Source organism: Scyliorhinus canicula, chromosome 2 (genome assembly GCF_902713615.1).
Source record: "Scyliorhinus canicula chromosome 2, sScyCan1.1, whole genome shotgun sequence".
Taxonomy (NCBI): domain Eukaryota; kingdom Metazoa; phylum Chordata; class Chondrichthyes; order Carcharhiniformes; family Scyliorhinidae; genus Scyliorhinus; species Scyliorhinus canicula.
This window is the reverse complement of record NC_052147.1, coordinates 263,619,435-263,869,096: the sequence shown is the minus strand read 5'-3', so window position 1 is coordinate 263,869,096 and position 249,662 is coordinate 263,619,435. Positions and strand designations below refer to the sequence as shown.

The following is a 249,662-nucleotide window of genomic DNA, read 5'->3' as shown; positions in this document are numbered from 1 at the left end:
TGGACGAGTCGTCAGTGGAGGAGCTGAAGGCTAAATGGGAGGAGGAACTCGGGGAGCAGATAGAGGACGGGACTTGGGCGGATGCCTTGGAGAGAGTCAACTCTTCCTCTTCATGTGCGAGGCTTAGTCTCATCCAATTCAAGGTGCTGCACCGGGCCCACATGTCTGGGACTAGGATGAGTAGGTTCTTTGGGGGTGAGGACAGGTGCACCAGATGTTCGGGGAGTCCAGCGAATCATGCCCATATGTTCTGGGCATGCCCGGCACTGGAAGAATTCTGGAAGGGGGTGGCGGGGACGGTGTCGAGGGTGGTTGGATCCAGGGTCAAACCAGGGTGGGGACTCGCAATTTGTGGAGTTGCGGTGGAGCCGGGAGTGCAGGAGGCGAAAGAGGCCGATGTCCTGGCCTTTGCGTCCCTAGTAGCCCGGCGGAGGATCTTGCTGCAGTGGAAGGATGCGAGGCCCCCAAGTGTGGAGACCTGGATCAGTGACATGGCGGGATTTATAAAATTGGAGAGGGTCAAATTTGCCCTGAGAGGATCAATACAAGGGTTCTATAAACGGTGGCAGCCTTTTCTGGACTTCCTGGCTCAAAGTTAGGTATCTTGGTCAATAGCAACAGCAACGGGGGGGATGTTCCTTATTATAGTTTACGTAATGTAAACTATAATAAGGAACACGGTTATGTAACTTAACATTGTGTTAATTTAAGTTGTTGTTAATATGTTGTGTTGTTCATTGAGGAGGGGCGAATGTTTATGATTGCTATCATTATTGTTATTGTTGGTATTTTATTATGGTTCGATGTTGTTGTACAAATTCAACATTTTTCAATAAAAATTATTTTAAAAAAAAGAATACTATGATAGAGGACAGCGGAGGAGAAAGTAGCAGATAAGATCAAGGAGCTGGGGGAGGTTATTTGACGCTTTGATCCTCCACCACTCAAACAGATCATGTGAAGCAGCGTGCAGAATATCCATTGGAACTGATATTCTCCCAGTTAAAATACATTTTCACCCTTATATATTTGCAGCAGTGGTAACAGCCACAAACACATATATATGTATGTGTTTGTGTGTATATATGTATATATTTACACACATACATTGAGGTAGAGTATCTGCAGTAAAATTACAGAAAAACAATAAAAATACATAGTTAAAGAAATACATCCGCTCTGGTAATAATATTAGTGTAAAAATGTCATCTTCCCCAGTCCCCACCTTAAATCTTTCTGCTCCAATTGTAGTTCATTTCCATTTATCTTTACATTCCCTTTCCTCACTGTCAAATATGTCTGTTCTTGCATTGTGGACACAGATTAAATTCCGATTTGGCCTCACACAGCTCATTCTGTGGTGAAAATATTTGCATTGGAAACATTCAGTGGATACACGCATGGCGTGCGAGTGCAGCAGTCTGCTTGCAGTGAACCAGCATTACATTTAATGTTATCACCGTAAGACCAACAACTTTGCCTCGATATGCAGCAACTCAAACTGAATGAAAACCGGAACTTTTGTTTATAAGCAATCAAATTTATCAGGCTGATAGAAAACTCGTTCAGCCAGTATTGTGAACGGAGAATGTTTGTCTAAAACGTAACTCTATTTGTCACCTCATAATGCGATCACTGTGCTGCCAAACCTTTGCAAGTTCTATCTCCCAGTCACCCCATTTAATTACCATATCTTCTTACAGTAGCACGCATACCAAAAGGCTGAATTCCCCCACTAGTTTGTTTCCCCAGTTCATTTTGAAATTTGCAACTTTATAACTCACAGTGTGCCCATGAATGCAAAGATAGTTGGGGGGGGGGGGGGGGGGGAGGGGGGAGAATTAGACTATAAAAAAACTGTCAATGTAGTGCAACAGTTAAAAAAATTATCTTTCAAAAGAAGTACCAGCAAACTGAGTTGCTAATTATGATGTTCTTAGTATTGTCCTACCAATACTGAATATTTATTAAGTGTGCTGGTTTATGTAAAGTGTGTGCTGTTTGGAACACATCCTCTGGGGTGGGTACCTTTGTACAAAAAAGAACAAATCATGTGATGTGACATCATTTCTTGCGATAATATATACAGCATCTTATTAGTATATTAAAGTTAAAATGAAGCTACATAATAATAATCTTTATTGTTTAAAAAAAATCTTTTTTTTATAAATTTAGAGTACCCAATTAATTTTTTCCAATTAGGGGGCAATTTAGCGTGACCAATCCACCTAACCTGCACATCTTTGGGTTGTGGGGGCGAAACCCACGCAAACACGGGGAGAATGTGCAAACTCCACACGGACAGTGACCCAGAGCCGGGATCGAACCTGGGACCTCAGCGCCGTGAGGCAGCAGGGCTAACCCTCTGCGCCATCGTGCTGCCCTAATAATAATCTTTATTGTCACAAGGCTTACATTAGCACTGAAATGAAGTTACTGTGAAAAGCCCCTAGTTGCCACATTCCGGCACCTGTTCAGGTATGCAAAGGGAGAATTCAGAATGTCCAAATTACCTAACAGCATCTCTTTCAGGACTTGTGGGAGGAAACCGAAGCACCCAGATGAAACCCACACAGACACAGGGAGAATGTGCAGACTCCGCACAGACAGTGACCCAAGCCGGGAATCGAACCTGGGACCCTGGCGCTGTGAAGCAACAGTGCTAACCACTGTGCTCACCCATCTTGCTCCAAGTCTCTGATCCCCATTTTGATATTGCTAGCCAGTGGGTTTTACTTTTACCACTTGCAGCGCGCCCCCACCCGTGGGTTTCCCAGCAGTGTGGAGTGGCTTCAATGAGAAATGCCGTTGACAAGCGGCGGGAAGAGAGGCTCCCGCCACCATCGAATGCGCGCCGCCGAGAAAAGTTCAGCTGGGGGACCAGAGATTCCTCCCGCACAATTTTAAGCTCTAGTGTGTTGCATTCCTTAACCTTGATTCATTCTCTTAGGTCCTCCTTTTTTCTCCCTTCTTCTGATCAGGACAACCACTGGTGTTAGTGTCATGAACCATGCTGATGGTAGACTGGTTATCAATTATCAAATTATCAATTATCAAAGACTATTCATTAAATGAAACAAAAGACAATTACACACAAATATGACTAAAATACTCTAAAGCAATTAAGTATATGAAACACCAAACATATAAACAGTTTATGAAGAACGTACCACTTGTTCTAAAATATATCTAAAATCCTGAAACTCCTTAAAACTTCTCCCTTCCCCAAATAACACCCAACTTAAAGAAAAGCAAATTACTGCGGATGCTGGAAACTGAAACAAAAACAGAAACTACTGGACAATCTTAGCAGGTCGGACAGCATCTGTGCAGAGAAAACGGAGCTAACATTTCGAGTCTGGATGACTCTGTCAAATAAATCTATAAGTCATCTGTAAGTAATCTATTAGTAAACCTATAAATCTATAAGAAATAAATCTCTACGTCAAATCCAGTTTACAGTTACCACACAACACAGGGCTGATAATCAAATCTGGGAAACATCTTTTCCTGTTCCAGAGCAGATATTTAAACTGCTTTTATGAAGGTTTCTGCACAGCCCTGACTCTAGGACGTAGATGCGGGCCTAGGCTCCTGGCTGTGACTGGTCTCTCGGGCTGTTAGATGTAAAATTTACCTGCTTGCTTCTGAGGGTGTTGTAAATTATATCATTTACCCCTTTTAAGCTTCACTCTGAGTATTTCGCTGTCTAATTTTCTCGAATTCCTTGTCTTCAGAAATTAGCATGTGTACACCTCCACTGATCTCAGTCATCTAGGTAAACTGTTTCTATGAATAAGGCAATTTACACCTGATTCTGTCTAGCTGCCTGCTAATCTCATTACTGCATCTCATCATGACTTTTTAATGCTGACTACTGCTGTCACTAGGCAGATTTCCACCTGTTGCTGGGCAGATCACATCCTACCATGTCTTGTTAAATTCATTTTACTGCTGTTGCCAGCAGACCCATGGCACTAGGCCAGTTCGAAATGGAGTAGAAAGATCACTCAGAAGTGCAAATTGGATGTCACCATTCTCCTTTAGCAATGCTTTCACAGTACATAGTTCTCTTCTGCTTAACCATTGGCTTAATGATATCTTGGTGAGATGGTAGTATGGACCAATCCATACAATGCCTTGAGCTCTTTAAAGTATTAATTGGCAAACTGTGGCCCATGGTTTTGGTGATGAGTGGCACAAGTGACACAGTTTGATATCATCACTTCCAGTGACTTTGAGAACTGACCACAAACAGAATATCGTTTTCTGGTTCGCCATTTTGTGATGCCCTTGGTGCAATTGCTGTGGTATGTTGAGTTTCAGAACACTTGGAATGACCAGTCTCTCATTATAAATGAGTAAATGATCAAATAGACTGAAGTGTCCTCTAGGTTTATAGTACTGTCTGTGAATGGGATTGTGTGACATGTATGCTGACCATCCTTTGACGCGGTACATCCTGGCCCTTGCACATTCTTCAGTAGATTTCTGCGCAGCTCTGATTTCATTCAGTAATTGAGTTGTTGGTGGTGGACTTGTGGTTATTAATGCAAAAATTTCTCACTCTTCAACGAGGATTACATCACCTTCTTTTGGTCTTGTCACTGATACGGGATGATGCACCCATTATATTCTTCTGCTTGCCTGGAACATACTCTGTCTTTGCATCGAGCCTTATCATCCTCAGCCTCAATCATTTTACTTGTAGAGACATTTTTGAATTTGGGTACATCACTATTGGCTTGTGGTCTGTCTCTCTTGGAGTGGAAACCAAGAAAATCATCTGTAAACTCCTCACAAGCGCATGTGGCAGCTGATGTTTATTTCTCTATCACTGCATATCTTTGTTCAGTCTCTGTCAATGAATAGGAAACTGGTCTATGTTTTTGATCTGTCTGTAGAGTACAGTTCCCAGACCTGTAGAAGATGCATCTGCATTTCTCCCCGTGTCTGCGTGGGTTTCACCCCCACAACCCAAAGATGGGCAGGTTAGCTGGATTGACCACGCTAAATTCCCATTAATTGGAAAAAAAAATAATTGGATACTCTAAAATTAAAAAAAAAACAAGATGCATCTGCACTAATGTTTGTAACCATTTTTCCAATTAAGGTCCAATTTAGCATGGCCAATCCACCTACCCTGCACATCTTTGGATTGTGGGGGTGAGACCCACTCAGACACGGGGAGAATGTGCAAACTTCACACAGACAGTGATCTGGGGCTGGGATCGAACCCGGGTTCTCGGCACTGTGGGGCAGCAGTGCCAGCATTTATATTAATGGCTAATTCCAGGTCATGGTGAACAAAAATTTCAGGTCAAATCAGCATTTTTTGATTTTCTCAAAAGATTTTGTTGTGCTTCTTCCCAGCATCATGTATTGTCTTGTTTTAACAGCGGATATCGTGGTTCAGGGACAGCTCGGTTGGGCAGGAACTTCCTGCCTTGGTCTTTTAAAATGCATTCTATCTTGGGACGTGTGCATTGCTGGCAAAGCCAGCATGTGTTGCTCACCTTGAACTGAATGGCTTGCTCAGCCATTTCAGACGGCAATTAAGTCAAACCCATTGCAATGTTTCTGGAGTCACATGCAGGCCAGACCAGGTAGGGATGACAAATTTCCTTCCCTGAAGGACATTAATGAAGCAGCTTGGCTTTTCTTTGGCGGTCGATGATCCTTGTCATCATTACTAAGACTAGCTCGAAATCCCAAGTTCATTTATTTAATTCAAACTCCACCAGCTGTCATGGTGGGATTTAAATAATAATAAATAAATAATCTTTATTAGTGTCTCAAGGAGGCTTACATGAACACTGCAATGAAGTTTAGTGTGAAAATCCCCAAGTTCTCACACTCCGATACCTGTTCAGGTACACTGCGGGAGAATTCAGAATGTCCAATTCACCTAACAAGCATGTCTTTGGACTGAGGGAGAAAACCGGAGGAAACCCACGCAGACACGGGGAGAACATGCAGACTCCCCCAAGCCGGGAATCGAACAAGGGTCTCTAGCGCTGTGAAGCAATGGTGCAAACCACTGTGCTACCGTGCCTTGATTTGAACATGTTTCAAGGCCTTTAGATTATTAGTCCAGTGACAATTCACTAAACCACCATCACCTCACTTGTCCATCATGACATTACTATAGCCATGAATTTCTGGAGTTCAGCCATGTTCTGAGGAGCTGGAAACTTTTTCCAATTGAGGGGCAATTTAGCATGGCTAATCCACTACCCTGCACATCTTTGGGTTGTGGGGGTGAAACCCCGCAGACACGGGCTGAATGTGCAAACTCCACACGAACAGTGACCTGGGGCCAGGGTCGAACCCTGGTCCTCAGCGCCGTGAGGCAACAATGCAACCACTGCGCCACCGTGCCGCCCTCATATGGTTGTCTTTAAGCACACTTTCCTGCAAGGCTTTCAATTCGAGATTTCTGTTTCCAGTCTGCAATGGTTTTCAATGTATATTCATTCATTCAGGTTCTCTGTAGGTTGAGAAATACAGCAGTTGACAGCATTTCTGGGGAGAGAGAGCTAGAGAGAGAGAGAAAAGAGAGAGAGCAGGCAGTCATAGTCCCCTTCTTCCTTGAGCATCAGGAACAGCCGTGGGAATTCAGCTCTAAAGTTTGTCGTCTAATTTTCTTGGCTCTGCAATTATTCTGTTCTGCAAATCAGACACAAGTTGGTACAATACAGGCCTTCTTGCTCAAACGTGAGCAACTTGGGTTCTGAATCACATACGTTGTTCTGAACCAAAAGAAAAAGGCAATTGGCCTGAAATGTGGGGTGTGATTCTCTGACCCCCCCGGCCGGGTCAGAGAATCGCCGGCGGGTCACACGAATCGCGGCACGCCACCCTGATGCCAGGACGTGATTCTCCAGAGAGAGGAAAATCGGCGTCATTGGGGCCGGCGTGGTCAGCGCGGCGCCGGTCGGGGTATGTGACGACTCTCCGGCCCGGGCCAGAGAATCGACGCGCCGGCCCGGATGAGCCGAGCGGCCGTCATCAAAAAGCCGAGTCCCTCTGGCGCCCTTCTAGCATCCTCTGAGCCGGCGGGACCTCGGCATTGAAGGGTCCGGGTGCGGCCTGTGCGGGGGGGAGGGGGCTCCGACCCCAAGGGGGGCCCCGTAGTGGCCTGGCCCGTGATCGGGGCCCACCAATTGGCAGGCCGGCCTCTCTGTTTGCCGGCCTCCTTTCCTCCGCGCCGGCTCCTGTAGCCCTGCGCGATTTGGCGTCGGGGCCGGTGCGGGGAAGAAGGCCACTGTGCAAGTGCTAGTTGGCGCCGGCCCAACTGCGCATGCTCGGACCCCGCGGCGCCGCGTTCAGGCCGGAATCAAGGCGTGGGCCATTCCAGCGCTGTGCGAGCCGCAGAATGGGGTTCCGGAACGGGTGCTGACGCCAGAGTAAAACACTCCCGTTTTTACGCCGGCGTCGGCACTTAGCCCCCCGATAGGAGAATCCCGCCCCCGAACTCTGTTTCTCTCTACAGATGCTGCCTGACCCCCTGAGATCTTCTAGCTTTTTGTCCATATAAGATTATTCCATCACAGACAGACATCTTCCCACCACCTGTTGACCTTGTGCTGTAAGGAATACTAAGTTCCTTTCGCTAAAACATCAAACAGAGCTATTCATACCTCTATCTAGCAGTCAGTGCAGGGACCTCCTGCGGTCGTTCCCCTGAGTAACAAGTATACCGTTTTGGATACTTGTGGGGGGGACGACTTACCAGGGGTAAGCCATGGGGTACGGACCTCTGGCACGGAGTCTGTCCCTGTTGCTCAGAAGGGAAGGGGGGAAAGGAGTAGAACATTAGTAATTGGGGACTCAATAGTCAGGGGCACAGATAGGAGATTTTGTGGGAGCGAGAGAGACTCACGTTTGGTATGTTGCCTCCCAGGTGCAAGGGTACGTGATGTCTCGGATCGTGTTTTCCGGGTCCTTAAGGGGGAGGGGGAGCAGCCCCAAGTCGTAGTCCACATTGGCACTAACGACATAGGTAGGAAAGGGGACAAGGATGTCAGGCAGGCCTTTAGGGAGCTAGGATGGAAGCTCAGAGCGAGAACAAACAGAGTTGTTATCTCTGGGTTGTTGCCCGTGCCACGTGATAGTGAGATGAGGAATAGGGAGAGAGAGCAATTAAACACGTGGCTACAGGGATGGTGCAGGCGGGAGGGATTCAGATTTCTGGATAACTGGGGCTCTTTCTGGGGAAGGTGGGACCTCTATAGACAGGATGGTCTACATCTGAACCTGAGGGGCACCAATATCCTGGGGGGGAGATTTGTTAGTGCTCTTTGGGGGGGTTTAAACTAATTCAGCAGGGGCATGGGAACCTGGATTGTAGTTTTGGGGTACGGGAGATTGAGAGTATAGAGGTCAGGAGCACAGATTTGACTTCGCAGGAGGGTGCCAGTGTTCAGGTAGGTGGTTTGAAGTGTGTCTACTTCAATGCCAGGAGTATACGAAATAAGGTAGGGGAACTGGCAGCATGGGTTGGTACCTGGGACTTCGATGTTGTGGCCATTTCAGAGACATGGATAGAGCAGGGACAGGAATGGTTGTTGCAGGTTCCGGGGTTTAGGTGTTTTAGTAAGCTCAGAGAAGGGGGCAAAAGAGGGGGAGGTGTGGCGCTGCTAGTCAAGGACAGTATTACGGTGGCGGAAAGGATGCTAGATGGGGACTCTTCTTCCGAGGTAGTATGGGCTGAGGTTAGAAATAGGAAAGGAGAGGTCACCCTGTTGGGAGTTTTCTATAGGCCACCTAATAGTTCTAGGGATGTAGAGGAAAGGATGGCGAAGATGATTCTGGAAAAGAGCGAAAGTAACAGGGTAGTTGTTATGGGAGACTTTAACTTTCCAAATATTGACTGGAAAAGATATAGTTCGAGTACATTAGATGGGTCATTCTTTGTACAATGTGTGCAGGAGGGTTTCCTGACACAATATGTTGACAGGCCAACAAGAGGCGAGGCCACATTGGATTTGGTTTTGGGTAATGAACCAGGCCAGGTGTTAGATCTGGAGGTAGGTGAGCACTTTGGAAACAGTGACCACAATTCGGTGACCTTTACGTTAGTGATGGAAAGGGATAAGTATACCCCGCAGGGCAAGAGTTATAGCTGGGGGAAGGGCAATTATGATGCCATTAGACATGACTTAGGATGTGTTGGTTGGAGAAGTAGGCTGCAAGGGTTGGGCACACTGGATATGTGGAGCTTGTTCAAGGAACAGCTATTGCATGTTCTTGATAAGTACGTACCAGTCAGGCAGGGAGGAAGGGGTCGAGCGAGGGAACCGTGGTTTACCAAAGAAGTGGAATCTCTTGTTAAGAGGAAGAAGGAGGCCTATGTGAAGATGAGGCGTGAAGTTTCAGTTGGGGCGCTTGATAGTTACAAGGAAGCGAGGAAGGATCTAAAGAGAGAGCTGAGACGAGCAAGGAGGGGACATGAGAAGTCTTTGGCAGGTAGGATCAAGGAAAACCCAAAAGCTTTCTATAGGTATGTCAGGAATAAAAGAATGACTAGGGTAAGAGTAGGGCCAGTCAAGGACAGTGGTGGGAAGTTGTGTGTGGAGGCTGAGGAGATAAGCGAGATACTAAATGAATACTTTTCGTCAGTATTCACTCAGGAAAAAGATAATATTGTGGAGGAGAATGCTGAGACCCAGGCTATTAGAATAGATGGCATTGAGGTGCGTAGGGAAGAAGTGTTGGCAATTCTGGACAAGGTGAAAATAGATAAGTCCCCGGGGCCGGATGGGATTTATCCTAGGATTCTCTGGGAAGCCAGGGAAGAGATTGCTGAGCCTTTGGCTTTGATTTTTAGGTCATCGTTGGCTACAGGAATAGTGCCAGAGGACTGGAGGATAGCAAATGTGGCCCTTTGTTCAAGAAGGGGAGTAGAGATAACCCCGGTAACTATAGGCCGGTGAGCCTAACGTCTGTGGTGGGTAAAGTCTTGGAGAGGATTATAAAAGATACGATTTATAATCACCTAGATAGGAATAATATGATTAGGGACAGTCAGCATGGTTTTGTGAAGGGTAGGTCATGCCTCACAAACCTTATCGCGTTCTTTGAGAAGGTGACTGAACAGGTTGACGAGGGTAGAGCAGTTGATGTGGTGTATATGGATTTCAGTAAAGCGTTTGATAAGGTTCCCCACGGTCGGCTATTGCAGAAAATACGGAGGCTGGGGATTGAGGGTGATTTAGAGATGTGGATCAGAAATTGGCTAGTTGAAAGAAGACAGAGAGTGGTAGTTGATGGGAAATGTTCAGAATGGAGTTCAGTTACGAGTGGCGTACCACAAGGATCTGTTCTGGGGCCGTTGCTGTTTGTCATTTTTATAAATGACCTAGAGGAGGGCGCGGAAGGATGGGTGAGTAAATTTGCTGATGACACTAAAGTCGGTGGAGTTGTAGACAGTGCGGAAGGATGTTGCAGGTTACAGAGGGACATAGATAAGCTGCAGAGCTGGGCTGAGAGGTGGCAAATGGAGTTTAATGTGGAGAAGTGTGAGGTGATTCACTTTGGAAAGAATAACAGAAATGCGGAATATTTGGCTAATGGTAAAATTCTTGGTAGTGTGGATGAGCAGAGGGATCTCGGTGTCCATGTACATAGATCCCTGAAAGTTGCCACCCAGGTTGATAGGGTTGTGAAGAAGGCCTATGGTGTGTTGGCCTTTATTGGTAGAGGGATTGAGTTCCGGAGCCATGAGGTCATGTTGCAGTTGTACAAAACTCTAGTACGGCCGCATTTGGAGTATTGCGTACAGTTCTGGTCGCCTCATTATAGGAAGGACGTGGAAGCTTTGGAACGGGTGCAGAGGAGATTTACCAGGATGTTGCCTGGTATGGAGGGAAAATCTTATGAGGAAAGGCTGATGGACTTGAGGTTGTTTTCGTTAGAGAGAAGAAGGTTAAGAGGTGACTTAATAGAGGCATACAAAATGATCAGAGGGTTAGATAGGGTGGACAGCGAGAGACTTCTCCCGCGGATGGAGGTGGCTAGCACGAGGGGACATAGCCTTAAATTGAGGGGTAATAGATATAGGACAGAGGTCAGAGGTGGGTTTTTTACGCAAAGAGTGGTGAGGCCGTGGAATGCCCTACCTGCAACAGTAGTGAACTCGCCAACATTGGGGGCATTTAAAAGTTTATTGGATAAGCATATGGATGATAAGGGCATAGTGTAGGTTAGATGGCCTTTAGATTTTTTCCATGTCGGTGCAACATCGAGGGCCGAAGGGCCTGTACTGCGCTGTATCGTTCTATGTTCTATGTTCTATGTTCTATTATCCTCACTTCAATAGTGGGAACAACTGCTGATGTGGTACCAGCAATGTGATTTATCTGTCTCGCTGAGCAAACCCATTGCAAATAATGTTAGGGCCCAGAAATAATGGAGGTAGAGCGAGGCAGCAAAGAAAAACATTGCCAAAGGCAGGTAATAATAATCTTTATTATTGTCACAAGTAGGCTTACATTAACGTTGGAATGAACACCTCGCTGCTTTTCTACACCAGTCCTTTTGCAATAAATGCTAAAATTCCATTTGCCTTTTGCATTACATGCACACTGACTTCCCGCGACTTGTTTGAAGACTGGCAGCTGTGATGCTGAGAATCTCTGGAGGAAGCTGAGATGGGTCATCCACTCTGCAATTCTGGCTGTAGATTGTTGCAAATGCCTCAGCCTTATCTTTTACACTGATGTGCTGGGTTCCTCCAGCATTGAGGCTGGGGATATTATGGACCTCCTCTTCCAGTGAGTTGTTTTTTAAAAATAAATTTAGAGTACCCAATTCATTTTTTCCAATTAAGGGGCAATTTAGCGTGGCCAATCCACCTAACCAGCACATCTTTGGGTTATGGGGGCGAAACCCACGCAAACACGGGGAGAATGTGCAAACTCCACACGGATAGTGACCCAGAGCCGGGATCGAACCTGGGGCCTTGGCGCCGTGAGACTACAGGGCTAACCCACTGCGCCACCGTGCCGCCCCCCAGTGAGTTGTTTAACTGTCTACCACCATTCACAATTGGATGTGGCAAGACTGCAGATCTTAGATCAGATCCACTGATTGTGGGATTGCATAGTTCTGGCTATGTTATTATTATCATTTATGTGGTTTTGCCTGAAAGTAATCCTGTGTTGTAGCTTCACCAGGTTGACACCTCATTTTTAGGTATATCTGGTGCTACTCCTGGCATGCCCTCCTGCACTCTTCATTGAATCAGTGTTGATCCCCAAGCTTGGTGGTAACAGTAGAGTTCTGAATTCTGCTGCTGTTGATGGTCCACAATACCTCATGGTTGCCCAGTCTTGAGTTGCTAGATCTGTTCGAAGTCTATCCTATTGGCAGCTATGTCCTTTACTACTCAGCCAGCTCAATCTGTGGTGATGCTACTGAGCCACTCTTAGTGATGGATATTGCCGTCCCCTAGCCAGAGAACATTTTGTGCCCTTTCCATTTTCAGTGCTTCCTCTAAGTGGTGTTCAACATGGAGGAATACCGATTCATCAGCCGAGGGGTGTCAGGGGTGGTATCTGGCAAGCAGCAGAATTCCTTGCCCATACCTATGCTTGACCTGAGCTGCTGTTGAGGATTTCCAGAGCAACTACCTCCCGACTGTACACCAATGTGCCACCAACTCTGCTCAGTCTGTCCTGTCAGTGGGTAATGTGACATTATGGAAAACGTGGCTGGAGAAGTAATAATAGGAAACAAAGAAATGGCAGACAAACTGAATAGTTATTTTGCATCAGTCTTCATGGTGGAAGACACCAGTGGGATGCCAGAGCTCCAGGAGAATCAGGGAGCAGAGGTGAGTGCAGTGACCATCACTAAGGACAAGGTTCTGGAGAAACTGAAAGGTCTGAAGGTGGATAAGTCACCTGGACCAGATGGACTACACCCAGGGTTCTAAAAGAAATAGCTGAAGAGATTGTGGAGGCATCGGTGGTAATTTCTCAGCAATCACTGGAGGCAGGAAGGATCCCAGAGGACTGGAAAGTGACTAATATAACACCACTGTTTAAGAAGGGGGGGAGGTAAAAGACGCAAAATAATAGTCCGGTTAGCCTGGTAAGATTGGTAAGATTTTAGAGTGCGTTATTTTATTTTATTTTTATTTAAAAAAAAATTTAGAATACCCAATTCATTTTTTTCCAATTAAGAACAAAGGACAAAGAACAAAGAAAATTACAGCACAGGAAAGGCCCTTCGGCCTTCCCAGCCTGCGCCGATCCAGATCCTTTATCTAAACCTGTCCCCTATTTTCCAAGGATCTACTTCCCTCTGTTCCCCGCCCGTTCATATATCTGTCTAGATGCATCTTAAATGATGCTATCATGCCTGCCTCCACCACCTCCGCTGGCAAAGCATTCCAGGCACCCACCACCCTCTGCATAAAAAACCTTTCCACGCACATCTCCCTTAAACCTTCTCCCTCTCACCTTGAAATTGTGACCCCTTGTAATTGACACCCCCACTCTTGGAAAAAGCTTGTAGCTATCCACCCTGTCTATACCTCTCATAATTTTGTAGACCTCAATCAGGTCCCCCCCCTCAACCTCCGTCTTTCCAATGAAAACAATCCTAATCTACTCAACCTTTCTCCATATCAGACAACATCCTGGTGAACCTTCTCTGAACCCTCTCTAAAGCATCCACATCCTTCTGGTAATGTGGCAACCAGAACTGCACGCAGTATTCCAAATGTGGCCTAACCAAAGTCCTATACAACTGTAACATGACCTGCCGACTCTTGTATTCAATACCCCGTCCGATGAAGGCAAGCATGCTGTATGCCTTCTTGACCACTCTATCAACCTGCATTGCCACCTTCAGGGTACAATGGACCTGAACAACCAGATCTCTCTGTACATCAATTTTCCCCAGGACTCTTCCATTGTGTAGCCACCTAAGATGGACACTGGGCTACAAAATGGAGAACTGCTAAGGCTGCAGGAAGAAAACAGTCTGAGCAAGGACAAGCAGTTTGCAGAAGGCTAATTAGCATTCTACACGTACAGAAACCAATTTATGGCCAGGTGCAGAATCTCAGCTAAAGGTGTAAATGGCAACAACGATTTGCATAGTAATGAGGTGATCCAGATCTAGGCCCACACAATAGAAACATTTAGGTTTGAATGGATACTTTGATTGGACGCCCAGACAAAACGGCACCATAAATATCCATCACAAAGCACCATAGAGACCGCCCCACCCATCGAGAAGCGACCCTCAGATTGGGGGGTTTGGAAAATATCGATTGGGAGAAGACCCAATCGATATACAGCAGGTAGAGACCGCCCCGAAGAGGCACGGACTTTGGGGGGGACCTATAAAAGTAGACCCCGCACATGGTCCGTTCTGTTGTTGCTCCGGCTTGCTGTTGTTTGGCTCCGGCTCTCTGCTGTCTTCATCGCTTGCTGATACATCGCATCCTGACTCCAGTTCCATCACCAGCCGTTGAGCCACCAGCCATCGAACTGTAAGTTTCACCACGACGCTCGCTACGTGAACCAGACTTGCTAGACCCTGACGACCTCTAACTTTCTGAGAGTTGCAGACCAAGAACGGGACGAAGGCCTCGCTCCCTGACCTTGCCTGTTCCTGTTTAGATAAGTATTTTAGTCGTTTAGTTTAGAAGTAACTTAGACTTTAGTGTATGCATGTGTATTTATTATATTTGTTATAATAAATATCAATTGTTTGAACTTACTAATCGGTGTACAGAATTATTACTTTGAACCTGACCTTGATATACTTGTGAGGTGTCTAAATACGGCACCTGGCGACTCCGAGCAGAATTACATACACAGAGCTGTAGTAGTGTTAAGCACACGGCCTTTAAACGGAGGCGTGTTAATAGACTCCAATAAAACGGGTAATACACTCAAGTAAAACGTGCAACAATTGACCGTATAGCCCGCTCTTGAATTGGATCTTCCAAAATGCATCACCTTGCATTTGCCTGGATTGAACTCCATCTGCCATTTCTCTGCTCAACTCTCCAATCTATCTATATTTTGCTGTATTCTCTGACAGTCCCCCTCGCTATCTGCAACTCCACCAATCTTAGTATCATCTGCAAATGTGCTAATCAGACCACCGATACCTTCGTCCAGATCATTTATGTATATCACAAACAACAGTGGTCCGAGCACGGATCCCTGTAGAACACCACTAGTCACCTTTCTCCATTTTGAGACACTCCCTTCCACCACTGCTCTCTGTCCCCTGTTGCCCAGCCAGTTCTTTATCCAGCTACCTAGTACACCCTGAACCCCATGCGACTTCACTTTTTCCATCAACCTGCCATGGGAAACTTTATCAAACGCCTTACTGAAGTCCATGTATATGACATCTACAGCCCTTCCCTCATCAATTAACTTTGTTACTTCCTCAAAGAATTCTATTAGGTTTGTAAGACATTACCTTCCCTGCACAAAACCATGCTGCCTATCACTGATAAGTCTATTTCTTCCAAATGTGAATGGATCCTATCCCTCAGTATCTTCTCCAACAGTTTGCCTACCACTGGCGTCAAGCTCACAGGTCTATAATTCCCTGGATTATCCCTGCTACCCTTCTTAAACAAAGGGACAACATTAGCAATTCTTCAGTCCTCCGGGACCTCACCCGTGCTCAAGGATGCTGCAAAGATATCTGTTAAGGCCCCAGCTATTTCGTCCCTCGCTTCCCTCAGTAACCTGGGATAGATCCCATCCGGTCCTGGGGACTGTCCACCTTAATGCCTTTTAGAATACCCAAAACTTCCCCCTTCCTTATGCCGACTTGACCTAGAGTATTTAAACATCCATCCCTAGCCTCAACATCCGTCATGTCCATCTCCTTGGTGAATACCGATGCAAAGTACTCATTAAGAATCTCACCCATTTCCTCTGACTCCATGCATAAATTCCCTCTTTTGTCTTTGAGTGGGCCAATCCTTTCTCTAGTTACCCTCTTGCTCCTTATATATGAATAAAATGCTTTGGGATTTTCCTTAACCCTGTTAGCCAAAGATATTTCATGACCCCTTTTAGCCCTCTTTATTGCTCGTTTGAAATTTGTCCTACTTTCCCGATATTCCTCCAAAGTTTCATCAGTTTAAAGTCGCCTAGATTTTATGTATGCTTCTTTTTTCATCTTAGCTAGTCTCACAATTCCACCCGTCATTCATGGTTCCCAAATCTTGCCATTTCTATCCCTCATTTTCACAGGGATATGTCTGTCCTGCACTCTAATCAACCTTTCCTTAAAAGACTCCCAAATTTCAAATGTGGATTTACCCTTAAACAGCTGCTCCCAATCCACATTCCCTAGCTCCTGCCGAATTTTGTTATACTTGGCCTTTCCCCAATTTAGCACTCTCCCTTTAGGACCACTCTCGTCTTTGTCCATGAGTATTTTAAAACTTACGGAATTGTGATCGCTATTCCCAAAGTAATCACTGACTGAAACTTCAACCACCTGGCCGGGATCATTCCCCAATACCAGGTCCAGTATGGCCCCCTCCCGAGTTGGACTATTTACAGAAAAAACTCTCCTGGATGCTCTTTACAAATTCTGCTCCATCTACGCCTCCAACATTGCATGAGTCCCATTCAATGATGGGAAAGTTAAAATCCCCCATCACAACCACCCTATTGCTCCTACATTTTTCTACAATCTGTCTACATATTTGTACCTCTACTTCACGCTCGCTTTTGGGAGGCCTGTAATAAAGTCCCAACAATGTTACTGCACCCTTCCTATTTCTTAGCTCTACCCATATTCCCTCAGTGCTCGAATCCTCCATAGTTCCCTCCTTAATCACAGCTGTGATATTATCTCGGACCAGTAATGCAAATCCTCCACCCCTTTTACCTCCCTCTCTATCCCTCCTGAAGCATCTGTACCCTGGGATATTTAGTTGCCAATCTTGCCCTTCCCTCAACCAAGTCTCAGTAATACCAATAACATCATATCCCCAGGTACTAATCCAAGCCCTAAATTCATCTGCCTTACCTGCTACACCTCTCGCATTAAAACAAATGCACCTCAGACCACCTGTCCCTTTGCGTTCATCATCTCTACCCAGTCTACTCTTCCCCTTAGTCACAATGAGTTTATTATCTAATACCTTACTGGCTTTAGTTGCTGCCTCTTTCCTGACCTCTAACTTCCTAATCTGGTTCCCACCCCCGTTCTGCATTAGTTTAAAACCTCCCCAATAATTAAGGGGCAATTTAGCATGGCCAATCCACCTATCCTGCATATCTTTGGGTTGTGGGGGCGAAACCCATGCAAACACGGGGAAAATATGCAAACTCCACACGGACAGTGACCCAGAGCCAGGATTGAACCTGGGACCTCGGCGCCATCGTGCTGCCCTCGAGTCCGTTATTAACGATGAGATCGCAGAGTATTTGTTAGTGCATGATAAAATAGGACTGAGTCCGCACTGCTTTGTCAAAGGGAGGTCATATCTGACAAATCTGTTAAAAGTTCTTTGAGGAGGTCACAAGGAAGTTAGACAAATGAGAACCAGTGGACGTGATTTATTTAGATTTCCAGAAGGCCTTTGGCAAGATGCCACAGAGAAGACTGTTAAATAAGTTAAGTAGCACGGGCAGCACGGCAGCATAGTGGTTAGCACCGTTGCTTCACAGCTCCAGAGTCCCAGGTTCAATTCCTGGCTTGGGTCACTGTCTGTGCGGAGTCTGCACGTTCTCCCCGTGTCTGCGTGGGTTTCCTCCGGGTGCTCCAGTTTCCTCCCACAGTCCAAAGATGTGCAGGTTAGGTGGATTGGCTATGCTAAATTGCCCTCAGTGCCCAATAAAAAGGTTAGGGGGGGTTACGGGGATAGGGTAGATGCGTAGGTATAGGGTAGAGGTATGGGCTTAGGTAGGGTGCTCGTTCTAAGGGCCGGTGCAGACACGATGGGCCAAATGGCTTCCTTCTGCACTGTAGATTCTGTTGGTGGAAACTGGAGCACCCGGAGGAATCCCACGCAAACACTGGGAGAACATGCAGACTCCGCACCGATAGTGACCCAAGCCGGGAATCCGAACCTGTGACCCTGGAGCTGTGAAGCAACTGTGCTAACCACTATGCTACCGTGCTGCCCGTGCTACTTAACCTACTTAACAACCTCCTATGTGGCATCTTGCCAAAGGCCTTCTGGAAATCTAAATAAATCATGTCCACTGGTTCTCCTTTGTCTAACATCCTTGTGACCTCCTCAAAGAACTCTTCACAGATTTGTCAGATATGACCTCCCTTTGCCAAAGGAGTGCTGAATCAGCCCTATTTTATCATGCACTTTGTGGATGAACAGTGACAGTAGTGACTCGATGAGGCTTCGGAGAGTTTCAGAGAACTGGGATCCTACATCATCGGGCTCAATTGCCTGCTTGAAAGTTGTGCTGGCCTTGGAAAGGTCCAGAGGAGGTTCACAAGAATGATCTCTGGAATGAAGAGCTTGTCGCATGAGGACCGGTTGAGGACTCCGGTCTGTACTCGTTGGAGGTTCGAAGGATGAGAGGGGATCTTATTGAAACTTACAGGATACTGTGAGGCCTGGATAAAGTGGACGTGGAGAGGATGTTTTCACTTGGAGGAAAAACTAGAAGCAGAGGACACCATCTCAGATTAAAGGGATGATCCTTTCAAACAGAAATGAGCAGGAATGCTTTCAGCCAGAGGGTAGTGAATCTGTGGAACTCTTTGCCGCAGAAGGCTGTGGAGGCCAAATCATAGAGTGTCTTTAAAACAGAGATTGATAGGTTCTTGACTGATAAGAAGATCAGGGGGTTGTGGAGAAGGCCGGGGAATGGGGATGAGAAAAATATCAGCCATGATTGAATGGCAAAGCAGACTCAATGGGCCGAGTGGCCTAATTCTGCTTCTGTCTTATGGATAGTTCAGGCAGTGTCCCATTGGTTCCCCTCCACCAACAGCCCAACTCCCACCCTCCAGCGCAAAGTTTGCTCCTTGTACCGTTTGTTTTTTGTACAACTGTGTTGTGAACTGTTTTAATAATCAGAGTATCCTATGCCCACCCCTCCCCATACGTTGGTATTGAGTAGAAGGTACCCTGTTCTTCCAACACAAAATTAGTGTTTGTACTGTTTGGCCTTGTATATATTTTTTACTGTTTTAATATAAAGATATAGTCTTACACGGCTAAATCGCTGGCTTTGAAAGCAGACCACGGCAGGCCAGCAGCACGGTTCAATTCCCGTACCAGCCTCCCCGAACAGGCGCTGAATATGGTGACTAGGGGCTTTTCACAGTAACTTCTTTGAAGCCTACTTGTGACAAGAAGCGATTTTCATTTCATTTCATTATGGACATGAATCCAAGGTCCAGGTTGAGGCCGGGCTCATGCTTGCAGAACTTGGCTATCAGTTTCTGCTCGGCGACTCTGCGTTGTCGCTCGTCCTGAAGGCCGCCTTGGAGAACGCTTACCCGAAGATCAGAGGCTGAATGCCCTTGACTACCGAAGTGTTCCCTGACTGGAAGGGAACATTCCTGCCTGGCGATTGTCGCGCGATGTCCATTCATCCATTGTCGCAGTGACTGCATGGACTCGCCAATGTACCACGCTTCGGGACATCCTTTCCTGCAGCATATGAGGTAGACGAGGTTGGCCGAGTTGCACCGTGTACCTGGCGGGTGGTGGTCTCACGTTTAATGGTGGTACCGATGTCAATGATCTGGCACGTCTTGCAGAGTTTGCCATGGCAGGGTTGTGTGGTGTCAGGGTTGCTGTTTTCCTGAAGGCTGGGTAGTTTACTGCAAACAATGGTCTGTTTGAGGTTACGGGGTTGTTTGAAGGCAAGTAGTGAGGGTGTGGGGATGGTCTTGGCATTTTTATTGATGACGCGTTGAAGGCTGCAAGGAAGATGTCACAGTTTCTCCACTCCGGAGAAATACTGGATGTTGAAGGGTACTCTGTTGGTTGTCCCTGTGCTTGTCTTCTTTAAAGAAAGTTTTTTTTTAAGAGTACCCAATTAATTTTTTCCAATTAAGGGTCAAATAAGCATGACCAATCTGCCTACTCTGCATATCCTTGGGTTGTGGGAGTGAAACCCACGCAAACATGGAGAGAATGTGCAAACACCACACGGACAGTGATCCAGAGCCGGGATCGAACCTGGGACCTCGGCGCCGTGAGGCAGCTGTGCTAAACACTGCACCACCGTGCTGCCTGTGTTTGTCTTCTGAGGAGGTCAGTGCGTTTTTTTTGCTGTGGCTCGTTGGAACTGTCGATCGATGAGCCGAGCGCCATATCCCGTTCCGACGAGGGATTCTTTCAGCGTCTGTCGGTGGCTGTTACGTTCCCCCTCGCCTGAGCAGGTCCTGTGTATAAGGAGGGTTTGTCCATAGGGGATGGCTTCTTTAATGGGTTTAGGGTGGAAGCTGGAGAAGTGGAGCATCGTGAGGTTATCCATGGGCTTGCGGTAAAGCAAAATGCTGAGGTGACCGTCCTTGATGGACAGGCGTGTGTCTAAGAATGCAACTGATTCTGGAAAGTAGTCCATGGTGAGTCTGATGGTGGGATGGAACTTATTGATGTCATCGTGTAGTCGTTTCAGAGATTCTTCGCCATGGGTCCAAAGGAAAACATTGATGTATTTGGTGTATAGAGTCAGTTGAAGGTCCTGTGCAGTGAAGAGGTCTTGTTCAAACCTGTGCATGAAGATGTTGGTGTATTGGCGGATTTGGTCGCCATGGCTGTTCCGTGTGTCTGGATGAAGAACCTGTTGTCGAAAGTGAAGAGGTGTGATCCAGGATGAAGCAGGTAAGTTGTAGAAGTGCGTCTGGAGATTGAACAGTTGTCGGTGCCGAGTACTGACGCTGCTGCAGCAATGCCCTCATCATGGGGGATGCTGGTGTAGAGTGCCGAGATGTCCATTGTGATGAGGAATGTTCCTGGTTCAACTGGTCTCTGGGTGCCGAGTTTCTGTAAGACGTCCACCGTGTCGTGATAGCAGCTGGGGGTCCTTGTACGATGGGTTTCAAGATGTCCTCGATATAGCCAGAGAGGTTCTCATACAGGGTCTCATTGCCTGATACAATAGGACGGCTTGGTGTGTTGGCCTTTTGTATTTTCGGAGGCAGTTGAGATCTCCAACGCGGGAATGAGAGCATGTAGGGTGCTCTGAAGGTCTGAGTCCAAGGTCTTGATCAGTCTGTTGAGTTGGCAGGTCCCCAGGGGGTCTCTGTGGAAGTCAGCCCAACCAGTAAAAGAACTGCAGCTGAAGAGAGATCTGAGGCAGCACAGTAGCTTCACAACTCCAGGGTCCCAGGTACAATTCCCGGCTTGTGTCACTGTCTGTGCGGAATCTTCACGCTCTCCCCGGGTCTGCATGGGTTTCCTCCGGGTGCCCCGGTTTCCCCCTACAGTCATAAGATGTGTAGGTTAGGTGGATTGGCTATGCTAAAATTTACCCCTTAGTGTCCAAAAAGGTTACGTGGGGTTACTGGGTTACAGGGATAGGGTGGAGGTGTGGGCTTCGATAGGGTGATCTTCCCATGGGCCTGTGCCTCCTGCACTGTAAATTCTATGATCTATGAATGCAATCTCTTCTCTACTAAACTGCAGTACACTGGAATTGAATAACCAACTACTTGCCTGCTGAAGTCAACTTTACTGGAAGCTCAGAATTTACTATTTGCTGACTGAGTCAACTCTACTGGTATCTCGAATCATAATGACCACAACACTTCAGTGGATTGGCCATGCTAAATTGCCCGTAGTGTCCTAAAAAGTAAGGTTAAGGGGGAGTTGTTGGGTTACGGGTATAGGGTGGATACGTGGGCTTGAGTGGGGTGATCATTGCTTGGCACAACATCGAGGGCCGAAGGGCCTGTTCTGTGCTGTACTGTTCTATGTTCTATCTACTGCTCACCAGTTAAGGACTGTTCCGTATACTTTTTTTTAAGGAAAACTATTTTGGACGCATTTCTCACTTCTAATCTGTATGCATGTTTTACCATTTGGTCCTTGCCTTTTAGTAGCTAATAAACTCACTCTTTTAATTCATGCCTGTTAAATTGGTTCCTTTTAAAACATAACTATTGGGTCTGGAAAAAGGGACCAGTGAAAAGGAACTTTTTTTTAGATTAAATCATTGATCATAGATATCATAGAATTTACAGTGCAGAAGGAGGCATTTGGCCCATTGACTCTGCACCGGCTCTTGGAAAGAGCACCCTACTTTAGCCCACCCTAACCCCAGAATCCAGTAACTCCACTTAACCTTTTTGGACACTAAAGGCAATTTAGCATGGCCAATTCACCCAATCTGCACATCTTTGGACTGTGGGAGGAAACTGGAGCACCCGGAGGAAACCCACACAGACACGGGGAGAATGTGCAGACTCCGCAGTGATTGTCATAGAATGTACAGTGCAGAAGGAGGCCATTCGGCCCATCGAGTCTGCACCGGCTCTTGGAAAGAGCACCCCACCCAAGGTCAACACCTCCACAAAATCCCCATAACCCAGTAACCCCACCCAACACTAAGGGCAATTTTGGACACTAAGGAAACGTAGACAATTTTGGACACTGGCCAATCCACCTAACCTGCACATCTTTGGACTGTAGGAGGAAACTGGAGCACCCGGAGGAAACCCACGCAGACACTGGGAGGATGTGCAGACTCCGCACAGACAGTGACCCCAGCCGGAATCAAACCTGTGACCCTGGAACTGTGACACAACTGTGCTAACCACTGTGCTACTGTGCTGCCCACCTTGTTACTAACAACAGCGGGGATTGAATAAAGGCAGTTCATCCCTCTGGACCTGGGATTATAACAATTTGGGGGCATCCTAGCTGAATGGCAACAAACAGTGGAGTCCCGTCCAGATCAGCAACTCTGGGGAACCTCACCTGGGGATGGTCATAAACAATAGAAACTATTAACTTTAGGAAGCAACACTTTTAAACGGGTCCAAAGAAATAGCAAATTAATGGGCAAGTAAACTTAAAATCCTTTTATACTGGTATGGCATTAGCAGAAACTTGTTAACAGATCACTTCTCTCACCTATTGAGTAATATATGAAAATCTCAAAAGGTAACAAAATACTCAACTAAAGGATACTAAAAGAACATGCCAATCTGATTCTTAAAAGTTGCTGTGTATACCAGTTTAGGAAAAACATCACACATCATAAACAAACCACCACCTTCTGAAGGGCAACTTAGGGATGGACAATAAATGCTGGCCTAACCTGCGACGCCCACATCCCAGAAATGAATTAAAAAAAAACAATTGTTGTACACACTATGCATAAAAACTGGAATTATTTGCATGTACTTGCGCTGGCCTTGAATTTTTGCCATCTTATATTCAATTTATATTCCTCCATCTCAAATCCTTCTTTGGTGAGAAAGGTGGGTAAAGAACCTGGTTTTTGTGTTTTCGCTTTGCGATTCTGTAAATAATTTTAGGAAACTTTGAATGATCCAGGTCGCTTCATTTATCAATCAATCTGTAGTAGTCTAATGAAATGTAACTCATAACCATTAATATGGTCGCAGTCCTATTTGAAACAATCACAGAGTATAACTTTGCTTTGCTTTGTTTGGCCCCTTGTTCCACACTGTAACCAATCATTGTTTGTCAAAGTACCATTTGTCAATGTTTTTTATTGATTATTCTTTTCTCTACCATGTACGTACTGCGTACGTTACCTCGGCCGCAGAAAAATACTTTTCACAGTATTTCGGTACGTGACAATAAATCAAATCAAATGTACAATATTGTACACGTGACAGCATTCCCTTCAAACAAAATGAAAAATGCAGTTTTAGAATGTGAAAAAGTAGCAGCATTCACATTTTGGGCACACACAGGAAGCATAATGTACATGTTTTAAGGTCTGTTCTGTGCAAGCCTCAACCACTCCAGGATTGCATCATTTTTACAGAGTTTAAAAAATATATGTAAGTACTTATAGGCATTTTGAACACAAATAAAACTGCCACCCCTTGTTGCTCGTTCTGGGTGAGTGTGCTTAACACTCATTTTGGCTCTGTTTCATTACTTAGCTTTGGAGTCGCCAGGTATCGTTAAGATACCGCCACAAGTTTCAAGGTCAAGTTCAAAGCAATAAAACCATACACCAATTAGTAAGTTCAAACCAGACACGTTTATTATATTACAGTAATCTACTAATCATGCATATAAAACTATAAGACTAGGCTAATCTTACCATTAATAGGCCAAATACTTATCTGGACAAGGGGACTGCCGGATCAGGGAACAACGGCTTCTAGCTTTGTCCTGGGTCCGCAGGCTTCCAGTAGTTATGGACTAAAGGGGGTCAGGAATGTCTACTGTCGTAGCGTGCGTTGTGACTTACTTGTTGGCGGCTGCTGTCCAGACCTCTCCTCCTCAAGGTTCTTCTGCTGCAACGGTGTTCTACTGGGAGGGCTGGCTGGTCAAGGAGAGGCTGGCAGAGAGAGAGAGCTGGGGTCGCTGTCTCTGTCTTATACTCCTCTCAGGGTCTTGTGCCCACCTGGGCGGACCCTCTGTGCTCTCGCAATCGATTGGGTCTCTTCCCAATCGATTGATTTGAATTCCCCAATAACGGGGCAGTACCTCGATCACTGAGGCGGTTCTTGGGACTTATTGTTTTGGGCTTCTTTGGCGCCGAAAAGTCTGGCCTTCCATTTAATGTATCGATTTGTGTTTAACTTGTTTCCATTGTATCTGGGGATCGCCCGGTATCGCCTCATTAGTATGCTGTTTTCTTTTCATAGTGCTGTCTGGTTTCTGCAGCAGTCTGAACTGGTTTCTGCAGTAGTCTGAATATACAAGCGCTTTGCAAGCTGCTTGCTTTTACAACATGTCCAATTTCCCTGCATTCCTTGCAGTCTTCCATTTTGTGTTGGGCAGTGGTCACCCCAGGTGGCTACACCCTACATTCATTCTTTTAAAACTGGGAATTGGCTTGCTGGGAAAGGTGCATAATTGGCAATGTCAGTGACTAAACACACACTGCTGAAAGTCCCTCGGTATGTTCAGTGCCTAACAACTGAATGAACCAATCTGCCTTTTAGAAAATGCCGAATTCTGGCTGCAGGATTCTGAAACAGGACCACACCCAATATTGTCGTCTTTTAACACCGACCATGATAATGGATTCCAATTTTGCGCAAGTGCTAATTTAAAATAATTCCGCGTTTTGGATTTTCTCATGATTTTATTCAAAGAACTGTACTCCCGACTAATAGTTTTGTAAATCAGTGTTTTTCCTACGTTTTTTTCCCAGGACCCACTTTTGCCAACCCGCAGAACTTCAGGACCCACGCTGACCAGTACACAGCCCAGCCTTGTACCACCTCCGCCCCCGCCTTGTCAAACGGCGCAACCAATCGGGCACTGGTTCCGGCTGGCAATGTTAGCACCCACTCACGGCCGTTGCGGACTTTTTCCTGTGATCAGGAACGCCACAACTGATCGTTTTTGTTTGCACTAGAGTGCTGAACTTGGTGCATTTGAGTGCTACAGTGAGAGTTTGGTGACTGAGGGAGTATAAGGGTTCATTTTTATCTAAAGTCTAGTATTTATTTTATTTAGTTAATTAACTTAAAAGTTGCTGTTTGGTTTAGAAGAAGGTGAATTTTGAATCAGCTTTAAACCAGGTTCTACTTGGAGGTACTTGCAGCTGGAGCTTGTTAATTAGTTAATTGGATTAGGCCAGTTTTCAGAGGCTAGATTCACAGTATAAAAAGGATCCAGCTACAGTGCAGACTTTGTTTGCACTGGAGTGCTGAACTTGGTGCATTTGAGTGCTACAGTGAGAGTTTGGTGACTGAGGGAGTGCTGAACTTTGTGCATTTGAGTGCTATAGTGAGAGTTTGGTGACCGAGGGAGTGCTGAACTTGGTGTATTTGAGTGTTACAGTGAAAGTTTGGTGACTGAGGGAGTTAGGTGAGGAGGGAGAAAGGTGCTCCTTTCATTTCATTTCTGCAAAGAACGAGAAGGGAGCCAGGAGTTTACAGAGTGCAGCTGACTGGAAGCAGAGTCGGAGGGCGGAGGTCCAGTTAGTCTATGGGGCAGCTATATTCTGTAAAGTAAGAGGGGATGGAGGCTAGGGCAGTTGCATGCTCCTCCTGTAGGATGTGGGTGGTGAGGGATACCACCGGTGTCCCCGCTGACTATACCTGCGGGAAGTGCACCCAAGTCCAGCTCCTTAGAGACCGTGTCAGGGAACTGGAGCTGGAGCTGGATGAACTTTGGATCATCCGGGAGGCAGAGGGGGTTATCGAGAAGAGTTAAAGGGAGGTAGCCACACCCAAGGTACTGGACAAGAGTAGCTGGGTTACAGTCAGGGGAAAGAAAACTAACAGGCAGACAGTGCAGGGATCCCTCGTGGCCGTTCCCCTTCAAAACAAGTATACCGTTTTGGATGCTGTTGGGGGGGGGGGGGGTGACCTGCCGGGGGAAGGCCCTAGCGGCCAGGTCTCTGGCACTGAGTCTGGCTCTGGGGCTCAGAAGGGAAGGGGGGAGAATAGAAAAGCAATAGTAATAGGAGATTCAATGGTTAGGGGAATAGATAGGAAATTCTGTGGTCGCGAACGAGACTCCCGGAAGGTATGTTGCCTCCCGGGTGCTAGGGATGTCTCGGATCGTGTCGTAGGGATCCTGAAGGGGGAGGGAGAGCAGCCAGAAGTCGTGGTGCACATTGGTACCAACGACGTAGGTAGGAAAAGGAGTGTGGAGGTAATAAACAAGTTTAGGGAGTTAGGCTGGAAGTTAAAGGCCAGGACAGACAGAGTTGTCATCTCTGGTTTGTTGCCGGTGCCACGTGATAGCGAGGCTAGGAATAGGGAGAGAGTGCAGTTGAACACATGGCTGCAGGAATGGTGTAGGAGGGAGGGCTTCAGGTATTTGGATAATTGGAGCGCATTCTGGGGAAGGTGGGACCTGTACAAGCAGGACAGGTTGCATCGGAACCAGAGGGGCACCAATATCCTGGGAGGGAGGTTTTCTAGTAGTCTTCGGGAGGGTTTAAACTAATTTGGCAGGGGAATGGGAACCGGATTTGTAGTCCAGCAACTAAGCAAGCCGATATTCAGGACGCCAAAGCGTGTACAAAGGAGAGTACTTGCAGGCAAGGAGATGGATTGAAGTGTGTATACTTCAACGCAAGAAGCATCAGGAATAAGGTGGGTGAACTTAAGGCATGGATCGGTACTTGGGACTACGATGTGGTGGCCATCACGGAAACTTGGATAGAAGAGGGGCAGAAATGGTGTTGGAGGTCCCTGGTTATAGATGCTTCAACAAGATTAGGGAGGATGGTAAAAGAGGTGGTGGCGGGGGGGGGGGGGGGGGGGGGGGGGGGGGGGGGTTGGCATTGTTAATTAGAGGTAGTCTAACAGCTGCAGAAAGGCAGTTCGAGGAGGATCTGCCTACTGAGGTAGTATGGGTTGAAGTCAGAAATAGGAAAGGAGCAGTCATCTTGTTGGGAGTTTTCTATAGGCCCCCCAATAGCAGCAAAGATGTGAAGGAACAGATTGGGAAACAGATTTTGGAAAGGTGCAGAAGTCACAGGGTAGTAGTCGTGGGTGACTTCAACTTCCCAAACATTGAGTGGAAACTCTTTAGATCAAATAGTTTAGATGGGATGGTGTTTGTGCAGTGTGTCCAAGAAGCTTTTCTTTTAAAAAAAATTTAGGGTACCCAATTATCATTTTTCCAATTAAGGGGCAATTTAGCGTGGCCAATTCACCTAATCTGCACATCTTTGGGTTGTGGGGGTGAAACCCATGCAGACACGGAGAGAATGTGCAAACTCCACACAGACAGCGACCCAGGGCCGGGATTCGAACCCGGGTCCTCAGCGCCGTAGGCAGCAATGCTAACCACTGTGCCACGTGCCGCCCTCAGGAAGCTTTTCTAACACAGTATGTAGATTGTCCGACCAGAGGGGAGGCCATATTGGATTTGGTACTTGGTAATGAACCAGGGCAGGTGATAGATTTGTTAGTGGGGGAGCATTTTGGAGGTAGTGACCACAATTCTGTGACTTTTACTTTAGTAATGGAGAGGGATAGGTGCGTGCAACAGGGCAAGGTTTACAATTGGGGGAAGGGTAAATACAATGCTGTCAGACAAGAATTGAAGTGCAGAAGTTGGGAACATAGGCTGTCAGGGAAGGACACAAGTGAAATGTGGAACTTGTTCAAGGAACAGGTACTGCGTGTCTTTGATATGTATGTCCCTGTCAGGCAGGGAAGAGATGGTCGAGTGAGGGAACCATGGTTGACAAGAGAGGTTGAATGTCTTGTTAAGAGGAAGAAGGAGACTTATGTAAGGCTGAGGAAACAAGGTTCAGACAGGGTGCTGGAGGGATACAAGATAGCCATGAGGGAACTGAAGAAAGGGATTAGGAGAGCTAAGAGAGGGCATGAAAAATCTTTGGCGGGTAGGATCAAGGAAAACTCCCAAGGCCTTTTACACATATGTGAGAAATATGAGAATGACTAGAGCGAGGGTAGGTCCGATCAAGGACAGTAGCGAGAGATTGTGTATTGAGTCTGAAGAGATAGGAGAGGTCTTGAACATGTACTTTTCTTCAGTATTTACAAATGAGAGGGGCCATTATGTTGGAGAGGACAGTGTGAAACAGACTGGTAAGCTCGAGGAGATACTTGTTAGGAAGGAAGATGTGTTGGGCCTTTTGAAAAACTTGAGGATAGACAAGTCCCCTGGGCCTGATGGGATATATCCAAGGATTCTATGGGAAGCAAGAAATGAAATTGCAGAGCTGTTGGCAATGATCTTTTTGTCCTCACTGTCAACAGGGGTGGTACCAGGGGCTTGGAGTGGCGAATGTCGTGCCCCTGTTCAAAAAAGGGAATAGGGATAACCCTGGGAATTACAGGCCAGTTAGTCTTACTTCGGTGGTAGGCAAAGTAATGGAAAGGGTACTGAGGGATAGGATTTCTGAGCATCTGGAAAGACACTGCTTGATTAGGAATAGTCAGCACGGATTTGTGAGGGGTAGGTCTTGCCTTACAAGTCTTATTGACTTCTTTGAGGAGGTGACCAAGCATGTGGATGAAGGTAAAGCAGTGGATGTAGTGTACATGGATTTTAGCAAGGCATTTGATAAGGTTCCCCATGGTAGGCTTATGCAGAAAGTAAGTAAGGGATAGTGGGAAATTTGGCCAGTTGGATAATGAACTGGCTAACCGATAGAAGTCAGAGAGTGGTGGTGGATGGCAAATATTCAGCCTGGAGCCCAGTTACCAGTGGCGTACCACAGGGATCAGTTCTGGGTCCTCTGCTGTTTGTGATTTTCATTAATGACTTGGATGAGGGAGTTGAAGGGTGGGTCAGTAAATTTACAGATGATACGAAGATTGGTGGAGTTGTGGATACTGAGGAGGACTGTTGTCGGCTGCAAAGAGACATAAATAGGATGCAGAGCTGGGCTGAGAAGTGGCAGATGGCGTTTAACCCTGACAGGTGTGAGGTTGTCCATTTTGGAAGGACAAATATGAATGCGGAATACAGGGTTAACAGTAGGGTTCTTGGCAATGTCGAGGAGCAGAGAGATCTTGGGGTCTATGTTCATAAATCTTTGAAAGTTGCCACTCAAGTGGATAGAGCTGTGAAGGCGGCCTATGGTGTGCTAGCGTTCATTAGCAGAGGGATTGAATTTAAGAGCCGTGAGGTGATGATGCAGCTGTACAAAACCTTGGTCAGGCCACATTTGGAGTACTGTGTGCAGTTCTGGTCACCTCATTTTAGGAAGGATGTGGAAGCTTTGGAAAAAGTGCAAAGGAGATTTCCCAGGATGTTGCCTGGAATGGAGAGTAGGTCTTACGAGGAAAGGTTGAGGGTGCTAGGCCTTTTCTCATTAGAACGGAAAAGGATGAGAGGCGACTTGATAGAGGTTAATCAGATGATCTGGGGAATAGTCAGAGACTTTTTCCCCGGGTGGAACAAACCATTACAAGGGGACATAAATTTAAGGTAAATGGTGGAAGATGTAGGGGTAATGTCAGAGGAAGGCTCTTTACCCAGAGAGTAGTGGGGGCATGGAATGCACTGCCTGTGGAAGTAGTTGAGTCGGAAACGTTGGGGACCTTCAAGCAGCTATTGGATAGGTACATTGATTATGGTAGAATAATGGAGTGTCGATTAATTTGTTATTAAGGGAGCACGGTAGCATTGTGGATAGCACAATTGCTTCACAGCTCCAGGGTCCCAGGTTCGCTTTCGGCTTGGGTCACTGTCTGTGAGGAGTCTGCACATCCTCCCCGTGTGTGCGTGGGTTTCCTCCGGGTGCTCCGGTTTCCTCCCACAGTCCAAAGATGTGCAGGCTGGGTGGATTGGCCATGATAAATTGCCCTTAGTGTCCAAAATTCTATGATTAACCGAGGACAAAAGTTTGGCACAACATCGTGGGCCGAAGGGCCTGTTCTGTATTTCTCTACGTTTTATGTTCCACGACACTCCCATAGGTCACAATCCCGAATTCGAAAAACCCGGTCATAAACCCATGTCTTCCATATTTGCTTTGATTTACTTCAGTAGGATAAACTGTACACATTTTACACCATCATGCTGAAGAGAACCAGTTTCCTCAGCTAATATAAATTGGCTAAGATGAGCGTACGGTCAGGTGTACTGCCTGGATCTGATATGTTTCTCTTATGGGGACTATGAATTGGATTCAATTTGAGTTGGTTTTTGGAGCAGGCAAGGAGTTGGATTAGCATTTGCCCCTGTCCACACTGAGCTCTGTCTTTGTAACTCTGAGAAAGTAATTAATAAAAATAAAAGCAGAAAACTGCAGATGCTGGAAATTTGAAATAAAAACAAAGTGCTGGAGAAAAAACATATCAGCAGATCTGGCAGCAACTGTGGATAAAGAAAGTTAATGTTATCGAATGACTCAGGTTCCAGAAATTTTCTTGGTCTTGAATTTGACAAAGACCACTCTGACTGAGCTATTCTCTCAAACAGTGCTGTTTTTTATTTAACTGCCATTTTGTTGAGCTTCAGAAAGCCAAGGGTAGTAATTCTGTTCAGTGTCATAATTACCTACACAATTGCCATGGAATGAAATCTTACAACTTGTGTGGTTTGCTTTCATAAAGACAATGGACTTGGAGTACATCATCTTTCAATGTATGTGCTAAAGGTCCAGCAACTTGCTCTGTTCGTGGCTAACAGTCCCAGCTTATGCATCAAGCAGGAAATATAGCGATAAAAGCAAACTATCCTGGAATCTGAAACAAAACCAAAAATACTGGTCAATCTCAGCAGCTCTGACAGCATCTGTGGAGAGAAGGGAGCTAACGTTTCGAGTCTGGATGACTTTGTGAAAGTTAGACAGAACTGGAAATAGGATCAGATTTATACTGCTTTGGGGAGGGTCAGCGGTAGGTGGAGATTGACAAAGATATCGTGGACAGAAAGACAAAGGGAATGTAAATGTGGAGATAGTAACCAAGAAGGATGCAGATAGTGGCATATTAAGAGATCCGAATGTGTTAACGGCAGAACAAAGGTAAGCAGTTTGTCAAAGGCCAACCTGGAACGGATGGCCTAAGTGGGATGGGGGAGCCAATGGTGAGGGTAAAGGTCGATGGAAGAAATTAAAATAAGTAAAATTCGGTGCAGGAGAGTCAGAAGTTGTTGACCTCAATGTTAAGTCTGGAAGGCTGTAATGTGCCTAATTGGAAGATGAGGTGAAGAAATAAAGTGAGTCTTCATAACAGTGCTTTCTTTGCATGTTGGTAGATTCTATGGATAGTTGCTATCATCACTATACTAAAATGCTGCCATCTATTATGAATATTTGCATTCCTTTAAAAAAAATAAATTTAGAGTACCCAATTCACTTTTCCAATTAAGGGGCAATTTAGCGTGGCCAATCCACCTACCCTGCACATCTTTGGGTTATGGGGGCGAAACCCACGCAAACACGGGGAGACTGTGCAAACTCCACATGGACAGTGACCCAGAGCCGGGATCGAACCTGCCATGAGGCAGCAGGGCTAATCCACTGCGCCACCGTGAATATTTGCATTCCTTGTATTTTTCATTGCGACTTAAGTTAGTTCAAATCCCTTTAGCATATCTCACTTTGAGGGTATTCTCTCTAAGCAAGGCAAGTGAAACTACATTACTCAATTGAAAAGTTGCAGAATGTGAAATGCTAAAAAAAGGTACATCTAGTAAAAGCAGATCCTCATTAAACATCAAACAAAAGGAAAAGAGAACATTGCAATTTGAGAATTAAAAACTAGCCAACTATTCCAATATTCTAGTCAGCTTCCCATCTTGCACCCTCCCTAAACTTGAGCTCATCCAAAACCCAGCCATCCGTATCCTAACTTGCACCAGGACTCACTCATGCATCAGCCTGGCACTCAATGATTTACATTAGTGTCTGGTCTGGCACGCCTCCATTTTAAAATTCTCATCCTTTCTTCCACCCCCTCCCCCCACATCTGTCTTGGCCTTCTGCTGCCTGGACTGTAAACCTCTGCTTCTCAATCTTTTTCTCAATACACAGCTTTGAATTTTTTGGGGTAATTTGTCCTGATGAACCTCTTATGTGGCTTGGTGTCACGTTTGTCCCCGTGAAACCCTGGAATGTTTCAGTACACTACAGATGCTATATAAATGCATGTTGTGGTTGCTGTCCAATGTTTTGTGGCAACACTTGCTGAAAAATATACCAGTTAAACAAGGGTGGGCAAAACGTTACCTCTCCTGTGTCCATGAACATTTTTCCATCTCTGTTCAACATGCTCTTTATCGTCTGGTGAACTGGCATGAAACTGGAGCATAAGACAACATCTTAGGTTCTGCATATTTTTGTTACTGTGCCCAGGACATTTCTAAAATCAGACATGATCTTAACAGTTGCTTTTTGTGAGTCGATAAAATACAATTATAACTAGTTCAACAAAGGCAGTATATAGGCCGCCTGGTACAACCAGTTTGGAATGTCTGACCTCATGTCTGCCCAGAATCAGGAATTCCTGGGCAATCTCACAACATTAAGTTATCATGAAAGCCCCAAATTAAGGCAAGTTGTCAGATAAATTTAATGTAACCACTCCAAATTAAAAGGCTTAAAAATCCAGTTGCTTATTCTGAATACGTTGAAAAATGCAGAGATTGAAGCCAGCTGGCAGACAACACTGTGGAAACAAAAAGAAATTAATCAGAAAATTGACATTGGCTCATTAAATACTAATTGGTCAAGTAGGCCACATATTTTATCCAGAAAAATACAAGAAAATGTGTCCAAATATACAGAAGTAAAACTACATAAGCGTATTCCTTATATCTATCCATATCATTGACGTCTTCTGCATCCAGCACACACTTCCTTAGAGTTGCTTATTCCTTGCCACTTTATTGGTTGCCTCAAAGCAGTGAGAAAATATACAGCAAAGTGCCAGTGAGAAACTATTAAAAAAATATCAAACTATCCCAATTGTTCAGTCAGAAGCTACCAAAAAAAATGATTTAAATCAATGGAATCACTCAAAATCATTACTGTCCTTGTGTCAAATCAAACAGAGCCTCATCTAAGACTTAGAATGTATCAGCATCAATTATCAATCAAAATTTCCAGTCTATTGCTGTGTAGAAGACAATTTGATACAGCTGGAGATTGAGGGAAACTGTTATTTGTACTCTTGTCCCATCCACCCAACTTCCTCATACTGCTCGTGTCCATCCTTCAAGCTCTGTTCACCCATAATTTTCCTTCATCGTGTTGTCTCAACTTCCATTTGATTGGAATCCTTGAGAAAACGATCACCACTGCTCTTTGGTCAGCAGCATCCAGCAAATAATTTCGAAATCCAGCCACCACCATCACTATGCTGCTACAATCCAGGATCCTCGCCCCACTCCACCCTTGACCATTACTACCAGATTCTGGAACCCTCTTCTGGTGCTGCCAAACAGAAGGACGATCCATCTTAAATCTCCCACATCATGAATCACTTTTTCTGGTTCTCCTATAACTTTATTCTAGCCCTGCATCCAAAATGCTCCCCGTATACACCCTCAGGTTTGAGAACCACCACCTTCCCAACACTACCGAACTACAAAGCTCCCCACTCCCCAGTAACATTATGCATGGTTCCAGCAACCTATTTCCCATCAACATGTAACTGAGAGCATCGTTGCTCTTATTTTCCACATATTCGGAAGGTTTACGAAAGCAAGACATAAAATGAACTACATTTCAAAAATTACTGATCAAAGTATTTTACAAAGTGAGAGAGAGGGGTGGGGACGTAGTGCAGAAGGGGCAAGAGGTGAATAGGGTCTTCAGGGACTTCTACAGGGAATTGTATAGGTCTGAACCGCCGAAGAGGAGAGGGGGAATGGAGAACTTTCTCGACAAATTGAGGTTCCCAAAGGTACAGGAGGAGCTGGTAGAAGGGTTGGGGGCGCCGATAGAGCTGCAGGAGCTAATTAAAGGGATAGGCCAGATGCAGGCGGGGAAGGCGCCGGGGCCGGATGGGTTCCCGGTGGAGTTTTACAGGAAATTTGTGGACTTGGTGGGCCCAGTGCTGGTGAGAGCCTTTAATGAGGTGCGCGAGGGGGGGGTTTTGCCCCCAACAATGTCGCAGGCCCTGATCTCCTTGATTTTGAAGCGGGACAAGGACCCGGTCCAGTGCGGGTCCTACAGGCCTATCTCCCTCTTAAATGTAGATGCCAAGCTGTTAGCAAAGGTCCTGGCAACCAGGACAGAGGATTGTGTGCCAGGGGTAATCCATGAAGACCAGACGGGGTTCGTGAAGGGACGCCAACTTAACACAAATATCCGGAGATTGTTAAACGTGATCATGATGCCGGCAGTGGAGGGGGAGGCGGAGATAGTGGTAGCGCTAGACGCGGAGAAGGCATTCGATAGGGTGGAGTGGGAATACTTGTGGGAGACGTTGGAAAGGTTTGGGTTTGGGGAGGGATTTATCAAGTGGGTAAAGCTGCTCTATTCGGCCCCGATGGCGAGTGTGGTAACAAACGGGAGGAGGTCAGAATATTTTGGGCTCCATCGAGGTACTAGGCAGGGATGTCCCCTATCCCCCTTACTCTTTGCATTAGCGATTGAACCGTTAGCGATGGCACTGAGGGGTTCAGGGGGGTGGAGGGGACTGACAAGGAGAGGGGAGGAACATCGGGTCTCGCTCTATGCGGATGACCTGTTGCTGTATGTGGCAGACCCGGAGGGGGGAATGCCGGAGGTTATGGAAATACTAGCGGAGTTCGGGGACTTTTCGGGATATAAATTAAATCTGGGGAAAAGTGAGGTCTTTGTAATACACTCGGGAGACCAGGGGGAGGGAATTGGGAGGCTCCCCTTCAAAAGAGCAGTAAAAAGTTTCAGGTACTTGTGGGTGCAGGTGGCAAAGAACTGGGGGACCCGCCACAAGCTGAACTTTTCTAGGCTGGAGGAACAGATGGAGGAGGAGTTTAAGAGGTGGGACATGGTGCCGCTGTCGCTGGCAGGGAGGGTGCAGTCAGTTAAAATGACGGTCCTCCCGAGGTTCTTGTTTTTGTTCCAGTGTCTGCCCATCTTCCTCCCTAGGGCCTTTTTCAAGAAGGTAACGAGTAGTATCATGGGGTACGTGTGGGCACATGGCACCCCTAGAGTTAGAAGGGCCTTTTTGGAGCGGAGTAGGGATAGTGGAGGGCTGGCGTTACCCAATCTTTCAGGATATTACTGGGCGGCAAATGCATCGATGGTACGAAAGTGGATGATGGAAGGGGAGGGGGCAGCTTGGAAGCGTATGGAGAGGGTGTCCTGTGGCAACATAAGCTTAGGGGCACTGGTAACGGCACCATGGCCGCTCCCTCCCACGAGGTATACCACGAGCCCGGTGGTGGCGGCCACCCTCAAGATCTGGGGGCAGTGGAGGCGACACAGGGGGGAAGTGGGGGGTTTGATAAGGGCACCACTAAGAGGGAACCACAGATTTGCACCGGGAAATACAGGAGGGGGATTTCTGAGCTGGCAGAGGGTGGGCATTAGGCAACTGAAGGACTTGTTTATAGAGGGGAGGTTTGCGAGCTTGGGAGAGCTGGAGGAGAAATTCGGGCTCCCCTCGGGGAACACGTTCAGGTACCTCCAAGTGAAGGCATTTGCCAGACGACAGGTAGAGGGGTTTCCCGTGCTTCCCGACAGGGGGGCGAGTGATAGGGTGCTATCAGGGGTCTGGGTCGGGGAGGGGAAGATCTCGGACATTTATAAGATTATGCAGGAGGTGGAGGAGGTACCAGTAGTGGAGTTGAAAGACAAGTGGGAGGTAGAGCTGGGGGAACAGATAGAGGATGGGACATGGGCAGACGCCCTAGAGAGGGTCAACTCGTCGTCGTCATGTGCGAGACTGAGTCTCATTCAATTTAAGGTACTGCATAGAGCCCACATGACGGGGACTAGGATGAGTCGGTTTTTCGGGGGTGAAGACAGGTGTGTCAGATGTTCGGGAAGCCCTGCGAATCATGCACACATGTTTTGGACATGTCCGGCACTGGAGGAGTTCTGGAAGGGGGTGGCAGGGACGGTGTCGAGAGTGGTGGGGTCCAGGGTCAAGCCAGGATGGGGACTTGCGATCTTCGGGGTTGGGGTGGAGCCGGGGGTACAGGAGGCGAGGGAGGTTGGAATATTAGCCTTTGCGTCCTTGGTGGCTCGGAGGAGGATCTTGATTCAGTGGAGGGACGCAAGGCCTCCAAGTGTTAACACCTGGTTAAACGACATGGCAAACTTCATCCAATTGGAAAGAATCAAATTCGCCCTGAGAGGGTCGGTGCAGGGGTTTTTCAGGCGATGGCAACCCTTTCTGGACCTCTTAGATCAGAGATAGAAACTGAGGTCGTGACAGCAGCAACCCGGGAGGGGAGGGGAGGGCGGGAGGGGGGAAGGGTGGGGGGGGAGGGGGGATAACAACGAAGGAAACACGGTATCGGTGGGGTCACGGGCAAGGCCTGCCCGAGGACACTGCCAGAAACGACAAGATGGTCTGGCGGCCGGTTCGTCGGCGGGCGGGGGGGGGGGGAGGCGGGGGGGGGGGGGGCGCGCGGGTAGGGGGGATTCTTGTTAAGTAGGGGGGTTTGACTTTGTTTTGATATAATTCAAATGTAGGGGGGTTAAAATGTTTGTACTCTGAAAAATTTCTTCAATAAAAAGTATTTAAAAAAAAAAAGTATTTTACAAAACAGTATTTTTGACCCGTGGAGCAACATGACAGGAAATTGATGTATTATCTTGCATACATACACAAATATACCAGATAAAACTCGATACATCTTTATGTTGCATTTATTACTGGATGAGTAGATTAATGTATCACAGGGTACTTTATGATCCATTTTATCTTTGGATGGAACAGGAAAACTCAGTTTGTAGTACTGTGATCTTCAATTTACAAATATCTAACAAATGAGATACCCACATTTTGATTTAAAAAAAGACTACACACCATATCTCCTGCATATAATGCTGAACGATGCATGCAAATTCAATTTGGTAGTTAAATACCAACGGAGAATTGTTATAAAAAAGTATTTTTTCCATTTCAGAAATAATGAAAAAGGTGGCGGCTCATTGAAAGTGAATGTCACAAATATTGAAAGCACAAACAGGACAGAAGCAATCTTAAAGGCACGTTTCATTCTGTCTGAATGTAACCTCTTTGTATAGTGACTATGTGATGACCGAGTGAAACGCAGCATAAAAGGTATAATTTGCTTCAGCCTGTTGAATTTTCTTCCTCCAGTCGTCATCATTTACACAACACTACACTACCTGCAATTCATTTATTGAAGTATATTAAATACAAGTAATAATGCCATTTCCATATCAAAACATGACGGGTACAGCTGTTCAAGTGGCCAATTACTAAAAATTACACGAGAAATTAAATATGGGTGGCACATTTAGAGTGCTACAAAGGATGAATCACAGAGGTGTAACCAGAGGCGTTGATTACAAGCAGGTAGTCAAGAGTTTCAGGAGATCTAAAATATAAAAGCTCGTCACAAAGGACTAAATCTGCCGTACATGACAATTTTATATTGAGATCTTTGCAACGCCAAAATTTCAATATATATCAAATTCCCCCCTTATATTCACTCAGAAAGGATAGTACAGGTACATTTCTTTCTCTCTTTTCACATCTTGTCTATTTTGACCACAGAATTGACTCAATGACTCATCCAGTATTCTGATAAAGGGCTAACACCTCAAGCATTATGTGATCTTTTCCATTCACATGATGAATGACTTGCTGCATAGTTGCAACCCCTTTATATTCCATGTCTTTTACTGACATTCAGTATTTATCACATTAGTTTATAATTAAAAAGAACCACAAGTTATAATTTTAAAATGCCTCTTTTGGGTAATACATTTGTATTCAAATCTGTTGAAATTACCTTGATTAAAAATTATTTAGCTAGAATACCGTACATTTAAATCAGCATTTTTTGAATTACTGCACCAAAGTATTCTGTTGATTTTATTTTGGGGAGGAGGGTTACGAGATTAAATATTGACAAAAATATCGGTGCAATTGCAGAACTTTTCACTTTTAATACACGAACGGAGATGATTAGGACACCTTAAGGATATTCCTTTGTCGGAATATTTCAGAAGCACTCTCCACAATAGAGCACATCAATGATTGACAGTTCCTAATACTCTGCAAAGGCACCTATTTGTGTTTTGGGATTTGTCATTTACAAATTCTTCATACTTCATTTGCCAGGATTTTTTCTTTTAGTTTTCCTTAATTTGTTTGTTTTTTGAACTTTTCCACGTAGAGAAGTAGTCGATTTGGTTTTCTTTTTGACAATCCTGTCAGCGGGCTTTACTTTGAATGTGATTTCATCGTCTGTATCATCGAGGATCTTTAAAGACTGGCGTCGCTTTAGAACAGTAGGTGTACATTCAGGAGTTACATCCTAAGGGAAATGGTTATAGTTACAACTCAAATATGTACTTTAGCATCAGATTTAAAAACACTTTTTGCACCCAGCACACAGACATTCAAAGACTAATATAATTCGGTTGTAAAATTAGCAAAATCATTCTTGGAGAGATTAGAAAATCTGGATTGTTCTTCTTACAGCAGATAAGGTTTAAACAATGATTTAATGGAGGTTTCCAAATTTCTGAAAGGCACTGATAGAATAGATAAGGAAAAATAGTTTCCACTTGTGTGATGCTTGGTAATTAGTGAACACCAATTTAGAACAATTATCAAAAGAACCAGAAAAGAGACAAAGAGGATTTTTATCCTCCCATAGTAAATTGTGTTCTGCAATTGATTGCAGGAAAGATTGGTGGGAAAGGATTCAATAGTAACTTTAGGGGATATTTAGTAAGGGTTAAAAATGCAGGGGTATGGCTAAAAAGAGTAAGGAACAGGATTAATTGGACAGCGGTCTCAGATGGACTGGCAAGGCATATTAAGCTTCTCTGCTGCAATATTTTAAATTCTGTTCTCCTGATAACCAATGAGTATCTGAGACACAGGCCAGAAGGAACATAATATCCAAGATAATGGCAGAGATCTTACAACTAATGGGTTCAAATTAGGAAGGGAAGAAAGAAAATAAACTTTGTCCCTATTCCTGTGTCTACGTAGTAACATATGCATTTATTTGGAGGTTGGGCAAGTTCATGATCGGGCCTGGCGCTCTTTGGTTTCACTGCAGCAATCCCAGTTGAAGCTTAAAAGGGTTCCACAGTGGGTGGCACAGTGGTTACCCCTGCTGCCTCACGGGTGGCACAGTGGTTACCCCTGCTGCCTCACAGCTCCAAAGACCCGGGTTCAATTCCAGCCTCGGGTGACTGTGTGGAGTTTGCACTTTCTCCCCGTGTCTGCGTGGGTTTGCTCCAGTTTCCTCCCACAGTCCAAAGAGGTATGGGTTAGGTGGATTGGCCACACTAAATTGCACACTAAATAAGGTTAGGTGGGGTTACTGGGATAGGGTGGAGGCATGGGTCGAATGGCTTCCTTCTGCACTGTAAATTGTATGATTAAATGAGGATACTATTTCAGAATCCAAGCTCACCACTTGGATCCTGGTACAAGGAGAGGAGATGGAAGTCAAGAGCTGCATTCCTATTTAAAAAAAAAAAATTTAGATTAGCCAATTATTTTTTCTAATTAACGGGCAATTTAGCGTGGCCAATCCACCTACTCTGCACATTTTTGGGTTGTGGGGGCGAAACCCACGCAGACACGGGGAGAACGTGCAAACTCCACACGGACAGTGACCCAGAGCCAGGATCGAACCTGGGACCTCAGCGCAGTGAGGCGGTTGTGCTAACCACTAGGCCACCGTGCTGCCCTTGCATTCCTATTTTAGGTGTTGGCTTTGCATGCTGCCTGTTTCTTCATGCTGCCTGTGGCAGATAAACGAAATGTTCCAGTTGGCTCTGGTGAACAGGGCATTTCCTATTTGAAACACTTAGCCGTAATTCTATGTCAAAAGCACACGAAGATGGGACCCCAAATTTGTCAACTGGATTGACATTGGAGGTTTAGAAATTAACCACATTATTTTGCAGGTTTTTAGGGGATCCTGGAGAAGGAGTATATGTGTCACTTAGTAGACATCGTGGTCTGGGATCCTGCTGTGATTTTTGTTTGAACTGAAGAAATATATCACTGCTCCTGTGACTTGCACGATAATAGAAATCTTTAACCTAATATCTTAGAATCATAGAACACCAACAGTGCAGGAGGCGGACATTTGGCCCATTTAATCTGCACCAACCCTCTGAAAGAGCACCCGACCTCGGCCCACTCCCCCACCTTACCATTTAACATGAAGGGGCAATTTAGCATGGCCAATACATCTAACCTGCACGTCTTTGGCATGTGGGAGGAGACCCATGCAGACATGGGGCGAATTTGCAAACCCGGGTCCCTGGCACTGTGCGGCAGCAGCGCTAACCACTGGGCTGCTCATTCAACTGTAAAGAAAAACTACTGCACTAAATTCAAAGTAACATATAGAATACAGACACCAAGTAAATTCCAGTAACCAGCTATTTCCTGGATAAGCATTTCAACTGACCTGACTGTTTACTGTATCATTCATTTTTGTAGACACTTGCATCTTCTTTTGAGGCAGCAGTGCAGCCTAAGGGATAGAAATAATAAATCCTTTCACAATCAATCTTCAATCTCCTGAACCGAATATTGCTCCGTAGATAAACAATATTGCACTTTGAAGCTGCAAGGTTGCTGTTTGGTTTGGAAAAATCAGGTTTTTCTATTTAGAGATCCTGACATTGGAAACTCTTAATTAATTTATATACATTGAGATCACAGCTGAAAATAATTTATGTTCAGATAATACATTCAAAGCTTGTATTAAAAAAATATTCATTTGAAAATCAAGCATTGACTGTCACTTTCCTCCCCCTCGCCCCCACGAATATCCAATCCAAGGAAACATCATTGAAGCCACACTGATAAATGAAAAGAAACCACCAAAATCAACCCACTATTTAAAATAGATTTATAACTGATGCACAGCATCATGCTGAGAAGCTGCCACATAAGGGAAATGTCCACTCCCAAAACCAATTGAATTTAAATGGACAAGTGAATAACAAATGACAAAAAGGGCACCATAACGAGAGAATCACCAGTTGGAACTTACTAAAGTTAAAGGAACTAAAAGTTTTTTAAAAACACAATGGAAAAATCTTGCAGCCAACAATCTGCCTATTGTATGAATCAAAGAATACAAGACTTGATAATCACATTTAGGATTAAATGCATGAAGAAAACTTACAAAACCAGGAAAGTCATAGTCAATTCCTTTCTCGGCAAGCCTTTTTCGTAATTGCCCTTCTTTCGCAAGGAGTCTCTTCGACATCACACTTTGTTGTTTCAGGGTTCGTTTCTTGTTGTAACGAGCAACGGCCGGGAGGGTAGGCTTCTTAAAAGTTGTATTACCACCTTTAAAAAGCTGTGCATGTACTTTTTCTGGTGGAAGAACCTGACCTGAAGGAAATGAGAACTGTATGTATTCACCACATCCTTGGGTAGGTAAATGTTGACAACTTGTATTTCTACTGCATTTTAACATAGAAAAACCTGGCAAAGCAACATAGAACCAGAAATGAAATAACGTACTATAATAACCCTTTTTTCAAGTTTCTGCCCAGCTGCAAAGAAGGGCCATGTGATCTGTTTCAGAGGCTCATACCAATGTGGACTAAGGTACACAAATGGAACATGTATGATGCACCACCACCCAACCCACCACCAATTTTGCTTTCTTCGCCTGGGATGGAGATGGTTGAAAAACAATTTTTTTCACCAGCTCCCTCTACAAAGCCGCAAATTGATTGTGTGAGGAACTGGTAGATAAAGGCATGTATCTTTCCTTTCAACTTTCTTTGAGAGGTGGTAGTGATGACGATGCCAGTATGTGAGAAGGAACTGTTAGCAATATCAGTTAAAATGGGGACCAGTTGGTTGGGCAATGATTTGGTGGCAATTGGCTGAGGGAGCAGGAGGTGGGCCTCATGGACAAGATGAGGGAGAGGAATGGAGGGAGCCCAAGGAGAGTGAGGAGAAGAGAGAGAAAGGTGCAAGTTCAAGATAATGAGGGACCTTAATAAGAAGTTTGGCTTGGTGAGCTAGGGGGATGGTTCGTAGACACCTGAATGGGTGGTCTCAACCTTAGGGCAGCACGGTAGCATTGTGGATAGCACAACTGCTTCACAGCTCCAGGGTCCCAGGTTCGATTCCCGGCTTGGGTCACTGTCTGTGTGGAGTCTGCACATTCTCCCTGTGTGTGCGTGGGTTTCCTCCGGGTGCTCCGGTTTCCTCCCACAGTCCAAAGATGTGCAGGTTAGGTGGATCGGCCATGCTAAATTGCCCAGTGTCCAAAATTGCCCTTAGTGTTGGGTGGGGTTACTGGGTTATGATGGAGGTGTGGACCTTGGGTAGGGTGCTCTTTCCAAGAGCCGGTGCAGACTCGATGAGCCGAATCGCCTCCTTCTCACTGTAAATTCTATGATTTAGTGACAAACAGTAGTTTCAAAGAAGAGATTTGTTCCAAGTAGGGCTATAACTGGCCTTGATGACCTAGGCTAATGGGGTAGGCGGGTTATAGTTTGTGTTCCTGATTTAATGACCCATGAAAAGCATTTGAGTTAAATATATAGAATCGGTGGAAAGGGCAGAATAAATCCAACTATCATTCTCACTCCAGTTATCTGCCACAAGGCCACCTAAGCGAGGTACTGGAATGGAGCTATTGCACTTAGGATTATATCCAAGAATCTGCCAAAGAGAAAGGTGCCAGATAAAGGCAATTTCTCATTTAGTCAGTAGATGTCAGTCAAATGGAATTAATTCTGACAGTGAATACTTTCCCAATAAGCCACTGATAGGAGGCCAGTTTGCAGAATGTGTGCATTAAACCCTAATTTTGAATTGGGTCAAATACTTACATTTTAGGAGCCTTTCACCAAATAAGTAGTTGTTCATAGTATCTGCAACAATTTTGGCAACTTCGTCACACTCAAACTCCACAAAAGCATACCCTTTGCTATGTCCAGTCTAAAATTTAAAATAAAATGCATCACACTCAAATAGTACACAAGCATGTCATCTGTGGTAAGAATTAGAAATTGTATCAGATGTTAGTTGCTTATTTACCATAAAATGATCTGATAGCATGTTAATGGCAAGGTTGTAAATTAACAGTTTATTCAAAAAATAATTTTTAAATTCTCTGCATTCAGAAAATTTCAAATCGGGGGAAAAAAAATATCTTTTTAAAAAAGGTAATCGCTTGTAAGTCCCAAATTCAACCGTTCCCAGGCTCTTGATACCCAACTGAACTGATAATTGCCTGTTACCAGATTGCTCCCACTGTCATTCCATAAATGGAAGATGCAACTCAAGTCAACTTTTTTTTGTGTCAGGCGTGGTTCTTAAGAAAGTGATCCAAATAAGACTTTTTAAATCACTAATGAAAAAACACTTCAGGAAATTTGCTTCTTAAAGACTTTAAAGTTATAGCATAGTTATAGAAAAGATTGAATTGAATTTTAAAAAATATTGTTTTCTCCGAAACTCCCAGTATCGACAATTATGAAATATTTTGATTTAGGCTCTCCAAACTAATCACTGACATAAGTAAAGTAATATTCTAATTTCCAAAAAGAGTTAAAATTTTACAAGATAGAATATTGAAGTGCATTTACGAGGATAAAAATGCTGCCATCTGCTGTTTTGTTCAAACGTCTGCATGTACATGAAATAACTTTACCCGTCACTAGCCAAAATAAAAAAATTAAAATAAACTTTCCAACTGGAACGATTTAGTTTGTGACCTGATAGCAAAGGAACTGGAATTGACAGCAAATCAATTTGATTAACATATTGAGAATGTAAAAAAGTTACCAACAGGTAACTGGCCAATAAACCATTTTTATAGATTCAAAACCTGACGAGGCTGATGGGAAGTTTTAATGGCAAAGATATAGAACGAAACAGTAAATAGAACGGACTTAAACTAGTATGGTAGCGGGAAGGGGCAACTGAATCAACTTAGCAAGGACAAATATTGGATTTTGGAATGAGGGGGAGTCTGGGAGGGCATAGTGGAAGGAAGTGCATATTTACTCAAGGTAACAACTAACAAACAGGTAAAATGCAGAAAGTCTGTAAAAAGGAGTGACAGCACTAAAGAACGCATATAGAATTAATGACAATGGCTACTTTCATCACTTTGCTGATGATTGAATTGGCTGCATTGAATTTGTTCTGTCTTTTGTGGACAGGATATATGTGGGCAACTTTGTACAGTTGGATATGCACTGGTGTTGTAGCTGTAATGGAAAAGATTAGCTAGAAGTAGAACTAGTTCTGCAACCCAGGTCTTCACTAGGTGAGATGTTGTCAGAGGCCATAGCAACTGCTGTTCAAGTGCACATCCAGTTCTTGATGCCACACAGAGCGAGTTGAATTGGTTGAAAACTAGTGCCGGTGTTGGTGGGAAGTGCAAGAGGAGGCTTTAGAAAGATCATCCACCTGGCACTCAAATCAGCTGCAAATGCTTCAAGCTAGTCTTATTTTACCTACATACTGGGCTTTGCGATCATTGAGGAAAGGGATGCTCCAGCAGCTTGCTTCTCCCATTATAGTCTCGAGATTGACTGCTATGTTTTTTGGTCTGGCCATAACAAGTTTCGACAGAAACGACTGCCTAAATTATATTTCAACAACTGCTGATGGAATGGACAGGAATTTTGAACTTGCTGGACTCAATTATAAACTAAACTCACCACCTGTGGGTCAGAGAACAGAAGGGGAAGGACAGCAAGGCTGGATTCCCAATCCTATCAATATTCAATGACTCTGAACTGAGAGCCCATAGAATTTACAGTGCAGAAGGAGGCCATTCGGCCTATCAAGTCTGCACCGGCCCTGGGAAAGAGCACCCCCATTTAAGCCCACACTTCCAACCTATCCCCGTAACCCAGTAAGCCCACCTAACCTTTTTAGACACTAAGGGCAATTTAGCAAACCCAATCCACCTAACCGGCACATCTTTGGACTGTGGGAGGAAACCGGAGCACCCGGAGGAAACCCACGCAGACACGAGGAGAACGTGCAGACTCCGCAGACAGTGACCCAAGCCGGGAATCGAACCTGGGACCTTGGAGCTGTGAAGCAACTGTGCTAATCACTGTGCTACTGTGCTGTCCACATGTGGATGTTGTGGGAGGGAGGCCAGAATTGGGTTTTCTGTAAAGGTCTGCATGCTGAAGCAGCTTGCTGATGCCCCAGCCCAGCTTTGTACTAGCTGCTCCACAGGGAATGATGTACAATAACAAGACCGGAAGAAGGAAAGTAACTGGTTTAAAAAAATGTTTGGAAATTCACGTTTCAAAGTAAAATTTGAATGCATACGGAATGCTTAATTTGCCTAGCATTGTTCTGAAATTGCACAAAGTCTCTGTTCCTACCAAGAATTATGCAGTTTTCATAGAAATAGCCTAATTTGCACACAAGGGTTCACCAGAGACACATTTGCATTTACTTTCCAGTTTTGCACTTCAACATTAGCAGGTGACCTTCACTCAAATCAATTCAGAAGTACAACACATTTCCATATTCTGTTTGCTCCAATATCTCATTCGGCAGGCAACATTTTACACAATATTGCCGGGATTTAAATTAATTTACTACAGCTTCTCTGCTCAGTTAAATATTTAATAAAGTAATAAATTTAGAGTACCCAATTAAAGGGCAATTTAGCGTGACCAATCCACCTACGCTGCACATCTTTGGGTTGCGGGAGCGGAACCCACACAAACACAGGGAAATGTGTAAACTCCACACCGTGCTCATTTAAATATTACTGAACAGTAGGACGTAACAACTATTACATAGAACATAGAACAGTACAGCACAGAACAGGCCCTTCGGCCCTCGATGTTGTGCCGAGCCATGATCACCCTACTCAAACCCACGTATCCACCCTATACCCGTAACCCAACAACCCCCCCCCACCCTTTACCTTACTTTTTAGGACACTACGGGCAATTTAGCATGGCCAATCCACCTAACCCGCACATCTTTGGACTGTGTGAGGAAACCGGAGCACCCGGAGGAAACCCACGCACACAAGGGGAGGACGTGCAGACTCCACACAGACAGTGACCCAGCCGGGAATCGAACCTGGGACCCTGGAGCTGTGATGCATTTATGCTAACCACCATGCTACCGTGCTCCCATTGTTCCCCTTTAATAATAATCTTTAATATTAATGTTACAAGTAGGGTTACAATAACACCGCAATGAAATTACTGTGAAAAGCCCCTAGTCGCCTCACTCAGTCGCCTGTTCGCGTAGAGGGAGAATTCATTATGTCCAATTCACCTAACAAGCATGTCTTGCGGGAGGAAACCAGAGCACCCGGAGGAACCACATGCAGACAGGGGGACAACGTGCAAACCCCACAGAGTGACCCAAGCCGGAATTGAACCTGGGTTCCTGGTGCTGTGAAGCAATAGCGCTAACCACTGTGCTACCGTGCCGCCCTTCTTTTGCATAATCCATTGCATAAAGTATATTCCCAGATTGACGTCTTCACAATGGGGAGGTTTCTGCTACCAGGGGTGAAGAAAGTGGAATATTCCGTGATAATTATATCAGATCATGCCCCGCATCTGGTAGATGTGGTATTGGAGACGGGGCCAGTTCTTCGACCAGCATGGATGGAGTTTGGATGTGGGGCTGTTGGCAGATTTGGGGTTTTGCGTAAGGATATCAGGGGCGATCGAGGATTATGTAGGGTTTAATAAGAATGGGGAGATTTCACCCTCAATTCTGTGGGAAGCCCTGATGGCAATGATGAGAGGGGAGATAATCTCGCATAAGGAGCAGATAGATTGGAAGGCAAGGAATGAATGACAAAGGCCAGTAGATGAGATCTTTGAGGTAGATGGCATGTAATTCAGTGATCCTACCCCAGAACTTCTGACTAAAGAAACTACGGATGCAGGTTGATTTATTGTCCACAGATAAGGCGATGTGCCCGTTACGGCACTTGAGGGGGATAATTTAAGAATATGAGGATATGAGGGAAAGGCCAGTTGTCTCTTGGATTGCCAGTTGAGGCAGACGGCCTCCCGGGAGATTAATCAGGTTTGAAACTTGGGTGGCATCTTGGTACCCCGCCAGATAATGTCAATGGGGCGTTTGAGACATTCTATAAGAATCTTTATAGGTTGGAGCCACCTAGGGAAGGGTCGGATATGGTTTTTTTTGAGGGGGTTGGTGGAGGAGCAAGATTGGGATGGTTTGGAAGAGCCTTTGGGTGTGGAGGAAGTCCTGACAGCTGCTGGGCAAATGCAGACTGGCAAAGCTCTGGGGCCTGATGGGTTCTCGGCGGAATTTTATAAAACGTTTGCAGGACAGTTGTTACCATTGCTGGTGAAGATGTTTGAGGACTTGATAGCACAGGGTTGTATTTCTGAGACAGTGATGCAAGCGTCCATTTTGCTTCTCTTAAAAAAAGGACAAGGACCTGGTAGAGTGTGGGTCGTACCACCCGATTTCCCTACTAAATGTGGATGCTAAGATATTCGTCAAGGTACTAGCACTAAGGCTGGAGCAGTGTCTCCCCCGAATTATTGGGGGGGGGGGGGGGGGGGGGGGGGGGAGAACCAGACAGGTTTTGTTAAGGGTCATCTAATTGTGCGGCGGTTGTTAAATGTGTTGTCCACATCAGAGGGGACAGAGCAGAAGGTCATTGTTGCATTAGATGCGGAGAAGGCTCTTATTAGAGTAGAATGGGGGTATTTGCAGTCCTGGAACAATTTGGAATAGGGCCTAAGTTTGGTTGTGGGTATGACTGTTGTATAAAGCACCGAAGGACAGTGTCCGCACATAAACAATGTGAACTCAGAGTATTTTTCAGTTGAACAGAGAAGTGAGACAGGGTTGCTCTCTGTCAACCCCCCTCTAGCACAGGGCTAAAGAGCTGGCTTTTAAAGCAGACCAAGGCAGGCCAGCAGCATGGTTCAATTCCCGTACTAGCCTCCCCGAACAGGCGCCGGAATGTGGCAACTAGGGCCTTTTCACAGAAACTTCATTTGAAGCCTACTTGTGACAATAAGCGATTTTCATTTTATTTTATTTGTTTGCGTTGGTGATAGAACCTTTGGCCATTGCGCCGAGGGCTTCAGATAGGTGGAAGGGGATAATGGGGAATTGGGGGGGAAACATAGGGTACCCCAGTAGGCTGATGATCTTCTACTGTGTGTGACAGACCTGATCCCCACCATGGGCGAAACAATAGCGCTGTTGAGGACAGTCCTTCAGAGGACTGTTGCCGAGTTTGATATCTTATTACTGGGCAGCGAATGTGGAGGTGTTGGGCGTTGTGTGGGGATCTGGAGGCGACCTGGGTACAGATGGAGTCGAAATCGTGTAAAGGGTCTGGGTTGAGGGCACTAGCGATGGCCTCGCTACCGTTCTCACTGGTGAAATGTTCTCCACCCTGAAGATATGGAGACAATTTCAGCAGCATTTTAAATTGGGGGCCGTATCAAAGCTGGCTCCGATCTGCACAAATCATATGTTTGAGCCCGCGAGGTTGGACGCCACGTTCTGGGGGCAGGAAGAAAAGGGTTTGGATTGAATGGGGGATCTGTACTTGGGAGGAACGATCTGCGTGTTTGGAGGAGTTGTTGGAGAAATTTGGGCTTTCATGGTCTGACTTGCTCAGATACCTCGCAATTTTGTGAAACAAATCTTTCTGACATTCCCTGTGGCACCGCCAATGCCATTGATGGAGAGGGTTCTTTCACTCGCAGGGTCGGAAGAGGAGAGTACCTCAGGTATCCAATGGAAAGATTATGGCTGAAGACGCAGTATCGGTGGAGGGGGTTAAGGCCAAGTGGGAGGAGGAGTTGGGGATGGTGTTGGAGGATGGGGTGTGGAGTGAGGCCCTGTGGAGTGTGAACACCACATCCTTGAATGCGAGGCTTGGCTTAATACAGCTTAAGGTAGTGTATAGGGCTCTGTTGACTAGGTCTTGGACGAGTAGGTTTTTTCTTATCGCTTCTCAGCCTTTTGGTCAAGATGAGCGCGAGGTCAGGTGTAATGCCTGGATCTGGTATGTCTTGTGGGGGCCATGAATTGGATTCAATTTGAATTGGTTTTTGGAGCAGGCAAGGAGCTGGATGAGGGGTTTGTCCCTGTCCACACTCTGGCTTTGTAACTCTGATAAAGGAATAATGGATGAGTAGCTTTTTTGCAGGAGTAGAGGACAAGTGTGAGCACTGTGGGGGAGGTCTGGCTAATCATCTACACATGTTCGGAGCTTGTGGGGTTCTGGATCTCCTTCTTTAGCATCATGTTGGCGATTCCGAAAATTAAACTGGATCCCTCTCCCTAAGTAGCCACATTTGGGATGTCAGACTTGCCGGAGCTCCGGATGGGCACTGGTGATGATGTCCTGGCCTTCACTTGGCCGATTGCTCGCAGGAGAGTGTTGATGGGATGGAGGTAAGCTTCTCCAGCCATTGCCTCAGTGTCATTGGGAGATCTGATGGAGTTTCTATGCCTTGAGAATGTCAAATATACCGCGAGGGGAGAAATTGAGGGGTTTTACTGAAGATGGCAGCCGTTTAGTCTATTTCAAAGAGCTGGTCACAGTTAGTTGCTTGGGGGGGAATTTAGTAGGGATGGTTCTTTTGGGTTTTTTTCAGTGGGGGGGGGGGGAAAGAGGTTGTGACTGGGGGTATTGTTCTTGTTTTGGTGTTATATATAAAATGGAATGCGTTTGAATAAAAATATTTTTAAAATTTAATTTACGTCAATCTGAAGAATGTAGGAGGGCATGCCAGGAGCAGCATCAGGCGTATTTACAAGTTAGGTGTCAACTTGTGAAGCTACAACACAGGACTACTTACTTGCCAATAATGAGATACAAAGACAAAGCTAGGTGATTCCACAACCAACAGATCAGATCTGAGGTCTGCAGTCATGCCACATCCAGCTGTGCATCACAGACACCAGTTCCACAGCCAATTTGATTCACCCCACATGATATCAAGAAATGGCTGAAGGCACTGGATTCTGCAACGGCTATGGGCCATGACAATATTCCAGCAATAATACTGAAAATTTATGCCCCAGAACTTGCCGGGCCCCTGCTCAAGCTGTTCCAGGACAGTTACAACACTGGCATCTAATTGGCAATGCGGAGAATTGTACAGGTGCATCCTGTACATAAAAAGTAGGACAAATCCATCCTGGCTAATTACCATCCCAAAAGTCTACTCTCGATAATCTGTAAATTGATTGCTTTGCAATAACCTGCCCACTGACAGTCAGCCTGAGTTCTGCCAGGGTCACTCTGCTCCTAAGGAGGCCATGTGGTGCAGCAGTAGGGCACCTACTGCTGGACTAGAAACGCTGGGTTCGAGTCTAACTTGTTCACCATGGAAGGAGTGTTCAACGTTTTGATAATCAGTTCAGAAGTATTCGAACCCCCCCCCCCCCCCCAACTATTCCTCAAAAGGGTAAAACAAAACAACATGGATATGAAGATACTCTAACAACCTTAGCTTCTGACCTTATTACAGCCTGGGTTCAAACATGGACGAAACAGTTGAATTCCAGAGATGAGGGGGGTGTGATTGTTCTTGATATCAGGGCAACATTTGATCGAGTATGCCATCAAAGAGCCTTTTAAAACTGGATTTAATGGGAATCACAGGAAACTTTCAGCTAGTTGGAGTCGTACCCAGCACAAAGGAAGATGGTGGTTGGAGTTCCTCAGGGTAGTGTCCCAGGCCCAACCACCTTCAGCTGCTTCAACAATGATCTTCCTTCCATTACAAGGTCAGAATTGGAGGACGTTCGCTGATGATTGCACAATGTTCATTACTATTCATGACTTCAGACATGAAAGCAGTCCATGTCCAGCATGACCTGGACAATATCCAGGCTTGAGCTAAACAAGTGGCATTGACCAGAAACTGAACTGGACTGGCTATGTAAACACTGTGGCTACAAGAACATGTCAGAGATTAGGAATTCAGCAGTGAGTAATTCACCCCCTGGTCCCCCAAAGCGTGTCCACTATCTACAATACACAAGTCAGGAGTGTGATGAAATACTCTCCCCCTCCCTTCCCTGGATGAGTGCAGCTCCAATAACACTCGAGAAACTCAACTCCATCCAGGACAAAGCAACAGGCTTGATTAGCAACCCTTCCTCAAACATTCAATCTCTCCATCACTGAAGCACAGTGGCAGCAGAACTATCTACAAGGTTCACTGCAGGAACTCACCAAGTCTCCTACAAAACCCATGACCGTTACCATCTAGTACGACAAGGGATGCAGACAAGAACAAAGAACAATACTGCAGAGGAACAGGCCCTTCGGCCCTCCAAGCCTGCATTGATCACATGTCCTATCTAGACCAACCGCCTGTATCCTTCTATACCCCATTTGTTCATGTGCCTATCCAGATAAGTCTTAACGGTCGCTAACGTATCTGCCTCAACCACCTCACTTGGCAGCGCATTCCAGGCCACCACCACCCTCTGTGTAAAAAAACTTCCCCCGCACATCACCACTGAACCTTTCCCCCTCATCTTAAACTTGTGCCCCCTTGTAATTGTCATTTCCGGCCTGGGAAAAAGCCTCCAACTGTTCACCCTATCTATACCCCTAGTAGTTTTATAAACTTTCATCGGGTCGCCCCTCAGCCTCCGTCTCTCTAGGAAGAACAATCCCAGTTTATTAAATCTCTCCTCATAGCTAATTCCCCTCCATACCAGGCAACATCCTGGTAAACCTTTTCTGTAATCTCTCCAAAGCTCCCACATCCTTCTGGTAGTGCGGTGACCAGAATTGGACACAGTATTCCAAATGTGGCCTAACCAACGTTCTATATAACTAACATAATTTTTGAGCTTTTATACTCTGTCCTATGAAGGCAAGCATGCCATATGCTTTCTTTACCACCATTTCCACCTGTGCTGCCACTTTTAAGGATCTGTAGCCCTGCACGACCAGATCTCTCGTGTGTCTATGCTCCGATGGTTCTGCCATTTATTTTATAGCCCCCACCTGAATTGGATCTACCAAAATGCATCACCTCGCATTTGTCCGGGTTAAATTCCACCTGCCATTTCTCTGCCCAATTTTACAGTTTATGTATACAATGTTGTATTCTCTGACAATCTTCATCACTGTCCGCAACTCCTACAATCTTAGTATCACCCACAAACTTGGTAATCAGACCTCTACGTTTTCTTCCAAGTCATTTATATATATTACAAAGAGCAGAGGTCCCAGTGCTGATCCCTGCGGAACACCACTAGTTACAAACCTCCATTCGGAAAAACACCCTTCCACTGCTACCCTGTCTTCTATGGCCAAGCCAGTTCTGGATTCATCCTGCAAGTTCACCCCTGGCTCCGTGATCTATCCTTTGCACCAGCCTGCCATGAGGGACCTTATCAAATGCTTTACTAAAGTCCATGAGACAACATCCACTGCACTTCCCTCGTCAATCATTTTTTTCACTTCCTCAAAACAATGTCAAAGACACATGGGAATACAAGCACCAAGAAGTTTGCTGAAGTTTGCCTACAAGCCACTCACTATCCTGACTTGGAAATATATCGCTGTTCCTTCACTGTCGCTGGGTCAACATCCCTCCATAACAGCACTGTGGGTGTACCTACACCACATAGACTGCAATGGTTCAAGAAGGCAGCTCACCAACATCTTCTCACATGCAATCAGGGTTGGGCAGCAAATATTTTCCTTGCTCGAGAAATTACATTCAATCAATGAATAAATGAAACTGAACAAAACTAGCAATGTGGGGTGGCATGTGGCGCAGTGGTTAGCACTGGTACTGCAACGCTGAGGACCCGGGTTCGAATCCCGGCCCTGGGTCACTGTCTGTGTGGAGTTTGCACATTCCCATGTCTGCGTGGGTTTCATCCCCACAATCCAAAGATGTGCAGGCTAGGTGGATTGGCCACGCTAAATTGCCCCTTAATTCGAAAAAAAAAAAAATTGGGTACTCTAAATTTATAGAAAAAAAAAAGTAGCAATGTGATTGGACAAACATCCCATCTCTTGGTGATACTTGGTGATACCAAGACTATCACCAAAGACTTAAAGACTAAACATTTCGAAAAAAACGTACACTTCATTCAGGATCCCCACAAATAGGATTTGATCAAATGTGGTGCTAATTATTGAAGTGTTTCATGCTTTGATGAGTTATGTTTTCTACTGTACATACCCATTACCTTTTTGCTGCGTGAAAGTCGAACTCTTAAAACGGTTCCAAATTGGGAGAAGTATTTCTTAATCTGAGGTTCAAAGAATCCACTGGGAATATGGCCCAAGTAAATTACACCTGATGATAGCTTTTCAACCTGAGAGATAAAAAATTGAGTAAGTCCACTCAGCATTCGCATTTATTTGCAGGACAGTCTGATACATTCTTCATTCTAATTTATAGAATAAATTAATACATGGTACAAAAAGTAAAGTTTCCATGAAATTCATTGTTAATTGCATTGAAGAAATGTGTGCAATCACAGGTGAAATGAAGTCAACAACCATAGGAAATTGGGAACAATCCAGGCTGAACCACTAATAATCCATTGGCAAGACGGTGTGCACACAGGTTGATGGACATGGTGTTCATTAAAATTACAACAGCCTCTTCAGTTTTTCCTTACCATTAGGGAAAGTTAAACTATTTGAAATAGTCAAATAAATTTAAGACAAATGTATTTTTCTCTTTTAAAGGGAATAGGAATTACTCCCCCTACACCTTCCATGTTGAAGCACTATATTTAGAGCAGTAGTTAGTACTTCATTAATCCTAGTCACCAGGGATTGCAAACGCCAAAGGAAATCTAACTGAAAATTAGGTTCCAAAAGCACTCCTTTCAGATCTGACAATCTCAGTCTTACCCTTCATTAACCTGGTTACCTCACACGTTTATAACATCGTATGTACGTTATGACACCCTGCACCCAGTATTGTCACAAAACATCCGACAACTTGGTAACTCTGTTTGCAATTCTGAAGTGTTGAGCATAATGAATGAAGGGAGGAATTACATTGATTACCAGCATAGTATACTTTGTAGCAGCATTCTCATAGTCAGAGTTTGACAGCACAGAAAGAGGGCCTCCGGGAGGCCATTGTTTCTGCACCTATCTATTTTAATCCCATTTTTCAGCAATTAGTCCGTAGCCTTGTGTGCTATGGCATTTCAAGGACTCGTCTAAATGTTTAAATGTCCAACAGGTTTGTTTCGAATCACTAGCTTTCAATGCACTGCTCCTTCCTTGAAGAACTGAACAGTTTTTTGAATCGGTCTTCACAGTGGAAGACACAAATAACATGCCAGTGACTGATGGAAATGAGGCTACGACAGGTGAGAACCTTGAGATGATTGTTATCACTAAGGAGGTAGTGATGGGCAAGCTAATGGGGCTAAAGGTAGACAAGTCTCCTGGCCCTGATGAAATGCATCCCAAAGTGCTAAAAGAGATGGCTAGGGAAATTGCAAATGCACTAGTTATAATTTACCAAAATTCACTAGACTCTGGGGTGGACACCACTGTTTAAAAAAGGAGGGAGGCCGAAAGTGGGTAATTATAGGCCAGTTAGCTTAACTTCTGTACGGAAGATGCTGGAATCTATCATCAAGGAAGAAATAGAAAGGCATCTGGATGGAAATTGTCCCATTGGGCAGACGCAGCTTGGGTTCATAAAGGGCAGGTCGTGCCCAACTAATTTAGTGGAATTTTTTGAGAACATTATCAGTGCTGTAGATAACAGGGAGCCAATGGATGTGGTATATCTGGATTTCCAGAAAGCTTTTGACAAGGTGCCACACAAAAGGTTGTTGCATAAGATAAAGATGCATGGCATTACGGGTAAAGAAGTAGCATGGATAGAGGATTGGTTAATTAATAGAAAGCAAAGAGTGGGGATTAATGGGTGTTTCTCTGGTTGGCAAACAGTAGCTAGTGGTGCCCCTCAGGGATCAGTGTTGGGCCCACAATTGCACATAGGTGATTTGGAGTTGGGGACCAAGTGCAATGTGTCCAAGTTTAAAGACGAAAAGATGAGTGGTAAAGCATAAAGTGCAGAGGATACTGGAAGTCTGCAGAGGGATTTGGATAGGTCAAGTGAATGGGCTAGGGTCTGCCAGATGGAATACAATGGTGACAAATGTGAGGTTATCCATTTTGGTAGGAATAACAGCAAAAGGGATTATTATTTTAAATGATAAAATATTAAAACATGCTGCTGAGCAGAGACCTGGGTGTGCCAGTGCATAAGTCACAAAAAGTTGGTTTACAGGTGATTAAGGCAGCAAATGGAGTTTTGTCCTTCATTGCTAGAGGGATGGAGTTTAAGACTAGGGAGCTTTAAGACTAGGGAGGTATAAGGTGTTAGTGAGGCCACACCTGGAGTATTATGTTCAGTTTCCGTCTCCTTACCTGAGAAAGGACATACTGGCGCTGGAGGGTGTGCAGAGGCGATTCACTAGGTTAATCCCAACGTCGAGGGGGTTGGATTACGAGGAGAGGTTGAGTAGACTGGGACAGTACTCGTTGGAATTTAGAAGGATGCGGGGGGGGGGATCTTATAGAAACATATAAAATTATGAAGGCAATAGATAGGATAGATGCAGGCAGGTGGTTTCCACTGGTGGATGAAAGCAGAACTAGGGAGCGTAGTCTCAAAATAAAGGGAAGTAGATTTAGGACTGAGTTTAGGAGGAACTTCTTAACCCAAAGGGTTGTGAATCTATGGAATTCCTTGCCCAGTGAAGCAGTTGAGGCTCCTTCATTAAATGTTTTTAAGATAAAGATCCCTAGTTCTTATGTTCCTCAGGTGGGTCACCTGAGGAAGGAGCAGTGCTCCGAAAGCTAGTGATTCGAAACAAACATGTTGGACTTTAACCTGGTGTTGTAAGACTTCTTACTGTGCTCACCCCAGTCCAACGCTGGCATCTCCACATCATGTTTAAATGTTGTGACGGTTCTCGTCTCTGCCACCCTCTCGACAGTGAATTCCAAATTCCCACCACTCTCTGGGTAAAAAAGCTTTTCCTTAAATCCCCTCTAAAATCTCCTGCTCCTTAACTTAAATCTATTTTTTTCTTCTTTAAAAAAAAATAAATTTAGAGTACCCAATTCATTTTTTCAAATTAAGGAGCAATTTAGTGTGGCCGATCCACCTACCCTTCAAATCTTTTGGGTTGTGGGGGCAAAACTCACGCAAAAACGGGGAGAATGTGCAAACTCCACACGGACAGTGACCCAGGGCCGGGATTGAACCTGGGACCTCGGCGCCGTGAGGCCACAGTGCTAACCCGCTGCGCCACCGTGCTGCCCTGCCCGCTGGTTATTGACCCTCTACTAAGGGGCATAGTTTCTTCTTATCCATGTCTCTCAGTTTTGTACACCACAATCAAGTCCCCTTCCCTTCTCTGCTCGAAGGAAAACAACCCCAGTTTAACCAGCCTCTCTTCATAGCTGAAACTCTCCAGCCCAGGCAACATCCTGGTGAATCTCCTCTGCACCCTATCTAGTGTAATCTTCCTATAGGGCGACGACCAGAACTGCATACGATAATCTATCTCTATACCAGGGTGACACGATGGCACAGTGGTTCGCACTGCTGCCTCACAGCAACAGGGGCCTGGGTTCAATTCCAGCCTTCGATGACTTTGTGGGGTTTGTACGGTCTCCCCTTGCCTGTGTGGATTTCCTCTGGGTGCCCCGGTTTCCTCCCACAGTCCAAAGATGTGGTTAGGTGGCCTGCCCATGTCAAATTGTCCCTTAAGTGCCCAAAGATGTATAAATTAGGTTAAGGGATTATTGGGATAAGACAGGGTGTGGGCTTTGGTGGAGTGCTCTTGCAGAGGGTTGGTATAGACCTGATGGCCGAATGGCCTCCTTCTGCACTGTAGGGATTCTATAAAAAAAATGCATCACCTGTCTCTCATCTCCTTTAGACCCGAGTATATGGGCATGTGTGGTAACCGATTGCTAGCAAAATGGAATCCACGGGATTAGTACAAAATTAGACAAGGCAGTGAGGGGTTGCGTTTTAGTTGGCAGCACGGTGGCCAGCACTGGTGCTTCACAGCACCAGCAACCCAGGTTCAATTCCGGCGTTGGGTGACCGTGTGGAGTTTGTACGTTCTCTCTATGTCTCCGTGGGTTTTCGCCTTCAGTCCAAAGATAGAACATAGAACATAGAACAGTACAGCACAGAACAGGCCCTTCGGCCCTCAATGTTGTGCCGAGCCATGATCACCCCACTCAAACCCACGTATCCACCCTATACCCGTAACCCAACAACCCCCCCCCCATTAACCTTACTTTTTTTTTTAGGACACTACGGGCAATTTAGCATGGCCAATCCACCTAACCCGCACATCTTTGGACTGTGGGAGGAAACCGGAGCACCCGGAGGAAACCCACGCACACAGGGGGAGGACGTGCAGACTCCACACAGACAGTGACCCAGCCGGGAATCGAACCTGGGACCCTGGAGCTGTGAAGCATTTATGCTAACCACCATGCTACCCTGCCGCCCCCAGGGTAGATGTGGGGTTAGGTGGACTGGTCATGATAATTTGCCCGTCAAGTGTCCAGGGATGTGCAGGCAGGTTATAGGGTCACGGGGATAGGGCGGGTTGGACAGGGGAGTGGACAAGGATAGAGTCATCATTCCAAGGGTCGGTGCAGACTCAATGGGCTGAATGGAGTCCTTCTGCACTGTAAGGATGCTACGATTCTAGCTATGGCCTAACGAACGTTCTACACAGCTCCATAATAAACTCCCTGCTCTTATATTCTATGCCTCGGCTAATGAAAGCAAGCATCCCAAATGCCTTCTTATCCACCTTATTTACCTGTCCTGTTACCATCCCATACCACTGTTCAGCGTTTCACCTGAAAGACAATGCAGCACGAATCCCTACAATGCAGGAAGAGGCCACTCGGCCCAACGAGTCTGCATCAACCCATCGAAAGAGCACTCTATCTAAGCCCGCTCCCCCAAACTAACACTGCAACCCCACACATTGATCATGTCAATCTACAGACCCATCTTCATGGGGGCAATTTAGCATGGCCAATCTACCTAACCTGCACATCTTTGGACTAAGGCAGTGTTCTTCAAAGTCGGGGGGCACGACCCACGGGCGGGCATCGGGAGGGTCGCGGAGCCATTGTCCGTGGCGCTCCCAATCGCCGCGCAGCAGCCGGCTTTTAATAATGCCGGCTGCAAGCGGTCTTTAAAATGGCCACGAAATGTTTTTAAAAAGTCGGCCACGTGTGATGATCGGCGCGCATGCGCATTCTGCAAACATGTAAAAAAAAAATCGCCCGCATTGTGCATGCGTGCCGATAATACAGCACGCATCCGCAGTGCAGCCACTTTAAAAAAAAACGGTTGCAACTTTTTGGTTTACAAGTTCTGTAGTGGTTTTATTTATTTTATTCATTTTTTTTTTACAAGTTTGGGGGGGGTTTATTCGTTTTTTCCATTTATTTTATTCACTTTATTTGTTTTTACAAGTTCGGGGGGTGTTTTATTCATTTTTTCCACTTTTTTTTTTACAAGTTTGGGGGGGGGGGGTTATTTGATAAAAATTTACAGGAAAAATATGCAGAACTTTGGACAGATGGAGACTCCATGCTTTCAGACACCGGAAGGCTTCACCTTCATCCAACAGGTTCCATTGGAGGAGCGTGTAGGAGGGCCAAAGGGACATAAACCATTTCCTCCATTTTTGTCAGCAGCAAACAAGGGAAGAGAAAATGGTGGGTCGCGCAGGTCGGCCGGCGTGGGTCGCGCAGGTTGGCTAAAAATGGGTTCCCGGAAAAAAAGTTTGAAGAAACTGGACTAGGGAAACCGGGACACCCGGAGGAAACCCAGGTAGACACGGGCAGAATGCACACAGTCAAGGAAGGCCGGGGAATTGAACTCGGGTCTCTGGCCGCTGTGAGGCAGCAGTGCTAACCACCATGTCACCTAGATTTCTGTGCTCAAACTGTGTGGGGGCAGGTAGGAGGACTTCAAGCTGCTTCAGAAGAGGAGAGAACCAAGAACCTGAGACCAAAGGTTCAGGTTGTCACAAAGGCGGGGTGGGTAGGTGAAAGCCAATGCAAGGGCGGAGACTGCTACCAAGAGTTTGATTACAGTAAGAAGTCTTACAACACCAGGTTAAAGTCCAACAGGTTTGTTTCAAACACGAGCTTTCGGAGCACGGCTCCTTCTTCAGGTGAATGAAGTAAAAATGAATAAAATAAATAAAACCATTCACCTGAAGAAGGAGCCGTGCTCCGAAAGCTCGTGTTTGAAACAAACCTGTTGGACTTTAACCTGGTGTTGTAAGACTTCTTACTGTGCTCACCCCAGTCCAACGCCGGCATCTCCACATCAAGAGTTTGATTGACAGCTGAGCTCGGAGCGCGTGCTCCCGGACCCAATGACCGCTCAGGGGGCGCGCGCGTCTCCAGCCTGACAGCCACCGGCTGGCAGCGCCATTGCTGACACCGAGCAGCGGCCGATTCACACGGTCATCTCCGGGGCGGCAGCGGCCGGCGGGGGGGCAGTCAACTTTAACTGCCCCTTCCCCCTGGGCGCCCAGATCCCCATCCCCTCACCTTCTGCGGCTTCTTCTTCATCCCCTGCATCTTCCGCTGAAACTCCTTCTGCAACTTGGGGTCGAGCGACATGGACTGCTGGGGGCGGGTGCCCGCCTCCCTGACCTTCGCCTCCGTCATGGTCGCCACTCCCGAGCTGCCCGGAGGAGAGAGAGAGTGAGAGACGAAAAGCTCCCCCGCTACAGGCGGCTCCAACCCACTCCTCTGGGCGACCACGCTGAGGACGACGAGGAGGTTCTCAGCCGCCGGGCAGGAGTGTCCCATCCGGCAACCGCCGTCACCGTCCTCCCCTCAGCTCGCCCCCTGCTGGACTGGAGGAACCCCACCATCAATTCCCACCCCACAACGAAGACATTACTTCTCAAACTTCTATTTTATAACTTGAAACAAAAACACAGCACAATGCCGTAACGTTCAATATAGAGTTGTTGAAATTTGCATCTTAGGGATCATAAATTGTAAGAACGTTATTATTTTATAAGTATTCACCAGTCCATAACTTTATCTGAGCGGGTCCAGTTCACGGAACATTGCCCAGGAAACAGGAGAGCCATAAATGGTTCTTATTTCTAGTTGGCAGAATTTAAATAGTGGTGTGCCACAGGGTTCAGTGTTGGGGTCTCAATCTTTTACAATTTATCCACGTGGCTTGGACAAAGGAACATAAGATATGGGTGCTAAATTTGCGGCTGATATAAAGATAGGTAGGAAACTAAGTTGTGACTAGGACATAAGGAGGCTATGAGGGCGGCACAGTTGTTAGCACTGCTGCCTCACAGCGCCAGAGACTCAGGTTCGATTCTGACCTTGGGTCTGTGTGGAGTTTGCATGTTCTCCCTGTGTGGGTTTCCTCTGGGTGCTCCGGTTTCCTCTCACTGTACAAAGATGTGCAGGTTAGGTGGATTGGCCATAATAAATTGCCCCTTCGTGTCCAGGGACATGCAGGTTAGGTTATGGGGATAGGGTGGAGTTGGCATGGGTAAAATGCCCTTTCAATGGGTTGGTGCAGACTTGAAGGACTAATTAGCCTCCTTCTGCACTGTAGGGATTCTATGAAGGACATAGGTTAAGTGAGTGGGCAAAGATCTGGCAACTGGAGTATAGTGTTGGAATATGTGAAATAGCTGATTTTGGCAGGAAGAATAAAGAAGAAGCCTAATATCTAAATGGTGAGAGATTGCAGCACTCTGGGATTCTGAGGGATCTGTGTGTCCCAGTGCAGGAATTACAAAAGGCTGCTATGCAGGTACAGCAAGGAAAGCTAATAGAATGTTACCATTTATTGTGAGGGAAATTTAATATAGAAGTAGGGAGGTTATACTTCAATAAGAAAAACTGAAAATGCTGGGTAAACTCAGCAGATCTGGCAGCATCCGTGGAGAGAGAAACATAGTTAACATTTCAAGTCTGTTTGATCCTTCTGCGATACTGCAGAAATGTCAGATGGCCTCCAGCTCCAATTTGAATGTTTGTATGTTGAAATTTGAATTCAGTTTTACTGATCTACAGCAAGATCACACCAAAGTTCTCTAAAGGCCATCTTGACTTTAATATGAGGCTAGTCAAATAAGTTTCTAATCTAGTACTGTGGATTTCTAATAACACAAAAGAATATTTATAGTCCCAGGCATTGATTGTACATTTTACTATGCACAATCCAGCTTCAAAATAAAGTGAATTCCATTCACAAAGTGAGTAGCTTAATTGAATGTGGAGCTATGGTCCAGACAGTCCAGGTAAATGGTTTCTGAACAGTCACAGAACATGACATATGGCCACTGTTGTCTCGGCTAAGCCCTCTATATTTCCTGGTGACATCCCTGTTCCCGTGCCCCCCCCCCCCCCCCCCCCCCAACAAACACACAGGTCAGCCAGCAGGGAGGTGCAGCAGCTCTGGCACCTGGATCCTCAGACTGGATCTGAGCTAGTGTGTGACTACTGGCAGATTTTTTTTGAATGGCCTGAAGAAGACTAAAAAAGCCTGTGATTGAGACATGAGCAGGCTGAGGGCAACGCTGAATGCTGCCTGGACCATGGTGTGGGGTGTAGTCTTGGAGGAAGGGATGTTTGTGACCCAAATGCTGTTTGGGTGAGCCCAATTGGGGGTTGTGACTCACAGTTTGGGAATTGGAGCTGGAGTAGGCCATTTGACTCCTGGGGCCTGCACTACCATTCAATAAGATCATTGCTGATCTTGAAGCTCAACTCCAGCTTTCCAAGCCATCCCCCTATCTCTTAATTACCTTAATAATTAGTTCACCCCTGTCTTGAATATAAATATAATTTATTGAACATAAAAAAGTGGAATATAAAAGTGGGCGGCACAGTGGTTAACACTGCTGCCTCACAGCTCCAGGGGCCCAGATTCAATTACAGCCTCAGGTGTCTGTGTGGAGTTTGCACTTTCTCCCTGTGTCTGCGTGGGGTTTCTCCGGGTGCTCCAGTTTCCTCCCATCATCCAGGATGTGCAGTTAGGTGGATTGGCCATGCTAAATTGCCCCTCAGTGTCCAAAAGGTTAGGTGGAGTTACGGGGATAGGATGGGGCCTGACCCCAGGTAGGGTGCTCTTTCAGCGGGTTGGTGCAGACTAGATAGGCTGAATGGCCTCTTACACTGTATTGGGCAGCACAATAGCACAGTAATTAGCACTGTTGCTTCACAGCACCAGGGTCACGTGTTAGATTCCCGGCTTGGGTCACTGTCTGTGCGGAGTCTGCACGGTCCTCCTGTGTCTGTGTGGGTTTCCTCCTGGTACTCTGGTTTCCTCCCAAAAGTCCTGAAAGACGTGCTGTTAGGTAATTTGAACATTCTGAATTCTCCCTCTGTGTACCCGAACAGGCGCCGGAATGTGGCAACTAGGGGCTTTTCACAGTAACTTCATTGCAGTGTTAATGTCAACCTGCTTGTGACAATAAAGATTATTATTAGTATTATTAGTGATTCCAAGATTACAAATGGAAGTGTTCAATATAAATCACTGACAACGATGACACTGTTTTAACGTTCTAATAATTTTAGTAGAAATAACCTCACATAAGCAGATGTGAAACAGGTAAATGTATTTAATATAATTGCAACAAACAAAGAACAAAGAAAAGTACAGCACAGGAACAAGCCCTTCGGCCCTCCAAGTTTGTGCCGACCAAGCTGCCCGTCTAAACTAAAATCTTCTGCACTTCCGGAGTCTGTATTCCTCTATTCCCATCCTATTCATGTATTTGTCAAGATGCCCCTTAAACGTCACTATCGTCCCTGCTTCCATCACCTCCTCCGGCATCTGATGCTGCTCAGTAACTAGGAAAATGAAGTACACATGACCATCCCAAAATATTTGTACATTTTGCTTATTTCACTTTACCAACAAATACACTAAAAAGTTATGTCCACTCCCAAAGTGAGTAATGAGCTCATTTTCACATCAACAGGTATATTACACATTTAAAAAATTAATCGGAAATTTAATTTTCCACAGCGAGATTTCCAAATTAATAGAATCATTGAATCCCCACAGTGCAGGAGGCCATTTGCCCCATCGAGTCTGCACCGTCACTTTGAACGGCCACACTATCTAGGCACAATCCCCGTCCTATTCCTGCTACCCCACCATAAGGGGCAATTTGGCATGACCAATCCTCTTGACCTGCACATGTTTGGATTGTGGGAGGAAACCGGAGCACCCGGAGGAAACTCACGCAGACACAGGGAGAATGTGCAAACTCCACATAGTTTCCTGTGGTCGGAATTGAACCCAAGTCCCTGGTGCTATGAGGCAGCAGTGCTAACCACTGTGCCACTATGTCGCCCCCCATTGCAACAGTGGCCAATGTATTGGATAATGATACTGTGTATGATGTGCCATCCTATGGTGTTTTTCATATTGTCTGCTGAAAGTTTTTATGCTTGTGCTAGTCAATCCCATGAATCACCAAGCGCTCATCAATCAATGAGATGTGGACATGTCGTACAATAGGCCTTTGTGTGTGCACAAGACAATACTATTTTCAATTGGTTGTGTACAGGAACAGCCCTCCCCATTCCTCGACCAGTTCAGATTTGTGTTGGCATTGATTCATATTCCAAATTGGGAATAACAAGTTAAAAAAATTAAAGTACTAAGGGATTGCTATATTAATAATAATATTGGAAATAACTATTGGAAATTATGTCTTTTGAATGAAAGCTAGGTAAATTAGCTCCTTCCCTTCTCAGGTCGGCAGAAGCGATATCATGGTATCTTTTGAAGGGAAGCTCTCCCAATGTCGAAGAATCAATATCACTGAATCACACTAATTTCACACGACATTGCTTCCTTGGACAGTGTGATGCACGATCAATTGCACAGTGAGGAGAGTTGAATACAACTGTGGCTTTATTGCTCTAAGATGCGTGGCCTCCTACAGCAGCTGGCGAAATGGCTGCTGTACAGGGAGCACATATATTTATACTCCGCCTACTGGGCGGAGCCAGCAGGCAGGGACTACCCCGGTACCTGTAGTACAGGGTCTTACCACACGTCTCCTAATATACACAACAGTGGTGATTACCACACAGTGAAAAAAGGGGGTGCAGAATCAATGTGTGAAAATATTTTAGCAGGATAGTTCGAAACTATTCATCATTTTTGGCTCCATGAAGCAGTGTTAGATCTGCGGGGACAGTGGCACAATGGTAATGTCGCTGGCTGCAGGTCAATGCTCTGGGAATGTAGTTTCAAATCCCACCATTGAACTTAAATTCAATTTATAAAACCTAGAATTAAAATCTAGTTTCGGTAATGGGAAAACCATGGGAATGACAATCATCGATTGTCGAAATATAAAAGTACACAACCTTATCCACTTCAACATGCTGGCAATTTGTTTCAAAGTTTCTTACAAATAGTGGCGCAAATCTTTGCTTTTTTATGGAAAACGCCAACGAATGCACTAGGTGACGCTGTGCAAACAGGTTTGCAGCGGTCGTGACGGGAAATTAAGGAACAACAAATAAACAGCATTAATATCAGGATTCAACGATTCCCCTATTGAACAACAACTGAGAAAGTAGGCATATTTTCCCCTCAGCCTCCATTAAAAGAACGAGTGGTTCAATGGACAAAAAGAATCGACCTCCTTTCGCTATCGTCTGAATTACTTATTTTCCATCTCAACTTCCCCCTGAACTTGCCGTTTCAGATAAAGTTACGCGCCTGAGAAATGTACCGAAACCGACACGGTTGCTGTTCTATTGCTCCAGAAGCTTTCCCCTCGCACATTACACAATCTGCACCGCTGGAAAGTCGAAATCAAGTCCTCGTGAAGTCTCCCTCTGCCTCTTTTCGGACTTTGCGCTCGCTAACCAAGGGGTCCCAGAGTTTATCCGAAGAGATACTGGACCAAGGTCCTGTCCAGACACCTCTGGTGGACATGGATGGGGGAAATCCCAGGGAGGAGAGGAAACAGGGTATAAACTCAGCAAGGATGCAGCTTTGCGAGGAAAGTTTGTGAATAAAATTGTGCTGCCAGCAGGGGAGAGAAAATCAAAAGACACTTCACGGCCTGTTTTTACAATCAAGTATTTTTTAAAAATGTTATTACAAAGAACCGCGTCAGCCTATCAGAGGTGAAAGATATGCAGGATGGTTCCATGGCTTGGCCATGCTAAGTAGTCTAAAAATGAGGGCCAGGTCATTCAGGAAAGATGTTCGGAAACACAAAGGGTGGTGAAGGTTTAGAAACTGTCTTCCACAAATGGCAATTGATGTTAGATGAGTTGTTAATTTTAAATCTGAGAGATTTTTGTTAACCAAAGTATTCAGGTTAAAGTCCAACATGTTTGTTTCAAACACTAGCTTTCGGAGCACTGCTCCTTCCTCAGGTGAAGGAGCAGTGCTCCGAAAGCTAGTGTTTGAAACAAACATGTTGGACTTTAACCTGGTGTTGTAAGACTTCTTACTGTGCTCGCCCCAGTCCAACGCCGGCATCTCCACATCAAAGTATTCAGGGGCATGGGCCAAAGGTGGCATATGGCATTAGGCCACAGATCGATCTTATTGAATGGTGGAGCAACCTCAAGGGGCTGAATGGCCTACATCGCTATAAGCCTCAGAACAGGGGCATCCAGTCGGAATGGATGACCCCTCGACTGCCGGCTGCACGGACCTATTATTAGTATCCCTGCAAAATATTAGTATCCCTGTGATGATGTCTATTGAATGGTAATGGCTTTGGTGCAACAGATGGTGAATGTTAGAAAGATGTGCAAGTACTATGCAAGTCGCGCTATGGTCCTTGGGAAGCTGTTAATTGGATCCTACTGCCTTTGGGACAGTGCCAGGTACCAGCTGAATGTTGCTGTCAATCAAAATAATTTATTATGTGTTATTTATGACCAACATTGTTACATGTGCGTTGGATACTGCTATTGTTAACAGGATATATAGTGTATGCCGGTGGGCACCATGACCAAGACAATGCTTTATAGGTGTCAAATATAACCATATTTGTGAGGCTATTTTATTATGCAAGAGGGAAATTAAGACATAGAAGCAGAATTAGGCCACTCGGCCCATCGAGTCTACTCCTCCATTTAATCATGGCTGATATTTTCTCATCCCCATTCTCCTGCCTTCTCCCTATAACCCCTGATCCCCTTATTAATCAAGAACCTATCTATCTCTGACTTAAAGGCACTCAGATATTTGGCCTCCACAGCCTTCTGCGGCAAAGAGTTCCACAGCTTCAATACTCTCTGACTGAAGTAATTCCTCTTCATCTCTGTTTTAAAGGATCGTCCCTTCACTCTGAGGCTGTGCCTTGGGTTCTAGTTTCTCCTACAAACGTCCTCTCCACGTCCACTCTATCCACGCCCCGCAGTATTCTGTAAGTTTCAATAAGTTTCCCCTGTCCTTCTAAACTCAAATGAGTACAGCACCAGAGTCCTTAAATGTTCCTCATATGACAAGCTCTTCCTTCTGGGAATCATTCTTGTGAACCTCCTTTGGACCCTCTCCAAGGCCATCAACCTTCTGTAGATACGGGGCCCAAAACTTAAAAAAATAAATCTTTTATTCCAAATGATGCAAAAGTGTCCAAAATCATATTACAGACAGTTTGTCATTTTTATATCTTTGTCAACTAACTAGTTTTACTTCCAAAATAAACCTCCAACCCCCGCCTCACCAACCCACCCCCTTTAATTTATGGCCACAGATCTTTGAAAACAGAGAAGAACAGCCTCCACCTCGAATGGAACACTTCCTCCGACCTCCAAGGGAAAACCTCATTTTTTTCCATTGGCAGATAGTCTGCCACATTCCCCAACCACGCTGAAGCCCTAGGCCAGGCATTGTCAAACTCAGGGGCATGACCCACGGGTGGGTCACGGGTGGGTGTCGGGAGGGTCGCGGAGCCATCCATCGCGGCGCTCCCGATCGCGCAAATCCACGTGCAACAGCTGCAGCAGCCGGCTTTTAATAATGCCGGCTGCGAGTGGCCTTCAAAAATGGCCGGGAACAGATAACATGCGTGCCCGATCATCGGTGCGCATGCGCAAAACTATGCACATGCGCACTGATGATCGGGCACGCATGCGCAGTGCGGCCACATTTTTTTAATATGGTCGCAGCCTTTTCTTTTCCAGTTCGGGGGACCAAAGAGACCAAAGGGACCCAAAACCATTTCCACTATTTTTGGCAGCAACAAACAAGAGAAGAGGAAATGGTGGGTCGGACAAGTCGGCCGGTGTGGGCCGCAAAGGTTGGCCGGCGTGGGTTGCGAAGGTCGGCCGGCATGGGTCGTGAAGGTCGGCCGGGTTGGGCCCCGGAGGCTGGCCGGTTGGTAAAAATTGGTCCCCGGAAAAAAAGTTTGAAAAACACTGCCCTATGCAACATTGCTGACCTCCGACCAAGGCAAATTTGTCGCTGGGCAATTAGAGAAGTGAAGTCCATGGCAGGCCCCTTTCCTCTCCAGCATGGTTGGGGGATGGCTTTAATCTCACCCCCACGGTCACCAACAAAGTCTCAAACACATGTCCAGAACTCAACCAGGTTTGGGTATGAGCAAAATATAGGCACATAATTCGCTGCCCCCTCGAGCACCTCACACCTATTCTCCACATCTGGAAAGATCATCATATGAGCCCTGTGGAACACCTTAAATTGTATCAGGCTCATCCTGGCTCAAGAGGAGGTTCAGTTGACCCGATATGGTATTTCACTCCAGGCCCCTCTCCCCAGTACCCTTTCTCAATTTCTCCTCCCACTTCCCCTTTATCTCCTCCAGCGAAGCCTTCCCCGTCTACAGGAAACACCCATGTATATTCGAGATCTTCCCTTCCCCGAGCTCATTGCACAATGACAATCTATCCACCAAGATATGATACGGCAGCTGAGGGAATGAAGGTAATTCTTTGCGCACCTGCATTTCCCAAAATGCACAACCCCTCGGGAGCTGGTATTTATCCTTCTACTCCTTCAGTCCCACAAACCTACCCTCCACAAACAAGTCCCTGGTCCTCTCAACTCTCTCTCTCCTCCAGCTTCAATAAGTTGCATCTATCCCCGAGGGTGCAAATCTATGATTTTCAAAGATTGGTGACAATACCAACATGCCCTCCCAATCTGAAGTGCCGCCTAACCTGATTCCAATTTTAAGGGGTGCTACCACCACCGGACTCGCTGTAAACCTGGCAGTAGGGCTGTGACCAGAGCCTTTAAACATGACCCAACACAGGATGCCTCCCCCGTATGTGTCAGATGCACTGTGTGAGTGACTGTGTGTGTGTGTGTGTATGAGGTGCACTGTGTGAGTGACTGTGTGTCAGGTGTTTGATGTGACATGGGAATGTCACTTTAAGAAATGTTTGTCTTCTCAAGTGGCTGCAGCGATGTCATTGCGTGGGTGGAGCTATGCTCTAGCTCTGCTTTTTACTTTCGTTTTGAGCTGGAAGCTGTTTTTGGCTCTGAGTTTTAGTTTCATTTTCAGTTGGAGAGCTGCATTCAAACCAAGGAGGTGTATTTTGGTCACTCTCTCTGCATGCTAAAGAATGTTTCCAGATCACTTGATGATTTCAAAGTAATACCCATTTCTGTAAGGAATGCACACCTTTGTTAAAAAGGTTTTTTGACTTATGGATGTTGTTAGGAAAGTTACTACGGTATAGAGTATTGTATCTTTGGGAGGGGGTATCAGTGTTGGTAGTTGATAAGATGTTTACTGTGTGATTCTAAAATGTTAACTGGATTCATAGAATAAACATTGTTTTGTTTAAAAATACTTTAGATCTCTGTTGCATCACACCTGTAAAGTAGGTCCTTGTGCTCCCCACACCCAAAATCTATTAAAAGTTGTGGGTCAGGTGAACTCCATGATATACGTTGGTGTTCTCTAAGCCCTGGCCCATAATAGATGTCAGATGCACTGTGTGAGTGACTGTGTTTATGTATCAGATGCACGGCGTGAGTAACTGTGTTTGTGTGTCAAATGCACTGCATAAGTGATTGTGTTTGTGTGTTAGGTGCATTGTGTGAGTGACTGTGTTTGTGCGTCAGGTGCACTGTGCTAGTGACTGTGTTTGTGTGTCAGGTGCACTGTGCTAGTGACTGTGTTTGTGTGTCAGGTGCAATGTGTGAGTGACTGTTTGTTAGATGTACTGTGTGTGACTGTGTGTCAGACGCACTGTTTGAGTGGCTGTGTCAAATGCACGGTATAAGTGGCTGTGTCTGTGTGTCAGGTGCACTGTGTGAGTGACTGTGTTTGTGTGTCAGATACACTGTGTGAGTGACACTGTTTATGCGTCAGACACACTGTATGAGTGACCCTGTCTGTGTGTCAGATGCACTGTGTGTGTGACTGTTGTTATGGGACAGGGTTAGAGAACACCAAAATATATCATGGTGTTCACCTGACCTACAACATTTAATAGAGTTTGGTTATGAAGAGCACCAGGGCCCACTTTCCAGGTGCTATGCAACAGAGATTTTATGTATTTTAAAACAAAACAATGTTTATTCTATGAATCCAGTTAACATTTTATAAACACACAGTAAACATCTTCTCAACTACCAACACAAATACCCCCCCAAAGATTCAGTACTCTATAGGTAACACTTAATAACTTCCCTAACAACATTCACAAGCCAAACGCCCTTTTACTACCAAAACAGTAGGTTTGAATTCTTTACAAAAAACAGGTATTAGTTTGAAGTTATCAAGTGGTCTGGAGACATTCTTTAGCATGAAGAGAGAGAGACCAAAAATACAGGTTCTTTGTTTGAATGCAGCTCCCAACTGAAAACAAAACCAAAAAACTCAGAGCCACAAAGTAGCTTCCAGCTCAAAACGAAAGTAAAAGACAGAATCACAGCCCAGCTCCACCAACACAGTGACATCACTGCAGTCTTTTGGTAAAACGCACTTTTCTTAAAGGGACCCTCACATGACACATCTCCACAAGAAAAAAAAACCCATCAACTTCAAGGTGGTTTCATTTTTCAACTTTTCACTTTCTTTTCAGAAATATTGACAGTAAATACACCTTTTGTTTAACAAAACAAAACATGCAAACATTTGTAATAACATAGTCCATTTTAGTTCTTCTTCCTCCACCGAACCTGCTTCTCTTCATCACATTCGTGAGAAAGCACCGGCTATCACGTTTTCTCGTCCTGCCACATGTATTATTTTGAAATGAAATGGCTGTAACAATAAACTCCATCGAAACAGTCTGGCATTGTTATTCTGGAATCACGCCAACAACGTCAATGGATTATGATCAGTATATATAATTGTTTCAGACGAATTGCTGGTAATATACATTTGAAACTGTTGCAACGCCATCACCAAGCTCAAAGTCTCCTTCTCAATTGTTGAATACTTCTTCTGGTGCTTATTTAATTTCTTTGAAAAATAACCAATAGGCCGCTCTAGTCCTTCATCGTCTTCTTGTAAGAGCACCACACCTCCGCCCACATCACTCGCATCAGCAGCCACTTTGAATGGTTTTGTGTAATTTGGGATGGCCAACACAGGAGCAGTGGTTAACACAGCCGTCAGGCCGTCAAATGCCTTTTGACACTCCACTGTTCACTGAAATTTGCGACGCTTCTTTTGCAAGTCCGTCAGTGGAGCGACCACACTGCTAAAACTTGCCACAAATTTCCAGTAAAATCCACTCATGCCAAGAAGTCGCATTTTTCCCGTCGTGTCGAGGGTATCGGAAACTCCCCAATAACTTTTGTTTTAACATCCCGTGGGACCTTCTGATCCTGTCCGATTGTATGGCCAAGGAAAGTGACATGAGCTTTTCCAAATTCACGTTTGGCTAGGTTTATCACCAAACCCACCTGCTGAAGTCGATTGAATAACTCCATCAGATGCTTCAAATGTTCTTTCCATGTCTGACTAAAAATGACCAGATCGTCCATGAATACCGCACATTTGGGTAATCCTGAAATTACTTTGTTAGTGAACCATTGAAATGTGGCTGGGACGTTTTTCATGCCAAATGGCATAACTTTGAATTTGTATATACCATCTGGAGTCACAAAAGCTGAAATATCCTTTGCCCTTTCGGATAAAGGTCCACCCCACTTCAATTATGCCATTTTTAAGCATACTCTCAATTTCTTTATTAACCTGTGCCAATTTTAAAGGGTTAAGTCGATATGGATGTTGTTGAATTGGAACAGTATTTACCACATCTACATCATGTATAGCTATTTTAGTATTTCCCAACTTATCTCCACAAAATTGCCCATGTGATATCAAAAACGCTTTCAGGTCAGTTTGTTATCCTCTGGAAGGTAACTCAACAATTTATTCCAATTTTTAACAACATCCTCATTTTCAAATATAATTTGAGGGATGTCAAATACAAAGTCCAGTAAGAAGTCTTACAACACCAGGTTAAAGTCCAACAGGTTTGTTTCAAATCACTAGCTTTCGGAGCATTGCTCCTTCCTCTGGTGTTCTCACCACATAATTCACCTCACTTAATTTCCTTTCAATATGATAAGGTCAACAAAACCTTGCTTTTAAAGATTCACCTACCACTGGTAACAATACCAGAACTTTATCTCCACTGGCAAAACTACGAACTTTTGCTTTCTTGTCCACTACCCGTTTCATCACATCTTGTGGAACTTTAAAAAAAAATATTTTTATTCTCCTTTTTCACATTTTCTCCCGAATTTACACCTACCAACAATAAACAATAATCAGCAACAAATATGTCGATGCCCATAACAATAACAACGATCCCATCCTCCCACCAACCCCCAAACATTAGCCTGCATGCTTACATAAACAAATGACAAAAAGGAATCAGGGATTACCCATAGTCACCCTTATTATACACAGCCCTCCTCCCCCCCCAACCCTCCCACCCATCCCCCCCAACTAATGTTCAATGTTATCCAGTTCTTGTAAGTGCATAATGAATAATGCCCAGGACTTGTAGAACCCCTCCGAGCTTCCCCTCAGTTCAAACTTAACCTTCTCAAGGGTCAAATATTCCAACAGGTCCCCCTGCCACGCCAGGGTATAGGGTGGAGAGGCTGCTCTCCATCCCAGCAGGATCCGCCTTCGGGCGATCAACGAGGCGAAGGCTACGATATCTGCCTCGGTACCTGTTTCCAACCCTGGCTGGTCCGACACCCCGAATATGGCCTCCCGGGGACCCGGGTCCAGTTTCACGTGCCCCACCTTGGAAATTACCCTAAAAACCTCCTCCCAGTACTCCTCTAGCTTTGGACAGGACCAAAACATATGAACGTGATTGGCTGCCACCCCCCCCCCTCCCAACGAAGCTCACACACATCTTGTACTCCTTCAAAGAATTGGCTCATCCTCGCCCTCGTGAGGTGTGCCCTGTACACCACCTTCAGCTGTATCAGCCCCAACCTCGCACATGAGGTGGAGGCATTCACTCTCCGGAGCACCTCACACCAGACCCTCTCCTCTATAGCCTCTCCCAACTCTTCCTCCCACTTTGCTTTGATCCCTTCTAGTGGTGCCTTCTCCTCTTCCAAAATAGCTCCGTAAACCGCCAACACTACCCCCTTCGACAGCCCCCCTGTCGTCAGCACTTCCTCCAGCAATGTGGAGGCCGGTTCCTCCGGGAAGCTCTGTATCTCCTTTCTGGCAAAATCTTGAACCTGCATGTATCTAAACATTTCCCCCTGCTCCAACTCCTTCAATCCTGCAAACCGACCCCTAAGAAACAAATCTTTTAGTGTCTTAATCCCCTTCTCCTCCCATTTCTGAAAATTTCCATCCCACTTCCCTGACTCAAATTTGCGGTTCCCCAGAATCGGCATTTCCCTTGACCCTGCCCCCAACCCGAAGTGTTGGCGAAACTGCCTCCAGATTTTCAATGAAGCTATTATTACCGGACTCCCTGAGTATTTCCCCGGAGCTATCGGGAGCGGCGTTGTTGCTAGTGCTTTCAGTCCCGACCCCCTGCGCAAACGGGGGCAGCACGGTAGCATGGTGGTTAGCATAAATGCTTCACAGCTCCAGGGTCCCAGGTTCGATTCCCGGCTGGATCACTGTCTGTGCGGAGTCTGCACGTCCTCCCCGTGTGTGCGTGGGTTTCCTCCGGGTGCTCCGGTTTCCTCACACAGTCCAAAGATGTGCGGGTTAGGTGGATTGGCCATGCTAAATTGCCCGTAGTGTCCTAAAAAGTAAGGTTAAGGGGGGGGGGTGTTGTTGGGTTACGGGTATAGGGTGGATACGTGGGTTTGAGTAGGGTGATCATGGCTCGGCACAACATCGAGGGCCGAAGGGCCTGTTCTGTGCTGTACTGTTCTATGTTCTATGTTCTAAACTCTCCTCCGTTCTAACCCACTGGGAATCAACCCCTCTGACCCAGCTCCGCACCTTCTCCACATTCGCCGCCCAGTAGTAGTACATCAGGTTCGGGAGACCCAAATCCCCTGCCTGTCTTCCCTTCTGTAGCAGAACCTTTCTCACTCTGGCCACCTTCCCTCCCCATATGAACGAGGTAATCCTTACCTCAATCTCCCTGAAAAAAGCCTTTGGCAGGAAAATCGGTAGGCATTGAAAAATAAACAGAAATCGCGGCGACACATTCATGTTAACTGCTTGAACCCGACCCGCCAGTGACAGAGGGAGACTATCCCACCCTGCCAGATCGGCTTTCACTCTCCCTACCAACTTAGTGATGTTGTACCTGCGAAGCCTCCTCCACTCCCGGGTAACCTGCACCCCCAGATACCTAAAGCGAGTCCCTGCCCTACGGAATGGCAGCCCCCCCCCACCCCCGGCCGAGACACCATAAAATACTCACTCTTGTCCAGGTGCAGCTTGTACCCAGAGAAAGGCACAAATACTCGTAGTAGCTCCAATATTCCCCCTATCGACGCACTCGGTTCCGACACATACAGCAACAAGTCGTCAGCATATAAGGACAACTGATGCTCTATCCCTCCCGCACTATTCCTTCACGTTGTGCAACTTTTAAATGTTGTCTTGCCAATTCCCCAGCTCTATTTAATCGTTCCCTAAAATTTGACACATAATTCAGTCATGAAAGTTCCAAATGCTCACTGACCAATTTTTCCTTAATCAATTTAAGTGGTCCACTTTCCTCATGACCAAAATTTAGTTCAAAAGGACTGAACTTGATCTACTCATTAGGTGCACCCCTAATTGCAAACAATACGAATGGAATTCCTTTATCCCAATCCTCTGGGTAATCTTGACAATAAGCCCTTAACATTGTATTTAATGTCTGATGCCGCCTTTCGAAAGCTCCCTGTAATCCTGGATGGAACGCAGTTGATTTGAATTGTTTTATTCCTAACTATCCATAACTTCTTTGAATAACCTTGAGGTAAAATTTGATCCTTGATCCGACTGTATTTCTGTGGGTAATCCATATCTAGTAAATCCATTTAAGTAACTCCTCCACAATCTTTTTAGCTGTAATATTGCGCACTGCAAAGGCCTCTGGAAACCTAGTAGACACATCCATTATAGTCAAAAGATATTGATTCCGACTTTTTGTTTTAGGAAGCCGTCCTACACAATCAATTAAGACCCTTGTAAAAGGCTCCTCAAATGCTGGAATGGGTATTAAGGGCGCTGGTTTTATTACTGCTTGAGATTTCCCTATCACTTGACATGTGTGACATGATCAACAAAATGTAAGTACATCTTCAGGTAGTCCAGGCCAATAAAAATGTTTTGGGATTTTAGCTTGAGTTTTCCTTACTCCCAAATGACCTCCCACTGGTACGTCATGTGCTACTCGCAACACCTCCTACCGGCATCACCACTTGATGAACTTCTGCCCACTTTTCATCCGCTTGCATATGTAAAGGTCTCCATTTTCTTATCAGGACATCACTTTTACGATAATAACATTCTGGTATACACTCAGATTTCTCTTCCGTGTATGCTTTCTGATACATCCGTTTTATTTCTATATCTTTCTGTTGTAACTCCGCCAATTTTCCTGAACTAAAAATATCCACCTCATCCTCAACCTGTTCTTGTTCTTTTTCAACCATCTGATCAAATATCGTTTCTGAGAATTGAATTTCAACTTTATCTTCACTCTTTGATTTCTCCTCTTGTCTTAACCTGTGACTTTGCGACCTTGTTACTACACAATCCGGAAAATTCCCAGGATATTCGTCCTCCAACACTTCAGTTGTCTAATTTTCCACTGGCTTATCAACAGCATCACTCCCACCTGCGATCCAGCTATATCATTAGCCAAGATAAACTGTTATCCTGGACAAGATAGTTTCTCTATTACTCCTACTACCACTTCACCACTCTTCACTGGACTTTCCAACCTTAACTTACATAATGGAACATCTCACCCTGAATTCCACATATTACCACCTTTTCTGGCAATATTCCTCCCGAAGTACATAACTCCTCATCTCTTACCATCGAAGATTGACAAACCCCCGAATCTCTTAAAATTGTGACTTCTTTACCTATTCCTCCTGATACACATGAGTAAACTTAACCACACAAGTAAACTGTGCAGGTAAATTGGCACAGAGTGGCAATCTATCATTTATTGGGGCTGTTTAGCACAGGGCTGTTAGGGGCTGTTTAGCACAGGGCTAACTCGCTGGCTTTGAAAGCAGACCAAGCAGGCCAGCAGCACGGTTCGATTCCCGTAACAGCCTCCCTGAACAGGCACCGGAATGTGGCGACTAGGGGCTTTTCACAGTAACTTCATTGAAGCCTACGCGTGACAATAAGCGATTTTCATTTTCATTTCATTTCAAATTCTTTAAAGAGATCTGGCACTTTCTTATCAATCACCTCTTGATCAGGCTGTACAATCTTTTGCACCTCCTTCACTTCACTTGGGCTTTCCTTTATCACTTTAACAAATCCCATTGGCTTATCCTGTTTTACCACATCAGCCTTCCCAGTGCTTTTCTTCAACCACCAACACTGTGACTTTACATGGCGAGTTTATTACAGTGAAAACATTTGAAACTTTTCATTTCTCTTTCACCCTCCTGGATTTCTTTTTTAATCTGAGGTACACTCTCCTTATTATCTTCTATCAGATCCCTTTTACCTTTACCACTTGTGTATTTCTCTTTTCCCCAATTTCTATCCCTCACAGGCTGAAACTGATGTTGGAAACCAAACTTTGATTTATGAACTAATTCATAATGATCTGCCATTTTTGCTGCTAATCTTGCAGTTTTAACCCTCTGCTCTACCACATGAGTTCTTACGACATCAGGAATTGAATTTTCAAACTCCTCCAAAAGTATAATTTCTCTGAGAGCTTTATACATTTGGTCTATTTTCAAAGCCCTTATTCACCTATCAAAATTACTCTGTATGATCCTTTCAAACTCCATGTATGTTTGACCAGATTCTTTTCTAAAATTTCTAAATCTTTGTCTGTAGGCTTCAGGCACTCGATCATATGCACCTAAGATGTTTTTTTTCACCTCCTCATACGTCCCAGATACTTCCTCTGATAGTGATGCAAAGACTTCACTAGCCCTACCTACCAGCTTTGTTTGAATCAGTAATACCCACATTTTGATTTGATTTGATTTATTACAGTCACATCTATAAGTATACAGGGAAAAAGTATTGCTTCATGCATACCGTACATAAGGAAGGAAGGAGAGACTGCAGAATATAATGTTACAATTATAGCAAGGTGTAGAGAAAAGATCAACTTAATACGAGGTAGGTCCATTCAAAAGTCTGATGGCAGTAGGGAAGAAGCTGTTCTTGAGTCGGTTGGTACGTGACCTCAAACTTTGGTATCTTTTTCCTGACAGAAGGAGGTGGAAGAGAGTATGTCCGGGGTGTGTGGGGTCCTTAATTACGCTGGCTGCCTTTCTGAGGCAGCGGGAATTATTGATAGAGTCAATGGATGGGAGGTTGGTTTGCGTGATGGACTGGGATACATTCACGACCTTTTGTAGTTTCCTGCGGTCTTCGGTAGAGCAGGCTCCATACCAAGCTGTGATACAACCAGAAAGAACGCTTTCTATGGTACGTCTGTAGAAGTTGGTGAGGGTCTTTGCTAACATGCCAAATTTCCTCAGTCTTCTGAGAAAGTAGAGTCGTTGGTGGACTTTCTTAATTATAGTGTTGGCATGTGGGGACCAAGGCAGGATGTTGGTGATCTGTACACCTAAAAACTTGAAGCTCTTGACCCTTTCTACTTCGTTCCCATTGATGTAGACAGGGGCTTGTTCTCGACTACACTTCCTGAAGTCGATGATAATCTCCTTTGTTTTGTTGACATTGAGGGAGAGATTATTGTTGTCGCACCAGTTCACCAGATTCTCTATCTCATTCCTATACTCTGTCTCGTTCATTGTTTGAAATCCGACCCACTACGGTGGTGTCATCAGCAAATTTGAAAATCGAGTTGGAGGGGAATCTGGCCACGCAGTCATAGGGGTATAAGGAGTATAGTAGGGGGCTGATGCCTTGTGGGGCACCAGTGTTGGAGATGATCGTGGAGGAGGTGTTGTTGCCTATTTTACTGATTGTGGTCTGTGAGTTAGAAAGTTCAGAATCTAGTCACAGAGGGAGGAGCCGAGACCAAGGCCACAGAGTTTGGAGATGAGTTTCGTAGGAATGATGGTGTTGAAGGCTGAGCTGTAATCGATAAATAGGAGTCTGACATAGGTGCCTTTGTTATCTAGGTGTTCCAGGGTAGAGTGCAGGACCATGGAGATGGCATCTGCTGTGGACCTGTTAGGTAGGCAATCTGTAGTGGATCAAGGCAATCTGGGAGGCTGGAGTTGATTCGTACCATGACTAACCTTTCGAAGCACTTCATGATGATGGATGTCAGAGCCACTAGACGATAGGCATTAAGGCACGCTGCTTGACTTTTTTTTTGGTACAGGGCTGATGGTCGTCTTCTTGAAGCAGATAGGGACCTCAGATTTTCGCAAAGAGAGGAACCTCAGTTTGTTGTAAAGAGAGGTTGAAGATGTGTGCGAATACCCCTGCCAGCTGATCCGCGCAAGACCTGAGTGCTCGTCCGGGTACCCCACCGGGCGGGTGGCTTTCCGTGGGTTGACCTTCGAGAAAGCTGCTCTGACATCTGCAGTGGTGACCTCGTATACAAGTTCATCCGCGACTTCTGGGGTGGAGGGCTCGCTCTCGCTGACCTCTTGTTCAAAGCGTGCATAGAATGCATTGAGCTCATCAGGGAGGGGTGCGTTGGAGCCGACGATTTTACACGCCTTCATCTTGTAGCCTGTTATGTCTTGCAGACCTTGCCATAGACGGCGGGGATCCGTGTGGCTAGCCTGGGACTCGAGCTTGGTCCGGTACTGTCTTTTGGCATCTTTGATGGATTTCTTCAGATCATATCTGGCTTTCTTGTAGAGGTCAGGGTCGCCTGACTTGACCGTCTCAGACCTAGACTTTAGCAAGCAGTGGATATCCCTGTTCATCCAGGGTTTCCGGTTGGGAAACATGCGGATTTGCTTCTTTGGCACAGTCTTCTACACACTTACTAATGAAATCAGTTACTGTAGTGGCGTACTCGTTCAGGCTGGTCGCAGAGTTTTTAAATACTGACCAGTCCACTGACTCTAAGCAGTCCCGTAGGAGATCACCCGATTCCTCAGACCAACAACGCACAACTTTCTTTGACGGATTCTCCCGCTTCAGTTTTTGCTCATAAGCCGGAAGCAGGAGCACAGTCTGGAGGTCAGATTTGCCAAAGTGTGGGTGGGCGATAGAGCGGTAGGCAGGTTTGATATTTGTGTAACAGTGGTCCAGGATGTTTGGGGTCTGGTGGAGCAGGTGACGTGTTGGTGGTAAGTTGGTAGTACGCTCTTGAGCTTGGCCTGATTGAAGTCCCCAGCTACAATGAACAAGGCCTCGGGATGTTTCGTTTCAAGGCTATTTGTGGTGGTGAATATTTCGTCCAGTGCGATTTTCACATTCGCATTAGGTGGGATGTAAACTGCCGTCAGGATAACGGAGCTGAACTCCCGCGGAAGTAGTAGGGGCGACATTTTAGCATCAGGTGTTCCAGGTCCGGGAAGCAGAAACTTGCCAGTGTTGCTACATCTAGGCACCAGAAGGTGTTGATTAGGATGCAGACCCCACCTCCCCTAGCCTTGCCTGAGGCCGCCGTACGGTCCATTCGGTGGATTGAGAAGCCCTCTGGTTGTAGGGTACAGTCCGGTGAAGCAGGAGTGAGCCATGTTTCTGTGAAGCAGAGCACACAGCAGTCCCTTAGTTTTCTTTGAAAAGTGAGTCTGGCTTTAAGTTTGCTGGCTTGTTTTCTAGAGATTTCTCGAGATTGGAGTAAGCTAGGCAGAGGGGCTTTGGGGCTGCATTGTTTCACTCTCACCTGCAGGCCTGCACGTTTTCCATGCTTCCCGGAGTGACTGCTTGTTTTCGAATGTGGCAGACGGTGACAGTATGCAGTGTTTTTGGGCAGCACGGTAGCATAGTGGTTAGCACAATTGCTTCACAGTTCCAGGGTCCCAGGTTCGATTCCCAGCTTGGGTCACTGTCGGTGCGGAGTCTGCACATTCTCCCCGTGTGTGCATGGGTTTCCTCTGGGTGCTCCGGTTTCCTCCCACGGTCCAAAGATGTGAAGGTTAGGTGGATTGGCCAAGCTAAATTGCCCTTAGTGTCCAAAATTGCCTTTAGAACATAGAACATAGAACAGTACAGCACAGAACAGGCCCTTCGGCCCTCGATGTTGTGCCGAGCAATGATCACCCTACTCAAACCCACGTATCCACCCTATACCCGTAACCGAACAACACCCCCCCCCCCTAACCTTACTTTTTAGGACACTACGGGCAATTTAGCATGGCCAATTCACCTAACCCGCACATCTTTGGACTGTGGGAGGAAACCGGAGCACCCGGAGGAAACCCACGCACACACGGGGAGGACGTGCAGACTCCGCACAGACAGTGACCCAGCCGGGAATTGAACCTGGGACCCTGGAGCTGTGAAGCATTTATGCTAACCACCATGCTACCGTGCTGCCCACCGTCTGCAGACTGCCTTCCAAATATACATTCAGGCTCTGTGCCTTCTTGTTTGCTTTGCATTGTCCATTTTCCCTGTATGCTCTGCGAGTGTCCATTTTATATACTGAAAGTGGCCATCCCAGATGGCTACATTATGGGCCAGTATTTAGAGAACACCAAAGTATAACATGGAGTTCACCTGCGCTACAATCTTTAATAGATTTTGGTTATGAGGAGCACAGGGGTCCACATTCCAGGTGTTATGCAACAGAGATCTTTGTTTTCAAATTTAGAGCATCCAATTCATTTTTCCAATTAAGGGGCAATTTAGTGTGGCCAATCCACCTACCCTGCACATCTTTGGGTTGTGGGGGCGAAACGGACTCAAACACGGGGAGAATGTGCAAACTCCACACGGACAGTGACCCAGAGCCGGGATCGAACCTCGGACCTCAGCGTCATGAGGCAGCAATGCTAACCACTGCTGCACCGTGCTGCCCGTTTGCAACAGAGATCTTAAGTATTTTTAAACAAAACAATGTTTATTCTATGAATCCAGTTAACATTTTATAAACACACAGTAAACATCTTATCAACTACCAACACAAATATCCCCCAAAGATTCAGTACTCTATAGTTGACACTTAATAACTTTCCTAACAACATTCATAAGCCAAACACCCCTTTTCTACCAAAACAGTTGGTTTGAATTCCTTTCAGAAAACAGGTATACTTTGAAGTTAACAAGTGGTCTGGAGACATTCTTTAGCATGCAGAGAGAGAGAGACCAAAAATACACCTTCTTTGTTTGAATGCAGCTCCCAACTGAAAACAAAACAAAAAAACTCAGAGCCACAAAGAATCTTCCAGCTCAAAACAAAAGTAAAAGACAGAATCATAGCCCAGCTCCACCAATACAGTGACATCACTGCAGCCGTTTGATAAAATACACTTTTCTTAAAGGGACCCTCACATGACACTGTGTTTGTCTGTCAGGTGCACTGTGTGAGTGACTGTTTGTGTGTCAGGTGCATATGTGAGTGACTGTGTTTGTCTGTCAAATGCAGTGTGAGTGGCTGTGTTTGTGTGTCAAATGCACTGTGTGAGTGGCTGTGTTTGTGTGTCAGGTGCACTCTGTGTGACTGCGTTTATGTGTCAGGTGCAATATGTGTGGCTGTGTTTGAGTCAGGTGCACTGACTCTTTGTATGTCAAATGCACTGTGTGAATGACTGTCTGTCAGATGCACTGTTTGAGAGACTGTGTTTGTATGTCAGCTGCACTGTGTGAATGACTGTTTGTCTGTCAGATGCACTGTTTGAGAGACTGTGTTTGTATGTCAGCTGCACTGTGTGTGGCTGTGTGTCACAAGCATTGTGTGAATGACTGTGTCTGGTGCACTGTGCGACCATGTTTGTGTTTCATATGCACTGTGTGACTGACTGTGTCTGTGTTTTAGATGCACTGTGTGTGACCGTGTTTGTGTTTCAGATGCACTGTGAGTGACTGTGTCAGATGCACTGTGTGAGTTACCCTGTCTGTGTATCAGATGCATTGTGTCTGTGTGTCAGATGCACTGTGTGTGACCCTGTCTGTGTGTCAGATGCTGTGTGTCTGTGTGTCAGATGCACTGTGTGAGTGACTGTATCTATGTGTCAGATGTAGTGTGTGAGTGACTGTTTCTGTGTCAGATGCAGTGTGTGAGTGACTGTTTCTGTGTGTCAGATGCATTGTGCCTGTGTGCCAGATGCAATGTGTGTGACCCTGTCTGTGTGTGTGCGTGTGTTAGTTTCTGGATGTGAATGTGGCTGTTGAGATTGTTTGCTGCTCTCTCTGTATCACGTGTTGCACATTCACTGTTGAAACTCAGTTCCGTGCTGCTTGTTTGGGTGATACACGCCGCCCTCTCTGTCTGCCCCACTCCGCATCTGCAGATAGGTTGACATTGGTAGGCAGCAGAGGGATCGCACTCTGCTGCCTGGGCGCCGTTACACGTTTGACGCGGGATTCTTTCCCTTCCTCAGACTGACCATGGCGACCACGAAGATCATTTATTTCGTTGTGGAAGGCAGACCCGAACAGGCGGAGTTCCCCAGCGATTGTCCAGCTCAGGATGTGAAAGGTAGGGAAAGTTTAACTCGGGTGAAACGCGACCTGGTGAATTGGGTCAATGTGGGGTGTGGGCAAGTTGATGTTCTCGGGCTGTAGTCCCCGCGATTGGCTCGGCTGATCAGTTGTCAAGTGTTAAGCACACTGTAGCCGGTCCTATCGTTAACCCGCTCGCATCAGTGCAGCCGTCTGCTTGCAAGAAGAGGCAGAGATTTATAAAGTAAATCTCTCTTTTGGCTCCCCGTCGTTTTCTTCACTGCTAAAAGTTGCAGAGGTTTTTAAAATTTAATTGTAATTTTGAGTCTTCGTATTAAAGTTCTGGTTATCTCAGCAGAGCTGTCTGCCAGCCGGGAAAGCACTGTGCAAAATATTAATATTTTAATAAATAATTTATTTAGTAAATAAATAATATTGAAATTATTTTTAATAATTTATATAATAATTTAATAATTATATTAAATAATAATAATCTTTATTGTCACAAGTAGGCTTACATTAACACTGCAGTGAAGTTACTGTGAAAAGCCCCTAGTATTTACATGTTCGGGTGGACAGAGGGAGAATTCAGAATGTCCAAATTACCTAACAGCATGTGTATGGCTGTATGGTTCCTCCGGCGCCTGTTCGGGTACACGGAGGGAGAATTCAGAATGTCCAATTCATCCAGCAGCACATCTTGAACGCAGGTGTGGATGATTGTTTAGAGTGTACTCCTGATCTAAGATAGTCTGTATTTGGGGTGAGAGTTATAATGTACTTTCTATAAACCGATCAGGTTCACTAATGCCCTTTAGGGAAGGAAATCTGCCACCCTTACACGGTCTGGCCAACAGGTGACTCCAGACACACAGCGATGTGGTTGACTCTTAACTTCTCTCAAGGGCCATTGGGGATGGGCAACATCCTTGCCAAGGATGCCCAAATCACATGAATAAATAAAAAATAAATCATGTCAGAAAAGAGGATGTCCATTGATGATTCATCATCATTTGTGACTCCTCAGACATTGAAGCAGTTTGTGCCAATATGCGACAAGACCTGGACAACATACAAGCTTGGAATGATAAGCGGGAAGTCACATTCACACCACATAAGTGCCAAGCAATGTACGTCTCCAACAAAAGCGAACCTAACCATCTTCCCTCGACATTCAATGGCATTAACATTGCTTAATTCATAAAGAAGTTGAATAACCAACAGAACACGCTCTCCAAAGGTAAAGGGTTAGAGTAATGATGATGAGATCAACAAAACTGAAACCAATTGAAGAATCATGAAAAATACTTCAGGGACACAGCAAGTCGTGTTTGTTGCAGTTACCAGCTATGATGTGGGCATGTGTAGAAGTGTGACGGAGAAGGTCATTGATGCACAATCAATGGACACGAAACGTAGGTGAAGTCCGAAACGAAAGGCTTTAATCAGCAAGAAGTGAGCCTGGCAGCAGACGTACAGAAATGGCCTGGCTGCTGGGGGACACGGGATCTTATACCCCGCCTCATAGGCGGAGCTACCTTCCTCTTAGCCAATAGAAATATGGAGAACACAATACTTGCGCCAATGGGCAGCGAGCCCTCTGCACCAATGGCAGCTCATACTCCCAGGTACCGTATGATAACATTCAGAAGCCTACGTATATTGGTGTTCAGCTGCCTTCCCTTCACAAACCCCGTCTGGTCCTCATGAATGACACCCGGCACACAGTCCTCTATCCTTGTGGCCAAGATCTTCGCCAACAGCTTGGCATCCACATTTAACAACAAGATCGGCCTATATGATCCACACTGCAGGGGGTCCTTGTCCCGTTTAAGGATCAAGGAAATCAGCGCCCGTGACCTAGTCAGGGGCAAAGCCCCCCTCTCCCTTGCCTGGTTAAAGGTCCTAACCAACAGGGGGCCCAGCAGGTCTGCATACATTTTGTAAAATTCGACCGGAAACCCATCCGGCCCCGGTGCCTTCCCCGACTGCATGCTACCTATCCCTTTGACCAGCTCCTCCAGCTCAATCGGCGCCCCCAGCCGCTCCACCTGTCCCTCCTCCACCTTCGGAAATCTCAGCCTATCCAAAAAGCACCCCATTCCCCCCACCTCCACCGGGGGCTCGGACCGGTACAATTCCCCATAAAAGTCCCTGAAGACCCCATTAATGTCCACCCCCCTTCGCACCACATTGCCTCCCCTATCCGTCACTCCACCAATCTCCCTGGCCGCGTCACGCTTATAAATCTGATGCGCCAGCATCCTACTCGCCTTCTCCCCATATTCGTACACCGCTCCCTGTGCCTTTCTCCACTGAGCTTCCGCCTTTCCGGTGGTCAGCAAGTCGAACCTGGCCTGAAGGTTACGTCGCTCCCCAACAGTCCCTCCTCCAGAGCTTCTGCATATCTACTGTCCACCCTCACCATCTCCCCCACCAACCTCTCCCTCTCTCTTTGCTCTCCCCTCTCTCTTTGGGCTCGGATGGAAATCAACTCCCCTCTAACCACCACCTTCAATGCTCCCCAAACCGTCCCCACCCGGACCTCCCCATTATCATTAGCCTCTAAGTTCCTCTTGATACACCCCCGAACCTGCCCGCCCACCTTCTCATCCGCCAGCAGCCCCACCTCCAGGCGCCAGAGCGGGCGCTGGTCCCTCTCCTCCCCCAGCCCAAGGTCTACCCAGTGCGGGGCGTGGTCCGAAATGACTATGGCCGAATACTCGGCATCCTCCACCCTCGAAATCAGCCCCCTGCTCAGGACAAAAAAATCGATCCGGGAATAGGCTTTATGCACGTGGGAAAAAAACGAGTACTCCCTGGCCCTCGGCCTCGCGAACCTCCACAGATCCACCCCTCCCATCTGGTCCATAAACTCCCTCAACACCTTAGCCGCCACGGGCCTCCTGCCCGTCCTGGACATGGATCGATCCAATGGGGGATCCAGCACCGTGTTAAAGTCTCCCCCCAGTATCAAGCCCCACATCTCTAGATCCGGAATGCGGCCCAACATGCGCCGCATAAACCCGCATCGTCCCAGTTCGGGGCAGAGACATTCACCAGCACCACCCGCTCCCCTTGCAACTTGCTGCTCACCATCACACACCTCCCTCCACTGTCAGCCACCACCTTTGACGCCTCAAACGACACCCTTTTTCCCACCAGAATCGCCACCCCCGATTTTTTGCATCCAGCCCCGAATGAAACACCTGGCCGACCGAGCCCTTCCTCAGTCTAACCTGGTCTGCCACCTTCAGGTGCGTCTCCTGGAGCATAGCCACGTCCGCCTTCAGCCCCTTCAGGTGCCCTTCAGGTGCGTAAACACCCGGGCCCATTTGACCGGCCCATTCAGCCCCCTCACATTCCAAGTTATCAGCCGGATCAGAGGGCTCCCTGCCCCCCCTCCTCTGCCGACTAGCCATAACCCATCCCCTGCCCGCCCCAGGCCAGCGCCCCTCGCTCGGCCCGTTTCCCAGGACGGCAAACCCCCACCCGGCCCACCCGGCAGACTCCAGCTCCTTCCTGGCCATTTCAGCAGCAACCCGGTACACCCCCCACCCTGCCACCCCCCCAGGCTAGGACCCCTCCCAGCCGCGTTACTCCCACCATAGCACTCCCGTGAGCCAGCTAACTTCTGCTGACCCCGGCAGCTCCCGCCACACCTCCGACCCCTCCCAACGTGGGGCTACTCCTCCTCCCCCAGATCCATCAGCAGACCCTCCTCCTCCCTCTCCCGCTCTTGCGCGGGAAAAAAGCCCGCGCTTCTCAGCTCCAACCCCGCCCCCATTCACCCTCAGCGCGGGAAACAGAAGAAAAGCCCGTGCTTTCCCTCTGCCCGACCCCGCCCCCGGAAAAAAAGACAGCACCCCACCCACCCGAGAAACAACACATAACCAGCTTAAAACAGCATGAAACAGCATAAAACAGAGACCCTTCCCACCAAAAGTTAACACAGTTCTTTACAAACCTCCGACCCTCAGTCAGAGTCCAACTTCTCGGCCCGCATAAAGGCCCATGCCTCCTCCGGGGACTCAAAATAAAAGTGCCGGTCCTTGTAGGTGACCCACAGACGAGCCGGCTGTAACATGCCAAACTTCACACTCTTTCTGTGGAGCACCGCCTTCGTCCGGTTGTACCCGGCCCTCCGCTTGGCCACCTCCGCACTCCAGCTCTGGTAGATCCGCACTACCATGTTCTCCCACTTGCTGCTCCGCTCCTTCTTGGCCCACCTAAGCACGCACTCTCGGTCAACGAACCGGTGGAACCGCACCAGCACCGCCCGTGGCGGCTCATTCGGTTTGGGCCTCCTGGCCAGTATTCTGTGGGCCCCCTCCAGCTCCAGGGGCCCCTGGAAGGATCCAGCTCCCATCAGCGAGTTCAACTAGACGACCACATAGGCCCCCAGGTCTGACCCTTCCAGCCCCTCTGTGAGGCCCAGGATCCGCAAATGTTTCCGCTCGACTGGTTCTCCATCTCCTCGAACCGCTCCTGCCACTTCTTGTGGAGCGCCTCGTGCATCTCCACCTTTACCGCGAGGGCCGCGGCCTCATCCTCTCTTTCGGAGGCTTGTTGTCGGAGCTCCCGGATCTCCACCCCCTGGGCTGTCTGCGTCGCCAGCAGCTTGTCCGTATTCACCTTCAGCGAGTCCAGCAGCTCCACCTTTAGCTCCTGAAAACATCGCTGGAAAGTCTCCTGCTGCTCCTGCGCCCACTGCCTCCATTCCTCGAGGCCTCCGCCGGCCGCCATCTTGATTCTCTTCCCCCGCTTTTTCTTAGGCGCTGCCACCGCTATTCTGCTGGCCCCGCTCCTGGTCAAGACCATAGACCAGTGGGGATCTGCTGCAGACACCTTCCCACGTCGGGAACCGTCGAACAAGTACTGCTGGGGGCCCTTAAAGAGCCCAAAAGTCCGTTCCTGGCGGGAGCTGCCGAACCGGAATAGCCGCAACCGGAAGTCTCCCCAGGTACCTTAACACCCCTAGTCATACTACCTCAGTCATGGCCAGCAATTAGCTCAGAATGGAGGGATTTGGACCAGACTTGATTCAACCTTAAACTGGGGAGCATGAGGAACTGTGACAGGCAGTGCAATTGGAGCAGCTAAGATACAATGATTAACACACCAACGAGAAGATTCAGTAATTGAAACAGGATTGAAAGACAAAACTTGGAAGCAGACATGACTGAGGTTTGTGGTGGAAAATTAAGAGGGAAAAATCTGACTTGTGCCCGAAATCAGTAACATTAGTTTTACGGAGCTGTACATCACAAGGAAATCCCACATATAAACGCTAGACTATGATAAATTAACTTACCATGTCCTGTATGATATAAAAGGGTGCTAGAATACTATTATAATTCAGCCCCCTTAGCTTGAAGTGCCTGGGGATGTTCATTACATTAAAGACGTTATATAAATATAAGTTGTAAGAAGGAGACATTTGATCCCAGTTTCCTGTCTTGTTTCCCATTTGGCAACCTCTGAAGCTTGAAGGTAGCATGAGGTTCAGTTATGATTTCCCATCTGACATAAACGTCGGAAACTCCCTGTGATTGCTTGAGCATGAAAAATAATGTGAGGGTGTATGGTTCCCATGGATCCGTAGATCAGCTATAGGTCAAAATATTCAGTAGAGATAGAGAGGGAAGAAAATTGTTCAAGCAGGCAATCTTTGAAAAAGAATTCAGTGACAGAAACTTTGTTCATTCTGACATGCTTAACTACTCAATAATTATTTTGTCAAGTTGAATGATATCTGTTGAATTAAATCTTATTAACAAAGGACTCAAGTCAAGCGTTAGAAGGAATCATAAATATTAGCTGTCCAATTCTAAAGTGAAAAGACTGCGATCTTGATTTTTAAAAAGTGCTCACCAGTCCCTCATGCCATTGCACATGATAAGGTGGTGAACACGGTCAACTACTTAGGTGCCTCTGATTCTTACGCCCTGCTTATTTCTCTTTGTCTTGCCTGTTTTTCTTTCTCCTCTGCGTCACTCTTCTGTAACGTTTTTTTTTTAAATTTCTGCTTCTGCTCTTCTACTTCCCACTCTGCTTTTCATTTAGGGTGGGATAACTAGTTGGTGATAATTAAGACAGGGAAATGAACCACCGAAAGTTGCAGGTTAGATTTTCATAGAATTATAGAATTTTCAGTGTAGAAGGAAGCCATTCGGCCCATCGAGTCTGCACCGGCCCTTGGAAAGAGCACCCTACCCAAGCCCACATCTCCACCCTATCCCTATAACCCAGTGACCCCACCCAAACCTTTTGGACACTAAGGCCAATTTAGCGTGGCCAATCCACCTAACCTGCACATCTTTCGACTGTGGGAGGAAACCGGAGCACCCGGAGGAAGCCCACGCACATGCAGACTCCGCACAGACAGTGACCCAAGCTGGGAATCGAACCCAGGACCCTGACGCTGTTAAATGACAGTGCTAACCACTGTGCTATCATGCCACCCTTTAGGGGGTCGGTGATGCAGGGTAGCCATGCCTCTCAGCAGAACCTTTTTAAAAATCTCCTTCCTCAATAACTCAGGCTTCACCTTCACTCCTCTTCCATTATGACTATTACCCTTTTATCTTCCCACAAGCCATTTCCCCTTCCTACATCATGCCTCAAAATGTCCCGACTTGCATAAATTGCTCTACACCTGTATCCACCTCTCTCCTTGCTCTACTGCCACTATTCCCATCCATAATCTTTAATCCAGCCCCATTCACCCCCTACAGCTGGCCAACCCTGGATCTCCTCACCCTCAACTAGATTCCCTTCTCCCCTTGTATAACGCAGATGCTGGGCAGCATGTTAGCATAGTGGTTAGCACAATTGCTTCACAGCTCCAAGGTCCCAGGTTCGATTCCTGGCTTGGGTCACTGTCTGTGCGGAGTCTGCACGTTCTCCCCGTGTGTGCGTGGGTTTCCTCCGGGTGCTCCGGTTTCCTCCCACAGTCCAAAGATGTGCAGGTTAGGTGGATTGGCCATGATAAATTGCCCTTAGTCCAAAATTGCCTTTAGTGTTCGGTGGGGTTATGGGGATAGGGTGGGGGTGTGGGCTTGGGTAGGGTGCTCTTTCCAAGAGCCGGTGTAGACTCGATGGGCCGAATGGCCTCCTTCTGCACTGTAAATTCTATAAATTTGAAATAAAAACAAAAAATGCTGGAAAAGTACTCAATCCGATAGCGTCTCTAGAGAGAAACAAAATTAATGTTTGAGGTCGAGATGACCTTTAATCAGAACTGAAGAAAGGTGGAAATGTAACAATTTACAACTGGAAAAGGACACGAAGGATTGGTTGATAGGGTGAGATGAAGTAATGTCTGTGGAAGCGACATGGAGCATAAACACCAGTATTGGATCAAACAGCCTGTTTTTGTGCTGCAATTTCTATTTAAATGTGTATTTTTATTTAAAAAAATAAACTGCAAGTCTCAGTACACTCACGATTTTAAAGAGTTCCATACATAATAGGACGAGGTGTGGGATGCATGATTACTTCATGAATTCATTAAGCTTTGGCACATATCTTCACTGTCCCCGTGCTCCTTCAAATTACACCCTGTCAGGACAAACTGCCTGCACCTAATACAAAGGAGTTGGTGAAAGACTCAGAAATTGGAAACCTCTGACTTGCCCTAATGAGAGAAAATTGGACAATTTTAAGGAGTAGGAGAATGTGAAACCACAGACCTTCAACAAAATACAGAACCCTTTAGTCCTTTCACTCTGCTTCTGACCCACACCCACGCTGACTTTTACACAGTTACGCAAGCACTATTCACAGTAAATGTCTCCCAGTTCTGTTTGAAGCCATCTCTTGGGAACATCCTTGTGACATTATTTGCTTTTCTGTCAGTGAGGGTTTGAGACAGCAGCCTGCCAAGGGGCCAAGGTAACACATTGCCTTGTCGTACTCTGCACCTCTCTCTCTCTCATCAACCTTTGCAAATAATAGCACAGCTACGCACATTCTGGAGGATGCAGTTAATGGGCCGAAGGAGTAGGGGTGGGTGCATGATTATGGAGTTCAGATGTGGAGAAGTAAGTGGTAGTGACAGAGGAGTAGTAGAGACATACTGCTTATCCCTTTACTCCAGGAAACACAGCAGCACAGTGACATTGCGCTTCTATATCATGCTTCTGATGCTATTTAGGAAGAAAGGTGATGAAATATTCCGAGTGGTGCAACAGGTGCGTGTCTCCTACGTTCAGGCTTAACCCTTGGCTCAATGATGGCCTGGTAGGCAGAAAGTCATGGATTCAAGTTCCACCCCGAGAAACATTTAGGTTCACCTAGGTTTGACTCTTCAGTACTGAGCAAGTGCTGCACTGCTGGACTGTGGTAACAACAGGAGTCATGTTTAACTTCACCGAAAGTAATCCAGAAAACAAATCTTCTATCTGTTCTACAATCTGCCCTAAGTTTCATCCCATTGAAAACTTACTCGAATGAATTCTGCTGCTTTTCTCACTACACAAACATTCTCCCTGCAAATTTCATCAGGAAAATGCAAGGAAAGTCCATTAAATGTTAGCTAAAAAAATACATTACTACTGTATTCCGAACATTGACTGAAACATAGCTAAATTGTGAAATGAATGCATGATACAATTGCTGTGACATTAAAAATTAATTAATCCATTGGCTGAAAATTATTTTTCTTTAAATTCAGGCTGTTTTCCTTTGACCCTTTAAATTGGGATATTAACCAGCTTTTTCTTAATAGCTGTATACATAATAAGCAGAAGAACCTTCACCCACACATCAGAGAAGTGAGCAGACCTGTTAAATGCTTTTATTAGTACGCTGGGAGCACGCGTAATTAGGCTCCTCTAAAATGAATAGAAGTACAGGCTGAAGGAAAACAGTACAGCGAGTGTTATCATAGAACAGTACAGCACAGAACAGGCCCTTCGGCCCTCAATGTTGTGCCGAGCCATGATCACCCTACTCAAACCCACATATCCACCCTATACCCGTAACCCAACAACCCCCCCACTTAACCTTACTTTTATTAGGACACTACGGGCAATTTAGCATGGCCAATCCACCTAACCCACACATCTTTTGGACTGTGGGAGGAAACCGGAGCACCCGGAGGAAACCCACGCACACAGGGGGAGGACATGCAGACTCCACACAGACAGTGACCCAGCCGGGAATCGAACCTGGGACCCTGGAGCTGTGAAGCATTTATGCTAACCACCATGCTACCCTGCTGCCCTCAACAGGGATCGACAGGGATTGGGTGGAAGTATGTGTTACCCAAGGTCCAGAATTGTCTGGCTCCTGTTGACTTTACCGTACCTATACAACTGAGAGAAAAATTGCAACAAATGTGATTTTTCAGGCCAGTTTGGTACTGGTTTTATGTGTTCTGAAACCAAGATTTCATGCTTCACTTCACATGAGAGCATCTTTTTTTAGTTTCAGACAATTTAATATGAAATTGCAAAAAAGATGATGCCTCATCTCTCTCATTTGAGGGGGAGATTTAACCATCATGTTGCGCCTGACCCGATCTTGGCACACTAGGTAAATAGCAGGTGATGAGACCATCAATTCACGCGACATGTGGTTAGAAGCGAACAGTGGTTTTAATCGTCTTACAACAGAGCCTGCCTGTAACGAGATGAACTCTATATGAACTGGCAGGCAGGCTCACAACAGCAACCTTTATACTTCCGGTTAGGGGGAGGAGCCATGGGCGGAGCCATGGGTGGAGCCAAGGGTGGAGCCCAGTACAAGCTCCTCATCTCCCCCTGTGGGTAGAGCCGCGCAACTACACATGGTCTAGTACAAGGTACAGGTTCAACACATGTTGTACAATACAGTGTGGATTATTACTGTTTATAATTCACCACATTCACCCCCTGTGAAAAAAATCAAGTCCGGCGGGGGTGATGGCTTACAAATTAAGTCTGTCCAGTGGTCAAGTTGTCTGTTGTGATCGGCGGAGCACCGGGGTTGCAGCCTCCTCTGGTGGCTGGACGATCACGGATGGTTGGGGTACGATGGCGGACTCCGGGGGTGATTCTGTCCGAGCTTCGTACCCGTCTGGTTCGACTGGGGACTGGGGGCGCTGGAAGCTTGTGGGCGCGGGTGTGCGGAACATGTGTAGCGACCCGGTAGGTGCGGGGGTGTGGGGCGCGATGAGTTGGGTGGGGTGTAGTGCGAGGGGTACCTCGGCGGTGGTAGTGGTGGGATTCGATCCTGCCGGCGCTAGGTCCCGGAGGGATACAGTGCCCTGACGGCCGTCAGGGTACTCTATGAAGGCGTATTGGGGGTTTGCACTTTAGTAGAAGCACTTTATCTACGAGTGGGTCAGTTTTGTGTGCCCTGATGTGCGTCCGGAGGTGTACCGGGCTGTGAGGCGGCCATCGGCCTCGAATGCCGTGTAGTGGCGGTCCTCCGGGCGGATTGGGAGCTGGTGGTATGCACACTTCAGATCCACAGTGGAGAAAATACGATACTGGCCGATCTGATTCACCATGTCTGCAATCCTGGGTAGGGGGTACGCATCGAGGAGCGTAAACCGATTAATGGTCTGACTATAGTCCACGACCATGCGGAATTTTTCCCCGGTCTTGACAACCACCACCTGAGCTCTCCAGGGGGTGTTACTGGCCTCTATGATCCCCTCACGTAGAGCCTCCGGACCTCGGTTCTGATAAACACCCTGTCCGGCAGGCTGTACCGCCTGCTGCGAGTGGCTACGGGTTTACAGTCCGGAGTGAGTTTGGCAAAGAGTGGAGGGGGGGGAGATTCGCAGCGTGGCTAGGCTGCAGATGGTGAGTGGGGGTAGGGGTCCGCCGAAGCTGAGGGTGAGACTTTTGAGGTTACACTGGAAGTCGAGTCCCAGTAAGAGTGGGGCGCAGAGTTCGGGCAGGACGTATAGTTGAAAATTAGAGTAGCTAGTGCCCTGGATTGTTAGGGTCGCAGCGGTGCGCCCTTGGAGGTGAACAGAGTGGGAGCCCGAAGCGAGGGAGATAGTTTGCCGTGCAGGAAAAACAGGCAGCGAACAGCGTCTTATCAGATCTGGGTGTACGAAGCTCTCGGTGCTCCCGGAGTCGAAGAGGCACGGTGTACTGTACCCGTTGATTTTAACGGTCATCATGGGGTTGCGGTGCTGTTTCGGACGCGACTGGTCCAACGTGACCGCGCTGAGCTGTGGGTAGTCGGCGGCTCGATCAGCTGTGCTGGAGTGGCCCTGTGATGAATGCCCGCTGAGGTCGCAGTCTTCGATCTGGATGGCTGAGTTTGGAGAGGATGGAGCTCAAGATGGCCGCCCCAGTGGATCACACGTGGTGGGCGGCGAGGAAGATGGCGTCCAAGATGGCGCCCCCATGAGTCGCATGTGGCCGCCGCGTGGTGGGGGTTTGCCAAGATGGCGGCCCCCATGGGTCGTACGTGGTGGGTGGGGGTGGAATCGGAGTACAGGCCGTGGCGTTACGGGGTCAGCGGGCCTGCGAATTCAGGGAGCAAGTGCTCTGGGCTGCGGGAGGGTTTGAGGCTGGTGCTTTCTTCGCCAGACATACTCTGGCAAGGTGTCCTTTGCGACCGCAGCTGCTGCAGGTCACGGTGCGGGCTGGGCAGTGCTGCCGCGGGTGCTGGGGCTGGCCACAAAAGTGGCAGGCTGGAGTAGCATAGTGGCTGGTTGGCCGCGCGGCGCAGTCCTGGGGTAGTTGCTGGTCGGGGGCCCATGACGGGGTCGCGGAGTCCGCGGGGAACGAGGTGAGGCTGCGGAACAAGACCTCCATAGTAGTGGCGGGTTTTACGGTGTCTTCTAAGTTTTGGGCCCCCTTCTCAAGCAACCGCTGGCGCACGTAATTGGATCTGAGGCCTGCAACAAATACATCGCGGACAGCGAGTTCCTTATGTTCTGCAGCATTTACAGCTTGGTAATTACAGTCCCGGGATAAGGTTTTTAAGTCTCTGAGGAATCCATCTAGCGATTCTGTGGGGCGCTGGCGGCGAGTAGTAAAAATGTGGCGCGCGTAGACATCATTGACGGGCCTCACGTACATTCTGTCGAGTAGGGCCAGGGCCTCTGTATATGAGCCGGTACAATTAAGTTGAGTAGATATACAATGGCTCACCCTTGCGTGCAGTAGGCTGAGTTTCTGCTCCTCCGTAGTTTCTGTAGTGCTTGCTTGAGCCAGGTAGGCCTTAAAACATCGGAGCCAATGTGAAAAGATTTCTTTCGGCTCTGCATCCTGTGGGTCAAGTTCCAGTCGATCAGGTTTGAGGGCTGATTCCATGGTCGTTCCTTACTGTTTCTTAAGACGATTAAATTGATGAGACCGTCAATTCACGCGACACGTGGTTAGAAGCGAACAGTGGTTTAATCGTCTTACAACAGAGCCTGCCTGTAACGAGATGAACTCTAGATGAACTGGCAGGCAGGCTCACAACAGCAACGTTTATACTTCCGGTTAGGGGAGGAGCCATGGGCGGAGCATGGGCGGAGCCAAGGGTGGAGCCCAGTACAAGCTCCTCATCTCCCCCTGTGGGTAGAGCCGCGCAACTACACATGGTCTAGTACAAGGTACAGGCTCAACACATGTTGTACAATACAGTGTGGATTATTACTGTTTATAATTCACCACAGCAGGAAAGGCAAAATCGAGATTCTCGCCGGCCGCAATTCAGTTTGTAATTTACCCGGCCCGTTTCTGATGGTGTTTCTGATTTTGCCCAAAAGAGACCACACAGGAAGCTAAGCTTAGTCTGAGGGCTAAAGCACTCTTGATCAGCAGTCGCCCATGGGCCGGGGAGGTGAGGGGCAGAGGCTGCAATCGCGGTGCTGGTGGAAGCCCAGGCTTTGCATCTGTGAGGCCTTCAAGCCCCATTAAATATTATGGAGACCCCTAACAGGAGCAACCACAGAGGCAGCCTGTCTGTCCTACCAAACACTTCCAGGACAGAGTCCTGCTGTTGGTTCTATGCTGAAAGTCACTTTAACTCCCTTTGACTATGAGCAGTCTCAAGCTTCACAGCTGAAGGCTATTGAAAATGAGGAATTGGCTTTGTTAATTGTGAGAGCACTTCATAGCTGCAGGTTGTGTTTGCTGCTAGCTCCTGCTTGTAGCTGCAGATGCCTGGAGGCTGCTATTGCTGTTTCCTTCCTTTCGATGAGATGACGGACAGCATGTGACGCAGGATACTCTGTCTTAACAAAGAGACAGTGCGGCACTGTGCCACGTCCTCGTTGACTTGGCACCTCATGAAGGAGGACATCCTCTCCGGTGGCCATGAAGGTCACCACTGCCCTCAACCTTTATGAAACCAGCTCATTCCATGGCTTGAGCGGGGACATGTGTAGCTATAGCCTATAGGTGTGTCCGGGAGGTCATGAGTTCCCAGTATGATCAGGCATCCACTACATCACCTTCAACCTGGACCAGGCCCACAAAGGTGCTCGGGCTGCAGGATTCTCTTTCATCGTTGGGAGGCCCCAGATCCAGGGGACAATAGATGGAACGCATGTCACCTTGCGTGCAGAGGCATCAGGGAGTTCCATTTATTAACAGGAAGGGGTTCTACTCCCTGAATGTTCAAATTGCGTGTGACCACAACTTCCATATCATGGATGTGTGTGCACGCTACCTGGGGAGCGTGCATGACAGTTACATCCTGGGGCTCTTGGAGATCCCTGGCATCTTTGAAGACTACCCCAGGATGACGCATTTGCCCTTGGAGGACAAGGGGTACCAGCTGAGGTCCTGGATGGTGCAGAGGCCCATGCTGACACCCATGCTGTCATTGAGCGGTGCATCGCACGGCTTAAAATGTGATTTCTGCAGCACACCTCCCATAGGGTCCCCCACTTTCTGCTGGTCTTCTGTGCCCTCCACAACCTGGCACAGCAGTGGGGCAACATGCTGGAGGAGGAGGAGGGAAATGCGGCCTCGCCTGAAGAAGAGGTGGATCAGGAGGACGAGTCTGGGAAGGAGCCACAGGAGGAGCCAGAGGATAGAGGACAGTCAGCGGCAAGGGCTCAACAGACCTGGAGGACCAGGGAGGCCCTCATTCTTACCAGATCCTCATCGGACGATGCTGTATTCGTCAGCTCACCATCCCCCCACCAAAGGGCAGCATGGTAGCACTGTTCCTTCACAGCGCCAGGGTCCAAGGTTCGATTCCCGCTTGTTTGTGTGGAGTCTGCATGCTCTCCTCGTGTCTGCATGGGTTTCCTCCGGGTGCTCCGGTTTCCTCCCACAAGTCCCGAAAGACGTGCTTGTTAGGTGAATTGGACATTCTGAATTCTCCTTCTGTGTACCCGAACAGGTGCCGGAGTGTGGAGACTAGGGGCTTTTCACAGTAACTTCATTGCAGTGTTAATGTAAGCCTACTTATGACAATAATAAAGATTATTGTTATTATTTTATTTGAAAGGGGACGGATTCATCCACCACCCGCATGGCGGCTTTGGCGATATCCTCCTTGATGCAGTTGAAGGCCTGGCGGGCCTCAGCTGACAGTGGGAAGAGTGTGGTCTTAAATAGTGGGCGGGCTTTGTCCGCATACTGGGGGACCCACTGGGCGTAATAAGAGAAGAATCCCAGGCACCGTTTGAGGGCCCTGGGACAGTGAGGGAGAGGGAGTTCTAAGAGGGGGCGCATACGGTCCGGGTCGGGGACCAGGACTCCGTTTTCCACGACATAGCCGAGGATGGCTAGTCTGGTAGTGCGGAAAACGCATTTCTCCTTACTGTAGGTGAGATTGAGTTTCTGGGCGGTTTGGAGAAATCGGTGGAGGTTGGCGTTGTGGTCTGCTGGTCATGGTCATTGTCCAAGTACGGAAACGTGGCCCGCAGCCTGTACTGGTCTACCATTCCGTCCATTGCTCGTTGGAACACCGAGACCCCATTAGTGAAGCCAAAGGGGACCCGGAGGAAGTGGAAGAGGTGGCCATCTGCCTCGAATGCCGTGTAGTGCCGGTCCCCCGGGCGGATTGGGGGCTGGTGGTATGCAGACTTCAGATCCACCGTGGAGAATATGCGGTACTGGGCGATCTGATTGACCATGTCTGCAATTCTGGGTAGGGGGTACGCATCGAGGTGCGTGAACCGGTTAATGGTTTGGCTATAATCAACCACCATCCGGAACTTTCCCCCGGTCTTGACAACCACCACCTGAGCTCTCCAGGGGCTGTTACTGACCTCTATGACTCCCTCACGTAGGAGCTCTGATGATTACCCTATCCTGCAGGCTGTACCGCCTGCTGCGAGTGGCTACTGGTTTACAGTTAGCCGTTAGGTTAGCGAAGAGTGGAGGGGGGGTCGATTTTTAGAATCGCTAAGCTGCATATAGTGAGTGGAGGTAGGGGTCCGCCGAAGCTGAGTGTGAGGCTCTTGAGGTTGCATTGGAAATCGAGCCCGAGTAAGAGTGGGGCGCAGAGGTCAGGGAGTATGTACCAGGCATACTCTGGCAGAATGCCCTTTTCGACCGAAGCTGCTGCAGGTCGCGTTGCGGGCCGGGCAGTGCTGCCGTGGGTGTTGGGGCTGGCCACAAAAATGGCACGCTGGCGCTCCATAGGGAGTGGGTGGCCGCGCGGCGCAGGCCTCGGGCAATCGCTGGTCGGGGGTCCACGATGGGGTCGCTTGGTCCGCGGGGAATGAGTTTAGACTTCGGAACGTGACCTCCATAGTAGTTGCTAGCTCTACTGTGTCCTCCAAGTTCTGGGCCCCTTTCTCGAGTAGTCGCTGGTGCACATAGTTAGACCGGAGCCCCGCAACGTACACATCATGGACAGCGAGTTTCATATGCTGGGAGGCCGTTACAGCCTGAAAGTTGCAGTTCTAGTCGATCAGGTTCGATTTTAAGTTGCGCAGGAAGTCCTCTAGCGACTCTGCGGGGTGCTGGCGGCGGGTAGTGAAACTGTGCCGCGCATAGACCTCGTTTACCGGCCGCACGTACAATCGGTCGAGCATAGCAAAGGCCTCAGTATAGGAGTCGGTACAATTGAGTTGCGTAGAGATGCGATGGCTCACCCGTGCGTGCAGTAGGCTGAGTTTCTGCTCCTCTGTAGTCTCGGAGGTGATCGATTCAGCCAGGTAGGCCTTGAAACACCAAAGCCAGTGTAGGAAGATTTCCTTCACCTCTGCAGCCTGCGGTTCGAGTTCTAGTCGATCAGGTTTGAGGGCTGATTCCATAGTAGTTTTCTTCAAGTTTTCTAAGACTATTAAATTGATTTGACCATCAATTCACTTGGAACACGATTGGAAGTAAACTGTGGTTTTAATAGACTTACAACTGAGCCTGCCTGCGACCAGAAGAACTGAGGTCTGGCTCACACGACTGCAGCACTTTATACTTCTGGTAGTGTGAGGGGCCATGGGCGGAGCCGAGGGTGGAGCCCTGTACAAGCTCCTCATCTCCCCCTATGGGCAGAGCCGCGCAACGGCTCACAGACAGAGCCCACAAGGACACAATACCATACAATACAATACAGTGTGAAATACATTCACCACAGTCAGTGAGAGGGAAGGATCATTTTTACTGACATGAACAACTCACTTGAGACAAGTCATCTGGGTGAAGGGGCAATGGATCCTCACCTCTCTGGCACAGGCCAACCTCGCTATTGGTGACTACTCTGTCCTCGGTCAACCCGTGATCTCCAGGGCCCATTCCTCATAGGGGGTGAGGACTCGGATCTCTGGGACTCCGTCCCCCGTCTTAGCCCTTTCCCCCTTATTATGGGCTATCTTCTCCTGCGGGGACAAAGAGAGGACATTGTGAGCCACATGCTTAATCGGTCAGGGGTGTCTATAGCACGTGGCATATGTCGGCACCGCACCCAGACAAGAAGGGGTTGTGCTGATGTGTGCCAGGGGATTTAGAGGAACAAGCATGAGGATCGAATGTGGGAGGGTGCAATGTGTCAGCCAGTGATTTGTGGGGTGGGGGGGGGGGGGGGGGGGGATATCTGGGAATTCGAGGGGTGGCAGGCAGAACTGATACCAAGAGAGAGGTGGTAACTTACCCTTACAGCTCAGTGGAGACCGCTGGTCTTCTTCCGACACTGGACAGCAGTCCTCCTGATAATATGCCCGAACTGACAGCCGCTGTTACTGCCTCCCAGGCGGCATTGCTGACCCTGCTGCTGGTCCTCTGATTCCCTCGGGGGAACAGGATGCTCCGTCTCGCATTCACAGCATCGAGAAGCCTGGTCAGGTCGGCATTGCCAAGGTGAAGAGCATGCCTGCACAATGCCATGCTTATATGTTGACTGGAAGTGCGTGGCGAGGGACCACTTCAGAGCAACTCCCTCTTGTTCACGGCGAGAAGCTGCGGCTTGAATCCAGCGAATCAGATGGCAAGTCTTGGCGAGAAGCTCATGGCGGCTCATTTCGGCAGTAAATGCAGTTAAATACAGGCCGCGATCCTGCCAACATGGTGTGGAGAAAGACCTCACCAGTGGCGCCCAAAATGACACTTGAAATGAAAATGAAATGAAAATCGCTTATTGCTGCTACTATTGACCAAGTTACCTATCTCTGAGCCAGGAAGTCCAGAAAAGGCTGCCATCATTTATAGAACCCTTGTATTGATCCTCTCAGGGCAAATTTTACCCTTTCCAATTTTATAAATCCCGCCATGTCACTGATCCAGGTCTCCACGCTTGGGGGCCTTGCATCCTTCCACTGTAACAGAATCCTTCGGCGGGCTACTAGGGACGCAAAGGCCAGGACACCGGCCTCTTTCGCCTCCTGCACTCCCGGCTCTACCGCAGCTCCAAAGATCGCGAGTCCCCACCCTGGTTTGACCCTGGATCCAACCACCCTCAACACTGTCCCCGCCACCCCCTTCCAGAATTCTTCCAGTGCTGGGCATGCCCAGAACATATGGGCGTGGTTCGCTGGACTCCCCGGACATCTGGTGCACCTGTCCTCACCCCCAAAGAACCTACTCATCCTAGTCCCGGACATGTGGGCCCGGTGCAGCACCTTAAATTGGATGAGACTAAGCCTCGCACATGAGGAGGAAGAGTTAACTCTTTCCAAGGCATCCGCCCAAGTCCTGTCCTCTATCTGCTCCCCGAGTTCCTCCTCCCATTTAGCCTTCAGCTCCTCCACTGACGACTCCTCCACCTCCTGCATTATCTTATAGATGTCAGACACCTTCCCCTCTCTGACCCACACCCCCGAAAGCACTCTGTCCATCGTGCCCTGCGAGGGCAGCAAAGGGAATCCCTCTACCTGTCGCCTAGCAAACGCCTTTACCTGCAGGTATCTGAACATGTTCCCTTGGGGAAGGCCAAATTTATCTTCCAGTTCCCCCAGGCCCGCAAACCTCCCGCCAATAAACAGGTCCCTCAATTTGCTGATGCCCGCCCTTTGCCACCCCTTAAATCCCCCATCCGTGTTCCCCGGGATGAACCGGTGGTTGCCACCCAGTGGAGCCTCCATCGAGCCCCCTGTTTCCCCCCCGATGCCGTCTCCACTGTCCCCAGATTCTTAGGGTCGCCGCCACCACCGGGCTCGTGGTAAACCTCTTAGGGGAGAGCGGCAACGGTGCCGTTGCCATGGCACCCAGGCTCGTACCTCTACATGACGCCATCTCCATTCTTTTCCACGCCGCCCCTCCCCCCTCCATCACCCATTTACGCACCATTGACACATTGGCTGCCCAATAGTACCCCAGAAGGTTGGGCAGCGCCAGCCCGTCTCTATCCCTTCCTCGCTCCAGGAACACCCTCTTCACTCTTGTAGTCCCATGTGCCCACACAAAGCTCAAAATACTGCTAGTCACTCTCCTAAAGAAGGCCCTGGGGATAAATATGGGCAGGCACAAGAGGAACAAGAACCTCGGAAGCACCGTCATTTTGACGGACTGTACCCTCCCCGCCAATGGCAGCATGTCTCACCTCTTGAACTCCTCCTCCATCTGATCTACAAGTCTGGTGAAGTTATGCTTGTGAAGAGTCCCCCAGTCCCTGGCCACCTGCACCCCCAGGTACCTAAAGCTCTCCCCTGCCCGCCTAAGCGGGAGCCTACCAATTCCTTCCTCCTGGTCTCCAGGGTGCACCACAAACACCTCGCTCTTGCCTAAATTTAATTCATAACCTGAAAAGGTCCCAAACTCAGCTAGCAGCTCCATCACACCCGGCATCTCTCCCACCGGGTCCGCCACATACAGTAACAGGTCGTCAGCATACAACGACACCCTATGTTCCTCTCCACCTCGCACCAAGCCTCTCCACCTCTCTGAATCTCTCAACGCCATCGCCAGCGGCTCGATTGCCAGTGCAAACAACAAGGGGGACAGGGGGCAACCCTGCCTGGTCCTTCAGTAAAGCCGGAAGTACTCCGACTTCCTCCTATTCGTGGCCACGCACGCCATCGGGGCCTCATATAGCAGCCTTACCCATCTAATGAACCCTTCACCAAATCCAAACCTCCCCAACACCTCCCAGAGGTACCCCCACTCCATCGAAGGCCTTCTCCGCATCCAGCGCCACCACTATCTCTGCCTCCCCCTCAATCGCCGGCATCATGATGACATTCAGCAATCTCCGCACATTCGTGTTCAGCTGCCTTCCCTTCACAAAACCTGTCTGGTCCTCGTGTACAACCCCTGGCACACAGTCCTCTATCCTGGTGGCCAGGAATTTTGCCAGCACCTTAGCATCCACGTTGAGGAGAGATATGGGCCTGTATGAACCACACTGCTGGGGGTCCTTGTCCTTCTTTAAAATTAACGAGATCAGCGCCCGCGACATCGTCGGGGGCAAAGTCCCCCCTTCCCACGCTTCATTGAGTGTCCGCACCAGCAAGGGCCCACTAGGTCCACAAACTTTTTATAAAATTCCACCTAGGTCCACAAACGTTTTATAAAATTCCACCGGGAACCCATCCGGCCCCGGTGCCTTCCCTGACTGCATCTGCCCGATCCCCTTAACTAGCTCCTCCAGCTCAATCGGCGCACCCAGCCCCTCCACCTTCTCCTCCTGCACCTTCCGGAAAGAAAGCCTGTCAAGGAACCTCTCCATTCCCCCCCTCTCCCCCGTTAGCTCCGACCGGTACAGTTCCCCGTAAAAGTCCTTGAAGACCTCATTCACCTCTACCCCCTTCCGCACCACATTCCCACTCTTGTCTCTCACTCCAGCAATCTCCTTAGCCGCATCCCGCTTGCGGAGCTGATGAGCCAGCATCCTACTCGCCTTTTCACCATGTTCGTACACTGCCCCTTGTGCCTTCTTCCACTGTGCCTCCGCCTTTCTAGTGGTCAGCAAATCAAATTTAGCCTGCAAGCTGCGCCTCTCCCCCAACAGTCCCTCCTCTGGTGCCTCTGCATACCTCCTGTCTACCTACAGCATCTTTCCCACCAGTCTATCCCTCTCTCTCCTCTCGCTCCTCTCCCTGTGTGCCCGGATGGATATCAGCTCCCCACGAATTACTGCCTTCAGGGCTTCCCAGACCACCCCCACCTGAACCTCCCCCGTATCATTCACCTCGAGGTGCCCCTCAATACTTGCCCGGACCCTCCTACACACCTCGTCCTCCGCCAACAACTCCACATCCAACCGCCACAACGGACGTTGGTCCCGCACCTCTCCCATCTCCAACTCTATCCAATGCGGAGCGTGGTCGGAGATTGCGATGGCCGAATACTCGGCCTCCTCTACTCTCGGAATCAGTCCCCTACTCATCACGAAGAAATCTATCCGAGAGTAGACCCTATGTACGTGGGAGAAGAAAGAGTACTCGCGTGCCCTCGGCCTCACAAACCTCCATGGATCCACTCCACCCATCTGATCCATAAACCATCTCTGTACCTTGGCCGCCGCCGGCCTCCTACCCGTCCTAGAGCTGGACCGATCCAGTGAAGGATCCAACACCGTATTAAAGTCCCCCCCCCTATGATCAGACCTCCCGCCTCCAGATCCGGGATCCGTCCCAACATAGGCCTCATAAAGCCCGCATCGTCCCAATTTGGGGCATACACACTAGCCAGTACCACCTTCTCTCCTTGTAGCCTGCCCCTAACCATAACATACCTACCCCCCTTATCCGCCACCACCTCCGATGCCTCAAACAACACATTTTTCCCCACCAGAATCGCCACTCCCCGGTTCTTCACATGCAACCCAGAGTGGAAAACCTGCCCCACCCATCCCTTCCTCAGGCGGACCTGGTCCGCCACCTTCAGTTGGGTCTCCTGAAGCATTGCCACATCTGCCTTTAGCCCCTTCAGGTGAGCCAGTACCCTTGACCGCTTCACCGGCCCATTCAACCCTCTCGCATTCCAAGTGACCAACCGGATCAGAGGGCGTCCCGCCCCCCTCCCCCGTCGGCTAGCCATAGCCCATCGACTGCCCGCCCCAGGCCAGCAACCCCTGCCCGACCCAGTCCCCATAGCGACAACACCCCACCTCTGTCCCCCCAGCCCCCCCCCAGCTCCTTCTTGACCCTACCAGCAGCAACCCTGTATTCCCCCCCCCCCCAAGGCTAGGAACCCTCCCAGCCGCGAACCATCCTCCATTGTACTTCCGTGGGTCAGCTAACTTCTGCTGACCCCGGAAACTCCCGCCAATAGCCCGACCCCTCCCGAAGTGGGATCATCCCCCAATCTATCCCTCCTCCAGGCACCGCTCCAGCGCGGGGAAGAACCAGTTAAGGCCCCGTCTCCCCCGTCACCGTCTCCACCCCCCAGCCCCGCAGCGCGGGAAACCAGAGGAAAGCCCGCGCTTTTGCACTGCCCCACCACACCCTTCTGATGCAGCTCCCAAATACCAGCCCCACTCCATACCCCCAACCCGACATAGAATACAACAAACCCCCCCGACCCTCCCCGCAAGATACACAGCCCAAACAATGCCCCGCAGCACAAAAACAAAAACATAGCAGAACAACCCCTCCGTAAATAACCATATCAAAATTGCAAAAGTACTAAGACAAGAAGAGAAAAACAGAAGAAAAAGAGAACACAGCAACAGCAGAATCCAGCACTAATATATTACAGCCGACCTCGCAACCCCCAACCCCTAGTTCAAGTCCAGTTTCTCCGTCCGCACGAAGGCCCACGCCTCCTCCGGGGAATCGAAATAATGGTGCCGGTCCGAATAAGTTACCCACAGGCGCGCGGGCTGCAACATTCCGAACTTTATCTTTTTTCTATAAAGCACCTCTTTCATCCGATTAAATCCGGACCGCCGCTTAGCCACCTCCGCACTCCAATCCTGGTAGATCCGTACTACCCCATTCTCCCACTTGCTGCTCTTCACCTTCTTGGCCCAGCGCAGCACGCACTCCCGATCACTGAACCGGTGCAACCTCACCAGCACCGCACGCGGGGGTTCATCTTCCTTAGGCCTCCTGGCCAGCACCCTGTGCGCTCCCTTCAGCTCCAAGGGCAAATGGAAAGACCCGGCCCCCACTAGCGAGTTCAGCATCACAACCACGTAGGCTGTCAGGTCCGACCCCTCTAGCCCTTCCGCAAGGCCCAGGATCCGCAGGTTTTTCCGCCTCATGCGGTGATCAAGCTCCTCGAAGCGTTCCTGCCACTTCTTGTGGAGTGCCTCGTGCCCCTCCACCTTACTCACGAGGACCACGGCCTCCTCCTCTCGTTCAGTGGCCTGCGTCTGCAACTCCTTGATGGCAGCACCCTGGGTGGACTGAATCTCTGACAGCCTTCTGTTCGTTTCCTGCAGAGAGCTCAGTACCTCAGCCTTGAAGTCTGTGAAGCAGCGCAGGAGAGCAGCTTGTTGCTCCTGGGCCCACAGCCTCCACTCCTCTGGGGCTCCTCCGGCAGCCATCTTGGATTCCTTCCCCCGTTTTTTCTGAGGAGCTGCTGCCGTTTGTTCCCCCTTTCCACTCCGAGTTCGAGGCATGGACTGCGGGGAAAGTTGTTCAGCACACCTTCCCCCACCGAGAGACGTCGAAAAATTTCCGTTTTGGGCTCTCAAAAGAGCCGAAAAGTCTCTTTAAAACGGGAGCTCCCAAATGTATGGCTTCCTACTCCATCACAGCCACCGGAAGTCTCATGAAAATCGCTTATTGTCACGAGTAGGCTTCAAATGAAGTTACTGTGAAAAGCACTTAGAAATGTTTCCATTAAATCTAGACTCTTTAAATGTCAGAAGGCATACAATAACAGCTTGCAGTTAGCTTGTGCCTTTAACATAGTAAAACATCCCAAGATGCTTCACAGGCCTGTTATCGAACACTTGACAGCAAGCCACTTAAGGAGATACTAAAGTAGAAGACAAAAATCATAGCCAAAGAGATAGGATTTAAGGAGTGACTTGAAGGAAGGAGGAAGAGAGGCAAAGGAGTGATGATGTGTGGAGCGGTTATCCCAATGAACAAGACCTTGGCAGTTGAGGGCAGAGCCGACAATAATAAAGAGTAGTTAAAATCAGGCATTCTCAAGAGGCCAGAATTGGAGGAGCATAGATATCCCAGAGGGGTGGAGGCCTGGAGGTGATTCCAGTACAGAGATAGCAAGGCTATGGAGGGATTTGAAAACAAGGATGCAAATTTTAAAAACGAGGCGTTAACCGGGAGCTGATCCCGGTCAATGAGCACAGAGGTGATGGGTTTCCCGAAAGTGTGTAGGGATGTCCTCAAAGCAGCCCCGAAGAGCCAAGCATCCCTGTCGATTCATGGGAGTCTGCAGCCTGTGACCGACCAACACAGAGAAGGGTTATTTGGGATGGCACCGAAACATCGAGTCACTTCATTGAGAATATACAGAGTCGAAGTTGAGGTATTGGAGAGAGCCTTCAAACCATTCCTGACCCTTCAAGCACCATCCTCCCTGCATGCGGCAGGGTCAGCAGATTACACAATTAACTTTTCAGCCATCTCAAAACGTATTGAACTGGAATGAAAGCAAGTCATCCTAGATCCCCAGGGACTGTCAATGAAGTAAGAAGAAGGTGGGTTTCCCCTCTCTCTCATGTAACAGAATGGCTTTAATTATGCTCTGAAGAACCACATGAGACTGTGTCCCCCGCTCGTTCAAATAGAGCCAAACTCCTACTGGAACACAATGATAGCCAGGAAAATATCCCCAGGTTCCTCAACCCTCAAAATTGGGCACGGCAATTTCTACACTTGCTACCCCACCAAAAGTCACGTGGTTCTCTGGGATGGACAAAAAGCCAATTTTAAAAACTCAAGCCAATTTTGAGAGGGAAAATATCTGGGGAAAAATTTTTATATCCTGAAAATTATACCAATCTGGTTCAGTGAAGTCATTTTGAGTTAGGAAAATGGAGTTTCTAATTTCTGACCAATCTTCAGCACATTTTTAGCATATCGCTGTAAACTCACAGTTACGGAGAAAGTGCAGGAGAATGGCATAAAGCCATAATGCTAATCTGCTGGAGGCATGACGGGCCGAATGGCCTCCTTCCACTCCGTAACAATTCTGTGAAACATCCAGTTGATACATGTCTGAGTAAGAACAATTGTCCTTTCAGCCTGTTGTGTTAATTTTAGGGAATTGGTTAGCTCAGTTGGCCAAATGGGCTCAATCCCTGTACGGCTGGAGTAGTTTATGTCCTTGTTTTGTCCCTTAGTAATATCGTGGAATAAGCCAGCCTCGGACAATGAGGATGCCGCATAGAGAGAGAGATGTTGGTTTGGGGAAAGTGGCCTCAGTTACTTTAGAGCAGCTTGGATAGGATGGACGTAGGGAAGTTGTTTCCATTAGCAGGGGAGACTAGGACGCGGGGGCACAGCCTTAGAATAAAAGGGAGTCACTTTAGAACAGAGATGAGGAGAAATTTCTTCAGCCAGAGAGTGGTAGGTCTGTGGAATTCATTGCCACAGAGGGCGGTGGAGGCCGGGACATTGAGTGTCTTTAAGACAGAAATTGATAAATTCTTGATTTCTCGAGGAATTAAGGGCTATGGGGAGAGAGCGGGTAAATGGAGTTGAAATCAACCATGATTGAATGGTGGAGTGGACTCGATGGGCCGAATGGCCTTACTTCCACTCCTATGTCTTATGGTCTTATGGTCTTATTTAGGGGGCAGCACGGTAGCATGGTGGTTAGCATAAATGCTTCACAGCTCCAGGGTCCCAGGTTCGATTCCCGGCTGGGTCACTGTCTGCGGAGTCTGCACGTCCTCCCCGTGTGTGTGTGGGTTTCCTCCGGGTGCTCCGGTTTCCTCCCACAATCCAAAGATGTGCGGGTTAGGTGGATTGGCCATGCTAAATTGCCCGTAGTGTCCTAAAAAGTAAGGTTAAGGGGGGAGGGTTGTTGGGTTACGGGTATAGGGTGGATACGTGGGTTTGAGTAGGGTGATCATTGCTCGGCACAACATCGAGGGCCGAAGGGCCTGGTCTGTGCTATACTGTTCTATGTTCTATGTTCATTCATTACTGTAAATGCAGTGGCCCATGTGCAAGTAGATTCACTATGAACGAGCTCCAGCAAAACACTGTAGATTGTGGCATATAAGATGACCCCATTTGTCCAGTACCAGGAATCATATTTGGGCCTATTTTCAATTTATATGTTGGCCCCCACTTTTCTGATCAGAAATGTTCGCATCAGGAATTGGCCTCAGTTTTTTGCACATTAGAAATGCAAGTTTTAGTCGACTTATAAGCTGCTGCATGAGATCAACCAGGTGACCTGGGACCATGCTGCCAAGAAGATACTTGGGAACTGAAGACACGGCCACACCGAGCAGACCGTGCATGGCGAAAAGAAAGAAGTATGAAGCTGGTTTCAAGCTAAAAGTCACAACATTTGCTGACTCATCAAATAAATGTGCTGTTGCGAGGGAATTCGATGTCGGGATGAACTGGTGCGAGAATGGAAAAAGAAGGAATCTGTCCTGAGGAAGATGTACAAGACCAAATGTGCCTTTAGCCTGACCTTGGGAAGCAAGTATTGGAATGGGTCCTCGGGACCTGTCAGAATGGTTACATTGTCCCCAGAGATGCCTTGTGTACAAATGCGCTTAAGTCAGACCCTGAGTCCAGCACAAAATTGAAGAGCAGCAGCTGGCTGGTGTAACCACTTTATGGAACAAAAATGGAACTAAGAGCGCTCAGAGACCACCAAAAGACCTTAATGGCAAAATTACAAATTTCCAGCCATTCATTATCAGGCAATAGCAAGAACACGAGTACCCATTATCAGACATCAGCAGCATGAATGAAATTTCGATATGCGCAGCAGCTGAAATGTGGAGTGGAAAGGTTCGAAAACAGAAAGTAAGGCGGCACGGAGGCGCAGTGGTTAGCACTGCTGCCTACGGCGCTGAGGACCCGGGTTTGAATCCGGCCCCTGGGTCACTGTCTGTGTGGAGTTTGCGTACCCGTTGCTCCCGGTGTCTGCGTGGGTTTCACCCCCACAACCCAAAGATGGGCAGGTTAGTGGATTGGCCATGCTAAATTGCCCCTTAATTGGAAAAAATTGTGTACTCTAAATTTATTAAAAAAGAAAGTGGGCGCGATTGGCAGTGGTACTAGCCTACATGGCCAACTGAAGGAAATTAAAGTCTACTGTAATTTTCAAATGTAAAATATTATTGAACATTAAGTTTGCTGCAGGAGCTTTTGTGCATGTCCATGACAGCAATTTAGTATGGAGTGAAGCTGTGGGTAATGTGTGGAATAGGTGTATTGATGACCTCTGGAAAGAATGCAGCTTATTTGTGTAGGACATATTCAGATTCAATATAACCAGTGTGAAAAAGAAGCACCTATGATTGAATAATACTCACATTACAGTTGTACCAGGGGATTTTTACATCTGTCATTCAACCTTTGGATTTGGATTTGGATTTTGAAAAATGTTTTTTTTTAATTTAGAGTACCCAATAATTTCTTCTCCAATTAAGGGACAATTTAGCTTGGCCAATCCACCTAACCTGCACATCTTTGGATTGTGGGGGTGAAACCCACGCAGACATGGGGAGAATGTGCAAACTCTATACGACAGTGACCCAGGGCCGGGATTCGAACCCGGGTCCTCAGCACCGCTGTCCCAGTGCTAACCACTGAAAAATGTTTTGATTGTGGTTAAAGGTATGCTTTTTAGAATTGTAGAATTAATTAATCTAATACAGAATGTCACCTTGATTTAATTTGAATTAACGGTGTGTTTTTGTCGCATTTCAACATGGCAACCGTCTATGCCAACATTCAGTTTATAAGTTGACTCCTGTTTCTGGAAGAATGTTTTGATGGTTCAAAGATCCATGCATACACTCCAATCTATGGTTCTCACTGGGGCAAAAACAATAATAAGAATCTTTACTAGTGTCACAGTAGGCCTACATTAACACTGTGATGCACTATCAATTACGACGAGACGAGAGTAGAGTGTAATTGAGGCTTTATTATGCAGGGGTGTGTAGCCTCCCGCAGCTGCTGCCAAAATGGCTGCAGCTCGGAGAGCCCACACATTTATACTCTGCCTACTGGGTGGAGCCAGCAGGCAGGGATCTACCCTCGTACCTGTAGTACAGGAGCCTTACCGTATTACATCTCGTATGTGATATATACAACAGTGGTGACTACCACATTCACCCCCTGTTAAAAAAAGAGTCCAGCGGGGCTGGTGGAGAAACTATTTACATGCATTTTAAGGTTAACATTTTGGGAAATGTTCACAAATTCAGACGATCGGGCGCCTTGATCCTCCGTTGTGAGCGCCGCAGTCCCGGTGGCGATGCAGGCGCCGGCTCGGTCGCCGGTGACTCCGGGAGCGTGTAGACCTCATCTTCATCCCCGGGTGGGACCAAGGGGAGGACGGATCGTCCTGGAGTGGGGGCTGTGGTGAGGTGTGCTGGGGGGAGGAAGGGTGGCGCCAGGGCGGGGGGGGGGGGGGGGGGGGGGGGGGTGGTGGGGAACCAGCTGGTGCCAGGTCCCTGAGGGAGACTGTGTCTTGGCAGCCGTCGGGGTACGCCGGCGTACTGCTGGTTTGCATGGAGTAGCTGTACCCTCTCGACCAACGGGTCCGCCTTGTGGAGCTGCACGTGCTTTCGGAGAACGGGTCCTGGAGCTGCCAGCCACGTTGGGAGCGAAACCCCGGAGGTGGACTTCCTAGGGAAGGCAAGGAGACATTCAAGGGGGGTTGCATTAGTCGCAGTGCAAAGTAGCGATCGGATGGAGTGAAGGGCGTCAGGGAGGAACTCCTGCCAACGGGAGACTGGGAGAGTTTTGGACCGTAGGGCCAGTTGGACGGCCTTCCAGATCGTCCCATTCTCCCGCTCCACCTGCCCGTTTCCCCGGGGGTTGTAGCTGGTCGTCCTGCTCGAGGTGATGCCCTTGCTGAGCAGGTACTGACGCAGCTCATCACTCATAAAGGAGGATCCCCGGTCGCTGTGGATGTAGGCGGGGAAACCGAACAGGGCGAAGATGGTGTTGAGTGTTTTGATGACTGTGGCAGACGCCATATCGGGGCATGGGACGGCGAAGGGGAATCTGGCGTATTCGTCGACCACGTTAAGGAAGTACGTGTTTTGATCGGTGGAGGGGAGGGGCCCTTTGAAATCCATGCTGAGGCATTCAAAGGGGCGGGAGGCCTTCACTAGATGCACGTGGTCTGGCCGGTAGAAGTGCGGTTTGCACTCCGTGCAGAACTGGCAGTCTCTGGTGAGAGCCCTGACCTCAATGGAGTAGGGCAGGTTGCGGGCCTTTATGAAGTGAAAGAAACGGGTGACCCCTGGATGACAGTGATCGTCGTGTAGGGTCTGGAGTCGGTCCAGTTGTGCGCTGGGACATGTACCTTGGATAGTGCATCCAGGGTGCACCCACCGGGGTGTTACAAAATCTCGTAATTGTAGGCGGAGAGCTCGATCTTCCACCTCAAGATTTTATTATTTTTGATCTTGCCCCACTGTGTGTTATTGAACATGAAGGCAACTGACCGTTGGTCAGTGAGGAGAGTGAATCTCCTGCCGGCCAGGTAATGCCTCCAATGCCGCACAGATTCTACGATGGCTTGGGCCTCCTTCTCGATGGAGGAGTGCCGAATTCTGGAGGCATGGAGGGTGCGTGAAAAGAATGCCATGGGCCTGCCTGCCTGGTTGAGGGTGGCGGGCAGAGCGACATCTGATGCATCGCTCTTGACTTGGAAGGGGAGCGTGCGTCGTGGCGTTGGCGATGTCAGCCTTGATGCGGTTGAAGGCCTTGTGAGCCTCGGCCGTCAGGGGGAAAGTGGTGGAGTGAATGAGTGGGTAGGCCTTGTCCGCATAGTTAGGGACCCACTGGGTGTAGTATGAGAAGAACCCCAGGCATCGTTTGAGGGCCTTGGGGCAGTGGGGGAGGGGGAGTTCCATGAGGAGGGGCATGCGATCGGGATCGGGCTCTAGAACTCCATTTTGCACCACATAGCCGAGGATGGCTAAGCGGTTGGCGCTGAACACGCTGGTGATAGGCAGATTTCAGGTCCACTGTCGAGAAGACCCGGTACTGTGCAATCTGGTTGACCATATCAGATATGCGTGGGAGGGGGTACGCGTCGAGCTGCGTGTCCTGATTGATGGTCTGACTGTAGTCAACGACCATCCTGTTTTTCTCCCCAGTTTTCACAACTACCACTTGGGCTCCCCAAGGGCTGTTGCTGGCCTCGATAATACCTTCCCGCAGCAGCTGCTGGACCTCAGACCTGATGAAGGTCCTGGCCTGGGCACTGTACCGTCTGCTCCTGGTGGTGGTTTGCGATCCGGGGTGAGTTTTGCAAACAGAGAAGGCGGGTCGACCTTAAGGGGTGTGAGACCGCATACAGTAAGGGGTAGTAGGGGCCCGCCGAATTTCAGAGATAGATTTTGGAGGTTGCACTGGAAGTACAGGCCGAGTAGCAGGGCAGCGCAGAGGTTGGGGAGGACGGAGAGCAGGAAGCCGCTGAACTCTACGCCCTGGATGGTGAGGGTGGCGGTGCAGTACCTCCGGATCGCCACGGAGTGGGATCCGAAGGCCAGGGAGATTTGTTGTGTGATGGGGTGCACCGCGAGGGAGCAGCGCCTTACCCTATCGGGTTGGATGTCAAGATGGCATGATGTATTGTGCCCATCGACCTTTACTGTCGTCGACGCGGTTGCGAGGTTATGCGGCCGGGACTGGTCAATCGTGATGGAGGCGAGCTGTAGCTGGTGTTGGAAGGCCCCTGGCTGGTCGGCGGCAGTTGCAGTCGATGAGCGGCCCGATTAGGTGCCTGACGAGCAGGGGTCCTGAGGCAGGGAAGATGGCGGCGCCCACGGTGCGCATGTGGCGGGCGGCATTAAAGATGGCGGTGCCCACGGGCCGCACGTGGGTTGCGGGGGCGAAAATGGCGGCGCCCACGGGTCGCGTGTGGGGGTGCAGGAACAATGTGCCTGGTTACAGTGGCGATCGAGCGGGCCTGGCACACAGCAGCGAAATGTCCTTTCTTCCCGCAGGCCTTGCAGAGTGCGCTCCGCGCCGGGCAGCGCTGCCGGGGGTGCTTTCTCTGTCCGCAGAAGTAGCACTTGGGTCCCCCGGGGTCGGCTGGCTTCCGCGCGGTGCAGGCTTGGGTTTGGCTGGGGGCGGTTGCTGGTGGGGTGAACGATGGGGTGTTCGCTGGTGGGGTCCACGAGGGGGCCGCCGTGCGAGCGGGGACGTATGCTTATACATTACGGGAGGCAACCGTTAGTGAGATCATGAGTTTCTTGGTCGCGGCGAGGTCGAGGGTAGCCCCTTCTAAGAGGCGCTGGAAGATGTACGCCGACCCTATGCCCGTAACACAAGCGTCTCTAATTAGGAGTTCGGAATGTTCAACGGCCGGAATGGCCTGGCAATCACAGTCCCTCGCCAGGGCGTGCAGGGCATGCCAGAAACCTTCCACAGCCTCACCGGGGAGTTGATGCCGCGTGGACAGGAGGTGCCTGGCATAGATTTTGTTGGTCTGCTGAGTGTAGTTCTCCCTCAGTAGCGCCATGGCCTCAGCATAGGTAGGCGCGTCCCGGATGAGGGGAAAGATATCGGAGCTCAGCCGTGTATACAGGAACTGGAGTTTCTGTGCCTCTGTGGGTGGTTCTGTCGCAGATTCAATGTAGGCTTCAAAGCAAGCTCGCCAGTGGGCGAAGGCCGACTTGGCGTTGTCTGCTTGAGGGTGCAGCTGCAGGCGATCTGCCTTGATGCGGAGATCCATCGTTCTAAAATCTCTGCTTAATAAATTGATGCACTATCAATTACGACGGGATGAGAGTAGAGTGTAAGCGAGGCTTTATTAAGCTGAGATGTGTAGCTTTCTGCAGCTGCTGCCGAAATGGCTGCAGCTCGGAGAGCCCACACATTTATACTCCGCCTACTGGGCGAAGCCAGCAGGCAGGGATCTACCCTCGTACCTGTAGTACAGGAGCCTTACAGTAATACACCTCATCTGTAATATATATACAACAGTGGTGACTACCACACACTGCAATGAAATTACTGCAAAAATCCCCTCGTCACCACTCTACGGCGCCTGTTCGGGTACACTGAGGGAGAATTCAGAATGTCCAGTTCACCTAACAAGCACGTCTTTCAGTGCTTGTGAGAGGAAACCGGAGCACCTGGAGGAAATCCACGCGGACTCAGGGAGGACGTGCAGATTCCATGGAGACAGTGACCTAAGCCTGGAATCGAACCCGAGTCCGTGGCGCTGTGAAGCAATAGTGCTAACCACTGTGCTCCTGTGCTGCTCTAAATGATGCAGCCAGAAATTCAGCAACTCAATCAACATCCATTGAGAGAGCAGACTGTTGATATTTCAGGCTCTGATTCTCTTTGGGAATGGGGAGAGCTTTGGTGCACTTCTCCCTCGCCTGGGACATTTGCTGCACTTTCAGATTAGAAATTGGCAAAATGACTTTGACTGCAGATAACAGTGAACAGCTGGAAAGTGACTAGACCGTGAAGGCGAAAACTGTGAAAAGCCGATTCACATAACAGACAGATTCATGATCCAAGAGGGCGCACTGACACCTGGCCTTGAAGCCAACCCTTGTCTGTTGGGTTCAGCTCAGGACATCCATGTATTTTACCCAAGAAACCGGCTGTATCCATTTTGCAGGTTAATTGCAATAACAAGCTTTTTGGTTTGCAGCTAGTCTCTGAGGCAAAAGAACCTCTGACTTTATTACTTCTATTACCACTTACATTTCCAGAAACACAATTATAACTATATCTGGCAGCCATGCATAATTTTATGACTTATGTCTGCAACGGAGAGGAAAAGTCAATCTAATTGTTATGGCATTGTGCTTGATGATGAATTTGTTATTAAAAGAGCCAAATAACATCAGTTCAACTCTATTTACCATGTCAAGAATGAAGAGTTATGTAAATGGATTAGAGAAACAATTAGAAACATTGCTGCAGAGAGGAGAGATTCAGATATATAATCCAATGATGGATGGATAGTGTGGCACCAGTGGAATGCTTCAAGGATCGGTGCTTGGGCCAAAGTGACTTACATCTATCTTACTGATGAGACAGAGAGTAATTTGGTGGGTGACTTATGGGGGCCGGGAGCTGTATTTTGGATCTTTGGAGGAGGCAGTGGAGTTTATGATAGACATGGGGCTGGGATTCTTTGTTTTTGGGACTATCTCCCCATGTCGTTGTAAAATCTGGGCCTTTTACGCCAGAAAAATTAGCGCCTAATGGCCCAAAATTCATAGCCCTGTAGGGGGCTAGCAGGGACCCGTCGTGAATCTAGCAGCTTTAGCTGCAGTTACGGGCCCCCGCACCTCTCGGTCAGAGGCTGCGCATGGCTTCATAAATAGTGCCCGACCCGGACTGCTCGCCCAAAAATAGCCCGGTCCTGTGTGAGGCCCCCCTGCCCTCCGATCGGCTCGCCCCTGACCATGGTGGCCGGCCGCGGACTGAGTCCACAGCCGCCACAGCCGAGTATCCCGAACGGCAGGACAATGTTAGATGCATGCCGTCAGGACTTCAGCTGGTCGGGGCGGGCCTCTGGCAAAGGCTGCAGGTAGGGGATACGTGGCGCAGTGTCCGCCGCTGGTCCTGATTCCATGCGTGGAAATGGATTCCGTGAGCTGAAAGTTAGCAAGGGGAGTGGAGGTGGGGGGAGCTGGGTGATCTGAGGGGAGGGGGGTTAGTACTGCTGACAGGGGTGGGGCCTTTAAAATGGAGGATGAGGAAGGTTGATGACGGTGGGTGCGTGTGTTTGCACACGAGGTGACCGAAGGCGGGTGTGAGGGACCATATCAGATTGAGGAAGGGATGGGTTGGGCAAGTACTCCACTCAGGGTTGGACTTAAAATGAAGATGGTGCCGATTTTGGACAATAAGCAGGTGGCGTTCGGGGTGGGGAATATAGTGGCAGATCCAGGGGGGAGATATGTCATGGTTAGTGGGAAACTATAGGGAATACCGGTAGAATTGGTGAATATTTATGCCCCGAACTGGGACGATGTGGAATTTATGAGGTGGTTGCTGGGGAGGATTCTGGACCTGCATTCTCATCGGCTGTTTGTGGGGGAAGACTTCAACACTGTCCTGAATCCAAGACTGTGATGACAGGGGGGAAGGTGGTCTTGGATCCGGTGGGGGTGAATGGAGTGTTTCAAGATTTCTCCAGCAAGCTGTGTAAATTGGAACCCCCAGCCAGAGAAGAGGGGATGAGGCGAATTTTGGAAGGGCTGGAATTCCCAAAGTTGGACAGGGAGCTGGTAGAGGGCCTGGGGGCCCCAATAGACTTGGGGAGGTAATAGAGGGGCTGGAGGCGATGCAATCGGGTAAGGCCCCAGGACAGGACGGATATCCGGTGGAATTTTATAAGAGGTTTTCGGGGGGGCTGACACCGCTGTTGGTAAGGGCCTTCAACAAAGCAAAGGAGTTGGAAGGGCTCCCCCCAACGTTGTTGCAGGCATCGATCTCTCTCATTTTGAAATGGGACAAAGACCCGGAAAACTGCGGGTCATATAGACCAATCTCCATGTTGAATGTGGATGCCAAACTGCTGGCAAAGATCCTGGCCATGCGGATCGAGAATTGTGTCCCAGGGGTAATGGGGAAGATCAGACAGGGTCTGTTAAGGAGTGGCACTTGGTGACCAATATTAGGAGGCTCTTGAACGTTATCATGATGCCTACAGAGGGGCGCAAGGTTGAGGTGGTGGTGGCTATGGAAGCGGAGAAGGCCTTTGATTGGGTTAAGTGGGGGTACTTATGGGAAGTCCTGGGACGGTTCGGGTTTGGGCAGGGATTTGTGGACTGGGTCCGGTTGCTTTATCAGGTACCGGTGGCAAATGTGCGCACGAATCAGGTGAGGTCAGAGTATTTTAGGCTGTACTGGGGGACAAGTCCACTCTCCCCACTGCTGTTTGCCCTGGCCATAGACCCTTTGGCAATGGGCTGCGAGCTTCAAAGGTCTGGCAGGGGATAGTACGTGGGTGGGGAGCATAGGGTCTCACTCTATGCGGACGATTTGCTCTTATATATATCAGACCCGTTGGGGGGGGGATGAGAGGGATTATGGGAATACTACAGGAATTCGGCCAGTTCTCGGGGTGTAAATTGAACATGGGCAAAAGTGAATTTTGCGATCCAGGCAAGTGGGCAGGAGTGGAGATTGGGGGAGATGCCATTCAAGGTGGTGGGAGGGAAGTCCCTATTCTTAGAAGACCCCTATACCAAAAAGGGCCCATATTCTAAATGGTGAACAGGGATTCTCACTCCCTGACTCCGATGCAGGCTTCGGTGGGTGCTGTTCAGGTCAAACTATATTTTCAAGTTACACCCCGGTATAACCCATACCTTCACCGAAGATTTCACCTACTTACCACATAGCAGCATCGATCCTGGGTCCCGCATTGCTAAGTAAGTAAAGCAGACTTAGGAATAACCACTGTTTCAGGTTAAAACTTTTAAGTTATTTTATTATTATATATTTTTTTCTTTTAAAAGATGCAATCACTGTCTTTACAGAAAAGTAAAAAGATCTTGCTTCTGGATCCTTCTGGTTGGTTGAAAGGACCTTCAGGCTCAACTTGACAATCAATCTTCTTTTTAAAATCTGGTCTTCTTTAGATGTATTCGCTGGTGAGCTCGGTTGCTGTGTCCTATCTTTCCCATGTACCGGGCTGTGAGAGCTGGCTGTGCTGGCTATCTCTGAGCTGACTCTGAGCTGACTCTGCATCCTCTTTAAATTATAGTCTTCCAGAGATGTATTAGCTGTTTTAGCTCGGCCGCTATGCCTTATCTTTCCGATGACCGAGCTGGCTGTAAGATGACTCTGCTTGCTTCTCTTGTTCCTTCTCTGCTTCTATCCTCTCTCTGAGTTCTGGTAGTTCCTACCCTGGTCTCTGGGTTTATATTCTCTTTCTAACAGTTATTAAGTTTTTATGACTTTATTGTAAAGTAAGCTTTATTTCACTTTGATTGTAAAAGGTACTTTTAATCTAATTTTTCTAACACGACTAAGTATTCATTTTGACACGACCTCACCTCTCAGGTCTCTAATTATATTGTTTCCTTTGTGATGTTCAAAGTTCCTTTGTGATATTCAAAAATGCTTTGGTTTCAAGAGGTGTTACTTTTAATTCCTGTCATTTCTATAGTTTTATTTTCCAATTGTGTCCCCCAGCTCATAATTTTGACTTTGATTTTAGCTTTCAATTATGTTTCTCGTAGACTGATAGTCTCCAGTTTTCTTTAATTTACCTGATATCGGCAGAACTTCACACCTAGAATTGTCACCAAATTGAACTGAACCTCATCCTTTCCTTTCCAGCTGCTGACTAAGATAGTTAATTTCAATGAAGGTGTGAACCATTGTTTTTAGCTTCATTCAAAAATCCTGTGTTTCCTCAGCCTGTTTGGGAGAAAGAATCTGCATTTTATAATCTTGCCCTGTATTCTCTCATGTTTCTCTCAGACCAGATATTGCCAGACTTCCATGTTTCAAATGACACATCTTTCCATATTATCAATTACAGTGCTTAGGTATCCAGGTGGCACGGGAATGGGGACAGCTCCACATTTTGAATCTAGGCAGGCTAGTGGAGCAGATGAAGGGGGACCTCCGGAGGTGGGACGCGCTCCCGCTGTCTCTGACGGGGCGGGTACAGAATGTGATAATGGCAGTCCTATCGAGGTGGCTGTTTGTTTTTCAGTGTCTCCCAATTTTTATCCCCAAGGCGTTTTTTAGGAGGATGAATGCGGTAATTTCGGGAATTTGGGTGGGTAAAACCTCGCGGGTGAGGAAGCTGCTGCTGGAGCAGGGGCGGGGGGAGGGGGGGCTGGCTCTTCCAAACTTTACTAACTTTTACTGGGCGACGAATATATCGATGGTCAGGAAGTGGATAGTGGGGGAGGGGTTGGTTTGGGAGCGAATAGGAGGCGGGATCCTGTAAGGGGCTGGTTTAGCACACTGGGCTAAATTGCTGGCTTTGAAAGCAGACCAAGGCAGGCCAGAAGCACGATTCAATTCCCCTACCAGCCTCCCTGAACAGGCACCGGAATGTGGCGACTAGGGGCTTTTCACAGTAACTTCATTGAAGCCTACTCGTGACAATAAGCGATTTTCATTTCATTTTTCATTTTAATAAGGGCACGAGTTTGAGGGCATTGTTAACGGCACCTCTGTTGTTCTCGCCGGCTCGGTACTCCACAAGCTCGGTAGTAGTGGCAGCACTGAGGGTGTGGGGACAATGGCGGCAGCACAGGGTTTGGAGGGGGCATTGGTGTGGGCACTGATATGCGATAACCATTGGTTCGCTCTGGGGGTGGGGGGGTGGGGGGGGGGCTGGACGGGGGTTTTCGGAGGTGGTAGCGGGCAGGGATCGAGAGATTTGGGGATCTATTTATTGATGAGGGTTTTCTGAGTTTGGAGGAGCTGGAGGAGGAGTTTGAGTTGCCAGGTGGGAACGGGTTCCGGTACCTGCAAGTGAGAGATTTTATATGGAGGCAGGTCGCGAGCTTTCCATGCCTCCCGCAAAGGGGGCTACAGGATAAGATGATGCCGAGAACAGTAGTTGAGGAGGGGAAGGTTTTGGAGATCTGTAAGGAGCTGATGGAATGGGAGGGAACCACAATAGGGGAGATGAAGAGAAAGTGGGAAGAAGAGTTAGGAGGGGAGTTGGAGGGTGGGTTATGCAGAGAGTTAATGCGTCGTCGTTGTGTGCCAGACTCAGCCTGATCCAATTCAAGGTGGTTCACAGCGCTCATATGACTGTGACCTGGATAAGCAGGTTCTTTGAGGAGGTGGAGGTCAGGTGTGGGCGATATGCGGGAAGTCTTGCAAATCATGTACACATGTTCTGGGTGTGGCCGATGCTGAGGGGCTTTTGGCCGGGATTTGCAGACGTAATGTCAGGGGTCCTGCAAGAGAGGGTGGTTCCGAGTCCAGAGGTGGCGATCTTTGGAGTGTCGGAAGACCCGGGAGCCCAGGGGGTGAGAGAGGCCGACGTTTTGGCCTTTGCTTCCCTGGCGGCCCGTAGATGGATTTTACTGGGATGGAGGGCTCGGAAACCCCCAAAGTCGGGGTTTTGGGCTAGCGACATGGTGGGATTTCTCAGGCTGGAGAAAATTAACTTCGCCTTGAGGGGTTCGTTACAGGGATTGGCTCGGAGGTGGCAGCCGTTCATTGACTTCTTCGGGAAAAATTAGACTGTCAGCAGGGGGAGTGGGGGGGGTGTAGTGATCTGTTCATCTGTACATACATCTGCACATACATCAGGGACTACAAACAGATGTAATAGCCACAGCATCACTAGAGGGCAGCATCAGAGACGGGTATAAAGGGTCCAGCCCAAGGGAGGATCCGCCTCTTTCAGAAGCACAGGGCCAGTGAGCAGCAGCAGACAGAGACAGCTCAGTATAGGCAGCTTACCTTAGCTTCACTGCTCATACCCCCTGACTGTATTATATCTAGTTAAGCTCTGGAAACAGAACAAACCCATTGAATAAAGTATTTGTGTCAACTGGAAGTCTACAATCTTTATTCAGATTTAGAGAATAACATGGGGGGGGGGAATGGGATGGGGGGGGGGGGGTGGGGAAAGGGGCGACATGGAAGCGACCAATGGCAGGAGTGCCGAGAAGGGCTGGCGGTATGTTTTTATAAGTCATGTTGGTTGGGGTTTGTGTTTGGGGGGAATGATGGTTATTTCGTTGCGGGTTCTGTTGGATGTTATTGTTGAAAAGTGTTCAAATTATAAATGCCTCAATAAAATATTTTCTAAAAAAAAGTCTGAGACAGTTTCACAAAAGCATCGGCATGTGACATTTACATCAGATATTCTAATTGCTGGTTGTAGGTAGACATCGTGCAGACAATTCCACACTTTGCAAGAAGATTACACCAGGCTTCTGTTGGGAGTGTCAGCAATTTGCATTCACTGCTGACATAGAATTCAACAAATTTGGATAGATTCCAAGAATGTTTAATTTTTTTTGCCAGAAATCTTGTTGCAAAAATGTAGGGATAGTTTAAAATTGTGTTTTTATCAAATACTGACATTGTTCAATCTGGGATTCAATTCATCGTGAGCTTTTTCTATTCAAAAACTGGGTTGAAATTGCTTTATATATGGTGTTGAATATTCCAAAAGCTCCCAAATGCTGTACATTATTTTAGCAAATTTATTAGCAACTTCGGTTTGGTCCACAGATGCTGCCAGACCAGCTGAGTTCCTCTAGCATTCTGCATTGCTATTTCACATTTGCAGCATCTGTCGTATTTTGCTTTTAACTTTGTGAAAATACTGTATCCAAATTTAATGTGAATACATTGACTAATGGACCTTAGTAAGGCGTTTGATAAGGTTTCCCATGGCAGGTTGATGGCAAAAGTGAAGTCGTATGGGGTTCAGGGTGTACTAGCTAGATGGATAAAGAACTGGCTGGGCAACAGGAGACAGAGAGTAGTGGTGGAAGGGAGTGTCTCAAAATGGAGAAGGGTGACTAGTGGTATTCCACAGGGATCCGTGCTTGGACCACTGTTGTTTGTGATCTACATAAATGACCTGGAGGAAGGTATAGGTGGTCTGATTAGCAAGTTTGCAGATGATACTAAGATTGGTGGAGTTGCAGATAGCGAGGAGGACTGTCAGAGAATACAACAAAATATAGATAGATTGGAGAGTTGAGCAGAGAAATGGCAGATGGAGTTCAATCCAGGCAAATGCGAGGTGATGCATTTTGGAAGATCAAATTCAAGAGCGGACTATATGGTCAATGGAAGGGTCCTGGGGAAAATTGATGTACAGAGAGATCTGGGAGTTCAGGTCCATTGTACCCTGAAGGTGGCAATGCAGGTTGATAGAGTGGTCAAGAAGGCATACAGCATGCTTGCCTTCATCGGACGGGGTATTGAGTACAAGAGTAGGCTGGTTATGTTACAGTTGTATAGGACTTTGGTTAGGCCACATTTGGAATACTGCGTGCAGTTCTGGTCGCCACATTACCAGAAGGATGTGGATGCTTTGGAGAGGGTGCAGAGGAGGTTCACCAGGATGTTGCCTGGTATGGAGGGTGCTAGCTATGAAGAAAGGTTGAGTAGATTAGGATTGTTTTTGTTGGAAAGACGGAGGTTGAGGGGGGTCCTGATTGAGGTATACAAAATTATGAGAGGTATGGACAGGGTGGATAGCAACAAGCTTTTTCCAAGAGTGGGGGTGTCAGTTACAAGGGGGTCACGATTTCAAGGTGAGAGGGGGAAAGTTTAAGGGAGATGTGCATGGAAAGTTTTTTACGCAGAGGGTGGTGGGTGCCTGGAACGCTTTACCAGCGGAGGTGGTAGAGGCGGGCACGATAGCATCATTTAAGAGGCATCTAGACAGGTATATGAACGGGCGGCAACAGAGGGAAGTAGACCTTGGAAAATAGGAGACAGGTTTAGATAAAGGATCTGGATCGGCGCAGGCTGGGAGGGCTGAAGGGACTGTTCCTGTGCTGTAATTTTCTTTGTTCTTTGTTTAATATGTTAATAATAATGCACACAAAACAACTGTCACGTCTTTTCCACAGCTACAATAAAAATCTCAAATATAGCTTGCCACGGCTTTAGTTATTGCTGTAAAATGTACTTCCGTTCCATATATTTCCCGTGCTTGATAGCAAAGAAGTGAAAATAACATAAAATTTGACAGTATTTGTAAGTCTCCATGCCCTGGTTGAGTTAATTCCTTGAGTTACTGGAGTATTTGATGGGGTATGTCTGATCTGATCATTTCAATAGTGCAAGCAGATTCAGAAACTAGAATATCTGAAACCTTAATTAGTTTTCAGTTAATTAGGGGCTTGTGTTTGACAGTGTGGGCTTCAACCTTTTGGATACAAAATTGGCTTGGCGACCGAAGCCAAAGGGTGGTTGTTGGAGGGTTGTTTTTCAAACTGGAGGCCTGTGACCAGCAGTGTGCCTCAGGGATCGATGCTGGGTCCACTGTTATTTCTGATATATATTAATGATTTGGATGAGAATGTAGGAGGCATAGTTAGTAAGTTTGCAGATGACACCAAGATTGGTGGCATAGTGGACAGTGAAGAAGGTTATGTAATTTTGCTGCAGGATCTTGACCAATTGGGCCAGTGGGCCGATGAATGGCAGATAGAGTTTAATTTGGATAAATGTGAGGTGATGCATTTTGGTAGATCAAATCAGGGCAGGACCTACTCAGTTCATGGTAGTGAGTTGGGGAGAGTTACAGAGCAAAGAGATCTAGGAGTACAGATTCATAGCTCCTTGAAGGAGGAGTTGCAGGTGGACAGGGTGGTGAAGAAGGCATTCAGCATGCTAGGTTTTATTGGTCAGAATATTGAATACAGGAGTTGGGACGTCTTGTTGAAGTTGTACAAGACATTGATAAGACCACACATGGAATACTGTGTTCAGTTCTGGTCACCCTATTATAGGAAGGATATCGTTAAACTAGAAAGAGAGCAGAAGAGATTTACGAGGATGCTGCCAGGACTTAATGGTCTGAGTTATACCATTCCACCACCAACTTCCCCCAAAGCAGCTGAATGTTTTATCAAGCACAAATTGCCCCAGGACTATCTGATGCTATTGAATTTATAGCCATTCCCGGGATTAAATATTAAATCTCCAGTATACAATGAAATCAGTGGACAGTTAATCTATTATGATTGCACACAGATTGATAGTTTATGAAAACACACTTAACAACATTGATGGCATTTGACAATATTTTTTCTAAAGTTGTGTTTAATATTTTGACAAAAAAGGAAATTTTTTGCCGCATTGCAGTAAATCATTTCAAAACGATGGGAAAAACCATGTAAATAACCACCCTCTGGCAGATATATGCAATATTCTTATTTTTTTATTGGACTATAGTACTCAAAAGCCTCTGCAATCTTGAGGTTGCCAATGATTATTCTGAGCCTCTGTTAATTCGCTCTTAAAAATATTCTTATTCTTTACCTCGGGCTGAATTTAATTTGCCGTGTTGGTGACCGTGATGACACACATTTTTTGTTATTGCTTGATTAGAATGTCAATTGGAATAATCTTGGAGGAAATGTAATTTATTTGGGTAACCCTTGCCATTCTGCAGCCACTTGGACAGTTATGCCACTGGCCGAGGGCATCTGCCAGGGCGGGGGGATTAGTGGGTGGGTGGCCAGGGTGGCTGTGGGGTTGGAGTGGACGGACACGGAACATCATTGCTGCAGCCGGGAAGACAGCCATGCAGCTGCGCAAACCGCTAACAGCCCACTGTGAATTTACTGCCCCAGGCCGTATAGGTCCCCCAGGCCATCCCCTGGGTGCCCTCTGGCCCCAGCCAACCCATCAGCTGTATGGGCATGCTCCGACCCAACCAGTGCCACCTTGTTGGCTGGGATGAGTGTGTGTGGGGATTGTAATGTGTTTATGTGGCTGCAGCTTGTCAGCCTCCCGAGTGTCAATCACGGACCCGGCCAATCCCGCACCGATTTTCATTGGAATCAATTGTGTTTCGCCTGGCGCTGGTGCTGCCGCTCTATAGTCGCCGAATCGAAAGTTCCCGAATTCTGCCCCGGTGTCAACCCTTAGGGCTGGATTCTCCGATTGCTGACACCAAAATCGTGTTCGGCAATCGGCCGGAGAATCAATTTTTACGCCGAAATCGGGGGCGGTGCCGTTTTTCTGATGCTCCGCCGCCTCAAAACGTACGCGAGGAGTGCGCTGCACTCATGTCACCTGAGGCCCTCCCCCGATGCTCCACCCCTGATGGGCCGGGTCCCCGACGGCTTGGGGGCACGTGTCCTCTCACTTTTCGGGGACTTTGCATGGCGACTGCGGACTTTGTCCAGCACCGCCACTGTCGGGGGTGGGGGTTGGGAGGGTGGGGGGGGAGAGCCGTTTCGCTGGCAGGTGGGGCTTCAGTGGGAGCTGGGGGGACTGGGGGCGTGATCCTGGGGTAGTGAGGGAGGTTAAATGGAGGCAGTTTTGGCAGACTGGGCCCGTGTGCGGCCTCGCCATGTATGGTGTGGCTGCCGCAGGTCGCCGGCGTGTGCATGCGCGTCTTGACCTGGCCATACCGCAGGTAAAGCTGGGGGCTTTACGTGGCACGGCTGCTAGCCCTCCACCGGTGGCGGAGCATCGGTGCGGGTGTGGCGCCGCCAGTTTGGTCATAAGACCAGACGGCTCCTGCGGACATAGCCGCAGAATCAGAGAATCCCGCCCTTAGTCTGAGAAACAGAGGGCGCAATTCTCCGCAAATGCGGAGATTCGTAAAGGCTGCCGTGAATCCGGCCGTGTTTCACGGCAGCCTCCGCGCCCCCTCCCGGGACCCGATTCACCCCCCCGGTCGGGGCTAGCATCGCGGCCCCGGGAAGAACGGCAGCGTGGGCTTAACGAACGTTCGCTAAGCCCGGCCGCCAAGACTCACGGCGGCTGACACGCACGATGACGTCAGCCGCGCATGCGCGGGTTGGACGGCTCCAACCCGCGCATGCGCGGATGACGTCATAGCGCATATGCGTCAAACCTGCGCATGCACGGTCCGTCATGCCCCTCAGCCGCCCCGCGGACTGATCCTGCGGGGCGGCGGAGGGACAAAGAGTGCGCGGGAATCGGACCTGCTGCCCGCGATCGGTGGGCACCGATCGCGGGCCCATGCCACCCTTGGCGCGGCCGTGCCAATCGGTGGCATGGTTGTGCAGAACGGCACTTTGCGGCCGTTTTCACGAACTGTGATAGCAGGTGTGTTTAAATTCGTGAAAACGGCCGTAAAGGCCTGGGAAATCGGCCCATCGGATAGGGAAGAATCACTGCTCGCTGTAAAAATTGGCGAGCAGCGATTCGTGTCGTGGGGCGGCTGTGGGGGGGGGGGGAGAATAGCGGGAGGTCAGGAAAAATGTCAGGAAGGCCCTCCCGCTATTCTCCGACCTGTCGTGGGGGGGGCGGAGAATCGCGCCCAGAGAATCCTGTCAATTCTTCTATCTATTCTACCAACCATTTTCAATTATTTCCTCTGCCAATCATGCTTCCAATAGTTCAGTAAATTACAACAATATGTAATCAGGAAATGTCAGTAAATGAATTTCCCAAATTGCAGTGAATTCAGAGGAGAGATGATTGTAATATAAAGTTTCAGGACACGTTTTGCAAGTATTAAGTAAAACAAAAATTGAAAATGTTTAAGAAAATTCATTACTGAACATGGAATTTAAACCCATGACCCTTAGATTTAGAGTACCACCATCAACAAATTGAGCCAACAAGGTATATTATGAGCTCCCGCAAAAAAACAGACTATAAATAGAAACAGTTCACTTTCATGCTTTGTATGCAATAATAGAAAGACCATAGGCGGGATTCTCCCAAATCGGCGCGATGGCCTGGCGCCGGCGTCACAAACGGCGTGAACCACTCCGGCATCGGGTCGACCGGATGTAGCCACCGTGGGGGCCGCCCCCGGGATCCCCCCCCCCCCCCCCCCCCCCCCCCCCCCCCCGAGGACTGCACCAGCCAACTTACCTGCCAGGTCCCGCCGTGTGGGACCATGTCCAATCCACGCCGGCGGGACCGACTACTTCTCCGCACTTCCGGGGGCTAGGCTGGCGCCGGAGGAGTTGGCGCCGCACACCTCCTCCTCCACTATCCTGGCTAAGACCGCGAACACTCCCGCCCAGAATCTTCCCAATTTTTCACAACCCCAAAACATGTGTGCATGCTTCGCTGGCCCCATCCACACTCTCGTCCCGCTCTAAGCTGAATCTCCAGCCAGTGGGGCGCATGGTCCGAGATAATTATCTCCGCATACTCTGCCCCCTCCATCCCAACCACCAAAATCTCCCGACTCATTACAAAGTAATCAATCCTTGAATAAACCTTATAGACCCAGAATCCCCCGGGTTCTGAAAGCGCCATGGATCCACCATATCCATCCTCTCCATAACCCTCCCCCCCACCTCTCAGCTCCCTTGCCATTTATACCCTACCTATCAACCTGGGGATCGACCTATCCACCCTCGGCTCTAGGACACAGTTTTTTTTTTTTATAAATGTTTTTATTCAGTTTTCATATTTTATATTGAACAAATTACAAATTGTTAGGAGAAAAAAAACAACAAACAAACACGCAAAAATTAACATACATATTTACAGGTAAGCATCTTCGTAGTAGTAACTGCGCCCGCCCCCCCCCCCCCCCCCCCCCAACATGTTTATTTAGTTTGGTTTTGGGCCTTAGCTAGCCATCGAACCCCCGTACCGAACCTGTAGCCCCTCCCGCTACCTTCCCCCGACTATTCTTCCTCTTGTACATTGGCCACAAATAGGTCCCGGAACAGTTGCATGAATGGCTCCCACGTTCTGTGGAAGCCGTCGTCCGACCCTCGGATGGCAAATTTGATTTTCTCCATTTGGAGAGATTCCGAGAGGTCGGACAGCCAATCCGCAGCTCTGGGCGGTGCTGCTGACCGCCAGCCAAACAGGATTCTACGGCGGGCGATCAGGGAGGCAAAGGCAAGGGCGTCCGCCCTCCTCCCCAGGAATAGATCTGGCTGTTCTGAAACCCCGAAGACCGCCACTATCGGGCATGGCTCCACCCTCACTCCCACCACTTTGGACATAACCTCGAAGAAGGCTGTCCAGTACTCCACGAGTCTGGGGCAAGACCAGAACATGTGGGCGTGGTTGGCCGGGCCTCTTTGGCACCGTTCACATCTATCTTCCACCTCCGGGAAGAACCTACTCATACGGGTTCTTGTTAAGTGGGCTCTATGTACCACTTTTAGTTGCGTCAGGCTGAGCCTTGCGCACGTGGAGGTGGAGTTGACCCTATGCAGTGCTTCGCTCCAGAGTCCCCACCCTATCTCCATCCCCAGGTCGTCCTCCCATTTCCTTCTTGTTGCGTCCAGTACGGTGTCGTCCCTATCTACCAGTCGGTCATACATGTCACTACAGTTCCCTTTCTCTAGGATACTTGCGTCCAGTAGGTCTTCCAGTAGTGTCTGTCGTGGCGGTTGTGGGTACGTCCTTGTCTCCTTTCGTAGGAAGTTTTTGAGCTGCAGGTACCGTAGCTCGTTCCCCCCAGCTAGCTGAAACTTCTCTGTCAGTTCGTCCAGTGTTGCGATCCTGTCGTCCGTGTATAGGTCCCTGACTGTCAGTGTCCCCCCGTCCTGCCTCCACCTTTTGAAGGTGGCGTCAGTCAGTGCTGGTGTGAACCTATGGTTGTTGCAGATGGGAGCCCTGTTCGACATTTTGGTCAGGCCAAGTTGCTGCCGCAGTTGGTTCCAGGATTGGAGGGTGGCTGTCACCACTGGGCTGCTGGAGTGTTTTTTGGGTGGGGATGGGAGTGCTGCCGTGGCGAGGGCCCGGAGGGAGGTTCCCATGCAGGAGGCCTCCTCCGCACGCACCCACTCAGCCTCTGGCTCCTGGATCCATCCCCTTACTCGCTCGGCTGTTGCTGCCCAGTGGTAGAATTGTAGATTCGGGAGGGCTAGCCCTCCCCTGGTTTTTGTTTTTTGTAAGACCTTCTTTGGGATCCTAGCATTTTTACCCCCCCATACGAACGCCATGATGAGTTTGTCCAGCGCTTTGAAAAAGGCCTTGGGGATGTAGATCGGAATGGATCTAAACAGGAAGAGGAACCTGGGCAGTACGTTCATTTTGATCGTCTGAACTCTCCCCGCGAGGGAGAGCGGGAGTGTGTTCTAGGACACAGTTAAAATCTCCTCCCAGGATCCACTGGTGTATGGCCAAATCCGGGATCGCTGCCAGCAACCACCTCATAAAACCCATATCATCCCAATTTGGGGCACACACATTTACCAACACCACGCTGCCCCTTCCAATACCCCACTCACAATCACATATCTTCCACCTGGATCCCTCACCTCTTTCACACTCACAGATACCAGTTTTTTGCTCATTAAAATCACCACTCCCCTTGATTTTGAATCAAACCCTGAGTGAAAAACCCACCCTAACCTGGTCCTTCACATGGAGGTGTGTCTCCTCCTGAGGTGCGCAAACACCCGCAACCTTTTAACTGGCCCATTCAGCCCCTGGACGTTCCACATTACCAGCTTTACCGGAGGCTTGCGCCTCCAATCCCATCTACCGTTTGTCATTTTCCCTACTTAACTCCTGCCCCTTTAATTCCACCCTGCATCTAGCCCATCCCAGATGGCCCCTTTCTCCGACCATGACCATGTCATCTCTCGCCCCGCCACGTCGCAACAACCTCACCACCTTTCCCCCCTCCCCCCCAGCCCCACCTTCCCTCCCTTGCCCCTCCCCCTCCCCGGGCCACCCCTCACGGCCTTCTCCCCCACCACCTCACCTCCGTTCACCAGCATCACCTGCTAGCGGAGCAGCCCCAGCCCAAAGGCACTTACCAATGACTTCCCCTTCCACCCCCCACTTCTCAGCTCAAAGGGGAAGGCTCCCTGTTGACCTTACCCTCCCCCACCCAAACAGAGACTTCTCCTGAACTCCAGGCAGCCTTCTCCACAAGCAAACATGAACAGTCCCAGAAAACAGGAGGGGTGGGGGTGTGCGGTGAATGTATTCACCTAAGTATGAACTGTCTGTATAGTGCTGTAACCTATGACCTGGAAATGATAATACGGTCTACTTCCAAGTACTGTACTGGAAGCCCGGTGGGCTCCGCCTCTAGCTCCGCCCTCCCCGGGGCGATATATAGGCCGACCACCTGTGGGTGACACTCATTTGTACAGCCGACTCTGGCAGGCGAGTTCCTGGATAATAAAGCCTTATGTTCACTCATTCTCACAGTCTCCCAGTGAATTGACGGTATAACAATTGATTATCTGGCTGGGCAACAGGAGACAGAGAGTAGTGATGGAAGGGAGTGTCTCAAAATGGAGAAGGGTGACTAGTGGTGTTCCACAGGGATCCGTGCTCGGACCACTGCTGTTTGTGATCTACATAAATGACCTGGAGGAAGGTATAGGTGGTCTGATTAGCAAGTTTGCAGATGATACTAAGATTGGTGGAGTTGCAGATAGCAAGGAGGACTGTCAGAGAATACAACAAAATATAGATAGATTGGAGAGTTGGACAGAGAAATGGCAGATGGAGTTCAATCCAGGCAAATGCGAGGTGATGCATTTTGGAAGATCAAATTCAAGAGCGGACTATATGGTCAATAGAAGGGTCTTGGGGAAAATTGGTGTACAGAGAGATCTGGGAGTTCAGGTCCATTGTACCCTGAAGGTGGCAACGCAGGTTGATAGAGTGGTCAAGAAGGCATACAGCATGCTTGCCTTCATCGGCCGGGGTATTGAGTACAAGAGTTGGCAGGTCATGTTACAGTTGTATCAGACTTTGGTTCGGCCACATTTGGAATACTGCGTGCAGTTCTGGTCGCCACATTACCAGAAGGATGTGGATGCTTTAGAGAGGGTGCAGAGGAGGTTCACCAGGATGTTGCCTGGTATGGAGGGTGCTAGCTATGAAGAAAGGTTGAGTAGATTAGGATTGTTTTTGTTGGAAAGACGGAGGTTGAGGGGGGACCTGATTGAGGTCTACAAAATGATGAGAGGTAAGGACAGGGTGGATAGCAACAAGCTTTTTCCAAGAGCGGGGGTGTCTGTTACAGGGGGTCACGATTTCAAGGTGAGAGGGGGAAAGTTTAAGGGAGATGTGCTTGGAAAGTTGTTTACGCAGAGGGTGGTGGGTGCCTGGAACGCTTTACCAGCGGAGGTGGTAGAGGCGGGTACGATAGCATCATTTAAGAGGCATCTAGACGGGCATATGAACGGGCGGGGAACAGAGGGAAGTAGACCTTGGAAAATAGGAGACAGGTTTAGATAAAGGATCTGGATCGGCGCAGGCTGGGAGGGCCGAAGGGCCTGTTCCTGTGCTGTAATTTTCTTTGTTCTTTGTTCTTTATCAAGCGCCAGCACCAGGGAAGCCGCTCTAAAGCCAGATCATCTCAAACTCAACGCACGAACAACAGAGGCTAAGGAGATCTTCTCCCACTGGCTTCGCTGTTTTCAGGCCTACCTCAACTCCTCCGCAACCCCTCCCTCCGGGGCTGGTTTAGCACACTGGGCTAAATCTCTGGCTTTGAAAGCAGACCAAGGCAGGCCAGCAGCACGGTTCAATTCCCGTACCAGCCTCCCCGAATAGGCGCCGGAATGTGGCGACTAGGGGCGTTTCACAGTAACTTCATTGAAGCCTACTCGTGACAATAAGCGATTTTCATTTCATTTCAACCCTCAAGCTGCGACTCCTCCATGCACGAAAGCTGCCACGTACGAGGCGGCGGTCGCGACCCTCATGGCGCATTTCGTAAAGCCCGTAAATAGGGTGTTCGCCCGACATCTTCTCACTACTCGCCGTCAACGCGCCGGGGAAGCGCTGGACGAGTACCTGGAAAACCGGACCCTACTCGTGAGGAACTGCAGCTATCGGGATGTGACGGCCAAGGAGCACATGAAGCTGCAGATCCGGGACACCTAGGTGGCTGGGATCCGATCTAACTACATCAGACAGCGCCTGCTGGAAAACAGGACCACTGACCTGCAGGACACAGTAAAACTAGCCACCTCGTTAGAGGTGGCCGACCAGAGCCTCAGCGCGTTTCCCACGGGCCCGGCGAACCCCTCGTGGGCACCACCGCAGCGGCCCCCACTGGACCCGACTACGTCACAGGCCTGTGCCGCGCTGCTGCCCATCCAGACCGGGGAACCGCAGTGCTACGTCTGCGGCCAGGGTCAACAACCCCGGCAGCGTTGCACAGCCCGCACAGTGACGTGCAGCAACTGTGCAAAAAGGGACACTTCGCCAGAGTCTGTCTGGGCCGACCTAAAGCCCAGAAGTGGAAAACTTACCAGGCCCGACCAATGGACTCACAGGCCTGCAGACCGCACAATGTGGCTGCGTGCCTGCCCGGAGCGCCCCTTCAGACGCTTCATCAGCCTCGTGTGACTCGTGGGGGCCGCCATCTTGGCTGCCGGCTCCAACACCGACCGACACGTGTGACTCATGGGGGCCGCCATCTTGGCCGCCATCTTGGACCCAGCCCGACACGTGCGACTCGTGGGGGCCGCCATTTTGTGACCTCAATACCGTCGACCACGCAGGCTATCCGCTGCTTGGCGCAGTCACCCTCGACCAGTCGCAGCCAAAGCACCTGAAAAGTTCTATGATGGTCATCCGGGTCAACGTGTGTTTTCGACTCTGGGAGCACAGAGAGCTTCGTTCACCCTGACACGGTAAGGCGCTGCTCCCTTCACATTTACCCCGCATCCCAAACAATCTCCCTTGCCTCCAGATCCCATTTGGTTCAGATCCGGGGGTACTGTATTGTGAACCTCGCGATGCAGGGCGCCGAGTACGCCTGTTTTAAGCTGTACGCCCTCCCTCACCTCTGCGCCTCCCTATTGCTTGGATTAGATTTCCAATGCAGTCACCAAAGCCTGACCCTACAGTTTGGCGGACCCTTACCCCCCTCACGATATGTAGCCTCGCGGCCCTTAAGGGCCTCCCCCCTTCGCTCTTTGTGAACCTCACTCCCGACTGTAAGCCCGTCGCCACCAGGAGCAGGCGGTACAGTTCCCAAGACATGATTTTTATCAAGTCAGAGGTCCAGCGACTGTTGAGGGAGGGGATCGTTGAGGCCAGCAACAGCCCCTGGAGAGCGCAAATGTTGGTCGTCCAGACCGGGGAAAAGAATTGGATGGTTGTGGATTACAGCCAGACCATTAACTGGTTCACGAACTGGATGCGTACCCCCTCCCCCACATAGCGGAGATGGTCAACCAGATCACGCAGTACCGGGTGTTCTCAACGGTCGATCTGAAGTCGGCCTACCACCAGCTCCCAATCCGCCCGGAAGAGCACCACTACACTGCCTTTGAAGCAGCCGGCCGACTCTTCCACTTCCTCAGAGTCCCCTTCGGCATCACTAACGGAGTCTCGGTCTTTCAGAGAACGATGGACCGAATGGTGGACCAGTACGGGTTGCGGGCTACATACCCGTAATTGGACAATGTGACCATCTGCGGCCATGATCAGCAGGACCATGACGCTAACCTCCAGAGGTTCCTCCAGGCCTCCCAATCCCTCAACCTCACATATAACAAAGAGAAGTGTGTTTTCCGCATAACCCGGCTAGCCATCCTCAGTTACGTCGTGGAGAACGGAGTCCTGGGGCCCGACCCCAACCATATGCGCCCCCTCATGGAACTTCCCCCTCCCCACAGCCTCAAGGCCCTCAAACGATGCCTGGGGCTGTTCTCCTACTCTGCCCAGCGGGTCCCCAACTATGCGGACAAAGCCCGCCCACTTATTAAAACAACTACATTTCCCCTGACGGCTGAGGCCCGCTCGGCCTTCATCCGCATCAAGGCCGATATCACTAAGGCCGCAATGCACGCGGTGGACAAGTCCGTCCCCTTCCAGGTAGAGAGCGATGCGTCAGACGTCGCACTGGCCGCCACACTCAACCAGGCGGGCAGGCCAGTAGCATTCTTCTCTAGAACCCTCCACGCTTCCGAAATCCGAAACTCCTCGGTCGAGAAGGAAGCACAAGCCATAGTGGAAGCCGTGCGGCACTGGAGGCACTACCTGGCCGGTAGGAGGTTCACCCTCGTCACCGACCAGCGGTCGGTTGCCTTTATGTTTGACAACGCACAACGGGGGCAAAATTAAAAATGACAAAGTCTTGAGGTGGAGGAGCGAACTCTCCACCTACAATTACGATGTCAAGTATCGTCCTGGGGAGCTCAACGAGCCGCCAGATGCCATGTCCCGCAGCACATGCACCAGCGCACAAGATGACCGACTTCGGGCTATCCACGATGACCTCTGTCACCCGGGGGTCACCCGGCTTACCCACTTTATTAAGGCCCGCAATCTGCCCTACTCCACCGAGGAGGTCAAGGCCATGACCAGGGACTGCCAAGTCTACGCGGAGTGCAAACCGCATTTCTATCGGCCAGACAAAGCCCGCCTGGTAAAGGCCCCACGGCCCTTTGAGTGCCTTAGTATTGACTTCAAAGGGCCCCTCCCCTCCACCAACCGTAATATATACTTCCTGACCGTCATTGACGAGTACTCCCACGTCCCCTTCGCAGTCCCCTGCCCTGACATGACCTCGGCCACTGTGATAAAGGCACTGCACAGCATCTTCACACTGTTCAGTTTCCCTGCCTACGTCCACAGCGACCAGGACACATCGTCTATGAGCGATGAGTTGCGTCAGTACCTGCTCAGTAAGGGCATCGCCTCGAGCAGGACTACGAGCTGTAATCTGCAATCCGGTCTCCCGATCCCCCGCTGGCAGGAGGTCCTCCCCGACGCCCTCCACTCCATGAGGTCACTCCTCTGCACAGCCACGAACGAGACCCCTCACGACCATGTGTTTGTCTTCCCTAGGAAGTCCATCTCCGGGGTCTCGCTTCCATCCTGACTGACTACTCCGGGACCTGTCCTTCTCTGGAAGCATATGAGGAGCCATAAGACTGACCCCCTGGTCGAGAAGGTCCAGCTGCTGCATGCCAACCCCTAGTACGCCTACGTCGCGCACCAGGACGGGCGGCAAGATATGGCACCAGCTGGTTCCCCGGCCAAAGCGCCCACGCCCCCACAGCCTACCACCACCTCCGGTGCCCCTTCCGCCCCGCTGGGTCTCCTGTATTGTCCTGCGCCTGCACTGCCGCCACCCACCACCCCCCTGCCTACCCCCACCCCTCAACCGTTTACGACACGCCGGACTGAATCTCCAGACAACACGCTCCCAGAGTCACCAACCGCTGCATCGCCAGAGCTGAGGAGGTCTAAAAGAACGATCCGGCCTCCAGACAGACTGAATATTTGATGACCCCACGTCACCCCCGCTGGACTTTTTTAACAGGGGGTGAATGTGGTGAATGTATTCACCTAAGTATGAACTGTCTGTATAGTGCTGTGACCTATGACCTGGAAATGATAATACGGTCTACTTCCGGGCACTGTACTGGAACCCCGGTGGGCTCTGCCTCTGGCTCCGCCCTCCCCGGGGCGATATATAGACCGGCCACCTGTGGGTGGCACTCATTTGTACAGCAGACACTGGCAGGCGAGTTCCTGGATAATAAAGCCTTATGTTCCCTCGTTCTCACAGTCTCGCAGTGAATTGACGGTATACCAGGGGGTAACATCCATCCCCACATAAAGTTTCCACTCCTTACAATCCTAACAGTGATGTGGGGATGGCGGCATTGGACTGGAGTGATCATAGTAAGAAGTCTTACAACACCAGGTTAAAGTCCAACAGATTTGTTTTGAATCACTAGCTTTCGGAGCACAGCTCCTTCCTCAGGTGAATGACAGTAAACAGCAATCTCCCAAAAACAGATGAACATTCCCCAATCCCGACCTCCACTTCAAACATGCAAACAACCATTACAAAGCAACCCAGTTCCCAAATATTGTCTGTTCAGTTCTCCCCAAGTTTATGCTCCTTAATGAAGTCTTTGGTGAAAAAATAAATGAAATGAAAATCGCTTATTGTCACGAGTAGGCTTCGAATGAAGTTACTGTGAAAAGCCCCTAGTCGCCACATTCCGGCGCCTGTTCGGGGAGGCTGTTACGGAGCTGGTCGCTTCTGGGGTCTCGATGTAATGCTCCCGGCCTCTGAATGTCACCCATAATTTCGCCAGGTAGAGCACCCCAAACCTGATCTGCCACCGGTACAGCACTCCCTTGGTCTTGTTGAAGCTTGCCCATCGCTTTCCCAATCCGGCTCTAATGTCCTGATAAATTTGGACTCTATTCCCCTACCACTCACAGGTACGCTTCTCCCTGGCACACCGCACAATCTTCTTCCTCTTCAAATTTGCGGAGCCTCATGATCACCGCCCGCGACAGCGTCCCAGCCTTCTGAGGCTTCTGCCTCAGGGATCTATGCGTCGGTCAACTTTAGGTGCCTTATCTTGCATCCCTTCTGCCACCAGCCCTGCCAGCATTTTTGAGACATACCTCGTGGCACTCACACCTTCCACTCCTTCAGGTAGGCCCACTATTCGTAGGTTCTGCCTTCTCGAGGCATTCTCCTGCTCCTCCACCTTTGCCTTCAACATTTTACAAAGGTCTCCTAGTGTTACGGGAGCAGCGTTTTCAGAACCCCAAAATGTATCATGGAGTTCAACCAGCCTCCCCCTTTAATGTATTGTTGCTTTTGAAGCACACGGCTTGGTCTCCAGGTGTGGTATTACAATTATGGACACATGGAGTTTTAAACACAAAACAATATATATTCCATGAATTCAACTTAACCTTTTCAAATAAACATTAGATCACTTACCACCCCTTACTTCAAAGATAACTCCGAAAATAATACAACACTAAATAATCCCTCAAAATGTTCCTTCAAACCTCCAAAAGACTTAACACTTTTAAACAGAAACATTAGGTTAAAGACATTACTATTATGAGTTTAAATCACCCAAATGATTCAGAGATAGTCTTTCATGGCAGAGATCACAGCAGATCCAGCTCACTGCAAACACAGACGCACCCAAGCTCTTTTTCTTCATGCAGCTCTCAGCAAAGCAGCCAGGCACTTTTCAGCTGCTCTCTCAAACTGAAACTAAAAACAGAAGTGAGCTCAGCTCCCCCCACCCTCTGACATCACTTCAGTAATATGAGCTGCCCTGTTTCTTAAAGGTACATTGCTTAAACATCAATTTCTTAAAGGTACTCTCACATGACACTAGGAGCCCCACCTCTGCGTCCAGAGCCAATATACAATCGCTGTAGTCCGAGATCACTCCGTCAATCTCCCGAATCTGCACCTCCAAACACTTCTCCACCCGTTCCAAAGAACTCTTCAGGAGTGCCACCACTTCTTCAATGGCCTTTGCGCGATCTTCCCGCATTTGTTCCCTCTGCTGCTGGAATTCAGCTGAAGGCCATCAAGTCAAGTTGAAGCCTTCCAGCTTGTACCAGTCCTTCCCCCGCCTGCATGCGTAAAGCGGCTTTCGCTGCTGGTACAAGTCTGTTCCAACTTTCCAGCCAGGGTCTGGTAACCAGCAGGCATACCACTCCCGGGAGAAATTATTCCTCCAACATTCACCTACATCTTTTCAGCAAAATTCCACTCAGTATTGGTTAAAAAGAGCTCTTTTCTGTGACCTTGAGCCTTGTATGTGACCACTCACTCCATGGCCCACACCGGAAGTCTAATTCCTATTTCATAAAACCATGAGTAACCTTCTGGTGAGCTGGAGTGAAAAGACACGGGATATTTGGGCCAAGGGCACATAGATGTAAACAGTCCCCATTTTAATGACATGCATGCTTTCCTAATTTTTATTGTGATTACAGAGCCTCTACTGACAGGTGGAAGTAAATAACAGCATGACAAGGTTACATAAATAAATCAATTGTAAACCTGGGTTTAGGAAGTTATCGTGGAAGAGTTGCCACAAAGTCTTGACAAACATATGGTTACAAGTGGTAAAGGCAGGATGCACGTAGAATCGTATCCTCTAATATGTTATTGAGAAGCAGATTTGCTGGCTGCTGTCTTTCCTTTGTCTCTCATGTACAATCAGACACGCTGACACAAAAATAATTGTGCCTGTGTTGGAGTGCCGGCCCCAATAATCAGTCCTACTGAGATTATCAAATTGCCTTATAATAGAGGCTTTCTGATTAGGTCAGCGATAGCTAATTAAAATCTACACTAATTAGAGCTGAGAGACCATTGAAAAGGCTCACAGCACATTGAATGACAAGGCGAACAGCAGATTCAATATCAGAAGTGGATATCTACTTCATAATAGTCTCTGGTTAACAGAGAAATGGGTACAAATGAAGCTGGTTGCTGTGTGCTCCAAGAGCTTCACAACAGGAGACGCAGTGATTCAACCTTGCAATATTACAGGAAAACAGATGCACCTGACAACGAGACACAGAAAACCATTCGGCCACTTGCTGATTTATTTTTAAACTTCTTATCCACTTCAAGGTTCCTAAACCATGTGGTATTGTCAGGCTGGATGATAACAGTGGCAGTAATGAGAAAAGTGTATATATATTTTTAATGTCTTTCCATGATGGAGGCTCCGAAGAGTTTTGTTCTGAATTTTACATGAGCCTTTTAGTGGGTATATTTGAATAAAAAGGATAATTTAAAATGCCCAAAGGGTCTCCTGTGTGGATTTGTGATGGAAATGTTGCTTCTGGAAATCCACATTCGGCCAATTAAAGTCTGCATTAATCCTGGTGATGTCACGAGTCGACCATTAATTTTAGAAGTAGTTGGTTAATCTAGATATTCTGGTAGTCTTTTGTTGTGGCTGGCTGTCCAATTCTCAAAGTTCTCGATCTTCTCTGGATTCACGGTTTGGAGTAATGTTGACTAGTTCCAACTTGTTTTTAATATCAGGCCAATTTTTCTTTGTCTTTTCATGGGCTATTTATCTCAAATTCTCTCCTTATGGTGAATGTATTCAATCTCTAGAGATTTTAGGATCACTATTGTTTTGACACCCTGGGCTCGTGCGTGGTCAATTCCAGCCCCACAGGTCCCTGAGTCCCAACATAAGTGAATTAATCAATAATTTGTATTTATTTTCTGAGATAGAACATAGAACAGTACAGCACAGAACAGGCCCTTCGGCCCTCGATATTGTGCCGAGCCATGATCACCCTACTCAAACCCACGTATCCACCCTATACCCGTAACCCAACAACCCCCCCCCCCCCCCCAACCTTACTTTTTAGGACACTACGGGCAATTTAGCATGGCCAATCCACCTAACCCGCACATCTTTGGACTGTGGGAGGAAACCGGAGCACCCGGAGGAAACCCACGCACACACGGGGAGGACGTGCAGACTCCGCACAGACAGTGACCCAGCCGGGAATCGAACCTGGGACCCTGGAGCTGTGAAGCATTTATGCTAATCACCATGCTACCGTGCTGCCCCCTTTGATCTTTGATCCTTGACTGCTCCAATGACTTACATGCACCAGATTTTGTAAGTAAAATTTAATAACTTCATTTATAATAAGAACAGCAATAAACATGTAATTGTGAAAATAAAACAATAGTCTGCTAATCTAATTCACCGTGCCACCCTTCATCCACATACACACAAGACAGACACACAGGATCAAAATAGATGGGGATTAAAAGGGACATGAGGTGAGTATCTTCACTGTTGTGGTGTAGTCTTTGTAGTCGGCTATCTTCCTGGGACACGAAGTGTTGAAACCCACCTGTTGGATTGGACCTTCTGCTTTGTGCCTTCAATTAGAACCCGCAGGCTGTAGAATTTCCTCTGGTGAGTCACTTTCACTTGACTGACCTCCACCAGATTGACTCAGTCTCTCTGAGATAAAATTAGAATTCTCTGCCTGAGAATTTAAAAGAGGTTTTTCGTCCACTCTGGCTCTTGACTGCTGACCTGCTCTTTCTTCAGGACAGAACTAACCGCAGTGGAAAGAGAGAGAGAAAAAGTGTCTTCAAGACCTCTAGAGACCAGGAGAGATATCAGACTGGGCTTTTGTCAGCCTTTCAAACAGAGGTTAGGCTTTCACAGGTGGCCTACAGAGAGAGACTGCTTGTCGCCTTTTAATCAGAAATTAAACTTTCACAGTCTAGCTGGTAAGAGCTTTAATCAGCAGGCATTAGCTGGTGGAGAGAGTCTAAACTAGTGCCCCCCACTCTCCTGAGTCAAAACAGAACTCACTCAAAATGGAGTCCACCACCTTTCAGAGTCTTTTGGTGCTCTCCAACAATCAAAATCAAGAACCACTCAAGTCCCGGGATTCCAAAAGAGTTTATTGGCTGCTAACCAAGTCCATCAAAAGGTGACATCACTAGGCTATGCCAAAGAGCACACTGTACTGAGGGGAGTTCTTGGACCAATCAAAGCAAAACATTACACTGGTTAGTCCTGATTAAAAGCACAGTCTGCAGAATTGTACCTGCCAGCATGATAGAACATAAATGTATTACACAGGAAAGCAAGATTTAAATGAGGAAATAAGGGTTTAAACATGAGGATCCTTACAGTTTTGATACATTTATCTGTGCAGTGAGTTATAACCTCAAATGCATTGCCTTGAAATGGTGACAAAATTAGATTCAATAGTGACTCTCAAAAACAAGTTGGATATATATTTGAAAATGAAACAGTTGTAGAGCAGATATTGAGTTAATTGGATTGCTGTTTCAAAGAGTCAGCATTGACATGATGGGACTACTGGACTCCTGTGTTGTAAGATTCAATGATTCTCGTCTGATCAGAGGTTGGTCTTCATGTTTCTGGTCAGGTTCCAGACTGCAGAAGGGAAATTGTGGTAATGTATTTAAAAACGAATCTGCTGAGATGCCATTGTTACAATTTGACACTCACTGGCAATCTCAATCTCACTGAGAAAGTGGAAAATCTCACATTGGTTTAAATAGAAGCATATCACGCGGAAAGCCTAAGGTACACTGGCTGACTACAACTAATGAAAGTGAAGTTATTTCCTGTGGGAGGGGCTGGGTAGGTTTGGGTTTGGGGAGGGCTTTATCCGATGGAGTATTTTAAATTTCACCGGGTAACGAGGCAAGGGTGTCTCCCCTTTCCCCGTTATTATTTGCTCTAGCCATTGAGCCGCTGGCCATCACACTGAGAGCTTCAAGGAACTGGCAGGGGCTGGTCCGAGGGGGGGGAGCATCGGGTCTCGCTCTATACGGATGATCTCCTCCTGTATCTTTCGGACCCATTGGAGGGGATGGGGGAGGTCATGCGGATCTTAAGGGAATTTGGCAGTTTCTTGGGGTATAAATTGAACGTGGGGAAGAGCGAGCTGTTTGTGATCCAGGCTAAAGGACAGGAAAAGAGACTGAGGGAGCTGCTTCTGAGGAGGGTAGAGAAGAGCTTTCGTTACCTGGGTATACAGGTGGCCCGAACATGCTCCGCTGTCACTGGCAGCGAGGGGACAGACCGTGAAAATGACGGTCTTCCCTAGGTTCTTATTTGTAATCCATTGCCTTCCCATCTTCATTCCTAAAGCTTTTTCCAAGCGGGTTAATAAGATCATTGTGGTGATCACCAGTTAACTAGATGCAATACAACTGAGCAAACACTAGAGGGAGCACGGGAGAGCCATATAAATAGACCGGGACAGGAAGTGAGGACACACTTCACAGAGGGTAGAACTGGTAGCAGCACAGACACAGCAGCTAGTAGCACTTGAGGTAGCCGTAGGTAACAGCTCTGAAGAGAGAACGAATTCACAATAAAGCATCTTCTCCACATTTGAGACTACGAGCTTTATTAAGACACGAGGAACAACACATGGTACCAAGGAGTGGCTTCAGACGCTTACTACAGGACAACTCAGTGGCAGACATAGAAAGAACAAAATGGCATGGAAATCTCCTACTGGACATTCGACTTGGGAAGACATCGCTGATGGGAGGAAGTGCCTTGGATTCCCACTTCTGCTGGACACGACTGGAAATGTAAAAAGTGTCTGGGAAAGGTTTAAACAATGGTTCGATTACGGTATCATAGCATTTGATGCAGAAGCAGCCTCAGACGAAATTAAAATAGCAATTCTCATCGAAGGACATGAAGCTACGAAAGTTTATAATGGATTTAAATACTCAAAAGGTGAAGACAGAAACAGCTTACAAACGATACTAAACAAATTTGAAGAGTACTGTAAGGAATTTGCACAGCAAGGCATGCTCAGAGGCCAAACTGCACAGAGACTGAGTGATGCAAAACTTAAAAAATCACGAAAAGAACAAGAAATCGCGAATGAAAAGTACAGATCAAAAAGAAGAAATAACATGAATTTTTCACAAAGCCAAAACGATGAAATCCAGTCCAGATCGGAAAGAAAAGGTAACTCACAACTTTTAGAAAGAAAAATCGCTGAAATCTTCGAAAAAGTGGCGTCGGAGCACATTTTGCAGTCTCGGGCAAGCAAAGAACTACAAATTGCGTCTGCGCATGCGCCGGAACCGGAAGCCGCGCATGCGCAGTTAAAAAAAGGTCGCGTTGCCGATCGTTATGCGCATGCGCACGCCGCGCATGCGCAGTCTAAAAAAGTTTTGGTCGCGGATCGTTATGCGCATGCGCACGCCGCGCATGCGCAATGGACACAAAACCGCACAGTGAAGGAGGAAGGCCGATTTGCGCATGCGCAATTCATTCCTACGCGTGACGTCATGACGTATGAGCATCCCGACCACGTCCACTTAAAAGGGAAATGCCCGAAAATTGAAAACAAGACACTTAAAGTGGTAAAAGCAAATTTTCTTGCCTCAGAACACAGAAAAACGCCTGAACTTAAACCAGCAGTTAAAAATAACTCGCACAACACCCTGGAAAAAGCAGTCTGCACCACCCAAAGTGAAGAGAACAAAAAGAATTCCGAAACAACAAAAGATGATTTGTTTTTCGAAGATTACCTCTCAGACATGGCTGAGTCAGTCGGATATGCTTATCACAGCATCAGCGACACGGTCGCAAAGTACAACACGAACCAACTCGTGGTAGATGAATCCAACCAAGATGATTTGGTTTTCAAAGAATACTACTCAGACATGGCTGAGTCAGTCGGATATGCTTATCACAGCATCAGCGACACGGTCGCAAAGTTCAACACGAATCAACTCGTGGTAGGAGAATCCAACCAAGATGATTTGGTTTTCGAAGAATACTACTCAGACATAGCTGAGTCAGTCGGATATGCTAATCACAGCATCAGCGACACGGTTGCAAAGTTCAACACGAATCAACTCGTGGTAGAAGAAGCCAACCAAGATGATTTGGGTTTCAAAGAATACTACTCAGAGATGGCTGAGTTATTTGGATATGCTGATCACAGCATCAGCGACACCGTTGCAAAGCTCAACACGAATCTACTCGTGGTAGATGAATCCAACACCATGATGCCATGGCAGCTCGTCGATACATTGGATGACAGCAATACCCAAGACGAAGACGACGCCACACAGAGAGCACAGAAAGACTCCACAGAGCGAGCGATGACAGGCTCCACAGAGCGAGCGATGACAGGCTCCATAGTGCGAGTGATGAAAGACTCCAACAGGGATGCAAGCAAACACTCCCTGGCGAACACCATGCATGAACAAGACCATGAAGGTAAACCCGCTGTATCTGAGCAACCGCAAGCAGACTATGAAAGTCTACCAAGCTCACATGAACAAGAAGAAGACAACGTACATCTAACCACTGACACCATGCATGAACAAGACCATGAAGGTCAACCCGCCGTATCTGAGCAACCACAAGCAGACTATGAAAGTCTAACAAGCTCACATGAACAAGAAGAAGACAATGTACCTCTACCTACTGCATGCGAAAACAGTGACAAGGTGATCGCACTCGACGTACAGGATCACAGCGAGACTGACAGTTCTCAGCTTGTCTGTACAGAAGCACAGAGTCGGGCCACCCAACAGTCCAGAGAGACAACGCCGAAAGAAAACATGCAGATTTTGACTCCAGAAGAGGAGCACCTGGAGTCCAGAGAGACCACGCCAAAAGAAGCCATGCAGATTTTGACTCCAGAAGAGGAGCACCTGGAGTCCAGTGAGACAACATCAACAGAAATCATGAAGATTTTAACTCCAGAAGCGGAGCACCAAGAGTCCAGAGACACCACGTCAACTGAAATCATGCAGATTTTGACTCCAGAAGAGGAGCGCCAAGAGTTCACAGACACCACGTCAATTGTCATCATGAAGTTTTTGACTCCAGAAGAGGAGCGCCAAGAATCCAGAGACACCGCGTCAAATGAAATCGAGAAGAATTTGACTCCAGAAGAGGAGCACCAAGACAGCAAAGATGAGGAATCAAATCCTCCACAAATGATTGATGTCACCAGCACCGATGCAACATCAGATCATTCGCACCACTCTCGAGACGAAATGCTCAATGACTCAAATTATCCACACGGGACACTCATAGAGTATAACAAGAAAAACAAAAGTCAAAAGAAGCACAGCAGAAACGAGAACAACAACAGCAAGAACAGAAACAACAAGAACGGCAACGAAAACAACAAAGTCAGGAACAAAGACAGCGACAACACCAAAGACAGAAACGACAAGAACAGCAACAAGAACGGCAACGAAAACAACAAAGTCAGGAACAACGACGGCGACAACACCAAAGACAGAAACGACACAAACAGCAACAAGTACGGCAACGAAAACAACAAAGACAGGAACGACAGAAACAACAGCAATGAAACAACGACTTGTACACAATGGTACTACTCGGCACATGAAGGACAATGCCACAGCACACTGCAAAATGATGACAAGACTACAAACATGTCATGGGATGACAACGAATCGCACAAACTCACATCTGCTCCAGAACAAGCAAGCACGCCAGCATTCAAGGCAGATGAGATAATACATCGATACCACAAGCACAAAAAAAAGTCCATGTCAGTCAATGTCAGTGATGTGACAATGCAAACACCTCGGGATGACGCATTGGGTACTTAAAAATAACAAGGAACACCAACAACATTCACAACGGAGCTGCAATATCAATATCACCACGTCATCAACAACAGAAAGAAAAAAAAAACTGAACAAATTCATCAAGTTTGGACTCATAAATGTTTTATTAAGATTGGACTCATAAATACATTAGCTTTGTAAAAAAATATGCAATAGCACCATCACTTGTATAGATACGCATATCATACGTCACTGTTTTGTATAATTTTCTTTAACGATGTACAGACAATATGTAAAGAGAAAAAGGGGGATGTGGTGATCGTAGATTGACTAGATACAATACAATTGAGCAAACACTAGAGGGAGAGCTATAAATACACTGGGACAGGATGTACAATTTTCTTTAACGATGTACAGAAAATATGTAAAGAGAAAAAGGGGGATGTGGTGATCACAAGTTAACTAGATGCAATACAACTGAGCAAACACTAGAGGGAGCACGGGAGAGCCATATAAATAGACTGGGACAGGAAGTGAGGACACACTTCACAGAGGGCAGAACTGGTAGCAGCACAGACACAGCAGCTAGTAGCACTTGAGGTAGCCGTAGGTAACAGCTCTGAAGAGAGAACAAATTCACAATAAAGCTTCTTCTCCACATTTGAGACTACGAGCTTTATTAAGACACGAGGAACAACACAATCATATCGGGATTTGTGTGGGCGAACAAGACCCCACGAGTGAAGAGAGTGCTGCTGGAACGCAGTTGGGGGGAGGGTGGGCTGGAGCTGCCAACTTTTGCAACTACTACTGAGCGGCCAACATCGCCATGATCAGGAAGTGGATATTGGAGGAGGGGTCGGCATGGGAGGGGTTGGCGGCAGCGTCATGCAAAGGCACCAGTTTGGGAGCGCTGGTAACGGCACCTCTGCCGTTCTTGCCGGCCCGCTACTCTACAAGTCCAGTGGTGGTGGTGACTCTGAAGATCTGGGGGCAGTGGAGAAGACACAAGAGGGTGGAGGGAGCGTCGGTTTCGATGGGTAGGATGGACGGCGGGTTCCAGAGCTGGCAGTGGGCGGGGATTAGGAGGATGGGTGACCTGTTTATAGATCGGAGCTTCCCCAGCCTGCAGGCGCTAGAGGACAAGTTTAAATTGCTGCCAGGAAATGGTTTTAGATATTTGCAAGTGCGGGCCTTCCTGAGAAAACAGGTGGTGGCCTTCCTGCTGCTGCCGCCATGGGGGATACAAGACAGAGCAGTGTCCGGTACCTGGGTGGGAGAGGGGAAGATGTCGGATATCTACCAGGAGCTATTGGAGGCGGAGGAAACCCCGGTTGAGGAGCTTAAAGGCAAGTGGTAGGAGGAGTTAGGAGAGGAGTTAGAGCCGGGACTGTGGGTGGTAGCACTAAGTAGAGTCAATTCCTCCTCATCATGTGCCAGGCTCAGTCTCATACAGTTTAAGGTGGTTCACCGGGCACACATGACGGCGACGAGGATGAGCAAGTTTTTTGGGATAGAAGACTGATGTGCGAGGTGTGCGGTGAGCCCAGCAAACCATGTCCATATGTTTTGGGCATGCCCGAAGCTTGAGGAGTTCTGGCAGGGCAATGTCCAAGGTGCTAGGTACGCGGGTGGTGCCGAGTCCAGAGGTGGCGATCTTTGGAGTGTCGGAAGACCCGAGAGTTCAGGGAGTGAAAGGGGCCTCACGGTAGCATGGTGGTTAGCATCAATGCTTCACAGCTCCAGGGTCCCAGGTTCGATTCCCGGCTGGGTCACTGTCTGTGTGGAGTCTGCACGTCCTCCCCGTGTGTGCGTCGGTTTCCTCCGGGTGCTCCGGTTTCCTCCCACAGTCCAAAGATGTGCGGGTTAGGTGGATTGGCCATGCTAAATTGCCCATAGTGTAAGGTTAATGGGGGGATTGTTGGGTTACGGGTATACGGGTTACGTGGGTTTAAGTAGGGTGATCATTGCTCGGCACAACATCGAGGGCCGAAGGGCCTGTTCTGTGCTGTACTGTTCTATGTTCTATGTTCTATGTTCTGGCCTTTGCCTCCCTGGTAGCCCGGAGACGGATCCTGTTATTGTGGAGGGACTCGAAGCCCCCGAGTGTAGAGACCTGGGTTAGTGACATGGCTGGGTTTCTCAGTCTCGAGGAAATAAAGTTTGCCTTAAGAGGATCGGTGTTAGGGTTCTCCCGGAGGTGGCAGTTGTTCGTCGACTTTCTTGGGGAAATTTAGGTTAAAATGTCGGCAGTAGCAGCTTTCCGGGGGTGGGGGGAGGGGGGGTTAGTGTTGTGTTTGTGGGTTTTTTGTTATTTTTGGTGGTCTGTGAAGACAGAGCCGTTCGGGGAAATATCTATTTTTGCACTATATTAATGTTTAACGCCTATTGTTCCTTTTCTGTTTTTGTTATAAAAATTTGCAAATATTTCAATAAAAATATTTTATATAAAAAAAGGAAAGTTAAGTTATTTACGTCAGTCTGTACTGGTACGTCTTAACATTGCTGAGCACAAATAATTGCCCAAAGTCATCGGCCGGGATTTTACGTCCAATCCCGCTGTTACGACCTCCCGGTCCCATCAACAGCGAACCCCCGCTGCGTGTTTTCCAGCGTCCGGGGCTGGACGCAGCGGGAAACTCCATTGACAACTGCGGGACCAGAAGATCCTGCTTCCATGTGGAGGGGGAAGGGGGTGGAGGTGAGGGGGGGGGGGGGGGGGGGGGAGGAGGGGGTGGGGAGAGGTGCGTGGGCAAAATCCCACCCATAAAACATTGTCCAATCTTTTCATCTCACAGCTCCTCTTTTCTTTGGCAATACTCAAATTCAGAACTACCACGAAACAATGCAAAACATGAATGAAAATTATATTTTACAAAGTAGTCATGCAAATTCTCACCTTCGGCAAAGTAGTTGCTACCTTGGTGTTATATAAAAATTTATGTTTGCATAAAGAGATTGCAGATGACATTTTATCTCACTGGCTTTGGGTCATAGCAGGATTCATAATGACCTCATTCAAAGCGTTAAAGGAAACTTATGGCCCGCCGTTAATATTTTTACTTACGCCCCAGTATTCTTTCCAGATACACAATCCCAAGGTGATTTCTAAAACCACATGCTAACTAAGGCATGCGGAGAAATGCAGCTGGTACATGATTCTTTCGACATTGCTGCTTTAGCCTGAAGTAGATTTGTTGTGTCATCGTCATTGGTTTGTGATCTGCAGGCCTTTGTGTGACCCTACAAGCATTGTTTGAGCCTTAGTTGCCCCTGAAGTTCATAAGCAGAGCAGTGGAAAACAAGGCTATTATTGTGCCTCTGGGAACACACATTGTAAGTGGAAAATAATGCTACTCCCCACCGCGCCTGCCCCATGGTTAAAATGTCTGCACCAATCTGAAAGATAATTACAGGTGAGGAGGGCTCATCTCAATTAATCCATCCAGATAACTCGAACAACCTCCCACTCTAACATTCAGTTATTTCTTATGTCATTCTAAGGTTCTTTTCTCTCCACTGTGTTATTATAGTGCAGCATCTGAATACAGAGGAACTCAAATTGGGTCCCTGTGCAGATTTCACTCATTGCCAAACAATTTAACCTTTTTTTTAAATGAAGCCAAAGAAAGTAAATTTTACTAATTCCGAAATGTCTTAAATTAATTGTCCCTTCCTAGTTATGAAAACGTAAGTATAGTAACCAAATCCTGATGGTGGCAGAGATATGGGTCCCAGGGCTGCTATTTAATGTCAGAGCAATCAATTATAGGAATGAACATAGGAATGTAGGTCATTCAACCCCTCCAGCTTTGAACTAGATTGTGGTTGATCGCCTAACTCAATGCCATCTTCCTGCACTACCCCTGTATCCCTTGATGTCACTGGTATCCAGAAATCTATCAAAATCTATTGTCATGATATGCACTCAGGCACATAATGAGATACAGACAGGCAGTGACAGACACCCAGTACAGCCAATCAACACACAGGAAAGAACACAACCAATCACCAGACAAAACACTAGAGGGGGGGCTGGAGGGGGAGGGGGGGGGGGAGGGGTTTCCCACTGTAAAACACACGAGGCATCAGCACTCTGCCTCTTTCCACTGGTAACAAGTGTAGTGACAGTCAGGGTGTACATATCAGTTAGCACCTTCTACACGTGGCTCAGAGCTAGTCTGGTCTAGTTAGTTATAGTTAGCACACTTAGATTAGTAGAGTGTTAACCCACAGCAAGCTGTGTGCACTGCTACAGAAGTTCAATAAAACGTATTGAACGAACGTCCATGTTTGGTGTCTACTTTCCAGTACAACTGCATCCAGTTGCAGTCCGTGTTACCCCAGGGTGAATAACACGACATGGTACCAGTAGTCTACTGTATCTAAGTGATTTACCTCGAATGATTCAGTGATGACCAGCAAGTGCCTTCCAGCGGCATGGAGAAGATCCAGGCTCCTCCGCAGCTATGGATCTCCGGCAGTCTTGGCACCAATTGGCGGACCTTCAAGCAGAGGTTCCGTCTCTACATTGAGATCTCGGGCCACGAGGATGCGTCCGATGCCAGAAAATTCACGCTGCTCTTATCAACTGCGGGGGACCAAGCCACCCAAATCTTCAACTCACTTACTTTTGCCAACGGCGAGGACAAGACCAAATTCAAGACCGTTTTAGTTAAATTCAACAGTCACTGTGAAGTCAAAATGAATGACAGCTTTGAGCGCCATGTCTTCCAGCAACGCATTCAGGGTAAGGATTAACCATTCCAATCCTTTATAACTCATCTCCGTATATTAGCGCAGTCCTGCAACTATGGTGACACCGCTGATTCCATCATCAGGGATCAGATCACGTTTGGGGTCCACTCCTAGGCTTTGCGGGAGCAGCTCCTCAAAATTAAAAACATGACCCTGCCAGTCGCAATCGAGACATGTAAAGTGCATGAACAGGCGAGAAGTTGGTATTCCCGTTTCAAATCGGCAGAACATGAACAACTTGCCTCCCACGAGGCAGAGAGTGTACAGGCCATTGCCCGGATGCGGCGCCTCAGTATCAATGAAGGCGGCCATTTCTCACGCTTTTCCCAGGGTCCCACGCATGCATACCACAAAACATAATGCGGGAACACTACCCGATCCCGAAGTGGGAGGAACTGACCAGTGAGATGTCACACGCCAAATTCTTCACAAAGCTGGATGCATCGCGTGGTTTCTGGCAGATACAACTGGATGAGTCCAGCAGGAAGCTCTGAACGTTCAATACACCTTTCGGAAGGTAACTGCATGCCGTTCGGCATTGTTTTAGTGTCTGAAATCTTCCACACGATCATGGAGGAGATGATGGAGGGCATTGAGGGTCTGCATGCCTACATAGATGATGTAATCATATGGTCCACGACCCTCGAGGAACACATATCTCGTCTCAAACAAGTCTTTCGATGTGTCCATGCATGTGGCCTCAAGTTGATCAAATGCTCCTTTGGCATGTCATCCATCAAGTTCTTCGGCGACCAGATATCCCAGCACGGTTTGCAACCAGATTCGGACAAAGTCAAGGCCATTAACGCCATGAAGACCCCGGAAGACAAAAAGGGGGGTACTACGCTTCCTCGGTATGGTAAACGTTTTGGGAAAGTTCATTCCCAACCTGGCATCACACACCTCACACCTCAGGCATCTAGTGAAGAAGTCCACTGCATTCCAGTGGCTACCCACTCATCAAGCAGAGTGGCTCGAGCTAAAGGCAAAGCTCACCACTGCTCCGGTACTAGCGTTTTTTGACCTGGACAGGGAGACAAAAATCTCCACAGACGCAAGCCAGGAATGTATTGGTGCGGTGCTCCTCCAGAAAGATGATTCCTCATCCTGGGCTCCAGTGGCCTATGTGTCAAGGGCCATGACTCCGACTGAACAGAGGTATGCCCAGATAGCGAAAGAGTGCCTGGGCCTCCTAACCGGCATTATAAAGTTCCATTACTACGTCTACGGTCTACCAACATTCACAGTGGAGACTGACCACAGACCCTTGGGCTATATCATTCATAAGGACTTGAATGACATGACGCCCAGGCTTCAGCGCATTCTCCTTCGACTCCGCAGGTACGATTTCGAGTTAGTATACACGCCAGGCAAGGAGCTAATAATTGCGGATGCCCTGTCACGCTCCATCACCTCGCCCTGTGAACAGGTTGACTTCACACACCAAATTGAGGCACCGGTGCAACTGTGTGCCAGCAACCTCTCGGCCTCAGATGAAAGAGTGATCAACATTTGTCAAGAGACTGTCAAGGACCCGCTTCTGCAGCTTGTAATGCACCACCTCGCAAATGGTTGGCAGAAAGGGCAATGCCCTCAGTTCTTTAATGTCAAGGATGACCTGACAGTCGTTGAGGGGATCCTCCTCAAGCTAGATCGTATCGTTATTCCTCGCAGCTTGCAGAGCTTAGTGCTCAAACAAATCCATGAGTGACACCTCGGTGTCGAAAAGTGTAGCCGCAGGGCCCGGCAGGCTGTCTATTGGCCTGGAATCAACCAGGACATATCCAACATGGTCTTCAATTGTGCGACTTGCCAGTGCTTCCAGCCTGCGCAGGTGAAGGAAACACTCCAGCAACACGAGATCGTGACCTCTCCACCTCTTGATAGCTTTAAATTGAGGGGAGATAGATATAGGACAGATGTCAGAGATAGGTTCTTTACTCAGAGAGTAGTAAGGGTGTGGAATGCCCTGCCTGCAACAGTAGTGGACTCGCCAACACTAAACGCATTCAAATGGTCATTGGATAGGCATATGGACGATAAGGGAATAGTGTAGAGGGACTTTAGAGGGGTTTCACAGGACGGCGCAACATCGTGGGCCGAAGGGCCTGTACTGCGCTGTAATGTTCTATGTTCTATGTGAAAAAGGGGAATCAACCTTTTTCACGCCAATGGGCGTGACTGTGTGCTCATCATAAATTACTTCTCAAGTTACCCAGAAATTTCACAAAAAGGTGCAGCAACTCAGGAACCGGCAAAAGCTGACGTATGATGCTCATGCTACCGATTTGCCTGTGCTATCTCCGGAAGAGATATCAACACACAGGACAGAACACAACCAATCACCAGACAGAACACTAGAGGGGGGTTTCCCACTATAAAACACACGAGGCATCAGCACTCTGCCTCTTTCCACTGGTGACAACTGTAGTGACAATCAGGGTGTACACATCAGTTAGCACCTTCTACACGTGGCTCAGAGCGAGTCTGGTCTAGTTAGTTATAGTTAGCCCACTTAGATTAGTAGAGTGTCAACCCACAGCAAGCTGTGTGCACTGCTACAGAAGTTCAATAAATTGTATTGAACTAATGTCTAAGTTTTGTGTCTACTTTCCAGTACAACTGCATCCAGTTGCAGTCCCCAGGGTGAATAACACGCCATCTATTAAGCCTTGGGTCATTGTCTGTGTGGAGTTTGCACGTTCTCTCCATGTCTGCTTGGGGTTTTTCTGGGTGCTCCCATAGTCCAACGATGTGCAGGTTAGGTGGATTGGTCATGATAAATTGCCCCTTAGTGTCCAGGAATGTACAGATAAGATTACGGAGACAGTGCGGGATGGACGTCAGAGCGGACATGGGTAGAGCGTGCAGTCAATGCGGTGGTGCAGACTCGATGGGCTGATTGGTCGCCTCCTGCACTTTCGGGATTCTATGGATTCTATCAAATCACTTTCAGACATTGAGGAGTTATACATTAATTAAATATTTCCATGCAAAGATGTCCGTGCCAACAGAGCGTGGGGAAAGGTTCTCCCCAGGTTCAGTGAGGCTGCCCTCCGTGCATTTCAGGTTAGATGTGATTCATCGAATCCCTACAGTGCCGAAGGAGGCCATTGGGCCCATCAAGTCTGCACAGACCCTCTGAAAGAGCCCCCTACCTGGTAAATACCAAGGCAAAGTAATTATTTAATAGTTCTGTTATTTTACTACCATTACCTGTGAGTTTAATTTTAACAGCCCCATCCTCATCTTAATTTTCCTTTTGTTATTTGTGTCTCTGTAGAATACTTTATTTCTTTTAGATTTCTTCTAAGGTTTCTTGATAATTTTATTTCAATTTCCTTTGCTTTGCTGTTTTCCCCCCTGGCCTTTTGTATTCCATTTTCTATCCCCCTTCTTTATTGTCTTATATACTTAGTATATTTTCCTTAGCGTCAATTTTTCCCTCAACTACTTCCATGGAATTTTTTCTTGTCTTTTAGCAGAACGTATTTTTCCTGAACTCTGTCAGTAGTTGGTCACTGGGCAGCACGGTAGCACAAGTGGATAGCACTTTGGCCTCACAGCGCCAGGGTCCCAGGTTTGATTCCCTGCTGGGTCGCTGTCAGTGCGGAGTCTGCACGTTCTCCCCGTGTGTGTTGGTTCCCTCCGGTGCTCGGGTTTCCTCCCACAGTCCAAAGATGTGTAGGTTAGGTGGTTGGCCACGCTAAATTGCCCTCAGTGTCCAAAATGGTTAGGTGGGCTTGAGTGGGTCAGTGCAGACTCGATGGGCCGAATGGCCTCCTTCTGCACTGTATGTTCTATGTTCTATATGTTAAATACCTTTTACTGCTGCTTTCCTTAGTTCTTCAATGATTTCTTCAGCTTACTTTCCCAAGTTACATTCTTAAAATCAGTTTTTCTTTCAAATTTCTGTATTGATTCCTCTCTTGTTCGATTTATGTAATGAATAGGAAAGCAGTAAATGCAGTAACAACTCTATTCCCTTTTACCTACCTCACAGTATAATGCATTTTCCATGATTATTCTTCTATTTTTATAGCTTTGTCAAACACTTATCCATCTACTTCCCGTTCACTATTGGGTGGTCTGTGATATACCCTTGAGTTTCTCAATAATAATTATCACCTGGCTGACTTTGTGCTATCAGTTCAGACAGCTGTTATTAAAAGGATACTAGCAACCTGCGATCACTAGCCCTGATGCTTTGTACACTGTCCAGAAAATCAAAGTCAGGTATCATTAAGTTTCTGTGCACAGTAATCCTCTGGTATTGGTCTGATGTAGCAAGAAGGTTAGAAGTTCCATTAGTGCCAAATAGGACTGAGGCCATCTCATCTTTATACTCAGCAAATACCTGAGTAATGTGAAGAGGAGGAAAACCCAGGCCGATTTGTGCTCTGTGGGAGGAGGTGACCGAGGAGGTCAGCAGTGTGGACTTTACAAGGAAGAGTCCCAGCGTTAAGAAAGGTTCAATGACCTCATGAGGTTGGCACGGGTGAGTATGGCATCAGTATAAACAATATTTGCCTGGTGCGATAAGGGTCTTGCAAGTAAATGCAGTAGGTATTCGAGATTAGCTGCCAACCAAAGTTGTACATTTCCATAAGGACACTGCTGTCTGAACCATGCCATTGTGCATTCCAAGCAACAATCAGGTCAAATGGTGGGTTGTTGGCAGGATGACGAGATACCCGTGCATAGGCTTCAGTTGTGCACATGTTGATCTGACAATAAGATTGAGCCATGACATGTGGCAGTTTGAGATTGTTGATGGAATTTCTGTGTCAAACCTTTTCAGGAGAAGCAAGCTCACAACGCCTGAGAGCGAGCTCATACAGGCAGGGATCTACCCCACATAGAAGTCATGTTGGAGAAAATTGTGGCCTTCCTCGAGTCCGTGTTGACCAGGAGTAGATGCAAGGCCAAGATTGGAGGAAGGCCTGGTTCTGGTGAGATGGCAAACATATCAGACTGGGTGGAAACAAGTGATAGTTGGGTTGTTTTTAAGGCAGTTAGGAATCCTCGGCTGCAGAAAAATACTTTTCACTGTACTTCGGTACATGTGACAATAAGTCAAATCAGATCAAATCAAATCATCAGGGTTCTGCACGTCACACAGGCGTTATGCACACACTGGCAGGCTAATTGACAGTTGGATTGGATTGGATTTGTTTATTGTCACGTGTACCGAGGTACAGTGAAAAGTATTTTTCTGCAAGCAGCTCAACAGATCATTAGAAAAGGGAATTAAACAAAATTCAAGAAAATACATGAGAATACATAATAGGACAACACAAGATATACAATGTAACTACATAAGCATTGGCATCGATTGAAGCATACAGGATGTAGTGTTAATGAGGTCAGTCAATAAGAGGGTCATTTAGGAGTCTGGTGACAGTGAGGAAGAAACTGTTTTTGAGTCTGTTCGTGCGTGTTCTCAGACTTCTGAATCTCCTGCCCGATGGAAGAAGTTGGAAAAGTGAGTAAGCTGGGTGCGAGGGATCCTTGATTATGCTGCCTGCTTTCCCTCGGCAGCGGGAGGTGTAGATGGAATCAATGGATGGGAGGCAGGTTCGTGTGATGGACTGGGCGGTATTCACGGCTCTCTGAAGTTCCTTGCGGTCCTGGGCCGAGCAGTTGCCATACCAGGCTGTGATGCAGCCCGATAGGATGCTTTCTATAGTGCATCTGTAAAAGTTGGTAAGGGTTAATGTAGACATGCCGAATTTCCTTAGTTTCGTGAGGAAGTATAGGCGCTGTTGTGCTTTCTTGGTGATAGCGTCGACGTGAGTGGACCAGGATAGATTTTTGGTGATGTGCACCCCTAGGAATTTGAAACAGTTGCATGTGTAGTTGCTGGAGAGCATGGACGAGCAGGCCTCGGCAGTCGGAGGAGTATCTAGGGTGATGCTGAGATTGATTCTGAGCTGGATGATGAGCCTCCAGGGTCATTCGTAAGGCAACAGATGCTTGAAGGTCAGCAAAAGGTCAGTGAAGAATTGACAGAGGGGATGTGTGCTCTGGCCCAGACTGTGGAGGTGTCCATCCAGCCATGAGTTCTGTAATCACCTGGTCTTTGGAGGGCTAAACTCCCTCCATTGACAGACTGGTGGCTATCCTGGAGGGGCAAACTGAGCATATTGCTGGTGCAATCATCGGAATGGGCTCAAACGTGCACACCATCTCCCTGGCTCTGAGCTCAGGGACACAGACCCAGGACGACCAGGAAACTGGGAGCTTGGACGCCCACCAAGTTCCTGGAACCGCACCGGTTGGCAGGGAGGACTAGCCGGTCCCAGTAGCAGTGGGTGAACAGGAGCTACCTCCATCTGAAAGTTCGTCTCAAGTTCCTCTGATGGAGCAGCATCTCCTTCATTTATCAGGGCCTTTGTCACAGGCCTCGGTCCTTGCCATGGCGACTGCACATTTACATGCGTCTGTGCAAGAGTCTCCTGGATTGGTGGGCCACTTTGAATGATGTTGGTATGTTGGCTTGTGAATAAACACAAAACTCGCATTCCCTCTTGCTGTTATATTCTTATTGATTACTGTGGATATGTGACTTGTGTCTGAAGGTTGAGGTCATAGAATTTACAGTGCAGAAGGAGGCCATTTGGCCCATCAAGTCTGCACCGGCTCTTGGAAAGAGCACCCTACCTAAGGTAAACATCTCCACCCTATCCCCATAACCCAGTAACCCCACCCAACACTAAGGGCAATTTTGGACACTAAGGGCAATTTATCATGGCCAATCCACCTAACCTGCACATCTTTGGACTGTGGGAGGAAACTGGAGCACCCGGAGGAAACCCACGCAAACACGGGGAGGATGTGCAGACTCCACACAGACAGTGACCCAAGCCGGAATCGAACCTGGGACCCTGGAACTGTGAAGCAATTGTGCTATCCACAATGCTGCCGGAAATGAAAGGTCGAGGGTGGGCTGGAGGAATTGTGTAAATGTGTGGGTAGATAGAGAAGGTTTGCATGCGTGGGCTTTGTAACTTACTCATTGCAAATGCAAGATGGACGGACAATATTTCATGCAACTCTGAGGTTGCAATGGCTAGTAGATCTAGGTAAACTTTTGGCATATTAAGGATCTCTAGTCTCATGGCCATCCCCTCGGTCACAACCAGGGATATTTGCAGCAGCATCGTGTACCCTCACCTCATCCTCACCATCGAAAAGGTCTTAAACTTGAGAAATTCTGGGAACATATTCATCATGGCTACTGCCAGGATATCTGGCACACACCTGTATGATCCGTCGTTAGTGGTAGCACACCAGTTGAATTTCGATTGAGTAGAATCCCTTTCAGTTTATGAATGTGCAGGGTTGTCCCACAGGAGCCTTATTGGCACAATCAATGGCTCCCTGTACCCTGGGGAAACCAGCAATGGCAGCAAATCCTCGGGGTCTCTTGTTCTGGCTATGTGTATGCTGCATTAAGGCGATGGAATTGCTGGCCCTCTGGATCATTGCATCTGTGAGCAGCTTGATGCAACTGTGTGCAGCCGACTGTGTTTTCCCAGCAAGGTCTCCAAAGGCTGCCTGAAAAGAGCACATGGTGAAAAAGGTCAGCACCACTGTCACCCTTCAAAGTCCTAAGGCAGTTTGATGGGATCTCCCCTGTGAAAAGTGATGGAACAGTTGCCCCTGGAAACCACAGTTATTTTCTGCACCGAATCTCACTCAGTATCAGGTAGTTGAATTGCTGCCTGTATACCCTAGGTGCAGCATAATGCCTTCTGCGCCTGAGTTGTGGGTTTTCAGGCTCTGTGGGGTCTGGTGATGCTTTGTCCCCATCCTGTGGACCCTCAGCCTCCTGGGGCACCTTCTGACCCCCAAGTTCTTGTGGTGAACACCACTAGTGGTATATTATATGTATTATGGCACTGCCCGTATATTAGAGGTACGATGGCAAATCCCTGCCTGCTGGCTCCGCCCAGCAGGTGGCGTATAAAAGTGTGTGCTTTCCTGCGCTGCAGCCATTCTGGTTCCAGCTTCAGGAGGCACAACATCTTGCTCAATAAAGCCTCGATTGTTCCACCATTCTCATCTCGTGGTAATTGACAGTACATCAGTCATATCCCTCTTCTGGTCTTCCTCCTCACTGGAGGTTACGTCTCCAATGGAGACTACAATCCTCATTTGTCTCCAAGAGTGTTCACCCCTCAATGCTGGGTTACGGACAGGAAAAGATTCAATGAACGATCATAAGATCCCTCTGAATGAGAGGAGAGTTCTTCGCAATAGAATATACCCAAAATATAACTCTAGTCGAAGAAAAGGAGCAATCCCTGCAGCCAATGGAGTTTGACCTGCAAAACATCGGAACTGATCACAGCTGGAGGTCAAAGGCCCACCAAAATGAGGTTGCCTTTAAAAAAAAATTGCCTACCCATCTGTTGTGAAACTCACTTTTGAGGCCTATTAGTGCCTTTTGACCAAATTATTCCAGTCAGGTAGGTTGGTAATTGCCTTAATTGGCATTAAAATTAACATTTAATAATGTGGGCAGATTCCTGATTTGCTGACCATATATGGCATTGTCGTCAACCAATGCGATGACCTCATGAGTGACCATCACCCAACGTCAACATGCCCTACAATACATACCACAAAGCGGGAAGTGCTCCTGATCGTGGAGTGTATCATTCAGTCCTATGCGTTTCCAGCATTGTTTTTTGAATTATGCCTGTTCTTTTGTTTTCTTCCAGAGGTTTTCCGAGCTGCTGCAGAGGCAGGTCCCTATGACATCCTGAAGCTGTACAACACAAAAGGCAACATTATAAACATTTCCCCCAAACTGGAGTCTAATACTCGGCAGACACAGTACAAATTGGAAGTTGTTGCTGCTGATTGTAAGACCGATTCCTTGGGTAAGAGGCAGTTCCAGCATCGCGTGACAAATACAACATTTCCGAATGTGCAGAGAAAATCAACATGACACAGTATGGATAGTCCAAAGTGAACCTACATGAGTATGGATAATCCAAAGTGAAACAACACTGCACAGTATGGATAGTGCAGAGTAACTCAACATGGCACAGTATAAATCGTGCAGAGTAACTCAGCATGGTGCAGTATGGATAGTGCAGAGTAACTCAACATGGCACAGTATAAATCGTGCAGAGTAACTTAGCACGGCACAGTATTAATCGTGCAGAGTAACTCAGGATGGTGCAGTATGGACAGTGCAGAGTAACTCAACACGGCACAGTATGGATAGTGCAGAGTAACTCAACATGCCACAGTATGGACAGTGCAGAGTAACTCAACATGCCACAGTATGGACAGTGGAGAGTAACTCAACATGGCACAGTATGGATAGTGAAGAGTAACTCAACATGGCACAGTATGGATACTGCAGAGTAACTCAACACGGCACAGTATGGACAGTGCAGAGTAACTCAACATGGCACAGTATGGACAGTGCAGAGTAACTCAACATGGCACAGTATGGACAGTGCAGAGTAACTCGACATGGCACAGTATGGACAGTGGACAGTAACTCAGCATGGTGCAGTATGGATAATGAAGAGTAACTCAGCATGGCACAGTATGGACAGTGCAGAGTAACTCAACATGGCACAGTATGGATACTGCAGAGTAACTCAACATGGCACAGTATGGATAGTGCAGAGTAACTCAACATGGTGCAGTATGGATAGTACAAAGTAACTCAACATGGCACAGTATGGATCATGCAGAGTAACTCAACATGTCACAGTATGGATAATGCAGAGTAACTCAACATGTCACAGTATGGATAATGCAGAGTAACTCAACATGGCACAGTATGGATCATGCAGAGTAACTCAACATGGCACAGTATGGATCATGCAGAGTAACTCAACATGTCACAGTATGGATAATGCAGAGTAACTCAGCATGGCACAGTATGGATCATGCAGAGTAACTCAACATGTCACAGTATGGATAATGCAGAGTAACTCAGCATGGCACAGTATGGATAATGCAGAGTAACTCAACATGGCACAGTATGGATAATGCAGAGTAACTCAACATGGCACAGTATGGATACTGCAGAGTAACTCAGCATGGTGCAGTATGGATAGTACAAAGTAACTCAACATGGCACAGTATGGATCATGCAGAGTAACTCAACATGTCACAGTATGGATAGTGCAGAGTAACTCAACATGGCACAGTATGGATCGTGCAGAGTAACTCAACACGGCACAGTATGGATACCGCAGAGTAACTCAACATGGCACAGTATGGATACCGCAGAGTAACTCAACATGGCACAGTATGGATAGTGAAGAGTAACTCAACATGGCACAGTATGGATACTGCAGAGTAACTCAACACGGCACAGTTTGGACAGTACAGAATAACTCAACATGTCACAGTATGGATAGTGCAGAGTAACTCAACATGACACAGTATGGATAATGCAGAGTAACTCAGCATGGCACAGTATGGATAGAGCAGAGTAACTCAGCATGGCACAGTATGGATAATGCAGAGTAACTCAGCATGGCACAGTATGGACAGTGCAGAATAACTCAACATGGCACAGTATGGATAGTGAAGAGTAACTCAACATGGCACAGTATGGACAGTGCAGAGTAACTCAACATGGCACAGTATGGACAGTGCAGAGTAACTCAGCATGGCACAGTATGGATCATGCAGAGTAACTCAACACGGCACATTTTGGACAGTACAGAATAACTCAACATGGCACAGTATGGATCGTGCAGAGTAACTCAACATGGCACAGTATGGATAATGCAGAGTAACTCAACATGGCACAGTATGGATAATGCAGAGTAACTCAACATGGCACAGTATGGATAGTGAAGAGTAACTCAACATGGCACAGTATGGATAGTGAAGAGTAACTCAACATGGCACAGTATGGATAGTGAAGAGTAACTCAACATGGCACAGTATGGATACCGCAGAGTAACTCAGCATGGTGCAGTATGGATAGTGAAGAGTAACTCAACATGGCACAGTATGGATACTGCAGAGTAACTCAACATGGCACAGTATAGACAGTAGAGAGTAACTCAACATGGCACAGTATGGATAGTGAAGAGTAACTCAACATGGCACAGTATGGATCGTGCAGAGTAACTCAACATGGCACAGTATGGATACCGCAGAGTAACTCAACATGGCACAGTATGGATAATGCAGAGTAACTCAGCATGGTGCAGTATGGACAGTGTAGGGTAACTCAGCATGGTGCAGTATAGACAGTGCAGAGTATCTCAGCATGGTGCAGTATGGACAGTGCAGAGTATCTCAGCATGGTGCAGTATGGACAGTGTAGGGTAACTCAGCATGGTGCAGTATGGACAGTGTAGGGTAACTCAGCCTGGTGCAGTATGGACAGTGTAGGGTAACTCAGCCTGGTGCAGTATGGACAGTGCAGAGTAACTCAGCATGGTGCAGTATGGACAGTGCAGAGTATCTCAGTATGGTGCAGTATAGACAGTGCAGAGTAACTCAGCATGGTGCAGTATGGACAGTGCAGAGTATCTCAGCATGGTGCAGTATAGACAGTGCAGAGTAACTCAGCATGGTGCAGTATAGACAGTGCAGAGTAACTCAGCATGGTGCAGTATGGACAGTGCAGAGTAACTCAGCATGGTGCAGTATGGACAGTGTAGGGTAACTCAGCATGGTGCAGTATGGACAGTGTAGGGTAACTCAGCAGGGTGCAGTATGGACAGTGCAGAGTATCTCAGCATGGTGCAGTATAGACAGTGCAGAGTAACTCAGCATGGTGCAGTATGGACAGTGCAGAGTAACTCAGCATGGTGCAGTATAGACAGTGCAGAGTAACTCAGCATGGTGCAGTATAGACAGTGCAGAGTAACTCAGTATGGTGCAGTATAGACAGTGCAGAGTAACTCAGCATGGTGCAGTATGGACAGTGTAGGGTAACTCAGCATGGTGCAGTATGGACAGTGTAGGGTAACTCAGCATGGTGCAGTATAGACAGTGCAGAGTAACTCAGCATGGTGCAGTATAGACAGTGCAGAGTAACTCAGCATGGTGCAGTATAGACAGTGCAGAGTAACTCAGTATGGTGCAGTATAGACAGTGCAGAGTAACTCAGCATGGTGCAGTATGGACAGTGCAGAGTATCTCAGTATGATGCAGTATAGACAGTGCAGAGTATCTCAGTATGGTGCAGTATAGACAGTGCAGAGTATCTCAGCATGGTGCAGTATGGACAGTGTAGGGTAACTCAGCATGGTGCAGTATGGACAGTGTAGGGTAACTCAGCATGGTGCAGTATGGACAGTGTAGGGTAACTCAGCATGGTGCAGTATGGACAGTGTAGGGTTACTCAGCCTGGTGCAGTATGGACAGTATAGGGTAACTCAGCATGGTGCAGTATGGACAGTGTAGGGTAACTCAGCATGGTGCAGTATGGACAGTGCAGAGTAACTCAGCATGGTGCAGTATGGACAGTGTAGGGTAACTCAGCATGGTGCAGTATGGACAGTGTAGGGTAACTCAGCATGGTGCAGTATGGACAGTGTAGGGTAACTCAGCATGGCACAGTATGGACAGTGTAGGGTAACTCAGCATGGTGCAGTATGGACAGTGTAAGGTAACTCAGCCTGGTGCAGTATAGACAGTGCAGAGTAACTCAGTATGGTGCAGTATGGACAGTGTAGGGTAACTCAGCATGGTGCAGTATGGACAGTGCAGAGTATCTCAGCATGGTGCAGTATGGACAGTGTAGGGTAACTCAGCATGGTGCAGTATGGACAGTGTAGGGTAACTCAGCATGGTGCAGTATAGACAGTGTAGGGTAACTCAGCATGGTGCAGTATGGACAGTGCAGAGTATCTCAGCATGGTGCAGTATGGACAGTGTAGGGTAACTCAGCATGGTGCAGTATGGACAGTGCAGAGTATCTCAGCCTGGTGCAGTATGGACAGTGCAGAGTAACTCAGCATGGTGCAGTATGGACAGTGTAGGGTAACTCAGTATGGTGCAGTATAGACAGTGCAGAGTAACTCAGCATGGTGCAGTATGGACAGTGTAGGGTAACTCAGCATGGTGCAGTATGGACAGTGTAGGGTAACTCAGCATGGTGCAGTATGGACAGTGCAGAGTATCTCAGCATGGTGCAGTATGGACAGTGTAGGGTAACTCAGCCTGGTGCAGTATGGACAGTGTAGGGTAACTCAGCCTGGTGCAGTATGGACAGTGCAGAGTAACTCAGCATGGTGCAGTATGGGCAGTGTAGGGTAACTCAGCATGGTGCAGTATGGACAGTGTAGGGTAACTCAGCATGGTGCAGTATGGACAGTGTAGGGTAACTCAGCATGGTGCAGTATGGACAGTGCAGAGTAACTCAGCATGGTGCAGTATGGACAGTGTAGGGTAACTCAGCATGGTGCAGTATAGACAGTGTAGGGTAACTCAGCATGGTGCAGTATGGACAGTGCAGAGTAACTCAGCATGGTGCAGTATGGACAGTGCAGAGTAACTCAGCATGGTGCAGTATGGACAGTGCAGAGTATCTCAGCATGGTGCAGTATGGACAGTGCAGAGCATCTCAGCATGGTGCAGTATGGACAGTGTAGGGTAACTCAGCCTGGTGCAGTATGGACAGTGTAGGGTAACTCAGCCTGGTGCAGTATGGACAGTGCAGAGTAACTCAGCATGGTGCCGTATAGACAGTGCAGAGTAACTGCATGGTGCAGTATGGGCAGTGTAGGGTAACTCAGCATGGTGCAGTATGGACAGTGTAGGGTAACTCAGCATGGTGCAGTATGGACAGTGCAGAGTAACTCAGCATGGTGCAGTATGGACAGTGTAGGGTAACTCAGCATGGTGCAGTATGGACAGTGCAGAGTATCTCAGTATGGTGCAGTATAGACAGTGCAGAGTAACTCAGCATGGTGCAGTATAGACAGTGCAGAGTAACTCAGCATGGTGCAGTATAGACAGTGCAGAGTAACTCAGCATGGTGCAGTATAGACAGTGCAGAGTAACTCAGCATGGTGCAGTATGGACAGTGCAGAGTAACTCAGCATGGTGCAGTATGGACAGTGTAGGTAACTCAGCATGGTGCAGTATAGACAGTGCAGAGTAACTCAGCATGGTGCAGTATGGACAGTGCAGAGTATCTCAGTATGATGCAGTATAGACAGTGTAGGGTTACTCAGCCTGGTGCAGTATGGACAGTGTAGGGTAACTCAGCATGGTGCAGTATGGACAGTGTAGAGTAACTCAGCATGGTGCAGTATAGACAGTGCAGAGTAACTCAGCATGGTGCAGTATGGACAGTGCAGAGTATCTCAGCATGGTGCAGTATAGACAGTGCAGAGTATCTCAGTATGGTGCAGTATGGACAGTGTAGGGTAACTCAGCATGGTGCAGTATGGACAGTGTAGGGTAACTCAGCATGGTGCAGTATGGACAGTGCAGAGTAACTCAGCATGGTGCAGTATAGACAGTGTAGGGTAACTCAGCATGGTGCAGTATGGACAGTGCAGAGTAACTCAGCATGGTGCAGTATGGACAGTGCAGAGTAACTCAGCATGGTGCAGTATAGACAGTGCAGAGTAACTCAGCATGGTGCAGTATAGACCGTGCAGAGTAACTCAGCATGGTGCAGTATGGACAGTGTAGGGTAACTCAGCATGGTGCAGTATAGACAGTGCAGAGTAACTCAGCATGGTGCAGTATGGACAGTGCAGAGTATCTCAGTATGGTGCAGTATAGACAGAGCAGAGTAACTCAGCATGGTGCAGTATAGACAGTGTAGGGTAACTCAGCATGGTGCAGTATAGACAGTGTAGGGTAACTCAGCATGGTGCAGTATAGACAGTGCAGAGTAACTCAGCATGGTGCAGTATGGACAGTGCAGAGTATCTCAGTATGGTGCAGTATAGACAGTGCAGAGTAACTCAGCATGGTGCAGTATGGACAGTGTAGGGTAACTCAGCATGGTGCAGTATGGACAGTGCAGAGTAACTCAGCATGGTGCAGTATGGACAGTGTAAGGTAACTCAGCATGGTGCAGTATGGACAGTGCAGAGTAACTCAGCATGGTGCAGTATGGACAGTGTAGGGTAACTCAGCATGGTGCAGTATGGACAGTGTAAGGTAACTCAGCATGGTGCAGTATGGACAGTGTAAGGTAACTCAGCCTGGTGCAGTATAGACAGTGCAGAGTAACTCAGTATGGTGCAGTATGGACAGTGTAGGGTAACTCAGCATGGTGCAGTATGGACAGTGTAAGGTAACTCAGCATGGTGCAGTATAGACAGTGCAGAGTATCTCAGCATGGCACAGTATGGACAGTGCAGAGTATCTCAGCATGGTGCAGTATGGACAGTGTAGGGTAACTCAGCATGGTGCAGTATGGACAGTGTAGGGTAACTCAGCATGGTGCAGTATGGACAGTGCAGAGTATCTCAGCATGGTGCAGTATGGACAGTGCAGAGTATCTCAGCATGGCACAGTATGGACAGTGCAGAGTATCTCAGCATGGTGCAGTATGGACAGTGTAGGGTAACTCAGCATGGTGCAGTATAGACAGTGCAGAGTATCTCAGCATGGCACAGTATGGACAGTGCAGAGTATCTCAGCATGGTGCAGTATGGACAGTGCAGAGTAACTCAGTATGGTGCAGTATGGACAGTGCAGAGTATCTCAGCATGGTGCAGTATGGACAGTGTAGGGTAACTCAGCATGGTGCAGTATGGACAGTGCAGAGTATCTCAGCATGGTGCAGTATGGACAGTGCAGAGTATCTCAGCATGGTGCAGTATGGACAGTGTAGGGTAACTCAGCATGGTGCAGTATGGACAGTGCAGAGTATCTCAGCATGGTGCAGTATAGACAGTGCAGAGTATCTCAGCATGGTGCAGTATAGACAGTGCAGAGTAACTCAGCATGGTGCAGTATAGACAGTGCAGAGTATCTCAGCATGGTGCAGTATAGACAGTGCAGAGTAACTCAGCATGGTGCAGTATAGACAGTGCAGAGTATCTCAGCATGGTGCAGTATAGACAGTGCAGAGTAACTCAGCATGGTGCAGTATAGACAGTGCAGAGTAACTCAGCATGGTGCAGTATGGACAGTGCAGAATATCTCAGCATGGTGCAGTATAGACAGTGCAGAGTAACTCAGCATGGTGCAGTATGGACAGTGTAGGGTAACTCAGCATGGTGCAGTATAGACAGTGTAGGGTAACTCAGCATGGTGCAGTATGGACAGTGCAGAGTATCTCAGCATGGTGCAGTATAGACAGTGCAGAGTATCTCAGCATGGTGCAGTATAGACAGTGCAGAGTAACTCAGCATGGTGCAGTATAGACAGTGCAGAGTAACTCAGCATGGTGCAGTATGGACAGTGCAGAATATCTCAGCATGGTGCAGTATAGACAGTGCAGAGTAACTCAGCATGGTGCAGTATGGACAGTGTAGGGTAACTCAGCATGGTGCAGTATAGACAGTGTAGGGTAACTCAGCATGGTGCAGTATGGACAGTGCAGAGTATCTCAGCATGGTGCAGTATAGACAGTGCAGAGTATCTCAGCATGGTGCAGTATGGACAGTGCAGAGTAACTCAGCATGGTGCAGTATAGACAGTGCAGAGTAACTCAGCATGGTGCAGTATAGACAGTGCAGAGTATCTCAGCATGGTGCAGTATGGACAGTGCAGAATATCTCAGCATGGTGCAGTATAGACAGTGCAGAGTAACTCAGCATGGTGCAGTATGGACAGTGTAGGGTAACTCAGCATGGTGCAGTATAGACAGTGTAGGGTAACTCAGCATGGTGCAGTATGGACAGTGTAGGGTAACTCAGCATGGTGCAGTATAGACAGTGCAGAGTATCTCAGCATGGTGCAGTATAGACAGTGCAGAGTATCTCAGCATGGTGCAGTATGGACAGTGCAGAATATCTCAGCATGGTGCAGTATGGACAGTGCAGAGTAACTCAGCATGGTGCAGTATGGACAGTGCAGAGTATCTCAGCATGGTGCAGTATAGACAGTGCAGAGTATCTCAGCATGGTGCAGTATGGACAGTGCAGAATATCTCAGCATGGTGCAGTATAGACAGTGCAGAGTATCTCAGCATGGTGCAGTATAGACAGTGCAGAGTATCTCAGCATGGTGCAGTATAGACAGTGTAGGGTAACTCAGCATGGTGCAGTATAGACAGTGCAGAGTAACTCAGCATGGTGCAGTATAGACAGTGTAGGGTAACTCAGCATGGTGCAGTATAGACAGTGCAGAGTAACTCAGCATGGTGCAGTATAGACAGTGCAGAGTATCTCAGCATGGTGCAGTATGGACAGTGCAGAGTATCTCAGCATGGTGCAGTATAGACAGTGCAGAGTATCTCAGCCTGGTGCAGTATGGACAGTGTAGGGTAACTCAGCATGGTGCAGTATGGACAGTGTAGGGTAACTCAGTATGGTGCAGTATAGAAAGTGCAGAATATCTCAGCATGGTGCAGTATAGACAGTGCAGAGTAACTCAGCATGGTGCAGTATAGACAGTGCAGAGTAACTCAGCATGGTGCAGTATAGACAGTGCAGAGTATCTCAGCATGGTGCAGTATGGACAGTGCAGAGTATCTCAGCATGGTGCAGTATAGACAGTGCAGAGTATCTCAGCCTGGTGCAGTATGGACAGTGTAGGGTAACTCAGCATGGTGCAGTATAGACAGTGTAGGGTAACTCAGCATGGTGCAGTATGGACAGTGTAGGGTAACTCAGCATGGTGCAGTATGGACAGTGTAGGGTAACTCAGCATGGTGCAGTATGGACAGTGTAGGGTAACTCAGCCTGGTGCAGTATGGACAGTGTAGGGTAACTCAGCATGGTGCAGTATAGACAGTGCAGAGTATCTCAGCATGGTGCAGTATGGACAGTGTAGGGTAACTCAGCATGGTGCAGTATAGACAGTGCAGAGTAACTCAGCATGGTGCAGTATGGACAGTGTAGGGTAACTCAGTATGGTGCAGTATAGAAAGTGCAGAATATCTCAGCATGGTGCAGTATAGACAGTGTAGGGTAACTCAGCATGGTGCAGTATAGACAGTGCAGAGTATCTCAGCATGGTGCAGTATGGACAGTGTAGGGTAACTCAGCATGGTGCAGTATGGACAGTGCAGAGTATCTCAGCATGGTGCAGTATGGACAGTGTAGGGTAACTCAGTATGGTGCAGTATAGACAGTGCAGAGTATCTCAGTATGGTGCAGTATGGACAGTGCAGAGTATCTCAGTATGGTGCAGTAAAGACACTGTATGGTAACTCAGCACGGCACAGTATGGACAGTATGAGATATAAATGGAAATGAGTAATAAGAAGATTTGGGGCAGCTACCCAAGAATCCTCTTCACTGAAAGAGAAATAAATGCATGCTGAAATAATCTAGATAATAGGGGAAAAGTGTTGCGTTCATTTAAAATATAATTGGCTACTGTGATGTAAATAGCCAAAAAACACAATTTAATGGACCTTTTTACTGTTTCTGCTCTGTAACTGTATTGCTACACATGGAGCAATACAGTGACATTGGAAAAGGTAGGAATGTTGCTGGGCATGCCATTGACGCTATGCCGTGGGGTAACAGCAGCAACAGTAAGGTTTCCAGCACCAACCTGCTTCACTGGAAGTAGTTATGTTGCGCTCATACTATGCCAATTCAATGACAGCTGCATATAAACCACAGCTTGCCTTGAGCAAAAAATACGAGCTGTCAAAATAAAAGTTTTCAGTGCTTAGAATCATCTGCAGAGGGAGTATTGTAATATATGATTTGATCTAGGTTTTCAAGATTTAAGAGTATCATAGAATCCCTGCAGTGTGGAAGAATGCCATTCAGCCCCTGCGTCTGCCCCAATCCCACGACAGTGCACCTTAACTAGGCCCATTCCTCCAGCCCATCCTTGCAATGGCACAGATTAATTTGCACATCTTTGGACACTAGGGGCAATTTTAGCCTGGCCAATCCACCTAACCTGCACATCTTTGGACTGTGGGAGGAAACCGGAGCACCGGGAGGAAACCCGCGCAGACACGGGGAGAACATGCAGACTCCAGTCACCCAAGGCCGGAATCAAATCTGGGTCCCTGGCGCAGTGAAGCAGCAGTGCTAATCACTGTGCCATCGTGCACCTTATTTCTGCTGATTGGGGAGTTTAAGATGAGGGGGCATTCTCTGAAAACTAGAGCCAGCCCTTTCAGGAATGAAATTAGGAAACACCATTCTACATGGAGACCGGTCACAGTTTAGCCACAATCTCATTGAATGACCGAAGAGGCTGGAGCAGCCACCAGGCCTCCTTCTCCTTTTCATATCTTCCTCTGTTCCCAAGAGATCAGGAGAAACTACCGTCTATCTCAGTGGAAATTTTCTAATAGAACTATTACGTGTTGGCAACAGGTCAGTAAATGAATGTTACCCTCTGCTTACAGGTTCTGAACTGGCAGCAGCATTGGGATTTGATCTATCGGCAATGGAGAAAAGGTATGTCCATCAAATCTTTCTTTTGAAACATTCAGCTGCTATCTTTCATTTTCAATATGCTGCCAGCATTCCTTTCCTTCTGGTAAAATACTACAATAATTTTGACAAAAACCTGCGATGGAAAACTGGGACTGGAAAATTAGAAAAGGAAAAAGCCTCACAAAATCTAGAAACATAGAAAATAGGAGCAGGAGGAGGCCATTTGGACCTTCAAGCCTGCTCCACCATTCATTACGATCATGGCTGATCATCCAACTTAATAGCCTAATCCCACTTTCCCCCATATCCTCTGATCCCCTTCGCCCCAAGTGCTATATCTAACTGCGTCTTGAAAGCATTCAATATTTTGGCCTCAACTACGTCCTGTGGGAATGAATTCCACAGGCTCACCACTCTCTGTGTGAAGAAATTTCTCCTCATCTCTGTCGTAAATGGTCGCCCCCCGATGAGATCCCTCCTCATTCTTCTGAACTCCAGTGAATATATTCCTAACCAACTCAATCCCTCCTCATGCATCGGTCCGCCATCCCAGGAATCCGTCTAGTAAACCTTCACTGCACGCCCTCTAAGTTAAGAACATCCTTCCTCAGATAAGGAGACCAAAACTGCACACCATATTCCAGATGTGGCCTCACCAAGAGAAGTGTTGATTACAGCAAGACATCCCTGCTCCTGTACTCTAATCCTCTCGCTATGAAGGCCAACACGCCATTTGTCTTCTTTACCGCCTGCTGCCCCTGCATGCTTACCTTCAGTGACTGGTGTACGAGGACATCCAGGTCTTGTTAAAAATTCCCCTCTCCTAATTTATGGCCAGTCAGTTAATAGTCTGCCTTCTCGTTTTTGCTACCAAAGTGGATAACTAAATCCAAATCATATGTGTAATAAAAGCAGAGAGCACTGGAAGTGCTCAGCTGGTCTGTCAGTGAGGAGAGAAACAGAATTAATGTTTCAGGTCAAAGACCTTTCTTCAGTACAGTGACCTGAAACATTAACCCTGTTTCTCTCTTTGTAGCTGCTGCCTGACCGACCAAGTATTTCCAGCATTATGTTTTAATTTCAGATTTCCAACATCTTCTTTATTTTTGATTAGAATTGCATGTGTATTTAAAGAAAACTTAAAACTTACACTGCAAAGAGAACCTACCTTCAAATCTTCTGCGGTAATATCATTGATGGCAAGGAGGCTGTTTCGCTCGAGGTGCATCGCTATTCCTTTGCTGGGGCTATGATTGCAGACCAGCCTGAGAATCTGTCTGAAGGAAATGTCACTGTGAGCAACAGAGGCAACAACATTTAAAGCTACACCAATTATTGTCCCTAGGCTACAGGCACTAGAGAAGAAAATTCTGGTTGATTCTGCAGACATGCCATCCGTCATGTATGAGATGAGAAATCGTGTTGAATCATTTCGGGACAAACTAGAAGTAAGATAACACAAATGTATTCATAATTAATGTCCGCATGTTGAACGTTTGTGTGTTTTTATTGAGTGTTTTCCATGGGTCTACATTGTGGCAAATATCTTAACTGAATTACGCACAAAGTTTGAGGAGAAAACTTTTAATGTTTACTCTGGTTTATTTTGGAGGTTATGCTGTTTTTTTCTAATAATAATCTTTATTAGTGTCATAAGTAGGCTTACATTGACACTGCAATGAAGTTACTGTTAAAAGCCCCTAGTCGCCACATTCCGCTGCCTGTCTGGGTACACAGAGGGAGAATTCAGAATTCTCAGTTGGTACGGGCATATGCCAATGGCAGGTGCTCGGGAATCCTGCAATGGAGAGATGCGATGCTTGTCTGTTGGGAAATGTAGGTGAGAGCTGCTGGCAGTCGCCATGGCAAGAGGCCCTTCCAGTGCTCCTGGTGGGCTATGAAGAGCAGCTGCCCTCTCTGCAGCCCCTTCATAGAAGCCTTTGGAATCCCCCAGTTCTGATCCCCAGCCTTCACTCCTCCGGAACGTGGGCCTTTTGTCTCGCTCTATGCCAGCATTCTTAATATTCAGCCAATCCCACAGCGCAGCTCTCCTGAACCTCAGGCCTCCATCCTCGTCCCTGCCAATATCACCCTCCGCACCCCTCCCAAGCACCCCACTCTCCGGCAATGGGCCTGCCCCCTCATCCTCAGTCCTCTGCTGAGACTCCAGGCTGTCCATTTGGTGATCAGAATAAGTCACAGTTAAAAAGTAGATTAGACACTAATTTCTAGTGATCACAAATGTGCGGTTCAATGCAAAATCAGGACATGCTATCTGAGTTGCCCTGCTCCACTAGAAGCTTCACTATACCTCATATCTCACTGAGAGACTCACTAGTCACATATGAAAGGCATAAAGCTATCGTAATTATGTTACAGATAGCTAGTAAACTCATCACATCACAGGCTTGTCTCTAACAGTTTAAACACATGTTTACAGGTGCAAGTCTTATTTAACTCCAAACAGCCTCTTGAACATTGAAAATTAAGTTTTTCATGTGTGGAGACTCATTTTGTCAGAATTGAATCATTGCTGGAGATTTTTTAAAAAACCCAATATATATATTTTGTAAAACTTTTTCTTTCTCCCTTTTTTAAAATCTCCCCCATCTCTTTATATTGTCTTCTGTGTCTGATTTGACATCAAATGAACGATTCTCGCATTCTGCACACCTCATTAAGAAGTCTCTCACAGCGCCGAGGTCCCAGATTCGATCCCGGCTCTGGGTCACTGTCCGTGCGGAGTTTGCACATTCTCCTCGTGTTCACGTGGAGTTTGCCCTCACAACCCAAAAAGGTGGATTGGCCATGCTAAATTGCCCCTTGATTGGAAAAATGAATTGGGTACTCAAAATTTATATAAAAAAAGAATTCTCCAGTCTCTTTGGTTCAGGAGACTTGCCCTGTTCACAAAGGTTTCCTGATTGACTGGAGAGGGCTCCATGTGTAAATAGTTTTCTCTTCATGACTGCCTCCATTTCAAAAGCCCATAGTAAGCCTGTGGGTAAGTGTAAGTGTGAGAGCGGCTCGCATTGTTTGCTCGCAAATGTCAGCCTTCTGTTTCATCCCTATTAAAACGTGTTAAATGTTTACAGAGTGTTGAACACCTCAGCTGGCTGGGACTATTCAAAGAGCTGACAGAGGGGACAAACAAACCTTCACCATTCTACCACAAACGTTCACTGAGAAAAACTAAAGAAGAGTGCCAGCAAGTAATGGAAAATTACTTGCATATGAGGTAAAATGTAAATGTAAATCATTGACTTATTGTCACAAGTAGGCTTACATTAAGTAGGCTGCAATGAAGTTACTGTGAAAATCCCCTGGTCGTCACATTCCGGCGCCTGTTCAGGTACACAGAGGGAGAATTCAGGAATCTCAGCTGGTACAGGAATTGAACCTGCGCTGCTGGACTTATTCTGCGTCACAAACCAGCTGTCTAGCCCACTGAGCTAAACCAGCCCTGCAAGGTAAAGTGCATTCTGAGAAACATATTGTAATGAAACTATTTTTTTTTTTCTTATTTTTTTAAAAATAAATTTAGAGTACCCAATTACTTTTTTTCCAATTAAGGGGCAATTTAGTGTGGCCAATCCACCTATCTTGCACATCTTTGGGTTGTGGGGGTGAAACCCACGCAGACATGGGGAGAATGTGCAAACTCCTCACAGACAGTGACCCAGAGCCGGGATTCGAACCCGGGTCCTCAGCGCCGTAGGCAGCAATGCTAACCACTGTGCCACCGTGCTGCCCCTTAATGAAACTATTTAACGACCAATCTCTCTTCTACACATTTTAACCATGCCATCATGAGGAAATGAGCACGGCTGAGAGAAGTGAAAAAGGAAATAAGACAGACAAATGTAGTGTATGGGAAGAAACTGGCAGCTTAGGTAATCTCAAAGTTTTTCATAAGCATGCAAATAGTAAAAAGGTAGCAGGAGGAGGGATGGGGTCAAAAAAGGAGGCAGCGAGCAGTGCTGCGGTGTTGAATGAGAATTTTGCATCTGCCTTTACCAAGGAAGAAATTCATGTCTGTTAAGGACCACAGCTGATGTTATTTGTTCAGCATGCCAAATCCCAGAGGGAAACTTGTCTTACTGATCATAACCCTCTTTTTGGATTCTGAAAATGAGGGAAAAAACTACTGATCACAACAGCACAGAGGTCCAGAAATACTTTAGGGAATTGAAAAAAGTTAAATATTTATTAACAAGTAGAAAATAAAACTTAAGCACACAAGATTTAAGTTGCACAGTTAAAATAGTCTTACAAAACATCTCCCTCAGGAAACCCCACTTAGTCAGAACATACAAGCACACAGCATCTTGGCAATACTCCCTTAAAGGTTTCTAACTCTTAACAAATACAGCAATGTTACCCGAGGCAAAACTGCGGGCACTTCATTTATAATAACCTAATAATCTTTATTAGTGTCACAAGTATCACACTGTCACACTGTGTCACACTGTCTCCCCGGACAGGCGCCGGAATGTGGTGACTAGGGGCTTTTCACAGTAACTTCATTGAAGCCTACTCGTGACAATAAGCGATTTTCATTTCATTTCATTTCAAGTAGGCTTACATTAACACTGCAATGAAGTTACTGTGAAAATCCCCTTGTTGTCTGTTCAGATACACTGAGAGAGAATTCAGAATGTCCAATTCACCTATCAAGCTCATCTTTCAGGACTTGCTGGAGGGAACCGAGCACCCAGAGTAAACCCACGCAGACATGGGGAAAGAACAAAGAACAATACAGCACAGGAACAGGCCTTTCAACCCTTGGGCAGCACAGTAGCACAAGTGGCTAACGCTGTGACTTCACAGCACCAGGGTCCCAGGTTCAGTTCCCCGCTGGGACACTGTGCGGAGTCTGCATATTCTCCCTGTGTCTGCGTGGGTTTCCTCTGGGTGCTCTGGTTTCCTCCCACAGTCTAAAGGCGTGCAGGTTAGGTGGATTGGCCATGATAAATTGCTCTTAGTGTCCAAAAAGGTTAGGAGGGGTTATTGAGTTCCGTGGAAGTGAAGGCTTAAGTGGGTTGGTGCAGACTCGATGGGCTGAATGACCTCCTTCTGCACTGTATGTTCTAACCCTCCAAGCCTGTGCCGGTCATGATACCAACCTTTGCCAAAACTCTCAGCACAGTTTTGTGCCATATCCCTACCCATCCTACACATGTATTTGTCAAGATGCCTTTTGAACGCTGTTAATGTGTCCGCTTCCACAACCTCCACGGGCAACGCGTTCCAGACACTCACCACCCTCTGCATAAAAAACTTGCCTCGCACATCGTCTCTAAACTTTGCCCCATGGACCTTAAACATATGCCCCCTGGTGACTGACCCCTCCACCCTGGGAAAGAGTGCCTGCTCATCCATTCTATCCAGGCCCCATATAATCTTGTAGACCTCTTTCAGGTCACCCCTCCATCTTTCTAATGAAGACCGTCCGAGTCTATTCAGCCTCTCCACATAGCTAACACCCTCCAGACCAGGCAACATCCTGGCAAGCCTCCTCTGCATCCTCTCCAAAGCCTCCACTTCCTTCTGGTAGTGTGGCAACCAGAATTGTGTGCAATATTCCAGAACCTGCAGTTTCCACACAGGGAGTGACCCAAGCCAGAAATCGAACCCTGGTCCCTGGCTCTGTGAAGCAACAGTGCTAATCACTATGCCACTGTGATGCCCGAAAGGTATGCCACATGATTTCTCACCGGTTTCCACTCTGTAGTGGAAGTCCAAGAAAATTCAGAGACAAGGATGCTGTCTGAAACAAAAACTCTTCTGGTTTCTGGTTGGCTGCTTTAGATTTTGCATCTTCAGGGCAGGCCTGTTCCTCACACAGCAAACACAACTCAATTCAGCATCTCTCCTTAAATATCCTTCTTCCCTTTCATCTTTGATTCTATTGTCCTCAGCATCTCTTTGAACTCAACTTTTCTGTGCGGAGTCTGCACGTTCTTCCCGTGTCTGCGTGGGTTTTCTCCGGGTGCTCCGGTTTCCTCCCACAGTCCAAAGGCGTGCAGGTTAGGTGGATTGGCCATGGTAAATTGCCCTTAGTGACCAACAAAGTTAGGAGGGGTTATTGAGTTATTGGGTTACGGGGATAGGGCGGACGTGAGAGCTTAAGTGGGTTGGTTCAGACTCGGTGGGCCGAATGGCTGCCTCCGTACTGTATAGAACATAGAACAGTACAGCACAGAACAGGCCCTTCGGCCCTCGATGTTGTGCTGAGCAATGATCACCCTACTCAAGTCAACGTATCCACCCTATACCAGTAACCCAACAACCCCCCCCATTAACCTTATTTTTTAGGACACTAAGGGCAATTTAGCATAGCCAATCCACCTAACCCGCACATCTTTGGACTGTGGGAGGAAACCGGAGCACCCGGAGGAAACCCACGCACACACGGGGAGAACGTGCAGACTCCGCACAGACAGTGACCCAGCCGGGAATCGAACCTGGGACCCTGGAGCTGTGAAGCATTTATGCTAACCACCATGCTACCGTGCTGTATGTTCTATGTTCTGTTTTCCAAAAATGCAAAATCTTTCATGTCTTCCTATTGCCTTCCCTTTCAGGTCAGATCAAATTTAAAGACCTTCCCTGTTTAATTATGAAACATTTGCAAGTTGTAAAAGTTCCTTACTCTCCTTTGAAATTTAACAGCTGAAAAACCGAGCTCTTATTGATCCCCGAATACAACATTTTGAACCTAGCCTATTGTAAACCTCCTTCAACATGGCCTTATTACAAATGCACGCACCTCACTCCTTTATCCCTTCTATTCCTCAACTCGCCCAGACAAGTTTTCTTTATTAACATTTCTGGGTTTAATTACTTTACACACACACACACAAATTGATAAAGCTGATGGGTGAGAAAGAATGGTTTTACTTAAACTTGCTAAGTCACCAGGACCAGGTGGGATGGTTCTATTGACTCCGCGGAAAATGTGGGTGGAAATTGTCACGTCACTGTCCATAAACTTTGAATCCTCCCGAGATACAAGGATAGCGCCAGAGGACTGGAGAAATCATAAATGCTTAAGAAACAGGAGCAGAGTTAAGCCATTCGGCCCATCAAGTCTGTTCCACCATTCTATCATGGTTGATATGCTCCTCATCTGCTACCTACAATGTTGCAGACCAAGAACTGGATTGTGAAGTCAACTAAGAGCATCTCCTCCCTGGAACATGAGTGGGAGTCGGCAATTTAGCCTCCCGAGCCTAAACACCCTCAATGTGATCATGGCTGATCCCATCCTGGCCTCAACTCCACCATCCTTCCCGTTCTCCATAACCCTTCAACCCATTACCAATTAAAAATCTTTCCAACTCCTCCTTAAATTTACTCACTGTCCCAGCATCCATCGCACTCTGGGGTAGCGAATTCCACAGGTTCACAACCCTTTGGGAGAAGTAATCTGTTTTAAATTTGCTACTTTTTATTCTAAGATTATGACCTCTCGTTTTAGAATGCCCCCAAGAGGAAGCATCAACTCCACGCCTACTTTATCCATACTTTTAGCATCTTGTACATCTTAATTAGATCTCCCCTCATTCTTCTAAACTCTAGAGAGTACAGGCCAAAACTGTCCAATCTGTCCTCATACGACAAACCCCTCCTCTCTGGAATCAATCTAGTGAACCTCCTCTGAACTGCCTCCAATTCCACTACATCTTGCCTCAAATAAAGGGACCAAAACTGCACAATACTCCAGGTGCAACCGTACCAATACCTTGTATAGTTGCAACACTTCCTTACCTTTATACTCAATTTCTTTTGTTATAAATGCTAACATTCCATTTGCTTTCCTTATTATCTGCTGTACCCGAAAATGTTAGTTTTCTGTGAATTATGCACGAGGACACCCAGATCCCTCTGAAATGAAATGAAATGAAATGAAATGAAAATCGCTTATTGTCACGAGTAGGCTTCAATGAAGTTACTGTGAAAAGCCCCTAGTCGCCACATTCTGGCGCCTGTCCGGGGAGGCTGATACGGGAATCGAACCGTGCTGCTGGCCTGCTTGGTCTGCTTTAAAAGCCAGCGATTTAGCCTGGTTTAGCCCTCTGCATTGGAGCATCCCAAAGTCTCCACTCATTTAGATAATAAGTTGCCTTTCCATTTTTCCGACCAAAAAGCATGACCTCACACTCATCCACGTTAAATTCCAAAATTGTAGCCATTACACCCTTGTTCAAAAAAATGTCGCAACATGAACTACGTAATTACAAGTCAGTCATAGTGGGAAATCTTTTAGAAATAATAATTGTCGGGAAAATACTAACAGCTACTTGGAAATGTAAGTCTTAATTAAGGAAAATACAACATGATTTTTATAAAATGCAATTCATGTTCAAGTAACTTGTTTGATATTTTTGTCAAGGTAACAGAGAGGGTTGATGAAGGTTATGTAGTCGATATACATATATGGATTTCCAAAAAGCAGTTGATAAAGTGCCACATGATAGGCTTGCCAGCAAAATTGAAGCCAGTGGAATAAAAATGGGAGTGCAGAATGGATGCAATGTCGGTTGAGTGACCGGAAAGAGAGACTAGTGGTGACTAGTTGTTTTATTTGGACTGGATAAAGGTGCAGTGGGGTTCCCCAGATGTCTGTACTTTTCTTAATCTATAAAAACGACTTACTTAGACCGAGGTGTACAGGGCACAGTTTCAAAAATTGCAGAAAGTATATAAATTGTGAAGAGATTAGTGACAGACTTTGTGAGGGCAAGGACAGGCTGGTTAAATGGGCAGGCACGTGGCAGGTGAACATTAATATTGAGAGGTGCGGAGTGATGCATCACTGTGGAAGGAATGAGGAAAGGCAATATAAACTAAAGGGTACAACTCTAAATTTAGTACAGGAATAGAGACTTGTTGGAATACATGTATAAATCATTAAAAGTGGTGTGGCAGATTGAGGAGATGGTTAAAAAGCCACACGGAAGGGCAGCACGGTGGCCTAGTGGTTAGCACAACCGCCTCACAGCGCTGAGTTCCCAGGTTCGATCCCGGCTCTGGGTCACTGTCCGTGTGGAGTTTGCACATTTTCCCCGTGTCTGCGTGGGTTTCGCCCCCACAACCCAAAAATGTGCAGAGTAGGTGGATTGGCCATGCTAAATTGCCCCATAATTGGAAAAAATAATTGGGTAATCTAAATTTATAAAAAAAAAGCCACACGGATCCTGGGTAATATAAATAGAGGCATAGGGCGCGATTCTCCGCTCCCCACGCCGGGTGGGAGAATCGCGGGAGGGCCGGGCGAATCACGCCACGCCGCCCTGGCACCCCCTGCGATTCTCCCACCCCCCAAAATGGCATGTCGCGTTTTGCGACACGGTGCTCGGAGAATCGGCGATCGCCGTTTTTCCCGGCGACCGGCGATTCTCCGGCGCGGATGGGCCGAGCGGCCTGACGACCCCGACGGGTTCACGCCGGCGGCAGCCACACCTGGTTGCAGCCGGCGTGAACAGCGCGCGACAGGTAAGTGTGGGGCCTGTGGGGGGCGGAGAAAGGATCGAGCACCAAGGGCGTGCTTGTGAGGGGACTGGCCTGCGATCGGTGCCCACTGATCATCGGGCCGGTGTCTCTAAGAGATGCACTCTTTCCCCTTCACCGTCCCGCAAGATCAAGCCGCCACGTCATGCAGGGCAGCGGAGGGGAAGACGGCAACCGCGCATGCGTGGGTTGGAGCCGGCTAACCTGCGCATGCGCGGCTGCGTCACTCAGGCGCTGCCGGCCGCGTCATTCTCGACCCGCCGCTTTGACGCAAGCGTCAAGGCCCGGTGGCCGAGTTTCCCGCAACGCCGCTCCTAGGGGGAGAACAGGAGGCAAGGTGCGGCCTCCGACGCTGGAGTGAAACACTCCGGGTTTCACTCCGGCATCGGCACTCAGTCTCTCTTTGGGAGAATTTCGCCCATAGAGTACAAAAGCAAGGAAGTTATGATGAATCTTTATAAAACATTAATTCGGTTCGGTCTCAAATGGAGCATTGTGTCCAGTTCTGGCACTGCATTGCAGCAGGAATGTGAAGGCTTTAGGGAGGGTGTGACGGAGATTTACCAGGGTGGTTCCAGGGATGAGGGACTTCGGTGACCTGGATAATTGGAGAAGCTGCAGTTGTTCTCCTCAGAGAAGAAAATGTTGAGAGGAGGTTTGGCAGAGGTGTTCAAAGGGATTACTATCTGAAAAGAAAGAATGTGCCAGGTTACAGGGGTAAGGCAGCCGACAGGGTGGTACAGTGGCTACCACAGCACCAGGGACCCGGGTTCAATTCTGGCTTTGGGTCACTGTCTGTGCGAAGTTTGCACTTTCTCCCTGTGTCTGCATAGGTTTCCTCCGGGTGCTCCAGTTTCCTCCCACAGTCTAAAGATACACGGGTTAGGTGGATGAGCCTTACTGTTCAGATTGGATTACGGGTCTATTAGGATAGGGTGGGGGAGTGGACTTGGGTGAAGTGCTCTTTCAGAGGGACGTTGCAGGCATGATGGGCCGAATGGCCTCCTTCTGCACTGTAAATATTCCATGCCCCTGTGAGGTGTTCAAAATTGTGAAGTGTCCAGGGAGAGTTGATAGAGAGAAATTGTTCCTATTGGCAGTAGAGTTGAGAACCAAAGGACACTGATTTAAACTGATTAGCAAAACATCTTAAGTGTTCTTTTAATGCAGACATCTAGCACACATTAGGCACGAACTTGGCAGGTAGAATGCCCTCCTTTTTTCAATAACCATTCTATAAGAGGGATTGTGCTGGTGAAAATAGGGGCAGGATTCTCACCTACCCGGCGTGAAGGAGGGTGCCGGTGTAGGGGAGTAGCGCCAACCACTCAAGGGTCGGGCCTCCCCAAAGGTGGGGAATTCTCCCCACTTTTGGGGGCCAGCCCCGCGGCGGAGCGGTTTGCACCAGAAGACTGGCGCAAAAAACCGCCGACCCCGGCAGCGGGGCTGGCCGAAAGGCTTTCGCCGGTCGGCGCATGCGCCGGCAGTGACGGCAGCGGCAGCTGGCCACTGACGTCACTGCTGGCGCATGTGCGATGTGGGGTTCTCTTCCGCTTCCGCCATGGCAAAGGCCGTGGCGGCCGCGGAGGAGAAATAGTGCACCCAGGGCACTGGCCCGGAGTCTGAGCGGGGGGCCCCGATCGCGGGCCAGGCCACCGTGGGGGCACCCCCCGGGGTTCGATCCCCCCCCCCCCCCCCCCCCCCCCCCCCCCCCGGACTCCGGGGCCCGCTCGCGCCGCTGATCCCGCCGTTCCAGAGGTGGTTCAAACCTTGGCGACGGGAGAAGCCTCCCAGCGGCGGGACTTCGGCCCATCCGGGCCGGAGAATCACCGCAGGGGCCTCTCCGATCGGAGTGGCGAGATTCCTGCCCCCGCCACTTCCCGGGTGGCGGAGAATCTCTGCCACGGCGGTGGCGGGAATTTCAGCGGCCCCAGGCGATTCTCCGACCCTGCTGGGGGTTGGAGAATTTCGCCCTAGATTTGAGCTTTGATTTGATGAGGAAGAGATAACAAATGTGAAATGAGGTTTTGACCAACGATGTGCAAGTTACGTGGATTGGCCATGCTCAATCGTCCTTAGTGTCCAAAAATGTTAGGTGGGGTTACTGGGTTATGGGGATAGGGTAGAGGTGGGATTATGGGGATAGGGTAAAGGTGGGGTCCTGGGGGTGGGGGGGGGGGGGGGGGGGGGGGGGGCGATCGAACCCCGGGGGGTGCCCCCACGGTGGCCTGGCCCGCGATCGGGGCCCCCCGCTCAGACTCCGGGCCAGTGCCCTGGGTGCACTATTTCTCCTCCGCGGCCGCCACGGCCTTTGCCATGGCGGAAGCGGAAGAGAACCCCACATCGGGATTAAGTATGGTACTCTTTAGAAGGACCGTTGCAGACTCAATGGGCTGATTGTCCTCATTCTGCACTGTAAATTCTGTGATTCTATGATTCTATGAAAATGTTCAAGACACCCCAAAGCCCTTTGCAAGAATTGATTGGGTTTGAAGTGCAGTTACTGTTGTTATGGAGGCAAACACAGCAGCCAATATTTGCACAGCAAGGCCTCACAATCGACAAAGGTGGTAACTAATACTCCTGGATGGACGATATTGGCTGGATAACAGATTATTGTGGGCCAGAGTTTAGAGAACCCCAAAGTATATCAAGGAGATCACCTGACCCACAACTTTAAATAGATGTTGGTTATGGGGAACACTTTACTTGTGTGATGCTACAGAGAACTAAAGGTATTTTTAAACAAAAACAATGGCCGGGATTCTCCCCCAACTGGCGGGCAGCTGTACCAGCGCCAAAGAATGGTGTGAATCACTCCGGCGTCGGGCCGACCGGAAGGTGCGGAATCCTCCACACTTCTGTGGGCGTGAATCTCGTGTCGCTGCCGGCGTGTGGCGGGGAAAATTGGGAAATGCGATCGCTCCGGCCAGAATTGTGTTTCCCGATCCTTGCGTGACTTTCCACCCACGTCACCAATCTTGCAGACGGTGAGTGCAGGCTCAAAATCACCCCATGTGTCTCTGGTATGGTGACCGTTGCTCGGTATTTTACTGAAAAGTGTAGATTAATCCTATACATGCCTGAACAGGAAAATGCTTTCTTTTTTTTTAAGTACAAAAAAAACCCAAAACAAAGTTTGATTGTTGTTCTGCATTTTAATCAGTGAAATCTTCCATTCGAAACATTTTTGCTGCTGTAAATGTGGCATGACTGCTGTTCGAACCAGATTGACGTGACTCAGTTGGAGATTTTCTCCGCACATGCTGTAACTCTGGCAGGAACAGAAGATTTAGTCAAAATCTGTAATCCCTGAGTGGAGCAAAAGGCGTTCTTCTTGGCTGGGAGGATTTGATCACCTTATCTCCTAAAACAGAAACAGTGCCTTGCATAAAAACAAAGGCTTGATTAGTGCTGAGGAACCAACTAAAAATTGCATTGCTTAAAAAAAATGAAACCGGTTCTTAATTATAGAGACATCATCGCTGCCAATGGTGAAAAATGACATCCATGCTGAAATATTACTCATTCCTTTTCAATGCAGCAGTTTGGAGGTCACAGAGGAAGTCCGACAGTATCTGAAGACACCAACCTTTGACAACTGGTATGCAAGCCCTTGCTTTTTGCTACAGCAACTTTTTATCAGTATGAATGATAAATATGGGAATATTAGAATCCAAGATGGCGCCGGAGATTGGCGACTCTCTGTGAGCTCACTCCCACAGATCCTCTTCCTTTTAAAAAAATTAATTTTATTACAAACATGTATCGAAACAGGTTAAAGCAAACAAACACCCCAGGAAACATACTTCCCAACAATCAACTATACAGTCTGTACAGATTTTTCCCCTTTTTCACCCCCCCTCCCCCATGACAAACAGCCCCTCAAACACGGTCACAAATACCCCCCACCTTTCCTCAAACCCCTCTGAAGAGCCCCTTAACCTATACTTTATCTTCTCTAATCGCAGGAAGTCGTACAGGTCACCCAACCACACTGCTACCCCCGGTGGCGATGCCGACTGCCACTCCAGCAAAATTCGCCGCCGTGCAATCAGAGAGGCGAAGGCCACGACATTGGCCTTCTTCCTCTCCATGAGCTCCGGCTTCTCTGAAACCCCAAATATAAGAACATAAGAACATAAGAACATAAGAACTAGGAAGGAGTAAGCCACCTGGCCCCTCAAACCTGCTCTGCCATTCATTGAAATCATGGCTGATCTTTTGTGGACTCAGCTCCACTTTCCGGCCCGAACACCAGAACCCTTAATCCCTTTATTCTTCAAAAAACTATCTATCTTTAGATAGAACTAACTATCTGTATCGCCACCAAAAGATCCACCTCCTCCTCCACTATCCTGGCTAAGACTGCGAACATTCCCGCCCAGAATCTTCCCAATTTTTCGCAACCCTCACGGTAGCATGGTGGTTAGCATCAATGCTTCACAGCTCCAGGGTCCCAGGTTCGATTCCCGGCTGGGTCACTGTCTGTGTGGAGTCTGCACGTCCTCCCCGTGTGTGCGTGGGTTTCCTCCGGGTGCTCCGGTTTCCTCCCACAGTCCAAAGATGTGCGGGTTAGGTGGATTGGCCATGCTAAATTGCCCGTAGTGTAAGGTTAATGGGGGGATTGTTGGGTTATGGGTATACGGGTTACGTGGGTTTAAGTAGGGTGATCATTGTTCGGCACAACATCGAGGGCCGAAGGGCCTGTTCTGTGCTGTACTGTTCTATGTTCTATGTGCATGTGATTCACAGATCCTCTTCCTACATCTCTTATAACCGTACTAACCTTTTAAAAATTGATTCTAACACTCACCCGATGTCTATTGTGTATTTATAGTATGTCCTATGTTACTCATGTATGGAACGATCTGTCTGGACTGTAGGCAGAACAATACTTTTCACTGTACCTCGGTATACGTGACAATAAATCTAAATCTAAATATTATTTGTAAAATTAGAAGCCCATTTGTATTTCTGTATCAACATGTGAGGCTTGGTCAGTGTGAGCACTGATTCTTTATGAATGATCTATTGACTCTAAATATTGATACAGCTTACGCAATATGCCATGCTAATTCCTCTTAATTGTTGCTTATAGGTTGATAAAACAACAAATACATGTATCAGTAGTAATTACATCACTGTTGTATATTCTTCAGTGTGGAGTCGATCACACATTGACGACAGGGAGTATGCAGGTTGTCAATGTCCAACTTGAGACCTCAATGAAACAAAAAGTCTCCACATTGGAGTACCTGCAGCATCGCAAACTCTTAAAAAAAAGGTTTAGTGTACCCAATTTATTTTTCAATTAAGGTGCAATTTTGCGTGGCCAATCCACCTAGCCTGCACATCTTTGGGTTCTGGGGGTGAGACCCCACAAACAAGGGGAGAATGAGCAAAGCATCAGAAACACCGTCTGTTTATATCTTGAAACATTTAAAAACATATTTTCAAACCTTAAATTGAGAGTGGCATATTGTGACAGCAAGTTAATTGCCAGGAAACAATGATGCATACGATCAGTTCTAATAACAAGCAAGATTATTGAAGCCAGCCAAAGAAGAAGTAATATTTCAGGTTGGAAAAGCATGAATAATAATCATAATAATAATAATCTTTATTGTCACAGGTAGGTTTACATTAGCACTGCAATGAAGTTATTGTGAAAATCCCCTAGTCGCCACATTCCGGCACCTGTTTGGGTACACAGAAGGAGAATTCAGAATGTCCAAATTACCTAACAGCATGTCTTTCAGGACTTGTGGGAGAAAACCGGAGCACCCCGAGGAAACCCACGCAGACCCGGGAAGAATGTGCAGGCTCCGCACAGACAGTGACCCAAGCCGGGAATCGAACCTGGGATGCAGGCGTTGTGAATCAACAGTGCTAACCACTGTGCTGCCCATGTAGGGAGATATTTGAGGGTTTTGGAAGATCCCTTTGGGGAAGTACACAGGGAGTCACTATCGTATTTAAAAAGTTAGTTTCCTTTCCTTGTGCAGTACACTATTATCAGTGTACAGTCCATCCACAAAGCCAATTTGATATCTGTAAGGTGATGCATCAGAGAAGTTGAGTCAAACACTCCCTCTCATTTTACATTATTTCCTGCGGATGGGCCTGGGCTCTGCTTGACACTTTCTGATGATGGCACATCAAAGCCTGAGATATCAATGCCTGGGTGCTCCAACCGGCTGAAAGCGCAGTATCTCCACTGCTTCACCCAAGGCAAATAACTGTTTAACTTGAATTGACTTCTCGGCCATACTCATACATGTCGCACCCAGTCTTGAACACACTGGTCAGATTAGCAGCTATGTAGGGTGAATGTCTTCATGTGGAATTGCGGTGGGGCAGTGGTATTATCACTGAACCAGTAATACAGAGACCAGGCTCTGGAGACCAGGTTCAAATCCCACCACAGCAGATGTTGAAATTTGAATTAAATACAAATTTGGAATTAGAAGTCTAATGGTAACCATGCAACCATTGTTGATTGTCATATAAAACCATTTCATTCACTAATGCCCCTTAGGGAAGGAAATCTGTTATCCTCACCTGGTCTGGCCTACATGTGACTCCAGATCCACAACAATGTGACTGACTCTTAACTGATGAAGCAATGATGAAGCAATTTAGTCAGTTCAGGACAATTAGGGATAGGCAGTAAATGATGGTGTTGCCAGCGATGCCCACAATTAAAAAAAACATGAGTAACGCCACAGGAGGCCAACTCGTGTTTTAAAGAAGTGGATATTTGGAAGGATTTCAAGGTGGGACTGTCGTTCATATGATGATCATAATGGGTTTTCTCTTCATTTCATTCTTAGGACCACTGCCTGTACTAATTCCTAAGGAACTATTTTTTCATTTTAAACTTTTGGGTTCAGAGAAATTAAACAAAATTCAAATATTTAAGCATTTTCTAAGTGTATAAAATTAGGCTACAGTTTTTTCATGAGTTACCCACAAAATATTTTTACCGGTAACCGTAGAAGCGGGGAATCTCGCCAGTGATTTCTGAATTTCAACCCCCCTCGCCGGCGGAGTAATGTGAAAAACACCACGGGAGCCTGGGAACCTCATTTTAATACATTGGCATGTCATTAGTGAGCGGCTGTCATGGTGGAATTGCGCACTATTCATGAATGGCAAGGGATACGACTCGCTCAATGTCCAGCTAGTCTGTGATGACATGATGTGTATCATGCAGGTGTGTGCTCACTTCCCAGGGAGCATCCACGGTAGTTACATTTTGAAATGCTTGCAGATCCTAGTCATCTTTGAGGGAGAGTTGCGACAGGAAGGAAGACTCCTCGGGGCCAAAGAGTACCCACTCAGGAGGTGATTGATGACGCCAGTGCGGAGGCCACAAATCCCCAGTGAGCCTCACTATAACGAGACAAATGCGTCAATGCCCACATTGGCTGAGCAGGCTATTGGACTGCTGAAGATGTGGTTCTGGTGCCTGTACCGTTCTGGTGAGCCCTCCAATACAACCCTCAGAGGGTCTCCCACATCATAGTGGTCTGCTGCACTCTGCTCAACCTGGGACTGCAGCGAGGAGAGCAGCTGGACCAGGAGGAGATGGAGGATTTCCACATCTCCCCATATGAGGAGCAGATCAAGGAGGGCTGCGAGGGTCAAAATGCGGAGGAGGAGGAAGGACCTTGGGCAATGTTCAGGCCCTGCATAGGATGAAAGGTTGGGACGCCTTCATAGCATCTCGGTATGGGGCCAACCAGGACTAGGGAGTAAAGAGCTCTCCCAACATGGGGTCTGACATCAGCTCACTAGTGTGGTGCCTGCGGGAGATCCTCATGATGGTTGCAAAATCCATGGGCTGGGTGCTCAAGCTATTGGCTGAAGAGCGCAGCCGATCACTATGATGCAGGATACCCGCTGAGGCTGCAGGAGGACGATACTGACTTGCATTGAGGACAGAGCGATGTTCCTCTCAACCTCTCATCCTCGGTGATATGGCTGACTCCTCCAAGACAGGGAGATTATGGCGTCCTGCCAATGAATGGGCTTATCATGGTGTTGAGCGACGCTAGATGAGAAATCTCAGCTAATACTGTCCCCTCCGAAGTCAGATGTTTTTCTCCACCTTACATCCAAGGTGGGCAGGTCCTCAACACTTTGCCAGCCCTTGGCATCCTCATCACTGGAGAAGAATGGCAGACATGAGAATTGGCAACATCCATAGACACTCAGGATAGATAGGATGAATGCGTGGCTCGAGAGATGGTGCAAGAGAGAGAGATTCAAATTCCTGGGGCATTGGAACCAGTTCTAGGGGAGGTAGGACCAGCACAAACCAGACGGTCTGCACCTGGGCAGGACTGGAACCAATATCCTGGGGGGGTGTTGGCTAGTGATATTGGGGAGGGTGATATGCCATCGATAAACACACGACAAGTGATGAACGTAACTGAGGCTTTAATACACTAAACATGCCAGATATGCGGGTGAGGGGGTACGCATTGAACTGCGTGTACCGGTTGATGGTCTGACTGTAATCGATGACCAACCGGTGCTTCTCCCAAGTCTTCACGACCACCACCTGGGCTCTCCAGGGGCTGGCACCAGCCTCAATGATCCCCTCCTGCAGGAGTCGCTGGACCTCCGACCTGATAAAGGCCCTATCCCGGGCACTGTATCATCTGCTCCTACTAGCGACGGGCTTCCAGTCCGGGGTGAGGTTTGCCAAGAGCGAGGGTGGGTCGACCTTAAGGGACCTTAAGGGACGGTGAGGGGGGCAGGCGAAAACCGAACTTTAAAGTAAGGCTTTGGAGGTGGCACTGGAAGTCGAGCCCCAGTAATAGGGCAGCGCAGACGTGGGGAAGGATGTAGAGTTTGAACTCTACGCCTTGTACAGTAAGGGCAGCACGGTAGCATTGTGGATAGCACAATTGCTTCACAGCTCCAGGGTCCCAGGGTCCCAGGTTCGATTTCGGCTTGGGTCACTGTCTGTGCGGAGTCTGCACATCCTCCCCGTGGGTGCGTGGGTTTCCTCCGGGTGCTCCGGTTTCCTCCCACAGTCCAAAGATGTGCAGGTTAGGTGGATTGACCATCATAAATTGCCCTTAGTGTCCAAAATTGCCCTTAGTGTTGGGTGGGGTTACTGGGTTATGGGGATAGGGTGGAGGTGTTAACCTTGGGTAGGGTGCTCTTTCCAGGAGCCGGTGCAGACTCGATGGGCCGAATGGCCTCCTTCTGCACTGTAAATTCTATCTATATAAGTAAGGGTTGCGACACAGTATCCCCGGACCTCTACTGAATTGGATCCGGAAGCCAGGGAGATTTTCTGGGTCGTGGGTAAGATTGGGAGGGAGCAACGCCTTACTGTATCTGGGTGAATGAAGCTGTCTGTGCTCCCGGAGTCGAAAAGACAGGCCGTCTCGTCGCTGTTGATCCGGACGGTCATTCGCACGGTGGTGCGGCCGGGACTGGTCAAGCATGATGGAGGCAAGCTTCGGAAGGCGGTTGGTAGGCCGGTCGGAGGTAGCGGCGGCCAGCATATGGTCGGGTGAGCCAGGCTCCCGGGAGGCAGCGGGGTGGTCCCAAGATGGCGACCCCCATGAGTCACACGTGGCGGGAGGTATCAGAGATGGTGACCAAGATGGCGGCCCCCACGGGTTGCGCGTGGCAGCGGCGATGGCGGCCAAGATGGTGGCCTCCATGGGTCACCCGTGGCGGTTGGAGGATGCGCCAAAGATGGCGGCCCCCATGGGTCACACGTGGCTGCCAAAATTGAAGATGGCAGCGAAGATGGCGGCGCCCACGGGTCACACATGGCAGGTGGCGCGGCAGCTGGGGATGGCCCCAACAGGCAGCATGCAGTACTGCTGGGCCCAGAAGTTTTAGGGGGAGATTGGGCCTGGCAGGCTTTTGCAAAGTGGCCCTTCTTCCCACAGTTATTGCAAGTTGTGTTCTGTGCAGGGCAGTGTTGTCTGAGGTGGCTCCCTTAGCCGCATAAGTAGCACCTTGGGCCTCCGCTCCAGCATTAACGGGCCGCTGCGCGGCACAGGCTTGCGTCGCACCCATGATGGCTGCGCCCATGAGGTCCACGAGTGTGAGGTGCGGTCAGAGGTATAGGCCTCCATGTTCTGGGAGGCCACCTCCAGCGAGTTGGAGAGTTGGACACTGGGAGGCCGAGTGTACCCCCTTCTAGTAATCGCTGGTGGATATAATTTGATTTCATGCCCGTGACATAAGCGTCCCTGATCAGCAGCTCCGCATGCTGGGTAGCCGATATCGTCCGGCAATCAGAGTTCCGGCAGAGTACACACAAAGCACGCAGGAATTCTGCAAGTGATTGCCCCGGACGTTGCCGTCTCGTGGCGAGGAGGTGCCTAGCATACACCTCTTTAATGGACTTCACGTATTGTCCCTTCAGCAGTATTATTGCCTCTCCATACTAGGGGGCATCCCTGATGAGAAGAAAGACTCGGGCTCAGCTGTGCGTGGAGGATCTGCTTCTTCTGGAATTCTGTGAAGTCTTTGGTGAAGGATGCGAGTTACACTTCGAAGCAGCTTAGCCAGTGCTCAAAAGTTTCTGTGGCATCGGCTGCCTGTGGGTCCAACTCCAGGCGATCCGGCTTGAGTGATGAGTTCATCTTAAAAGTTTAGTGTATTAAATTGATATGCGATCAATAAACACACGACGGGTGATGAACGTAACTGAGGCTTTAATACACTAAACAGCTAGCCTCCTGCCTCTGGTCCCGAACTGGGGCGGAGGCGGAGACTAGCCACCTTTATACATGAGCCCGAGGGGAGGAACCAAAGGCAGAGCCAGCCGGGATAAGCCCAGACATGTACAACACAACACAATGCAATACAGTGGTTTACCACAGAGGGTTTAACCTAATGTGGCAGGGGGATGGGAACCGATGCAGGAAGTTGGAGGGAAGTAAAACGAGGACAGAAACAAAAGGCTGTAAGGGGGAAAGTGTAAGGCAGAGAAGCCATAGTCAAAAATCAAAAAGGGCCACAATACAGAGGACAGTGACTGAGGGGAGCTCAGTGAATAGGCCCAGTAATACTAAAAGGAATAAAACGGGAAGTAAAAACATAAATGGAAAGCAAAGCAGCAGGTTATTACATGAAGAAACAATAAGGAATATTAGGAGAACAGTTAAAAGGAAAAATAAAAGGAGAGATTACTGATAGAGGTGTTAAAATTCAAAACGGAAGTATAAAAGCCAACATAAGGGGTGAAATTCTCTGACACCCCGCAGGGTCGGAGAATCGCCCGGGGCCGGCGAAAATCCCACCCCCGCCGTGGCAGAAATTCTCCGCCACCCGGTCGGCGAGCCCTCTGCGGCGATTCTCTGGCCCGCGATGGGCCGAAGTCCCGCCGCTGAGAGGCCAATCCCGCCGCGGTGGTTTGAACCACCTCTGGTGGTGGCGGGATCGGCGGCGCGAGCGGGGTCCTGGGGGGGGGGACGGGGCGATTGGACCCCGGGGGGTGCCCCCACGGTGGCCTGGCCCGCGATCGGGGCCCACTGATCGGCGGGCGGGCTTGTGCCGTGGGGGCACTCTTTTTCTTCCGCCGCCGCCACGGCCCCCACCATGGCGGAGGCGGAAGAGAATCCCCCAGTGCGCATGCATCGGTGGTGACGTCAGCGGCAGCTGACGCACCGGCGCATGCGCGAACCGGCGAAGGCCTTTCGGCCAGCCCCGGCGCCGGGCGGCGGGCGTCAAAGGCCGTTGTGCCGGTTTTAGTGCCAGTCGGCGTGGTGCCAACCACTCCGGCGCGGGCCTAGCCCCTCAATGTGAGGGCTTGGCCCCTAAACGTGCGGAGAATTCCGCACCTTTGGGGAGGCCCAACGCCGGAGTGGTTGGCGCCACTCCGCTACGTCGACCCCCCGCCCCGCCGGGTAGGGGAGAATCCCGCCCAAGGTACTTCACCTGAATGCTCCTAGTATTTGGAATAAGGTAAATGAGTCGATGGCGCAAATCATCGTGAGTGACTATGATTTAGTGGCCATTACTGAAATATGTTTAAAGGATGATCGCCACTGGGAGTTAAATATTAATTAATTAATCACTTATTGTCACAAGTAAGCTTCAATTAAGTTACTGTGAAAAGCCCCAAGTCGCCACATTCCGGTGCCTGTTCAGGGAGGCTGGTATGGGAATTGAACCTGCGCTGCTGGTCCTGTTCTGCATTACAAGCCAGATGTTTAGCTCACTGTGCTTCCAAGTCTATCAACCTATTCGGAAGGACAGAGTGGATGGTGAGAGAGGTGGTGTAGCTCTGTTATTTAAGGATGATATCTGGGTAGTAGTGAGGGATGACATCGGTGATATGGAGGATAAGGTTAAACCCATTTGGGTGGAAATCAGGAATAGTAAGGTGCAAAAGTCACCGATAGGAGTATTCTATAGGCCACCAAATAGTAACATTATGGTGGGGCGGGAAATGAACAAAGAAATAACTGATGCATGTAGAAATGGTACAGCAGTTATCATGGGGGATTTTAATCTACATGTCGATTGGTTTAATCAGGTCGGTCAAGGCAGTCTTGAGGAAGAGTTTATAGAATATATCCACAATAGTTTCCAAGAACAGTATGTAATGGAACCTACGAGGGAACAAGCGATCCAAGATCTGGTCCTGTGTAATGAGACTGGATTGATTAATGATCTTATAGTTAGGGATCCTCCCAGAAGAAGCGATCACAATATGGTGGAATTTAAAATACAGATGGAGGGTGAGAAGGTAAAATCAAACACTCGTGTTTTGTGCTTAAACAAAGGAGATTACAATGGGATGAGAGAAGAGTTGGCTCAGGTAGACTGGGAGCAAAGACTTTATGGTGAAACAGTTGAGGAACATTAGAGAACCTTCCAAGCGATTTTTCACAGGGCTCAGCAAAGGTTTATACCAACAAAAAGGAAGGATGGTAGAAAGATGGAAAATCGACCGTGGATATCTAAGGAAATAAGGGAGAGTCTAAAATTGAAGGAGAAAGCATACAAAGTGGCAAAGGTTAGTGGGAAACTAGAGGACTGATCAATCTTTAGGGGGCAACAGAAAGCTACCAAAAAAGCTATAAAGAAGAGAGAAATAGATTATGAGAGTAAACTTACTCAGAGTATAAAAACAGATAGTAAAAGTTTCTACAAATATATAAAACAAAAAAGAGTGGCTAAGGTAAATATTGGTCCTTTAGAGGATGAGAAGGGAGATTTAATAATGGGAGATGAGGAAATGGCTGAGGAACTGAACAGTTTTTTTTGGGTCGGTCTTCACAGCGGAAGACACAAATAACATGATGGAAATGAGGCTATGACTGGTGAGGCCCTTGAGATGATTGTTATCACTAAGGAGGCAGTGATGGGCAAGCAAATGGCGCTAAAGGTAGACAAGTCTCTTGGCCCTGATGGAATGCATCGCAGAGTGCTAAAAGAGATGGCTAGGGAAATTGCAAATACACTTGTGATAATTTACCAAAATTCACTAGACTCTGGAGTGGTCCTGGCAGATTGGAAATGAGCAAACATGACACCACTGTTTAAAAAAGGAAGTTGGCAGAAAGTGGGTAATTATAGGCCAGTGAGCTTAACTTCGGTAGTAGGGAAGATGCTGGAATCTATCATCAAGGAAGAAAAAGCGAGGATCTGGATGGAAATTGTCCCATTGGACAGATGCAGCATGGTTTCATAAAGGGCAGGTCGTGCCTAACTAATTTAGTGGAATATTTTGAGGACATTACCAGAGCGGTAGACAACGGGGAGCCAATAGATGTGGTATATCTGGATTTCCAGAAAGCTTTTGACAAGGTGCTGCACAAAAGGTTGCTGCATAAGATAATGATGCAAGGTGTTAAGGGTAAAGTAGTAGCATGGATAGAGGATTGGTTAATTAATAGAAAGCAAAGAGTGGGGATTAATGGGTGTTTCTCTGGTTGGCAATCAGTAGCTAGTGGTGTCACTCAGGGATCAGTGTTGGGCCCATAATTGTTCACAAGTTACATAGATCATTTGGAGTTGGGGACCAAGGGCAATGTGTCCAGGTTTGCAGACGACACTAAGATGAGTGGTAAAGCAAAAGGTTCAGAGGATACTTTAGGTCTGCAGAGGGTTTTGGATAGTTTAAGTGAATGGTCTAGGGTCTGGCAGATGAACTGCAATGTTGACAAAAGTGAGGTTATCCATTTTGGTAGGACAGCAAAATAACAGCAAAAGGGATTATTATTTAAATGATAAAATATTAAAACATGCTGCTGTGCATAGGGACCTGGGTGTCCTAGAGCATGATTCGCAAAAAGTTGGTTTACAGGTGCAACAGGTGATTAAGAAAGCAAATGGAGTTTTGTCATTAATTGCTGGAGGGATGGAGTTTAAAACTCGGAAGGTTATGCTGCAACTGTATAAGGTTTATGTTGCTCTGTTTCGGTCCCAACAGTGTTGCCAATACTGTGGGTATTTCTATTTATCTTAGTGAACCACAAGCCTTCCCTCATATCGATCAAATGACCACACAACCAGTTAATTAGTTCAAAAAATGGTTTATTTACATACACAAGAGTTATCTCAACATGCAAACACAATATATACGACGAGTTAAACTACCCCTATCAGCTACAATAACCTACACTTAACTTCAGGGCGACAAGCACTGTGCAAATGGATAAGGCCTTTATCTGGATTTTGCTTGGCTAGTTCGAATAAAGTGGCTCTGTCTCTGCTGGGCTTATCCGCTAGGTAGCGATCGTTGGTCTTGAACTTAGCTGGCTGTTCCTGCTGCAATTGGGCTGGCACAGGCTGGATCCAGAAGAGACAGGACACATGGCTGTGCTTCATTTTATCCCTCTGGGATTTTGCGCTCTTTGGGCCGGTCCGTAATCTTGGACACAGTAGTTCGATAGGGCCCTGATCACTGTCGATTTCGGCCAATACAGGGCCGGGTGCCTTGGTGGCTGGGCGGATCCATAGCGGTCATTGACCTTGGCAGTTGTGCTTTCTGAGTAAGGGGAGTGGTGCCGATCAGTCTGTGGCTGTACCGGTTGCTTGACTGGAGTTCTATTGGCCTGGGTAAATGGGCCATTAAAATGCAAACGAGCGGGGGTTTCGATCAGGTCTGGGTACCTGTGTTTTAGATACACATAGGCTGTATATATGTGTGAGTCCTGGATTGGCCATAATTCCCATGGTTCTTTGCAGGTGGTCATCTTAGATGGCTACAGTTAGTGAGGCCACACCTTCAGTATTGTGTTCAGTTTTGGTCTCCTTACCTGAGAAAGGATGTACGTGCACTGGAGGGTGTGCAGAGGAGATTCACTAGGTTAATCTCAGAGTTGAGGGGGTTGGATTATGAGGAGAGGTTGAGTAGACTGGGACTGTACTCGTTGGAATTTAGAAGGATGCAGGAGGGATTGTATAGAAACATATAAAATTATGAAGGGAATAGATAGGATAGATGCGGGCAGGTTGTTTCCAGTGCCGGGTGAAAGCAGAACTAGGGGGCAAAGCCTCAAAATAAGGGGAAATGGATTTAGGACTGAGCTTAGGAGGAACTTCTTCACCCAAAGTATTGTGAATCTATGGAATTCCCTGGCCAGTGATTCAGTTGAGGTTCCATTATTAAATGTTTTTAAGATAATGATAGATAATTTTTTGAAGAATAAAGGAATAAAGGGTTATGGTGTTCGGGCTGGAAAGTGGAGCTGAGTCCACAAAAGATCAGCCATGATCTCATTAAATGGCGGAGCAGGCTCGAAGGGTCAGATAGCCTACTCCTGCTCCTAGTTCTTATGTTCTTCTGTTCTTATGAGCATTGGCAACATCCATAGATAGTCCCCTCTTCACCATGTCAGTCGGTGTTTGCTGTTTGCATTTTAGCTGATTTAATTTAATTATAGACTATCCATGAAAATAACAAAATACAAAAACAACTACACTTATTTTCCAAACTTCCTCGCAATGTTATTGCTATGTTTTAGTCAGCACCTGATTTGAATCAAAGATGTTAGTTAAGTGTGCTCTGAGCACACAGGAACATAGGTACATTATCCCAATGTGTGCTGATTTTAATATTACAATATCAAAAGAGCAAATCCTTACACCTGCCACTTTAATTTGAAAATTATGTGGGCCTTAGAAGTTCCGGAGATATTTGAAGTGTGTATTTGAATATGCTTGGTTAAATAATGCCTTTTTTATTTTTAGTGAAATCTCCTATTGATGTGCAAATATTGCTAGCTTTAACATTAGTTGAAAGAGAATTTACCAATGTTCCCATGGTGAATATGGGCTCCTAAAATTGAAGAGCACCATTGCAAATCAGAGACAACCAATTACTGGTAAACAATCGCTGTTATTAAATTGGATGGGGTCTTAGGACATGTTGTCACTCGTCTCCCAAAATTGCAACTGGTCTTCCTATAATCGCTTACAGAAGTGAGCCCTGGATGTTTCAGCGGGTTTGTCCAGTGCATATAGTAAAGTAATGGTGCCATTAATCAGCTACATGTTTTGGGTGGCACGGTGGCGCAGTGGATAGCACTGCTGTCTAACAGCGTCGAGGGTCCAGGTTCGATCCTGGCTCCAGATCATTGTCCGTGAGGAGTTTACACATTCTCCCCGTGTCTGCGTGGGTCTCACCCCCACAACTCAAAGATGTGAAGAGTAGGCAGATTGGCCACGCTAAATTGCCCCTCAATTGGAAAAAAGAATTGGATACTTTAACTTGAAAAAAATAAGCTATATGTTCACAATAATGCTCTACGCCATGGGAAAAGTTGCCAGTTTGGGCAAACTTCAACTGCCTCTGCTATTGTTACCAGGGCTGAAATTTGTGAAACTGGATTGGTGATGATAAAAGGCTTCAGTAACTCCAAATAGAGTAGTCTAATCGAAAATAACCAATTCCTTAGATATCGATCCCCCCTACAGATATTGAAACCTCATTGTGGTGCTCTTCTCTGTACTGATGGTGCAGAACAGATTATAATGTAGGTCCACCTCAGTCAGATGACACACTCTAGTCTCAGCCTCTTTGCTGACCAGTGGCCACTCATGCACTGTTACTCCAGGATCAGTAAATCACTGACTCTGTTGAGGTAGTCAGCTGCGAGTCATGCGCCCACTATGCTCTTTGCCCTCTCCTCAAGCTGCAGTGACATATGACCAATAGTTAGAAACTGTGCAGTTAATATCTACATCATGGGCGGAATTCTTCGCTTGCCAATGCCAATTTCGTAATTGGTGATTGGGCAGAGAATCCCTTTTTGCGACCGAATCGGGGGCGCCGCCTGTTTTTGGATGCTCCACCCCCTCCAAAACGGTGTCATTGGGGAGTATGCCGCACACCATTGGGACGGCCTCAGGACGTTAACTGAAGGCCCTCACCCGATGCTCCGACCCCGAAGGGCCGAGTTCATGACGGCGCAGTTCTCTTGTGCTCTCAGTTTTCATGAACCCTGCATGGCGGCTGCGGACTGTGTCCAGCGTCGCCACAGTCGGGCGGGGGGGGGGGGGGGGGTGGGGAGAGCTGTGTCGCTGGCCGGGTGGGGGCTTCGGCAAGGGCTGGGGGTAACTTAAACACCTCAATTAGATCTCCTCTCATTCTTCTAAACTCCAGTGAGTATAGGCCAAAACTGTTCCACCTCCCTTCATCCAAACCCACCATTGCCTTTGTTAAAATCATGAACTAAAGTTACTCCTTATTGTTCATCCCTGTTTTATTCTTCATGATTGTCCTGAAACAAATTAGTCAAATGTACCCTTTTTCATGATTCTTATGTTCATTAGCACAATACAACTTATGAACAGAAACGTTCCTCAAGAGAACCAATCTTAGCCATTATTGTACTGCAGTATTGTTCACACATATGACTCTTTCTCTGAGATTCTTAGCCAATGAATATCTGGATTTCCAGAAAGTTTTTGACAAGGTTCCACACAAAAGGTTGCTGCATAAGATAATTATGCAAGAGGGGCAGCATGGTGGCACAGTGGGTTAGCCCTGTTGCCTCACGGCGCCGAGGTCCCAGGTTCAATCCCGGCTCTGGGTCACTGTCCGTGTGGAGTTTGCGCATTCTCCCCGTGTTTGCGTGGGTTTCGCCTCCACAACCCAAAAATGTGCAAGCTAGGTGGATTGGCCACGCTAAATTGCCGCTTAATTGGAAGAAATGAATTGGGTACTCTAAATTTAAAATAAAAAAGATAATGATGGAAGGAGTTAAGGGTAAAGTAGAAGCATGGATAGTGGATTGGTTAATTAATAGAAAGCAAAGAGTGGGGATTAATGGGTGTTTCTCTGCTTGGCAATCAGTAGCTAGTGGTGTCCCTCGGGGATCAGTTCTGGGCCCCAATTGTTTACAATTTATATAAATGATTTGGAGTTGGGGACCAAGTGCAATATGTCCAAGTTTGCAGACGACACTAAGATGAGTGGTAAAGCAAAAAGGGCAGAGGGATTTGGATAGTTTAACTGAATGGGCTAGGGTCTGGCAGATGGAATACAATGTTGACAAATGTGAGGTTATCCATTTTGGTAGGAATAACAGCAAAAGGGATTATTATTATTTAAATGATAAAATATGAAAACAGCTGTTGTGCAGAGGGACCTGAGTGTGCTAGTGCATGAGTTGCAAAAAGTTGGTTTACAGGTGCAACAGTTGATTAAGAAGGCAAATGGAGTTTTATCCTTCATTGCTAGGGGATGGAGTTTAAGACTAGGGAGGTTATGCTGCTAATTGTATAAGGTGTTAGTGAGGCCACACCTGGAGTATTATGTTCAGTTTCCGTCTCCTTACCTGAGAAATGACATACTGGTGCTGGAGGGTGTGCAGAGGAGATTCACTCGACTAATCCCAGAGTTGAGGGGGTTGGATTACGAGGAGAGGTTGAGTAGACTGGGACTGTACTTGTTGGAATTTAGAAGGATGAGGGGGGATCTTATAGAAACATATAAAATTATGAAGGGAATAGATATGATAGATGTGGGGAGGTTGTTTCCACTGGCAGGTGAAAGCAGAACTAGGGGGCATAGCCTCAAAATAAGGGGAAGTAGATTTTGGACTGAGTTTAGGAGGAACTTCTTCACCTAAAGGGTTGTGAATCTATGGAGAACCTGCCCAGTAGAGCAGTGGAGGCTCCCTGAAGTAGTCGAGGCTCCTTCATTAAATGTTTTCAAGGTAATGATGGATAGTTTTTTTAAGAATAAAGGAATAAAGGGTTATGGTGTTTGGGCAGGAAAGTGGAGCTGAGTCCACAAAAGATATAATTGAATGGCGGAACAGGCTCAAAGGGCCAGATGGCCGACTCCTGCTCCTAGTTCTTATGTTCTTATTGATAAACAAAGGAAAGCATTGATCTTTGTGAGGGAGACAGAACAATGAGAAAAGAAGAGGGGATTGGATAGGAACATCGGAATTAGTAGCAGAAGTAGGTAATACGGCCCATCGAGTCTGCTCCACCATTCAATCAGATCATGGCTGGTCTCTCCCTGGTCTCAAATTCACCTCCCTACCTGTTCCCCATATCCCTCAAACCTGTTTTTAAAATCATATATATTTCTATCTCCTTCTTGAAACCATTTAATGACTCCACCGCGCTAGGCGATAGTGAGGTCCACAAATTCACCACCCTCTGAGAGAAGTAGTTCCTTCTCACCTCAGTTTTAATTCTACTGCCTCTCAGCCTATATCTGTGACCTCTCGTTCTAGATTGTCCCACAAGGGGGAACATGAATAGGCACATGGAGCACACCAGAATGACAGGTAGTGGGATAGCTTTACTTGGGTTTCGGACAATGCTCGGCACAACATCGAGGGCCTGTGCTGCACTGTTCTATGTTCTATGTTCTATTTGGTCTTGGTTTACTTAATCAATATATTTTTGTATTTTATTTACCTTGATCAGATCCCCTCTCATCCTTGTAAACTCCAGCAGGTATTTTTTTTTTATAAATGTTTTTTATTCAGTTTTCATGTTTTATATTGAACAAATTACAAATTGTTAGAGAGAGAGGAAAAAAAAAGAACACTCAAAAATTAACATATATATTTACAGGTAAGCATCTTCGTAATAATAACTGTGGCCTCCCCCCTTTAGCCGGCATACATATTTTACATTCCCCAATATGGCCGAGGCACATGTTTATTGGCATTTATTTACAGTTTGGTTTTGGGCCTTAGCTAGCCATCAAACCCCCGTAACGAACCCGTAGCCCCCCCCCCCCCCCCCCCCCCCCCCCCGCGGCTACCTTCCCCCGATTCCCGTCCATTTTCCCCTGATTCTTGGCCACCCGACTATTCTTCCTCTTGTACGTTGGCCACAAAAAGGTCCCGGAACAGTTGCATGAATGGCTCCCACGTTCTGTGGAAGCTGTCGTCCGACCCTAAGATGGCGAATTTGATTTTCTCCATTTGGAGAGATCCCGAGAGGTCAGACAGCCACTCTGCAGCTCTGGGCGGTGCTGCTGACCGCCAGCCAAACAGGATTCTACGGCGGGCGATCAGGGAGGCAAAGGCAAGGGCGTCCGCCCTCCTCCCCAGGAATAGATCTGGCTGGTCTGAAACCCCGAAGACCGCCACTATCGGGCATGGCTCCACCCTCACCCCCACCACTTTGGACATAGCCTCGAAGAAGGCTGTCCAGTACTCCACAAGTCTGGGGCAAGACTAGAACATGTGGGCGTGGTCGTCCTCCCACTTCCTTCTTGTTGCGTCCAGTACGGTGTCGTCCCTTTCTACCAGTCGGTCATACATGTCGCTACAGTTCCCTTTCTCTAGGATACTTGCGTCCAGTAGGTCTTCCAGTAGTGTCTGTCGTGGCGGTTGTGTCTCCTTTCGTAGGAAGTTTTTGAGCTGCAGGTACCGTAGCTCGTTCCCCCCCAGCTAGCCAAAATTTCTCTGTCAGTTCGTCCAGCGTTGCGATCCTGTCGTCCGTGTTTAGGTCCCTGACTGTCAGTGTCCCCCCGTCCTGCCTCCACCTTTTGAAGGTGGCGTCAGTCAGTGCTGGTGTGAACCTATGGTTGTTGCAGATGGGAGCCTTGGCCGACATTTTGTTCAGGCCAAATTGCTGCCGCAGTTGGTTCCAGGATTGGAGGGTGGCTGTCACCACTGGGCTGTGTTTTTTGGGTGGGGATGGGAGTGCTGCCGTGGCGAGGGCCCAGAGGGAGGTCCCCATGCAGGAGGCCTCCTCCGCACGCACCCACTCGGCTTCTGGCTCCTGGATCCATCCCCTTACTCGCTCGGCTGTTGCCGCCCAGTGGTAGAATTGTAGATTTGGGAGGGCTAGCCCCCCCCGGATTTTGTTTTTTGTAGGACCTTCTTTGGGATCCTAGCATTTTTACCCCCCCATACGAACGAACTCCAGCAGGTATAAGCCAAACTGTTAAATCTCTCCTCATACGTCAACCCTTTCATCCCTGGAATCAATCTGGTGAACCTCCTCGGAACTGCCTCAATGCCACCACATGAACCAATTGCATAGCCCATTGAAAGAGCCTGCCTCCTGATTCTATGATTTAAATGGATAGGGAATAATTTACAAAGTTAGTGGAAAAAATATTTTTGTACTTGTGTCTAGTAAAGACCGTGGTGATGCATAATTAATTTCTAGTGAGACTGCAAATACATAAATCAGCTAGGTTGGCTGTTTATTCTCATGACTTTGTTTACCATTTAGCTCTAATACAGTTAATTATGCCTTTTTTAAAGTCATCAAATTGGATGAAAGCAGTTAGGTCTTATTATCATTCGGATGACTGTTCCTAGGCAATGGCCACAATGAACATGGATTCTGAAAGGAAAATACATCCTCGGTAGCACCAGCTTTCGATGTTGAACTGTCATAATTGCAAAGTGATCAAAGCCTTTTCCTTCATATTTATAAGGCCTGAACATCGAGAGCATAGGAAAGCAGATGCTGTTGAGAGTAACTCACAATAATGCTAGACAATGCCAGTAATTGCTAATACATGTTCAAAGTGAATCTTAATGCTGGGCTGGGCGCATTTTTCTCCTGCAGAATGAGGGCAGAGAAATGAGCAGTGATATTACTGGCAGGGCAGTAATGCCTGTCGTTACATTGTGATCCACGGACAAAGTTTAATCAGGGATGCATATGGAGCTTGTGTGAAATTTGATCCTTCTCTTATCTTTCATTTCCAATCTCCCAGTCCTCGTCTTCCTTTTTGAAGTATCACAGAATTGCTGCTTCTTTGAGGTTCAATAGACCCCCTGGACGCTTCTTAACCCACAGAACATCATAGAATTTATACAGTGCACAGGAGGCTGTTCAGCCCATCGAGTCTGCACCCACCCTCTGAAAGAATACCCCATCTAGGACCACTCCTTGCCCTATCCCCATAACCCCACCTAACCTGCACAACCCTGGACACGAAGGGGCAATTTTTTTTATCATGGCCAATCCACCTAACCTGCACATCTTTGGACTGTGGGAGGAAACCGGAGCACCCGGAGGAAACCCACTCAGACACTGGGAGAACGTGCAAACTCCACACAGTCACCCAGAACTGGAATTGAAAGTGAAAGTGAAAATCGCTTATTGTCACGTGTAGGCTTCACCCGGTCCCTGGGTGCTGTGAGGCAGCAGTGCTAGCCACTGTGCCACCCTGCCGCCCCAAATTACTTAACTGTTTCAAGATTCTCCCTTTACCATTTTCTAAACATTTACAGCTCCGCCCACATGTATGTGTCTCCAGACCTGTAAATGTTTCAACTGGGCTGGATCCTGAACTTGAGTTCACAAGTCTCAGGTTGGTAGCTGAGTACAAATGCACCCAAAGTGTTTCCTTTTATAAGTATCGATGATGATATGGTGATAACATCATTATTCCTTTTCATACCAGGCAATGGGAAGATGCAGAAATTATGGTGCTCCTTCAACTGATGTACATGGACTTGGACTTTATGAGCAAATTCAACATTGAAATGGAGGTCCTGCAGCAGTTCCTGTTCGAGGTGTATCGACATTATAACAACATTCCCTTCCATAACTTCAAGCATTGCTTCTGTGTCACTCAGATGGTAAGATAATTAATCCCAGGCACAACTTTAATCAATCTTGCCAGTTGGAAACTGAGAAGATTGGGTGCAATATTGGTTTTACATCCACTCCGCATTGAAGTCAACAAGTAATATTGGACCAGTTGTAAAATCAGTGTGCTACCTGATCCTACCTAATCCCATGTGCTTTCCACCAGAGACGTCAATATAAAATTGCCTTCCATGTCTTAAAGATAAATTGAGATTACTTTGGCAACTGGAGGCTGTTTTTTCACCTTCTCCATGCTCCCCCCCCCACCTACATTTCAGTCTTTTTCCTAGAATGTAATTTCAAATTATTTTCTCTGCCCCAAGCTGGTACCCGATAGCATTGTTTTCTCATCTCCTGAATGTGTTGACTCATGCCAGGTTCATTGTTCAACAGGCAGCAGAAGACATTTGACACTTTGCCCAATTATAATAAAAATAATAATCTTTATTGTCACAAGTAGGCTCACATTAACACTGCAATAAAGTTACTGTGAAAATCCCCTGGATGCAACATGGTGTTGCTGTGCCTGTTTGGGTACACAGAGGGAGAATGCGGAATGTCCAATTCACCTAACAGCAGATCTTTCAGGACTTGTGGGAGGAAACCGGAGCACCCGGAGGAACCCCACGCAGACACGGGGAGAATGTGCAGACTCTGCACAGACAGTGACCCAAGCCGGGAATCAAACTTGGGTCCCTGGTGCTGTGAGGCAACAGTGCTAATCACTGTGCTACCGTACCGCCAATCATCCATTTCGCTTCCTTGAGGCTAAACAATAAATGCCAGCAAGCTATCCCAATTATGGAGGACTTCCCAACCAAATCTGATCCAGACCTAATCTATGTTCAGACCTTTTATGCTATTTCTGAGGGTTCATCGAGGAAGGTTGATGGTGCCTCTAGCCCAGGAGTAATGAAGCTACCTTGGCTCTGATGAAATAACACACTAAGCCTGGTGATCAAGCCTGGGGCCTTTCAGCTCTGTATTGCTCAATTCCACAACACTGAATGACCTGGAGTTTCTGCATTTTTTCCAATCTATCTCAGTGTAATTTGAATGGAATTTAATGAAATAGCACACAATCAAATGGAATTGTAAATGTGAGGTGTGGTCATAACCACTTTATGCTTAAATATCCATGGCCTTTTATACAATTCAGTAATCTGTTTGCCTGAAGCTGACCCACTCACAAGACGGGTGGTGTGCCTCCAGGTCAGAAGGGCAGATTAAACCAGTTTAGATGTGGTCACAATGCTTCTAGAAGCTCAGGCTAACGTGCACTCGTGGTCACATGAACCGAGCATTGATCACCTGAACCTGCAGTGACCATCAGTCAATTACAAATTCACCCAGTTGTGTTTTCCTGCTAATTTTGTTACACATGTGGGTCATTGTAGTTGTGTGCAATGTCTCTTTAAGAACAGAGTCACATGACATGCGTGACTTCATCGGCCACTTTGGAGGCTTTTGCCCTTAGTCTAGTACCAGCCTTTGTACAGTGAAGACCTCTTTAATAAACCTCTATTATTGTTGCGTTCAACCCGCATGCACCGGCAAACTATTTCTGTTAGCCTAAAGATACAACAGTTTGCAAAAAGAAAACTGGCGACGAGGAATGGATCAGAAAAAAAATTCCTTTCCAAAGGAAGAGAAAAAGCTGAACTTAGGTGGTCTGACACTAACTGTCAATGTCGAAGAGTTGAGCTGCTCCAACAGATCAATCGATCAAGCAGATTAACAGAAGGTCAGAAAGCACACCTGGTATCGGAACTGGTAAGGTTTTGGGGACAAGAATTCAAAACAGCCTGTGCTGTTCTGTCAAAGTCAGAGGTAGAGCCAGCGATTCTCACAGCTTGTGCTGCAAGTTAAAGCTGTTACAAATGGGTGATTCAACTTTATTTAACTGGACCATTAATTTACGGGAAGTTGGGAGAGCATTCTGATGCTGTTAAAAATGGCAGGGAACTTTGGCGCGATGGTCGAATTTGATGAAGACTGAGAACTGCAAGTCATACTCAAAGATTTTGTTATTGTATCCTAGCCAATAATATTTCAGAAGATATTAAGGTCTCTGCACTCCTAAGTACAATTGGAAGCAACACTTTCAATGTATTAAGAAGCTTGGTTCAGACTGAGAGACCCAGGGATAGGTCACATAAGGAAGACCATAATGCACCAAAGCTGTTAATTATTGCAGAAAGATTTTGATTTCTACTGCGACTTGGTGACTCATTAGATGGCGCAATTACAGATCATTTGGTGTGTGGTTTGAATAATGAGGCCATTTAAATTATTAATGGAAGAAAATCTGAAGACTGCACTCAAGATTGCTGTTTCAATTGAGCTCGTGGCTAAGGAGATTTCTCAGCTGGAGCAAACATGAAGGTCCATTAACTGGCTGCCGTCCAAAAGAGGTCTACCCAGCAACAGGCGTGTCATCGCCGTGCAAAAACGGGCCATTCACAGGCTGATTGTTCGGCCCAGCTTGTCCATACCGCCCAGTTTCTATCACTAAGCTAAACCCACTTGTCCGCATTTGGCCCATATCCCTCTATACCCTCCCTGCCCATGTAACTGTCTAACTGTTTTTTAAAGGAACAAATTGCACCCACCTCTAATACAAAAGAGACCAGAGGGGACATTTATTCACACAGAGGGTGGTGAGCATTTGGAACGAGCTGCAAATGCTCACCACCCTCTGTGTGAAGAAATGTCCCCTCTGGTCTCTTTTGTATCTCTCCTCTCTCACCGTAAACCTATGCTCTCTGGTCCAAGACTCCTCTACCTTTGGGAAAAGATGTTGACTATCTAACTTATCTATGCCCCTCATAATTTTGTAGACCTCTATAAACCTCCTACACTCCAGGGAAAAAAGTTCCAGCCTATCCAGTCTCTCCTTATAACTCAGACCATTAAGTTCTGGCAGCATCCTCGTAAATCTCTTCTGCACTCTTTCTAGTTTAACAATACCCTATCTATAACAGGGTGACCAGAACTGAGCACAGTATTCAATGTGTGGTCTGACCAATGTCTTTTACAACTTCAACAAGATATCCCAACTCCTGTATTCAGCATTCTGACCAATAAAACCAAGCATGCTGAATGCCTTTTTCACCACCCTGTCCACCTGCGATTCCACCTTCAGGGAGCTATGAACATCTACCACTAGATCTCTTTGTTCTGTAATTCTCCCCAACTCCCTACCATGAACTGAGTAGATCCTGCCCTGATTTGATCTACCAAAATGCATTACCTCACATTTATCAAAATTAAACTCCATCTGCCATTCATCGTCCCACTGGCCCAATTGGTCAAGATCCTGTTGTAACCTTGTATAACCTTCTTCACTATCCACTATGCCACCAATCTTGGTGTCATCTGCAAACCTACTAACCATGCCTCCTACATTCTCATCCAAATCATTAATATATGTAACAAATAACAGTGGAACCAGCACCGATCCCTGAAGCACACTGACAGTCCTGTGATGGGAAATGTGCTGGTAATGGTATTGAAAGGAAGGATAGCAGTAAAACAATCTGAATTAAAACCATACATTTCCAGGCGACTCGAATTAGCAGCACAGGGCGGATATCTGTTGTGAGGGATGAGAGTAATTATTCCTCCAAATTTGTAACAAGGGTACGGTAACACTTACACAAAGGACACCCAGGTATAATTCGAATGAAGGAACTTGCACAAAGCTACATGTGGTGCCAGAAATTGATGCCCAAATAGAAGAAAAATCAGGACTGTGCCATGCAAGTGCGCAAGTAAGCAATACACCACTATTGTCCCCATGGCACCTGGGGAGTTGCCTAAAATGCCGTGGCAACATCTGCACATTGACTTTGCTTGTCCATTCAAAGGGCACATATTCATGTTCATTGTAGACGCACCCACAAAGTGTCCTGAGGTGGTCCTGCTGTAGCCAACTACTGCAGAACAAACCATTAAGAAACTCGACGAGATCTTTGCAAGATTCGGAAAACCAGAGCAGATCATGAGCGATAATGGGCCACAGTTTAGAGCCCATGCCTTCAAAGACTACTTCGACATGTGTGGAGTTCAACATATAAAGTCAGCACCTTACCTCCCACCCACAAATGGTTTGGCAGAAAGGTTTGTCCAGTCTATGAAGCATGCGCTGAAAATTTCCAAGGACCAAGGTTCACCTCATTGCCGTGTGAACAGGTTTTTAGCAGCGTACTGGAATACAACACATGCAACTACACAATAGCTTTGCTATTAATGAAAAGGAAGTTGAGGACTACCTTTGATTTACTCTTGTCATCTGACAGTAGAGCCAACAGTCACAGGTCTTGAGCCGAGAAAATAACTCAAGGAAATGCTCATTTCAACAAGGAGAACAAGTGTAAGCGTGCAGCTCCACCACTGGTGAGACCATCTCAGGCTGGCCCAATATCCTACATGCTCCAAGCAACAGATTAATTCTTGCGGAGGCGCCATGCAGATCAACGCACACTAGTGTGCCAATGTTAGAATTATCTCAGGAGGTAATGATATCCATTCCATCTGACAGAAGCAGAGATTGCACCAGAGGTAATTGCTACTACTAGCCTTCCCTCGGAAAAATAGACTGTAGCGCCTTCCAGGGGTAGAGACATCTACTGGAGAACCTGAAAATACATCTAAGGTCGAGAATAAGAATGTCCCGGAAGTGTGCAGGCAACCAGCGAGAAATAGTCGCCTGCCTGATCAGTCTTATTGACTGTGTTATTACAATGTAATAATTTGATGCCTGCACATGTGTATATATGGAAAAAACACACGATGGGCTTCATTCACGGGCCCTTCCCTCTGGTCGGACCTTACGGTCCAACCAAAATCTGCCCCCATCACGGATTCCTCGACAGCGAGAGGACGAGCCGCGCAAACTGCCATTTACTTTGGTGAAGCCACGGTGGTGGTGGAGTGGGGGAGGGGTTGGGGAGGAATGCTGGCCAATGGGTGTGCATACACCACATGGACTGCAATAATTCCAGGCCATAAATGCTGGCTTTGCCAGTGATGCTCGCGTCCCAAGAAGGAATTAAAAATGACTTTAAATCACCCAAAATTCAGTTTAAATCAGTCAATTACAGCAGAGGCAGGGCACACTTCTGTAGCTTCAATTAACTGTTGGACACAGTCCTTGTATACCAAGGGCAGATCGAAGGAGTCAATTGAAGCTAATTAAAAACTACGACCAAGGGCATTAAATCAATCAGTTAAAGGATGGCTCATTGCCAAGAGATTCTAATCCTCTTTGCGATGCTGGACAATGCCTTTTTTCAGTCAGAGATCGATTATGGTCTCTGAAGCAACTCAATTGTGCTGATTTATGGAAGGTTTTATATTGGGCAAATGCAAATGAAATTGTGTGGAGGCTTGACTATAACTTCACCCTGGTAAAAGCGGCACGGTATCCAGTGCATTTTGGGCACATTTTGCAGATTGTACCTCTGTTAGGAGCTCCATGCCAATGTGTTTACACCGTCAGCCATCGGGAGATGCCCCAACAATTATAATTCTTTTAAAAAGCCCCTTTTAAAGTCTGACTATAACATGGCATAAAATATATATTGACTGCGCTACTTCCCATTGGCCAACTGTGGAGTATCGCTGGATAAATATGCAGGGGTCCCAATAATCAAACCTATCTTCAAAGTTGCCTTCAGATCAATATCAGTGATGGAACCATCAATTCAGCGAACACGTGTAGTTGGATCTGAACAGAGGCTTTAATACACTGACAATAGAGCCAGCCTATTCGTCGTTGAACTTCAGGTGAAATGGCAGGCTGGCTCTAAGGCACTGATCTTTATACATCGGTCCCAGGGGGAGGAGTCCTGGGCGGAGCCGAGGGAGGAGCCCAGTACAAACTCTCGCGTACTCCCAGAGCGACTCCCCTGGTGGTCGGATAGTACAACTGCACTTACAATGGGTAGATAACGAACATATATACATGGAGTGATATTGGCAACTATATATAGTGTGAATCACATTCACCACAATCAGCACCATTGGTTCCACCAAATTTAAACTGAGCATTAAGACTGGGATAAAAATCCCATGGCACATTCACTAAGAGCATCATTAAAAGATATGAGATAAAACTTGTCATTGCTTGATAAACGTAATACGAAATTACAAATTAAAGATTAATAATACATGTGGATATCAAGTTCTAATTAGCAGCAGTGACTCATTTCAAGTGCATTACGAAAAAATGGCAGATCAGATCATATTCAAAACCTTTTTTTAGTGTAAGTTTTTTGTACTTTGATGACCGGGTGATCGCGTGGACACTGGGATGAAACTGGTACAAAAGGGATCATGTGTTGGGAGCGCGGGAGTTCCCCCCCGGAGCACGAGCATGTAAGAGCTGCTCAGTGTAATCAATAAAACCTCCACTGTTGTTAGTCCCTGCTAACCAGATATTGCAACCCAATACTTCTACATGATGTCAGGAGTGGGCAGAATGGCACAGGGTCTTCGCCACGTCGATCTGCTCATGTTTGATGAAAGTGTTGCAGACAACTGGACAAATTTTGAAAAAGAAAGGTGTATTTACTGCAGTGACTACTTGTCAGACAAATCGATGAAGGTACAGACGTACACCCTCTTAAATTTACCAGGTCCTGAAGCGGTCGAGAAATTTAAATCTTTTGCTTTTCAAATGGAGGAAGAAAAGGAGGATTCTGAGATATTGTTAAAAAAAAATTGAGCAAATATGCATGCCAGTAAAGAACGTTATCTGGGATAGATACTCGCTTAGTTTTACCAACCAAAAATTTGATGAATCAATTCAGTCATACACTGCGACTCTAAAAATTCCAGCAAAGAAATGCAGCTTTGGCACCCTCACTGACAAACCTGTGAGAGATTGCATTGTGTGGGGACCATAGTGCTGTTGTCTGCAAGCAGCTTCTTCATGATAAAGATTTAACACTGGGATTTGCCATCAATATCTGTATGCTGAATGAACAGTCAGACAGAAGCAGCAAAGAGTTAAGGTGGGGAACAGATGTTGTCACATTACAGGTCACGTCCTGCTCCAACTGAACAGATCCACTTGCTTGGTGTTGGTAAATGCTGTAACCAAATGTGGCAATTGGAACCATTCTGTGAAATGCCGCAGATGTAAACCACAACGATCCGTCACTGCCACCAGCCGCATCAAAACCAGCCACGTCTCCAGGGGTCAGAGCATTAACAGGGTAAATTAATTGGAGCTCAATCAGAGTATCCAAGGCACAAGCCTCAAACACTACTGTCCTGTGACAGCGTTGACACCATTATGGAGAAGGGAGAGATGTTCACCATGTTAAATATTGCCTGCAGCAATATAAAATGAAAAGTAACGAGCAACACAGGATCGAAGTCCAACGTCCTGCCCGGGCAGTTGTTGTGGGATATTGACCCATACATTTCACGTAATACTAACACTCAGGTAGACCTCATGGCGTATGGCGGACAAATTATCCACGCAGAAGATACTCCCCACTGCACACAGGGCAGCTTCCAGTTTCACATCGTCTATTAAAACGTACAGCAACTCTTGGGTCCCTGGGACATCATCACACTAAGGTTAATCCAGCTTGGTCCAGATGTACACTAACTGCAGCACCAGGCTCCAGAAATGATAGACTCTAAAGACCTATTCAACTGCGACATCATTGGGAAGCTACCTGTAATATATCATACGAGAATAGATGACTCGGTAGCCCCTGTGGACTGTATTCTGGGAAGAGTTCTGCTGGCGATGAAGCAAGAAGTAGTTAATGAGCTGGACTGGGTGACAACACTGGGTGTCATAGCCCCTATAGTCAAGGCCAAAAAATGGGTTTCAGCAATGGTGCCTGCAGTAAAGAAAGACGACATGAGGGCAGCACGGTGGCCTAGTGGTTAGCACAACCGCCTCACGGCGCTGAGGTCCCAGGTTCGATCCCGGCTCTGGGTCACTGTCCGTGTGGAGTTTGCACGTTCTCCCCGTGTCTGCGTGGGTTTCGCCCCCACAACCCAAAAATGTGCAGAGTAGGTGGATTGGCCACGCTAAATTGCCCCTTAATTGGAAAAAATAATTGGCTAATCTAAATTTATAAAAAAAAAAGAAAGACGACATGGTCAAGGTCCAGTTCACCTAAACAAGACATTGCTCAGACCTCATCACCCTATGAAGGTGGTTGAACAGGTTACAGCTGACATGTATAAATTGGACTAGAGAACTGTCCCAAGCCTGTGATTTTTATAGTCGATCATAATCTTTGACATATTCCAGAAAAAACAAACCTCCCTCCCTACAGCAAAAGCAGAGAAAAAAACAAGTAGAGGTTAGAACTCCATGAGTCCAATGTTAAGGTGAGTTTGGAGCATCTTTACATTCTATTAAGGTGAAGTCTATTAGCATTTCAATTATCTCATGATACTTTCCAGAGGGGAAGAGAGAAAATAAATAAAGGAACAGAACATCTACCCAAAATAGATAGTTTGAAGAAACGATGCAAGCTTGGTCAAAGAGATGAGACGGCATCGCTCCTCAGGACACAGTATGAGCACTTCTGCCTCATAGATTTGATTGGCCATCATCTGTCATAGTTCTTGAGTATTATTGACTGTTTGATTTTTTAGCATCTTCGATGTGAGGTATGAGTTCTGGAAAATCCCGTTGGATAAAGGATCCTCAAAATGCATTGCTTTTATGTCTCTGATAAGCAGGTACATGCCTTATGAGATCTCCAATCAGGTCTTCCAATGCTGCGTGGAGCAACTCCTTGCAGGACAACCTGTGAAATCACTATCGATGCCATCCTGGTTTGGGGTTAGACTGCCATGAACATGATGCGTGTCTTTATTTAGTTCTCGAAAGAATCAGGACCATACAGTTAATGTTCAACCCTGCTAAATGCAGATTCAGGATCAATCAGGTGCACTACGTGGCTCACTGTCGATGGTGTGAAGCCAGACCCAGGCAAGACAACTGCCACACGACATCTATCCATTCCCGAGGACAAGAACGCTTGCAGTATGGCAAATTATCTTTCCAAATTCATTCCTTGCTACAATGAGGTCACCGAATGGATCCTTCGCCAGCTTCTCCACCGAGATATCGAATCAGCGGAATTCCATCGCATTCAACAAGGTCAAGCAAATGATGTAACAGTATTTCAAGATCCACGCACCTGTAGATGCCTCCCAGCAGGGACTTGACGCGGTCTGCATCAAAGGCCCTCACTGACATGAGATTCGTTTTGCCCAAATCGAGAAGGGACTCCTTGCCCTAGTCTTCGTTTGTCAGAATTTTCATGGCTCACGTAAGGTTTTCCTGTCAGTGTTGGAACTGATCATAATGATTGTTAAAAAGCCTCTTCACATTGTGTCTGCCTGACTGCAGTACATGATGCCAAATCCGCAGTGCTAAAACCTCAGTGTTGTCTACAAACACGGTAAGGAGCTGTACTTGGCTGTTATCCTCTCCAGTGGTTGTTACCCACCACTGACCAGGCAGATCATGAGGAAGACATTGACATCATGACCACACATGTACTTTCGCTTTGCCACTGAATCGAGGAACTACAGACAGATCCCATATGCAGGCAGCTCCATGATGTCATTATGAAAGGCTGGCCTGAGTCTTCAAAGGAGCTTCCCCACAAGCTCTGCACATTCTCCTCTATGGGAGAGGAACTAACCATACAAGACAGTAAGACACTGCCTGGTCAGCGATTTGTTATCCCCACCTCTCTGCAGAGGTACTATACCCAACAACTCCACCAAGATAACCCAGGGCTGGAAGCATCCAGATACGGGGCCAAGGAATCCCTATACTGGCCCCCAATTATGCAGACATGGAGAGAGGAATATCCAGCTGTGCACCATGCAATGCATTCAAGCTGAATCAAGCGCTGCACCTCCAGGAGGTCCCGGAATTCCCATGGTCACTCACAGTGGCTGATATCTTTGAATGGAACGGTAAAGAGCACTTGGTCCAAGTGGTTAGTTTGAAATTGACCACCTGCCAGACATGAAGATTAACACTGTCATAGGCAACCTCAAGAGATATTTTGCCACACACGGCAACTCTCAGAGGATCATGACAGACAATGTTTTCCAGTTCATCTCCGGGTAGTTCAGGGACTTTGCACACACCTGGAACTTAGAGCACATCCTGAGTAGTCCTCTACACCCACAGTCCAACGGCCTGCCAGGACGGACAGTATGCTCAGGCAAGCACCTACTTGGGCAATGTGCCCGAGACCACACAGATTCCTATGCTGTACTCCTCAGTCTGCGAAGTGTAGCGAGACAGGGCCTGCCCTCATTAGCACAGCAAACCTTTTCCAGATGCAACAGGACCTCAATCCCCATTGCCAAGGCACTGTTGCAACCAAAAGTCGAAACCAACATGAGTTTCACCTTCATCAAGCGGTGACGAAAGGGAAAGAGGTGATTATGATCACAATTCTCGCACACCCTGCTCTTTAGAACCCGGTTAAATGGTCAGGTTTCAGACCACGCTCACCCATGAGAAACTGGCGGTGGTAAGTAGCCATACCCCACAGTCACAACAGCCATGCGTTCTCCTCAGATGGTCTTTATTTCATACAAAATCGTCAGTACCTACAGAAGGCAGCGGAACCAGCACCATCAACCACCACAGTATCCCATGCTTTCAACATGCCATCCAGGTACCCTACACCAATAGGAATGGAGGTTCCTCCAGAAGGTAGTGCCATGAGCCCTGCAACCACTGGGTACTCTGCAAGGTTGCCTGATGCCATCCACATTGAAGACACCAGGCTGAGGGCATCTTAAGCATAGCTAACTGGCACAATCACATGCTCAGGGTGCATGAATAAACCAAATGCAAGGTGGGGAGGGGGGCACTGGTAGCAGTGGGGGGAGGGCCTGAACGGAGGCCCATTGGGAGGGCCCCAATGTCAGTGATTCTTCGGGTGTGGGATAATGCCGGCAAAGATGGTCTTGGGGTGAGGGGGGGCACACTGAAGCCCCCGATGTTGGCGATAGTTATTGGGGGGCCCTTTACTGACACTTTGTGATCGGGGCACCCTTTAAAAATGGCACCCTGATCTCTGTGAAGCCAGCCTTTGCCACTCTTAGTACTGGTGCAAAACTCGCCCCCCTCTCCAAAAACCGTTCTAAGTATGGGTGGATTGCGACCTGGATTGTACTGACCCACCTGACGGGAATCGTAGCCGGAGACCACACTTAGAATTTTTGGGGGAGAATTGTGCCCCTTATATTGGACCCACTCTTCTCTCCCTTAAACTAAATAATGTAGAATTCAATCATATTATGAGTGTTGCTATCTAGCGGTGCCACATCATTCTCGCCACGCAATACCCGCCATAGAATTCCCAGCCTCTGACCTGCTCTTGTCACCATGGTATTTATGTGGCTGGTATCATCCAGTTTCTGATCAATGGTAACTTCAGGATGTTGATGGTGGGAGATTCAACAATGGAATTGAATGGAATGGAATTGACAAGCTATTGAATGTCAAGTGGTGGAGTTGATTATTGTCTGGCACTTGCGTGGCATGAATGTTACTTTCCACTTATCAGCCTCAACATTGTCCAGGTCTTGCTATATATAATAATAATCGCTTATTGTCACGAGTAGGCTTCAATGAAGTTACTGTGAAAAGCCCCTGGTCACCACATTCCAGCGCCTGTTCAGGAAGGCTGGTACGGGAATTGAACCTGCGCTGCTGGCCTTGTTCCAGCTATTTATCCCACTGTGCTAAACCAGCCCCTACATATATATAGAAAACAAAATCAGGAGGAGGCCATTCAGCCCTTTGAGCCTGCTCCGCCATTCATTATGATCATGGCTGATTTTCAAATTCAACACCTTGATCCCTCCTTCCCCCTATAACCCTTGATCCCTTTAGCCCCAATAGCGATATCTAATATCTAAATGACCATGGACTGCTTCCAAGGCTGCATTGATTGTTACGTCCGAGTTGAGCGCAGCATTACATTTAACAGAAAGAGGGTTTAAGGATGTTGAAACGCATCTTTCACAGTGTGTCTTATTTTGTTTCGTACAGATGTATGGTTTGATCTGGCTTACAGACCTGCAAAACAAAATGGATGATATTGACATCCTAACCATGCTGACCTCTGCAATATGCCATGACCTCGACCATCCCGGCTATAACAATGCATATCAGGTAACCATATCCGGTGGACACGTGTTAACTTAACACTGTTTTAGATTCACATCTGTTTATTTATGCTATTTATATGAGTAGTTACTGTTTGTCTAGTGACATTAATGGTGATAAAGGGAGAAGGCAGAACTTGGCGTTAAGACATTTGGGCTCCTTTCGTTGGTTTCACATTGGATTGGATTGGATTGGATTGGATTTGTTTATTGTCACGTGTACCGAGGTACAGTGAAAAGTATTTTTCTGCAAGCAGCTCAACAGATCATTCAGTACATGGAAGAAAAGGGAATTAAACAAAATTCAAGAAAATACATGAGAATACACAATAGGGCAACACAAGATATACAATGTAACTACATAAGCATTGGCATCGGTTGAAGCATACAGGGTGTAGTGTTAATGAGGTCAGTCAATAAGGGGGTCATTTAGGAATCTGGTGACAGTGGGGAAGAAACTGTTTTTGAGTCTGTTCGTACGTGTTCTCAGACTTCTGAATCTCCTGCCCGATGGAAGAAGTTGGAAAAGTGAGTAAGCCGGGTGGGAGGGATCCTTGATTATGCTGCCCGCTTTCCCCCGGCAGCGGGAGGTGTAGATGGAATCAATGGATGGGAGGCAGGTTCGTGTGATGGACTGGGCGGTATTCACGACTCTCTGAAGTTCCTTGCGGTCCTGGGCCGAGCAGTTGCCATACCAGGCTGTGATGCAGCCCGATAGGATGCTTTCTATAGTGCATCTGTAAAAGTTGGTAAGGGTTAATGTGGACATGCCGAATTTCCTTTTTTTCCTGAGGAAGTATAGGCGCTGTTGTGCTTTCTTGGTGATAGCGTCGACGTGAGTGGATCAGGATAGATTTTTGGTGATGTGCACCTCTAGGAATTTGAAACTGCTAACCATCTCCACCTCGGCTCCGTTGATGCTAACAGGGGTGTGTACAGTACTTTGCTTCCTGAAGTCGATGACCAGCTCTTTAGTTTTGCTGGCATTGAGGGAGAGATTGTTGTCGTTACACCACTCCACTAGGTTCTCTATCTCCCTCCTGTATTCGGACTCGTCGTTATTCGAGATCCGGCCCACTATGGTCGTATCGTCAGCAAATTTGTGGATGGAGCTGGAACCAAGTTTTGCCACGCAGTCGTGTGTGTACAGGGAGTAGAGTAGGGGGCTAAGTACGCAGCCTTGCGGGGCACCGGTATTGAGGACTATTGTGGAGGAGGTGTTGGTGTTCATTCTTACTGATTGTGGTCTGTTGGTCAGAAAGTCAAGGATCCAGTTGCAGAGTGGAGAGCCAAGTCCTAGGTTTTGGAGCTTTGATATGAGCTTGGCTGGGATTATGGTGTTGAAGGCGAAGCTGTAGTCAATAAATAGGAGTCTGATGTAGGAGTCCTTGTTTTCGAGATGCTCTAGGGATGAGTGTAGGGCCAGGGAAATGGCGTCTGATGTGGACCGGTTGCAACGGTATGCGAATTGAAGTGGGTCAAGGCGTTCCGGGAGTATGGAGGTGATGCGCTTCATGATCAGCCTCTCGAAGCACTTTATTACAACTGACGTCAGGGCCACCGGGCGGTAGTCATTGAGGCATGTTGCCTGATTCTTCTTTGGTACCGGTATGATGGTGGTCTTCTTGAAGCAGGTGGGGACCTCGGAGTGGAGTAGGGATAGGTTAAAGATGTCTGTGAATACCTCTGCCAGCTGGTATGCACAGGCTCTGAGTGCATGACCAGGGATCCCGTCCGGGCCCGTCGCCTTCCGTGGGTTCACTTTCAGGAAGGCCGATCTGACTTCAGAAATTGTGATGGTGGGTATGGGTGAATTATGGGCTGCTGGGGCACTCGACAGCGGATTGTTGGTTACCTGCTCAAACCGAGCATAGAATGCATTAAGTTCATCGGGGGGGGGGGGGGTGCGCTGCTGCCAGAGATACTGCTCGGCTTCGCTTTGTAGCCCGTTATGTTGTTTAGTCCTTGCCACAACCGCCGAGAGTCTGTCCGTGACTCTAGCTTAGTTTGATAATCTCTCTTGGCATCTCGGATGGCTTTGCGGAGGTCGTACCTGGATTTCTTGTACAGGACAGGGTTGTCTGCCTTGAACGCCTCAGATCTGTCCTTCAATAGGGAGTCAATCTCGCGGTTGAGCAATGGTTTCCGGTTGGGGAATGTACGTACTGCTTTCTTTGGCACGCAGTCGTCCACACATTTGCTGATGAAGTCTGTGACGGTGGTGGCATACTCATTTAGGTTAGTCGCTGTGTTCTTAAATATGGACCAATCCACTGTCTCTAAGCAGTCACGTAAGAGCTCTTCTGTCTCCTTGGACCAGCACTGCACAACCTTCTTAGCTGGATTCTCCCTCTTGAGTTTATGCTTGTAAGCCGGGAGAAGGAGCACAGTCTTATGGTCTGATTTCCCAAAGTGCGGTCGGGGGATGGAACGGTAGGCGCCCTTGATTTTTGAGTAGCAGTGGTCAAGAGTGTTGTCGCCCCTGGCGGGACAGGATATGTGCTGGTGGAATTTTGGCAGTACACTGTTGAGGTTGGCTTTGTTGAAGTCTCCGGTCACAATGAACAAGGCCTCCGGGTGTTCTGTTTCATAGTTGTTTATGACTGTGTACAGTTCATCCAGCGCCTTCCTCACTTCTGCCTGGGGTGGGATGTAGACCGCTGTGATAATGGCTGAAGTGAACTCACGTGGAAGATAGTATGGGCGGCACTTTACGGTCAAGTATTCCAGATCTGGGGAGCAGTAGGTCACCAGGGTCACCACATCCAAGCACCAGGCGGAGTTGATGAGGAGGCAAACACCTCCACCCTTCGCTTTGCCTGAAGATGCCGTGCGGTCCGCCCGGTGAATAGAGAAGCCTTCAGGTTGTATGGCACAGTCCGGTGAGGCGGGGGTGAGCCGTGTCTCTGTGAAACAGAGCACACAGCAGTCTCTTACTTCCCTCTGAGAGGCAAGTCTGGCGTTAAGTTCATCCAGCTTGTTTTCAATCGCTTGGACGTTTGCCAGGAGTATGCTGGGGAGAGGGGTCTTGAAACCGCGTTCCTTCAGTCTAACCTGCAGACCGCTGCGTTTCCCTCGCTTTCTCGGTCGGCGGCTGCTGCTGGATGATCCTGGGATCTGATGGGAGACGTCTGCCCTTGTGGAAGGTAGGTGGTTGCGTCTGGCGGGGTCCAGGGCGCTAACGAAGTCCAGGGCTCTGTTTACATTTCTGGGGTCGCGTCTGGCAGGGTCCCGGGTGCTGGTTGAGGTAGAGGGGTTGCTGGGGGGGTGAGTTTGCGATCCGGATGGGTCCCGGCATTCTGCGGGCGCGGGAATACCTTGCAGCGTGTTCGGGTCCTCGCACGCGGTCTCCGTTGTTTCTGGGGTCCTGGGTCGTGGGCAGGAGCTTCCTGTGGCAGATTGGGCTAGGTCCCATGGTCTGTTCCCTCCCTGGGCGCTCCTGGGGTTGGATTTTGAAGTCGGCACGGTGGGGCCTCCATGTGGATTTTTCTTTCTTCCATCACCAGGTAGGTCGGGTTGCTGGGCGGGCCTCTCCGGGTCGGGTCGCTGGGCGGGTCTCTCGGGGTCGCGTTGGGCCGGGTCTTGCCGTCGGGGGGTCGGGTCGGGAGATCCGGGGACTAGGCCAGGTGATCCGGGGGCTGGCGTCGGCTGTTAGGACGGGTTTGGCGCTCCGAGGCCCGGGTCGGCTCCAAATCGAGGTCGGGGCTTCACTTCCGGTTTGGGCCCGATCTTCTTCCAGGTCACGGAGGTCAGGCCGGGTCGGGTCAAAAGGTCTCCAAGGGCCTCAGAGGATCTTCAAGCCTGCAAGAGAAGATAAAGGAGAGAGGTTAGTAATAATGTTAGCTTTAGAATTAATTTTTAAAAGTTTAGAGCGAGTATAAGTTAAGTTAAAAGTGGATCTGTTGGGGAGAGCTTGCAGAGAGTCGCCTCGCTCCGGCGCCATCTTGCTGTTTTCGGCGCCATTACAGGCTGTTTTCCTCTTTGCTAGCACCCTCACACACCTCATCCTCACAGTATGCTGAAATATGTGACTGGCTTCTTATTGAGGAAACTCAATCCCACCAAAATAGTTAAATTGGAGTGGTAAAATTGGAGTGGCCTTAATTTAATGTATTACCTTTGTTGGAAAAGTTTTGTTGGAAAAGCTGTTGTCTTCGCTGCCATGTTCACGCTGGGTTAGAAACAGGCCTAGTTCCTCATGTTGTCATAATTGGGCAACAAGATCCAGGTAGGTTAATGAAGTCTGTTTTCTTGTCTTCTTAGATTTTTCCATTCATCGTGTCCACACAGGAGGATCAATTATTCCTGGAAGATCAGAATGAACCTGCTCCTCTAGCCTCAACATTAACAATTCTGATTTTATATGGCCTGACGGAGATATTTTCTGATGAGATGAGGAGCTCCTGAATTGTACAGAACTCTTATCTTTCCTATAATTTAGCTTTTCATATTATTAGGAGACGGGCTTACCAGGAATACACAGGGCGGGATCTACCAGTCGCGTTACTCCCGAAAAGCAGAGCGACACACGGCGCAACGTGACCAGTAGATGCCGGGTGATCCCGCTTTCGGGGTCTACACGGCTTGCCTCGCGAGACGTCGCGATGTGAATCCCGTCCATTGTGGGCAGGATCACTTTCTGGCAAATCTGTATATTAGAGTGAGACAGCTAGTCCTTTGGACAGGGTGGTTACCTGGCACTGCCAACTACCACTGCCAAGGTGGTGTGATCAAGCCGGAAGGTGCCCTGTGCGGGTGCAGGGGGTGCCAGGGAACTCCCTTATAGTAAGTTGGGGATTGGAGGGGGTTCGGGGGGGCGCATTGGGGGCTTAAGAGATTGGGACGCCATTTTTAAATGGTGTCCTGATCTCTCGCTGTACTGAGGAGTTCCAGCGAGTGGAGTTCCTCAGCGCAGAAAACAGGACTACGTGCGGCCTCATTGGGGAATTCCCTGCTGAGGCCCCCTGATCTACCTGGGTGGGCGTTTGATAGCAGGATATTTCCTAACACTCCAAACGCCGAGAAACACTCGGATTATCTTGCACACTACGTGACTCTGTCCCCATTTGGGTAGATCGCTTCATGATCTCTGCGAGACTGCGAAGATTGTAAATTAGGGATGCGTTCACAGATCAAAAGGAAGGCACATTTTCACACCAGGAGGTGAAAAGTCATCAAACGTGAAACTTTAGTCCATTCATTTGCATGACTGTCTTATTTTTTTTTAAGTTTAGAGCTCCCAATTATTTTTTTCCAATTAAGGGGCAATTTAGCCTGGCCAATCAACCTACCCTGCACATCTTTGGGTTGTGGGGTTGAAACCCATGCAAACACGGGGAGAATGTGCAAACTCCACATGGACAGTGACCCAGGGCCGGGATTCGAACCCGGGCCCTCAGTGCCGTGAGGCAGCAGTGCTAACCACTGCGCCACCGTGCTGCACTGCATGACTGTCTTATGACAGTATTTATCAAGGTTACTGGTGCTCTGAAGATAGTGACCATTTGAGTCGACTGAATGGGTCTAATATCCCTTGTGTTCCTTAGAATCCGAATCTCTGACAGGCATAGGAATAAGGTGTATCTATCTTGCTGGCAGCATAGAGTGAACAGCTTGATGAATTTTAGATAATTTGAGTTGCTCGCATGTGCAAAATGGTATGCCACTCCTAATGCACTCAATTGATGAGAATAATGCACCCCAGTGGTGGTTTATCCCCCTCATCATCTTATAAACCTCTATTAAGTCGCCTCTCATCCTCCTCCGCTCCAAAGAGAAAAGCCCTAGCTCCATCAACCTTTCCTCATAAGACCTATCCTGCAAACCAGGCAGCATCCTGGTAAACCTCCTATGCACCCTTTCCAATGCTTCCACATCCTTCCTATAGTGAGGTGACCAGAACTGCACACAATGCTCCAAATGTGGTCTCACCAGGGTCATGTATAGTTGCAGCATAACGCCGCAGCTCTAAAACTCAAGCCCCCTGTTAATAAATGCTTACACACTATAAGCCTTCTTCACGGCTCTATCCACTTGAGTGGCAAACTTCAGAGGTCTGTGGACATGAACCCCTACATCTCTCTGTTCCTCCACATTCGTCAGAACCCTGCCATTGACCCTGTAATCCGCATTCAAATTTTTTCTACCAAAATGAATCACCTCGCACTTATCAGGGTTAAACATCTGCCATTTTTTGGCCCAGCTCTGCATCCTATCAATGTCTCTTTGCAGCCTATAACAGCCCTCCACCTCATCCACTACTCCACCAATCTTGGTGTCATCAGCAAATTTACAACCCACCCTTCATCCCCCTCCTCCAAGTCATTGATAAAAATCACAAATAGCAGAGGACCCAGCACTGATCCCTGTGGTGCACTGCTGGTAATTGGTCTCCAGTCTGAAAATTGTCCATCCACCTCCACCCTCTGTCTTCTATGTGATAGCCAGTTACTTATCCAATTGGTCAAATTTCCCTCTATCCCACACCTCCTTACTTTCCTCATGAGCCGACCATGGGGAACCTTATCAAATGCCTTACTAAAATCCATGTAAAAGACAGCAACTGCTCTACCTTCATCTACACATTTAGTTACCTCCTCAAAGAATTCAATCAAATTTGTGAGGCAAGATTTACCCTTCACAAATCTGTGTTGACTATCCTGGATTAAGCTGCATCTTTCCAAATGGTCATAAATCCTATCCTTCAGGACCTTTTCCATTAACTTACCGACCACCGAAGTAAGACTAACCGGTCTATAATTACCAGGGTCATTCCTATTCCATTTCTTGAACAGAGGAACAACATTCGCCACTGTCCAGTCCTCTGGCACTATCCCCGTAGATGGTGAGGACCCAAAGATCAAAGCCAAAGACTCTACAATCTCATCCCTTTCCTCCCAATGAATCCTAGGATATATCCCATCCGGCCCAGGGGACTTGTCGACCCTAAGGTTTTTCAAAATTTCGAATACATCCTCCCTCAGAACATCTACCTCCTCCAGCCTACCCGCCTGTATCACACTCTCATCCTCAAAAACATGGCCCCTCTCCTTGGTGAACACTGAAGAAAATTATTCATTCAATGCCTCTCCTATTTCTTCTGACTCCATGCACAAGTTCCCACTACTGTCCTTGAACGGCCCTAACCTTTATGACTTTTTTATTGGTCTGGTAAATTTTGTGCAAAATCAAACACGTGCTTGTTTACTTTCCTTCAGATCAACGCACGCACAGAGCTGGCGTTGAGGTACAATGATATCTCACCACTGGAAAACCATCATTGTTCTGTGGCCTTTAAGATCTTGGAAAAGGTAATTTGGCAATAAATGATGAGAAAGCCATTGGTCAAAAGCAGCCAATTTACATTTATTAAGCCCATTAAGCTAAATGTAATACTTCTTTTAGGACGTTTGTACCCTTGTAGATAGGTTCCTCTATGTTTATGTGGGTAATTCTAAATGGGTAATTGTGGTCATGAGTTGATTGTAAATGACCTTCAGCAGATGGCAAAATTCTGCAGGTAGCCTGTTGACCCCAAACTTAGAGGAAGAGTGGTAAAAGAAAAATACTGTGGATGATGAAAATCTGAAATATTAAACAGAAAATGGTGGAAAAACTCAGCAGGTCTGGCAGCAGTGAGAAATAGAGTTAACGTTTCCTTTCCAGGTCCATTTGAATCTTCTTCAGCTCTGAAGAAGCCATGCGGACTTGAAACTTTAACTCTATTTCTCTCTTCAGAGATGCTGTGGGCCCGCCCAGTTTTGTTTCCAACATTTTCTGTTTTTATTATAGTGGTAGTGGTGGCTTGGTTGCTGTGCTTCCAACTCTCCCTGGGAGGCCCAGGGAGAGGTTACGACAATAAACTTTGTTTTAATATAAAATGTGGCCTATTGGTCAGTGGTATCACTCCTGGAGTGAAATATCCTTTCCTCACAGTTTTACAAATAAAAGATAAGTGTTTGGAGTTCCAGTCTGGTCTCCGAACAGATGTTGGGGCCTGGTCCGGGATATTAATTTAAATATTTTTGCTTGCTGGAAATGATGGCTTGTAACCTACGTCGGATTTAACTGGAGGAATGTGTGCAAACAAAATTGAGCACAAAGGCCAACTTGACCAATTTTTGGATTCCCCAGCAGGTCGTCACAAACTTCATTAGGTATTTATTTCTAAATATGCTTTCCAGAATTTTCCAACAGTTCTGGAAATATATTTATGTAAAAATATCTGCTGTGATGCGTGCAAAAGTGAATCGCAATTAAATAGGCCAAGTTTGCATAACATTCTGGCACTATCGAGGATTTGTACTAGCCTTTTGGGGATTGTATTGCTTGTTACTGTTTGTTTTGAGGGTTGTATTCCATGATTTCATTTATTTTAATTTTTGCTTGGGGATCATATTCCATGATCCATCTATTTTTACTAGCAGTTTGAGAACCTGCACCTGTGATTCTATCCATTTTTCACGAAGACTATAATTGTTTCACAATGCCAGTGCTATCATTGAGATGTTCCTTGGTTATAATTGATAATTGGCCCTTAGTAAAATGTTCTTTTATTTCTGGCATCCACAGCCTGACAACAACATCTTCCGAAATTTGACAACGGAACAGTTTAAACGGATTCGGGAAGGAATGATAAAGTGAGTACCTCCATTTGCCCTGGGCAATGACTTCACGTGAATTATTCAGAACATAATCATTGGGTAGCTCGAGGATTTTTTTAGTTGAATACCAAGGATTGCCATCTAGCAGAGCGACATGGGGAATGTGAAAAATATTATTTTACAATTAAGGCACAGAAAGCCTCAAAATCATCAAGTGCATTTATGCCCTTTGCTAAGTGACTGTGTTCCGCACAGGAAATGGCAGATTGACAATTCCCTTTTGGTTTGAATGCGATTGAACAAAAGAAAAATGCACTTTTCTGATAGAAACTCTTTTGACAGGCATCAACTGCATTCCAGTGCATGTTGGGTAGTGTGCTGTTTAACAATGCACACTCAAAGTCATAGAATGCAGAAACATTTGTTACACCAATTAGTTAATCCCCTAGTGGTTACAGACCGGCGCCTGTTTGGGTACACTGAGGGAGAATTCAGTATGTCCAATTCATCTAACAAGCACGTCTTTCGGGACTTGTGGGAGGAAACCGGAGCACGCGGAGAAAACCCACACAGACTCAGGGAGAACGTGCAGACTCCGCACAGACAGTGGCCCAAGCGGGAATCAAACCCGAGTCCGTGACGCTGTGAAGCAACAGTGCTAACCACTGTGATACTGTGCCTACCCAGATGAGTGTGGTTCTGTGCACAATTTCTCTTTTCTAGCCTGCCTGCTGCATGCGGAGTCTCAGTACATTTATCTCAACCTCATCATTGCATTAGATTTTAAAATTGTTCCATCACTAGCTGAATATTGATGATATTATTTCCAGACCCTTTCAAAGTCTTATCATTTGGTTGTATGCTTCTGTCCCACATTTTTCATCCTATTCTTTAACTTAATGAATTGAAATTTGATTTGCGGTGTGTCAGCCCAAATGCATAACAAATCTAGATATTTTGCTATTGTGCGGTCGCCAAATTTGGTTTTCTAATACCTTCAGAGTGAATATTACAGCCATTTCTTTTAAATTAAGGGGCAATTTAGTGTGGCCAATCCACCTACTCTGCACATCTTTTTGGATTGTGGGGGCAAGACCCAAACAGATACGGGGAGAATGTGCAAACTCGAGTGGACATTGACCCGGGGCCGGGATCGAACCCGGGTACCCAGTGCAATGAGGCAGCGTTGCTGACCACTCCGCCGACTATTACAGTCATAGAGTCATTGAGGTTTACAGCACAGAAATGGCCCTCGGCCCATCGTGTCTGTGCCAGTTAAAAACAACCACCAAACCATTCTAATCTCATTTTTGAGCACTTGGTCCATAGCCCTGTATGCCTTTCCATCACCTGTGCACATCAAAATATTTCTTAAATGTTGTGAGGGTCTCTGCCTCCACTACCCTTTCAGTCAGTGAGTTCCAAACTTGCACCACCCTCTGGGTGAAAGCTTTTCCTCACATCCCCTCTAAACATCCTGCCCCTTACCTTAAATCTATGCCTCCTGGTCATTGATCCCTCCACCAAGGAGAAAAGTTTCTTCCTGTCTACTCTATCTATGCCTCTGCTGCAAGGAAAACAACCCAGGTCTACCCAATCTTTCTTCATAATTAAAACTCTCCAGCCCAGGCAACATCCTGGTAAATCTCCTCTGCAGCCTTTCCAGTGCTGTCACATCCCTCCTACAATGTGGATTCCAGAACTGCACACAATACTCTAGCTGTGGCCTGACCAACATTTTATACATTTCCAACATAACCTCCCTGCTCTTAAACTGAATACCTTGGCTAATAAAGGCAAGTATACCATATGCCTTCTTAGCCACTATAGGGTGTACATGCACATCAAGGTCCCTCTGATCTCGGTGCTTCCCAGGGTCCTGCTGTTTATCATGTATTCCCCTGCCTAGTCTATCCTGCACAAGTGCTTCACCTCACACTTATTGGGATTGAATTCCATTTGCCACTGATCAGCATATCTGACCAGCTCGTCTATATATATATTGATTGATATTAGTAGTCAGTAATCTTTCTTGAGCAACAGATTTGTTTGGAATCACTAGCTTTTGGAGCGCAGATCCTTCAACAGGTAACTCACCTTACAACACCAGGTTGGACTTTAACCTGGTGTTGTAAGACTTCTTACTGCGCCCACCCCAGTCCAACGCCAGCATCTCCACATCTTGAGCAACAGAGATCACAGAAATGGGTGGCGCCGTAGCACAGTGGTTAACACTGCTGCCTCACAGCTCCAGGGACCCGGGTTCGATTTGACTGTGTGGAGTTTGCACGTTCCCCCCCCCCCCCCCCCCCCCCGTGCCTGCGTGGATTTCTTCTGGGTGCTCTGGTTTCTTCCCAAAGTCCAAGGATTTGCAGGTTGGTGTCCCATAATGCCCGTACCAGCCTCCCCGGACAGGCGGCGGAATGTGGCGACTAGGGGCTTTTCACAGTAACTTCATTGAAGCCTACTTGTGACAATAAGCGATTTTCATTTTCATTTCATTTCAATGCCCAAAAGGTTAGCTGGAGTGATGGGGATAAGAAGGGTGAGTGGGTCTAGGTAGGGTGCTCTTTCAGAGGGTCGGCGAAGACTCGATGGGCCAAATGGCCATCTTCTGCAATGTAGGGAATCTATGATTCTATGAAATGTTGCAAAAAGCATATTTAAAGGCTGCACAAAAGCAGATACAATGCTTCCAATTTAGAAAAAAATAATTATTGCTCACAAAGGAGGAAATCTGTCTTATAAACTAATCAGGCTTCAGTAAAAAAAAAGAGTAATCCAAGCTAATGGTTAGTAACACTGTCAGTCTCTAATGAGGAGTAAAATTGTAGCACAATGGGTAATGTGCTGGGTGTGTGGGTCGACAGTGGAGGAACATTGTCTGCACTCATCACATATCAGAAAATAACTCGCAGCCCATTGTGCAGCTTCACACTGCATTCAGAAAATTGGCACCAATGTACGTTGATGAGAGGGGAAATGGCTGCGGGTCCTTGAACTGACGTCGATTTTCTCTATCTTTAGGTGTGTCCTTGCCACAGACATGGCTCGTCACAATGAGATTCTGAATCAGTTCAGATCCATCATGTCTGTGTTCGATTTTAACAACAAAAAGCACAAGGATGTTGTGAGTACCGAGTTGTTCAGCCTCACCCTTGGGATCGCTGCTGGTTTCTGTGCATGGCCTAAATGGAAAAAAAAAGACATTTGGGGCGGATGGCATTATCCTCTTTATTTTCAGGGATGGAAGCCTGCTCCCCTGGCATTATGTAATGGAGACAATTGAACACGAGTTGGGTGTATGGCGGTGTGTGTAAAGATCATTCAGGTTTCTCATCATACAAATGAATACAAAAGCTGCAGTTAACCAAAATGGTGGAGCAAAAACGATGAGAATTGACAAATATTTAGCAATACAAATTTCCCCATTGTATTCAGGCCTTCAAAGACACATGAGAACCTAGAAATCCTAGAACAGGAGGAGCCCATTTGCCCTTTTTATTGAATTGAGGCCCCCTTCATTAAGCTGATTTCACACTATAGTCTCCCAACTTTCAGAGAAAAATGTGTCACCAGCCGCCTGTATGCAAAGCTCATTAGTCTCTCAAGATGCTTTTTTAAAATAAATTTAGAGTAGCCAATTATTTTTTTCCAATTAAGTGGCAATTTAGCGTGGCCAATCCACCTAACCTGCACATCTTTGGGTTGTGGGGGTGAAACCCACGCAGACATGGGGAGAATGTGCAAACTCCACACGGACAGTGACCCAGGGCCGGGATTCGAACCCGGGTCCTCAGCGCCGCAGTCCCAGTGCTAACCACTGCACCACATGCTGCCCTGTCTCTCAAGATGCTTAAGTTAAATGGCTGTTTCATACCTGGCAGGGCCGGTTTAGCTCACTTGGCTAGGCAGCTGGCTCATGGTGCAGAGCACGGCCAGCAGCTGGGGTTCAATTCCTGTGCAGGCTGAGGTTACTCATGAAGGCCTTCTCAACCCTTGCCTGAGGTGTGGTGATCCTCAGGTTAAATCACCACCAGTCAGCTCTCCCCTGTCATCTAGGACTATGATACCTGGAATAGAGGGGAGGCCTCGATGAAACATGCTGGGGGCGATTCTCTGAGCCCTGCGCCGGGCCGGAGAATTGCTGCAACCGCGCCACGACGCCCCCGATGACGGCGTGCAATTCTCCGAGGTGCGCCTCATATCAGTGATCCCCCCCCCCCCCTTTTCCTGAGATTGTCAGGAAATCACTGAGATGAGGAGAAATTCCTTCACTCAAAGGGTTGTGAATCTTTGGAATTCTCTACCTTAGATGTTTGTGGATGTGCCATCATTGACTCCACTCAAGGCTGAGAGAGAGAAATTTTTGACCTGGGGTATGTGGAAGAGAGGGCAGGAAAGTGGAGTTGGGTTAGAATTTGATCAGCCATGATTGTGTTGAATGGTGGAGCTAGCTCTAGGGGGCCATACGCTCTAGTCCTATTTCTTATTTTCTTATATTTCTATATCCTCACCTTGCTTATCCTCTACCCCTGTGTGCTGCACCTGCAGGAGAAGAGGGCAAGCAAATAATGAGATGAGATGAAAAATATAAGAAAGGGTGAGGAAGAATCTGGCTTCACAGTGAGGCCGAATGGTGATTGGTTTGGTCTGCAACCTGCACTGTTCATCTCACCATCTCCCAGAGCCAAAGTGGGATTATGGACTGTTTCTCATAGGATGGTGTGGGCTAGCTCTATTTGTTATGTGTGCTCCCTCTGTTTTCCTGTCTTACAAGGCTGAGCGAATGAGCTTCAAATGAGCGTTTGGGGATGTTTCCCAGTAATTGTGAGATAGACGATGTAATTAGTAATGGAAGAGAAAATGCTGGAAAATCTCTTTCCTTTCAGATTCCAGCATCCGCAGTAACTTGCTTTTATTATGATGTGGTTAGTATGTTGGTAGCAAGCTGCTGAAGTGGAAGAAGGAATTCCAGTCATTCATATTAGGGGATTTTACAATATATTTTGTTCGATAGCGAGTTAGTAAATTCCTGAAACCCAGTGCACTCTAAATGTTGACTCCTGCACCTGTTGATTTCAAAGGGTGAACAATGTATCGGTGTCAAAGGGGAAGAGTGGACAGAGTCCCGCCTAACTAACACTGTAACTGCTCTCAGATGGCCCTGGTGAAGCTATTCAGCTGGGAGAGCTAGCTCTCACTGCCACTGTAACTTCATTCTCTGTGGCTGTTTCAGATTTCCTCCCGTGGACACGCAGCAACCATTCTCTCCCTCTCTCTACTCAATCCAACAGTCTCTGAAGTTGTGCCTCATTAAAATGTTATTCTCTTCTCCGTGTCCATCCAATTCCCTGCAACCTCCACGCTTCAAAATCTTGCATGAACCCTCTATTACAGCTATACCAATCAACCAAGATTTGCAAAAACTTAACTGCTGAACTGCAACACCCCCACCCTCCTGTTGAAATCTTCAGCCATTCCCATTCATATAAATGTTGCACAGGAAATTTCCAAGTACCCTTTCCCCTCTCCTCCAGTCAAGTACTCTTCTGTTACATGCAAGTTACCTTCACCCAATATCAGCAGGCAAGCAAATGATCTGGGAGTTAGCACTTGGTCTCTTTAGAAGAGCCACTCTAGCCAAATGAATGGCCCATGGGTCCAATTAAATCAATTGGCATTCTTTTAAATTGCTACGCCTAAGAACACCTCATGTATCTTCTGCTTTGTGGGGTCATATAGCTTATAAACAAAGCAGCTTCAGCTTTGTTAAGGCTAGTTGCCTTGAGTCAGCACTGGCTTTTTATGAGGCAGCATGGTAGCATTGTGGATAGTACAATTGCTTCACAGTCCCAGGATCCCAGGTTCGATTCCGGCTTGGGTCACTGTCTGTGTGGAGTCTGCACATCCTCCCCGTGTGTGCGTGGGTTTCCTCCGGGTGCTCCGGTTTCCTCCCACAGTCTAAAGATGTGCAGGTTAGGTGGATTGGCCACGCTAAAATGCCCTTAGTGTCCAAAATTGCCCTTAGTGTTGGGGGTGGGGTTACTGGGTTATGGGGATAGGGTGGCGGTGTTGACCTTGGGTAGGGTGCTATTTCCAAGAGCCGGTGCAGACTCGATGGACCAAATGGCCTCCTTCTGCACTGTAAATTCTATGATCATCTTTGTCTCTCATCGTGTACAAGACCTGGATCACGGCCATTCTCTCTTTGCTATGCTCTAAAGAAAATCTGTGAAAGGGCAACTTTCCATACTTAGCAGTATAAAGATTTGGAGTTATTCTGGTTGCTCCAATATATCAGTGTCCATTTGAAGGTGGGGCACTCAAGCATTCATGAATTATTCTAAATATAACCTCACAAGTGAGCAGCACAGTGTCTCAGTAATGTGTTTCAGTTCCGATTGAGCTTGTGTTCGCAATGTATTCTAAAAAAATGATCAACTGTCTTGGCAACCCCCCGGCATTTACATTATCTTTAATTTATCAATTTTAAATCAATCTGCCATTCCTTAAATAACTTTACGTACTTACTAAATAAAATATTGCTTTGTGGAGACGGGCTGCCAAGAGCTACTTTCTGTCTGTTCCTTTTCACAGCTTCTGCATTCGAGAACATACAGTGCAGAAGGAGACCATTCGGCCCATTCAGTCTGCACCGACCCACTTAAGCCCTCACTTCCACCCTGTCCCTGCAACCCAATAACCCCTCCTAACCTTTTTGGGTCACTAAGGGCAATTTAGCATGGCCAATCCACCTAACCTGCACGTCTTTGGACTGTGGGAGGAAACCGGAGCACCCAGAGGAAACCCACGCACATACGGGGAGAACATGTAGACTCCGCACAGACAGTGACCCAGCGTGGAATCGAACCTGGGACCCTGGCGCTGTGAAGCCACAGTGCTATCCATTTGTGCTACCATGCTGCCCCCATTCTACAATGTATGTGGCAAATAGGAGGAGACAAGGAGATTAGTGGGGAGTGGGTATTGGGAGAAGCAGGAAATATTGATTTCTTCTGAGTTTAACTTCCATTGGCTTTAACTTACAATGCATAGCTGAACTGATAACACCCACTTTAAAGGCATCAGCCAAAGTCAATATTACACCCAATCAGTGTGCGTATGTGGGTAGAGGGGAAAATGAAGAGGGAAGAATGAAAGATAAGAGATTTACTCTTCCTGACACAGAGTAACTAAGATAGAGAGAGAGAGTATTTCGGATGTAAAGGAAGACATGACTGATTTAAGGGAGCTCTTTATTTCTAAATATTTTGCAGTTAATTTACACAATTGTCCCAAGGTACAAAGACCCCAGATTGGAGAATTATGATTGGATTGCTGAACCTGACTTATCTCTTTCTTTAATGTCTTTTTCCATCTCTTCATTCCAGACATCTTTTTCTGCTCGGTGTTTTGGGATATGAATGTGGTCAGCTCCTGTATCGAACTTAAGGGTCTTTTCTGCTTTAACAATTTAATGTAAATGACTCAAAAATAATTAAGTTCAAACTGGTGCACACATGCAAAATTAAAATGATAAAATATTTATTTGATAGTTTGAATGTTTCATATCTTCAAGACACTAGAATGTGAATGGCATGCATCATTATATAGATGTACACATTTTGACATGCCCACATGCATATCTATATATTGTCATGTGAGAGTACCTTTAAGAAATGGGTGTTTATAAATGGGTGTGTATATAAATATCTGTAGTGAGAGTACCTTAAGAAATGGATGTTTATTACTGCAGTGATGTCAGAGAGTGGGTGGAGCTGGGCTGTCTGTCAGTTTTTTACTTTTGTTTTAGGCTGTTTGCTGCAGGGTGTGTTTTAGTTTCATTTTCAGAGCTGGATAGCTGCAGTAACAGCCAGAAGGTGTATGAATCTCTCTCAATAATCTAAAGATTGTAAATCGATCCTGGTGATTTAAAACTAATAACAGTAGTGACTTTAACCTGATGTGTTCTGGTAAAAGGTGTTTTAAGTCTTATGGATATTAAAAGGAAAGCTTAAATAATTACTTAGTATTGTATTCTTTGGGGGTTGTATTTGAATTAATGTTTGCTAAGATGTTCACTGTATGTTTTGAAAAGGTTAACTTGAGTTCATAGAATAAACATTGTTTTGCTTTTAAAAAATACTTTTCCATTTCTGCTGTACCACACCTGTAGAGTGGGCCGTGTGCTCCCCATACCACAGTCTATTAAAAGTTGTGGGTCAGCTGATACACTTTGGGGTTCTCTAAACCCTGGCCCACAACAATATATTTATAGAAAAACATACTATTGTGCATGTGTTTATGGGGAATTAATATAAGAGTCTCACAGCTATGACCAAATGCCCCCAACAGATGAATAGCCTTAACATTTCCACCTGGTTGCTTTAAACAAAGTTAATTCAGACTTCTTCATTACTGCTTCTTTACAGCTGACAATGATTATCATAAAAGTTAGTGACATTTCCAATGAAGCTCGACCCATGGATGTAGCTGAGCCATGGCTGGACTGCTTACTGCAAGAATTTTTCAACCAGGTATTAATGTAAATATTAATGTAAATATGTTTAGAGATGTTAATGCTAATATATTTCAAGGGAAATGGAGTTATGTATCGGATACTGAGTTTTCCGGGAAACCATTCTGTCTGCATTGCAGGATATTCAAGACACTCTCCCTGAAAGGTTTATGGGTACTAGCAATTGTGTAAGGTTGATTTTCCACCAATTCAGTTTCCGGGAAAGCAGAAGATGTATCCAAGGATTTTGTCTTCCTCAGACTGCAGTATCAGTAGATTAATTCCCTTCTCGGCCCCTTCAAATACCTTTGCATCTGAAAGGTCTGCGGAGCAAAGCTATCGAGGTTCTGAGCCTAGAGAAACAGTCTATTCCACGCCAACTCCATCCGAAAAAAAACCTGATAGCCATACAGAGCAGCCTTCCATAACTCTGACCCCAGGCCCGAAGTGGCATTTAGAAAAAGTGTTCGTCTCGGACTGAGGAAAAATTAAAATGTCACCGGGGTAATCCCCTCTGAGGATTCCAATTGAATTCTCCATTCTAAAGTTCCAGAACCCTTTTGTGATTGTTGTTAAAAATACAGTCCGAAGCTTCATGATGATGTTCGTAACATTTCTATTTGAAATATTGAAACTGCTCTGGAACTGAAGAAAAGCTGCCCATACATTTAGGACCCCCATGAGATATTTAATTTTAATAATGAAGGAGAGATTTGGAAGAACAAAGAATAAAGAAAATTACAGCACAGGAACAGGCCCTTCGGCCCTCCCAGCCTGCGCCGATCCAGATCCTTTATCTAAACCTGTCTCCTATTTTCCAAGGTCTACTTCCCTCTGTTCCCGCCCGTTCATATACCTGTCCGGATGCATCTTAAATGATGCTATCGTGCCCGCCTCTACCACCTCCGCTGGTAAAGCGTTCCAGGCACCCACCACCCTCTGCGTAAAAAACTTTCCACGCACATCTCCCTTAAACTTTCCCCCTCTCACCTTGAAATCGTGACCCCTTGTAACTGACACCCCCACTCTTGGGAAAAGCTTGTTGCTATCCACCCTGTCCATACCTCTCATAATTTTGTAGACCTCAATCAGGTCCCCCCTCAACCTCCGTCTTTCCAACGAAAACAATCCTAATCTACTCAACCTTTCTTCATAACTAGCACCCTCCATACCAGGCAACATCCTGGTGAACCTCCTCTGCACCCTCTCCAAAGCATCCACATCCTTCTGGTAATGTGGCGACCAGAACTGCACGCAGTATTCCAAATGTGGCCGAACCAAAGTCCTATACAACTGTAACATGACCTGCCAACTCTTGTACTCAATACCCCTTCCGATGAAGGCTAGCATGCTGTATGCCTTCTTGACCACTCTATCAACCTGCGTTGCCACCTTCAGGGTACAATGGACCTGAACTCCCAGATCTCTCTGTACATCAATTTTCCCCAAGACCCTTCCATTGACCATATAGTCCGCTCTTGAATTTGATCTTCCAAAATGCATCACCTCGCATTTGCCTGGATTGAACTCCATCTGCCATATCTCTGCCCAACTCTCCAATCTATCTATATTTTGTTGTATTCTCTGACAGTCCTCCTCGCTATCTGCAACTCCACCAATCTTAGTATCGAGCTGCTTGTTTAAACTATGTGGACCACCCAGGTTCTTACATTTGCTATAATATGATTAACATTACTGGAAGTCTCTTTGATGAGTTTGTTTCACAATACGACCTGACCTCCAATGCCTCCATGAAGTTTTCTTAATATTGTTGATTTAAAGTGTACCCTCAACTTTCATATAACTGTTTGACCTCCATTACCTTTGATGCAAATATATGTTCCTATTTGTCCTTAAAGTTGGTTTCACGAATTGGTCACTTTGGATGGGTTTGTTTTGGAAACTTCAGTTAAATAGTTTCCCACTTTGCACCATTTTATCAATAAGAATTACGTACAATTTTGTGACTTTGTAGAAGAGAGATTTACTACTAAATTTAATGAATAAATGCCTAGCTCATTATCTGTTAATCAAATGATAGCCCCTATTGAATTTAATGTGGCGCGGCAGGAAGAGGGTGGGTTGAGATTAGATACACGTTTTCGACCTAATCTGATATTGCTCTCCTTTGCAATATATGAAAATCAATTCCACTCTATTTGCACTGGGTGACTTTGGTTAAAACCAGGTCAAATAAGGTCATTATGACCTCACTGTCGACATCAACGCACATACGAAAATATGAATTAGGAACAGGACTTTGCCCCTTCAGCCTGGTCCGCTATTCAATAAGATCATGGCTGATCTCTTTGTAATCTCAAACCCCACATTCCTGCCTGCCCCAAAAACATTTCACCCCCTAGTAAATCAGGAATCTATCCAGCTCTGCCTTAAAAATATTCAAAACCTCTGCTTCTGCTACCTTTTGAGGACGAGACTTCCAGAGACTTATGATCCTCTCTGAGAGAAAAATATTTCTCCTCATCTCTGTCTTAAATAAATGTCCCCTAATTCTAGATTCTCCAACAAAAGTGGGCAGCACGGTAGCATTGTGGATAGCACAGTCGTTTCACAGCACCAGGGTCCCAGTTTCGATTCCGGCTTGGGTCACTGTCTGTGGGGAGTCTGTACATCCTCCCTGTGTGTGCGTGGGTTTCCTCCGGGTGCTCCGGTTTCCTCCCACAGTCCAAAGATGTGCAGGTTAGGTGGATTGGCCATGATAAATTGCCCTTAGTGTCCAAAATTGCCCTTAGTGTTGGGTGGGGTTACTGGGTTATATGGATAGGGTGGAGGTGTTGACCTTGGGTAGGGTGCTCTTTCCAAGAGCCGGTGCAGACTCGATGGGCCGAATGGCCTCCTTCTGCACTGTAAATTCTATGAAAAAGGAAACATCCTCTCCACATCCACCCTGTCAATATTCCTCAGGGTCATAAATGTTTTGATCAAGTTGCCTCTTACTCTTCTAAACTCGAGTGGATACAAAGCCAACTCCTCCAAACATTCTCATAAGACAACCCTCCCAGTCCTGGTATCAGTCAAGTAAACCATCTCTGACGTACTCCTAATCTTTTCACATCCTTCCTTAAGTAAGGAGATCAATATTCATAGAATCCCTACAATGCAGAAGGAGGCCATTCAGCCCATCGAGTCTGCATTGATCCTCTGAGAGAACACCCTAATCTCGGCCCAATACCCCACCCTATCCTCGTAATCCTACCAATTTACCTTAATCAATTCACATAACCTGCACACCTTTGGACTGTGGGAGGAAACCGGAGCAGCCAATGGGAACCCACGCAGACACTGTGAGAAAATGCAAACTCCACACAGATAGTCACCTGAGGTCAGAATTGAACCCTGGTGCTGTAAGGCAGCAGTGCTAACCACTGTCCCACCCAATGCGCTGTACAGCTGAAGCATAACCTCCTTAATTTTGTAATCAATTCTCCTCACAATAACTGATGATGTTCTGTTAGCTTTCCTAATTCCTTGCTGTACCTGTATGACTAGTCTTTTATGATTCATGCATTAATACACCTAGATCAATTTGACCTCAGGGCTCTGCAATTTCTCACCATTTAGACAATAAACGTAGTTTCTTCTTCCTGCCAAAATGGTAATTGTTACAGTTGCTTATATTATACAACATGTGATTGCAAAAACGAATATCAGTACTGGCTAAGAGTTCCTTAAAAATGTAGGTATCAGATACAGACACAGATTAATTTATTCGGTGGTTGCCTGGAGCCTAATGCACATGTGCAATGGTTTGTTGTAGAGTGACATGGAGAAGCTAGAAGGGTTACCAGTATCTCCATTCATGGACAGGGACAAGGTGACAAAGCCATCATCCCAAACGGGCTTCATCCGCTTCGTGCTGCTGCCGTTGTTTATTGAACTCGCAAATCTATTCCCCAATTTGGAGGTGAGTCATTAACCTTTCTTCATTGCAGACATTGCAGTTACATATGACTTATCCACAGACACTTCCAATTGGCGGCAGTGAACTGCCTATTTCACCGATTGGGCATACAGAGAGGAAAGTTCCACAGGAGCAATAGCCATAAGATATACTTTAGAAAATATATAAAGCATTTTTTCTGCCAATTCAGCATCAGAGGAATATATCTTTGCCCTCTGAATTTTAAGTCTTTCTCTCCTTTAAGGAGTCACTCAGCTAATGTCAGCTATTGCATTCTCATCGAAAGACTTCATAGGAGTGTGTTTGTGTGTGTGTGTCCCACCCCGGGGTGGGGGGTGGGGGGGGGGGGGGGGGTGGCGATTCAGGAATAATACAACATCCAATGACAAGTGGTATAGTACAATTGTCAGCATTACCACCCACAGGAAAATATTTTATATTGAAGGTACTTCTCTGATTCCTTCTTGAGTGAGACAACATGAAAAGATGTTTATAGTATTTTTAAAAGGAAAGGTTTAGGGCCCACGAAGGTAGAAAGAAGGAAGAAGAGTGTTATTGGAATGGTGGAATTCAAATTCGGGACCCCAGAGCATAACCTTGGGACTCTGGAATACTAGTCCAGTGACAATACCACAACTCCACTGCGTACTGCGTAATCTTTGCGTCTCTGGAATGTAGCATCTAAATTTTTAAAAATATGCTTTTTACATCGTATATTTACAGTTATATACACAGAATAAAATATATATATATAAGAGGAAAAACAATAAAAATAAACTGTAGGATATTGTGCACTAGCTCAACAACAGCAACTCTGTACAGTTAGCAATATTATGTTTAACAAATAAGTAGGCATCCGTTTGTGGGGCGGGGGGGTGGGGGGGGGGGGCGGTGGTTGACTGGGGAGGTACATATACATTTAGGTGCCAGAGAAACAGTTACAGTGGTTATGTCCAATACAGAGAGGGTGTTGGTGTTGTTACTTGCTTCTCCTGGACGGTTTTCGCTGCCGTTGTTGTCGCGCGTTCACCTCCGCTCTCTGTTCCTTGCTCTCTGTTACTGTATTTGCCGAGTATGTTGTCGTTTCCTGTGTACTCCTTCTGGCTATCATTCCCTCGTCTCCCCCACCGTCTCTGGTTCCCCTCTATTGTTCCCTGTCTCCTCCCTCTTCCCTCTTCCCCCCTCACCCTATCCCTTCTGCCCCCCCCCCTTTCCCCCTTCCCTTTTCTTATGATTCACCTTTCTTTTCTCTTAGGTTTAGCTGCCCCCGCCCCCCCCTCCCCCCTCCCTGCCTGGGTATATCCCTCCCTCTCATGCCTTGGCTATTTCCCCCTGATTCATGGCTACCTGGCCATTCTTCTGCTTGTACGTTGGCCACAAACAGTTCCCGAAACAATTGGGTGAATGGCTCCCACGTTCTGTGGAAGCTGTCATCCGACCCTCACATGGTGAATTTGATTTTCTCCATTTGGAGAGATTCCGAGAGGTCGGACAGCCAGTCTGCAGCTTTGGGTGGTGCTGCTGACTGCCAGCCGAACAGGATTCTACGGCGGTCGATCAGGGAGGCAAGGGCAAGGACGTCCGCCCTCCTCCACAGAAATAGATCTGGCTGGTCTGATGCCCCGAAGACCGCCTCTTTCGGGCATGGCTCCACCCTCACCCTCACCACTTTGGACATTGTCTCGAAGAAGGCTGGCCAGTACCCAGCAAGTCTGGGGCAAGACCAGAACATGTGGGCATGGTTGGCGGGGCCTCCTTGGCACCGTTCACATCTATCCTCCACCTGCGAGAAGAACCTGCTCATTCGAGTTCTTGTTAAGTGGGCTCTATGTACCACTTTTAGTTGCGTCAGGTTGAGCCTTGCACACGCGGAGGTGGAGTTGACCCTATGCAGTGCTTCGTTCCAGAGTCTTACCCTATTTCAATCCCCAGGTCTTCCTCCTATTTCTTTCTTGTTGCGTCTAGTATGGTGTCGGCCCTTTCTACCAGTCATTCATATATGTCGCTACAGTTCCCTTTATCTAGGATGCTTGCATCCAGTAATGTCTGTTGTGGCGGTTGTGGGTACGTCCTTGTCTCCTTTCATAGGAAGTTTTTGAGTTGCAGATACCGTAGCTCGTTCCCCCTGGCTAGCTGGAATTTCTCTGTCAGTTCGTCCAGTGTTGCGATCGTGCCATTCGTATAAAGGTCCCTAACTGTCCCTCAGTCCTGTCCCCACTTTTTAAAGGTGACGTCAGTCAGCGCTGGTGTGAACCTATGGTTGTTGCAGATGGGAGCTTTGTCCGACATTTTGGTCAGGCCAAATTGCTGCTGTAGTTGGTTCCAGGACTGGAGGGTGGCTATCACCACCGGGCTGCCGGAGTGTTTTTTGGGTGGGGATGGGAGTGCCGCCGTGGCGAGGGTCCAGAGGGAGGTCACCTTGCAGGAGGCTTTCTCCACGCGCACCCACTTGGCTTCTGGCTCCTTGATCCATCCCCTTATTCGCTCGGCTGTTTCCCCCCAGTGGTAGAATTGTAGGTTTGGGAGGGCTAGCCCCCCACCCCGGATTTTGTTTGTTGTCGGACCTTCTTTGGGATCCTAGCATTCTTCCCCCCCCCCCCCCCCCCCCCCCCCCCCCCATACGAACGCCATGATTAGTTTGTCTAGTGCTGTAAAAAAGGTCTTGGGGATGTAGATCGGGATGGCTCTAAATAGGAAGTGGTACCTGGGCAGTACGTTCATTTTGATCATCTGTACTCTCCCCGCGAGGGAGAGTGGGAGTGTGTTCCATCTTTGCAGGTCCTTTTTTACTTCCTCTGTCAGACTGGTGAGGTTCCATTTGTGGATCCCTTTCCAGTCATGGGCTATTTGGATCCTCAGGTAGTGGAATTTGTGTCGGGCTTGTTTAAACAGAAGTCCCATTAGTGCTGACCCTCCCTACTTGTGAGTGTACCGGGAAGGTCTCGCTTTTGCTCATGTTGAGTTTGTAGCCCGAGAAGGCGCCAAACTCTTTCAGGAGCGTGATGATTCCATCCATGTGACGATAAGCCCTCAACATTGTCTTTAATGTATGATGCCACCTTTCTAACGCTACCTGCAATTCTGGATGGTACGCAGTTGATTTCAATTGTTTTATTCCTAAGCGATCCATAACTTCTTTGAATAACCTTGAGGTAATATTTGATCCTTGATCCGATTGTATGTCTGTGGGTAGTCCATATCTAGTAAAGAATTTAAGTAATTCCTCCACAATCTTTTTAGCTGTAATATTACATACCGGAATGGCCTCTGGAAACCTAGTAGAAACAACCATTATAGTCAAAAAATATTGATTCACACTTTTCGTTTTAGGAAGCGGTCCTACGCAATCAATTAAGACCCTTGTAAAAGGTTCCTCAAATGCTGGAATGGGTATTAAGGGTGCTGGTTTTATCACTGCTTGAGGTTTCCCTATCACTTGACATGTGTGACATGATCGACAAAATTTAACTACATCTTTATGTAGTCCAGGCCAATAAAAATGTTTTTGGATTTTTACTTGAGTTTTCATTATTCTCAAATGACCTCCCACTGGTACCTCATGTGCAACTCGCAACACCTCCTTTCTATACCCTACCGGCAATACTACTTGATAAACATCTGCCCACTTTTCATATGTAAATTTTCTCATCAAGACATCAGTTTTATAGTATTAACACTCCGGTATACACTCAGATTCCTCTTCCGTGTATGCTTTCTGATACATCTGTTTTATTTCTATATCTTTCTGTTGTAACTCAGCTAATTTTCCTGAACTAAAATATCCGCCTCATCCTCCACCTGTTCTTGTTCTTTTTCAACCATCTGATTAAAAATCGTTTCTGATAATTGCACTTCAACTTCATCTTCACTCTTTGATTTCTCCTCTTGTCTTAACCTGTGACTTTGCGACCTTGTTACTACACAATCTGGAAGAATCCCAGGATACTCATCCTTCAACACGTCAGTTGTCTGATTTTCCACTGGCTTATCAACCACAGTAGGCACCACTCCCACCTGTGATCCAGCTATATCATTACCCAAGATAAACTATATTCCTGGACAAGATAGTTTGTCTATTACTCCTACCACCACTTCACCACTCTTCACTGGACTTTCCAACCTTATCTTATATAATGGAACACTATTCTTCTCACCCTGAATTCCACATATTACCACCTTTTGTGGCAACATTCTTCCCAAACTACATAACTCATCATCTCTTACCATTAAAGATTGACTAGCTCACGTATCTCTTAAAATTGTGACTTCTTTACCTGCTCCCTCTGGCACACATGAGTAAACTTTACCCACACAAGTAAATTCTTTAAAGAGATCTGACACCTTCTTATTAATCACCTCTTGATTAGGCTGTTCAATCTTTTGTACCTCCATCGCTTCACTTGGGCTTTCCTTCACCACTTTAACAAACCCCACAGTCTTATCCTGTTTTACCACATCAGCCTTTCCAGTGCTTTTCTTCAACCACCAACACTGTGACTTTACATGGCCTATTTTATTACAGTGAAAACATTTGAAACTTTTCATTTCTCTTCCACCCTCTTGCATTTCTTTTTTAATCTGAGGTACACTCTCCTTATTACCTCCCATCAGATCTCCTTTACCTCTACCACTTGAGTATTTCTCTTTTCCTCAGTTTCTATCCCTCACAGGCTGAAGCTGATGTTGGAAACCAAGCTTTGATTTATGAACCAATTCATAATCATCTGCCATTTCTGCTGCCAATCAAAAAGTACACCCACTACAGCTATTCTATAAAAAAACACCCATTTCTTGAAGGCACTCTCACGTGACACTGTCTAGTAAAGGAGTGACCCAGAAGCATTTTGTTGTGCCTGTAATGGCACTATGTTCAATGACAATTCATCATCTGACTGTGACTCTGGTCCTTTCTTGCGCCCTTTTTGTATCTCGTGGATCATTTCTCTCTATTCTGTTTTCTATTTGGTACATTTAGTTCATGCTTTTTATAGTTGTCGTTTGGAACTTAGAATTTCTTTCCCCAACACGTATGTTTGATGTGCCCTTTTTTTTAACCACAGTTAATGATGGTTGATTAATGATTGATATTTATTGTCACATGTACTGAAGTACAGTGAAAAGGATCTTTCTGCGGCCAAGGGAACATACACAGTACGTACATGGTAGACAAAAGAATAATCGACAGAGTACATTGACAATGGTACATCAACAAATAGAGATTGGTTACAGTGCAGAGCAAGGGCTCAACAAGAGCAGTATAGGGCATTGTGAATAGTGTTCTTACAGGGAACAGATCAGTCCAAGGGAGAGTCATGGAGGAGTCTAGTAGCTGTGGGGAAGAAGCTGTTCCTTTGTCTGGATGTGTGGATCTTCAGACTTTTGTAGCTTCTGCCTGATGGAAGGATCTGGAAGAGGGCAAAGCCTGCGTGCGAGAGGTCTATGACAATGCTCTCTGCCCGCCTGGGGCAACGGGAGGTGTATACAGAATCAATGTGGGGGTGGCAAGCTTGTGTGATGCGTTGGGCTGAGTTCACCACACTCTGCAGTTTCTTGCGATCTTGGCCGAGCAGTTGTCGTACCAAGATGTAATGCAGTCGTATAGGATGCTCTCTATGGCATATCCGCAGAGGTTTTGTGAGAGTCGATGCAGACATGCCAAATTTCTTTAGCTTCCATAGGAAGTAGAGACGTTGGTGGGATTTCTTGACTGTTGCATCAATGTGAGTGGACCAGGAAAGTCTGATGGTGATGGAGACCCCCAGGAACTTAAAGCTCTCGACCATCTCCACTTCGGAGCCATTGATGTAGATTTGGGGGGGGGGGGTGTCGTACTACGCTTCCTGAAGTCAATGATCAGTTCCTTTGTCTTTCCAATATTTAATGAGAGGTTGTTTTCGTTACACCATGCAACCAAGAGATTTATCTCCCTCCTGTAGTCTGATTCGTTGTTGTTTGTGATACGGCCCACCATAGTCGTGGGCACTTTGGGGCTGGTTTAGCACTGTGGGCTAAATAGCTGGCTTCTAATGCAGAACAATGCCAGCAGCGGGGGTTCAATTCCTGTACCGGCCTCTCCGAACAGGCGCCGGAATGTGGTGACTAAGGGTTTTCACAGTAACTTCATTGAAGCCGACCTGTGACAATAGGCAATTATTATATTATTATTATCTATCTCCCTTTTGTAGTCTGATTCACCATTGTTTGAGATACACCCACCACAGTCTTATGTCTGCAAACTTATAGATTGAATTGTGGTTGAATCTTGACACACAGTCATGTGTGTGTATAGGGAGTGCAGTAGAGAGGACTGAGCACGCATCCTTGCAGGGTTCCGTTGTTGAGGACTATTGTGGAGGAGGTGTTGTTGCCTATCCTGACAGATTGTGGTCTGTTGATGAGGAAGTCAAGGATCCAGCTACACAGGGAGGGGTCAAGTCCAAGATTGCAGAGTTTGGTTATTAGTCTTGTTGGGATAATGGTGTTGAAGGCGGAGCTGTAGTCTATGAACAGCAGTCTGACGTAGGTGTCCTTGTTGTTGAGATGTTCGAGAGTTGATCGTAGGGCCACAGAGATAGCATCTGCTGTGGATCGGTTGCTGCAGTAGGCGAACTGCAATGGATCAAGACCATCTGGGAGACTGACGTTGATCCTTTTCATGACTAGCCGCTTGAAGCATTTCATAACAGACGTCAGGGCCACCGGTCAGTAGTCGTTGAGGCATGCTTCCCTGTTCTTCTTTGGTACTGGTATTATGGTGCTTTTCTTGAAGCAGGTAGGGACCTCGGAGCGGAGAAGTGAGGTGTTGAAGATATCTGCGAATACACTCGCCAGCTGGTCAGCGCAGGCTCTGAGTGCTCGCCCAGGGACTCGGTCGGGGCCCATCATTTTCCGCGGGTTTATTCTCAAGAAGGCAGCTCTTACCACCGAGACTGTAATAATGGGGATGGGTGTGTCCGGGGCTGTTGGAGCGGGTGCCACAGATGTATTGGCTGACTGTTCAAAGTGGGCATAGAACTTGTTCAGTCCATCGGAGGGGGATGCTCCAGCCCCAGATATTCCGCCTGGCCTTGCTTTGTTGGCTGTGATCTCATGTGAGCCCAGCCATGGATGTTGCGGGTTTGTGTCGTTGGCCTGGGACTCTAGTTTGATGCGGTATTGTCTTTTGGCGTCCCTGATGGCTTTCTGTATGTCGTACCTGGATTTCTTATATCAGTCAGGGTCGTCAGACTTGAACGCCTCCGTCCGGGACTTTAACGCGGAGTGAACCTTTTGTTTGAGCCAGGGTTTCCGATTGGGGAATACCCATATTGTCTTCTTTGGTACACAGTCCTCGACACACTTACTGATGAAGTCTGTGACGGTGGTTGCGTACTCGTCCAGGTTAGCTGCCACGGCCTTGAATATGGACCAATCCACAGACTCCAAGCAATCGCGAAGAGTGTCCTCTGATGCCTTGGACCAGCACTGCACGGTTTTCTTGACTGGCTCAGCACGCTTGAGTTGCTGTTTGTAAGCCGGAAGTAGGAATACTGACTTGTGGTCGGATTTGCCGAAGTGTGGTCAGGGAATGGAGCGATAGGCAATTTTGATGCTCGTGTCGCAGTGGTCCAGGGTGTTTCCACCTCTGGTGGGGGAGGAGGTATGTTGATGGAGTTTGGGCAGAACCTTCCTGAGGTTGGCCTGGTTGAAGTCTCCAGCCACGATTGTCAGGGCTTCAGGGTGATCTGTTTCTTGGTTGTTGATGGTGGAATATAGTTCGTCAAGTGCTTTCTCCATTACAATTCCTGCATTTTACATCTTTACTTCAGCAATCAGGGGCTGGTTTAGCTCACTCAGCTAAATCGCTGGCTTTTAAAGCAGACCAAGCAGGCCAGCAGCACGGTTCGATTCCCGTACCAGCCTCCCCGGATAGGCGCCGGAATGTGCCGACTAGGGGCTTTTCACAGTAACTTCATTGAAGCCTACTCGTGACAATAAGCGATTTTCATTTTTTTTTTCAATCAGTTGCTGTGTGCCCAATTTTTGCACATTGGTGGCAATTACGAACCTGTGTCAGTGTTCAGGTGTCGGCCGATATTTTATGGATTCCAGTGCTCAAACTTAACTCTTGGACTTCCTTAGCTGCTAATTCCATTGAGGTTGTGTCTTTAAAGCATTCTTTAGGTTTCATTGGCTTTCTGTTAACAGCCTTCGCTTCTTAACTAGTCTGTCTCCAATGGTGCCATTCAAGACATCTCCAAATTCACAGCATTCTGCTTATTTCTTCAAAGTAGCTACAAACTGTGATTGATTCATCTTTTTGTTGGTTACATTTACGGAACCTGAATCTCTCGGCGATGACCAAAGGTTTATGTGAGAAGTGGCCCTGCAACATCTCCGCAGTCTCATTGTAGGTGTTTGAGCCTGGTTTTTCTGACTGCGCCAGATTTCCGTCCATTGCACTCAGGAACGTTGGGACTACAATATCTGCTGTAATGTTATTTGCTTGGGCAAAATAACCAAATCTTTCAGTACATGACCTCCACCGCTCGGTGTTCTCATGGTCCCACACCAGCAAAAACTCCCACTATTTTAATGCAGAAGGTGCTTGCGTAAGCACAATGTGCCACAAATCATTTAGCACTATCTCGCTTCTTTTTCAAACAAGTAACCCTGAGCTCAGCCTGTTTCCTTCTGGGTCTTGGAAGAGCCCCAGCTCTAAAGTATTGTTGCAGGGTACTTGCCACTCACAGTGCTCCCGGTATGGTTCTAGATCTTTCCCAGCAGAGAATGTGGCGAGCTTCTTTTCGATGTTGTTTCATCCGAAATATACGTTTAAATTTTGGTTACTTTGACGGCTGCTATATATTTGGCCCCCTTCCGTCGCCAGCTTTGGTGTTGCAAAGTTTTAGCTTCTTAATTCTTTTCGGGTGTCTGCGCATGGATCGACTATTTTCCTATATTTTATTTCACTTCTCCGGGAGTCTGCCAGTGTGGTTCCAACCTCCTCACCGCCAGATTCTTTGTGGTATTTTTAGAGGATAGACTTGCAGACCATGAAGGTACAAACAAACAAGAGTTTTATTGGAAATGTGTTTACAGGCTGTTAGGCCAGACTACCCATTTTTCTGCGCAACAGCCGATGATGTCATCAATATGTCATGTGATTGGCATCTTAAAGTGACCTTGTTCCAACTGGAAGCAAGCATGAATATACGGGCGGCACGTGGCGCAGTGGTTAGCACTTGGACTACTGCGCTGAGGACCCGGGTTCGAATCCCGGCCCCGGGTCACTGTCCGTGTGGAGTTTCTCCCAGTTTCTACGTGGGTTTCACCCACCGCAACCCAAAGATGTGTTGGTTGGGTGGATTGGCCACGCTAAATTGTTCCTTAATTGGAAAAGAAAAATAATTGGATACTCTAAATTTATATTAAAAAAAACATGAATACACAATTACCTGTGGCATTTCAACATTGTTGGATATGTGCAGCCCATTTGTGAATAACTCAAAGTATTTTTATGCTGTAAACTTTGAATGATCAAAAGGTTTGAATTTAGTAAGGCATTTTGTTCTACTCGTTCATGGAATTTGGGTATCACCAGCAAAGCCAACATTTATTACTCGTCTTATTTGTCGATGGGAAGGGCATAAGAACATAGAACATAGAACATACAGTGCAGAAGGAGGCCATTTGGTCCATCAAGTATGCACCGACCCACTTAAGCCCTCACGTCCACCCTATCCCCGTAACCCCTCCTAACCTTTTTTTTTGGATGCTAAGGGCAATTTGTCATGGTCAATCCACCTAACCTGCACGTCTTTGGACTGTGGGAGGAAACCGGAGCACCCGGAGGAACCCTACGCAGACACGGGGAGAACATGCAGACTCCGCACAGACAGTGAACCAGTGGGGAATCGAATCTGGGACCCTGGCGCTGTGAAGCCACAGTGCTATCCACTTGTGCTACCGCGCTGCCTGTAATCTTGAAAGGGTGACCAACCTTGTTTGGCCACTGTACTCCAGTTGTTGTTACGAATAGTGCTGTTAGTAACACAACAAAGTGTTAAAACATGAGAAAATAACTTGATTGAGTTAACAGCAGAGTTCGCTAACCATGTGATGTCCCCAGTTCCCCTCGAAACATTGATAAATGCATTTCATATAAAGCAATTTAAAAAAAATTAAAGATGTTCATGACATGATGAACACTACCTTGCTGTGCACTACAGTGTCACTGCAGAGATAAAGGATTATCTCTCGACATGTTAAAGTTGTCTAAGAAGGCAAAGTTATCTGAACCTGCTTGGAATTATATTGAACTATCTCATATTAAATATCAGCAGTTTTAAAGAGTGATGTTTGTGTTTGCAGCAACACATCATCGACCCTGTGCGAAAGGCTTTGGACTACTACACGGAGATGGAAAAGGCCTTGGAAATGGAGAAACTGAATCGTACCGGAAGCTCACAGAGTGACAAGATAGGGAAACCTACAGAGAATCAGAAAGAAAGCAAAAGGGTGCAGATCCAACTGAGTCAAACAAAACCATGAAGAGTACTCAGCTAAAAATCAACCACACCAACACCACAAAGAAAACACAAGCATTGCAATCTTTGCAGAAACGTGAAAATAAACAAATAATTAAAATCAGAGGATTTTGGGTTGAAAATAATCTCAATGAGGAATCAATGGCATTTATTCGTGAGCCTGGATTTTGCAGTGAGTTATCACTAACCTCAAAGAACCCTGCACACAACAATTTAACTGTCTCTCCAGCATGGTTTTCCCCTTCCCCAAAGTTAGTTTGAATCTGGCATGAAGTCAAGCAGATTTCCAAGTATCCAGCTATAGTGAGATCATCAATCAGGGTGAGCGGACAATCGCATTGAAGTATTCTCACAGACAGTAAACCAGGAACTGAAATGTATTGATCCAACCGTAATTATTGGGACACCCAGATTAGAAACTTAAATATCATAAAGAAATTTACTTTATTTTAGTACATTATATATACTAACGTAGAATTTTTATTAGGTTGAAAATTTTGACAGTAAAAAGAATAAAATTAGCTTTCCAGGACCAGAGAGATTCCTTCACAATAGTTCTGACTTCGTAAACCAGTAAAACTCAGTTACACCTCAGCAGCCAGACATAGCTACTGATGAGTTTTTTAACAGTGATATTACAGTATAAAATGGGATGCTTTCATCAGTTTAGTGATTTCTAATTGTTTGCACTTTGCAGGATCTTCAATTTCACACCACACGGAGAAGTGTAGAATCACTTCTCTGACTTTCAGTAACTTTGGAATTTCTGTTTAATTGCACACGAGCCCACTCCAGAGGTTGCTGTCAGTTTCGGGGGAGTAATGGGGGCAGTGCTGACAGTTCCACCATCATTACTACCGCAAATGCTGGGCCATAAATAATACATCGCAGTTAGCAGAAAATGACAGAGCTTGATGAAAACACGTCCATCTACCTTTATTATTTTTGGCTGTCTTTTGGAAAACATCCTGACAACAGCCTTGCTGTATTCCAAGTGATCTGATGTATTGTGCTGCGGCCTTCCATTAGAAAAGAATGTGGGGGGGCGGGGGGGGGGGGGGGATCACACTTCCTGCCCAAGGAAAAACATTTATACGTTTTTTAAAAAAATTTTGAGTACCAATTCATTTTTTCCGATTAAAGGACAATTTAACTTGGCCAATCCACCTACCCTGCACAGAGAACAAAGAACATAGAGTGCAGAAGGAGGCTATTCGGCCCATTGAGTCTGCACCGGCTCGTGGAAAGAGCACACCACTTAAGCCTACACCTCCACCCTATCCCTATAACCCAGTAACCCCACCCAACCTTTTTCTGCACACTAAGGGCAATTTGGCATTGCCAATCCACCTAACCTGCACATCTTCGAACTGTGGAAGGAAAGCGTAGCATCCAGAGGAAGGCCATACAGACATGGGGAGAATGTGCAACTTCACACAGACAGTCGCCCAAGGCCGGAATCAAACTCGGGTCCCTGGCGCTGTGAGGCAACAGTGCTTTTGACTGTATTGTTATTGAATGTTGCACAAACTTTTAAATCGATTTATATAGGTTGAAACAGATCTTGCTTGTCACACCCAATACTTTATGTGAGGACCTGGCATGTTCTATAGAGAGGGTACTCAGTTCAGCTTTTGTATAGTAATTAAAGATGGTGGAAATCATATCCCACCATAATGAGGCAATTTTGTATTTTTCATTCTTGTAGGTTGGCAACCGAGTTTGTCCTACTTTCCGTGATTCCATTTTCACTGGGTGTAAGAGCAGAACACTCTTACATTTTTGTTTATCAATCTAAGTAAAATATGGCAAAGTAAATGATTCAAAGTAGTTGCAGCCACTGAACAGAATTACACCCATTCTAAAACACGTGAACTTTTAGCGATCATTTGTCAGAATGCATGATTTTATTGGTTCACAAGCAGAGTTCGGCAGTTATTCAAGGTTCCATGTCTCAAGTGGCTCAGCAGATAAGCTGTTAGGGGCCCAGAATTATTGACGCGATTCTCCGCAAATGCGGAGAGTCGTAAAGGCTGCCGTGAAACTGGCCGTGTTTCACGCCAGCCTCCGCGCCCCCTCCCGGGACCCGATTCTCCCCCCCCCCGGGCGGGGCTAGCAGTGCGGCCCCGTGAAGCATGGCATCGCGGGCTTAGCGACCATCGCTAAGCCCGTGCGGCAAGCGTCACGGCGGCTGACGCGCACGATGACGTCAGCCGTGCATGCGCGGGTTGGACGGCTCCAACCCGCTCATGCACGGATGACGTCATCACGCATATGCGTCAAACCCGCGCATGCGCGGGCCATCATGCTCCTCAGCCGCCCCGCGGACTGATCCTGCGGGGCGGCGGAGGAACAAAGAGTGCGCGGGGTTCGGACCCGCTGCCCGCGATCGGTGCCCACCGATCGCAGGCCCATGCCACCCTTCACGGCCGTGCCAATCGGTGCCATGGTTGTCCGGGACGGCACTTTGCGGCCGTTTTCACGAACGGTGAGAGCAGGTGTGTTTGCGTTCGTGAAAACGGCCGTAAAGGCCTGGGAACTCGGCCCATCGGCCTGGGGAGAATCGCTGTTCGCCGTAAAAAACGGCGAGCAGCGATTCGTGTCATGGGGCGGGGGGGGGGGGGGGGGGGGGAGAATAGCGGGAGGTCGTGAAAAATGTCGGGAAGGCCCTCCCGCTATTCTCCGACCCGTCGTGGGCTGCGGAGAATCACGCCCATATGATTTTGGGAGTGAGGGTAGGGGGAAAAGTGACGTGGTTCCAACGTAGGGAACTAGAATTGCGACTGTGAGCCCAGTGAGGCAGATTTACACCCATCCTAAAACTCATGTTAAATGGCTTTCGAGTTGACTGCTGGAGAAGGATGTACTCGCTTTCCTCCTGGCCACCATTAGCACAGCCGTCCCACCTCACGCCTCGCATAACCGTGACAAATTTCTGCTTCACCGCCTACTAATTCTCACTGCCTACTTACCTTAGGTTTTAAAATCCGCTTTAAGGTTTTAAGCCGGCAGCTCACATCGTTAAGTTAATGTTCCTGGAGAAGTTTTTAGTCTGTTATTCTGGGGTACAAAGCTACTGTGGTCACCCGCTGAGAAAATAATGAATGTTCTTTATTTGTTCACTGTTTATTCTCGTTTATTAAAAAAATGATGGGGAGAATAGTGGCGAACAAATCCCAATTACCCATAGTGCAAATTACAAATGTTAAAATTGTGTAGGCAACTTGAATTGCATTATTTCAGTCCAGTTCTAATCCATAATTTACAGTACGAGGGCTGTCCCAGAATTTCCACCCATTTCAGCAGAACTGAACCTGACAACTTTAGCTTGAAGGTCAGGCACCTCCATTATTTATGAGGTGACTGAATTTGCCTCAAGGCACAGGCTTTGGCAGGCATTTTGAAAAGCTTCCCTCAGCTGTGCAGCACAGACAGGATTCTGTCGACTGCCTTTCAGCAGTTCCAGGGAGGAAGATGTATTTGTTCCCGACCTTCTGAGAATGAAGAACATGTACTGGAGGTCAGTCAAAAAGTATGGAAAGGTTCCCAACAGATTTTGGCACCTTGGGAGCAGGTGGAGAAAGCAAGTGAAGAAAATTCAAATGTATTAGTTATTTCCCCATTGTGCCAACTACATATTTCTGCAACACTATTGATGTAATAAAGCATTGCAAGATGCTAGTTTAGGTCCTGTGTAAGTGTTTTTATTGCAGAGCAGAGGTACGATTTCAGGATGCTCCCAGGAAACAGCATGCGCACAATCCACAATGTATTTCTTACGAGTGCACTTGGGTCCACAGAATAAGCTATTTCCAGGCTTCATGATTCACATTTGGAATCCACACAGTACTTGCAGAAAGAATTCGAAAACTGGGGAGAGCTTCAGATAATCCAACAAAACATTTTGAAGTTACGAGGAAAAAAATCTAATTAGAATGGACGCACCAGAGAAGCACAAACAAATTGAAAATTGGAAAGGCGAACAGGTAAAGATGGGATCAGATCCCCGTGAATGTCTGTCACTTATTTTGTTTAGCTGAAATAGGTGCAATGTGTGTACATGTTCATTCTGTCTGCAAAGAACAGGACCCTGTGTATTAATATATGTAGCTTCCAGTACAAGCAAATGTACCACATTGCGAGCCTGGATGGCAATCTTAAATTGGTCGTCAGCATAATTTCGAGCACGCTGAGGATTATTTCGCAAATGTGGTGCAATTGTAGAATCACACCTAATGCTGCATACTGTGGTCAAGTATCTCCATTCAACGCCACTCCGAACCTGATTCCCGATTGGGCAGAGAATGGAGCATCGAGGGGAAATCGGGTTTGGGGCTGATGCTCCAATTTCCTGCTAGCGGCCTCAGCGCGTTACCCACCCTGTGCCAGCAGGAGAATAAAAATTACCAATTTGCATCCATTTCCATTTGGTTAACAGGCTGCAAGC

The 249,662-nt window shown here is 47.2% G+C and overlaps 2 protein-coding genes across 5 annotated transcripts; one reads left to right on the top strand and one right to left on the bottom strand.

The window, feature by feature from the left end:
- Positions 1-37,332: 37,332 nt before the first annotated feature.
- On the bottom strand, positions 37,333-60,517 carry nifk (nucleolar protein interacting with the FHA domain of MKI67). The gene is made up of 6 exons (XM_038790032.1): positions 60,278-60,517; positions 53,869-53,997; positions 43,515-43,623; positions 41,843-42,054; positions 41,117-41,182; positions 37,333-38,989 (listed from the first exon to the last, which is right to left on the bottom strand). Exons 1-6 carry the CDS (start codon positions 60,395-60,397, stop codon positions 38,783-38,785), a joined length of 843 nt encoding a protein of 280 aa, XP_038645960.1. The 5' UTR covers positions 60,398-60,517; the 3' UTR covers positions 37,333-38,782.
- A 22,017-nt stretch (positions 60,518-82,534) lies between these two features.
- On the top strand, positions 82,535-245,318 carry LOC119962123 (high affinity cGMP-specific 3',5'-cyclic phosphodiesterase 9A). Of its 4 annotated transcripts, XM_038790028.1 has the most exons (14): positions 82,538-82,867; positions 158,138-158,299; positions 168,868-168,919; positions 170,244-170,346; positions 171,994-172,136; positions 181,959-182,018; positions 201,261-201,438; positions 213,525-213,647; positions 220,858-220,950; positions 222,212-222,279; positions 225,271-225,373; positions 230,679-230,783; positions 234,543-234,689; positions 245,040-245,318. In XM_038790028.1, the coding sequence occupies exons 1-14, from the start codon at positions 82,777-82,779 to the stop codon at positions 245,217-245,219; spliced, it is 1,608 nt and encodes a 535-aa protein (XP_038645956.1). In that variant the 5' UTR covers positions 82,538-82,776; the 3' UTR covers positions 245,220-245,318. The 4 variants fall into 4 exon arrangements, with proteins under 4 accessions (XP_038645957.1, XP_038645958.1, XP_038645956.1 ...); XM_038790029.1 differs by lacking the exon at positions 181,959-182,018 and having other exon boundaries at positions 82,535-82,867; XM_038790030.1 differs by lacking the exon at positions 220,858-220,950 and having other exon boundaries at positions 82,537-82,867.
- The last annotated feature ends 4,344 nt before the right edge of the window (positions 245,319-249,662 follow it).

Bases quoted from the DNA above. Each gene is read 5' to 3' on its own strand.
- nifk (XM_038790032.1), bottom strand. From the start codon at position 60,397: ATGACGGAGGCGAAGGTCAGGGAGGCGGGCACCCGCCCCCAGCAGTCC. The intron at 42,055-43,514 runs GTAAGTATTTGA...CATTTCCTTCAG, and splicing joins TGGTGAAAGGCTCCTAAAAT to GTCAGGTTCTTCCACCAGAA. The intron at 38,990-41,116 runs GTCAGTTGAAAT...CATTTCCCTTAG, and splicing joins ATGATACAGTAAACAGTCAG to GATGTAACTCCTGAATGTAC.
- LOC119962123 (XM_038790028.1), top strand. From the start codon at position 82,777: ATGGCGACCACGAAGATCATTTATTTCGTTGTGGAAGGCAGACCCGAA. The intron at 220,951-222,211 runs GTAATTTGGCAA...TGGCATCCACAG, and splicing joins CCTTTAAGATCTTGGAAAAG to CCTGACAACAACATCTTCCG. The intron at 234,690-245,039 runs GTGAGTCATTAA...TTGTGTTTGCAG, and splicing joins ATCTATTCCCCAATTTGGAG to CAACACATCATCGACCCTGT.